This window comes from Rhyacophila brunnea, unplaced genomic scaffold (assembly GCF_057557595.1).
Source record: "Rhyacophila brunnea isolate RB1 unplaced genomic scaffold, BYU_Rbru_1.0 scaffold_3, whole genome shotgun sequence".
Taxonomy (NCBI): domain Eukaryota; kingdom Metazoa; phylum Arthropoda; class Insecta; order Trichoptera; family Rhyacophilidae; genus Rhyacophila; species Rhyacophila brunnea.
The window spans coordinates 34420545-34664337 of record NW_028232965.1 but is presented as its reverse complement, the minus strand read 5'-3'; the positions used below and the strand labels follow the sequence as shown (position 1 = coordinate 34664337).

The window sequence follows — 243793 nt, the reverse complement described above, 5'->3', positions numbered from 1 at the left end:
GTCCGAGGAGAATAAAGCCTCCCCCAAACCAAAGCGAATATTCGCAGCGAATTCGCAACGCCCTCGCTATCGCTGTCGCTACCGCTTGGATTTGATGCGAATTTCGCGTTTGGCCCCACACCAAAGCGTCAGCGACGCAGCCATAGACTAAATAATTTTATTTACGCGCCAGATTTAAAATTGTAAATATTATTAATATTTTACGCCAATTATTCTATAATTTTTATGAATTAAATATAAAAAATACACATACACTATAGCGCTTTCAGAATCGCTACAACTTTTACCCACTTTGCGTAAAGTGTATTTTAATTATCTGAAACAAGGCGGCAGCATTGGATGCAGCCATAGACTAAATACATATACGAATGTCAAAGTGACAGTTGTGTGTTGACAAAATGTACACGTCTTCTGAATGCTTATTACACGCTGAAGATATAATGAGATGGCGTGCGAAAAATTACATCGACATTTAATATAACCTTACTTTATGACAGGGCAAGATTGCCATGGCTCGTATGTAAGATAGATTTACTCAGTTTCATAACTGCACATATTATAAATAAGCATTTACCATGAAGGGTTAACAGGATTTGAAGGTAATATGCTATTGAAATAACATGTCTCCGTTATTTGAATTGTAGGTTTTGACTATTTTGCGTTTCTACGCAGAGGGAGCGTACCAAAAACGGGTAGGCCAAGTCTTCTGCGCAATGAGCCAGGCATCAGTAAGCAGATGCATAGGAAACGTGTCCGATGCTATAATAGCAGTGCTTAGTAATACTTACATACAGTCGCCATACAGCGCTGACAGTCTTTAGTGTTGTGTTGATACCCTCTGATCAATTTATACAATATTACAATGTACATGTCATGTAACTAGAGTAACTGCGCATAGACACAACAAGTAAATTACCTACTCAATAAGAATTTAACGGGAATATTATTTTGTGTCGGTAAAAATATTTTTTAATTTCAGACTTCAAGAAAGGGCAGGTTTCCCGAAAATCATTGGGTGCATTAACTGCACCCATGTGCGAATATACCCGTCATACTTGGAGACTTTCAAAAATGAGCGCAGAAAATTTTCTGTAACTGTGAAATTCGTAATAAAATCTATGTTGTTTCTGATACATTCATATTCATTACGTATAATATCATAACATGACATTTATTTTTATGCAGGTATCTGACATGGACATTCTGGCAATGAGTGCCAGATTTCCTTTGAGTGTTTATGACCAATTCATATTTAGTGGATCGTTGGTAAAAACTGAAATGAAACATCTACAGAACGACAAGAATTGGGAATTTTGTTTTATTAGGGAAGTATGTTAAACTTTACTTTACTATGGCAGTACCAGTAACAAATATTTTTGTTTGGTTTATATTCATCCGTATTTTGTATAGGTACTTCAAAGGAATCAAAATTTTGCATAGGTATGAATATGATATTTAATGAAACAGTTTTTTAATTATTTAAATCCTGATTTCTAATATTTTTACAACTTTCAGTCGAAAACATATTCAAATTAACAGACTGTGTATATTAAATCATTCTAGTGCCACCATAGGCCAGCCAGACTCACTACACGGCTGCCCGCTGTTTGACCAGGGATGTGATTGAGTGTTTTTGGATAATGGACCACACCAGATCGCATAGCTACAGCAACAAGTGCAAGACCAACCGTGGCTATACATACAGTATACATGTATATATTAAATATAATTTATTTATGTATATTTATTTATGGCTTATACACCGAAACAAAATATGTCACTTAACTGTACTTGAATATTTTTGCAGGATCATTCAATAAAAAATACTTGGTTTAGGTTAAGAAAGTTTTAATAATCATTTTTGCACAGAATACAAGAAAAATATTTATATAATTATTAGAATTACAATGAGCTTTAAAAGTAACACGATATTGTAATAAAATGGACAAATATGAAAAAAAATAACAATAAATTGTATATAGATAGGTAGACAGGGTTCAGATGATTCTGGCAGTGCAGGCGACTCATTTAGGTGTCAGTATTGTTACTTTCAAATGACAATAACACCGTTCCAATGTGATTCGGTCGTGCCAGAAGACTCTGTCCTTCCTCTATTTAGTAACCGGGCGTTTTACAACTTTAAATGAAAATTAAGTGGGTATATAGATAGTATATTTTTTCTAGTATAATATTATTTAATTAAGTGACTTTTTATTTCTTTATTACTTGAAATGGTGTTTACATGGTAGATGGATTATAATGGTTTTGAAATATAGTTATTTTTGTTAATTCTACTTTCAGTCATTTACCTTGACAGCTGTTTCGGCACATAAACTCATTTTCGGAACATTCAACAATAATTTGTGATTATAAAAGAGCTACAGGTCACGTAGCAAATTAAATACGCTTAGTTAAATAATAAATACGTACCAAATATTTTACAAAATACACCACATACATCCATCGAATATGGTAAATAAAATACAGATTCAAGTATCAAATAATTCTTGGATAAATAGATGTTTATGTAAGTATATGTTTTTTTAAATACTTACATGATACTGTGTTGTATAACATTTAAATTTATATTTTTGATTTTGATTTACATACTTAAATGTACCTACATAAATTTGTAATGTACAGTAGGTACTTAATTACATTTTTAACATTAGGAAATTACCATTATTCGATTCTATCCACCCGCCATGTCTATAATCACCCCAACGCTGGATAGAAAGAGACATCACACAAAATTGGCTGTTTGATAATAAATGGTAGTTGAAAAATATTTTAGAGTATGATTATGTCCATAGAAACAGGTTTTAAGTCATTCATGTTTGTCCCAATAATGTGTAGCAGAAAAATAGAAATTTTAAAAAGGGTCTATTCAGTATTCACCCCATTCTACGGCAAACATTTTTCTTAATAAAAATAGGTACATCAATAGAGGAATCATAAAATGGACCTTGGCCCTCGCCGACGCCTTATTCATCCTTGTATATTATATTATCACACTTAATGTTTTGGAAAATTCATTAAGGTGACGCATCAGTGAAACGCCAAATAATGTTCAACTGTACGCGCGACGAAAATTTGTACTTGCTTCGCATTCATTGAGAGAACGTGGAGTCGGACGCACGTCACTTTGCTGCGTGATGGCGACGGGCCAATTAATTCTAAAATCGTGTAAAGATGACTAAAAACTTTACCCATTTACTTTAAAAAGCAAACATGTCAATGAATATATTATTATTGATACTAATAGAATAATAAACCGAACATAAAATGGACGTATGTTGGATTTATATGAGAAATAATATTTCGTTTGACAGGCGTCATTTTCACCCGCGACCCGCAATCCGCACATCGCCTAGCAACGATCTTTTTAGACCGTGCCTCAACTAATGCATGGCCTTAACATTGTGCACAAATGCCACTTTTGTTGATTGACACTTCACTTAGTTGATCTCTTTGTTCACGTGAAGCACAATAAAAGTATGTAGCAGCGAAGAACTAGAGACCGAAAATAGTGGAAGGAGCTAGAAGAGGCTTTCATCTAGCAGTGGAATGACCCCGACTGATGTTTATGATGAAATATTATTTTATTCCTGTTAATGCCGGGGGTTTCATTTTTAATTTCTTCTGGTGCTTTGTACCTACGTTGAAAGGTTGAAGATCTTTGCTAAAATTAAATTCATCACAAAGCATTAGTATATCTCCAACATCATTCAGGTAGGTATCCATGATGATAATATAATATTATGTACTTAGAGGAGGTACCTGACCTTTATATTTACATGCACATAAAATTATTAATCTTATTGCCTAATGCAGACCAAGATATACCTACCTACATAATATTACATGAACAGAAGTTTAAGAACATCTCAATTAAGTTTAAAATGTTTGTAGGTATACAAATTAATGTGAAACAGAAAACATTGGTTATGTTAGGTAGGTACATGGAACATGTAGATATTATCTTGGTTCGCGGTCGGCACTGGGCAAAACCAGTTAATTAGCTCAATATACCTATACATAATGAAGGAAATATATACCTAGTAGGTATATAGGTACATAATATCGTTTTTGTGATTGAGGTCTCTTGAGATCAAAAAACAAACACAACCTAGGTATGTCCTACTGTAAATAACCTGATAGTAAGTAGTATGTAAGGTTTTTGGTCTAAAACCTTACAAAATACCACAATGACGACATGGAGTACCTACTTATCTACCTATATGTATATATTATATCTTTAGCTACAATAGAAATGCTATGCTGCATAATGTTAGAAGCAAAAAAATAATCTTAAAGACTACCTATCTAACCTAAAAAAATATTATCAAGATATTATCGACGAATATAAAATGGGTATTTACGTGACCGATACCGAATATGATTGAAGTAGTGTAGAAGTCGAAACCAAAACGTCAAACGATCGCAATAAGTTAGAACTGTCAGTGCACTAACAATCAAAGTTACCTACCTATAAAGTTTCTGTTATTAAAGGCTGTGCATGACGCAAATTAATAATATGTATTTTTTAAATATCGGGACCTTAGATTAAAGTTATTTATTTATAATAGCGTATTCACCCTGTCAAAAAACTTTACATACTTTGGTTAGACAAAGATACCTACATAATATTATTATTATGACGACCTTCATTCCATTTTCAACAATTTCCCTGCCAATTTCATCCCATATCTTATCTTTCTTTCTTATGTTTTGTAGTCACTGTCAGAGAAATCATAAAGGATTGGATATTTCCGGACCAACTCGATCAGCTGCTCAATGTCTTCGCCATTTTGATCTTACTAATTCCCTTGGCGAAATTGTCCGCCGCGAATAAATTCGCTGTCGACAGAGTTCCCGAAAATCGCAGCGAATATTCGCTGCAAATTCGCACTCAAGACGCAAGGCGGTCGCGCAAGCGTGCTCTGTCCCGTAAGCCAATACAAGCTTGATTGGCGAATAATTCGCTTTGGTTTGGAGGGAGGCTTTTAATCGTCTGATTTGTCTATGCTCTGCTACTGATCAACGAACGAATAAAAAAGTCGAGCTGTCAAAAGATAAAAGTTGTGATTATCGTACTATAATTTTGTTTTAAACATTTTCATTGATTAATTTGTTAATTTACATTTTAGAAAATGAGAAATTTATCAATTATTTTTTTATTTAAATTTATGAAATTCATAAAAGAAAACGTAAAACTCGTGTTGTTTTCACTACTATATTATTTTATGCAAGTGTACATATAAATAACACAACATTATAGTAAGATAATCGCAACTTTTGACTTTTGACAGCTCGACTGTTTTATTCATTTGTTGAAATCTGACGATTTATTGTCTTCGGACTTTTGGCTCGCCAATGGAGCGCTGGTATGTTTGATATTCTCAATCATAGACATAGGCAACCGCATGCATATTGCATTATCTCCATAATATTTCTCAATTTTAGTCTATGGTCAATATTATTGACGTTTCCTTTCAAACTTGGTTGTAATTCGAAAATAAAGTTTATTTTTGTCGAAATATAACCATAAAATGCAAGCGCATAGATCGGGGGCTCTTAAACAAAGCAACAAAACACACAAAGTTGGTCGCCATCGCTCAAAGGGATCCATTGATGCCGCCACCAAAGGTATTTTATATTCACGTGGAGATTATAGGTTATAATTTATAAAGTTAACTTACAATATTTTATATTCATGGATATAAATTGATTACTGCAAGCTGCATTTATAATCGGTGTAACCATATCGGTTGAACACTGAATTTATTTATACAAATGTAGCTACCTACCTAGTCATTCCAATTAATATTATTGATGTGAGTTATAAACTAGTCCATATGAAACGTCTTGTTTCCCGTATTTCACCATTCAATATTTCGATGCACTACTTCGGGCAAATTATAAATATACCATTATTCAGGTAATTCTATAGTACTCCATATCGTTTTTGTGATCGAGGTCTTTTGAGACTAAAAACCAAACCAAAACCTAACAACCTACCCATAGTAACTTTGGATAAGTAGGTTGTGTTAGCTTTTGGTTTGGGTTTTGGCCTCATAACATCTTCACCAAAATGATGATATGTAGTACTATAATATTACCATTATTCGTAAGCAAATAATGTATTTCCCAGGCATTGCAGAAAACGATTCGGGTCTTGTGACTAGTTCTCCTCCCGCGCGCGCGGCCATCTGTCAGTGAACGCAGTGTTGCCAACCGAACTATAATTATAGTACGTGTAGTGTGCAGATCATTTTAGTCCGCGTACTAAAAAGTATAACAAAAAATTACATTTTCGACACGTCCTATAATTTTTGCTGAAATACTATCATTTTTTGGACCGCATACTATAATTCGATGACAATAAGATAGCAGAATTCAACAATGGCGACTGACAGCTGACGACGGCGAACAACTAGTCACAACCACCAACGATTCATATGAAAAATGTGTTTGGCGTTATATTTATAGATGCCAGTCAATTTAGAGATTTTTTTTATTTGGTTTTACTGAAATAGGTATCCGAAACTGTAATGTGTTTATACAAGCTGCCAGCACCTTCAATCCATTGTACCCACCATGAGTGGAATGTATCGCAACGGAATTATTGATTTATTATTACCTTGGTTATTCTAGTCACTAGTGTCTAGACGACTAGAGTAACTTAGTATAGACATTCGCGGTGGGTAAATGAAATAAATGCGCGCTGGCAGGATAAACAAAGATATATTTATATAAATACATTGGAGTTTCAGATATTTCAGTAAAACTAAATAAAATAAGTGTCTAAAATGATTGAATGGAAATTTTTTATGTACAGTAGGTACTGTACACTTTCAGTAATCCGCCACTCGATTATCCGACAACTACTATAATCCGCCGTTATTTGTACTTGTTGAAAGCACAAAATCAAGCTCTATAATTCACTCAATTGTAAAATTCAGTAGTCCGCCGTGTACAAGTATACAACGCAGATGAGACGGGTTTATTTTGGAAACTTCTCCTTCGTAAAACATACGTTCATCACGAAGAAAGTGCTCAAGGACTGTAGCACAATTATGCCGTGCTCCAATGCTACCGGGACACACAAACTGAAGCTTTTGGTCATAGAGAAAGCCAGGAATCCTAAGACATTGAAGAATATCTGCCTCACTGAACAATTGGTTGTGTCAAGTGATTTTACTGTTTAATATTTAGTTAATTAACTTAGTTTATAAATATGTATAATTTAGTAAATACTGGATTTTGATTGTAAATAAAACCATTATTTACTAGTACAAATTTCTTAATACAAACTATCTAAATACAAACTATTTTTCCGAAATAGCTGTTTTAATTTTTACCATATTTTGTATGTATGCACTATAATAGTCCGCCGCTTTCACTAATTGGTTAACACTTGTCTGGTTTTTAGGATGGCGGATTACTGAGAGAGTACTGTATTGTAAATATTCATATATAGACGAACTCGGTTATTACGATCACGGATATAGCGAGATCTCGGATGTAATGAGGAAACATTCGTTGACATTTTAGTTTATGATTTTCTCCATACGTTTATTCACTTTTATAACGAGCTACTTATCGGGTATATCGAGTTAAAATATCGTCAATTTTTTTTTTAAAACTGTTAATGTGTTGATCGTTTAAAAAAATTTCGACCCTAAGCAATAAAATCCGACCGGACAGGATGCTGCCGGGATCGGATTACGTTTATGACACTAGTTGAGTGTTTAAGTACCTACCTAATTGGTGTTTTCGCCGACAATATTGAAAAAGTATCCACGCATATGGTTGAAATCGCATGTAAAAAATCCAAGGTTTGTGAAGTCAGTACGTACCTACTAGCTTTCATTACTATAAACAACTTCTTTTGTAGTTTATGAATGCCATGCTTGTTTTGGAGATTTTTACGATGGTTTTCAGATTTTTTATGTTCTACATATGCTTACTCTGGACAATGCATAATAAACACCCAAGAGTTTTTTAATGGGTTTAATGCTTTGAGGGGAAATTCAAGAACAATGAGAGTGAAAACAATGAAACAAGAATCAATTTTAAATTTTATAAGAAAAGTGGATTGACAGAAAAATGTAATGTGTCTAAATAAATTATAATTGTGTATTTTTGTTTGAATTGCGACTTTTTGTGTTAAGTGACCGCTCATTTAAAAATACCTATTCTCTGATATAACGAGTAACGCTTATAACGAGCAAATTCAGTCAGCCCCATCTTCCTCGTAATAACCAAGTTCGACTGTATTTTGAAACATCTGAAGTTTTGTTTCGTTTTATCACAGTTATTTCTTTGTGGTTGATTACTGATACTAGTAGGGATTGTACAGTGGGTAAAGACCTGTTTAAATACGTACATTTAAATAAACTGATTTAAATCTGAAAATTTATTCAAAAGACTTCAATTTCAAAATGCATTGATGTATTTTGTGCTAGCTGGGACAATAATTTTGCACCCCGAAGTTGAAATCATTCTAAAATATTTCTTTGCTGACTTGAATATTTACAGGAATTGAGTTTATATTTTGTTATTATTTTTAGGGAAAGTTAATGTGAAGGTAATTACTCGAAGAAATCGCCTCTTGTTGCGCAGAGATGAGCGGAAACATCAAGCATTGCAGTCACGTAGAGTCAAGAGAGAGGAAATACTTATGAAGAAAAGAGGAATTGGTGGAATCTATACAGCACCATTTTTAACATGCATAATTCCGTTAAATATTCAGCTGGAAACAAAGGCTGCTATTGACATATTTAGCACTTGCCATGATGATGCTGTTGTTACTAATTCGCCGAATGGCATTGTCCATATTGGGTATGGTTTTTTATCCGAGATTCTATTACTTCAGATGAACTTTTAGTGAAAACTTTGCAATGCTCTATAAAGTTTCGCCTTCTATGGCATTCTTCAGGTTATTACCACGTTTTTATTAGCTCGTATTCTTGTTTGTCCAGTACATATTTTTTCTTGTGTGTCCAGTCCTAGCAACTAAATTATTAATATGTACGTGCGTTACTATGGAAATCGATATGAAATGTCAAAATGACATTTCAGTATTCTATATTTATTCAGTATTTCTATCAAGTACAAAAAAAAGTATTTATTAATACATAGAGTTGTAAAGTTTAAATGATTCAACAGAAAATTTATAAACGTGGTATATAAAAATTCTTTTTATCTTGTAATTATTTATTTCATTAGATTCTTTGATTCCCAACCGGGTTTTGGGGTACCCCAAAATAATAATATCGTTACCACATTTTAGGTTATTTTTTTGTTTGTTTTTGTCATGGTATGCATAGAATAAAAATATAATGCAAAATTTTACGCGATCAGAAATGCACACACCAAATTGTCAAGGCATTATTGGACACCGTTCAAAGTACAATACTTACTTTTTAAACTAAGATTTAAAGGTGTTATCCTTTATGGTACTGTTAATCTAAAAAAATGAGTGGTGCTTGAGTGTTGCCAATAAAAATCTGTTTCAAAACCATTAGACTATTATCATGTTTTATAAGATTAATATAATTTTTCAGATTACCTGTCTTTAAGCAACGCTTTTCTTTTATCTCTCCTGAAGTAGAGAATGAATTTGAAACGCTAGATGCACTAAAGGTAGCTGATTCGGTGCTGTTTTTGATGTCTGCGGTAGATGTGCCTATTGACGAATGGGGTGAAAAAATATTAGCTTCGGCCATCGGCCAAGGAATGCCCACCCCGATAGTAGCAGTCATGGACATAGAAAGTTTGAACCCTAAAAAAAGAACGCAGGAAAAGCAGAATATTCAAAAACTAATATCAAAATGGCTACCGGAAGAGAAAATCTTTCAATTTGACAAAAATTCAGATGCCCTTAACTTATTCAGACGTATCGGTAATCAAAAACGTAAATACCTTCATCACAGAGAAAAGAGGCCGTATTTACTCGCTGAAACTTATACTTACACTCCTGATGATGTCGGTGATATGGGTGAACTTAAAGTTTCTGGATATTTAAAAGGAGTTCCTCTGAGCGTCAATGGTTTGATTCATATCCCGTGCTTGGGAGATTTTCAAATGTCATGTATTTATGAAACTACGGATCCTCATCAATTGGTAAAAACAAGGTGGGTCGTTTACTTATGAAAGTTCTCATGAAGCATATAGATTCATAAAAAATTTAAGAGTTTGAAACATTAGTACCCGAGAAAAGAAACTACGTTTGTAAATTACATAAAAGAAAATGTTAAATACCATTATTATTTCAATTCGTATAGCTATAGATTAATCAAATACCTTTGATAACTGTATACCTACTTATCTTGGAATTTGACATCAGACTTTGATGAATCCTAATTTAACCATAGAATTTAAAGAATTTAATTTTTAGGGCAAATGGAGATACTGAGCCGAGTGGCACAATCACGTTTCAATCAATGAAACTTTTGGAAAAAGCAGATGCAGAGAAACAGGAAAGTCTTGTATCCGAAAATATACCTGATGCAATGGACGCTGAACAGACCTGGCCGAATGAGGAAGAAATAAAAAATGCACAGGAAGAAGTAAATATATTTAGTTTTTCCAAGCTGCATGGCAGGGCTATTCTAAATAGTTAAGACGGTATCACGTTTCTGTTAATTAATTGCTCTAAAATAACAGGGATATCTCTCAGACCAACTCCATAAAAAAGGCTGTTATCTACAATAATTGTTGGTACAGTTAACATGTCTCACTTGTTTGCAAATGCATCCCATTAGAATCTCCAGTTGGACTATTTTTTATCCACAACTCAACGTGTTACTCAACGTCATGGGCGGTAGTGTTAAAAAGTCACGCCCGACACTTTACTTCCCGGGATAATAACTGCTGAATATATGTCTACTAATAGGGTCCATCGTCAGTTGACAGTTCCTTATAAGTCGAAGGAGCTTATTTTATATTATGCCAACATGCTTATGTACCTATATTTTTAGACTAAAAAGCAAAAGATGAAAAAAATCCCCAAAGGAATGTCAGCTTATCAGGCAACATGGATTGGTGAATCTGATGAAGAGGAGGTATCAGAAGAAAGTTGTGATGAGGTGATTATTATCATTATTTGTACTTGTATTTGTCACTCTACTTTAATTAATGTTTTTTTTCAAGTTTACTATTCATATTTTATTACAATACATAATAGGTTGTTTATGAGAAAAAGCATTCATACAATATATTTTACTCATATAAGAAGGTGGGGTATGGTTTCACTCAATCAACAGTATTGTAATAATTATAACTTGTTAAATATTCTGTGATTCCATAATTTTTTAGGATGCTGACGAATTTATGTCGTGTGAAGATGAATATGGTGCAGATGAGAAAGACAATATGGATGAATGTGAAACTGCAACAGAATCTGAAGTGGGCGTTTCCGACGAAAAGTATGACCAGAATATGGATGCAGCTGACGAAATAGAAATGCTGGAAAAAATAAAAGCAGCCCGCAGTGATCAGTTGTTCCCAGACGAGGTTGACACACCGGATAATATACCAGCAAAGGAACGATTCCAAAAATACCGGGGGCTCGAATCATTCAGGTTCTTAAAAATATTATTATCACCAGTATTTAATGGTTTAATTTTAACCCAAAGTATAATCAAATTTTATTATAGGGGGTCGTCATTATCCGAGTATTCGTTATCCGAGTCCCCGCAGTTACGAATTTGCAGGGGAATGCAAAAAAACTATAAAAACACAAAAAAAAACACAAGCACAATAGCTCACAGTCGTCAACTGTCACTTTCAATCTTTCAACCCCATACTCCTACACTATTTCTGTTTTGTACACGTGTCCAATTATACCAGTTTTAAGCGGTTCGCTTTAACATGTATTTTTTGGTCCCATTACCCTCGGATAACGAGGACCTAATGTATATTAGTTGATGTGATAAATTAATTTATTATTTTCGATATCTTACTACTCACATTATGTAATATAACTTTACCAAAATAAGTTGCGTAAATCCCATTTCTTCCTGCGCAAGTAAGTAGTAGGCTGGGCTAATCAGTACACAGCTAGCGCTGCTCATAACATGGATTGTTGTGTTTTGGCACTTGCACATGCCATCTTTGGGAATGTGAAATGTTATTGGTGTATAGGCAAAAATTAATGTCAAAAATGCTCCGCATCTGCTGTGTTTGTAAATAAAAAAGAAAATGGCTACCTGCTGTTGACGTTTTGTTTTGGCTACTTGGAGTGGAGGTTGGCGATTTTAAATATGTGGAGGTTCAATACAAATATGGGTTTGGGGCTCCCCTAAAAAATCTTCTATTGGTATTTCACATGCGTCTTTAGTATTTCAGTATTTTCTGAAAAAGCGACAGTCTCATCTTCTTCATGTAATATCGCCAGTGAGCGAAGGTAATTTTAACTGGTCTTTATTATGACGAATGGTTGTTAGTAATTTTCCCAACCCATTTCGGTCCTTGCTCTGAATCCATGACAAATTGAAAAATAACATGTGATGCGGAAAAATCCATGGTAAAATTATATCATCTGTTTACGGCGAAGTTAGATTGAATTAATATTTTATTTATGTTTTAGAACATCACCTTGGGATACGAAGGAGAATTTGCCTGAAGATTTTTCGAGAATATTCCAATTTAAAAATTTTGAACATACCCGCAAAAGAATGCTCAAGGAATCAGAAGACCGGGATGGTGTCCAGGTAATTTATGTTTGTTCTTAAATGTTTTGCGAGATTTTATTTTATTGTCAATATGATTAATCTTCATTGTTTTGATTACAGTCTGGATACATTACAATTTGTATTAGAAATGTACCACAAGTTACATGGGCATCATTCATCTCAGAGAAAAATATCACATCCAAAAATGCGATGGTTCTGTTTGGTTTGCTGCCGCATGAGCACAAGATGTCTGTTGTGAATATTGTTTTACGGAGGACCGGTGCCAGTGACGAACCAATCAAAAGCAAAGAAAAACTTCTATTCCAATGCGGATATCGAAGATACACAGTTTCACCCATATTTAGCCAACATTCAAATGGCCAAAAACACAAAGTGAGTTTGACGTGTCAACTTATATAAAATATTTCAAAAAAACTAAATAATTGTACAATATTTTTGATTAGATAAACCATGTAACTATTAGGCTCCAAACATTCGACTCAACACGTTATGCAATACAAACAAAATTGTATTCCTGTCCGCGTACACAGATGCGATTTAAGTGATTTTGTACTGGACCTTACCACACCGTCACTTTGACATTTTCGTGGTCTGCGATATGACAGTTCGGCGCAATGATGAATCACCAAGAAGTCTGTGTACTTTGGCACGGTGAATTGTTGAACTATCGGAAAGCAACATTAGTGCTGACATTCTTCCAATTTTTTTGCAAAGACCAACAGATTTTTTTTCCAATGGACAATGATGTATCTACAATAAGTTAGACAATAATTATGTTTTGTGAATGCTGTCAGAATCACATAGACAAAATGATACAGTTGTGCCGAGTTTGTACGTGCGAGACTTTAGATTTGACATAGGTACATCGAAATATGTTTATTATATTTTCAGTATGAAAGATACTTCCAGCCCGCTTCTACTTGTGTAGCTACTTTCTTTGCACCAATTCAGTTCAATCCCTCATCGGTGCTTTGTTATAAGGTAAATACTATATTTTATTCCTGATAAAAATATGACATAAAAATTAATACTATTTACTGCTCCCAATGTGGTATGTATAGCCAATCTCTACATACTGTACATGCCACAAATGATGTGTTTAGTTTTTTGCTTTAAAGATTTATTCACATACAGCTCCAGTCAAAATATAAATTCATGATAATTGCATATAATTCACTGTTGGGTCATTTGAAAAAAATATTTTATTTTGTTTTACTCATGTAATACATATTTTTATTTGTCAAACTCAGCACTGTCTTGTGTCACTGCATCCTGTTTATATTATGGCGCCTGTCGGATTGTGTATATGCATTTTTAGTATGTCGTAAATAACATTACAAATAGTCCTAAAAATGTCAATTCTTCCATGAATAGGCTTAATATTATTATTTTATCATATTAGTCATACCTAAATGTGGTTGGTAGGTTAGTGACAGTAAGTGTGTTGCTGAGTTTCAAAACCCGCTATAACACTTTTTTGAAATAATTAAGATATATATATGTTACGCCGAATGTGCGAAATTGAATATTACATGAAATGGGCAAAATTTTGCCTAAATCATGAAAAATGCAAGCCCGTTGTCTTATTCATGAATTAGACAAAATATCTGGAGAGTGCGTGAAATCGGCAGTAATTTTTCTGCCTACTTCATGTCTTGGACAAATTAGATACTAGCGCTACGGTGGTATTTTTTGCAACTAAACTAAATGTGTGAAATGCTCGTGGATTGGTCAAAATATACGTATATTGTCTATGGTCGAAATAGGTGGTCGCGCTCCGGTGGTATTTTTTGCAACTAACCAAATTTGTGTCAAATGTCATTGATTATAATATAAAAATATACCAATCAATAACTAAAATGACGTTCATGTCCATTTACTATGCGCAAAAAAACTAGAACTATAATATGATAACGGATGAATTTTATTTAAAGGTATTTTCGCGATTTGATTCGTGCTTGGGTATCGTACATGCAATGGTCGATTGTATTGTTGACACTTGTTAGCTAACCTCAAAATGGACATTCAGTTGAATAATTCAGAATTTCAAAACCTAATCTAACCTAACCTAACCTAACCCAACCTAACCTAATAATATTATATTATGTCCAATTATAACTAATAAAATCATCCGTATTAAATTTACTTTTTCTGCTGTCATGTTGACAGTTTAAGAATTCCATGCCCTGGCGACTTCATGTACTCGGTAGAAAATTTACCTTATTCATGAATAAGGCAACAGGCTTGACTATTACATGAATTAGCCAAAATTTTGCCCATTTCATGTAATAGTCGATTTCGCACATTCGGTGTAACATATATATCGATGGATTCGTTATTAAAATCTACATGAAAATTTTATCGCCTCTTTCAAAAGCCGCTACGATTAACTGTCATTTATGAAACAAAATAAATGTGTCTATCAAATCCCGCTATAACACTACTGAAACATTCAAAAACCTTTTTAGTTCAAAAAGTTTTTGTTGATTTTCTCAACATAATGAAAAAGTGTTATAGCGGGTTTTGAAACTCAGCGACACAAGTAGACATTTAAAATATGATTGAAACTAATTATCGGCAAGTTCATGTATAATTTTTAATTTTGCGATATTTCATCAAACATTGTCAGTATTTGTTATAATTTTCGCGGTAGGTAAAGTGTTCAATTATTTAATATTCCCCCAGCAAACTCATTACATAATATGATTTATGAAAATGCATGTTCACACCCCACAAAGTCTTGGCTCACTTGCACTTTGTATTGTTGAAGATGTTTGATTATAATACTGTGTCCTGTATTCATGATTCCGTAATTTCTGCAGATAAAAAACAATGCCTCACTTCAATTGATAGCCACTGGATCTTTGCTATCTTGTAACCCTGATAGGATTGTTATCAAGAGGATTGTGTTGTCAGGTCATCCTTTGAAGGTAAATTTGTTTATTCTTGATTCCGTTGCCTAGTTATTTATGAAACTACAACTATAATTAATACAGTTACACCTAATTAGATAATTCAAACACCCATAATTTTATATATTTTTTTACATTGTTTATTTTGAAATGTTTTTACCTTGCTATTTCACACTTTCATATTTTGTAGGTCCATAAACGTTCTGCTGTGATACGTTTTATGTTTTTCAACCGGGACGATGTTCTTTACTTCAAACCATGCAAACTTCGGAGCAAGTATGGAAGAACTGGTCATATAAAAGAACCCCTCGGTTAGTATTTTGTGTAATTATTTTTCACAAGGCTAAAATTAATTAGCTATAAGTTTTATTAAACATTATGTCTCCATTAAATTTTGTTTCTTACTGTTTTTGAGAAAATACTCCCCAATTTTAGTCAGCAACGTCAAGACACATTTCTGATACCATATCAAAGTATCACTCTGAAAACATTGTGAAATAACAATGTACTAATAATTGTCTTCTGTTTCAGGTACTCATGGTCATATGAAATGTGTTTTTGATAATCAATTAAAATCTCAGGACACCATCTTATTGAATTTATATAAACGAGTTTTTCCAAAATGGAGTTATGATGAGTGCATCGCAAACAACACAGAAGTCAATGGCGGAGCTGAAATAATGCAGGACTAAAAATTGTCCAGGCTAGACATTTATTTTTGTATGTCGTTATAATATAATAAAGATGATTACAATAAAGTCATTATCTTTCTATTATACCAGTGTCTTATTGAAAATACTTATTATACAGGTCACATTAATGAGACTACTTTGAAGAATAAAAACACTGAATGAGTTATATTTTGCTGTCGCTACCAGAGATGTCTTATGTACCCTAAGTCTTCCTACTAACCAAGCCCTCCCCACTAAGTTTTGATGTGAGGCAACTTCAGTACTTATGACTAGGAATGTTACCCAAGACTGAAGAAGTCACCACGTATTAAAGTATGCTTTCAAAGACTGACTTTCAAAGTTTAAAAATGTATATGGTAGAGTGGGGACAGAGAGGCAAAGAAAACAGTAAAAAGTTAATACAAAACTGCTGGACAAATTATCTGGAGAGATCTTCTTAGGAAGAAGGCAGTAAAACAAAAAAATTGCAAATTGAGTTGTGAATGCCATCTGTGAGAAAATTTGTATTCTATCTAAGTTGTGAACAAATAAAGCAGTAATATTACGAAAAAGCACTAAATATCGTTAATAAAAAATTGGACAACTGCATTTTTTTACATAAAGGCAATAACCGTTATTTTCCTAGCAAAAAGGCACTACCACAGTTACTGCTTTTATGCTAAAAAAGAACTTTCGCATTGGTGACAACTTCGCATGTAGGTATCGATCTGTCAAAAGTATATAGTTTACCATGATAAAGACAAGTCTTTACGCTGTTTAAAACACATTTTATAAGTATTTAGGAATTCTAATCTATAAATAATGAACGGAAGGTAAGTTTATGCACAACATATTGCACACAAAATCAAATCTTGACGAAAGTTACTGTATATGTGTGTCTTGGAAGCGTCACAATTTAAATGCACTGAAAACCAGAGAACAGTATAGAATCGACTTTAAAGAGGCTGTAGCACAGGCTATTCTGATTCTAGGATGGTATGTTTTTCAGTCGATTTACAAAAAGTCATTATGCTTCCACATTTAAACGTGTTGTCTTTACCCAAAGAATAATCGCTTTTAACGAATCATTTGTGCCCTTTAAGGGGGGACATGCTCGTCGAAGGTCAAAATTGAGTTTTTATTGTATTTTCAAACCATGATCCTGGACACTCCTTAAACGTTGTAGATAATCTATTTATATAATTTTGAAGCCTTATTATCCTTTATAGTTATTTTAAACATTTGATGACTGCATAAAGTATTTTTGTTACATAAAATAGTATTCTTTTAAACCTCTCGCTCTAATGTTTTCGAATATAGTCATATTTCGGTACATAACTGTGCAGTGGTGTTAAGATTTTTTATGTTTATTAATTTTTAAACGCATTTATGAAACCATTAGTATAATTTATTACGAGATAATTTTTGTAAAATATTCATGATAAAAAATTATATTGATAATCTCTGTGATCCCAAATTTGACAAGAATTAGGCATTTTATTATTCAAAAAATCGGCAAGATTAACACATTTGAAGATGATTCTAAAGATACTTCTTATAAGCTATGTCTTTGACCATTCAAGTGTGATAAACATCTTATGAATAATGATTGCTTTATAATAATTATTGACCTAAGAATAAGGTAGTGTTTTTTTGAAATACGCCATTTCTTTTGTCATTCCCTAGTAGTTAAGCTACAACATACGGCCGTAAACATAAATTGACAAACTATAATTAAAGTAGGGAGTAAAATTATGTTAACGCGCGTGTTTGAACATGTACCTAACTGAATTTTTTTTTTAAACGGTACATGTTCAAACACGCGCGTCAATATCATTTTACTCCCTACTTCAATTATAGTTTGTCAATTTATGGCTACGGCCGTATGTTGTAGCTTAACCACTGTGGAATGACAAAAGAAATGGCGTATTTCAAAAAAACACTACCTTATTCTTAGGTCAATAATTATTATAAAGCAATCATTATTCATAAGATGTTTATCACACTTGAATGGTCAAAGACATAGCTTATAATAAGTATCTTTAGAATCATCTTCAAATGTGTTAATCTTGCCGATTTTTTAATTGGTCTTTGTTGGTCTGAAGTCCTTTCCCAGCCTTCTATAACAACACACTGGATAAGCGCGCGTAACTCGCATATTTTGAATATTTCCGACGTAAATGCGGGTATTAAATGTACTGAAATACATCGGGACTGAAAAAATTACACGCAATTGCCGGGAAAACGTGAATTCCGGGCACGTAAAAACGAGGTTATACTGTATATGATTTTCAGGACTTTAAAAGTGCTGTGTCCAATGCCAATTCTGAAAATTCACTGTCTATGACATAAACGTCACAGACTTCCTTATTTGGAAAGATGAAACATCCTAATATAAAATTAATAACATGAAACCACGAGCTTATGTCAGCGATATGACTCAGCTAGAGTTTAACAGAGGAGAATACTTTATGAAGTACCTATTCTTCAGATTTTGGGGTGAAATTCTTAAAGGCGGATTTTTTGAAACAAGGAATAATGAAAACTACTTTTCAAGAACCGGAAAGAAGATCAGAATGCCGAGGTATTTCAGAGTCCAGAAAATTGGGAATAATTTCCAAACTAGGTCCTTTGATGCCTGGAAGTCGATTGGATTTTTGGAAAACTATCCCAGTCGGTAATGTTAATGATTTGACTACTGAATTAGGCGATTAATGATAATATCGCTGGTTTAAAAGGTAAAACTCATTATGTTAAGAGTTTTTGTATATAATGAGTTTTTCCACACACATGTTTGTTAGTAAAGTGATAGTATGTCAATACTTTGGCAAGGGTTTCGCAATGTTTTTTATTGTTTTGGATTCTTTTTGAGTAGGTACTTACTAAATTTAATAAAAATAAAAGAATAAAAAATATTTATTTTAACCAAAATAGGAATTAGTAACAATTCAAATTGAAAACAATTAAACATACACTGAGGTTAATAATAATTATTTCACAATAATAATACACTGGTGATGATAATAAGGACAAAACAATAATTATAATAAAATTAAGTACGATAAACAGCAATAAAAAATATTCTTTATTTCTCAACAATGTCTTCCAAAACGTCTGGCTCTGATAATTTGTCTAATGTGTCACGATCAATATAGATGGTAAATTTTCATACCAATATCTTAGCTCTTCCGGAATGTCACCGTTTGTACACAACTTCATAAGATCTTTTTTTTTTTCAAATTAGATATTGGTAATATGGATTGATATGCACCTACTAATTGTGGAATAACATTACTCCGTTTCACTTTTCCCGCTGGATAAATTTTTCTGTAAGGTCCTGTATGGTTATACCGATATTGGATAATTCTAGGTAATTTTTTCTCATAACGTAGACATTTAATTTGGAGCCACATTACTAGCTCTACATATTCATCTATGTTCCTATCGTTTAATAATTTTAAATTTCTTCGTCGTATCGGGTCTTCAATACCTACAATGTTTCGCTCCAGAAGATAGTGAAGGTAACACCATTTTCCTTGACTTGTAAGATCAAGTCAAAGTTGCAGCTTACTAGACAAGCCTTGCATGAAAATAGGTGCTCCATGCTTTGCATTTTACTACACTCGCAGGTTTGGTCCTCAGAGAACCGCCACTTCACCATGTTGTCTCGGGTGCACCCTACCATGGTTCTCAGTCTGTTTAGGGCTTTCCATGTGCGGTACCCAAGACTGGCTCCATGTGGGAGGTGCTCTGCTGGTTTTACCCAATCTTCGAAACCCTCAGAGGTTAGGTTAGCCACCCATGCGGATAGTCTTATCTTATTCAGGTGGGAAGGTCAGACGTATAGTTGTCGCCATAAAGCCTTTTCTGGATTTTAGCCTTGTTTTGCACATTTGATACCCATGCATGACGTGTCGCGGACTCTCTCTTGAGCTGCAGTTTGGAGTCGGATTAGAGGGGGGCTATTCCTGAAAGCACGTGAACTTTAATGACAGGCGTGGATTTCAAGCACCCCGTCACGATCCGGCAGGTTTCGTTGAGCGCAGTCCACATGTCTCGTGTGCGCAGACATGGGCCACACCGGACAGGCATACTCGGCCACCGAGGTGCATAGTGCAAGGGCTGAGACCCTGAATGTATGTAGTTGAGCCCCTATGTATTACTGGTTAGCTTTCTCAAGATACTGTTCTTTGCTGGTGTCTTCATTTTAGTATTAATGCAGTGTTGCTTATAGGACAGCGTCCGATCTAAGGTGATTCCCAGGTATTTGTTGGCTGTTTGTGGGTTCTAAATGCACACCATCCCAAACGACATCAAGCAATTTCCCTGCGTCCATGTTTTGGAGATGGAATGCTCCTACCCGTGATTTACCTAGATTTGGCTTAAGTTGATTGAGGTCGTAGTATGTCTTTAACTCGTTTAATGTATCTTTAAGCTGTTTCTCAATCACTTCGAAGCTATTGCTTTGATATAGCACGGCTAGATCATCTGCATAGAGGAAATGTTTTGTGTTGACTCCAATTGGCTGATCATTAGTATAAATGTTGAACAGTATGGGTGCCAAGATGGTACCTTGTGAAAGGCCGTTCCGTTGTTGTCTCAAACGGCTGCATTTTCCGTCCAGTGTTACAAAGAGTCTTCGGTTGGCCAAAAGCTTTTCAATCACTCCTGTTATTTTGAAATCATTCAGGAGGTTGTAAATGTAAAGTTTACTCAGCAGAATTCTATGGTTAACTGTATCGTACGCAGCTGTTAAGTCTACGAAGGGAAACTCTTAATGTGATCGATAACCAGTTTCATGTTTGCCTCACTAGTTTTATTGGCTGGACTTTTTTCCCCTCTTCGGTCATTGTTTCTGAATGATCCATTTTCGGCTTAAGGCCATTCGACCCGTTTTTTCCTGTCTTCTCAGAATCGTGGAAATGGCAAGGACGTTTAACACGAATTGACACATAATAAACACTTTATTTATTTAAAATCTAATAAATAATATTCAAATAACACTTTTTGTGTCATTAAAATTTTCTGATTCGCTTTACTTTTTAAAATAAATGACAAATAGTCGGTCCTGTTTTCGAAATTGGCCAAAACGACTGTCACGCCACAGTGAATTTTTGAACTTAATAATAGTTTTGCAGGTATATATTGTATGAAAGAAATGGGTAAAACAATACATTTCATTGATTAACTCACGTATTTTTTTTAATTTCAGAAAAATAAAGATTTTAAAGCCATTTTAGTTTGAGTATACATCAGCCAATTTTGAATGATTTTTTCTCACAAAATAATATATACTGCACAATAAAAATATTTTTTTATTATAATATAACATTTCCGTAATACTATAAATAATAATTAACAATGAAAAAATAAATAAAACCCTATAAATTCGGTACAATTAGTGACGCTATATTACCAAAACACGTCGTACGTTTTCATGTATTTATCCTATTTTCAGACAATTTAGATATATAATTATTTTGCAAAATTAACAAAAAGAGACCATTTGATCGATTAATCCATATAGTTTTTCTAATTTCTCATTTCTAACCTTAGTAGCATCTTAGTAGGCTTCTGAATTTCAACGGGTGAGGACGTCTTTTTTTTCCAAAATTTTATCCGCCGTGAACAGTATTTTAACTCATAGAAAAATGACCTTTACTCGCATTGCAGTAACAATCAAATTGGCAAGACCACATGACGTAGACCAGGTGTTATAATTTGTGTTGACAAATCAAACATCATAAAATACCAGTGAATGTCAAACTGAGAAAAATGTAGTTATATTATATTATTTATTATCTTGTAATACAAATGGTTGCAGCATGTGAGATATTGTAAGATAATTGAATCTTATAACCACGATGGCTACAAAGAAGTCCTAAAGGTATTCGTTCGGTGCAACATTTATAAAAAAAAATATTTTGGACTTGAGCAGTTTAGATAAAATATAGGTGGACTTTAATTATTTTGATAAATACCTACTTGGTTGGGCTTTAAACGATTTGAAAAACTTTGCATGTACTTAATACAGTTTTTATGTACCTGGGTCGCCATGTTTTGTTATTTTCAAAGGGACGTATCCAGGAGTATGTTTATTGGCATTATCAATAGAAACAAAATAATATTATTTTTCAAGGTCTATTTATTATCGATCTTAAGTGGTTTATGTCACAAATAGTAAATTTGTAGAAAATTTAAAGTAAAATACGTTTTCGAATGCTGTCATAGTAATGGCCACTGAAACATGTGTCATAATTTTCCTAATCGTCAAAATAATAATAAAATAAGTGTTTTGGGGCACAAAATCACGTATATGTTTTATGATGTATGTATTTTTCAGATGGTTTGTGGTAAAATCTTTTTTTTTCATACTGCCACAATTCAACTATTCATAATTAATTGTTTGTTAAATTTTTCATTGTGCACTTTGACTTAATAGGTAGGTGATAAAGTTTTTACCTTACTTTATTGTATTAATTTATTGTTAAGTGAGAATTAGCTGCTTTCGTTGTCAGTGTATATTTGAGGAGTGCGCATCCTGACGATGTCGAAAGGCGAAACCAGGATCGCATAAAACGACTCAAATGAAACAGTACAAAACTTTTAGAATTTAATATATTTAATGCCGAGTTGAATTGAATGGAATCACCTTAGGCATTTATTAGTAATTATTTAACTCAAGTAAAACATATATTGAGGTAAGAACCTATTTCATTGAATAATAAAAACAATATTACTCTTCACATCACAAGTGACAAGATTTATATGAATTGTGTATTGCCTGAACTCGTTGATCCTAGACTAACACGGTCGATGGATATAAGAAACCCTCAATATAATAATTATCAAGTTAACAATTAATATCTATCAATATAATAATATCAATTATCAATTAATAGCTATCAATAGAAAAGAAAATAAAATTATAAAAAAAAACAATTTATAATAGTTATTCTAATACATTGCATACCGTTAAACCAATACACTAATTAAGGAACCAATTATTAATTTTCTATACACTAATGTTCCGAAATCCTCCGCGGCGACCAAAACGTACTGCCGTCAAATACATGCTATTATAATAATTGTTTCTTAAATCATAATTGTTGTGTACTAAATTTAAAAAAAAAAAACGTTCCTCGACAAATATTCATTGAATTGCTTTCTTTTATGGGTCATTTTTTTATAATTTAATAAAAACGCAATAATAACAGAAATCTTTCATGCCATCTTGTGAATGTTTTAAACTTATAATTTGTAATGTTAGCTTATGAAAATGAATAAAATTATATTTGTTTACACTTTCGTGTTTTTTAGTATTAGATTTTTTTTTGAAAAATATTTGCACTGAATTTGAAACTAAATATGATAGGTTCAAGAAAAGGTGTCACTTCACAAATTCAGCATATCAATAATATGAGGTTCTTATTTAGAGGTCTACTATTTTTATTCTTATAATTTATTCTACCGACTACAAAAATGTTTATAAAATTTGTTAGGAAAAAAATATTATTAATTCAACACTTTTAAAACCTCTGATTGCGATTTGTTTTTTACGCGCTTCGAGCATTGTTATTTTTCATGGCGCTTACGTCAAATTTGATTCTTGCGAATAAACCCATACGCCTTAATTCAGCCAAAGCTGTATTGAAATGCATAACATTTTTAACGTTCAGGCAGTATTTTACATTAAACTTATTAACACCATCATTCTGATTATTTAGTAGAAGTATCATTTATTCTCATCTTATAAAAAATCAACCAGTAACATACAGTTGGCACAAGATGATTGTTATAGACAATGCAAACCACAGATAATACACTCACTAACTTACTCATAATATACATGTTTACAGTTCAGGAAAAAATCATTATGTGCGGGAATGAGTTTTTCCTGAACATAAATCTTAAATAGGTACTGATAATGATTTCTTCCCCAGTTTTTTTCCGTTAATAGGATAGCTATTGTCACAGTGACCTTTTCCAGCAATAGATATCGTAAAAATTAGTGGATATAATGAAAAAACTCATTTTGGCCAAAAGTGCACATAATGAGTTTTACCTCCAAACCAGCGATATTACATATTAATATTAACTAAAAAAAATATTTCATTTAATACATTCACAACACACTTAATTTAATTTCGATTTAAAATTGTTATAATTTTATATATTTTTATTGATTATGACTTTAATAAAAAAATAAATGCAATACAATTTTCCTGGCTTTTATTTTAATAAACCCATCCTTAAAAGTATTAACTTATTACTTGAATTGCAAAAAAGTAGAAAATTTTAGGAAGAAATCAGTAAGTTGGCATTTATTGCTTTGTTGCTAAGAAATCTAAAGTAAAAATTACTGCTTCTTCCAAAGAACAAGGCATTTTTCGATATTAACCACTTCGCAGTTATATTTTGGTGAGAAAGAGTGTCTAAAAATTGTCAGATATTTTTTTAAACATTTTATAAACAATTTATTAAAAATTTTATTCTTACGTTTGTTTTACTTTTTTTCACATTAAATTAACACTTTTTTACAATATTTAAAATTTTATGAAAAATGTCAAATTTTCTTTTAACGTTTTATTATAAATTGTTTATATGTTTTTTTACTTTTTATCACAACAGATATGTAGGTTTATGTTTTAAATTTTACGGAAATAATAAAGTCTTTTTGGTATGGTAAATTTTGAAAAATTCAATACACAACCCTATATCACAATCTCGTCTCATTCCGTATTCGTTTCAGTGTTGCCAACCGTACTATAATTATAGTATTTGTACTATAATTTTGGTCCGCGTACTATGTACGATATAAAATAGGTATAGTACGCCCAAAATACTATAATTTTGAAAATCGTACTATAATTTTATATAAAAGTACTATAATTCTGCATTTGCCATTTCGCAATCGAGTGGTCTTCGAAAATTTGGAAATCTGCCGCCCGCGGCGAAATATTTTTCCCAAAAAAAACAAGCCGACCACGAAAAATCGGGAACCTGTGGCCCGCGACGAAAATTTTTTCCTAAAAACAACAAGCCGACTATGAAAAATCGGGAACCTGCGGCCCGCGACGAAATATTTTTCCTAAAAAAAACAAGCCGACCATGAAAATTTGGGAACGTGCGGCCCGCGGCGAAGTATTTTTCCTAAAAAAAAACAAGCCGACCATGAAAATTTGGGAACGTGCGGCCCGCGGCGAAATATTTTTCCTAAAAAAAACAAGCCGACCATGAAAATTTGGGAACCTGCGGCCCGCGAAGAAATATTTTTTCTAAAAAAAACGAGCCGACCATGAAAAATTGGGAAAATTTTCATTTTCAACAGATGACAACGCGTACTATATTTTATCCCCAAATACTATAATTTTGGAGGCTCTGTACTATAATTCCACTTTCAAAATATGGCAACACTGATTCGTTTGTCGTTTTCATTCATATGTGAGCAGCATACTTTGCACGTCTAGTAGGCCTTTCTTTATTCGCCGTAGATGGTATTGGTTGGTAACTAAAATGAAACTAATAAGTAATAAGTATATAAACTAATAAGTATAAATAATATATACTTATTTTTTACGAACTTACTTCTAAAATGTGCTCAAAAATAACAAAAGTAACTAAATTCAAATTACAATAACATGCGACATACCTAACACAAAAATAACTATGAATGGAACAATGAAGTCATTGACTTATCAGGCCCGCTCTGCCCAGCAGTAAATAAAGCTTTTATTATGTCATATGGCTCATATATCACTCAAATACTCGTCAAAACAAATAATAAACTATGTGACAAGTTGAAATACGATCTTCCCGACTGTAGCTCGTGATAAACATTCCTGTCAAGTTGATAAAAAAAACGCCCGAGTCAGACTCGGGCTAGTCAGTGTGCGAAGAAAACGTGTGCCCGAGTCACACTCGGGATAAACAGTTAAGTGGTTAAAGACGTAAAATAAGAAAATAATTACTGTTTCAGGTTTAATATTATCATCCTTCTATTTTTAAATCCAACTCACAAAAATTGCAGTTTTTTATGAATTCATGGCCTAGAAATCGAAAAAACACATGTCATTTTTCTCAAAACTATGCCAGCGGGTCTATTCTATACAAAAGGCGACTATCGACCGCTAACGTGCTAACGTGTTAGTATTTGTTACATACATTTTATATTGAAATATTATAATTGTAATTGTATTGTAATCAGTTAATCAGTCGAAACTGTCTCTCTCTATCGCTCATGCTCTAAATTTTAGCACAGGCAGGGGGCATGCCGTTAAAATATATCATTTATTGCAACAATTAATACCGGCTAATTATAATTGTTACAATACATGTTAATAATTTGATACAAACATACCCTAGTTAGCGGACGAAAGCAGCCTTTTGTATAGAATAGACCCGCAGAACTAGTTACTGTCTTCTTCCTAAGAAGGGCAGTATAACACTATAATTAATTTGATTTTAATATTAACACACAAATCTGGTTGAAATATTTATTTTCAATCAAAAGTAGGAATATTTTGATTTTGACAGCTATGAACTGGGATCATTAAGTTTTAGTTGAAAACATTGGCTATGGCCTCCTATTGTATGTGGGCGAGAACTGGTCGGACTGCTTTACAGCCTTTACATGAAACATTAAAATCATTCTTATATAAAAAAGTATAAAATCTATGCGAAGTTATAGCGTCTGTACACATGCATGGATTTACTGGCACTAATAGTGTGTATTTTAAACTATCAGGGTAATAACTGTTTACACGTAAATGTGCTGACTGTCTCCAATCTCATTCTTCAAGCGGAAGCAAGATACGATGTTCTCATTGTGTGGTGTTATTTGACAGGTTTGTAGAAAATCGGTAAACATCAAAATTTTCTGTGCGGTATAGCTCATATTTCTTCCGGCAGGTTCACCACTATCGTTCTACTGCGCATCCGCCATGCAAGTACCAATTATTACATGAAAATTCAGAAGCTTCCGAACTTTTTTGATCCATGCATGCAATCTAATACGTAATACATGTTTACACATGCATTTTCTTATGGCACGTGTAAACAAAGCATTTCCTGTATGTTAACTCAATGCTTGGGGGAGATGACATTGTCTACTCTCGAGACAACCTGTAAAGAATATACAAACAGTAATACGAAAACAGGTGATATATGAAATAAAATCTGTAATTTTTGAATAAGTATAATTACATTTTTTCATACAATTTGTTAAACAAATTATTTTTACTTATTTGGTAATTCATACATAATTGTTTCAAAAGCTAATAAGAGGTAAAAAGCATGTTAATGTCTAACACATGAGACATAATATTTAAGAAACCGTTCATATCTTTTTAAGTAGAGCTTAATCTGGCTGAAGAGTAGAGAATGACACAGGAGTCGAGATAAATTTACACTTGAATATTGTTATGTAGAGCCATCAGGTACTGATAGTACTTATTTGTTGGATAAGATTATTGTACATTTTTTTTTTTTTTTAATATGAAGGCAATTAGTTACGTAACATTAAAAAGATAATATTGTTATCAGTGGCGTGCAGGTTTATAACATGCAGAATAATTACACCCAGAAAAAACTCAATAAATTTGATATAGACTTTATTTTTTCAAAGTTTATATATCATATTATACATTTTTCATTTAAATTGCAGAGCTAGTGCTCGCTTAACAAATGTACTACCTTGTCAATCTCCTGAAGAAATAATAATTGAATAATAAATGTTAGGAATATCATTTGGTGCTGGTTGGTTCGGAAATTCAAACACTCTTGCCAAATATGCATCGGTATGTAAGTAGCAATTCTTTAGCTACTGTACAAACATTCGTTAGTCCAATGCATATCATATTATACGAGTCGCTTAGTCGCTAAATCCGCTCAGGAGGTTTTTTTGAGTTTCGAGTAAATCACGAAAAACTGTTTTGTGTATTTACAATAATGTTGATGTTGGTGACGTTTGCATGGCGATTTAAATGTATGCTAAAAATCATGGTTTGAGTCGCAACGTCTGATTAGTCGGCTATATAGAGCGGATTTAGTAAGCTGTTATTCATTCATCCTAGCTAGAGTATGTTTGGCGACACGAAACTGGGCGGAATTTAAAACTCGCACCTCTATTGGCTGGTAGATCTATCGATATAGCACGTACGTGCATGCATTCAAAATTAATTTTAGTGAAAAATTGCCAAGAGCAGGGTTGGCGACTAAGCGACTCACGTATTATTTATTATATTCAATTGACTTAGTGTATAATATTGAGTTTTATTTTGTTTTTCTACGAATATGGGTAAAAGTAGGTTAAACATTGTTTCGGTGCTTTGTTTCTCAAGTTGTGCATTGTATGGACTACATTCTAATGGAAAACTGATATTATTTTAATCTAATAGTCAGTAATAATTATTATGTATATACAGAATGCATACAGGAACACAGGATTTTTCAGTTCTTATTATTAATAAATAGTTATAATTACATAATTATTTAACTTGTATGTATTGAAGCTAGCACAATAATTGTTCATTAGGTATTCTGCGTGAGAAAAATATAGTCTCAAATCAACACCCCGTGTTTTAAGACATTTAATAACTTACAAAAGTTGAGTAAATAATATGTACCTACCTACCTTTGCGGCTATCTCAACATATATATTTTTTCAAAACCATACCCACAAGCAAAACTCACCGCACGCCACTGATTGTCATGTATAAATTTATTGCAGTAACAACATCAATAACAATAATTTAGATTCATATGTTTTTAGTATTTAAAAAAGCTTCATGGTAAACAAAAGATTATATCGAAATGGACTGCCTTATATTATATTATGGAGCAGTGGTCTGTCTGTGTCTGATTTTTTTCACTCAAGGATTGTCATCTTTGATCTTTTCTCACATCACACCTTGTGTAGGCCCACGAATCGACTTGCGTATCTCTTTGGAGACCACTGGTATAGAGTGTAAAGGGAATAATAAAAAATATGTTGTCAGGCAGAGAATGTACCCTAAAATTTGTGAATTATTAATCATTCTAAATCATCCATGGAAATCATTATACTATAATAAAATTATGAACTCCTCAATAAATTATCTTCACGTATAGTTTGGTCAGTTGACGAAGTCTGCTACATATACATTTATTCTAATAACGTATATGTAATATTATTGCGGAAATTTCATTTAAAAATTAGTAGGTATTCTTCATCATTAGAGAAGTCCTATCATCGATAAATCTAGATAAATCCATATCTATGCACATAGTAAATATTAAAAATATTTGAACATTGCATCATTACACAAATTAATATTAATGTATTAGTCACTTGATGTACATATAACAGTTTGATGAAAACAATACAATTAATACACAATTCTGCATAAGAGAGATGAAAGTGTTACCGTTTACGATACAATTACTCTTAAAAAAAAATACATTTTCTAATGTAGATACAAAACATTTCTTTGTTATTATGGTTTTTAGATTGATTTGAAAAAAAGATTATTCAGTAGATGGTAATTCACTCAGGTACTGAGATGATCAATTTATTACACATTGTTATGTACTACATAATAAAGTACACACGTAGTCACGATTTATTTGATTAATATTATTTATAAAATGCAGTAAAATATCTTTACAGGTAATGTCTGACTATGATGTAGTCTTTACATCAGAGTATATGGACCCTAGAGGTTAAATGTTCGGATAAAATTTAGTTTTTGAGTTTTTAGCATCGGTTTTCCCAGTGCTATTAAATGTTAAAATACGAAAATTATTTAATTACCAATAAAGAACACAGGTATACTGTCACCTTTGAACACTGGCTTCAACGACTAAACGGCATATTTGATAATTCAGTTATTGCTCTTGACACACGTCATCAAACGACTGATTGGATGACTTCTACAATCTTTTAGATATTATAGTGGAACCAAGTTAATAGGAACTGGCTTACCCTGCTGGGTGTGGTACAACAGGCTAAATATCTTGAGTGTGGAAAAATATGGGATAAACTTTAAAAAAAAAATACGCGTTAAAGAATATGCTATTTTCAATAATTAATAAATATGCATTTTAGTTTGTCACATTAATGTAATGTCCTTTCAATCTTCGGGAATAACCGACGTGTTTTTTTACTTGGGTTTTAAGGCAGTCAGGTCAGAAACCCTGTTTCAGAACTTTGGATAATTGCGATGGCTTTTACATTTCTATTTATTAATCTATTCTGTGAGTGGAACCCTGAATTCGCATGCCCATAATTCATGTTTTCCCGTTATTTACATGTAGTTTCTGCAGTTCCGTTTCATTTAATTCCCGGTTTTACCTTTTTTATTTTCCGCGATAGACCTCTGAAATATTTAAAATTCTATTAAAAGTACGTCTTAAAATTAACAACCCAATTGATTTGAACACATTCAATACAATACATGGCGATTGTTGAAATGAATTTCAGGAGCATGTGTGTTTCTATTTGTAGAATTGTGCAGTGCCCAAGACCAAGGTTCACAACGCGATTGTATACGTTTTGTGACATTGTTCAAAAGTTTCAAAAGAAAAACATTGTCAGGAGAAAAGGAACATTCTCGAAAAGATGAAAGAATACATTGGCATAATATGCACCAAACCAATTTTAATGATTTTTTTAATAAATAAATAAATTATGTTACCCGAGATATATTTTCCATTTATTTACATTTTTTTGTCAGTCCCTTTAAAAATATAAATTTCACTGTATATATATTTTAATATAGTAATAGGAATAGTTTTAAGGCTTACTGTTTGACACGCTCTTCTGTTACTGCAGGTACCGAATTCACGTTGATACGACACAAATCACAAAAGAAAGCAATGGTATTATTTAAGTTTTCACTTCCACTGAAAATGTTGGCTTATGCCAATATCTAATAAAACCTATCTCAATGTTTCAATACGGTCAAGTGACAAAGAGAATTATCAAAAAATTCAATAAATAGAAGACAGTTCAATATGCATTTTCTGATAACACTTTCTAGTTAATTTTAGGGGAATGTAAATTTATTTGTTTGGTATCTCCTGCAAGGTAGAGAAAAATGGGATACATTTCTTCGGTCCCAAGGAGCCGACATTACCTCAGGGGTCCAGATATATAGCAATAGTTAAAGGTTAAACAATAACATTATTATTGACAAACTCTTCACGCTTATTACAAGTGAACACAATACATCAAAACGAAAACATCTATCTCGTCAAATTAAAACTGTGTTTTAATCTCATTTTGTTAATTAATAAAAACGGAGTGACTTTTTATAATTATAATACACAGCTAATAGTAGTACTTAAAACAAATAGAAAGCTATATTATTAAGCTATGTACACGAAAGGCTTGAAGTTTTAAGTTTTCACATTCTTCTTAAATTTACGTTTATTCTTGGAAGCAACGTTTGTCGGCGGGGCCGATGTGGGCGTTCTCGCGCTTGTACCGGGTGCAGATGGTTGTCCGCCGGTTGTTTTGGCTTTAGTGTACAAATTGTTTAGGAAGTCTTCCAAATTGGCATCATGGGGGGCACTAAATACAAGCATTTGGTTTAATATCATATAAATAATTACATTTAGGCCAGTGGTACAAGAGATACTAGATGATCTAAGGAGTGACTACAAACCGGCTGAATAATTGAAATAATTAAGTTAGCGAAAGTATGTGACAACGCAAGATTAAGGTCTGAGTAGAGTGGAAACAGCAGAGGTCTTCACCCTGCAGTGGATCGACAATGGTTGAGATGATATTTATAAAAACACATATACTTTAGGTATGTATTTATACTGAGACCACTTAAACATTACATAATATCGACACCCCCAACGACCAAAGCAGTAACTAACTTTTTGGCTGTTTTGAGTTATGACATCACGCATACTAAGAAAAAAATACTCTTTCTGCCTGTGTTAACGTTGTATCTCTATGTATACCAGTTGCAGAGATATGAACTCGAAAAAGGTTGTAATTATTATTTTTTTGCATTTTAACCTGTAAGAAAATAGTAACTTGAATTACTCCATCTTATCAGTTCACAATATTGAACTGCATACATGTAAAATAGTTGTATACTGAATTACAACTTTATTCTGCGGCAAAATGTTCGCAAGTCATCAGTGTAAAGTTATAACAATATTCCATGAAAAAATATTTTTTTATTTTAATCATCTCACGAAAAAAGTTGTAATATGAGTTAAAACATTATTCTTTGGAAATCTGCTGTTTTATGACAAGTCGTAAAAAGTATACTTCCGGTTGTTTTACAGAGATAAACCATTAATATACTTGATAACCAGCACTATGTCTTTTAACCCTATTACCAGATATTTTCTTCTTTGCATTATGATATGAGAATTTTTTAAACTTTCATTTTGCTCTCCTGAAAAATGAGCAAAAGTGAGTTACTGCTTTGTTCATTGTGGGTGTCGATATGTGCAGATGCAATTTTTTCCCGTGTGCAGGAGTCAGTCAAGGGTAATGTGTTTCTTGACTCAATGGTTGCTATTGGGGTCTCTGTTAAGATCGTCTAGGCGTCTCTCCCACTCTGTTGTTTCCGGCCCAGATTATCTAACATTACTACTGGCAATGCGGTATGTTTATGGGTACGTACGTACTTATACAAAATGACAAAAACATTGAAGAAACATGAAACAAAAATTACCTGTTTGTGTTTTGTTTTCCTGACCCGCTCGGTTGCAATTTATTCCCTAACACAATTCTATATCGAACATGGTGGGTGTTCGCTTTCAGGTGGTTTAGATTTTTCTTCTGTAAATAAATCAATGAAATTAGTCATACTCATAACACCACTAGTCACAACGCAGTTCATTTTTTTAGTAATTATATTAAATTTTTATTAAGACAAACAAATCCTAGTACGGTTACAGACACATAATATAGACTATTTTAAATATTTAAAAAATAAAACTACACAAAGTCCTCATCAGACCATTCATATAGGTCTATGGATTAGAATGATGGGCATTATCAAACAAAGCTAGGAGGAAGCTGGGTATCTTTGAAAGGAATATATAGAGAAGGATCTTTGGAGACGTACGTGACGGAAATGGCGCCTGTGGAGGAAGGTGCATTCACCAACTATACACATTGTACGATCCTCCCGTCGTCTCATGTGAAAATGTGGTGACTCCGTTGGGTAGGCTATGTCTCAAGGATGGAAGCCACTTAACCATCCAGGAAGGTTCTTTTCAATAGACCAGAAGAGAATAGGATGGTTGCAAGACCTACAGGCCGTGGTTAGACTGTAGAGAAAGAAACAGCATCCCTGAAGCTAAGACCGTGTAGTGGAGACATTTCTTGGAGGTGGCCAAGACCCACTTTGGGTTATAATGCCAATGATGATGTGCTATTTCTGTTGTCACATCATTATGAGGATAAGTTAACCTATTTCTAAACATTACGGCAGTGGTTTAGAACTGCTAGGATTATTAAAGTAATATTTACCTGACACGCAGCCCATTCTGTTATTTGATAAACAGCTCCATCCATGCAAGCGTAGTACATCCAAACTAAGCCCCAAAATCCGGATTCTGCCCAAATATCTCCCTAAACAAAAGAATTATTATTGACTAAAGGGTAGCCATTAATCAAATTAAGTTAATTTTATCGTCCCGATACCTAATGGAAATTTCCATCAATTGAATCATGTCATAGGGAGAGACAGACAGTATTTGCGTGTTATCCAGACGACTCGGTAACATGATGGTATCATAAGCATGTGGTATTTTCAATATTTACGTCTGTATCATAATATGCATAAAAGTTAATCACATAGATGTAACACACATTAAATATTGGTGATATTTGAGGATATTAAAGGGGCTTAGTATTTCTTGCGTTTAATGGCTTGCACCTCATTAAGGTATAAACCAAAATTGCCGTCAAAGTCTCAGTCTATGGCGACTGGCTTTCATATTTCTATCATGTTAATCTGTTCTGTGATCACAATATTCCAAATAATGTCCGCATGCTCTTTAAAATCAGTTTCTATGAGTGACCATTTTATCAATGCACCTATTATATTATTCTATGAATAATATATAACTATGAATAGTGTCCATACGGCTTGGACAATTTACATACTATCAATTGACAACTTTGGATAATTTGAATACACCACCTGATGGCGTTTTCAGAATGTTTTTAATGTGGTAACCACAGAAAATTAGTATTCAAATCATTAAAAAGTCATTCAAATTATATTTTGTAAGGGTAACATTATTTCATTATTTATGGCTACCACCTTTATCTTTGCCAACCGATGTTTCAGTTAGATACGTAATGACATGAGCAATTTTTGTGGTTATCCATTTAAATACTCTATTTAGTTATGGTTCAGTGTATTTGCCTGCTTTTGTATAAGAATTTTATTGACATGGTTTGTCTTATCAGTGGCTTAATTGGCATTATAATTTTTCAAGTTCAAAATGGTCAATGTATGTACTAAATATCCCTTATTCCCTATGAGTTAGCAAACTTAATATCTATCTTAAAACAATTAAAATTAATAGATTACCTCTTTTGCCGAGTGATTAATTTTACACTGCGCACAGTAACGTGCAGCGTAACAGGGTCTGGTGGTGAGCGTCCTCTTGTGTCGCCGTGTACAATTTGTGCAGCGGATCGTCCCAGCGGCATGCCGAACTTTATCATGCAGTTGCGCCAACAATTCTGATAGCTCTGACCACGCGGCCTCCATATGCCTCGATTCCAGTAACTTCCGATCGTACGCTTCACGTCGTTCCTATTCAATTTAGTCAAATTTTTTTCAATGTCAATTGTATACCTTATTTACAATGTGACTAAACCAGGGGTAGACAAACTTTTGAGACAGATATGAGAAGTATGACAATTTATATATTTTTTCATTGTTATATACATATTTTAAGTGAATTGATAATAAGCTATATTTTTTTATTAAGTGGAAAAGATTTCTTCAATATAACCAAAGTAAATAAACAAAAATACAAAATTTTATTGACTTACGGGCTCTCCAATTAAATCGAATGCATGTTGTAATATTTTAAAGGCCTCCTCTGCTCCAGGCTGCTGGTTTTTGTCTGGATGAACCAAAAATGCTTGTCGTCTATAATAATGTTTTATGTCATCATCTGAACACTGAACTGCTACACCTAAAATGCTATATAAAAAAAAAAAAAGTCAAGTATATAATATAATAGAGATTAAAACATTTTCTGGTGTCTCCCTGGAGGGCAATTTTTGAATCAAGCAGTATCATAAAATATGAAAACTTGCTTGAAAACACGAAAAAGCTTGAAAAGTAAGCATGAAGCTGTGAACGGTGTCCGAAAATACAACGGAAATATTAGGTGTACATTTATGATCGCGTAATAGTTTGCATTATATTTTAGACAAATGACTCCATGACAGCTCAAGTTAACATGTGAACAAGAAAATAACTTAGGTTACTAGGAGTAACTAACTAGGTGGTTAGATTCTAAATATCAGTATTACCATTAATTAACTTACACTATTGCAATATTAATTGGCCGTAGAAAAGGTACTGTTGCTTTAATTTAATTTTTATTTTGTTATTTTTTAAAACAGTTTTTTTGATTATCTCGGAAAGTACTTTTCACCACATAGGACATATTAAATGTGCAGCGACGATATATTACACCATTTTCATCCTAGAGCTAGAGTGCAAAGTTATGAAGCATATCGTCGTTTCCGTTGCAAAATTGCATATCTGCAAAATCACAACTTTTCAGGGGAGCATAAAAACGGTTTTAAAAAAAACTTTGTGGAAATTTAAAAAAAAAAAAAACACGTAATTAATATTTTTTAATCTTTTATCATTTTTTAACATTTTTGAAACAAATTATCTTCTCCTTATAATTATATGTCAGTTATTCATTTTTGCACATTTTTTTCTGCTGATATTCATTTTTGCAGCAACTTTAATAATCAATTATTTCTAAATAAACATTAATTTTAAGAATGAAATAAAACAAAAGCATTAACATTGGATTGATAAACTAGCAAGAATTACTATTATTAGATATTTTTATTAATTTACAATATTACATAATATTAAAATATTGTAGGTATTTTAAGATATAAAAAAATAAAGTAAATAATAACTATTAATGAGGCAATTTATCATAAAATTCCCAGCAAAATTGTGGAATGACTGACTTTAATTCTTGCAGGTGCTTAAACTTTTCTGGCTTAATTTTTATTTGCATTTTGTACAACTGACTTGGCTCATCATGACATGTTTCCACAGATTTATTGGAAATTCGTCGCCAATCATCAGTGTAATTCAACTTATAAAAAATTATTCCAGACTCATACTTTAAACATTTTATGTTTGCAACTGTTGGATCTCCTCTTCTTTGCCCAGGTCTTATTGATTTATACAAATCAATCTTATCAAAATTAAGAAAATAGTCAAACGTCAAATAGTTGACAACAAAAGATTTTTGAACGAGCTTCTCTACAAACACTAATGTAATCTGTAGGCAAATATATCTCCCTATTTTTTAACCTCCTTTCAATTAAACTATGGCAATGGTCTACCTCCATCTGCGTGTGGCCCTTCTCCAAATAATTATGTATGATTTCAATTGAATACATCTGACTTAATTTGGCAAGTGCATTTGCAATTGTCACATTTTTATTTTGGTAACCACACCCATCTGTATAAATAATAATGGTAGTGGTATTCTTGTATTCTTCTAAATAGTTTTTTATGAACTTAAATAATATGGAAGCAAAGATATTCGTTGTTAATCCTCCCTCACATTCATTCCATAAATAACAAAAGCAATCCTTTGAAATCATGTTGTAGATCGTGTAATTATGCACACATAGTTTTGTTTTATAATATAACGCACTTGCTTTTAAATTTGGCGATAATTTAACTGCCTGCATGTTGATAGTAAAGAGGCCTATAGTGGCTTGGGAATTTTGTGCACGAATTTTATCATTACCCTTGCTTTCTCTGGCTTGTTCTTTATTTTTAATGTGCTGTAAATATATTTCTTCTGTTACATTTTGTTGTTTGAAAGCGCAGCAAACATCACACTGATCCTTTTTTGGTTGAAAAATAGCTATATTTTTCTTTTCGATTTCCTCATAAAATAGAGTTTTCTTAACTGCTATAATTTTTAATTCTTGACATTTGTCAACATACATTTTATACATTTGTAGAACACTTTGAAATGTTGGCTCAAGGTATAATTTACTGGTGCTTGCTCGGCAGTAATGTGACGGTAACTTGGGTAGATCATCAAGGAATTTTTGCATATTTTCAGTAGCTTCTATCATTCTCAGTTTCTTAACCTTTCTAACGCGGCAACTGACTTTAGTCAGCCTATACGCGCGAGTCATCCGCGCGTCAGCTGACTAAAGTCATTTCGATTTTCGTTTGCCTAGTACTGCTTTCCGCCAGGCGCGAATAATTCGAATATTGATTTAATTTATTCAAAAATCATCCTTCTCTTGACATCTGTCAATGGATAGCCTAAACTTTTGTTCTATCTAATTTAAATAAATATTTTTCGGGAGCGTGTCTTGAATAAAAATATATCAGTCATCGGGCCAATTCAAATTTGCCGCGTATATAGTGTCTTATCGCTTCTTAGTGCATGTGCGCCGAAGACATTTGACTGACGTGTTTGTAACGATACGAGTTTGCGATATAATAAGTTATATTGTTTTTTAGTGATTGAAAAACTATTTGGTGCGTAAACTGTTAAATAGAATATTCGAAAGTTACATTGATCAAAGTGAATTTACAAAATATTTTTACAAAAGGAATGCTTTTGGAGATTGCATTCATTCGCCTATCTGCCAGTATATTATCCGCGAGTTTATAGTTTCGGAAAATAATTTGAACCAGGTGTCATTTAAATATACCTAGAAGTCCGCGATTTAATATGTCTCTTTGTTTATCATTGATTAACATTTTTAAATACTATTTTCTGGTTATAGTATTAGGTGAAACAGACAAAAATTATTTATTTACCCTAGTTATCAGCCATTTATAAAGAAAAGACACGAACACTCAGACGCCCGTTCCCGCATAAATGCGGAAATTGTCGTATTACGCAAACACCAGGTCCCGCGCTACTGAATTTTTATACACTGCGCGGCAAATCATCGTCTGCTGGTGTGAGACAGACACTTGAGAATTATTTTTTTCGTAATACTATTCAAAAGGGTTTGATTCATGACTACTATTTTTTTTATGTAGAATTCTTCTTATATTTATAGTCGAAAATAACTCGAGTTACTTACTATCACGTCATTATAATAAAATAAGAGATTACCTATTCTAGTACCAGGTTATTGAAGTAATATAATAAAAAAAAAAACAAATGAACTTGAAAATAAAATTGTGGTGACTATAAAGCATTTAGAAGTGCAAAAAGTGTTTGAAATTTAATATTTTACGAATTGTAATAGGTATTCGAAAAATAAACCATTTTGTTATATAAACTATGTGTCATTCGATTCCATTCAGTTCGGGGTCAATGGTAGGTACAAACCAGGCACTGGTGGTAAGTACATCACTCTCAAATAGCCAGTAGTTCTCAAGGATGATTTATTTATACTCGGCCTGCAGTGCTGCAATGTGTATGCGAGTTCAAACAAAAGTTACACAGTTTGAGATGTCCTGGATGCTATAAAAATGAGTTATTTATGACTGATATTTTTTCAACACACTCAACAAAAATGCTCATAAAAGTCATAAACCATATTATTATTCATTATGTGTATGACATATTTGTCGAAATGGTAGCCGGTAGACTATAAGAATACTGAACTGTTCTTACACTTGTTAATCTGTCATCGACGCATTAGTCCAGCACCATTTCGTAAGTGTCATGGCGCCGCTCGAGTAAGCTGGCATTTTTTCAATGAAGAAGTCTTGTTCGTGATTTCTTATCAGATTTAGGCGACGAATGTTTATTTTTAGAGTCACATAAAATATTAGGTTCTGTCATAATCATTTTTGAACTTGACTCCGATTTTTTACTACTCTATTTGTGTATGTTTGACTGACATTTATTACGATTTATTGATGCTTGAAATCACAACGCGCACTGTTGTACTAAGTCGGGATTCGTAACGCTTAGAAAGGGTTAACACTCCTAGAAACTATTTTTTCTGGTCGCAGTCTCACTTTTAATCCAATTTACAATGGTTCCTGCCTTTAGTGCAAACGTATTCATAAAAGTTTTTTTGCATACTTGCAATCTTTCCCCATTTGCAGAAGTCATAAAATAAATCAGCGAATGATTTCGTCTGGAATTGGCTGATGGGCGCTTCGTCGGAATGCATTCAACAAAAGAACGTACATAGGTTTTTTTCATTTCCCATGTCATGTTCGTCCAGAAATTATTGAATAGTTTCTCTCTTTCTACATCTGTGAAGTTGAAACAATGGCGATTCTTAGCTGCTGCACATTTATTGGATGAGCAAATCGGCTTTAAAAGTCTTTGATCTCGGGATTCAGACAGCTTGTAAATACCATCAGTATTTTTAAGGCCACTGTAAGACTTTCCACTCATCCTTAATTTTTTATTCATATTTCTCTGCGAATCACCAGTATGCTTTTTTTGTTGTTGAATATCTTGTGCGTCATCGATATTATCAACAGAGCTGTGTGGAATATATTGCAATATTCCAGGCCTACTCCCATTTTCATCATCTGAAGACTCACTTGGAGGAACTCGAAGGAAAATACGCAGGATCTTGGTTTTCAATTTCGTTTTCGGTTATTAAAGCGTGACGTGGAGATTCTGTTTCCTACAATGACAAAATAGTAATGTAATTATCTAAATATAAGCATTTAAGCAAAAAATAATTTTAATATCGTATTCATATAATAGTTTTTACCTTTTGCAAATCAATGGTTCCATTTTCTGAACATCCAGGCTGATCGGATATTATGTCTTCAAGTGGAAGAATTAATATGTTATTTAAGTCCGCATTATCTTCACTTAAATATAGTAAACTCTCCACTATTTCACCTTCACATAGGCTTTTGTTTGTTGAACTATTCATGATGACAAAAATGTATATCTGCAAATAAAATAAAACTACATGTAAAAAACCTAATCTGCAAATTTGAATAACTGATGACAGATTTAAAAATTATGAAAATAAGTGGTTCTAACGCATTAACTCGAAGTACCACATTATAATCTCATTGACAATAAATGAAAAAGCATTAAATTATGTAAAAGTAACAGAATGTATTCATATATACCTTTTAAAACGAATAAATCCTGAGCACAACACACACAGACGTCAGATTTGTATGACAGTTGAATCAGTTATACATTTTTGCATCCAAAATTTTTGAACATGCAGATATTCAAAAAAGATTTCCTTAATTTAAGCGAAAACAAATTTTTTGTCAGTTGTGCAACTTTGCATGTACGTAAAGGCGATTTTTGCGGTTTCAATAATACCAAAATGTCACAAACCCATTTTTTGCAGATATGCAATTTTGCAACGGAAACGACGATATACTCTACCAGCCTACTTTATAATTTTTGTATTTACTCTGTACACTGTTTTTCTAATACTCTTCTATTTCTTCATTTTCATATCACGTTGTGAACGTCTTGAATTTGTAATTTGTCAAGTTCGCTGTATGTAAACAAATGGATTTGAATAATACCTGTATGGATCTTTGCCTTTACATGCCAACAATCGTTTCATGGCATCATCGCCAGTTGCCGGCAGCGGAATGTTAGTTACATTGCGTTTTGTTTTTTCTGCATCGTTTTCAGGCTTAGCTGCAAGATTTATTCAACACTTTATATTAAAAATATCAAGTTACCATTAAGACAACAATAATTCATAATGGTAACATTAGCACAGTTTAAATTTAATGTAATTACATTTTATTTAATACATTGTATAGGGTTATCAAATTAGTACTATAAATTTTTTAAATGTCCTGGCAGGCATTTTTTTTTCTGATTCTCACCAAAATTTACATTTGTGTTCAGTATTATTTGACAAATCATCATGGAGAGATACACAAATGTACAGCGTATAAAAATTGATAAAACTGAATACAATAATAACGAATATATTCAAGATCTATTTTGGGCATTACGTGAAATTTATGGTCAAAATAATCGACCTTCAGAGTTTACTATTCGTAATTTAATTGGAAAATTCGAGTCAAATGGTAATGTTTATCATGTTGAGAATCCAACCCATCAAAAACGTACATGTACTGCTGAAAATATCGATGTTGTGAATCAAAGTGTGCATGAAAATCCAGAAGAATCAAATACATGTTGTTGTCAAGAGCTTGGACTTTCTTATGGCACTACACGGAATATTCTTTATAAAGATTTGCATTTGAAGGCGTATAAAATACAGTTAACACAATAACTTAAACCTAAAGACCATTTGGTGCCTCAAAATTTTGAGCTTAGAGCTTTAGAGCAACTTGACACAGACCCATTATTTAATGAAAAAATCATCTTCAGCGTTGAAGCTCATTTTTGGTTAAATGGCTTTGTAAATAAGCACAATAATTGTCTCATTTGGAGTAATGATAATCCACAAAAATTAATAGTAATTGGACCATATTATATTTTTGAAAACGATCGATTTTTTCGAAATGAAAACTGATTTTTTATAGCATGAATTAGATGATTTTGATCTGGACGATATGTGGTTCCAACGAGATGGTGCAACATGCCATAGGGCTCGTGACACAATCAACTTATTGAGAGAAAAGTTCAGTATATTATAATATGTCTCTTATTTGATAACCCATTATAAGACATAGTCAACATAATATTTACAATTCGGTTTTCGAGTAGAAAAATTGACTGCACCGCGGCATGCATGTAGCTCCTGGAAAAATTACTCGTAATGCTTGGTAGTCCTTGGTTATCGTTCGGTTTTGTATTATATTAGATATTCGAAGAAACAAGTAACATTGTAATGTGTACACTGATATTCGAACATTCTTTATGATTTCATTTTAATCAAATATAAAGCAATCAGTAAAATTGGTTCTCTATCTATGTGTTAGTTGATATCAAACGTCGTAAAGTCTACATATTGAAAAAAATGACTTTTGATGTACGTTTAATAGAGTATGCAAATCTGCACATTATGGTATACTGCAAACCCCCAAAAGTCCACTGTCTACGAATGAAATCACGTTTCGAAAGATCAATATTTTTTCAAACCACCTAAAGTCCACAAGCGTATTTTATCTAACCCCATGTCCCCACCGGCTAATCACTGACAAGCTAGGGCCCTGTCATGGCCGCCACTGTTCTACTGTCAAGCTAAAGGTGAACGACGGCACCTTTCCTTAATTTCTAAACAATTATTACATAAAATGGATGTGGAAGTGGATGATGTGGATCCAGACAAAGCCAGAAAGAGGTCGAGCACCGGAGCTAAGAAGAAAAATGCCGCCAAGACACAGAAATTTTGAGTTTACTTGATACCGAGTTCAGTTTTTGATGTTACAGTATGTTGCAACTTTTGAGACAAGACCGTATTGGAGCAATGTGAATTTACCCATGTAGTTAATCAAGTCTATGTACTTAAAATTAAGAGTAATATTGCTTTTAATATTCAATGAGCTAGGTTATTACCTCAATATATTTTTTACTTTAGTTTAATAATTACTAATACCTAAGGTCATTCCGCTCAATTCAACATTAAACAAATTAAATTCTAGTGGATTTAAGTTTTCTACTATTTCATTTGAGTCATTTTTTGCGATTCGGTTTTCGCCTTTCGGCATCTTTGGGCACTCTGCGCACTTATCAAGTAGGTACACACTGACAACGAATACAGTTAATTCTCACTTAACAGTAAATTAATACAATAAAGTAGGTAAAAACTTTATCACCTACCTATTAAGTCTTGGATCACGATAAAAATACAACAAACAATTAATTATAATTATAAATACTTGAAGTGTGGCAGCATGAAAAAAAGATTTTACCACAAACCATCTAAAAATATATACATATCTCATAAAACATAATACGTGTTTTTTTATTTGTGCCTCAAAAGTCAAAAGACTTGACTTTTTTATTATTATTTTGACCATTAGGAAAATTATGACACATGTTTCAGTGTCCATTACAACAACAGCATTCGAAAACGTATTTTAATTTAAATTTTCTACCAATTTACTATTTGTGACATAAACCACTTACCTAAGTTCGATAATAAATAAACTTGTTTTGTTTGTAAAATTGTTTTGTTTTTATTAATAATGCCAATAAACATACTCCTGGATACGTGCCTTTGAAAATAATAAAAATGGCCGCCCGGATACATATCAAACTGCATTAAGTCCATGCAAAGTTTTTTCAAACCGCTTTAAGTCCAACCAAGTATTTATCAAAACTAATAAAGTCCACCTATATTTTATCAAAACTGCTAAAGTCCAATATAAAAACATTTTTTATAAATGTTGCACCGAACGAATATCTTCAGGACTTCTTTGTAGCCATCATGGATGTTAGATTCAATTATCTTACAATATCTCACACATCTTGCAACCATTTCTATTACAAGATATGATAAAACTGCATTTATCACAGTTTGACATTCAGTGGACTTTACGACGTTTGATATGAGTCAACGCATATGTAGTGACCATCTAGGTAACTAAAAATCAACCTGCCCTTCCATGTACCTACATCTCCCCAGCATACGTCTTTTTACAGTATATATAGTGCTCTAACGAGTGGAACCACCATATAAAAATTTTATCCGTAAAGATGAACAGTAGGTATTTAATTAAAAGTTAAATAAAAAAAACTTACTCATTGTTTTGAACCATTTCAATTTGCGCCAAAAACCTATCCGTGTATGTCCAAATTTCTTGTCAATATATGTCCCAATATTACAGACCCATTGAGTGTTAGTAGCCTGTTCTTTGGTAAATATCCATACACTTTGGGACCATTTACATGTTTTTGTACATAGAGTTGAAAGCCTGTAAAAATATTCCATATAATTATGTATCAAAAAATGGTAATCTTTTATTTTGAAAGTCGAAAATTACGAGATGAAAATAAAAAGAGGTAAATGTTTATTTTGTACAATAATGTCCTGAAAATGGTATTACGGCCGAAATAGTCGACTAACGAAACAATCTGTAGAATTTTATATAATTTATTGTACCACTTTTGTCGAAGAGCAAGGAACAGGAGTTCATCCAGCAATGGATTGATGATGATGATATTACCACTTTTATGAAATAGAAGTCTATTGAGTAAATTCTAACTCAATTAATTAATAAGCAATTTGTATCAGTGAAACCCCGATATTATGTTTTTGAAGGGACAGACAAAAGATTTTTTTTTCAAACATACGGATTGGTTTGGGGCATATTATGTTAATGTGTTCTTTCACCTTTTTAAAAATGTTCCTATTCTTTTGAACTGACAATACTTCTCTTTGCTGAGAGATTATTTGAATGTGCATAAAAAAAAATAACCATGTTATGTAACCTTGGTCTCGGGGTACTGCAGTCATAACTAGAACGCACACATGCGTCTTGAATATATTTTAATGATGTCATGCATTGAATAGAATGTGTTCAAATAAATTGGATTTTCAATTGATATAAATAATTTCAATTGAATTTTGACTATTTCAAACATAAATTGCGGGAATAAAACCAGGAATTAAATGTACTAAACCAAAACAGGACTACAAAAGCTACACGCAAATAGCGAGATAATAGAATTCCGTGCACATAAATTCGGGGTTTCACTGTATTTATACGTGAAAGATTAATAACTCACAGATCGACAGAAAGGTGTGCGCTCATCTGAAAGATATCCACCAAAAGATTGTAAAACCACACCATACAGCTCAATAAAATTGCCAGCCAATTTTCTGCGTGCGCCTGCAATATTCCCAGGTACCCGGCACCTCTGCCTTTTTTATTTTTTGGTTGTGTACCCCTTTTGTTTCTGTCAGAGCCGCTTTTAGCAAATTTTGAATTATACGTTGACTTTCCATCCTTATTTCTTCGTTTTGTTTTGTCATTATCATTTATCGGTTCCTGATAAATGATCTCTTCGGCTCCATTCAGATAGGTGCTGTTGTTTGTTTCCTGTCTGTCAGTTTTCTTCGCAGATTCAGGTTTTTTGGCGGTCCGTTTTTTAGTGTTGGTTTTTTCTTCTGGTTGCGGGACGAAAACAAACTCTGAATCACAGTTTGTGTAGTTTGGTTGCTCTTGAGACGGTGCGGAATCGGTATCGTTGGATAAGTCATCCAAAGAGACCCATTTTCTTACATTTTCGTTCTTATACTTATGTTGCTTTCCTGAATTTGAAACCTTCTTTGGGAATTCTCCACTATTTTCACCGCTGTCACTTCCCGATGACACCTGAGCTTGGAATACATTCTTTCTAGCAGATTCCTGTTTCTTTCCTTTATCCTCACCCTGTATAGGTTTGTCGGAACTTCCCATGAAACTTTTTGTTTTATCCAATTTACCCAAACCTTGTTTCATGTTATTGAATTTATTTTGTTCTTTACTGTTCGATTTCTTTTTTGTATTTTCAGGGATATTTTGACCTTTGGGCGTTTTTGATAGCACTGCTGAGTATGAAGGTCTCATCGGTTTAACTTCAGCAACAATTCGTTTCTTTCCAGTTGCTTCCACACTAAATATACCTTCTTGTTCTTTCCGATTGAATTGTTCAATAGGCTTTATCTTTTCTACTTCTATACTGCTGTGAGGAACATCTTGTCCTCTTTGTACTGATTCCATATTTAAATTGACCAAAGATGGATCTCGCTGGTAGTTGATATTTGGTTGTACATTCAGAAATGTGTGTCCGAAAGGGGTATAAGTTCCTGACGGATTATTATTCCAGTTGCCAAGAAAGTTATCAATTAAATGTTTTTTTCCAACGGTTGGCTGTTCATAAGTTGGTAAATTAGGCATACTGGGAGAGTCCATGTTATTGATTTCATGAAGTGAAGGGTGATTTCTGTTAATATCATTGAACTGTTGTTGTTGTTGTTGCATTTCTACAGGTGGGATGTGTCCATACGATGATGATTCTAAATGTATGGAGGTGTCAGGAGCCATGTTATGGGTCATTGGAGGCATATAGTTCATCATCATAGGAAGACACTGTGGCTGCATTGGCATATTATGCCTCATATTCGGGTTAAACAGTTCATAATTGTTTATTGGTACCATATACTGCGGTTGATTATGTTCATTGTATATAATTTTTGTTTTCACAATTTGGCCATTTCCTAGATCCAAACAAGCAAAGCTTTGTTGGTTCTGCATGCCATTTAAATCACAGTTTGAATTAAGATTCAAATATGCATTTTCATTATAGTTTACTGGTAGTTCCGCAGGTTTCTCACAGTTATTGTTTGGAAAGACATTTGAAGAGAACACATTTTGATGTGAATATCGTTCCTGGATTAAATGATCTGGGGGTGGATGGAACACTTCATTATTCACACGGACTTGTTGGTTTCTAGTTGGATTAACACAAGGGTTGTCATTTGGATTCATTGACCACTGCCCGTGTAATTCATGATACATATCGCGATCATTTGGTGGTTCTGCCATTTTTGGTTAGGAGACTCTCATTCGCATGCAAAGGCTAATGAAACTGATAACGTAATTGTTACAAAAACGGCGCATGAGAACTTTTGGAAATTACGTATTTAACGTAAAAGATAATGAATGTGTTAATAATGTTTCATATTTTTCTTAAATTCAGAATAAATTTATTTAATAATCAAATGACAGTACGACGGCTTTAGTTTTGATTGCAATGTTGTCCTAAATCAGTGTTGCCATATTTTGAAAGTGGAATTATAGTACAGAGCCTCCAAAATTATAGTATTTGGGGATAAAATATAGTACGCGTTGTCATCTGTTGAAAATAAAAATTTTCCCAATTTTTCATGGTCGGCTCGTTTTTTTTAGGAAAAATATTTCGTCGCGGGCCGCACGTTCCCAAATTTTCATGGTCGGCTTGTTTTTTTTGGGAAAAAAAATTCGTCGCGGGCCACAGGTTCCCGATTTTTCGTGGTCGGCTTGTTTTTTTGGGGAAAAATATTTCGCCGCGGGCCGCAGATTTCCAAATTTTCGAAGACCACTCCATTGCGAAATGGCAAATGCAGAATTATAGTACTTTTATATAAAATTATAGTACGATTTTCAAAATTATAGTATTTTGGGCGTACTATACCTATTTTATATCGTACATAGTACGCGGACCAAAATTATAGTACAAATACTATAATTATAGTACGGTTGGCAACACTGTCCTAAATTAAAACCCATAGACAATAAGTTAAAACCCATTTCCAAATAGCACACTTCACTAAAAATAGTCGGCAGGCGTAAATTTTAAATAAATTATTGACTTACCAAAACCAAACAATTAAATATAAAGAATAAAAACCATGATTTTGGTAGCAACCAAAGCAGTCTTTCAATTATATACCTACTGTGTTTTCAAAAAAATCGGGAAAATTTAATAAAATAAATATAATATAGGTACCAAAGAATACAGCACCGTCCAATATTCTCTTTGATATAGATACGGCTTAGTCTATGGACACGATTTTAATATAATTAACTGTGTCATAATAATGATGTGACTGACTCAATCAACATAATAAAATACAAAATTTTTAATTTAGTAAAGTAAAGTGATAAAAATATTATGGATTTTTTAAAAAAAATAGTAGTGTAAAAAATTGCAGTCTGGCAATCTCGATCTTTGGTTCCTTCGGTCGTATGGGTGTCCGTACTCTGATTTATCTCTAAATTATATTTCAGGACAAGGTTGAGTTATCATGGGATCAAAGCTTTTACATTTCACTTCTTCGGCGAGGGTAATAATTTTTCCAACAGTAAATATGTGTAATTGCCAATAATATACCCGGCTTATATTTCAAAGAATGGTGTTTATTATGCAATATTTGAGTGTCGGTTTAAAAGTGTGTGAGGTTCCTTCGTGATTTTGTAAATACGCTACAAAATCTAGAATGACGTTAAATTGTATGATCACTGTAACTATAATAATTATTCAATATTCATTTGTTAGCCTTGCTTGTATTATTAAATTATAAACAGTCTTGCTATAATGACCTTGTCACCTATGTCAAGGGTTACTATTTTGTTTCTAATAATTGAACATTAAACTACACACAATTTATATTAATTTACTTATTTACATTCCATGTCACCTGATTCTGTTAGTTATCATCGTAAACATTCTCTTCCGTATTCTGTCAAAACCACTCAAGAATCTAATAATAATAATTTCAAATAAAAAGAGGTTAAAATCAAGTGACATTTGTCTGGAATTGTAATTATTGTTCATATTGAGACATTATTTTCTCAATACATAAGTAAGTACTTAATTTTGTACTCGACTATGGTGTAATTATAATTAAAAATTAAAGTTTGTGTAAATTTCTTGTATTAGTTGTTACCCATCGCTTAGAATGTCGTGGGTCCAGGGGTTCAAACCTGGGTCTAGCAAATACACATTGTTGTTCAATTTGTGTGTTGTACTCGGAGTATGGACCTAATAGGTTGAGCAAGTGGCTAACATCCATTTCTCCTAAAAACAAAAATCTGTTAATACAAACCTCCACTCCGGGGGGCACATATATGATCTTATTATGATTGGACATGATCAAAGGAAAAAGTAATTGTCCACTGACAATTCTGACTGATATAGAACAAACTTATCATACATAATAATATGTCCGGTGTGATATACATCTCTCATGTATAAAATAATATCAATCTTTGAGTGAATTCATCACCAATCCAGTAGTCCATTTTATTTAGAGGAAGGACATATTATTCTTCTGGTATTACGGCTACGATGAAATCACTTTGGAACGGTGTTAGTGTCTTTTGAAAGTAACAACCCAACACCTAAATAAATCGCCTAAACTGCCGAAAGAGACACCATTCTACCTACTTTATTTTGTGAGCTTACTTTTTTTTTTCATTCAACATTTAATTTTTTTCACAGAGAATAGGCTTAATAAGAGGTCGTTACTACTCGACCACCCATGATGCGGATCTTGTTGTCATCGGAACCGGTCCCGGAGGATACGTGGCTGCCATCAAAGCTGCCCAGTTAGGCATGAAGGTATATAAAATCTTGATATTGCACGCATTCTCTTTATTGCAATGTTCGAGTAATGTATTGCGATATAAATTGTCACTTAGACAGTGAATGGAGCCAACTGCACATATATTTAAAAAAATAATTATGTATATTACATATATATTTGAAAATTATTATATTTTTAAAAACATATTTTGTTTATGAGACAACAATTTTTATATCCCCATATCTCTGAAACTTATGGATGTGGACCAGGTTTTTCTACCACCAATGTGATGATATACACTGAATTTTTGTTTTAATTAATTGATTTAAGTTTTGTAATTTTTCATTTCAATCGTTTTCAGTAATCCGAGAACATCGGTTGGTGTCTTCAGGCAAAACCTGGGTCGTTGAAAAGATTCAAATCGATAATCACAAAACTTAAACAACCAAAATTTATATTCGGATGAATTATATTCTTAATTTAGAATTATAGCGCCTGTATACATGCATGAAATTACTTGCACCAATAGTTTGTATTTTAAACTATCGCGATAATAACTGTTTACATATTGTAAAAGTGGTGACTGTCTCACCAAGCGTAAGCGAGACACGATGTTGTCATGGTATGGTGTTATATTTGACAGGTTCAAACGTAGGTATTCAGGTACAGGTTTGTGGATATTCGGTAAACGTCAAAATATTCCTTGCGATGTAATTCGTATTTCTTCCGGCAGGTTCGCCACTATCGTTCTACTGCGCGTGCGCGCGCACCCACCATGCGAGTACCAATTATTGCGTGAAAATTCAGAAGCTTTTAAATTTTTTGATTCATGTATGTAATCTTGCAACTTCCATGATAATATGTGTTTACACATGCATTTTCTTGTTATGGCCGTGATAATACGTACTGTCAGAAATAAATCCATGCATCTGTAAATGGGGGGGTATTAATCAAATTGAAATATAACTTAATTATAACTTAATGGAATATGAATCTATAGAAGCCACATGTTGTACTTATATATTATAATATGAGACGAAAACTTTAATTTTTAAACAATCTTTTGTAAAACTACTGTCATAACTTACAATTGTTATATTCATGAGATATTGCTTGATCAGTAAAACTGATACAGTATCCGTCCACCGTCCAGCTATTCCCCATCTGCACGTCCATTGGTATTACTAATTTGATTCTGTACTCAATAATTATATTGCATTCTTTTTTAGGTGGTTGCCGTAGAAAAGGAATCTACACTCGGCGGTACTTGCTTAAATGTAGGCTGCATCCCGTCAAAGGCGTTGTTAAATAATTCCCACTACTATCACATGGCCCACGGCGGTGATCTCGCCCAGAGGGGCATCACACTCTCAGGGGTATCTTTGGACCTTGATAAAATGATGGGGCTTAAAGAAAATGTTGTCAACTCTCTAACTGGAGGCATTGCTCAACTGTTCAAGAAAAATAAGGTCAGTTTTCTCCTTCATTGCACAAGATCTATTCTTATGAGTACAGGAAGTCTGCTGTTTCATTTATGTTGTACAGACAATCAATTTTTGTTAATTGTATTAATCATTTTGTTTTCCTGTACGTAGATAACATCCATCAGTGGCCATGGTGAAATAACGGCTCCAGGTCAAGTCTCTGTAAAGAAAGCTGATGGCACCATTGAAACTGTAAATACAAAGAATATTTTAATAGCCACTGGATCTGAAGTCACTCCATTCCCAGGAATACCGGTGAGATATTATTCTAGCATTGTAATTTTGGATCATATTATGAATTAATTCATTAGAATCAATGAAACATATAAATGGAACCGAACCATGAGAATCCCTTATTTTGGATCCGGAACCATTGATTCTGAATCTTTAGAATCTTGAGCTGGAACCCTTTAAAAATGCCCAGGCTCTGTCGTTTTTTTTTTTTTAAATTTTTTTATACTTTTATTTTATCATTTTTGTTTAGCAGTTATCCCAAAGAAAATATTAATTAATATATTATACATTTCGATATGTATTACAAAAGTGGTTGAATACCATGTGTCCATATGTTCGACCTGGTAATAGTATCTTGAAAAAATAGTATGAACACCTACTTTTTAGTTTTGAATAAAAATAATAGAGCTATAAGAACCCCCAATTTAGAGGAATCAAATGGGGTACGATTTTCCGGCGCTCAGTTCTGGTTCTTCAAAAAAATCAATATTCTTACGGCAACTGAAAATTAACCCCCTGTTTAAAAAACTACCTAGATATTATCCCCCATATAAAAATAAAATTTTCCTCAACATGATGGATGTAAAAAAATATTTAGCCATTTGGTTTAAAATGAATTTGACAAAATAAAAATATTCAATGATGTTTTTTATTTAAAAATTTATATGGGGCGTTAATGTCCGTATTCTTTACGCTAGGGTTCACGTCACATCGCTCGCGGACGGAAACCATTGTCGATTGCACCAATCACCGAATCCCATTTGATTTCTCCACTGGAACCTAACCTTCAACCAACAATAATTGGAGGCTCTAATAACTCTAGTTGGAATTAAACTATGTGTAGTATCGCCTGTAGTTGAATTATTGAAGTTACATAAGGCTTCTCTATTCCAACTAAATGTAATTGTAAATAAATTACTATTTTCGCACAGAGTAGGATTGTATCATTCATTATGAAGGCGAGTAAGAAGGAAGCGTGTGGTGGAAAATGGAATATGTAGAATTCATTATTATTGTATCTTTTGAATTTGATAACAGTTTTGATATGATGGGTCAGCTCTTTGATGGACAGGTTTATCTAATTTATTTAAATGGTAATGTACAAAATTCTAAATGAGTTATGATATATTATTTCCTAATGATTTTTTTCAGTATTATGTACTTAGGTAAATTTCATTAATGTTGTTTGAGTAATTAGATTTGTAAATGAACCACTTAAGACTGCGTAATGCATCGAACATCCAATTCTCGGCACTGCGATAACAAGCATTAAGGGTCTGTTCTTTCGTAATATGTCTGCCAAATGTTCTTTATGCTTACGCCTTGGCTCCCTGGGGCCCTAAATCCAGTGGCATCACAGAATATTTGAAAATTTTAATAATCCTATTCAATCTTGATTCAATGTGCTAATTGCTGATGCAGGCTCATAATGATAGATTCGTATGATTCAGTAACTGTTTTCTCCAGGTATTTGATAATGGTGTGTATTGTATATGAATGAGGCATAAGAGTGCATCCTTCCTAATAAACTAAAATGTTACATAGAAAAACCAATCAACCGCAACATGGTTGGTAAACTTCAAAACCATTTTATCAGAAAGTTTAAACATTTAACATGACAGACAATAATTTTTCTGAAGCAATGTTTTGATGCCAAGCAATGCATGGCTAGCATTCTACTAGGTGGCATATAGAGTTGCAAACTGTAAAAAAATATAGCTGATTTTACCAGCTGCTGTGATTATAGATCAGAGGGGGGCAAACTGCGGCCCGCCGGGTATTTTTTTGAGGCCCGTCATCATGTACTTCTGATTACGAATAACTTTTTTATAATTTTTTAAAAAACATATTGCCATAGATTAAAATTTGTTTAGCAATAGTACGCGATCCATTTTCAATAGATATTGATAGTGTACCGACAGAGCTACAACTTGAGATTATTGATCTGCAGTGTGACACTGATTTAACCCTTTATAGGGCAAAGGTCGAAAACGGTTTATTTATCAACCACCTCATTTATGAGCTATAAGTCATACACTAAATATGGAAATATCAACCTTAGTGCGTCAAGACGTTGTCGAGAACGTTCTCTGGTTATGAAATAAACCATCTAATATGAAGTGTACGTCAATCGCTCGCAAAACACTATTTCATCGATTGGTCGATGTATCAGCCATTGCGCGTTTGCGGTCGCGACTCGACGAATTCGCGAGTGACACTTGACTTTGCAAGTCATTTTGTTCCCATTTATATTATATTTTGTGAAAAAAAGTATGTACATAAGTATTAAATATGCATTTATTTATCGATTTACATTATATTTTTTACAAATATATTTTGACAGAGTACTTGTTTCGTCATTCTATTGCCAAGCGGGAAGTACATAACCTCAAATTTGCAATTCGCATGGCTGACCTCTAGAATTATTTTAAAAATAAAAAAACGGCTTAGGCAGCTGTGTATAGTTATATTTTATTGTGAATATAGTATACTATCATAAATGTATTTTAGTTTTACTCAAAATATTTGGGATCGGAAAAGTTTTCAAAATATCCTCGAAGAAAAGGTGTTTTTTTGTTAGTTGTGACATCAATTGAATGCTAAAGTACTAAATTAGTATCAATATCGCAACTTTCATGGGCTTGTATTGTATTATATTTGACTGTAGAAGTAACATCATCATCAGCTGGGGTCTATCCACTGCTGGATGTAGGCCTCCCCCAGCATACTCCATTTTTCTCGGTCATTTCGTAATATGGTAATTTTGTAGGTCGGTAGGTACTGTTAGGATAATATGTTTTATTTTTTTTTCAGTTCATGAGTAAATTTAAGAAAAAGAGCTGTCGATGTGCTTATTGTAGTACGGTTAGAGAGCCAAAACGCATATATTATTTTTTAACGTACCGTTTTGCATACTATGTTTTGAAAAGTATTAGGTAAATGGGTGTAAAAAAATAAAAAATGAATTGTAACTTTTCTTATGATTAAATAAATAATATGTAGAACCATTATTTATTTGTTTTATTTGAAAAAAATATATCAAAAAATCAAAAAAAAAAAACACCTGAATGGGCACTGGTTGATAAAAAAACCACCATATATTATAGTTTTTCCAAATTTCTGATAGATATTTTTTATTTTTATATTAAAATTGTTTTAAGATATTAAATATCTGATGCAAAATGATAGAGGTCGGTTTGAAATGAAGAAAAAAATGCTTTGCCCTATAAAGGGTTAAGAGAATTGCATCGTCATGAAGAAATCTCCAAATTTTACAATGCCCTTAATTCAGACAAATTCGACCAACTTAAAGATTATGCAAGAAAAATGTTCATTATTTTTGGATCAACCTATATATGTGAACAAACATTTTGGATCATAAACCTCAATAAAGATTCTTTACGATCAAATATCTCCAATGCCCATTTACAAGCAGTTTTGAGAATATTAACTACAAAATTAACACCTGAATTAAAAAAAAATTTAAAAAATGTACAACAGTTTCATTCTTCTCATTAATTTTTTTGTAGTGTTTATTTTTCGTGATAATAAATAGTGTATATCTAAAAATAGTATTTTACTTGCGGCCCGCCGCTCATTTTGAATTCTTGAATTTGGCCCTCCATCCAAAAAGTTTGCCCCCCCCCCCTGTTATAGATTATAGATAACATTAAAGTATGAATATCTTTGTTGAGTGCTAATGTTTAGTGAACTTGGTTCCGTTTAAGATGATGTGCCTCCGAAGCTGAGTTTTCAGTAATAGCTATAATAAAAACAAATATTATTTTTATTTGATTTCAAGATTTTAGAAACCGTGTGGTGAACAACAGGCTTAGGGTCGTATGCATGAGATTCCCAAAAACCTTATAGGCTATATACTGCACGTTTGTATGCATGAGTACAAACGTAATTCGTTGTTTAGTGATCATGTGTCATGGTGTCCGTATAATGGCAATCTTATAAAATTTCATTCCCCGATAAATTCAAAATTTTGAAATTGTAAATGTGTCTAAAAGTGTGCGAACGGTACCATATAAATTTAATAATTATAAATGAATAATTATTATGAACTTTAAACAATTTATCAGTTATTTTATCACATTTATTTTATAATTCTACTGTACGAAAGGATAAAATATTGCCAGTAAACATTTCCATTTGGTGGCAATACTTAATACATACATATTATTATTATGATTAACTTCACTTCAATTATGAGATGTCAAAACAGAATAAGAATAAATGACAGAAATGCAAATGGATTTAGATAATAATATGTAATGATCTCTGTATAATATTATCATTTATACCAATCACCGTATGACACCAATGATGTATCCAGTGTATTTGAGAGTTGTGCCTTGTTTATTACAGTTATCTTACAATAATCAACTAGTTAGGTAAGTACCATAATATTTTGAAGAATGCAGAATGCTTCCAATTGCATATTTTAATGCCAGATACAGCAGTAGGTACCTATTTTTGCGGTCGTTTAGCGGAGATATTTTATCGTAATCTTACGTAAATCAATCTTATTTCTCCATGAGAAATATTGCGCTTTGTAAGCGAAATAGGTACGAGGCATTGTATCAGTTACCTACTATCTAGATTATAGACTAGGGATCAAAATTATACGTATTTTGTAAACAGCATGACTAGGAACTGTTTTTAAAGTTTGCAAATGTTTTACAGAGTCTACAAAATGAATGAGGGCCTCAAGCAAACGTTTGTTGTAATGAATGCATTATTAAAATGACATATGAAAGTGACAGATGAAGCAGCCATGTGACATCAGATTGCTTACATCACAAACAGTGCTATACGCTATATGATGGAAAATCGGTTAAATAGCTTATAAAAAATTTGGGAATCTCATACATAACCTACCCATCCTACTGATTGGTAATTGTTTCTAAGGTGCCGTAAAATATTCTTTATAAATATCGAGGGCGCTTTGATATGAAGCAGTAACAACCAGTGGCTTTATGCATAATGCGGTCAAATTTCAATAACCATATTAATTTAGGATTAATTAATGGTTCATCGAACTGTTGTTAATTTTTTCTTTCTGCATTTAGGTGGACGAAGAAACAATTGTCTCATCGACTGGTGCTTTGAGTCTGAAAAAAGTTCCTGAACACCTTGTAGTAATTGGTGCTGGAGTAATTGGTCTTGAACTCGGTTCTGTCTGGCAGAGACTAGGAGCCAAGGTGACAGCAGTTGAGTTTTTGGACTCTATTGGAGGTAAGATGAAATTACAATTTGATTTATTTTTAAGTTCACCAGATTATCTAGAATCGTGACGCACACTTATTATAAAAGACAAAACTTATCCAAGCGCGGTTTTGGAATAATATTTTTAATGGAGTTTGTTTTTTTTTTTTATTACTAAATGTACATTAATTTTTCTGTTACAAGATAATCTCCAAAATTATGTATGGATATTGACTATTAATAAAAGTAATGAATACTTCTATAATACAAAGTTAATAATAATATTAATAGGAATGTAATTTAAAATTTCTTTGTCAGGGGTTGGAATTGATATGGAAGTAGCAAAGACATTCCAAAAAATCTTGACTAAACAAGGGCTCGAATTCAAATTGGGAACAAAGGTGACAGGCGCCACTAAACAAGGAAGCACAATCAAAGTTGACATTGAATCTGTCAAGGATAGCAAGAAAGACACCGTGAGTATACTACATATATAAATATAATATTGTTAATTATAATGTCAATCTTTGTATTTGTATCTGAATTTAACGATAAATAATGAAAACGAATAAATTGCTGTATTTCAACAAAAATAAAAGTATCATTTTCCTTGTGAAGGATTATATGGATTTTTAGGCAAGAGCCTAATTTATAAATATATTATTATCATTCCAGTTCATGTATTGATTATACATGATATTACAAAAAAAACAATTAACATAATATATGTGTAATCTGTTTTACAGTTAGATTGTGATGTTTTGTTGGTGTGTGTTGGACGGCGGCCTTACACTGAAAATCTGGGGTTAGACAAAATTGGAATCATCACCGATGCACGAGGTCGCATCCCTGTCAATGAAACTTTCCAAACCATCGTATCTGGGTATGATCAATTCGTTATTATCAGTCTCAAATTATTTTTACCCATCTACTCTCATAAAAATAGTTGAGAAGAAGACAATAAAAAACGTCATCAACACAATTTAAATTATTTAATATTTTCACAGGGTTTATGCTATTGGAGATTGTATTCATGGACCTATGTTGGCACACAAAGCTGAAGATGAGGGCGTAGTTTGCGTTGAAGGAATGACTGTAAGTATAAGTTTATAGATGTGAAGGTATCCGTTCAGAGTTCAGTTATTTACATTTTTTGTTATGTACCAACATATTTGAGGTCAGAAGAATTAATCGATAAATTTATTACTGCGTTTTCTATTTGAAAACGTGTCCAGTTCCGAAATTCACTATCTGCGCATGACTGTAGTTTCCGAAAATCGTCATCGAATTGTCATTTTCAAAAATTATTTTATGCTATTATGATTTTTATAATATACTAGCTAAAGTACCCGGCTTCGCACGGGGTCGCTTCGTGGTTATATTTATCTTAGATATTTGAAAAATAATAAGAGGTAATTATTTCTTTAATATTAAAATATCTGTGTAATACAATATGGCAATATGAAAATAATTATAATAGGAGTAAAGGTCAAACATAAGAACACTAAATTAAAATCGAATCCAAAATATGAAAACGTTATTAATGTTATAAATATGTAGTAAAAAAAAAAATCAAAATTGGATGGAACAAACAAACAACAAACTTTGTATGTTATATAATAATAATTTAGAAACCGCACACAACTGACAAAAGTTTCATCGCAATCGGATGAATGGTATAGGAACGCATACGAATAGTAGAAGAAGATGATTTTCTAATTCAGAAACCTTCGTGGGCATGCGCATGACAACTCACCAAAGTTTCATTGCAATCGGATTAATGGTATAGGAACGCATACGAATAGAAGAAGATGGTTGTACTAATTCAAAAACCTTCGCGGGCTTGCGCACAACAACTGGTCAAAATTTCATCACAATCGGATGAATGGCATAAGAACGCATACAAATAGAAGAAGAAAAAGATGATTGTAGTAATTCAGAAACCTTTGCGGGCAAGGGCACAACAACTCACCAAAGTTTCATTGCAATCGGATGAATGGTATAGGAACGCATACAAATAGAAGAAGAAGAAGATGGTTGTACTAATTCAGAACTCTTCGCGGGCGTGCTCACAACAACTGGTCAAAATTTCATCGCAATCGGATGAATGGTATAAGAACGCATACAAATAGAAGAAGATAGAATAGAAGAAAAAAGAAAATAGTTGTAACAATTCAGAGACCTTTGCGGCGTGAGCACAACAGTTGATCAAAATTTCATTGTAATCGGATGAATGGTATAGGAACGCATACGAATAGAAGATAGAATAGAAGAAGAAGATGGTTGTACCAATTCAGAAACCTTCGCGGGTGTTGGCACAATTACTGACGAAAAATTTGTTGCAATCGGATGAATGGAATAGAAACGCATACGAATAGAAGAATATAGAATAGAAGAAGAAGAAGAAGATAGTTGTACTAATTCAAAAACCATTGCGGGTGTTACCACAACAACTGACGAAGGTTTCATCGCAATCGGATAAATGGTATAGGGACCATACGAATAAAAGAAGATAGAATGAAGAAGAAGAAGATGGTTGTACTAATTCAGAAACCTTCGCGGGTGTAGGCACAATTACTAACGAAAATTTTATTGCAATCGGATGAATGGAATAGGAACGCATACGAATAGAAGAATATAGAATAGAAGAAGAAGAAGATGGTTGTACTAATTCAAAAACCATTGCGGGTGTTACCACAACAACTGATGAAGGTTTCATTGCAATCGGATGAATGGTATAGGGACCATACAAATAAAAGAAGATAGAATGAAGAAGAAGAAGAAGATAGTTGTACTAATTCAGAAACCTTTGCGGGTGTTGGCACAATTACTGACGAAAATTTTATTGCAATCGGATGAATGGAATAGGAACGCATACGAATAGAAGAATATAGAATAGAAGAAGAAGAAGAAGAAGAAGATGGTTGTACTAATTCAAAAACCATTGCGGGTGTTACCACAACAACTGATGAAGGTTTCATCGCAATCGGATGAATGGTGTAGGGACCATACGAATAAAAGAAGATAGAATGAAGAAGAAGAAGAAGATGATGATTTTTCTAATTTAGAAACCTTCATGGGTGTGCATACAACCACTTGCCAAAATTTCATTGCAATCGGATGAATGGTATAGGAACCATACGAATAAAAGAAGATAGAATGAAGATGAAGAAGAAGATGATGATTTTTATAATTCAGAAACCTTTATGGGTGTGCATACAACTACTTACCAAAATTTCATTGCAATCGGATGAATGGTATAGGAACGCATACGGGACAGACAGACAGACATTCATTTTTATATATTAGTATAGCCTATACTCTTCCCGCAAGTGCAAGCAATAAGTTTACAAAGTTTTATCGCAATCGGATGAACGGTATGGCTGCGCATTAAATACGAACAAACAAACACACAAATATTAATTTTTATATATTAGATAAATCCACTTTAATTTAATAGAAAATGAATGGTATAGGAACGCATACGAATAGAAGATAGAATAGAAGAAGAAGATGGTTGTACCAATTCAGAAACCTTCGCGGGTGTTGGCACAATTACTGACGAAAAATTTGTTGCAATCGGATGAATGGAATAGAAATGCATACGAATAGAAGAATATAGAATAGAAGAAGAAGAAGAAGATAGTTGTACTAATTCAAAAACCATTGCGGGTGTTACCACAACAACTGACGAAGGTTTCATCGCAATCGGATAAATGGTATAGGGACCATACGAATAAAAGAAGATAGAATGAAGAAGAAGAAGAAGAAGATGGTTGTACTAATTCAGAAACCTTCGCGGGTGTAGGCACAATTACTAACGAAAATTTTATTGCAATCGGATGAATGGAATAGGAACGCATACGAATAGAAGAATATAGAATAGAAGAAGAAGAAGATGGTTGTACTAATTCAAAAACCATTGCGGGTGTTACCACAACAACTGATGAAGGTTTCATTGCAATCGGATGAATGGTATAGGGACCATACAAATAAAAGAAGATAGAATGAAGAAGAAGAAGAAGATAGTTGTACTAATTCAGAAACCTTTGCGGGTGTTGGCACAATTACTGACGAAAATTTTATTGCAATCGGATGAATGGAATAGGAACGCATACGAATAGAAGAATATAGAATAGAAGAAGAAGAAGAAGAAGAAGATGGTTGTACTAATTCAAAAACCATTGCGGGTGTTACCACAACAACTGATGAAGGTTTCATCGCAATCGGATGAATGGTGTAGGGACCATACGAATAAAAGAAGATAGAATGAAGAAGAAGAAGAAGATGATGATTTTTCTAATTTAGAAACCTTCATGGGTGTGCATACAACCACTTGCCAAAATTTCATTGCAATCGGATGAATGGTATAGAAACCTTACGAATAAAAGAAGATAGAATGAAGATGAAGAAGAAGATGATGATTTTTCTAATTCAGAAACCTTTATGGGTGTGCATACAACTACTTACCAAAATTTCATTGCAATCGGATGAATGGTATAGGAACGCATACGGGACAGACAGACAGACATTCATTTTTATATATTAGTATAGCCTATACTCTTCCCGCAAGTGCAAGCAATAAGTTTACAAAGTTTTATCGCAATCGGATGAACGGTATGGCTGCGCATTAAATACGAACAAACAAACACACAAATATTAATTTTTATATATTAGATAAATCCACTTTAATTTAATAGAAAATGAATGGTATAGGAACGCATACGAATAGAAGATAGAATAGAAGAAGAAGATGGTTGTACCAATTCAGAAACCTTCGCGGGTGTTGGCACAATTACTGACGAAAAATTTGTTGCAATCGGATGAATGGAATAGAAACGCATACGAATAGAAGAATATAGAATAGAAGAAGAAGATAGTTGTACTAATTCAAAAACCATTGCGGGTGTTACCACAACAACTGACGAAGGTTTCATCGAAATCGGATAAATGGTATAGGGACCATACGAATAAAAGAAGATAGAATGAAGAAGAAGAAGATGGTTGTACTAATTCAGAAACCTTCGCGGGTGTAGGCACAATTACTAACGAAAATTTTATTGCAATCGGATGAATGGAATAGGAACGCATACGAATAGAAGAATATAGAATAGAAGAAGAAGAAGAAGAAGATGGTTGTACTAATTCAAAAACCATTGCGGGTGTTACCACAACAACTGATGAAGGTTTCATTGCAATCGGATGAATGGTATAGGGACCATACAAATAAAAGAAGATAGAATGAAGAAGAAGAAGAAGATAGTTGTACTAATTCAGAAACCTTTGCGGGTGTTGGCACAATTACTGACGAAAATTTTATTGCAATCGGATGAATGGAATAGGAACGCATACGAATAGAAGAATATAGAATAGAAGAAGAAGAAGAAGAAGAAGATGGTTGTACTAATTCAAAAACCATTGCGGGTGTTACCACAACAACTGATGAAGGTTTCATCGCAATCGGATGAATGGTATAGGGACCATACGAATAAAAGAAGATAGAATGAAGAAGAAGAAGAAGATGATGATTTTTCTAATTTAGAAACCTTCATGGGTGTGCATACAACCACTTGCCAAAATTTCATTGCAATCGGATGAATGGTATAGGAACCATACGAATAAAAGAAGATAGAATGAAGAAGAAAAAGAAGATGATGATTTTTCTAATTCAGAAACCTTTATGGGTGTGCATACAACTACTTACCAAAATTTCATTGCAATCGGATGAATGGTATAGGAACCATACGAATAAAAGAAAATATAATGAAGAAGAAGAAGAAGATGATGATTTTTCTAATTCAGAAACCTTTATGGGTATGCATACAACCACTTACCAAAATTTCATTGCAATCGGATGAATGGTATAGGAACGCATACGGGACAGACAGACAGACATTCATTTTTATATATTTTTTTTTTTCTTTTTTTTTCGACCATGTCCAATCCTGATAGGATCATATGGGCCTCCACAGAGTGGAGGTTTGTATTGACAGATTTTGTTTTTTACGAGAAATGGATGTCAGCCACTTGCTCAACCTATTAGGTCCATACCCTGACACACACAAATTGAAAAACAATTTTTGTACTTGCCAGACCCAGGATTCGAACCTGGGACCCACGGCTTTGTAGTCCAACGCTTATGCCGCGCGGCCACCGTGGTATTATTAGTATAGCCTATACTCTTCCCGCAAGTGCAAGCAATAAGTTTACAAAGTTTTATCGCAATCGGATGAACGGTATGGCTGCGCATTAAATACGAACAAACAAACACACAAATATTAATTTTTATATATTAGATTATAGTAAAATTATATGTAAAAAGCTGATTTTTAAACTCAACAGTTATGTATTTAGTATTACAGTTATAAGTCTTAATATGTATCACTGATTCAGTTTCAGAATCCGCCTCTTGGTATTTTGTATTTTACTTATTTTCTAAGCTTTTCGAGTGAATTTTGTTTTTAATTTAATTACATAAAGAAAGAACTAATGTGCAAAGAGAATAAAGTGTAATTTTTGTATATGGATGCTCCCAATGCTTGCTAAAAACATATTTTAAATTATTTATACTATGTGGAAGCTCATATTATACTCAGTTTAGGAGTGCAAATGGTAACTTATCTTGTACTTATAGACATAATAATTATATTTTAGGGTATGCCTGTTCACATTGATTACAATTGTGTACCATCTGTAATCTACACACATCCCGAAGTTTCCTGGGTAGGAAAATCCGAAGAAGACCTCAAGAAAGCTGTAAGTTTTATATTATAGATATTTATTAATGTTCACTTTCATTCAGATTCAATATTTATTAATGTTTACAATGATTCACTTTTATACTAATGGTTATTAAATGCGAACGCATGTGTGAAATTTTGATAAAGTTTAGTTTTGCTTGTTTTTAGGGGGTTGCATATAAAGTGGGCAAATTCCCCTTCATGGCAAATTCTAGAGCAAAAACCAACAATGAAACTGAAGGATTCGTTAAAGTATTGGCTGACAAGGCTACTGACAGGATTCTCGGCACACACATCATTGGACCGGTAAGTTCTATTATAATTTTCAAAACATACATTTTACTGGTGCATTATAAAATTTGCAACTTGATTTCATTGTTGGAACATTTGACTCGTATAGAAAGAAATAAAAAATTTAAAACATACCGACAGTACATTCATGTCAGTCTAGGAATGTCAAAAATTATTGATAGTTTGAAATATCAATATTTCTTCACAATACTTTCTTTCACCTCTTTCGATATTTTTTGCTGAGTATATCTGAATAAAAGCTATCACAGACAATAATCATTTGATACTTTCCTTTCAATACCGCTACCAGTATCGAGACTTACTTTTTTATATGTTATCCACAACCATCTCAGTCATTATATGCAGAACCAATCAAAAGCTGCCATGAAAAATAAAATATAAATAAATAGGCAGCCTATCGCTTTATTTTGTATGTCATTGACAAAAGCCAAATATAAGATGGTTGAGATCTGAAAAACTAAAAATCCCCTTCATGTGGATATCTTCTACACTAGGTGACATGAATAATCAAAGCCATTTTGGTTTCACAGTAGCATGGTTCATGATTTTTTAAAAGTTGTTAATGAATAATGATTGTGTTTTGTTTCAGGGTGCTGGTGAATTAATCAATGAAGCTGTCTTGGCGATAGAATATGGAGCGGCTGCAGAGGATGTGGCCAGAGTTTGTCACGCTCATCCGGTAAGCCAAGTATTCAATTAATTGGTACTGGTACTGGTTCTTTGTGACGATATGTCAATGTATCAAGTCATTAATAATGTTATTCTATAAAACAGTAGTTTTCAAAGTGAGCGCCACAACTCACATCCAAGGGCATGCACAAGCTGAGTGATGAATTTTATAATTCCAGTCAATCTTAATTCAATGTGCAGAACGATATATTCCATTGTTGTACTAGTTTGGGACCTCCAATGAAGTTAGTTTTTTTCTCTTTCGACCATGTCCGATCCTAATAGGATCATATGGGCCTCCACAGAGTGGAGGTTTGTATCAACAGATTCTGTTTTTACGGGAAATGGATGTCAACCACTTCCTCAACCTGTTAGGTCCATACTCTGACTCATACACAAATAGAAAAATAATGTGCACTTGCCAGACCCAGGATTCAAACCTGGGACCCACGACACTATAGGCCGACGCTCAAGCCACGCGGCCATCGTGGGACTGTTTTTTCTCACAATACAAATAATATTTTTCGAATTCTAGCTTTCAGCAACAGTTAGTTTCAAAATCTAAGAAAATTAAGGGTAACTATCTGGATCCCAAGATTTGAGAAACTGTTAAAACATGCTCACCCGTGGTAAAGGTGCTGTGAATGTATTTAATACCCCATGAGTCAGCAAAATATCGGAAACCATTGCTATAATAATAATGTGTAATTCGAACATGAAAAAAATCTAAATTAATTCTCCCTATGTTCACAGACATGTGCAGAGGCATTGCGCGAGGCTCATCTGATGGCATACTGTGGAAAACCGATTAATTTCTAAATAGCATTAATATATAGAATTATTTATTTACGACATACAAAAAAATTGTATATATATTTAAATTTGTTTATATTATGTTATGTCTGCATAGAAAATTTTTTATTGTCATGTTTCCAGATTCAAACAATATAATTTCTTTCCATCTTGGCTGCTGTGTCTATGAAAACTAATCATGAAAACATATTCACTCATTTTAAAGCTTTCTTTTGGCTAGTAAAATATTTTTATTGGTTATGAAGTAAAGTAGATTATCACATAGGGATACATATGTCATCGCATTTCACATTTTTTCAATAAAAACCATATAATTAATAATTTGTTTTATTAAAAAAAAAAATACTGAAAAAGTAACATTGCATGAACAAGTAATTTGATATGCCCACTAAGCCTTCGCAATATATTATGTATTATCTAAATATATAGAGTTCAACAAAACTTGTTTTCATTATCATAAAATTTGGTAAAGAGAGCGAGACGATTGTAATTTTATTGTAAGCACAATAGGCCAATCGAATAATTTTGGTACAACAAAACTTTTGAGATTATTAAATAGTATATGAGAATACAAATTAATGTACTTAAATAAAATAACTCATAACAATAGCTGCAAATATCTAACCACATTTCAAAAATGTTTTATAATCTCATATTTCCATAGAAAAAATTGATCGGAAGTACAACATCAAAATTACATACATATTGATCAGAATTAGGCCTCTTAATGGCCAAATTCTATTTGAGATTCATATTTGGAAAAATTATATTAATTCCATTCTGTAACTGTCAATTATGCAAATAACAACAATATTATTGCAGAATAATAGATACATAATATTATTATGTTTAACATGGAAAAGATGGAGCTTACTATTAACGGGCCAGCCGTACTTGAATATATCCTAACGATTATAATAATGATCAAATGTGTTTTAATACAAATTGAAATTTTCACAAAAGTAACACGTGACCCGTCATCTCTGACCACTATATTCATTAACATAGAGCCCAATACTGCAACATAGTTAGTAGACAGTTGGCACACGACACTCTTAAAAATTGTAACCTAATACTGCAATATAACAAATATATAAAAAAAAAACATTTCACAGAGCTATAATAACAATATAATTATGTTTAATATCAGTAAAAGTAAAGCATAATCTATGATTATATAGAGACAATAATTATTATTATATACTAATGGACAGAAGCCCAGCTGACAGCTGTTTTAATACGATTTTTATAAATAGGTACATAATAAAAACAATAAATAATTTAAAACATTTTAACACTACATAAAAACAGTTTTGTAGATTTATTACAGGCAGTTCAGATATTTTACAGAAATATTTGAAGCCTCAACTAGGTAATTCATTCATTCAAAATTAACTGAATGTTATATTTGTTTGGGAGATCAAGACAATAATATAATATATCGCCAGTATCTGTACATGGATGTTACATAATAAAATATTTAACTTGAAGTTAAGTGCAGAAGCCTTCAGTTATTAAGAAACCTTCAAATTTAACGATTTTTGGCATCAAATGTTTCAAAATCTGAGAATGCGTATATTAAGAAAAAAGTATGACTAATAATACAATTAACAATTTTCACAAAATATTGAGGCTATTACACATTCAATATTTTACACAATCTCTAAAAGAGCTACTGCCATAATTTCATCTTATCTAAACTTTTCTTGATATTTTTAAAGTAGTGGCTGACATAATTGATTCTGAAATATATTGAATAATTTTTTCCATTATTTTCAACAACCTTCATTGCTAATAGATTCCAGGCAAACGGTATAAATTCAGTTTTTTTAAAATAGTTCGGTAGGTAATTGCATATTAATTGATAAATACTTGTATTGACGATAGATATTTTACCAAGACTGTAGAATATTATCACATAACTCGAGATTAAACGCAGTGGAAAGGTGTTTCTGATAATCTACTTTGTTCTTTCTGCAAAACAGAGCTGACGCCATGTTTATAGCGTGCCCGTCGGCGATGGCCAGAGAGAAAATATTTTCTAACTCATTAATGTCGAGATTGTTATCTATCCAGAAAGTTGTAGCTTGATCTACACACTCTTCCCACATACTAACATTACCCGGTAATATGTTAAGTACAGATTTGAATACATCTTTTGCTCTACTTGTTATATCTTCAACGGAGACGTCTTCAGATTTGTGGGATGGGTTATCATATATTAAATATTTATTTTCACTACACTGACAGTTTAAATTTTCTATTTTACTTGTAAAATTTTTGGCAAGTTTATTTTTAATGTCTCCCGTCTCGTAAAAACTCCTGCTTTGATTTTTTATATCCTGCAGTAATATATCGTAAACGTGACTGGGATTGTTGGGATTCTCACTGAAGAAATTAGCCTTGGCGCACGCCATGTTAAAGTTATCTGACGGATTGTGCGATTCTGTCGAGTGCTTTAAGAATAGTTGGACTTCCGAGTCTTGGTTCTTGATGTGCAGGGCGTTCAATTGAAGATTTAAGGCCTCGACAAAATCTCCTCTCATGCTGGCCAATTGAGCTCGGAGGTGTATGTCTAGAAGAGGAGTATCGTCATCGACAAATTGGCGGAGGTGATATAAAGTATTGACCGCCCACAGAGGGTCATGGAAGTCTTCAAAGCGAGTGATTGTGTTTGGCGGTAGCTCAAAAGACGATTCTGGCAAGTGCTGATAAGATTGATCAATGAAATGTGCCGGTAAAGGTAACCGCCTGAAAGTTCTCTGTGCCGGTAAAGGCGAATCCGGTAGCCGGATTATGCGTTTAGTTATTTTTGACTTCACGATTCGCGGTTCTCCTTTACTATTAGCATCCTGAAACTGTGGAAGTTGAAACGTTATAAATATTATTTTAAAACACAATAAATATACAGATGGTAAACAGTTTTAAAACAGATAACTATGTACCTGTTTGTAGGAGTTCCCGGCGATGAACAGTTCATTATCGGCGTTGAAGAACACTGTGTAGTCGCCGCCACAACCGATACCGAGTTTTCCACAGCAGTATTTGTTTTCACTCATGCTTGAATTGAATGAATTTTTATTTCTTTGGCTCGCAACGTCATAATTCACTTCAGCACTCGGTAGTAAATCTCCGAGAGTTTTAGAAAATTCAACAAGTGTCGGTACACTCAATTGTCTTTGATCACCAGTACCTAATTGTAAAAAAAGAGTATTTAAAAAAATTTACCGATCAAACTGAAAACGGTGTTATTTAATTTATGGATATGAATGAATAATCTTTACCCAACTGGCCGTCAAAGTTATATCCCCAAATATAAAGTGATCCACTGTCACTGACCAAACAAGAGTGATGCCATCCTGCTGCCATCTGTAATGAATAAATAAATGATTGTATTTTTATTCTAGGAGACAATAAAACACTGAAATAAAAAATATAATCATGTACAGATAACCCCATTGAACGTGGAGGATATGTCTTGGACACGGGCACGATAAGCGAAATGTCTCAACCAAAAGGAAAATCAAAACAATTTGTAATGATAACTGTCAAATAATCTAATCATACATGCATGCGTATAGAATAACAAAAATATTATTAAAAATTGATCGCGATAACAAGAGTTACCTGTACTTTAATTAAATAATATGTAACAGACTTTATGTAGTATTTTTCATGTAGTGAACTTTCATAATGTATGAACGTGTCGGAAACATTTTGAAAGCTTTTCATACATGGTAGCTGAATTGGTACATTAGCCATTTATGAAGCCGTGGGTTATGGGTTTGATCCCACGGCTGGACAAAAAAATGCATGTTGTTTGTTTAGCGTGTGTTTAATGCAAGAACTCAATGGTTAACAACCATTTCCTCTGCTCTGCGGAGAGGCCCATCACTTAGGGGTGATCATGGCAATTAATTTTTAACTTGACTTCATACGAAATTTAATCTAAAAGCACGATATTAATACACTATGTACCTCCCGCACTTGTATTTATTAAAATTGTGTGAATAGAATTAAAAATACCTACCTCAATAATTTTACCGTTGACATTGGCTGTGTTTAATTTAGTGGGAGTCAGATGGCTTTCGCTAGGGTTCGAAGGGGACGGAGGAGACTGTTCATTGCTATCGCCATTTTGTTTCTTGTTGACGTCTTGTGCCATAGCCTTAATTCTTCTGGCAGAAATTGCACCAATACGAAGACTTTGAGGACTGGATCCCCACACCCATATTTCATTATCCTCTGTCAATGCCAACTGAATAAAAACATAACGAATAGGATAATAATATATACAAAGTATACCAACATGTGATCTGTAAGAGCATACACTAAACTAATATAGCAAAGAATTTAAAACTATCTGTTTTTTTACATTTCACAATCTGGTAGAAAATGAAAACCTCTGTAATAATGTAATTTGGACATCATTAAGGGCCATGGTGCTGTGCAGAGGTTGAATTGAAGAATTTGGGGTATTTTTGCGAGCCTAGATAATCTGTGAATTTTGTTTGTAGGAAAGACGTATATTTCATTGTGATACTTATGATAGAAATGAACATTTAATAACATAAAATATATTAATGCCATAAAAGAATATTATTGTAAACGTCTTGTGTTAAAATTGAGAATTGTAATTTTTGGTACATCGGATGTTCGCCAATATGCGCATTTTTCATCTAATCTAACATTATGTCGATAAACATAGTCGGTAATTTTTTCAATGGTGTTTGTAATTAACTCGAAATTTCAGAGAAATTGCAATGTATTTTATGACAGTTTAATAATATAATAAAAATGTTTATAAGCTATTGAAAATTATTGATGATCCACATTAATATATAAAACAAATCATTTTATTAAATAATGGACTAATACAGAGTATAAAATATCATAATATGTAGGTCTTTGAAGTAACTCGGTATATGGAGATATTATAATATATAAAAATAATTATTATTCCGTTGAAATGTTACCGTGTGAAAATATCCAACAGTTATTCTGGTAATGATGTTTGGTCCAAGATCAATTCTTGTCGGTATATTGAATTTGCTACGGTCGGCATTGCCCATTTGTCCAAATGCTCCATTACCACAGAGCAAAACATGGCCAGAGTGGGACAGCATAGCAGTGTGACACGCACCGCATCCCACGTACTTTACCTGGGTGAAATTTATATTACAAAAGGTTTTAATAAAATTTAACCAAAAAAAATTACTCATGACATGAGAGGTACATAATATTATAAAGTTATACCTTTTCTGACTTTAATGTTGTGACTTTCTTTGGAACGTACTCATCGTGAATAGTTCCGTGCCCCAGCTGACCATGAACACCCCATCTGTTAAATTTAAAGTAAAACATTTTAACGTGTTTCAATGGACTTAAAAATATTGTTCAATGAGAACTGTCTTGTCTGAATGAAGCATAAATGAAAGTTTTATTTACCCCCACGTGTATAGATCACCGGTATCTGTTACACAAGCCGAATGATATTGACCCGCTTCAATTTGCACCACTTGCTCATTGTTCCATGAAAAGGGACCTTTGTTCAAAGTGCCTTCAGTAGAAATGTCTTTCCTGACGCATCCAACGAGAATGGGTGTATCTATGGTAGACTTTATCTCGCTTCCTACACCCAATTGTCCAAATTTATTGCTACCTATTCCGTAGACCTAAACAGAAATAATTATAATACATATATTTTCTTTTAACCATGTTCGATCCTTAGAAGATCATAATATTATGGGCCTCAACAGTATGGAGGTCATATTAACAGATTTTTGTTTTTACGAGAAATGGATGTTAGCCACTTGCTCAACCTGTTAGGTACATACACTAGGTCGAGACAGATATTGAAAAATAACATGTGAATTTGCCAGACCCACGATTCGAACCCGGGACCCACGACATTATATGCCTGACATGTAACCGCTATATGATATACTATTCATTAAAAGCAAAACAATATAAAAACAAAATCAAGTAGGTATACAAAATTTTTATAAACAAAACTCTCTTTAGGAATAATTAATTATTTATAGGCTAGTCAAAAAATATCATGAGATAGATGAGAATTGCAAATAATAACAATATGGATGGACAAGGGCATTTGAAATAACACCTTAAATGCAAACTTGTTAGGAAATTTTGGTGTGATCAGGAATTGTATCGGTAACGTGACGAATGTGGTTTCAAGTTCTATTCATTGCAATTTTTTCTAACAGGTATGTTTCTGAGGTTATTCCAAATTATGTGTGTCCAATAACAACATAATAAAAATATGTTAAAAAAATCATTCACTTTTATACCAATACATAAAATGACTTATAATTAATTACCCCATTCTTCGTAAGTAGAATTGTATGTTTTCTTCCGCAAGCCACACTAATGGGTTTCCCCACAAGTTCCAGATCAATATTCATAAATCCCGGTGATCCATCCATATACGTGTGATAAATTTTGCCCTGGTAGGTGATAGCCCAATGACCGTGTCCGCATGACACAACGGTGGGTTGCGGATAGGTGAATGAAGACAGAGAACTCGGGAAACTGTCAGAGCTGCTCAGTGATGATACTTGTTTGCTTAATATATCTTTGGTGGTGAACAAATTGTTTGCCGCCACACAGGCAATTCTCGAGTGCAAAGTCGACAAGACACAGAAAAAAGTCCTGATAAGTCTACGCATTCCACTTAACTGTAATGAAACATAAAGATTAGACATCAGGCTTTTATTGCCAAATACCGATATATCCAAAGTTCAATATTTATGGTAAACGAGTAAGCTTAAATTATTGGTTGTCATATTGTATTCCAAATATGATTAATCGACCTTTAATTGTAAATAATCACTGTAACATTTGATATTTTGGCATTCGTTAATAACAGTTGATCGTTTCAATAAGTCATTTAAGTTTACAAACATTTTTTTCATATTATGCTTCTGATGACCTATGGAAATTATTACATATTGTGTGAAATTACATATCATAATATATATTATTATGTACATATTGTAAGTTAAATTATGGTCATATGAGGCAGTTGGAAGTAAAGGCAACAGGCAATGGACCATTCCATTGAATTTTGTTGCCTTTGCTCCCAATGGCCACATTTCGTCGCCCCAAAAGCAAAAGAGCACATGTGCAATTTTGACGGTTTTGAGTTATGAATGCAGTTTTCTTCGTAATTTTTTTCTCTACATTATGGGCAAAACGGCATTTGTGAACAAAAACCCATGAATTCACAATTGAACAAAGAAAATAAAGGTTACTTGTGTATTTGTAAACTGATCTTCATTAAATGTATAGGAAAAAGGTAACATGTACACGATTTTAGGAACTATGTGCAATGTTTACAAAAATAAAATAGGAAAAAGGTGACAAGTGTAATTATTTAAAAATGAGTAAGGGCCTTTGCACAAAAAAAATAATTTCGTTGCAGAAAAAGGGCACTTGTAAAATTTGGGGAAAATTTAAAAACATGTTGGCAGCGCACAAGGAGGCCCAAATAAATATTTTGGAAGATCACAGCGTAAAGTGGATGCTCGCCAATCAAAAGATGAAGATAAAGCTAGAGCGTTATTAGATGACAGCTTTAAATCTTTCACTTTTGTTTTACAGGCGATCCTCTATACTCCATGTTCATAAGTATCGAGTTTTTATTACACGAGAAAGTTTGGTACATTCAATCTTACCATTCATGACCAAGCATTAAACGAGGGATTTTGCTACATTTGGAATTAGAGTCATGGTCATCGTGATTTTGATGAAGTTGGAACAGCTTTATTCACTCGTTTAAAAAGCCTCCCGCATTCTGTTAGGCATGTTTCCCTTTTTTCTGACTCATACGGTGGCCAAAATAGGAATCGCTTTATAGCTGTTCTACTGTTAAATATTGTGAAAAACACTACGTAGGAAACTATCGACATTAAATTCATTGAGACTGGTCATTCTTAAATAGAAGTGGACAGCATACATATTAGTATCGAGAAGATAAAAAAAGGTATTTCTATTTACTCACCAGAAGAAAGGCCTACACTGATTATACTGGCAAGGCGTAAAAAAACCGTTGAATGTGATTCAATTGACTTTTAGGGATATTTTTGATCTAAAACTTCTAAAAACTAAAACCATCCAAGGTAACATGGACCACGTATCTCGGATGAAAATAAAATGGATACGATGTGTGAAAAACGAACCGCTGAAAATATTCGTCAAGACGTCGTGTGACGAGATTCCAGCACATACTCCAAGAAAGAGAGGAAGGCATGCATTATCAACACAACCCGAAAATTTTCTAACGCCAAAATACAGTCAAGAAATTCCAATAAGCCCATTAAAATTGCGTGACCTTCTTAAACTGTGCAGTGATGGAGTTATTCCTCGCAATTATCATGCATTTTGGGAAGGATTGCGACAAGGCAATACTATAGCTGACAGACTGTTGGAACCCGATGCCTCTGAGGATAATGAACTTGATGACTGAACTGCTCTTGATTTCTTTATTTATATTTATCTTGTAATGCATGTTCTTCATAAATTCTTTGTCTACACTAATAAAAAATATTTAAAAAAAAAACACAAATATTCATTTTTACTTAAATATTATGAAGGGAAACCTATATACCAATTTAAGAACACTGAGTTTGAATTTTAAGTATTAAACCTCAGTAGATGAATGAATAACTGTTTCAAATTATGTGCAACTATTATAAATGCATATAGGAAAAATATAACATGTGACTTAACGGCCCACGTGCTCGTCGTAGGTCAAAATTGAGTTTTTATCGTAATTTCGAACCATGATCCTGGACACTCCTTAAACGTTGTAGATAATCTATTTATATAATTTTGAAGCCTTATTATCCTTTATAGTTATTTTAAACATTTGATGACTGCATAAAGTATTTTTGTTACATAAAATAGTATTCTTTTAAACCTCTCGCTCTAATGTTTTAGAATATAGTCATATTTCGGTACATAACTGTGCAGTGAACATGTACCGTTTAAAAAAAAATTAAAAAAAATTAAAAAAAATTCGGTTAGGTACATGTTCAAACATGCGCGTTAACATAATTTTACTCCCTACTTTAATTATAGTTTGTCAATTTATGGCTACGGCCGTATGTTGTAGCTTAACCACTGGGGAATGCCACAAGAAATGGCGTATTTCAAAAAAACACTACCTTATTCTTAGGTCAATAATTATTATAAAGCAATCATTATTCATAAGATGTTTATCACACTTGAATGGTCAAAGACATAGCTTATAATAAATATCTTTAGAATCATCTTCAAATGTGTTAATCTTGCCGATTTTTTGGATAATAAAATGCCTAATTCTTGTCAAATTTGGGATCACAGAGATTATCAATATATTTTTTTATCGTGAATATTTTACAAAAATTATCTCGTAATAAATTATACGAATGGTTTTATAAATGTGTTTAAAAATTAATAAATGTAAAAAATCTTAACACCACTGCACAGTTATGTACCGAAATATGACTATATTCTAAAACATTAGAGCGAGAGGTTTAAAAGAATACTATTTTATGTAACAAAAATACTTTATGCAGTCATCAAATGTTTAAAATAACTATAAAGGATAATAAAGCTTCAAAATTATATAAATAGATTATCTACAACGTTTAAGGAGTGTCCAGGATCATGGTTTGAAAATACAATAAAAACTCAATTTTGACCTTTGACGAGCATGTCCCCCCTTAAAACCTCTTAAAAATCAAAAATTGACAATTTATAGAAAAAATAAAAATTGCATTTCAATCTTGAGTAATTAGGTCACCTATGTTCTAAATTTCATTTCAAAATATTAAGTAATAACCTCTCCACGATTTTTTTTCACTCCAAAAACACTTAATATGCGTTTTTCTCAAAACTCAATTTAATTATGCAGAAGTGTCCTTTTGCTTTTGGGCCGACGATATTATGTAGACCTATCGGTTCTTGGAAATTATGCCATAACAATATGTAATATGTGTATGTTATAAATATCAATAAACCATTGCATAAGATGTTGAATAAAACCTTTTTCTATAGAGATAAAGCCTAAATGTATGAAATTGAAGCAAAAAAGAGGACTTCTGGTCTGGTTATTTCGCATTGCAGGTTCATTTGCAGAGAACTACTTCTATGTTTATTTTCCAATTTACAGGGTGTATAAAAAGACAATCGGTCAGGATGAGTATGTAGGTAATAATACTACACTATTAGTATTATTATTTAGTTAATAATAATTTTTAAAGTTAAATTTGTGTAAAACCGTTTAAAAAAAAACTGCAATCCAGTAATTAATCAATGAATAAAAATTGCAACTATTGCGTCAGTCAGAAAATTGGAATGGCAACTGAGCGATGATAATATTTGTGAAGTCTACCAACTTAACCATTCTTCACGCGCATGCTAAATAATTTCAAATATCATAACAGAAATAACATTATAAGGTGCCCTCTGTTTAACCTTTTTACGCCGGTAGGTGTATGTATGGCGGTACCTTGCATGCCGCGAATTGTATAGCAAAAATAAAAAATTAAAATCAATTTACGTTTCAAGTGGTTAAAACGAATTCTGTGTATGTGACAATATTCCCAATATAATATCGAGTGCTTAAAGTCAGACAACGTTATCTACAAAAAAGTGTTTTTTTTTTTTTTTTTTGAGATAACGTTATTTTACATTTACGGCTCCATGATAGTCAAACAACGTTATGTCAATTTTTTCTAATTTCTTATTAAATCGTCAGTAAATTTTATCGCTAACTAAATAAGTAACCCTTGATTTCATATTTTTTTAAAACTATCCCTATAAATTTTAACAACATCATAAGCAAGATAAATGTACAATACACAATACACAATAAATTATAAAATATTAACATTAGGTTTTAAATAAACATTTCCCTTGTTGAGTAACAAGAATCTAGAATAACGATTTTTGGCTCTCCTGTAAAGTTGCACTTTTGTAGATAGTGTTGTTTGACATTAAGCCCCCGATATGTCGTTGTGTGTTCAATATATTTGTATATTTAAAATAATTGATGTGCGTTAGTAAAATCCCGTTTAAAGCGGGAAGCGTCCAAAGATGTCATTTTTGTATGAGCGGCGTTCCGTTCACGGAAAAGTTCGCATCTTAAGACGTCATTGGCAGCCATCCGGTTATTAAAGTCCAATTTCTTTGCCTAGTCAATTAATTTTCAGGAATCACAGAGAGTTTCATCTGGATGAAGAAGGGTTTCTTCAACTTATTTTCACCTTTCAATATTACAAAAACTGAACTCACATGAGTATTAGGCTGAGATGTTGATAAATCTTTGAATATTATATAAAAACATTCTTGTAATGGACACATCCAAATGCATAATTCCTGTAAATAAAAAACATAAATTGTTATACTATTCTGAACTGAAAGAAATATAATTAAGAAAAAAATAGAGTAATTAATATTGCATAATTAAGATTCATGACATTCATTATTACAAAATTTTTATTAAAAATTACATTAGTTCATTGCAAATTTCTTCACCTTTAAAAGAGGAGAATCGAAAGTTTCACAGTACTGCTCTATATATTTGAGTAACGGTAGAGCCGAGTCAGTAATGATGAATGGGACGTAATGTTTTGATATAACGGCGGACCATAAGCCGCGGCACGGCGTGGTAAATCGATACACAAGCGCTTGAAAACATGCCCAAATCATTCCTCTGTCAAACGACATAACTTTCACAGCTTCCCACAATCCAAGATCTACGGCTAATGTCAGACATTCGGAGATAGTGTAATATGTATTGCCGACTATAAATTTCAGTCTGAAAAAAATGTGAGGTTTGCAGTGGTTTAGAAATATAATGGGCAAAATAAAAATTAAGTATAAGTTTATATTTGAAACTTTACATTCCTGAGAATTACAAAATTCAGTATTGTGATCATGGCCCCCATAAGGAGGGGGAGGGCTAACAGGGCTCTAGCCTGGGGGCCCGGAGTGGGGGGATTGACCAGTTACGTGAGATAAACACACTGCAAATTTTCAATGAAAAAAAGTTGCCTGCCACGTATTTCACGCGTAGAATTTGATTTTATGATTATTTATAATTTGTTTTCTGACTATCCAATCCTATCCAATATGGCGAAGGGTCTTATGTCACTTGACTATGACAAAAGGGGGTGGCGATTAGTGCTTCATGATATTATTATTATTATAATTATTGCATGTGATTAAAAAAATATATAATTTTTCAATTAGTACCTAACTCTAAACAAGTCTGTGCTATCATGTTTATGTAAATTATCTATGGCTAGTTTAGAATAAATATAAAAAAAAATTGAAAGAAGTTTAGTAATGACCATTTTTTAGAAGAAAGAAAGAATTCATTCGACAACAAAATAGATAGCTGCAACAAATTACTCACAATGCTGGAGTATTACTTTTGTCTTTGATTGTTTGAAGAGCATGTGAAACAAAGAAAATATCAGCTGTAGGAGTGGACTGCGGTGAAATACCAGTGGACAACATCTCTGAATACAGTCCTAATGCTGCACATCGCATGAGGATGGCGTCTGAATCGATCTGTAAAGCAAAAATAAATAATCAAAACTAAAAACAAACACAGTTATGACAAATTATTATTATTGTAATATGAAGTTTTCACTCTTACATTCGTAAGCTTGTAGAAGGAAAGTGCTTGGGTAAAGCAGTCTCTGGCCAGAAGTAAGTCTGCGGCAGCAAGCAAAAGCGGCTGGATGCTAATTTTTAGGGCAGCAGCCGTCTTTTCCACTCCCTCGTGAGCGTTTATCAGCTTATCGACTAACCACTCGCAGGGATCGCACCTGAATGTAACCAAACACTTAGTTTTACATGAAGCATGACTATTAATTGGTAATTACGACAATATTGTGATTAAATAATTACATAATTGAAATAATAGAATAAAAATAACAAGCGCAGAAATTTGTCGATTACACATTGCTACAACCGTTGGTGATGTAATTGGGCATGGTGGAAATCTATGACTACATTTGAATGTTAGCATTGCATTTGTCATGTGTGCATAGTGCCTGAAGACGGCAAAAGGCGAAAACCAGATTGCAAAAAATGACTAATGGAATAGTTAGTCAAGTTAATTTCAATGTTCGATTCTATGCGGAGAAATGATACTGAACAAATAATGATGTATGTATGTAGTGTTTTGTAAGTTGAGGTGTGTATAGTTTTATTTTATTTTGAGACGCATGAAATAAATATTATAAAAACAATTTTACCTAGTGGTTAGGAGGTATGTCTTTTTGTCAGAGACAACAAGACATGAATTTAAATCAAATCGTGGAAGGTCAAGTTTTTTAATGTCAGTTGTATAGTTCCACCGTTGGGTGTAGTGAGGATGATTTGAGAATTCTCGGACGCCGAAAGCGCCTAATATTTCTTCTCCTTCATCTAATTTATCATCGTATAGTAAGTAGAAGACTTTGTGTTCCTGAAAAATTGAATGAAAACACATACATGTCCAATAGTAGAGTGCTACATAATACAAAATTGATTACAAGGGCAGGCTGGTAATGTAAGTAATCCAGATATTCAAAATGAGTTATTGCACTGGTTAAAAATATAATTTATTGTTTATAACCTATAAATATGTTCTCACAATTTAATATAATATTTTCGAATATGGGAGATAGTGGGGTTTGGTTTGTGGCAGCTAAGGTGGATTAAGTAATCTAAAAATACAACATTGTCAGAATGATGTTCAGTTAAGTATTGATTTAGTCCACCAATCAATTATTTAGCGTTGAAAATAGTAAGTCACTTGTTGTATTATAATAGGTGTGGCGAACCTTTTTATACTTAGGTGGCAAAAAGTTAAGGAAAAATATTTGTAATAATGAGTGGTGCTTTTTTTAAAATTAGGAACACCATTTTTAGCTTCAAACAAGTGCTTTTCCCGAAAGAATTTTCCATTCAGGTATAGGTGTCGAAGTTTTTGACTTCACTGGACTACATTGAGTGTAGAAAGGTATTCCCTTGAGGGGCGGACAAAAATAAATCAACTCTTCCTGCCGTAAGTCTTTTGATTGGTTGAATAAATTATATTTTGGTTTTTCGATTGAAAAAACATTATCATAATAACCCAGATTACGTCTCATTTCCAGATAATATGTGTAGTCAATAGTTATTTTGAAATTACCTCTTGAGATGCTAAATAACTGCTATGAATTTGCATGGACGATTTTCCAAATGTGTAAATAATTCGTTGCTGCCAAATGATGGATTGAATATCTGCTGGGAGATTTCCCAGGCTATACACAAAAACAGGTTTGTGAACATCTATGTTAAGTTGAAGCTAGAAAAAATTTACAAAATTATATTATAAATTATATATAAAAGTAAATTCTAAGTATTCTTATTTTCGTCGGACATTCAATATAGGTACAGAAGGTGTAATTTCAGTGACAAATTAGGTGCTGGAGATCACCACAGAGTGTTAATTCGAAACCATAAATACTTTGTGTATGTAAAACTGTCAGACAAACAATAATTTTATTTTAGTTCATTGTTTTTTTATTAGCTTTACAATCCAATGTGGATCGTTGCCGACTCCTGAAAGAGGTCACTTAGTGTACGGCCAGGGTGCGTTGAGCGGCGTGCGCAACTCAAACGTATAACCGTGTGTGAAAATGTTCATAGACAATGTCTTTTTTTGGTTATATGTTTTGAGTTGCGCACGCCGTTCAACGCTCCGCCAAACGCGTCCACCCTGGCCGGGGCCTTAAAGTTTTTTTACGAGAAGTATATTATGTTAGCGACTTCTGATCCAAATACACATTGAAAAACAACATATCATGAATTTGACAGACATGGGATTCAAACTCATGATCCATGGTTTTAGAACTGGATACTGCCACACTCCTTTAACTTAATTACTCTAATGTTGTGAGTTCTTTTTTCACTAGTACCTACAGAATAAAATATGCCAATTCCATAATGTCAGTATAAAATATAAACTTGTGACTTACAATCAGAATATTAAGCTTTTTATTGAAAAGTGAAACAAAATGGCGGCCATCAGCTTGCTGCGGGCTGACTATCCACTGAATTGTAGTGGGAACTCCGGAGGATGCTGCATCGTCAACTTGTTCCTTTTTTTTCTTGGAAATATTGTTCTCTTGATACGAATCGAAAGTGATTGGAGTTGGGTTCGATCGATTTACTGAAGTTGAAAGTTTACTCATTACATCTAAAACGAATACAATTATTACCTCCCACCATTCTAATACTAATAGATAATAGTGTATTTACAGAACCCATAGAAAGATTTATAATATTCTATTAGGAAATTTATAGCATACAGATTTTATTAATTGTAGAGTAAAACTGATTTTTCATTACAAAATATGAATAACAACACACAGAAATAGATACTTTATAGAAATAAGTCTATGTGCGAAACAAAAAGGGAGATGAATCTAAAATTACTACGTTTCATTAGAGCCTAAAGGAAAAGATTGAGTTTTGGAGAACTTTATATTATGTGAAATTATATATTTCTGTAGTTTTCAAATTTGGTTAAATCCACTTTCTGGCAGAGTGAGAAAATATGGTATTTTCCAGTGGCGAAGACTCCATACTAGGCGATTATTTAAAGCCTACCTTCTTAAGAAAAATAATTTTTAATTGCATATTGACGTATAATAATATAATCACTTATATTCTATAAAAATAATTTAATTTTCCAATGACATTTGTAGTATATGTAGGAAAGTAGGAATGTATTATAAAGAAATACAGATTGCAGCACATTAATTATTGTTAAAGTTTAAAAAAATATGCCACAGCGCGACATCTGTTTTTAACAAATTTGTCGAATTATTTTCCGGGAATTGTGATTTGTATAGACTTTATGTCACGTGATCTCAGCATGTCTATCCCAGTGTATAGAAAACGATAAACTCTGATGCGTAAGCCTACAATCTGTGCATATTTTAATATAATATTATTAAAACAATCAATAATTAGATAATTTAAAAAAATTATTTCTATGGCATTCAATCACATATAAATAAATATAGATTGTTTTAAAAAATGAAAAATAATTTTATCTAATGATTTTTGATGTGTATAAATGTTTAAGAAAATACATAATTTAAATTCATCGCTCAATTTTATGTCATCAGTGAGTTATTGAAATTTCATCGAATTAGTGTGCATCTATTCATCAGTAGTAATATCGTACTATTTTCTTATTTTCCGTAAGTATACCTGAAAAGTGTGTTCTTTTTCTCTGATCTCCACAGCCTACCTCTTTCCAAAAATCACACTTCGCCACTGGTATTTTCATTCCTCCTTCCTAAAAAGTTTGTGTTTACTAGCAACAAAACAAACACGTCTCTCCTGATCATCTTCATAATGTATGGAATTCAGCAAGATGGTGTCTGCATTTGTGACTGGTTGAAATGGATTACACCCTTTTCGAAAATAAACCTGCCTGGATTTATTCAAAATCGAAAATTAGTCCAATGTTTTGCAGGTTTTTTATATGATTTTGATATTGAATTTAGTGAGTTTTCAAAATCACATAATGTCAAGCACTCTCAGGAGAGTGACCTAGGATTGCCAGTAAAAAAAATAATGATCACTTTCGGTAATGATGTTAAATTGACATATTCAATTCGTTTTTCGATTTTTAAAACTTATGACTCCCTTTTCCTTTTGCACACAGAAATCAAATAGATTTATTGTTTATAATACAGGTGAAAACATTAATAAATTACTAATATGGAACAATTCTTACAATTATTTGTATAGTATAGAGAATATTTATCATTCAATAAAAACGCTAATAGAATTAGTCAAGAGGTTGAAAAATTATCTGAAGTACAAGTTGAGGTAATATTTATGGTTGCATACCTGTCACTGATTGACTTTTCATTTGAAATAAGGATGACATTTTGTCTGAGCCCATTTCTTTAAATGACGCAAGAAATGAGTCTAGCTTTGTATTACTCTCTTTTGACTTGGGTAGTGCTTTTTTCCCGGAAATCCAATTGTATTGAGAGGTCATTTGTTCCAGCGAAAGTTGCCATTGCCTGTTTTTATTACTATTTATCTGTAAAAAATATGAAAATCACCATTTTCACTCCCAAGCAGGGCATATGGGCATCCACAGAGTGGCAGTTATATTAACAGATTTTTTTAAATCAGGATTGGTTATTAGCAATTCACCCAACCTATTAGGTCCTTGCTTTGAATTCAATATGCGTTCAAAAACATTATGGCTTCGGACACCATTACTCTACCTAAAAGTAATAATAAAAAAATCAGATCTTCCGGTATCAATACAATTATTATAGTAAAATGTAACCTAATAACTGTCATAGATAAAAATTGTAGTATATTTAAGCTTATGGTACTTATTATGGTTGTACCTTTTATTGCAAATTGTAAATTATTCTGAATACTAGTTAGAAATATAGTTAGTAATTACAATTCTCGACTTCCGATGAATGATTTACTTTCTGCAATTGTTAAAGTGAAAGTTATAAATAGAATGATGGTATCATTTACCAAAAGAGTAGTTGTGTCGAACGAATGATCAATATACACGGTCAGTTTGTTCACTTCACCAACAATGCAAGACTTTCCGATGATTTCCAAGTTTTCAAGGGAGAAAAATATCAAATCACCAGCCTGAAAAACAATATATTTGTTAAATAATAATATGTAAACTGAAATTTAACACTATCGATTTTCTGAATTGATGATTTTAAGCAAGAGACGGCAAACTACGGCTCATGGGCCCAATGCGGCCTACAACCACTATTATCTAACAATGAATGGCTATGGAAATTAGCATTTGCTACAGACATTGTGGGATATCTTAACGAATTTAACTTTAAATTACAGGGAAAAACGGTGCTCATATGGGAAACATATTCTATCGTTAAGTCATATCTCTGAAAATTTGTATTGTTTGAAACACAAATCACATTAACCAAGTTTGACTATTTTCCATGCTGTAAAAAATTTCAAATATTAGCAAAATCCCCTCCCAAAAAAATCGGAGGCGAATATTTTCTGAACTTGAACTACAGTTACAAAAGCGTTTTTCGGATCTTGATGCAATTGCAAAAGATATTTCTATATTTCAAAATTCACTCGACTGTACAATTGAGAAGCAATTAAAATCATATGCACAGGGATTTATATCTATGTCTGGTAGTACTTACCAATGTGAAAGAACATTTTCGAAAATGAAGTAAGTATGTAAAATCACAATACAGATCATTATTAACAGATGACCATTTGCAAACAACTTTAATGAAAGGAAGTAGGTACCAACTTCAAACTCCAGTATGATGAAATATTATCTCAGAAAAAACAATTACCTTAATTATCATTCATTAGTACAAAATTTAACCAGTTCTATAATACGTTTATTAATCCTTTCCACGCGGAAGGTAGACTCGGTGCATATTTATAAGAAGGTTTGGTGCAGAACGGCTCAAAAATAATAATTTATACAAAAAGATTTAATAGGTACAATAAAATTTAATTAAAAAATATTTTTTTTTGGTTCAAATGTAAATCTTAGTGAAATTAAATCATAAGACATTAAGCTTTACCATAAACCTTAGAGCTGAAAGACTGGAAGTCACAAATTCAATATTTTGTAGGAGCGCTTTAAGCAAAACAATCAGTCAAATGTCTCTACAAATGAATCTTTTCAGATATCCTCAATTATTTTGCTAAATTTGTGAATTGTAAAGGCCATTCGAGGTTAGACTTTTTTATTTTTTATTAATTCATAATTGGGAAATTATTGGACTTCAGCACTATTTGCTCTAAAGTGTCTATTGTATAATCAATACTATGGACTTGGGATTTTAAATATGTAATAAAACATATAAGATAATATCATTTAAAATTATATTTTCTTAATAATAATAATTACAGGTATATTTTAAGCCATTACACACAATGCAAACATAAAAATAATAATAAAAAATTTAAAAAATAACAACAAACTTGTGTAATATTGTATAAATTTGATGAATTTTGGCGGACAGAGGCTGTTAAAATCCGACATAAATAGTGCAAACTAAAATTTGCCAGTCATAAATATTTGTTTTCATTGAACTAAGACTACAATAGGCAGATAGCAGTGGCGAAGGGTGGAGGTAGGCTGTTAAGATTCGCTATAAATAGTGCACACTAAACTTTGATAGTCATATGTATTTGTTTTTATTGAAGTAACACTACAATTTACAGATGGTGTTAGTTAGTTTTTAAAAATCAATTAAACCCTGCCTAAACGAAACCATAATAGATTTGGTCTAATTTGGGCGATACGACAAAATTGTGCACACTTTTTCATTCATAGTTATTTGTTTTCGTTGGATTAAAAATAAATATTACACATACTGTTGATTCATTTTTTTAATTCAATAAGTCCTGCGTAAACCAAACTATAATAAATTAAAAATATTATTCTATCTATAAAATACTCAAAGTTATGTATGATTTAATTGCATAATTTTAGATATTTTATAGATAGACATGTAATTTTTGACTATTATCTATTATGGCTTGGTTTCTCAGGGTTTAATTGAATTTTAAAATCTAACCAACACTATCTGTAAATTGTAGTCTTATTTCAATGAAAACAAATATGTATGTATGAAAAAGTTTAAAGTGCACTATTTATGGCGGATCTTAACAGCCTACCTCCACCCTTCGCCACTGGCAGATAGTGATAGTTAAATCCTGCGTAAACCAAGCCAAATAATGTTTGATTACAGTTTATTTTTTAAACCTTAAACACACTAAGACACTCGACGAAACGGGTGACGGCCAAAAACACAGTACAAGTGTGACTTCAGTGTTGCTAATCTACTTTCGTTTTGTGTGAAAATTCTTTAAAAAATCTATTGCATTATGTAATAATAATTTCCTTACTCTGTCGATTCAAAGAAATACCACGTCCAAGTTTTGATAACATCGTATAAATTATGCGGATAAAGATATTACTGGTAATAATAAAAATTAATGTAGGTAGTTGAAAATTAAACAAGAAAATGTCCAAATAACGTGTATATTCAAGCGCTTTGTTTTGGGCCACGTTGTTATATTAATAACAATTTTGAATTCAGCCAATGAGGGAGCTAGACTGCATAAATACATACCAAGCAAATTCTATCGGATAACAAATATTATGTTGGTGTTAGTGACCTTCTTAAATATTAAATTCTACTCTACATCTGTTGTACACGAATTAATTGGCCATTCGATATAATTAGCATGTTATTTAAATGTGGCAATTAAATAGTAATTAAGTGCTCCGCAGTCAACAAGTTGATAAATGGAAATATTTTATTCGCTTTTTTGTAAGTCTCGCCTTGTGTATAAATATTATGTAAAAATATCACTTCCAAAATAATAAACAAAAATTTGAACCTGTTTTTTTTGTTGCTCTAGTCTTTGAGTTTGCTACCTGACCCGCCGAGCCTAAAAATTTAACGATCTGGCCTTTTCCAAAAAAAATTTGCTGACCCCTAATTTTAAGCATAAAATACTTTTCATTTAGATTTATTTTGAAATTTGAAGAAGCTGAGGAACAAGAGGGGTCTTGTCAAAAGTCTTGGTCGCTAAGAAGATGACTGTATTTCAAGGTGCTCACAATCCACAGCTAAGCTATGAGGGAACCACCAAGAAGAAGACACTATAAATAGGAATAACAATAATTGATACGCATTATGCGTATATGGCTAAAGTCACACGATATAAACAAAATTGGTACCTACTAAAAATAATTAATTAGTTATAATAAAAATAATCTAATTTCTTAATAAAATATTTAACTTAAATAATAACATAAATATACAAAAAAAAGTAATATCGATCAATGTTACTTTGATGCCAAACAATAAATTGGATTATTTAGTTTGCCAAAAATGTCACTAGGATAGTATAGTTATAGTGACCAAACACCTTTATTATAGAAGACAGTCCAAGAATTCTTAGAACTACCAGTTTGTATATAAACAAACATCACAGATAAATGGCTTTCACCACATTTTAGGTGTTTCAGTGGTTTCTATACAAATTTTCACCAGTGTCTCATAACGTGCATTCTGCATATATCCGAATAACTATCATTCAAGCTACTCCCGAAAGACATGCTTTTTCACTTGCATAATAATATGCATTATCTGAGTCTTAATATATGTCAACATTACTATTGATCTGCATTGTAGGTTATCAGCATAATTATTAAAATAGCTAGTTTGGGATAATCTCCCTGTTTAGAATAAAAGTAATCACGTCATTACCTTGTCACCGATGATGGCTATTTGTTGTGATTCTCTCGTTTGCCACCAAACGATTGCGGTAGGGTTACGAGCATGGTTCGGATTCAATTCGATTTTGGTTATTTTGTTAGTAGGCCACTTGAGATCATGTTTGATTTCAGGCTCCAAAAATGGAAGCACCGGTATAATTTGCAATGTGGACTGTGATAAAACCAATAGCCAGGTTCCAGAAGGATCAAAACACATGTCAATGACAGGATATCTCTTCATATCCCATGGTATTTCTTTTGATGATCTTTTATCATCAATATCCATTAAATAGAAATAAAAGCTATCATCAGAAACTGATGCGAGGACTTTTTTTTGCCCATTTTCACAAAATGTACATTTCTTTGTGTTAAATTTGAAAAGAAATTCTAATTTGAACAACCGCGAATCGTCGCAGAGTTCCTTATTCGGTTCACCTAAATGACTTTTATCCTCCATGATTGTATAATAAAGTGAACAATTGCCGCCAATTAAGGACCGCAACAGTCGACGGGCATAATAATTGATACTATAAACACAATTGGGATATTTTTCCCAAGCCAAGAAGTTCGTCCAATTTATTGGTAAACTGTCATTTCAACTGCGCAAACATCACCGAGGAAAATGGATTCAGTGTTCAGTCAGACAGTCACCCTCGAAAACAGCTGAATTTTAGGGATACCATTAACCAAAAATTGTGAGCATTGAGGGTGCTTATGGTAAAACTGGTCATCGACCAAACCGAAATTAATTGAGAAGCGACACGAACATTTTTATGAATATTTTTCGTAATAAAATAACTAACCGTACTGTAAAGAGAATGATAAAGGTACATATTGAGAATCTTACGTTATCTTTAAATGAAGTTAATGAATTTGATAGGTAGTTACCTAGGTAGTTGAATATTATTTGGCAAAATACTTGCGGTCTAAATAAGTTTATCTCTGTTCGGAACATTTTCATATCGTACTACCTACCTAGTACACAAATAATCATTTCATAATTTATTATAATATTTATGAAAATGTCAACGCTATAGCGGCAAAAATATTAAAAAATTAACAATTATAGTAATAAAATCATATTATTCGAATTTGACTTTGAAGTCCTTGTAGGGTTGCTCTTTCTTCTTCGCGTGAGGTTATATTCTACTAATTTATTTTCCTTTTTCTTGTCGTTGGTCATTCCTCCGTTTTTATTTATTGGTCATACCCGCGCGTCAATTTTTTATGTATGGAGTTTGGGATCCTTTTGTCTTCATTAAGGATTTGACTTTATTATTGTTTACACGTTACGTCTGACAGTTCATTCTATCTATCGACTATCAATTCATAGACTTATCATTCTATAGACTATCAAAAAAAATATCTCGGACGAACGTTAAGTGATAGTTAAGTGAACGTTAAGTGATCAGTGAGTATGGCGCAACATGTGAATGACCGTGAGGAGGATATTCTAAAAGCAATGGACACCAGACGGCGAAGCATTACGTACCTTATTTCAGCAGGGGGACTGGCAAGGAGTGGCACAACGCCCAAAAAACAATTCTTGGCGGCCCCTACGGTCGTAGAGTTAGGTCTAAATGACAAGTTGCGTCGGTGCGACTTCTCGTCATCAGCTAACCATCTGACGGAGAGGACCATCGCGGCCCTCCAGAATGCGATGTTTTCCCAACGGGACAGCTTCTGAAAGGGTATGCAAGGGTTAGTGGATTGGGCAACCAATCCTCAAAACATCATAATAGCGATGAGCCTGTACCAAAAAATCGAAGAGGGTTTTGGGGACAACCAAGGGGCGACGTCCTGTGGGAAGGGAGTTCTCCATCGGAGGTACGGGCTCCACCTGGGATCCGTACTCTAAGCGAAGGTGGACCGCATCTGGACGACCAACAATATTGGGGGCCACCTAAGAGACTTTCGGGGAGTCTGGATGGCGTAGTGTACCCCCCCTCCACCAACATTGGTAAAAATAATAGCCGTAACCCGCATACCTTTTGTGCGGATACCACCATTGGTAAGTCCTTCTTTACTTTTACGGAAAGAATTTCAAACGCAACAATCAGCAGAGGTCACTCTCGAGATCGAGGACTTAAAGAACTCAGGGGTTATAGAGGAAGCGGGTCAAACCCCCAGTTTTTCTCTCAACCCTGTTTCTGATCAAGAAAGAAGACGGGGCCCTTTGCCCTGTTTTCAACCGAAAGCGTTTGAATGCGTTCCTACAACCAAAGCCATTCAAACTAATTCACCATTACGAGGTTCCAGCCGTCTTACAAAATGAAGACTGGCTAGTAATAATAGATCTAAGCCAGGCGTACCTCCAGGTACCAATGGCTTCTCAACATCGTCGATTCGTTCGACTAGCCTACCAAGGGGAGCTCCTACAATTCACGTGTCTCCCGTTCGTGCTGACAACCGCTCCGATTATGTTAGCATCCCTGATCAATTGTGTCGCCGAACGCCTACGAAAGAATGGCTGAGAATATTCACTTACCTAGACGACTTCTTAGTAGCCAACCAATCCGAGAAACAGTCTCGTTTCAGGTGGAATACAGGATAACCTTCCTACAATCTTTAGGGTGGTTAATAAATATTAAAAGATCCTGTCTGAACCCAAGCCAACAATGAGGGTCCCTGGACATCACGTAGGACACACACAACAAGCGGAGGTTTCTGTCGCTGGATAAGTGTGTAGCACTCCGTCACCATCAACTAATGCAGGTACAAAAAGGCAGTTGGTCCTTCAGACAGGCACATATCCAATCCCTTCTGGGGCGACTCAACTTCACATCCTACCACCACGAGGAAGGTTGTATTGCCGACGTCTACAACGCTCCAGTCATCAATATGGCCGAGGTCCCATCCTCGCTAATTAATTGATGACAATCCCACCATAGGACATCGTGTGGTGGCCCTAGGCGATAGGATCCTCAGATTTGACACAACGCAGGTACAAAAAAGCAGTTGGTCCCTCAGGCAGGCACATGTTCAATCCCTTCTGGGGCGACTTAACTTCGCATCCTACCTCCACGAGGAAGGTTGCATTGCCGACGGCTACAAAGCTCCAGTCATTAATATTGTCGAGGTCCCATTCTCGCCAATAGACGACAATACCACCACAGGCCTAACAGGGCATCATGTGGTGGCTCCAGGTGATAGGCTCCTCAGAGTTGACACACATCAATCACTTCCTGACGACAGACGCAGCTGATACAGGCTAGGGAGCCCAACTGAATGAACACCACCTATCAGGTATGTGGGAACAAGACCAGTTAGCATGGCATGGCATTCCAACAGGAAGGAAATGTTTGCAATTCAATCTCAGGTACAATCAATCATAGGATCAGATCAGCTTCTGCAGACAGGCAACAAAACAGTGGTGGCATACATCATCACCGAGGGCGGCATAAAATCTATGCCGACAGATACTAGTAATTACCAGTCGAGCCAACATCACGTTTACTGCACAATACTTCCGCAGAAATTACAACTGCGTGGCAGATCATCTCTCCCGCAGACAACTCATTCCCGAATGGCACCTCATCAACACCGCAACCACCCCCCTGTTTCAAAGATGGGGTGTTTCCGAGGTGGATTTATTCGCAAGCGAAATAGCACATGTCATTGCAACGTATGTGTCACGAGACGTTACAGACAGTGGCGCGCTGTTTCACGTCGCCTTCAGCCGAGTGTAGGAATTCAGATTGGCGTGGATATTTCCCCCACCAAACTTACTTTCACGAGTCCTAGCGCACCTGAACTCAGAAAAAGGGAAGTACTTACTAGTGGCACCGAGCTGGAAACAATGCTTTTGGGGAGTGGACTTACAAAAATGGGCGATAGTACCTCCTTATACAATGCCTCACCTACATACGACACTAGTAGGTATGGAGACCAACCGTCCACCTCCAAGGACCCAGGACCTGTCCCTTTAACTATGGATAATTTCGGGTGGGGTGGAAATAACATCAAATTGAATGGTGGAAGAAAGGGCACTCCTTACTTCCAGATGGCGGCCGTCGACTCTAAAAACTTACAAACCAGATTGGAACAAATGGAAGACAATGACATGGGTAACATGAACCTAATGAATCATACTAGCCCTCAACCAATGGAATTGGCCAGATACCTAGGCTACATGCACAACATGGAGGGTTTGTCGTACAACACCATCCTGGTGCATAAGTCAGCCATAGCCACTTTTTGCAAACCGATTATCATTGTAAATGTCAGCATCAACGTGGTAGTACAACACAATATGTTACAGGCAATTTCGGTACATAAAACGAAACCCGTCAAACCACCGGTTTGGGATCCAGGACGAGTGGTAGATCATCTTAGGAAAACAACACCGGTGGAGTACAACTTATTCGAAACCTCTCGCAGGACAGCTACCTACTCGGCTGCTTCTCGCATCGGGACGAAGGGTTCATGACCTCACACTACTCAGTAATAGTAGACAATGGATTAGTGGAAAAAAGTGACCACATAATTATATGGCCAATGTTTGGCTCAAATACAGATACCGCCAAGCATCGTCAATCGGAATGGAAGCTAAGCGCTTCCACGTGTCAAAACATCGACTCAGTATTCTGGTTACGGAAACTCGTCTGCATGTCAAACCCTTGGAGAGGGGAAGGTGGGGATATTTCGGAATTATTTATATCTTCAAGAGGATCACCAAAACCAGCCACCAGGACAGTTATAGGGAATTAGATAAGGTCAGTACTGTTGGAAGCAGGGGTACAAGAACCACCAGGCAGTGTCCGCTCAGTGGTGGCTTCCTTAAACTGTAAGGTAACTTCTACCTGGTTCCTTGAGTCATATCATAATGAAGACAAAAGGATCCCAAGCTCCATACATTAAAAATTGACGCGCGGGTATGACCAGTAAATAAAAACGGAGGAATGACCAACGACAAGAAAAAGGAAAATAAATTAGTAGAATATAACCTCACGCGAAGAATAAAGAGCAAACCCTATCTCAAGGACTTCAAAGTCAACATGAATAATAAGAGTTTTATTGGTGGGAAAAAACTCCTTTCAATAGTGACTGTTTTACAAATTATATAAATTACAATATTAATAAATTAGGATTAATATTGTAATTTATGGATTTATAGTGTTTCTTATTGACTGTTGTATGATAGGTAGTTATTTTTGAATGACAAACTATATTGTAAATTGCCTATGAAGTTAAGCAGGATTAATGACACCCCTTTTTACAGTGCTTGTTTACTTGTTACCAGTTGGTAATAATAATAACGATTAAAATCATTATCGGAGCGACTTTTTTGTTTATGTTGAATTTAGATTATTGCAACACTCAAAAAGTAGTTGTCAAATGAAAATTTGAAACAAACATGGACACCTCGTCCGATGAAGAATTTGAGACAATAAATGATTATAATAATATGTACAGGAAAAATAGAACGCATCGCCGAAGTATGCCTTATGTAAATCTGAGTAGTAAACACAGTGGAAATCAAAATGTGGCGTTAAAAATTATGAATCGAGAGGTAGGAGTAACATCATCCAGAATGCTTTTTCTGTTTGTGCTGTGTTATTATTGTGTTACTGTCTTATTTATTTGCTCCCCGTTTCAATTGCATATCGAAATTGCTTAGGGTTACATCATAATTAAAATTCCATCAAATGTTTAATGAAATGTACTGATATTACTATAAAAATAATGTAGACCTACCCTCTGAAAATGGAAGTTTAAAAAAAATCTTCGGTCATTATTTTTGACTGATGCTTTCGTGACCCTCACTTGTATAATTATATTTTGATTGATTTATGTGTCCGTTTATATAGCCAGGGATATATACTTGCATAAACAAACAATGTAATAATTTTCTTTATCCTTATTTCCTGGTGGAAGGCCATAATTATTTCACAATGAACAGGAAGGTATATTTCCTTTGAATGGAATGTTTCGAATTAAGATCTATTATAACAATCCCAATATTTCTTACAGGTGTCTTCATATACATTTATTTGCCGGTGTTTTCTTTTCTCATACCTATTATAATTAATCATTTCAGGTAGTAACAATGTCTTATAGCAGGAGACTGAATAGCTATGTCTACATTTGATCATTTCTACTTTTTAATTCTGGTTTTAACACCGAGTAGTTTTGCGCCTGCTTATTATTAAATGTGTAGAATGCACGCGTCAACACTTGTATGTCGAACAGTTTAAAATTTTTCACGGTAAGCAGTGTTGACATCTTTTTATAATGCTGATTTTAATGCAAAGATGTAAAAATTATAGTAAGTATTTAAAAAAAACTTTAGTACTTATGCAGAAAACTATTGTAAGGTGAGTTAGGGTAAGTGCGTCTATGGGGGAAGAGCATCTAGGTTAAATAACTTTTTACTGCAATGAATGTAATTACTGCCGTCGATAGGAATCTATTACAAATACATAAATGTATGCCAACACCCAAAGATGGCATCATAATAATGTTTGATGTGTCCAGTATGACAACTAAGAGTTTGACGTCCGTTTGAAGTCAAAAATGAAGTTGGACATGTTTTTTCAATCAATCTGTATCTCAACAATCTTTCGTGCTAAGAAGGTTATATTTGGTGAGTACCTTTGTTTTAAATTGTGATTTGTGTTCCGACTGTAAGATTTATGATTTATGCAAATGATTATGTTTTATTGAACTAGATGCACTTACCCCGCCAAAAATATATCATGGGGTAAGAGCGTCAGATGCTCTTACACCATATTCTCTATTTTTTTTGTATGGACAAGTTTTTGGTTAGTGATGTTTCTTGAAATAAAAAATGTATTGAATTTGTAATTTGTGGTACCTAAACATTTATTAATACAATCTCTAGATTCATACAGTACATTACTTAAAATATAAGGCCACAGATTAAATACCTACCGTGCAGTGCATATTACATATTGACATGACCGATTACTTCATGGAATAACACACCAAATCTAAAATGTTAACTTTTCAGTAGAGCGAAGAAACTTTTCTTTTCTTTCAGAAATAGGAGCATCTCGGCCTGTATTATTGATTTATGAGGTCATACGTCACACTTGACTGTCAATTTAATAGAAGAAGCAAGAAAAAATAATGTCACAAATAATGTCAAAATAATGTCAAAATTGCCTCCTGAAAGATGCTTTGGATGAATCATTGGTGAAATGGCAAAGATTACATACACTTTGGCAACTGCCTAAAAATGAATTTTCAAGAATAATCGCAGAAACCTAGAAAAAACTTGACTACGAAATAATCAAAAACAGATGATAAAAAGGGAGGATTCAGCCATTTAATCGAAATGTTATAGGCTAAGACAAGTTTGACCCTACCTATGATTGACAGTAAAGATATTACGGAAACTCTAATTGATTATGAGCATTGTATTGATCAGGGATCATTTGCAATGACACAATCTGCGGATGAATTAACACATCAAAAATCAACAGATTCTTCAATATTTGGCGAGGAAAATAACATACTTATTCAAGCACCTTCTACTTCTAATGAATGAATGACACCAGTGAAATCTATTAAGCGAATACAAATTTTGGATTGTCAAATAATAAAACCGCCTGTAGGAACTACTGATATAAAAAAACTGTTGTTGCGGATAAAAAGGGAGGATCCTGTAAAATTTAAAAATCAAGCAGCAGAAGTAATAATTACCTATGACGATGTTTTGAACCATCTGAAAACATCCGTTAACCAAAAAAACAGTTTAAGAAGATAGACAAAAATTCAAACAAAAAAAGAATAGTTTTTACAAAAACCAAGAAATTAAAAAAAAATCAGTTACAACCAGTGGATCAGACGAGAGTGAGTCTGAATGGAAATCCTCTTCCGAAGAGGAAAATGTTGACGATTTTTATAGGTAAAGGTCTTATATTCAAAGAAGATTATTAGGAGAATTTGCTTGACGATTTTCAAATTGAGGAAGGGGTTGTAATTACTAATGAAATGTGGAATGCTGATATTCCATTAAATTCCACCAGTGAGTCAACTAAAAGAAATGATATACTTAAACCAAAAAGAAGTTGGGCGAAATGGGTACTTGTGAAATGCCTTGCGAAAAAGTGTGAAAAACATTTTATTAGAAAAAATATTAAATTGGACGAAAATAGAACTGTAAAATTTGTAAGAAAATCGCATGGGAGGGCCATTAATTTTTCACACCCTAAAGTAGAGGATATATATGAAATTGGCCACGAGCATATAATTTCGGTACTACCGACACCTACTGCAGGACGAAGGGAAAAAAATATATTTAAATGCGTTTTGATGGTGGCAACTATGTGTAATTAGGTACAATAAAAATCTAAAAGAACATTTTTATAACATAATATGTACTGTGAACATGTTGAATGAATTTTACATTGTACATCTCAAATTATTCAGCAAATAAAATATTTAAAAAGTAACGAGTTACCTATTTTATTTTACCACAGTCACATCACTAGTGCTACATATGCCGCACTTACCCAACTTTTTTGATTTTATTTAATATCTTCTGTTCCCTAAGGAAATTTACCACCATAAGCAATCAAAATGTTGCACTTAAAATATTATATTATCCTGAGGTTGATATATTTTTTGACTGGTAATAATTATGAGAAATAATTTAACTAGATGCTCTTACCCCAAATGCGGGGGTAAGAGCGTCTACTCGCCTTGTTTCCTTAAAACGTTTTTATTATAATTAATCATACAACATCTACATCTAATGAATATGGTAGTCGAAAAAGAGATTATTGGTGAACAGTCGATAAAAATTTCGAAGAGATATTACAATCGTTTAAAGTTCAACATCAGCTTAAAGTTCATCTAGTCAATTTATATGCCGCACTTACCCTAACTCACCTTATGATTTATTATTATACATTTTTCACGGAATCATTCGGTTGGCAACACAGCCGTGATGTTGAACAGGAATCCATCCCTGAGAGCTACATGCGCGAGCAGAATCATCACTAAAGACAGCCATTTTGAAACTGGCGTGAGGCATGCAATGTGCATGTTACACGTGAACTGCCCATAAAATGCCCAAATATTGACAGGGCTATAAACTTAATTAGTCCTTTTACCCGTAATGCACTGATCGGGAACATTGTCAGTCTAGATCACACCATATTTAAACATACCTTTACATCCTATAACCGGCTTCAGATATTGTGCTCATTTCATTGTGTCATTTAATATGGGCAGACAGTTCATCTTGTGCCAGTATACACAAGACAATAATATCATCGGAGTCATCTATAGATTATTTTTTTAGTGTTGCCCAGCATGGATGCAAAATAAATTACTTACACTTGCCTCACAATACGGCTTTGCTATAATCGCTGTTTTCTAACTATGACCCCTACGATAGCTGAGCGGCTAACGCATCGGCTTATAATGTCGTGGGTTCCTGGTTCGAATCCGGAGTCTGGCAAATACACATATTCTATTTCAATGTGTGTTTGGAGTCAGAGTATGAACCTAATACGTTCAACAAGTTGCTAATATCCATTTTTTGTTAAAATAAACCTGTTAATATTATCTCCACTCTCTGGAGGCCTATACGATCTTATAGGATTGAGCGGATCTCGTGGTGCAGTGCGTAAGGCGCTGGCCTTCCATCCGGGAGCTCTGGCTCAAAATATATTTATATAATCTAATATGTAAATTCCTCAAGCCTGCCACTGTTATTGGGCTTCACGGCCTGTTGTGGTGTTTAACAAAGAAACATGGGGAAAAAAACATGAAAAATATTGTGCCCGTAAAAACATGTTATGTAAAATACATAAAATTATTGGGAAAATGTCGAGTCTTGAATACTTACATGAAGAAATTAGGCAAATGACACGTAACAATTCGGTTGACAGTTACCTCCTAAGGGATTTGTCACAAGCGCTTTCTCATTTCGAACAACATAGGAATGAACGTCCTATAATTTTTTGTAATGGAAATGTGATTTTGAAATAAGTAAATTGGATTTTCTTTTTTTCTAAAATTGGAACCAGTCCTATGGACATGATGAATTTGTATGGAATGAATTTCAACTTACAGCCAATATTCCAGGAATGTGTCTCGGCCATAATACAAAGTATTCTGAAACTGAAATAGGAAAGTTGGAAGTTGGAGTTTATCCTAATATTATGGTCCTGAAATGTTTTAGTATAATTGAATGTAATTTTTACAGACGCATGGGACATTTTCCGGGAAAAGAAGCAATGTGAACAAAAAGGTGTTTGAGAAGATACCCCCTCGTTTGAGATTCTGTTTGATGGACATGGTGCCTATCGTCTTTTTGAAGAGCCATACGTTCATGGGATTTTCACTTTGCGGACAGTTCCTACTAAGTTTCACATATGATCTTCATATTATTAGAAGGGACTTCAGAGAGGGATACAGTTTTAGGTATGCACTTGCATAGTCTTGATTACTGTAAATAATATAAATCATCAGTACACACCCTGCCATGCCATTTATTATGACCCATTGACTAAATGAAGTAAAATGCTTTCATATTTCATAATTGAGCCCATATACGGAAAATGAGCGTTATCGTGGTAATGCTGTTTTTTGGTAAATCAATTTAACTTACGCGGCATGCACTCACCAAATATTACTTTGATATTCTAACGATAGGTGGCAGTAGACAGTCCAAACTGACCACGCGTTACACGCTGTTTATCCGTATACCATAATATCTATGCCATACACGACATTAGTCCAACCAACTTATTTGAATAATGGTCAAAAATGGAACTACTAGAACCCATATGGTCGCCATATTGAATACGCCATTCCAATGTCAGATTCTGCGAGTCTTGATTGGGTAGTTTTCGACTGTGGTTCCCCTATCAATTCTTCAGATAAGTTTTCTGCACTGTACACACAATTCGTGCTTATGGACGTTCGCCGCATTTCCATTTGTTATTGCGATAAATATTTTTTTACTCTTCAAAGTACAAAATCTGAATCTGTTTGTTCTAAAAAAGGCGTATTATTGATGAAACTAATTATTACGTCAAAAACGAATAGTGGTTAAAATTATGAAACTTTTAAAGGAAAGATTATCAAGAAAATAAACTTGGATGCATGTGGGTAAGTGGTGTCAGAAGTTGTGCAATACATTTTTTTCAGCCGTTGAACAAAATAATTTATTTTCCAAGTTACGCCACAGTATGATACTCCAATCGTCACGATTGGAGTATCATACTGTGGCGTAAAGGTAGTGCGTTCGGCTGATAACCAAACAATCGGTGGTTCTAAAATAAAAAATAAATTATGTGTTACATGTCACACGCCAAAAATACACTCTGATCTGATTTTCTAAACGCGCCTAAAGAAGTATAACTTCAAAAATCCTTTTTTGTGGAATGAATGTTCATTATTTGGCACTAGTACTTTGTGTGGCCTGTTAACAATGAGAACATGGATAAAAAGGTTGTGCATCATTGCTGTAATGATTTAATATCTGCTCTTGTGTAATATAATTTTTGATAAAGATTCAATAGTTCAGATAATATACTAAATAATATACTAATGGACTTTCATGTAGGAACAAGACAAGTGTTGAATAATGTGTTTGGTCACACAAAGGAATTCATATGGTATTTGAGCAACAGCCTGAAAACTACTAATGCAGTAAGAATGTCGAACTTATGAGGAACAGCAATTGAATACGTGTATTAAATAAGGCTCTAAGTACCAAAAAGTAGTATTGCCTGTAGTTACAAAATACCGAGTCATTGCAGTAAATTTTCATGAAGCATACCTTTTGAAAAATGTGGTTTTACAGTGTGAAGCCATCACGGCAGCTTCTATAATTTTAGGTATTAAGAACTCGCAAGTGTCAACACACCATCGTCAGCCATTTTATATTGAATGCCATTGACCACTGCAGTGCTACTTACACCATTATAAATAAAACACGCCAACGGACTTACAACGTCGTCAGGTTTAATTATTTTGCTGTATTTTTTTGACTTGCTTGAGGCACTTAGACTATAGTTGAAGTTATTGGCGTTGGTATGTAGAACATTTTTCTATAAAAATTACAGTTTTTATTATTTTGGTACTTAGCGCCTTAATTAATACACGTATTCAATTTATGAACAAATCAAAACCACATGGAAGTATTTAATGGCCCGAACACAATACCATCGTATTACATGCTCTTCCGCTGAGATAGAAATAGTGATTCATTATCTCTACCTCAACGTTTTTACCTCAATCACAGCGTGACAGTACGTGACGTGATGGTAGTGTGTTCGGGCCATTAGAATTTTATATGTAAACATGAAGTATGTGAATTGTAATGTTTGTGAAAATTTTTATTTCAGATTGCACTTCTTTTCATGGGTTCCCGGTCAACAAGCGAAGCTAGTTCATAGTGTACCTCTATTCGACGATACGTCCGTCGATAATAGAGTAACTGTTTCAATGGCTCAATGGAAACATAATCCATCTCTATTGGTTGTGTATGGAATTGCGTAAGTTATACATATTTGGCTTATCGTTTTTGTTTCTGCAACAATTTTTAATATCCTACAACTGATGACATGATTTTACAGGGAAATATCCACAGAGAATTCTTACTTGAGTGTGATCGGCGTGCCGCGTTTAGGATGCAGAAAATGTTCTGCTCTTTCTAATATTCATGAAGGTAAAAATACATTCTTCCGGTGATATCTTAACTCTGATCAAACTCGACAGACTAATATTTTTTTTCCTTTATCAGTTCTAGACTGCGGGGGCAAACGTTGCGTGGAGCACAATTTTGCGATACACACAAAATTTTATTGTGCTTCAGAATCGGCGATATGTGAGCCCGTGGTCCAATTGGCGTACCACAATCAGATCGTAATATACACTGATTTCATACACATTTTAGAAATAGACCTAATCGTGCCCGATCAAATGATGGATGACGCCGTTCATGAAGAAAAATTATCCCATGAGCAGTGCTCTCAGACAGCCTCGTTTGTAAAAACACCGCAGAATGTAATCGTCAATAATAGTTCGGCTGATATCGTCGTGCAGAGTATTCTGGCCGATTTTTCCGATATGGAAATGGAACCGTGCGTCAACATGAGACCGGTTCAAGTGCCTGACATGATCAGCCACGAAGTTTGCATACAAGCTCTGAGAGGGCCACAGCCGTCGCCCGGCTGCAGCGAAGTTTACATCGGAGTGGAAGACAACTGGGACTCGGTCCCCTCGCCTCGCACCCTCATTAGCCCTCCGCTGCGCTCTCCTCGCCGCCGTCCTGCTGAGAGTCTCTCTCGCTTCAATGACATGCACCGCATTGCTGATAAAACTTATGAATTTGTTGAAGAGGCGGAACCTAAATGTGAAAAATTGAGTCTTTTTCGAAAGCGAAGGTTAGCAGATAAAAAATACGAGTTCTCTGAGGACAACAGTGAAAATATCGTTCCCTTCAGGGTGCTCCGTAGCAATAGAAAATACTATATTGGCTCGACGAACCGAGAAGCTTCACGGAGAGCAAAATCTCCGCCACCCGAAGCTGTCATCCTTCGAGTGCACAATCAGATAGCTACACCCCTTCCGCTCGCTCAAGATGTTAAATGTGATAATTCGTCCAGTCGGTTTCATGGTGCGGATTCCGTGAATGACGTCGAATACCGAGTCACCGCCATGCTGGAGGATGGGTCACTGAAGACGATAGCCGTGCACGACAATTCATCCAAAACTCTGTCAGAGTGCATCGTGCATCCTCACGACCCCTATCTTGTTCATTCTGAGAACTCCAATTGCAGCAAGCACTTCATCAGACGATTCGTGGAGAGTGATGATGACATCACTTCCATTATAACTGATTCTGAAGGTGAGTCCTCATAGTATTGGCACTGCTATTGCCACTTGTATTTTTATCTGATATTTGTATTATTCAAAATAGTATTTTTGCATTTCCTGCATAAATTGAAGTGGTTGACTTATTAACAATCATTTTCCTACACTCCATTCTTCTGTTACAGATGATTGCATTTCGGGATATCATGTAGCCCTACCTCTGGTAGCCCACGGCGCTTGCTACGTTCCTCTTCAACCGGTGTCAATGGGCACTTGGGAAAGACTCCGCATCGAAGCGCCCGTGCTTCAAGCGTCTCAACGCTCCCTCGATATAGAATTACTCTGCAATGAAGTCTGTGTCCGTCTATGTCGACTCCACGATAAGAAATTTGTGTACTGCTTCGATTGGGGTTGCCATGTTATTAATGTTTGCCAGTCGAGTGGATGTATTTGTGGTGTAAGTGTGTCGCATATCTCTTTTCATTTGAATATTATATTGTTTTCACAAATCATCCGATATACAGTCGAACTTGTTTATTACGAGGAAGATGGTACCGACTGAATTTGCTCGTTATAAGCATTACTCGTTATATTGTTATATAAGATTTTTCGCGCCACGTTCTATTTAAGCATAGAACATAAAAAATCTGAAAACCATCGTAAAAATCCCCGAAACAAGCATGGCATTCATAAACTACAAAAGAAGTTGTTTATTGTAATGAAGTGCTGAGCCGCCGGCTACTACTGACTTCACAAAGCTTGGATTTTTTACATGCAATTCAACCATATGCGTGGATACTTTCGGCGAAAACACCAATTAGGTACCTACTTAGACACTTCACTAGTGTCATAAATGCAATCAGATCCTGGCGACATTGGTCTAGTTACCTGCCCGGTCAGATTTTATTGCTTAGCGTCGAAAATGTTGTTTTTAAACGATCGACAGATTAACAGTTTTACTCAGTAAACCCGAGAAGTGCTCGTTATAAAATTGAATAAATGTACGGTGAAAATCATAAACTAAAATGTCAAAGAATGTTTCCTCATTACATCTGAGATCTCGCTATTTCCGTGATCGTAATAACCAAGTTCGACTGTATTATCATTGTGATGGTATTAACAACTTCTATTTCATAACGGTAACTATTTATTGGTTGTTTTGACAGGTTTGTGCCATGTGGTTGTGGGCTACGGAAGAAGAATCTACTTCCCAATGTCATTCATGCAAGGATAATTCATTTTGTATGGCACATAGAAAACAGTATGCAGCTGAAGTAAGTTTATCTTTTTATTTAATAGTATATAGACATTATTATGTATTGATTAAATATTGCCACATATATAGTTTCATCATTCGATTTTTGTCAGATATGTGTATAGTTTTTGGTTTGAGGCTTTAATGAAATTTCTTCACACCTTTCCATGGAAGATTAAGGCAGCAAATTCTGTAAATAGGCAGAAAATTAATAATTTGGGATACACGTTAAAGTTCTAAGCCTAAACTCTCCGTAATCTTTGTAGGAAAGATAATTAAATCATTATGATGCTCCATCTTTTCTCGATAACTTAAGAAAGTAATAATAACCACAGATATCTAATGAAACGAAATGAGTCATTCTAAATTTTACACTAAAAGTATTAAAAATGTGTTAATATTTTTTTTCTGGCCTCCAGCATCTGACTCCATCCATATCTGTCCAAAGCTCTTTCCGTCCATTGGATTTCTCGGTGCTTTTAGTTGATATAATGCAAGTGTAAGTTATTTAGGGCATGTCTGCCATCAACTGAGGTTTCTTCATTATCATGTTTGAATTTCGGATTTGTGTAAAGTATGTTGTTTTTATTACAGTGTTTATTTGTATGGGATCTTGCGAGCGGACTCTACAGAACGGAACATGTTTCATTCAAGGAGGATGACACTCAAGACACGCACAGAGGTATAACTTAGTTGTACAATCAAAATTAATTTTCTATTTAAATTTCATTCAGGTATTTTAAGCATTTTGCTAAAATTCCAAATTAAATTAATTCTCACATATTTTCAGCACATTTTTATAATTATAAATGGTGCTAGTTTGGAGGTCTTTTTTCTCTCCATTTAGCCACCAAGGTCAGAAACTGTTGTTTGTAATTAAACTAATGCCACTGTACTCCATTTCGCAAATTGGCCCTCGATGTTTTGTGGTCAAACACCATCAGTTTCTAACAGTCCTGGATAATTATTTTGATTTCATTTGTTTTAGTAGAACATGGAAGCATCTATTAGCAATGATTACTCTGGATTTGATTTCGTCGTGCACCTTATTTTTGAAATTTACTAATGAGCCTAGACACACAAATCTGTTCACCTCAAAGCAGCGACCATAGAATTTAAGCGAATTTGTTTGAGTATTTGGTTTTGCAGAAGTTCTGTTGTGTTCAGTCTTTTCCATGTCTTGACTATTTGCCATGCTGTTTATTTGTCTTGAATGTGTCTATTCCAGCTTGTTTGGTTTCTTTTATCTATATCGATGTCATCTGTATAAGCTAGGGCAGGGGTTCCCAACCTTTTTGTACTCTAGAGCACATTCTAAAATATCGGTAGGGTGGCGGGCACCACCTATTTTTAATCGACAAACTCCTTCCATAACTTCTCATTTTCCCATAATTTATTTTCTTATATTCATAATTTATTAATAAATAATAAACAGAAATGTTTCAAAATAATAAAACTATTATTCAAATTGCATACACACAGAGAAATGTATTTACAAAACATAAACAAAGTAAACAAAAAACACAAATACAAAGAAAACATTTTATAAAAAAATAGAATATCAATATGTCAACGTGATCTTTGGCATTGCATATCATTGGCCAGTGCCTCATAATTAGGAGAGTATGACGATAATCCTGTTAGCAAACAATCATAAAGATGCTCATCGGTGAGTCGAGATCTATATCTTGATTTTATTAAGTTCATGTTTGAAAACAATGATTCGCATAAATATGTCGAACCGAAAAATGATTCAATTTTATATGCCGCTTTTTTCAAAAATGGGAACTTTTCTCTGTCCACTGTATTCAAAAGTCCTCTGATATTAAGGATTTAAGCAAAATATCATTCTTAACACATTTTGCGCGGGCCTTAGTACAAAGGCACAGGTACACGCAGCGGGCGAAAACCAGCGGAAATTGAAATAAAATCGAATTTTACAAAAATCGCTCTATCTTCCAAACTATCAGTTATTTTTTAATGAAATTTGGAATTCACACTCACCATATATTGCTCCTCAGTGCTGTGTTGACAAATTGTTTAAAATAACATAAGTACATGGTGCTAATCACATATTTACAGGAAGGTTTCGTAAAAAATATTCCATTCACTATAAATAAATTCCCGCACAAAAATTATTATTCTAATATTTGGATAAAGTATGATATTTATGAAAACACTCACCCCTGTGTAGGGGGACGTCACAAAATGTACACATATAACTAGTTAAACTTTTCTTTTTGTGCACCGAAAACACTCGACACTGTCTTTGTGGGTATTTTTTTTTACCATCTGTAACAATTTTTATCATTCGATGCTTCTTCATATTACCCACTCTTCTTGGTAACCATGATGTAGATGGCCCCGCTTCTTCCAAAATTGCGTCGGTTTCAACGATATGGTCGGCTATCCAAAATTTGCTTATACTACGCAAAAATTGTTTGTAAGTTAGCCTTTTGGTCGGATTTAATACTTTATAAACTTTAAAAGAATTAAAAAAAGCACAATTTAACAAATACATGACAACTCTCTTTGTCCATTTTTTTGTTCTTCGTATGATCGAGTAGTAAGAGAGATACTGATCCGCACGGTCAACCCCTTTCATATATTTATTGTATTCTATAACACATAGTGGTTTCCAAATGTGTAGTCTCGTATTCCAATCGATGTTGTAACTCTCTAAAATGGTAGATGGATGTATTGTTGAAATCATTCGAACATCTCTCTTTGATTCCCAGAGTTGTAACAATAAGTCTGTATCATTCAACCTGAATCAAACAAACGAAATGGAACCGTTTGGTTTGGGACCGTTTGGTAAATGTCCACGGAAACGCTTTTCTGACGACTAATTAGTGTTGCCAGTACTTAAAATTAATTCATAACATATTAGTCTCTAAAACAGAAACATATTTATTGAAACGTCAACTTGTTATGAAATTCTAACCTCCTATCGTTGTCTACAATAATACAAATTCGTATTCATTCATTTTAAATGTACAAAATATAAAGAATGCTTCGTGAATAGGTAGCCATTTATTAAGATTTACAGGCTTCCATTTGATAGATTTCTTAATTTTCTTGATTCGGGATTCATTTTGTGTGCGGTATCGATTGCTTTCTTCTACCATCATGCTAAGTAAATCATCTCCAATAAATAAACTAACTATATCCATCACATTTTCAGAATTGTTTGGTGCTACGCAAACACCAACGTTACCTAAAAATGGTTCAATATGCGGTGGGTTGTCTATTTCAGACCATTCCATGACTTCCTCTTCCTCCACTTCACTGTCTTCAGCAGAGGTCGGCACCATGCCCAGAATTCATACCTATTTATGAAATGAGAGGTGAAATAGAGTATTTTAAATAAAATTGTCCTATATGGTATGTCACAATTATACACGTCGGTCCTTTTCTAACGCATGTTACAGTATTGCATAAGTCAATGAAGGAATAAGACAGAGATACGTATTGATGAAGAAATTTTCAAAGTCGAGTGTGAACACATGACGCATAACAGATAAGACGGGGTAACAAAAAAAGTATTCAAACCACAAAATTTATTCGTGTCTATCAATATAATATATTAAACTGCAAAATTCTTAAAGTAAAAAAATTAATTTGTCTGAACAAAAATTTATGTCAACAGCACTGGATCCGAGAGTATAGGTGTGGAAAACGTAACTTTTTCTGTCAAAAAAGCGAAATCATCTTATTTAAAACATATTCGCAAGTATTTGATATTGAATATACGTATTTGTTGTACCATAAAACTTATGTAGTTGCACTAAAAGCCGGCTGACAAGAACATGTTCAACTCGAAATTTGACGTAAATGAAAAATATTTGTCAAAATAATTGCTTATACTTAAGATTTAATATATAATTTTATTAAAATTGTAATTCTGACTTCTAACATTTGGCACAGAGGTGCGGAAGAAGTTTCCCAAGCTGGTCCAACTGGTAAGAAATAACTTCACATCGATTCGATATCTATTCATCATACAATCAACTCAAAATAAATTTTGAAGTGAATTAAAGATGTATAGCGAACAGTATATTATACTTGATACTCCTATATTAAAATTTATACAACCTGTTCTATAATAATCGCTGTGCTTGATCGTACTTTGGTATATAGAGATTGTACACAATCTATTTTTGAATCAAAATCTTTGTCCACCTTGTCTTTTAAGGTGGTGCAATTAATCAACTACAAAAACTGTCAGACGTACACATGGCAATAGACCATATTTTGCTACCATCTTTAAGTAAAGGTTCACAGATCCCTGTAAAGTGAACAACCTTCTACAATACTGACACACTTTGCATTTACCTCAGGAACATCATTGTATGTTTTCTTCAACAAATAATGCACAAGAATTAAGAATGTAGTAATCTTTATTGAAAGCACAACATTGCGGGTGGGTTCATTTCCCACCCAGTATAAGTATTTTGTAAAAATCGTATGTTTCTAATTCTAACTCAAATTACGAAATTTTCAATCTAGAAAAGAACATAGGTAAGTAACAATGCCGTTAATACTTTTCGTTTTTATACTGCGTACTCTTGACTAAAAAAGCTGCAGCAGTAGCTCATTGAACATTAAATTTGATGAAACAACTTTACGAGCTCAAATAGTTACGCTAATCTAGAAATTGTCCACAGAATTTTCAGTAAACAAAATCATTCCGCTTGCAAGTGTTTAGTGGAGAGGGAAAACTGAAGTTGACAGTATTAGATGATTAGTGAGGTATCGAAACACAAACTTCTTTTAGATTCAATTAAAATTGTCATTATTCACATTTATAGCATCACGTTAATATGATTGTAATTACTTATTCCGTGTGATTCCTTTATAATGTTTTATTTCTGAGGAACATTATAGTATTTAATTATAATAGATAGGTATACTAAAATAATTATAACAAGTATACGAAATACCATAATTAAACATCATAAAATAGTTACCAAACAAAATAAATATGTATTTATTAGTTAGCACATTTTTTTTTGTATATCGTCGCCACGCATATTCATTTTTTATGAGTAAGACATAAAATTTAAGTTAGGCTAAGAACAATAGAAGTATTGTGTATTGAAATAGGCCAAATAGGGTAACCCCCCAGTGCAAAAATATATTGTTTGTGAGCAGTTCTGTTAAAAGTTAATTTCAGTTTATTTATACCGCATGTTACATAATCAGTATGCACTAATCCAGTGTTTCCCAACGTGGGGTGTACGCCCCACCGGGGGGCAATTTGAATGTTTTGCGGAACAATGTGCAAATCATTAAATATTTGGTACATTTTTTTTTGTTAAAAATGCATTTTCGAAAATATTTTTTTTATATTGCAACCATGACTTCTCGCGAAAATTACTGTTGCCATTCCCATCATAATATTTAGTTGAATGCGGCGCTTTAGCGCTGTAAATCATATGTTACCGAAAAAAATCGTTTTTTTCACAAACTGTGGAGATTTAAGATTAAAATTGACCAAATTAGTCCTCACATAAAAACTCTTTGCAGCTCACATCAAGCATAAGGATCGCACTATTTTTTTTCCGAGTTGTACATCTAATATAATATTTATTATACATAGGTAGGTACTTACTTACGAAAGTAAAATTGTAAATAGTATTTATTACCTATGTGCATTTTTTTATTTTAAGCAATTCATTTTTTTCAGAATTTATTAGTTAACTATGAAATTTTGATAGGGGGAGCATGGAGATTTTTCGTATTTCTGCATTGAACGCGAAAACAATATAATATGTTTAAAATGTACATTAACAGTTATTTTAGGCTTTTAGGGAGTGCGTCCTAATAAATCATTACACAAAAAGGCACCCAGAATACGATCAAATTTACGCATAGGCACAACAAACATTCCAGTACAATTTGAAACTTTAGGTTAGGTTAAATTGTATTGGTCTTAGTTAAGTGCATCTTTAAGAATTAATGACAGTGAATGAAATAGGTGTGGGGTTAAAGTGGTTAGACTCTTGTGTTAGATTGTTCGAAAAATCGGGATCGCAATTATGTAAGATATTATTGTGTCATGTTGTTTAATTTCGTGTGGTCACCAGAGTAATTATTATGTCCTGTATAGATTGCTCTGTTTGAAGACGGAGCGTTAAAAATACTCTCTTCTATATTTTAGAAGTCGAAATCTTGGGCATGATGCCGACCCTTGGTCTTCAGAATCACTGATTTGTAACGGTATCACTGGTACCCTTCTCGTGCGAGGAAACTCTTCACTATCGCTGTCGCTATCACTGTCGCTGCCTAATTCTGGCAAATCTTCATCAGAATAGGCAGACAAATTATCGGCAAATATTTAGTCATCGCTTTCATAATTGTCTGAAGCCATTTTTTAAAGATTAAATAAAATATCGATTACTTAAATATATTTCACTTGTAAAAACACACCCGTTCTATAGCGCCGTATTTCAAGACTGAAAATTCAATACTGATATTCAATATAGATCGTAGTAGATTACAGACATCTAAATAACATTGGTTTCCACTCATGTTATAATTTATTGCTCCGCTCGCATACCAGCGTTATCGCACCGCACAATATCACTTACAACAAGTGCGAAGAATGCATTCCGTCGATCACAAATTGTCGTCTTTTCACTCGCTCACAAAGGCTAATATATAGTATGAAAAGGAGGCATAGTATTTATCACACATCATAAAAATATATATATAATCGCATTCACAGTACAGCGAACAAACCATGTTTAAAGAATACATCGATATTTCACAAAATGTTGTCTTCCTGCTCACCCATCAAAAAATAAACAAGTGTAAAAAGAAGACGCATATAGTTTTAGCATTCTTATCGTCTACAGAAATATAGTTCGCTGATTTATTGACTCTAAACAAATTTCCTTATTACGCACAAGCTCTCATATGGGCTGCGCAAGAGTGTGTGTGTAAGTAAACGAATCAACGGTAAATTTTTTTTTTTGTAGATGTGTGTGTAGTTTGAAACATTTTCAAGCCGTTGACATAAAATATTCGTATGCAATAATCGGGTATAAATACCTTTCCCGCACTTCAAGTGAAGCCGGCGTAAAAGGTATTTCTACCCGTCCCGCCGTCGAACACCGGTACGGCGCGCGGGTAGAAATACCCTTCCCGCTCAAAATGTGTTAAGCTCCAAAATTTCTAACTCTAGTTCTTTTGTCTTACCTTGAACAAAATCTGCAATACATGCGGAACATTTTAACACTTGAAGATGCTCAATAAATAATGACCCGTTTAATTCATTGTTACCTAGCATTTTATTCATATGTGGAAAATGCACGGAAGAATTGATCTGCAGATGTGATATCAACAAATCCAATTTAGCTTTAAATGACTTTACAGAGCTTATCATTTCAGCTATGTTTTTGTCTTTCCCCTGCAACTCCAAATTTAAAAAATTCAATTTTTCCATGATGTCTGTGAGAAATCCCAAATCAATCAGCCAGCGAGAGTCAGCTAGTTCATCATAATTTTCCTTTTTATCGTTTATAAATGTTTTTATTACTTCAATTAAACTCACAAATCTTGTAAGAACCTTTCCTTTACTGAGCCAACGTACTTCAGTATGCAGAATAAGATCATGTTTTTTATCTTCAGTATCTTCTAACAGGGCCTTGAAAAGTCGGTGTTGCAAAGGAGCTGCTCGAATAGAATTGATTATTTTTGTAACTATTTTCATAACGTGTTCAAATGGCAATATTTTACAACACAGAGCTTCCTGGTGGATAATACAGTGGTAGGACATGAAGTTTGAAAATGATTCATCCTTCTTGCAGAGGGCAATAAATCCTTTGTTTTTACCTACCATTGCTGGTGCCCCATCAGTGGTTATCGCAGACAGCTTGTGCAAAGGCATATTTATTGACTTGGCGTATGTTCTGAATGTATTATAAATATCCTCACCCCTTGTCTGTCCTTTCATAGCTAATATTTGCAACATATCCTCTTTTACTGTGAAGTTACTAAATACCATTCTCACCATAACTGCTAACTGTGCGGTGTCTGATATATCTGTTGACTCGTCAAATTGTAGCGAGAACCAGTCACATATTTCCAAGGCAGTCTCTGAGTTTGTATGTCTATTGAAATTGCATGTATTCTTCTAGTGACGGTGTTATTTGACAACTGTAAGTCTTGTATTGCTGAGACAATCTCACGTTTGTTAGAAAATCCATCAAACAAACAATCGGCACCAGTCAAAAATAGTTTTTTAAACAAATCACCATCAATGAAAGATTTCTTCATTTTTGCAAGCATGTGAGAAATTTTGAAAGAAGCAATGGTGGCCTTTTTAGAATTTTCCACATGTCTAGTGAAAACAGTCTGTTGTGCAGTTAGACTTGATTTTAGTTGACATATTTTTTTCTTTCTTACTTCAGATTTAAGTGGATAATTCACATCAAAAGTGGCATAAATTGTCTGAAAGTGTCGTTCAACATTATGTTTTTTCGGCACTGCAATACTACTACCACATAACAAACACACGCATTTATTTTTCACATTAAAGAAACAAGAAGTCTGCCAACGCGGTCCTTTTGGCGGGAGATGTATCTTGGCTTCGCGTCCGAGGCGAGCAGAGACGATGCTGGCTGTCCGGCAGCCAATCAAAGAGAGAGCTTTTCGCGCGTGTTCAACCGTCAGATTCGGCGTCATCCTGCTCTCGGTCGCGAACCTCCCTGTTTTACCGACAGATTGACCAGTGGCGGCGCTAGCGGTAGATCGTGTCTGTTTTGGCGGGAGTGCTGACAAATTTGAATTTTTGAGGAGGCGGGCTCTACTTGGCCGAGGGTTGCGAGAACCGCGAAGAGTGGACGTAGGCTATGGTGTAATGGGAAAGTTGATGGTTCGGTCCGCCCTTTGAGGTGGTCTCCTGTGGGAGACTTCCATCTGGTATCAAAACAACAAATGACCTTGTCACAACCATTAGCGTAAGGGTACGATCACTTCAACAATAGAAATACCAGGAATCACATTGTCAACATTGCATCGTGTCACTCCATGCGTTCTGTGTGTTCGCAAAATTTAGGCAGTCTACACTGAAGCAGCGAAATCTTTTGTTTTCAAGACAAATACCGACTCATAAATGGAAGTTTGTGGGACAATTGCGAGCATGCTGCGAATTTTGCGACACCTCACATTCTGCTCGTGTAATGCGTAACGGCCATTAGATAAATGATTTAATGTGATACTTTTATTGTTTTCATTGCAGAATGCGGCGGAGATAGAGCTCGACAGATGGCTCTTCAACTTGCCCCCGTCACATCATCCTTCGGGCAAGATAACAGATTGCTGACAACTCTTGCCGGTGAAACATTTTTACTATGACATATCTGATGGCTGGTTTATTTTCTTTGGCACCACTATTACAATACACGAGATAACCCACCAGAAAATAATTTTTTATTTTTCTTCAACATAGCTAATTGAAATTAGCTTTTATTTACTTTTAACCTTTTTACTGCTGGTAGGTGTATGTATGGCGATACCTTGCATGCCACGAATTTTATTGCAATTCTGAGTATGTGACGACATTCCCATATATGTCGTTGTGTGTTCAACATATTTGTATGTTTAAAATAATTGATTTACCCCCCCGTTTTCCGTTTAAAGCGGGACGTTCAAAGACGTCATTTTTGTATGAGCGGCGTTCTGTTCACGGAAAAGTTCGCGTCTTAAGACGTCATTGGCAGCCATCCGGTTAAATGCTTCCATTTACTTTATATTATAGTAACCGAATCTTTCCAACATGAAAGTGTAATAAGTGTGTTATACAAAATTATGCCTTGAACACAGTTGATATAATATAGAAAAGTTGCATTGTATTATCCTTTCGCCCTTCAAGTTGACTGTTTTGAAATGAAATTCAATGTGGTATCTTTTATGGTACTTTTTTTCAAAATAAAGTTTTAACACTTCAAATGGCCTTTCTAATTACAATTTGTTTACAGGTCGCTCGCTGAAACGTCTGACCGATTTCGATCACTGCATCGAGATAACTAAACAGCATCCAGATAGTTCAGAGTCGGAGTCGACAGCCGAAGAGAGCGATTCGGACTGACAACCATATTAATTTAATTATTATAAACGTATACTCTTCAAGTTGTGGATAAATATATACTTTATTTATGTAAAGTTGTAGGTACTTTTTTACCAGCAGTATTTTTGTTTCTATTATTTCGTTTGAAGTATGAAAAAAAATTCGATGTGCAGGAGTAAATTATATTCTATAATATTAAGAAATTAATTACCCATTGTGTGTAAATGGTGATGATGTGTTCAGCAATAATTATTTTATTTGATTACGTACACTCATTGACTTTGATTTGTATATTTTGCCGTATCAACTTTTGCAAATTAAATGCAATAATATGTATTTGTATAGCTTTATGTTAACTAATTGAAACATACACAATTTCGTTGAAAACATGATTTGTATATTTTGGACGTGTAAGTTTTCATCGCATAATAATATTATGTACTTGTTACAATGAATTGACACCTAGGCAATACTGTTAATTTAAAATCTTAATAAAACAACCATGTTTATTAAATTTTGATGTAATATACCTCCAAATATAATACTCATTTTTTTATTTTCCAGTGCAAGTTTTTTTTATGATTTCCTATGCAAATAATAATTATAAAATTATGTTTATGAAAGTTAATATTGCAATTTGAATTATTACTATTGGAATGGAGAATGTATATAATAAATATTTACCATTTGTAAGAAAAGATTACAAATAAATCATTTGTGAGAAAGACAAGCTTTTAATTTACAAAAAATATTTCAATAAATCAAAATTCTACATGACGAACATAAATGTATACGAAGACATGATGAACTCAGTTTTGGTTTGATTAACATAATAATTATTGTATGTATATAACATCATCATCAGCCGGTGTCAATCCACTGCTGGACGAAGGCCTCCCCATTGCTCCTTAGTTCTCCCCTTACTCCTACCCCCTCGCCTTACTCCGTAGGTCCCTAGTTTTTCGCTGCCACGTACATCTGTCGAATTTGATGAGTTTCTCAAACGATCCAGTAGGATTTTAGGGCACCCTTGTGAGGTACCCATAGCTTTGAGTTGGTGTTATTGATGATCAGATTGGGTGGATTACAAATATGTTTACATTTTGCAGACCAGGCTGCTATTATGGAACCGGTAAGTGGTGATGAGTGGTGATTTTACTTCTACAATCATTGCATCCGAATTGAATGCATACATTCAAATATGCAGTAATTGCATGAAATTTAAATTTTTCCATGCAATCATCTAAATTGAGTCAATGTTATCAAATGGCAGTGATTTCATTTGTTCATGCAATCATAGCACTCGATTCTACATTTTGTGCATTTTAGTAGTATGTTTGTACATTCAAATGGCAGCGATTTATTTCTGTGATGATCGCATAGCAAGTACATGGATTATATTGCGATTACTCATTGAATCGTTCTAATGTTGCAATAGTTATTTTTTATTACCATTATACAATTGTTTTAATTCAGTACAGTACCTAGTTCGATTGACCAAATAACAAAACTACATTAGTTTCCATTCACGTAAAATGGTTTTACGCACATAGAAATTGCTGTTTTTCTTTCCAGAACCTTCAAATGCAATGGATGAGTGGATCACATAAGCTCAAACACCACTGTGGTCAACGCATGTAATGATCGCATAATGTAAAATCACCACTTTAATCACAAGCTGATATTACTTTAAAAAATGGGATTTTTGAAAAACGATAAACTTTCGGCTCGTCCTTGAATCATAGGCAATAGGTACAAATCTCAATGATATAGAATACCTACAAAAAATACATATTAGACCAAAGAGATTCGACTGTAGTTTGTAGTAGACGTAGAGTACGCAGTAAAATAACTTAGATTCTACAAAACAAATCAAAATACCATTAAATAATTTATTCGTTACTTAGATGGTATTTCAAAAAAATATGCATGAAAAACAAACTTTGAATATTATTAATTACAGCCGGCTCTCGACTTCCGTGCGTTCTACTTTCGTCAATTCGCTATTTCAAATATTTCTTAAAATTAATATTTTTGTTGATAATGCAAAAACTGCGCGCTTCCATGTAGTTGCAATAATTCATAAAAACAGCATGTTATAGAACTCTTTATCAAGAAAAGAAAAACGGGTGATACCTATTCAACTACCTCTTTACAAGTTTAGAAAACATCTGATTGTTAATACACCTGGTTAACTTTATTATTGCCCATACATAATTTTTGAAAACACTTCTGAGAAAATTTATATTAAAACCAATAGAAAATCTTTTTGAAATAAGTTTCCTGCGGGGATGTCTTACTTTTTCAAAAAGATTTTCTATTGGTTATTCTCAGAAGTATGTATGGGCAATAATTAGAATGTTACATTCTTAATTCTTGTGAATTATTCATTGAATAAAAAAAACAGTTAATTTATTATTGCCATAAATAAATATTTTAAACTATCTACACCATGTGAGGCACTAATTACAAAAAGCGACAAGTCCACAATTCAATACTTTCGGGAAACAACGTTTTTGTGTTTCAAGCTTCAATTATTTGTTTTAATGTGAGATTATTTTTTCCGTTGCATTCTATGTTGAAATTAGAACCAAATGGCAATTTGTTTCAGCCGATAAACTCTTAAATGTAATAAATATAGGCAAACTAAAATTGGACGTAGCACTATCTGTACTTCACTTTTTAATTTACTCCGCATAAGGCACATATTTCCGTGGCACTGTCATGAGTTTACCAGATGCTACAGCATGGGAGACGCCCTTTTCAATATTGAACGTTCCCTTATTGGTTGACTTAAAAACGCGTGAAATCAACCAAGCTTTAAATAATATGAAACACGGACTTGGCGCTTTTTGTAATAAATCGAGACTTAAAATATTTTTTTCGTAGGGTTATGTCGCGTTTTGAAATTTATAGATCAATACATATTGTGTAAAATTATACAAAGAATACGTGTGTATTTTTTTCTCGATTTTGACCAAATGTGGACTTCAAATCACTTTTTGGAATTAGACGCCTCATGTAATGTTTTTTTACATTGCTCTACTTTCGTACATTCAACATTCGTACACATTTCAGTGGATCTATTCTATTTACTTATCGACCGCTAAAGTGATAAAGTGATAAAAATATTATCAAACTTAGGGTAGGTTTGTATCAAAGTGTTTGCACTTATTGCAACAATTACAACCAATTTATTGTAATTGTTTCAATAAGTGCTAAAACTTTGATACAAACCTACCCTAAGTTTGAAAATATTTATCACTTTAGCATCGATAAGTATAGAATAGATCCACAGGAACCAATTACGTACAGATCTACAGATCTTGGAGAATGGCCAAAAATAGAACTACGAACTTACATAGGACGCCATATTGAAAAACGTTATTCAAACATCTGATTTTGCCAGTTACGAGTCGTGATTGGGTAGTTTTCGAGAGTGGCTCCCCCATCCCATTCTTCAAATAAGTTTGTAGGTCTGTACGGTCCGTACGAAAGTCGAGGGCCGCCTGTAATAGAAAAAATATCGTAGATACACGCGCTGCGTGTGGCACACTGTCTAAGAACCATAGACAAGAATGGACAACAGTATCATTATCATAGATAATAAGATAATATACGAGCAGTATATTAGTCTATGGCATGTCTATGGTGTGGTAGACAGATTGCCCCATTTTCGATATCTGTCGTTCGATTTAATTTTTGTTTTATCTTCAACTCCATGAATGAAATTGATTTTATAAGGTCGATCAGGAAGTAAGTTCACACGTTTAATTATATCGTGACTTAAGTTTTTGCCATATATTTAATAAACAAAACTTATGTAACTCATAACCTCAACAGAATTTAAGGGTCAAAATGGGGAACACTGTTTCGGCCGCCGAAGTAACTGCTTCAAAATTACTGAATAAAGACAGCGAACCTATGAAATCACCGCCACCAGAATGTCCGATGCATAAAGATTACAAACCACCCCCTAAAGTTTCTGAATGTCCAGTGCAACACGGAAAAGATGATGACATTAATCCATATAACATGGTAAGAACATCATTTTATTGTATCTAATTATAATATACCTACATACGATGTTGTACAAGTTAATTGGTAGACATTGAAGTTAGATTGGCTGGTCCTTTTATTAAATATCACAAGATCCAATCGATTAGGTACTGAATGTCCCAATAGCTGTTTTAACATTTCAACGAATCTTATGCTGTTTGTCATATCACATTTCATCAAAAACAGATGGCCATATGGCATTGAGATCGAATTCGTGTCTAATATATTCGTAATAAAAACCACCGGAATACACGGGAAAGACAAGAAAATAGGTAGGTAAGTAAGGTAAATGCAATCTTATCATATTATGTACCTATATTATATTCATATAGAATTCTTAATGGCTTAAAAATACGTTAGCATGTAGGTGCTCGTGAAATGCTCCAATATCATTTTTTTGACCTAAATACTATATGGCCCTTTGTTTCCTATACAACAGCTCATCATAAACTTTAGTATAACGAACTGTATACGTACAATTTACAAGTACACTATTTTATAAAACCCTTGACTTGAAACATATTTTGTGGTTATTAATAAAATTATTACAGACTGAGTACAGAACGACACCTCCTATGTATAAGGTCAGAACTGCGACATGGTAACTTTTCAGTACGATTTCAGTATATCGTCTCTGTTCTGACAGAACACACTAACTGGAGAATACTAGTTGTTAAAATGTTTGAAATAATGGTCTATCATGTGAGTTTATTAAGTAATCGTAAAAAGAATGACTTTAAAATAAAGACTGTTTATTTATTAAGAAGGTTTCCAGACGGTAATGTTTGAAATAAGGAACATTTTGGTACTAACTCAATATTTAATTTTTTCGAATTAGTGTCTTCTGCCAGAACAGTGACGATATTTTAATGACTCCACAACGTTAATTAAAATTCTGGAATCGTAATTGTTTAGTTATGCTTATATCGTTTTATTATTTAATAAAGGCAATGAAGTCAAAATAGTCAAAAACGCAGTTCCGACCTTTTACGTAGGAGGCGTCGATAAGCTCGTTGAAATATATTGTGTAATTTGTCTAAGATTGATTTGTTTCTAATGCCTAGTACAGACCAAGATACATTGGTTCGGTAATCATTGTATACAAACTGTTCGAAAGTTATATTAAAATTGTTTCTGAACATCACTTTTTGAATACTTGTACATTTCCGAACATTTATCATGTTCTGATACAATTGTCCATATTGTATTTTTGTTGTCCGACGAGGATTGAAAATATTCGGAACAAATGTTCTTAGTTAGTCTGGACTAGGTTTAATAATTGGTGTGGAGTATCCCCGTGGTTCAGTGGATTATTAGTGTTTGCGACAACCATAAACCTCGCTTTATTATAAGACGTAGATACTTTAATATTTACTAATTTATTATACTTACGTATCTACTTGTTAAAGTCGTAACATATATGAATTTCTTCGGGAATATCAATACTTTATGTTATAAACGTTGTGAACTAAAACTTGGTATGAGTAATTTTGTATTAATGTAATTATTTATAGATGCCTCCAGCGAATCAACAACCCGCCCCAGACCAGCCGTTCCCTTTGCCTACAAATCGGCAAGTATCCAGCATCCCCCGTGCCGTTCCCGACGGTAACAGCGAATTTTGGGTTTACCCTAGTCAGCAAATGTTTTGGAATGCCATGCTTCGAAAAGGTTGGCGCTGGAAGGATGATCAAATATTGGAGAAAGACATGGATGACATTATCAAGATACACAATGCTAATAATGAACAGGTATATTTTTCTTTTTGTAACTTCCATGAGAATAGATAATTCTCTTACATGTGCATTAAGATTATAAGTCTATAGTCGATATCACTAGGAAGTGCATTATTACAGTATAGTATTATGCTTGTCTACTGATGGGTGAGACACAGGTTCAAATCCAGCAGCTCAAATATGTATATTCCTTTGTTAATTAATATGTGTGTTACGGTCCGGAACACAGACCCAGTGGGTTTAGCGAATGGTTAATCAGAATGAAAGAATTACCTATTAATTGAAAATATGAATACAATATAGCTCATATCGGCTGTCAAAATTCAAAACCCAGTAAGGGACTTCAGAAAAAATGTTCAGAAAAGCCAAAAAACATGTTCATATAGAATTTAAAATTTACTATCGATATCTCAAATAGAAAAAAGGTTTTCTCAATGTTAGTACTGTTTTATGGCCTTAACTTATTATCAATATGGTATCCAATATTTAAGAATTATTGGATTCCCAAATTGAAATCACAATATGTACCCAAATTTGATTTAAACCTTGGTATTATTAAAATATTAGTGATGTCAAACGAATAATATATTCATTGGGTAGATGTCATTAGTAATATTTTTTAATTCGAGCAGGAATATCCAAGAATTGCATAATTACCATGTGGAAATATATGAAAAGATCATTTATTGCGCTTTGAAAACAATGTGTTTGTATTTATCAATTTATGTTTATTAGTATGAATGAAATAAAAGTCGATTTCAAATCGCAGTATGACCATAATACATAATCTAATATAAAAAAGACCACTATTCAATATTATAAAGTAAGTGTTGCTCCCCTTCTTGGTTTCGAAATAATTGTTTTTATTGGATACTGTTAACTGGCGGCGAGGCATAGTTACTAGTTTTTTTAATGATGATTATCTCGTAAATGAAGTAACTTAAAATTGGAAAAAATATACAAGGATATGTATGAGGAGATTTTGTAGTTAAAAATACAATATAATGCAATTTTTGAAAAAATGTCCCCTGCTATGTTTTAAATTTAAACAGCCGATATGCTAGAACCATCAGAACATTTAATAATAAAAACTGATGAGCTACAAAAAACATCGTGTCAATTACCTGTCATTTGTAGTTCTCTTCCAAACCGCTAAAAACAAAGATTATGTCACCCAAAAAGTGTAAATTTGCAAAAAAGTAGTTGGCAAGAAGTTTATGGCGTGGCGTGATACATGTGAGTGTGGTTCTGACAGATTTAACTTGTTAGACAAGGAGCATTTAATTACTATTGAGTTACCGCATTTAAATAGCATGCTAATTAATTATATCGAATGGCCAATTCATTAGTGTACAAATGGTGTACCGTCCGTGTGGAAAGGATTAAATACCAAGTAAAACGACATTGGATACTTTTGCCCATAGCATGACATACTGTGAGCTTACGTGTGTTCATGTGACGTTATAATAATGTGTTTCTAGCTTTAATTATTACATGTTATGATAATTTTATAAAAAGAAAGATGGTGAGCAATAAAGTAATTACACTTATAATTTTGTAGGCATGGCGAGAGGTATTGAAATGGGAAGCGTTGCATGCCCGTGAATGTGGCAGTCCTAAGTTGAAGAGTTTTGGTGGAAAAGCAACACATTTCAGTCCCCGGGCCCGAATACGTCAACTCTTGGGGTATGTATTTCAATATTACCATGCAAACTATTCTAAAAATGTATTGCGATGTTCATTTTGATAACTGGAAAAGAAACACGTCTTGTATTTTTAATGAGATGTGTCTATGGATACATCAGTCTTTTGGTATGATGAAAATTTTAAATTTATTATGCGAAGTTAAATAGAATAATAGAAGCGTATAAGATATCCGGAAGTGTTATGCAATTATGTACCTGGAGTCTATTTGGTTTAAGACATTTTGGTTCAAATTGTTGAACGATAATATTATGTAGATCCAAAACAATCAAGTTGTATGATATCTTTATTTGTGTCATCTGTTTTCATGTTTTTACATATTAATATCATTTCCTATTATCAATTACAAAATGTTGGCTTTTAATTCAAATTAAAATTTGTTTATTTTACATAATACGTAAACTAAGTAAGCACTATTTTAAAAACCTTAAAACCAACTTCCACCTGAACTCACCATCATGTAAGTCAAATATATTAATTTCCGAAGCGATTTGATTGAACACGGTTATTGCAATTTAACTGGCACCACCACTGGTAGGTAAGTTCTGCACATTGGGAGAAAAAATAATGGATGCTCCTGATTTCTAAGATCGGGGACACACAGTTCAATACTATGAAGAATGCCAGAGTTTCCAAATAATATGTAGTTAATATAGATGATATCTTCTAAACTTTAGACTACAGTATGTAAGCATACTTAAAAGAAACTCAGTCGGATAGACCCATGGATAGTATCCATCCAACCGCAAGTATAGGGAGTCTCAAAAATTTCTTTTGAGTCCTCTTCACCATAAGTACCATATAACACCAGGGCCCAAACAATAGACCCGATCCGAAACTTTTAATATTGTAATATCTGTGGTGCCTTCTTAAAAAAAAATGGTAACCATATGGTTAATAACTGTCAGTTCAATGTTTAAATGTAATATCCCATTTACAAGTGCATAGATTTACTGTTGACAGTAAGTATTGTCGCGGCCATAACAAGAAAATGTATGGATACACATGTATAATCCTGGAGTTGCAAGCTTGCATGCATGAATCAAAAACGTTTGGAAGCTTCTAAATTTTCATGCGACAGTAGGGGTTTTTTCGATCTGCGCCTGCGCAGTAGAACGATAATGGCAAAACTGCCGGCAAAAAAATGAACTATGCTCATTTAGAGGTTAACCGATTTTCACTACCTGTCAAATAATATCATAAAATGACAACATCGCATCTCGCTTACTCTTGAAGAATGAGATTGGAGAGACAGTCTGCACTTTGACGTGTAAACAGTTATTGTCACGATAGTTTAAAATATTCACTATTGCTGCCAGTAAATCCATGCACGTGTACAGGCGCTATGATGCTAAGATTTCTTGCAGATGATATTCGTGAGAGAACTCTGCCATGCATCAAATATTGAAAAAAGATACTCATGAGGCTTCACTAAACAGTAAAATATTGAATTTATCAATATTGTCTAGTCTAGATGCCTGCCTTGACAGAATAATATTTCTCTCCCAAATTTCAATCAGAAAAAATTTCCATGATAATAGGTACCTTAGCTATGATGTGAGAAGTATTAAATAATAAATGATTCAGCTTTTAGGTGGAAAGTGAACATGGCTCTCTTGAATTGGCCTAATGCCAGCACTTCATTGGCGAGCCAAAATACCGAGGACAATAAATCGTCCGATTTGTCTATGCTCTGCTACTGATCACCGAACGAATAAAAAAGTCGAGCTGTCAAAAGTGAAAAGTTGCGATTGTCGTAATGTCTTCCGATAATCCTATATTTTTGTGTTATTTATATGTAGACTTGCATAAAATAATATAGCAGTGAAAACAACACAAGGTTTACGTTTTCTTTTATGAATTTTATAAATTCAAATGAAAAAATATTGGTAAATCTCTCATTTTCTAATGTGTAAATTAACAAATCAACCAATGCAAATATTTAAAACAATTACAGATTTTTTTGTTCCGAATGATTGCGTATATTATGTCAAAACAAATTTTCGTAGTGATCGACGGACTAAGTCTGTCAACTCATAGAGTAAAATATCAAACATGTTTGAAATCCAACGAGCCTGGTCTGCGGATTAAAAAGTCCGCAGACCTGGGGTGCTCCACGCGAAAAAAAAGTCCGAAGACTGTGAATCGTCTGACTTGCGTGCCAATGGAGTGCCATAACTCACTATTTCATTAAGCGGTAACGATTGTATACACGTCATGTTAATATCTAAACTGTGTTAGGATTGGAATCCGAAAAGATGGTAATGGGTTAATCAGGGCGTAATTTTGTATATTTTTAGATATGAGCTTCCTTTTGACCGTCACGACTGGATTGTGGACCGCTGCGGAACTGATGTGCGTTATGTTATTGATTACTATGACGGAGGAGATGTTGATAAACACCACCAGTTTGCGTTACTCGATGTTAGGCCCGCTTTGGATTCTTTTGGAAGCTGTTGGGATAGAATGAAAGTCATGTATATGAGGTACAGGTATGAATATTTCAACAAAGAAGAAACCACCAATTGAACATGTAAAATTTAATATTATTTGTACTTATCGTGTTAAATCATTTTATGTTTTATAAATATTGAAATTTGATTTTTCATGTACAAAATTGCCATTAACCTGTTCAAAACCAATCGTCAATCTAGAAGAGGTACATTAAAATTTATTATTCACCTGGAAAAAGGAGATGGACATAATTCTTCATACATAAAATTTGGAAGTGTATTTGATAATATTGTGTTGTATTTATTCTTGACGAATATTGTTGATTATGTCAATTAATTTTGAGAAATATTAAAACTACCTAAACAGTGAAATTATACTAGTTGTTATTGATAGTGTTTAATAGTTATCAAAGTGAAATCAATTAAGTTATTTTTAAAGGAATGCAAATAATGCATTTTTTTAATGTTACCATTGTTTAAAATTATGCTTAAAATATAATATGTTATTTATTGCTTTCGTCTTATTTAATTCATAGAAATATGAAACCATTTCACAATTTTTTGTATATAAATGCATGACGCGCTGCCGCAGTCATAATATTAGTTTCTTCTTTTGCTTTTATAGCGTTTGGAAAATATAGATAATAATCTTTGCAGAACTATGTATTACTACTGGAGAGTATCAGTCAAGTATAAAATATTTAAATTTATTTATCGTATTTGCTGAAAGAACTGTTTTACGATTATTTTATGTGACAGTTATCACACCTACTATGTACGTAGAGTCTGTATTCTTTATGTTGGCGTTCACGTCACGTCGCTCATGGACGGAAAGCATTGTGTCATCGCGTTTGACTGTTGCAAGTTTTCAATGGGAGGGAACAAGAGGGAATGTAGTGATAAGATGCTGAAGCAGGGGGGAAACCGCACGCCAGCACAAAGAATACGGACCCTAACCCTGACCTTGGCACACCTTTTAATAAAGAGGACCTTATCATCTACAAAATGAATAATGTATTTTGTTGAAATTTAATGTTTTTCTGAATTGCAATGGCTGATCGCTCATTACTATTCAATTAATAAAATTTTAACACGGAGTAGTTACTTATATAAAATATATAGGTACACACTATTAATTTTTTGACACCACGATATTAGTACCTACACGATATTTGGTAATTAATTGTAATAATTTTTGAGTAGGTATTTAAATCAATATGTATATTGTAAAATGATGTGCAGACATAGTAAATACCTTCCTATTGGTGTATTTTAAATGCAATGTGATAATTACTAATCGTTATTTTTAAAATAACATTTTCACGCTTCTGTGACATTAAAAATGTGTTGTAATCTTTCAATATGTTATGTTAATATCTTCATTATATCATAGACAAGCAAACATTATTGTATGGAATGTAAATAACAAGTTATGTAGTATTTAAAAAAAATTAAAAATTAAGTGTAGAAATAAAAGAATGTTGAATGATGCATAATGCTTTTTCATTGTAGTAGTTTTAGTATTGTTAAATATCATCTTGCTGAATAATAATATTATAATATCATTTTATCAACTCAATCTGACAACTAGATAACATCGATTTTTATGTGGTTGGGAAATTGAACATCAAAGATGGTAGAATGCCAAGTGGACGGTGCAAACATGTCAGTCTGAAACAATTTTCTCACCCCAAAATGAATTACAATGAAATTCAGTACACTTTGCCGCAAATGGGCCGTTCTTAAGCGCCGGCTAGACGGCAGCGACTTGCCTGCGCGGTATAAATTGTGCAAACAATACGGAACATTTTTCGGTCTGCGCAAGCTACAGTTTTCCCGTCCATACGCACGGGCTAAGCAATACAAACCTCAGGGTCTAGCCGGCGCTTTAGAGATACAAGTATTTTTATCAGTATTTTAGTTGATAGCCAATTTATTATAGTATTTTCCAGTGACGAAGGGTGGATGTAGAGTGTTGAGATTCAACATAAATATGTAGTACACACTAAAATTTCTCAGCTATACTTATTTGTTTTCATCGAAATAAGAGTAGAAATTGAAAATGGTATTAGTTATTTTTTTAAATTCAATAAAACCCTGCCTAAAGTAAACCATAATAGATATTAGTACATTAAAAATATTCTTCTATCTATAAATATCATATAAGTCGATACCTATAATTTTAGAATTTCTTTTATTTTGTTAACTGTCAATTTATGGCGGAACTGCATTGTATTGTTATTTAATTTAATAAAACGCATTTTTTTTTGTAGTACTTATTCCACTTTTAAAAGTGGAATAAGTACTACAAAAAAAATTGCGTTTTATTAAATTAAACAGCAATATAATTTTAGATATTTCATAGAGAGAAGAATATTTTTTTGAATGGTTTGGTTAGGCAGGATTTAATTAAATTTTAAAAACTAACCAATACCATCTGCGATTTGTATTCTTAGTTCAATGAAAACAAATAAGCATGACTGACAAAGTGTGCATTATTTTTCATCAGATTTTCACAGCTTACAATATCAACCATTGTGGTTTGGTCTAGGCAGGGTTTAATTGAATTTTAAAAACTAACCAAAACCATCTGCAATTTGTATTTTAGTTCAATGAAAACAAATAAGTATGACTAAGAAACTTTAGTGTGCACTATTTATGGCGGATCTTAACAGCCTACCTCCACCCTTCGCCACTACTATTTTCATTATGAAAGTTCCCGTAATAAAAACTTTTTTAGGACTAAGGGTGAGAAAAAATATTGCAAATGAAAGGAAAACTATTTAAATTTTTTAATAGCAACATGAAATAACACAGAACACCCATTTTGAAAAATGTTACCCAAATTAGTTTAAATTATAATATATTATGCATATTTACAGGTTAGTATATTTTGGAAACACATTTACTTAAAAAAAAAAACATACATAGTCCTGAGAACAATAATATTATTGTTTTATAAAACTATTTTCTTGACACAAAACACATGCCTAGGTATGTTGAAAATTATACAGTGAATTACTGTACAACTTGTAAAATTTTAAATGTATTTTGAAAACATATTTATTAAAAAATTAACATTTGGTCCTGTTTTTTGACATAATATATAAAAATGCATAAGTGTTAATCCGCACCCTAAGTACATTCATATAAAATATTGATATTATTGTGGACTCTTTTGCCAGATAACGTGTCCATTTAATATTCAGATAATTTCTGATGAACTTCATTTTTCGGAAATCTGAAATGATTGAATGCCACATAGCAGCAACTCATCTCAAAATATGTTTTAAATAGACATGATGGTGTCCAGGAGTGAGGGTTATGAAAATATCTACTTATATAAGCCTGATGTGAGCAGTTCTAATTGAATCATGAGTTAACTACAATTACATTAAGCAGATAAGGAATAATAATCGTATCATATTCTTTAAACTCACATATAAATCAAATTATGTACAGACCCACAAACTTATCTGAAGAATGGGATGGGGGAGCCACTGTCGCAAACTACCCAATCAAGACTCGTAACTGGACAAAATCTGACATTCAAATGAAATTTTCGATTTTGGTAGTTCGTAGTTCCATTTTTGGCCATTCTACAGATAAGTTTGTAGGTCTGTAACTAGCTGTGTTATTGAGGTGACGATTTCATATTTAGCATGTCAATGGAATAAAGCTTTGCAATTAACTTATTACTTATTGTCAATGACAAATAAAAATAGATTTGTGATTTTTTTCATAATATTATGCTAATGGTAAGTACCTATTTATATTAATTGTCTACAAAAAATCACCCAACATCCAATTTTTGAAACCCGTATCCCAAAAATTTAGATTGCAACTGGAAAATTGGTTCGGTACCTCTTGGAAGTCGGCCGTTTATTTATGGTGTATTTTTGATGACAGAGGAGTTCAATTCTAAAAAGGTAGGTATTTTACTCAAAGGTTGTTTAAACTAAAGTTTTCTTACGTTAAATAGACCATAAATATGAATGGGAATGGCTAAATTAGTTTGTGAGATGTAAATCTAAAATAATGTTTTGAGATTTTCTTGGTTGTTTGTTATCGTTATAGATTTTTGGATTGTTTCCGCATGTGCTTCCTTCTTCTTTCCACAATGTTTCCGGCTCTTTGCAGAGGCTATTCTCAAGAGATGGCCCTACAGAAAACAATACCAATACAACTACGAATCACTTTTGCCGTATCCATGTTGCCACCGTAGACAGATTCCAAGCCCGCGCGATGGTTGAGTGGTAAAGTGCCGGTGTATAAAGTCATAAGTTTCGGGTTTAAATCGCGAGTCTGGGAATTTCACATGTTGTTTTTTTAATATGTCTTTCGCCCCAGAGAATGGACTTAATTGGTTGAGGAACCAGCTAACACTCAATTCTCATAAAATAAATGTTTTAAGAAACGTAAGGTGACCCAAATCCACATAGGATTGCAAAAACCTATTAAATGCGTTCTTTGCTCATTTATTATGAGAATTTTAGTGGGTAGTGGCTCTAGAATATATTTTTTTGAAAAAACGTTGATAAAACAATAAATTAGCTACTCCATGCCTATTATAATATACTTAGATACAGTGACGTCCCTAGACAAAATACCGCCCCTGGGCAGCGCCAAAATGTGGCCCCATTTTTTTATACAGTATTTTGTATCATCTGTGCATGTGTTGTTTCTCGTCACCATGGACGTCGATACGCAACGGAAGTAAACTAGACATCGCGAACGCGACAAAAAATTACATTCCTGTTAAACCTTTTATGTTAATTAATAAGTTGGTTGGAAACAAATCAAACCAGTGAGCTGATTATTTCTATACTAAATGATTCCCCTGATTTGCCGCCCTTCGAGTAACTGCCGCCCCCAAGCGACGCTCAATCTGCCAACCCCCACGGGACGTCACTCACTGCCTACTCCATAAAATTACTATGCAAAATATGATTCAATGTAAGTTTAATATCGATAACAATGACCGGTCATAATAATAATAATAATAATCATCATTCGGAATCGTATTCGGATTCGTTTGTAATTGAATCATAACCATTTATTGACCTAAATGTTGCCAGGTATGTTTGTTACTCGGTCAATAAATTTATATTTTACCCAAAGGGTTGTTAATAATTGACGATTCGGGACGAACGCGCCGGCAACATTAATGATTAGGGGGCAACAATACCAACCTAGATAATATTCTAGCCACCTACCTCCACCCCCTTTCCACTCTTATTTGATTTGCCACTGAATGGCACGTGACTTCATCAATCTACCCTGTTTGAGGATACAGCTAACATTATTTTCTCGCCGTAATAAATGGCGAAACAAAACAATTAGGTAAGTAACCGAAAACATACCTTTAAGTCACTACCTGTTCTCCTCCATTAGGCATGTTTAGTACCTACCTAAACATGATTAAATAGTATAAACTCTTATATTTCACGAAGCCAACTATAAGGGAAAGGGTTGCTTAGTATTTCCGCACCAAGTAGACCACTTGGACTTACAGAGTGTGCATGTATCTTATCATTTTTTTTTGCTTGGTTGTTAGCTGTTCGCTCAAATCAATTGGGATATATGCGCAAGATTGATAAAATAACACTAGAATTTGACGTAGCCGTGAGATTCGTACTCGCAACTTAGGCAACACAACAAAAATGGAAAGTGAGTTGCCTTAATCTGGGTGAGACTGTAATAAGGTTTAATTCTTAAGTGTGGAGAAATATGTGATAAACTTAAACACGTGTTAAGTTTACGATATTTATAATATCCATTAAAGTTTGTCAAGCAAACAGATAATATTTTACAACATTCTTGCCGGAAATTCTGGTGGTACGCGAAAGAATAAAAGAATTAACGATACGTAAGGTACTCGTACCACTTGGCAAAGGTGAGAAATCAACTCGGAATATCAATTTTTTTTTTTGGTCAGAAAGCTGATGGGACGGGAAACATTTTTTTGAGGAACCGAAAGGTTAGGTAAGTTAAAAACAAATCGCAATCTTTTCTTTAGTTAGAGGTAAAAATTAAATGTCACTGTTGTCCTTCACTATTCCAGCTTCGTTGCTGTAGGCAGTAAGGTATCAGCGGGCAGTATTATTATTACAATATTTTCACTGTTCCACGTCATAATATAATATATTATGTATCGGTGTATTTAGTAATGAACCTATAGGCACAGCCCCGACCAAAAATAATTAAACACAAAGTCTGCAAGTCCATAACTATATAAGTAAATTTTTCAACTAAGCAGAATGAGTCAATTTTATTTACATCTATGGAGTCAATATAATAAATAATTGCAGTCGAAACATTAATCATTCAGTCGTAATAATAAATGGATACATCATTGTTATTGTAGGTACCTACATTAAAATTATTAAACTGTTTCGACTTGAAAAAATAACAGAACACAATATATTTTATATGAAAAAAATGTCATTTCAAGGTATGTATATATGGATGTTACGTATTGGTTGTTTTTCCGTGTAACGATATCTCTAAAAGAATATTTTCTCTCTTCAATACTTTTCTCTACGCCCGACTACACCCTTTGAACTACGAACGTAATTTTTCTGTAAAACCTGAAACTGATGGATTCAGCCAAGCAAAACATTTTGAATCATACGACACAGAGTACTGAAAAGCTTAGGTACAGCAAAAAGGCAACATATATGTATCGACAAACAATAATTTAAGTCCATAATAGAAAATTTATTTAATTTATAATTTCCATAATATCCGTAAAGACATAAAAAAGAAATTGAATAAGTAATATGGAATATTTCATTTTATTAAAATGGATTTTTTAAATTTTAATAATAATTATAATATATCTCCAGCGATCCCTGGATTCAGTTGTCCGCGTGGCCGAAGGTATTGAGATACTGATAAGCGTCTTTCGCCTGGTCGGTCGATCAAGTAGTGTTCTTCTGCATCGACATCTCTTTACGTTGTCATTATCCCGTCTGTTTATATGGGTAATCAATTACGGTACAGTTCGGTTATGAGGAATACAGCGGAAAACACATTTTGAAAATACCCGATATACTGGATTATTTGTTAGTTTGGGTTAGTTCAGGTTAGGTTTGCTGTATTCCTCATAACCGAACTGTACCTCAATTACTATAGTAGGTACTCTCTGGAGACATATTTTGGAGAGCCAATTTTTATATTTCCTTTTAACACAGGGACACTCTTTGTTTTCGCCGTCCGCGGAATATTTAACACATGATATTCGCTAATCGTTATTTTATAAAAAAAATGTCATATTATCACTGTGTTACTACACCACATACTCTCAATTATTATTCTCCTCATCCATTACCATTGGCCTACTACAGTTACGCTTAACATTAATAAACAAAATAACATAATTCATATAATTGTGAAGACTTATTTGACAACAATTTTCTCAAAAAATCCAAAGAAACTAAGATTACTTTGTGAAGATACCTAACTATGATTCTAATCGGGGCTGGATAAATGCATGGGCTTTAGGCTGGTGAACTTCCATCATATTTTTATGTTTTACTGCTGAAAAAGGCGTCAATAAATTTGCTGGTCAATTTGAAGAATTCAGATATAAACATAAAACACTATAACATTATGATAACTTAAAACTTGTAATCCATAATGGACTAACTTGTTAATTCCTCGATGTTGTCGTATTTACTTGTCTTTTTGATATCTAATGCGAGTTTTAAGAGAAGAGTTTCTTCAAGATGATAAAACATCTTGGCAATGTCACAAGAATGGTTTAACAAATTTGCTCTCGTGGCAATTAAAACCCATGTTCTCGACAACTTAAAATTACTTATGTATTGGTTGCCAAGAGATTAGGATTATTTGTTATTTTTTTTCAAAGTAAAATTCTATTGTGGAAGTTTCGCAGTGACTGCAGCCTAAGGGCATATATAAAGGTTTAATGCGGACCTGTTTCTAACCAATAGAAACGGCCTAGCTGGATAAAAAACATAATATCTATATTATATTAAATTTAGTCATTATTATAAACAACATGATGGAATGGATAGTTGGACATCTCAGTCGACGTTATATTTTATGCCAGTTGGGATATATAAAAAACTATTTGTAATTTAAATTGTAAGCCTCCTTTAGTTTTGGTTGAAATCGATCTATATGTCCAATCAGCCAGACGTGCTTTATTGAATGCACTTCATGCTTCAAAAACTGAAGTAACGCTTTGCTGGTTTCTCTTGCAGTCTCACTAGTCACTAGCAATAGTAATATGTATGTTGTTTCATTGTACCTACAACATTTTTATCTCGCAAAGAAACTAGAACCAGAAAAAGCATACATTTTTATTATATACTTATACAGTGGCGGATTAAGGTTCTAAATGCACATTTTAAATGTAAAAATTGTCAATACTACCTTAGCGTAGCGGATGTTTAATTTATTTTTAGGATATGGTAAGGTTAGCACGGGGACTTCGTTATTCGTATTCTCGATTCCGATTCTCTTCCCGGAATTGATGAAGTTTAAAAAATACAAAAATAGATAATATACGTGGGTATTGTCACCGAAAAATCTGTGTAGTATGCAAAAATGTTGCCGGTCCCGTATTCATGAAAAAAATAAATATATTATGTACTATGCTTGATCCAAGACTACAATCCTTATCCGAAATGTAAAAATACTGTCAGCAAAATTAAAAAAAGGGAAAAAAAAACAATAAATAATAATATTAAGTCGACGTTATTTTGGCATACATATTAAATTATAACGACATGTCACAATTTTCATAGATTTTAATATTTCATTTTTATTTACGAACTGTCACTGTATTTGATAATATTTCTTTCGTTCACAAAAATGCGAAATTTTTGACAAACAATAAAAGAAATATCCCTGGATACCACCATTTTCAGTCTGGGATTTTGGGATCAAGACATTTAGCGTGATCCTGGGATTGCAAATCCTAGCTGGAACTATTATTCCATAAAATTATTTATTACGTTTTTATGAATTCAATTAAATTGTGGTTCTCTACAATTGTATAGGTATATTATAATATAGTATAGTTGCGCTTTCGCCGCGGGCATTTTTTTCAAAACAAAAAAGAAAAGTAAGTACAAATTTATTTGGGGATTTGTTTTTGGAGATTTCGAGGGCTTGAAGCGGAAAATGGACGGACCTTGTACTGTGGGATTTTCTGTGTTTTACATATATTATATATATACAATATTATTTATATTGTAATAATATATCTACTATATATTTATTTATTTCATCCATAACTGGAAAATAATAAGATTTGGTTTTTTTATTGAGGTTATCTTTTAGAGGTTAACACCTGTTTGGGAAAGTGCTCTTTATTTATAATGAAAAATATGTGCATATCGCCGAATTTCAAAATAATAAATATACTTATGCATGTTTCATTGTGATAATATTGTTTCACAACTTGGCTCATCATGACTGACAGCAGCGTTGAACCAAAAGTATGCTATGATGTTAATCAACGAAATGGTAGCTTCATAAGATGGCGACTTTATTTTTATGTATTCATGATCAAAGATGTTGAAGGAAAACATATTGCTAAATATATAGACATCGAAATCATCAACAGGGATAGAACTAAGTGGGTAGGTATTCTGAAAATTATTTATTTTTATACAGCGAAACATCATTATGTAAATAAATAGTTACATTATTATATGTAACTATTCATTTACATAATGACAAAATATAGGAAGAGGTAGTTAGATAAGTAGCGTGATACTAGGGTTTAAGGGCGGACGTGCTCAGCGTGTGTCAAAATGGAGCTTTTTTCTATTTTCAAAGCATGATCCTAAACATACCTTAAACGTTGTAGATAAATGCGTTTAAAAATTAATAAATGTAAAAAATCTTAACACCACTGCACAGTTATGTACCGAAATATGACTATATTCTAAAACATTAGAGTGAGAGGTTTAAAAGAATACTATTTTATGTAATAAAAATACTTTATGCAGTCATCAAATGTTTAAAATAAATATAAAGAATAACAAGGCTTCAAAATTATACAAATAGATTATCTACGACGTTTAAGGTATGTCCAGGATCATGCTTTGAAAATAGAACAAAAGCTCCATTTTGACCTACGCTGAGCATGTCCCCCCTTAAGGTAATTTACGGAAAATGGTAGGAAACTTGACATAGTCACAAATTTGAGGGGTAGGTAATTACATGACTCCCACAAGGGGAGGGCTGACAGGTCCCTAGCCTAGCTACGTGAGATAAACACATAACATCACAAATTTAATCTAATAGTAAAAAAAATCGCATGTGGAGCTATTTTACTTCACATACCTATGTATTTATTAATATTTTAAGATGTGTGGTTGTGCGGTGTAATTTCGTGTGATATCATGATGATTGATATACGTACCTACTTAAATGGTAATTCACGCATATAATTTTATTTTATAATTTATTTTCAGTGTATTTTCTGATTATAATAAAAAATGGCTATTTATCCAATATGGTGAGGGGTCGCATGTTACTTGGCTACCGGACCGCGATCAGCGCTTCATATGGTGTTGAGTGTCGATAACTCAATAATTCATGTGGTTTTATTTGGAAATACAAAAAAAAACACTAAAATACACGGAATAACTTTAATTTTACCTGGCGGAACCGTTGGGTTCCGCAGAATACCATTTGAGAAAGGCTGTTGTATGTGTAGAGCAACGATACTCAACCTTTTTTTTCTTCGGGCCAAATACATATATTTGTAAAGTAACGCGGGCCGCATCACTACTAGTGTGACGAAAAAAATCATGAAACCCCCCCTTTTTTACAAAACATTTTTGAGATTTTAAAAATTATGCGTATTTTTTAAATTAATCGTGTGCAATAGCAACACTCTTATACCAGATCTGATGTGGACCATAATGACAATCCTCTTCGGGTGTCACTATCTGTGCGTCAAAGTCAAAACGAATTTCAAGATATACGAAATTCCTGATAATAAATGTGTTTCGGGCCGCACATAAAAGCTTAAAGGGCCGCATGCGGCCCGCGGACCGCAGGTTGAGTATCGCTGGTGTAGAGCATCACACTGGCCTTACACTTAGCGATAGATAAGAGGGCCTGGCAAGCATAATGCCCTGGGAGCGCGCTTCAAGATGTGGGAGCCATGGGTAATTGACATTGGGCACTTGATTTTCTGTCGTGTTCGACCAAACACATAAAGTTTTATATTAATTTACATAAAAGCACGTTTATATGGTGATTATACAGGTTATGGAATTGATTTTGTTAACTTATTGGTCGAGATCACAACATGCTCTATCGGCATATATCTATAAACAAGCCTCGAGAAGTTACATTTTTTAGAAGCCAATTTAAAATAAAATCAAACTGGACGTGCTTACAATTGGTTCACAGGTATTATCGATATTTATTACGATGATGATATTAGCTAGATAACAATTTAACCAACTAACCTCTTATTTGGCATTGCAATTGAATGTATTTTACATAGCTAAATAGGATACATAATTATTATACTTTCGGGATTTCGGCTTTCGTGATTTTGGCCATTCGGGATTTCGACCCAAACCCGGATGAAATGTAGGTCTCTGAACAGACTAGTACCTCGTGAGTATGTGCACAAATACATAATATGAATATTGACTGAGCTTAATTCATTACCGCCATCATTATTTCAGGTATTATGAAAATTCAACGCTCCGTAAAAGCCTCCTAATAATCCATTGTGTGTTTTGGCAGAATCTCGAATACAGTAACCAATCCATTGTGCTGTATTATTAATATAATGAAATATTAAACAGTTCATTAAAAAATAGCACAATGATTACCGTGTGTACCTATTTGAATCAAAGACATTAATTGAATATGTACTATTATTCAATGTATATTTTTCCATATCAATCAAAGAGTTTGTTCTATAATCTATAAGGTTTATCATTTAAATTAATCATTTATAACGATTTTAGTATGGTTAAATTGGAATTGGAGGAACTAGATCTGTCAGGAGAATTTCGTGGAATAAATAAAAATAAAATTTTAACGGCGTAACTCATTTGATTGGTTGTAAATTCGAATAATTGTGCATGCTTATAGTGGATAATATCTGTACCTCAGAGGCAGACGGATGCAACTCCATTTTTGGGGAAAATGAGTTTTTTTTAAGAATCGTCATGCTAAAGGTTTTATTTATTAGAGGCAGAGAGATGGAAGTCCTAGTCCAAGATATGCATAGTATAAAGATGCAAATGCTATACCTACCTTAGAAGCAGAAGGATGCATATCCAATAATCCACTAAGATAAAATTCTCTCAAACCGTCTGCAATATGTACTAGACGAGAACCAGCCAGGAGAACGAGCTTTAGAGGAGGATACAGCACTATGGACCATATCTAAGTCACCAGAGAAATCAGAGCGGTAACAGGAATACAAGCTGCCGCTATCCATGGGTTTTATAGACTATGAGAAAGCGTTCGATTCCATAAAGAAATTTTCAATACTCGATGCACTCAGAAATCAAGAAATCCCCGGGCGCTATATAAATATTTTCAATAATATATACAGTAGCGCAACATCTCCATAAACCATCGTGCATTTCCTATCAGCAAAGGAGTCCGACAAGGTGATACAATCTCACCTAAACTATTTACAGCTACACTTGAAGACTTATTTAGGCAACTTGTCTGGAATGACACGGGTCCCCATAAATGGAGAATACTTGAGTTATCTGCACTTTGCCGATGTCAATAAATAGTAGTTTTCAAGACTCAGAAGACCTCCAAAGCAGAATGCAGGAACTCGCTGGAGTAAGCAACAAAGTAGGCTTGAAAATAAATGTATCAAAGAAGAAAGTCAAGTTCAACTGCTTTGCGGGCCGAAAAGAGATCCTCATCAATGGCATCCAGCTCGAACAGGTGAAAAACTACATCTATCTGGCACAACAAGTGTCTATAGATGGATGTATATTTGATGAAATTGTTCGCAGAGTATAGCTAGGCTGGAGTGATTTTGGCCGCCTGAATAATTTCTTCAAAAATGACCTCCCACTGTGCCTAAAGTGCAAAGTGTTCAACCAGTGTGTACTTCCCGTAATCACATGCGTGTGAAACATTGACCCTAAGTAAAAGAGAAATCCAGAAACTTAGAGTAGCACAACGTGGTATGGAAAGGTGCATGCTGGGCATAACGCAAAAAGACAAATAGAGGAATGAGCGGATAAGGGAACAGACAAGGATTAGTGATGTGATACGGTTTGCTAAAAACCTCAAATGAAATTGGGCTGGACACATAGCTCGAAGAAAGAACAATCGTTGGACAAATTTAGCCATCCATTGGTATCCAAGAGGTACAAAACATCCGCAAGGTAGACCTAGAGGCTGCTGGATCGATGAAATGATAAAGTTCTGCGGAAAAACTTGGCAACGTAACGCACAGGAACGAGAGAAGTGGAATCAGCTTGGAGATTAGCGAGGCCTTCATCCAGCAGTGAATAGATTCAGGCTGGTGATGATGATGATGACATAATATTTTTTTTTTTTAAAAAAATGTGTTTTGCTTTGTTATATTTATACCTATAATTTTTTTTAACTTATAAATTGTTTTATTTTGGCTAGGTAAATAAGATACAAATCCACATTAACAAAATATCTTTAGAGGCAGAAGGATGCAAATCCACACTACGTTTTTTATTTTATTTTTTTTAGATATAAAATTGTATTATATTTATTCCTTTCTTACATATTCCAGAAGTACTTTAATTGAATTAGAATAAAAAATAATGCCCATTATATGTATATTTTCTTAGAAGTTATGATTATTCGTTTAAAATAAAAATTGTTTTTTGGCTCTCCTGAACAATTGGGTATTTGGCACTTGCATCCGTCTGCCTCTGAGGTACAGATATATTCTACTCCTTATTAATCGAGGTGTTAAAGATTGAAGGACTATAAGTGATATATTAGTAATAATAAGATATTACTAGTTTTCATACCATCACAATCTATTTATGCGTCAGGATTAAATCACGTAACTGGTATAATAATTATTGACTTCTTCGACTTCTACGTAAAAATATGACTATCTTCATAGCAGCGTATATAGTTTGTCCTTTGTTTTGGATTGACTTCTACACACATTATTAACAATAAAGACGTCAATATTTTGTATAAATATATTTTAGAATAGTAATAATGAGTAAATTTAAAACAATGTCTTTTTTACAGAATGTCGAAAGCTGTTGTTTCCAACCGAATATTTGACTTTAAAATTTATTATTATTTATATATTATTATTATCGTGGTGATCATTATTTTTCTTCAATATAACAGTGAGTAATCAAATGTTTTGTATGGATTAAAGATTATAAAGTGATAAAAAGAAAGCTATTGAAAATTAAAACAATCACATAATGTATCTACGTCAAAATATCGACTTAACATTACATTATTTAGTAAAAAGTAGTAATAAATAAAATTAAAATATTATACTCGAATTTAAGTCCTTACATTACAGATTTTATGTTTTGATAGTATATTATTATTCGATTCCATTAATAATATTATGCGTGTACCTTAAAAACGTAAAAAAACTTATGTGTCGCATTGTAACCGACAAAATATGCTTTATAAAAGATTTTTTGCTTGGGATATATGGGGATATGGTCTATTTGAAATGCGACCCTTCGATATAAATCAAAAGATAACCGGATGTCGAAGGTTTCCCTCCCAACTAAAAAACGGGATAGCCATTTTAGAAGGGAATACATTTAATGTTCTTCTTTAAGTCTGTTTAGGGAGACTTTCGCCGAAATTCGATAATAATGTGTCCATAAATTTGCCTCTGACACTTTTTACTTAATATCTACATTCGGAAAATTTATAACGAATTTCCGGGATTTATTGACCATCGTTTTATGTGGTCGGGAGAATTTCATCATTTATCATAAACATGACGGGGCAGATATTTTTTTGTTAAAAGTTTTTGACTACACAGCAAAAAGTTTTGGGTAAATTGTATGTTAAATATTAGTAATATATCGGTTTGTCACTGAAATTAGTTGATTGTTTTAATAATTTTCGTTTTTACCCAGTCAAGTAGGTAGTACGGTAAATTGTTCAGTGGTGAATTCAACTGGAGATCAACAATATTCTGTAAGAAGTTGGACGAATCTTATCGGCAGATCTGGTCTTGGTTCGATTATATTATCCAATTGGAGCTCGCGCTTGACGTGGCTTTGGACGTGCTAAAGAAGAACGAAAAACAAACAATCAATTGTCTAAAAGAACCGAGTAAGGAAAAGATTTTTTTATTCAAGTCATCATGACGTGAGTCTAGAAAGCTACTTCACGTGTTAGAAATAATTTCGTCAGCCTTTACCTGAAAACGAAGCATATTTGTAGTTATGTCATTTTAAAAGTTACATGTAGCTCGCGAATCTCATTACATCTTGGTATAGTGCAAGTAATGATGAGATTAAAAGATTATACACTATATTCTTCAATTACATAGTAGATAATATTACATGCACTCCTATAAAAGAAAGTCATTCATGACAGAAAAAACACAACCGAAAAAACGAACATTTCATGGGATGAGCGTAGTTTTTATAATGACAACCGAAATAGCTATTGACTGATAAACCGATAGATATAATATTATAAAAAATAATTTAATAATTTATTTTATCGTTTTGTTGCTGGGATCGTTTTTATAGTTACACATAAATTGTACGTATTACATATCACCGTATCAAAGTTCACCGCGAGCTGTTTTACTGGAATGAGATGGCCATATAGCATTGAGATAAAAAGTCCGTTATTCGTGAAGCATTGTAGACAGTAATGTTCATTTTTTTTTTAGATTTAATAAGAATATCAAAGTCATTATTATTATAAATCTACTGAAATTGTCAGTGTAAATAACACAATATTATTATGTTATTTACACTGAAAAATTCAGTAGATTTACAGTTTGCATGTACGCTATTTTGTGGTATTACGTGGTATAGAAATATTATATTTAGTATAGGTATAAGTAGCAAGTTATTTTTGAAAAACAGCCTCGAAGAAATGCCTTCATATGAATGCGGAGAAATTAGTGTTGTAATTCGGAATTCGATTAAAAACGATTGGCACTTAATCGAAATGGAATTGCACAATGCACTTCGGAAGTAGTGCTTGGTAATGGAATTGCAACTTGCAAAATGCAATAGAACATGCAAGCCTGCAATTAGGAGAGAATCACCTCAGAACTAAGCACACACACAATTAGGTGTTTGCGAATGCAGGATAGGTGAGTGTCAGCGACGCCCTGTTTCTATCTCTATCACATATCGACAAATTTTCAAACACAATATTCAAATTATTATCATATTTTAACACTGCATTAGACCAAAATTACACACCTCTAATATTTGTATAGTTTATAGTGATTTTAAAGTTAAATTACATTACTTAGTAGGTACATACTTACCTTTATTAAAATATTAGCAATATTCACGCAATAAAATAAAACTATCTCCTAGCTAGAGAGAATAATCAATGTAAACGAGAAAATTATTAATTGATTTATTTGTAAAAACTGGTGAAGTTATAACCACGTTTAATAATATGAATTAGAAATTGTTAAAAATAAGTGTGAAATAAACAATAATAATTGTTGAAAATATGAACACGTCATTTAGAAACATCTTAATCACATACCATGGTAGATATTATATATTTTTGAACCGAGTGGGATTCGAGCTCATACCTTTCATTTTCCAGCAACCGATCATTCTACCGAGTAATCGATAATAACTACTTTATTATTTGAGGTGTTTAAAATTTTACCAAGAAATGGCTACCAACATTATAATTTTAGTGAAGTTAATTTAAACATTCAATCAATTTAAACATTAAACATAATCTTCATTTGGAAGAATTTCTGGTAATGTTCGGTTAAAGCGGATACAGCGGAAAACGCATTTTGAAAATAGCCGATAAACTGGATTATTTGTTAGTTTGGGTTAGTTTAGGTTGGTTAGGTTGGGTTAGGTTAGGTTAGGTTAGGTTTGATTAGGTTAACCTAACAAATAATCCAGTTTATCGGCTATTTTCAAAATGCGTTTTCCGCTGTATCCGCTTTAACCGAACAGTACCGAATTTCTTCTTAATATAATATAATAACATGTTAAATTACCTATATAAATTTTTATATACAATCACAATGATAAATAAAGTAAACTTTAAGACGATACGAATCCCCAACAGGTAGAACACTTCTCCCAACCCCCTCTATACCTATTCAGTATACCCAAGACAAGACCTGCATTACCGATATCTCCATACTAGTCCGCTGGAGTTGTATAGTGCAGAGGGTCCCTATGGTTCAAACGTTTGGAACCTGTGTAGCTTACGTGAGACGTCGCATTTGTATCGATCATGGTATGATCACAAATCATGCAGCTGCCGCTCCTCTAAGGTACCACCGTGATTCCATCATGTCTTTTACCATCTTGTCAAGAAATTCCTAATGGCTCCAGTCTTGACAGCGCACATGGTTGAATACCCACCGTGTCTACTGGCACTTCTTTGACAACTCAAACCATGGTAATAGATAGTCACCAATAATTTGGATTTGGTTAGACATACTTTGGTTAGACGTGTCATCCAACTGCTTCAGCTAAGTCGAGATGTTTGTAGCGTCGTTCAGTGGTTTATCATCACTGAGAGACGGTTCGTTTCACCTTTTCACGTTATTCTTTTCTTTGCATTAATAGCGGACGCCACAATTACCGCGATATATTTTTGTTTTCATTTTTCGACGAAGATACTGATATTATGAGGCTTGGATGCGTGCGTCTAACTCAGAAAGTGAGAATCAAGACCTGCTTTGTTTCGGTTAAGTTAGGTTTTGTTTGCTTACGTTGGGTTAACTAAATCGGATCGTTTGGAGGGACGTTTAAAGGTTTTTTAAAACCGTTGTTGCCATGTTATGATTCTGAAACGTATATATTATTAAAAATAATATTATACAGACATTTTATACCTAGTACTTACAGGACGAGATGTATACCTAATAATATTATAAATAACTTGTCATGACTTATTAGTGAGAGTTCTGAAAAACGAAAACTTCATGAATCAAAGCGTAGATTAACTTAACATAGAGTGTTAAGCGTCAATTACATTGCGCTTCTTTACGAGCTGTTTGTTGGCGAATTTATAATTTGCCTGTAAAGTCGACCAGTGTAATCATCGAACAAGTTAACAAGCAGGTTGTAAACACTCTACCGAGAAAAGTTGAAAGCCGGTCAACTTTACACGGTACACGCCGGTGTGTGGGCCTACTGCGTCTGCGCAGTAGAGCGCAGTAGCAACCTTCCGGTAAAAAAATGAACTACGTTCTGTCAAAATAGTCGCTGGCTTGTGGCTTCTCAGCGAATGGAAAGGTTTGCGTGTAATCATCAAATTGCAGTAGCTGAATCGCCCGCTTTTAAATTCGCCAACAAACAGCTCGTAAAGAAGCTCAATGTAATTGACGCTTTAGTGTAATTATTATCGTTTATTATAATTTAATAACTACGCTAGATAATTAAAAAACAATAGGAGTATTAAGTTCATAGGGTATAAATCTGTGAAAGTGTCTTAGTACGGGGGCTATAATATAATGATATAGTAAGAATCGCAAGTTTACGAGTTGTTTCAGTGAGGTCCGCCAGCTGTTGACGCAGTTTCAAAGTTTTAAAGTGTTATTGCTTCGACGCTCGGCGTTTAATTTGAAAAGTTGCATGGATACTCTTTGCATACTGGAAGTCGACCATTGCAGTTTCTTATCATCCAGCTCGCTAATTAAACAATACACCTTTGGTTTTTATAAGGCATTTGTGTATTTAATTAGTAGATTATATGAAATAACAGAAAAAAAATCAGAAGCCGGACACTATGTTTGATAGCACGGGCGGTTCTGGTTGTGAAATTAATTAGATAAATGTTTATTGGAAGAATAATTATTGATGTTATACAATAGTAAATAATGTCAAATTACATATAATATTCAACAGCATGCATTATATGAGTTATTAATAACACAAATATACTAAATATAACTATTTAATAGTTGTTTAAATATACCGTCTATACATATTATGGGCTCAAGGCTGACTATATTCAGGCTGTGGCACTGAACTGCAAATTACGATGTTAATGTCAGTTTATCTTTAAATGCAATGCGGTAACCTATTCGCAAAAAATGAATATTTTCGATTACATGTATGCAACAATCATCATTTTATACATAACAGTTTAATTCGAAGTGTTAGTAATAACTACCACTACCGTCAAACTTCACAGTTTTGTGTCACAGTGTGTGACAGATAAACTAACATAGATGCATCCATTGCGTGTCGTAACGAGTACTCGAGTTGTTGTCAAGTTGTAGAAGTGCCATCTAATAAAATATATTCAAAGTCAATTGGCAAATAGTAAAAAAACGTAATTTTGCGTACCTAACGTAAGTTTTTTTTTTAAATAAGATTCTTTATTAAAAAACTTTTTTATGCCATCCAATCATACTTAAATTTAGATATAAAATAATATTTTTAAAATTTAATATCGTTTGGTTTAGGCAGGCTTTGATTACATTTTACAAACTTATTAACACCAAAATATGTCTGAGTGACAAACTGTGCGCTATTTTTTCGGACACCGATAGCCGACCAGCCTCATTCCAAAAGTCACTCTTCGCCACTGGTTTGCAAGGTACAACTTTAACGTCCAGATCAATTGAGATCTCACAAGTCTATATGCAAAAATAGCCATCGGAAGACAGTTATCGATGCGTGTTTCCTCCACACGCAGTTGTATAATTTTTATTTATTTCTTCAAAAGTTATAAACGATTCTATATCTATAACATTTTTTTCAATTTCATTACCGGAGGGTTAACGACTACCGCTTGCCGAATACAAAGATGTAGTTCTACATAAAAAAGCGAAATATATATATTTATAAAATGTAAAAAATTTCAATTACAGGATTTTAGTTCTTTTTTTCTCTCTCCCCCCACACCATTTCATTGTTTAATTTATGGTTACTGCACTATTCAGTAACGAGTAACATGAAAAATCTACTGTCGTACCTAACTAAATTGATTTTTAATAAACTCAGATTATTATTCAAAACTTTAATTGATACAATTCAATCTGTATTATGGAATCGTCTTTGTACTAAATACCTATACAATTATTATTTTGTACAGTCATTGTACAGTGATTATTTATTTTATTCAATATAGAGTAAATAATAGTTTTTTGAACACGCTTGTGAATAATTCCATTCGTGTAAATGTCGGCAACGGTAAAATTGTCCAGCGACGTACTATGCCTACCTGTAATTAGATTATTTACCAGAGGTATCCACATACTTTTAGATAAATGATAAACTTCTTTATTGAAAATAAAACCGTGATCTAATCTGAAAATTACACAGAAAAGCGATCTGTATGATATTTATTATTGTGAATGTTGTTAAATTGACGACATTTAAGATTGTTTAAAAGATATATATATATATATATATATATATATATATATATATATATTTAAATTTTTGAACTATTTTAGTTACTCTGCCTGAAACAAGGATTTTACGTATGATTTTTGGATCAGTAGGTACGAGACAGGTGTATTTGTTGCATTCTGTATAATTTGTAGTGCGATTAATTCAATAGCATTGTAAGGAGAATACATTAATATTGATGTAGCCGAGAAGATTCTGATGTGGAAATCATGTTGTACTTACAAATGGACACTATTTAACACGCAGATAAATTGACAGGCAAAGATCCAGTGGTTAGATTGTGTTATTAAGGATGCAGCTGGAAGAATCCATTAGCATAGACTGGAAAATTAATGAAGGCTGTTAAGACAGAGAACAATATGTTGGAGTTGTCATGGAAATTATTGATGTATGTATTATATTCAAGTAATTTAATTATTATTAATGATTCATTTCACTGATAATACTTGATGGAAAGCCATGGTAATATTAAAAATAACTACCTCGAAAAGCAAAGTAGGTATAACTTTTAGTACTTTTTCTACAATTAAGTATTTTGATTAAGTACCTATCTATTACAAGATAAAAAGAACTTTTTATATACTTACAACGTTTTTAAATTTTCTGTTGAATCATATAAACTTTACTTGACTAGCTTAAACGATCAAAAACATTTGTACTTGATAGAAATATTGAATAAATATAGAATACTGAAATGTCATTTTGACATTTCATATTGATTTCCATAGTAACGCACGTATATAATATTAATAATTTAGTTGCTAGGACCCCAGACCCATAGCAACCAATAATAGTTTTTACTTTTAACGGATTTCTTCCGAAATAACTTTTCATACAAAACAGAATTAACCGAAAATGAATTCAATTCTACTTAAAGATGGCTAACAGTATTAAAAGAATGCATTGGCATCGTGTTCTGATATTATATTCTAAAAGTTTCAAATGTCTAGCTAGTCGGGGAAGTTAGTTAAAAATTGATTGCAAGATTTGTACTGGATAAATAACCGCCGGAAAAATAAGAATACGACCTAATAAAAACGTTGTAATATGGATTAATATAATGATTATATTACATATTTTATACTTTATATAATAATTATACTTTATAAGGATTTTACTGAAATAAATCGAGACAATAATGTTATGTTAGGTGAAATTTATTGTAGTGATGGTGTATTGTGGGTGATTATTATTACTATATGAGGGCTGTAATTAGTGAAATATTGGCAGATGGGTGATGAAGCATGGTATTATGGAGTGATAGTTTTACATTATTGTAATACCCCGTTTACACGTTCATGGATTTACTGCTTACTGTACTTATTATCGCGGCCATAGTAAAAACATGTATTATCAAATTGCAAGATTGCATGCTTGAATCAAAAAATTCTGAAGCCATCTATCGCTAGTTATAAGGATATCTGCGCCTGCGCAGTAGAACGACAGTGGCGAACCTGCCGGAAAATAAAACGAAATACACCGCGCAGAGATATAATAAATAAATATAATAGTTTAAAACACAGACTATTGCTGCAAGTAAATCCATGCACGTGTACAGGCGCTATCTTGCAACTATCAAAGTGAAAAAGTAGCGAGTAGGTATTTCTGTTTAGTGACTAATTTTCGGCATGAACGAACTGCCGTAACAACAAACATACATATAGTTTAGCTAATTTGCATTGTAAAAATTATTTACGTACTACTAATATCGCACCTTTGGGAAAAGTGTATTTAAGTAAATTGTATCTTACATAATATTATTACATAGCACTTAATTGATTTATAGGAAGATGCTCATAGCTTACAGCATCTATGGACCGCACGCCACTGTTACCTATGTATTCCATGAAATATAAGAATACTTATAAGTAGTATTTATAGGTTATAATAAGTATTATTTGTCGTGTTAAATAAACATTAATATTCATTCGGGAGAAAATGAGGACGAAAAGGAACGAGTGGATAATAAATATTTGTGTGGTGTCTTCCCAAGATATCAGCCCCTATGATAATGGGCGTTAAGTGGTAATATTAATGCCTAATATTTCTGACACATGAATTCATAATGAGGCCAAATGTAATAAATCATATGAAATACTTTTTCACCATTATCGCTTGTCTTTCTTTCGTAATTTTTATAATTATCCCTAAAGAAAATTTGAGAATTCGTTTGTTATTTTAATGGACAAACTGTGAAGCTACAATATTATTATACTTAATGTCATTTTTTTATACCTACTTAGTATTTACGTCACTCTATCATGATCCAGTATCGGAGTTTAAGACACTCACAAGGTCGCGCTATCTCTAGGTCTAGTACCACGTTCCTAGCTTTTTGTTATGTGAAACCTGCAGTGTGTAGATCGCTGTGTAGCATCGCTGCAAAGTGTAAGAATCCATGCGGCATCTGGAGTACATGTCCTGACACCGTAATTTTTTATCGTGATCACATCTATCACTAACGAAAATCAAGTTACTAACTCGAGTGTTTTATTCTTAATAGAGACATTTATTCTTAAAATTCAAAAGACTCTTCGGTCTTTTTACTTAGGTACCTACTTATTAATTGTTAACTAATTACAATATTTCGTATAAGTCTGTGTAAACGTTAAATAATCATTTAATGATAATTTTTGTGTTAATGTACCTATGCAGTATTTTTCAGCGACACACTTTAAAACTAATTAGGAAAATTGCTCAATAAAAAAGTTGTGCTTGAAATATTAACATGTAACGTTTTCGAAAAAATTTCATGACACACTGGTTGGGAAACACTGCTTTACAGTATACACAGAAGTTAACTAATGGTAACACAACATGACACAGGAAGGGCTATGTTGGGTAGGTATATCGCATAATTACCACAGAATAAATCATTAATCAAACAATAATACCAAAGCATTGTGATATATTTTGTCAAATGGTTGAAATGATAATGGTTCGGCGAGTGGATAATCGCTATCAGAATTTTACTATTCAGTGATCTGCTAGAATTACAAAAAATAGTCTTAGAACCTGCATTATTAGTAAGTGGGGTACCAAATTGATTTTTTTTACATAATACTATAGATAATCTATTTTGTTTTACTTGAATATAAAACTAAAAGTTGTTTGCGGCACAATTTTCTTTGGTGTTCGTTACATTTTAAAATGTTTTGCTCAATAATACCTACCTATTTTTTAAGTTTTCGATTATTGTTTACCGGCGGTTTAGCCCTTTTGTGGAATATAATTCCATAAACCTTATTGGCAATACTGGTTGCACGGTGATTGCCGGAGTGTGCGCCTCGTATTATGTTGATTGAACGATTTCAAAATTCGCAATCAACATTATTTCACCTGTACATTATAACGCAGCGTCAAAATAAATCGAACACCATTTACGACGATGGTAAACAAAAGTTTATAGCCGCCACTTTCAGTGTGCCAACATACAGAATATTAAATTTGCTATGGGTACAAATTCACCCAAATTATTAAACGTTACGGAGCCGCCACATTATATTGTTTACAAACTCTTTGATGCGAAAAATGCGTAACATATGATAATAATTATGAGAGTTTGGAAAAGGTGCCCTCTACGTATATGAGAATGGTTTTTTAGTAGTAAACTGGCAATTTTCACCAATTGTATCACGTCTCATTCATTCTTCTTTGACAATGTTTTCAGTGTAGTGCAAGATAAGCGAACCTTTTTACGTGCGTGTGCCAAATTTTCCCAAATATTATTTTTCGACCGTCTTCTTTTTTAATTTAAATTTAGTTCTTGATATTCAATCTTTTATCGTCTTTTTAGCCGAAGGCATATGTTTTATTCTTTGAATATTTTTTCATTGTTTTCAAAAAATTCAATTGATCATGGGAGCATTTTAACCACGCTTCTTTCATATATTCCCTATCACTGAAGGGTTTTCAATTTTTAGCCATTATGTTTGAGGTTAAATAACAAGTAGCTATTATATTTGAACGACCGCCGATATTTTTTATTAGGTTTGTTGATTGAACATTTTTATTTTTAATTACCCGATCGATAAATTCTTTTTGTTAGTCCTTGATTTTCTCAGGTAGTGACTTATGGTTTGTCTCATAATACCGTTTTACTGACAAGGTTCTGAATACAACACTGTTCTAAGATGCGAAATACATACCGATTTATTGTCTTCGTTAATATTGCCATATTCCTCCATTCACCAACATCAATAGTCTCTGCTGCTTGATTCGAATGTTTATTTATTTATTTTTTATCTCCACTAGCCATGTTAAATGGGATTTATTAAATTAAATAAAATGCATCCCTGAAAGTATTCAGTGACACTTGTTACGGATCTAATAATTATAACAAACATAACCTCTAATGATAAAAAAATGTGTTGGCTACCACCAGTGTTAATAATATGTAGATACACCTATATTTTTTTCAACTGACTGGAAAGATGAAATATAAATGAGGAGTCCGGAAATACTATGCATAAAAATTGAATTAATGTTAATCATTAACGTGCCAGCAAAATTTTTGTACGTGTCACCTCTGGCGCGCGTGCCGTAGGTTTGCTAATCCTGCTGTAGTGTAAGTAAGTATAGCACTCGAAACGTCGGGATGCGACGGAAAATACGGTGATAGTTCGATCATCAACAGTGAATTCAAACATATTTCATATAGGTATATTCAATGGTTCGAATATCCGCGCTGGCTTAAGTTATTTCATTGAAGTGCCGGCATCTGTTAGTGGAAAGATGGAAATCGCATTTCGTAGTTTTACGGTGGCAGTGCACTCAAGACGATAACTCGAATATGCATAAACAGCGGAATACAGTTCCTCGGAAGAGCGAGCACTCACTTTCTATATCATTGAATTGAAAACTAAAGATATACTGAATAAAATTTAATATATTATTGTTTTGCTTAAAAAAATAAATAATAATAAATAAAATTTAAATAACCTATTTGAAATGCTTCTGGTAAAATTATAATCGATTTGTGTGATGGTAGTGTTAGGATCGGTTGAATCAAAAATGAACACAACTTACTTTAATATGTGTGCATAAATTAGTGTTATTACATTAGTAGGTAGGTACTATAGATTTTGAAAACATCATAGCAGCCATTTTTTGATTCCCACCAAAATTGATAGTTGTGTTCAGTATTGTTTGGAAAGTCATCATGAAAAGATATAGGTACAGTTGTAATTAGAATTTTTTTTTGATGTTACGAATCCAACCCGCCAAACACGTAAACGTACTGCTGAAAATATCGATTTTGTGAATCAAAGTGTGGATGAAAATCCAGAACAATCAATTTCACGTCGTTTTCAAAAACTTGGACTTTCTTATTGCACTACATGGAATATTTGTTTTATTTTCACATTTAATATTTCTGAAAAACCGCGCGCGCATACTTCATGCCATTAAAATTGCGAGCCGTAGTTTTCCAACCCCTGACCTAATCTACGTTTACCAAATATGAAGAAATATAAAATAATCTAAACAACCTATCACTCTTTGTGTGTGTTGAGTCAGTACCCATTAGTGTTGGATTTGGAAGACAAATTTAATACAACATGATTATCTTTGATGGATACACACTGAACATTATTATAAATTCGTTTTTTGAATTTGGAACAACTCTTTTCATATTTCTATTGAATAACAAAAAAAAAACACCTGTTACTTTTACGGTTATTAGTCAGTGTATTTGCGAGGTTATTTTGTTTTGATTTGAATAAACATTATTAGTAAATCAATTTATAATAAATAATATGGTGTTTTTTTAATTGAAATGAATCTAAAACAGAAAACGGAATATATTTTAAAATTTGGTTACATAATATTTAAGCCATACCTTTTAAAACTTCAACACATAAAATACAAAAAGGTCGTAAGCTTTCATGATTCTTTATAATTCTTTTATAAACTTTGTGCATATAGGGGTTTGAAGTTTGAAGAGAAAATTGAAACATATAAAACTGTCCTGTTATATTATATTTACGTGCCGACCTGAAAAATGCCGTGAAAGATAACGATAAGAAACAAAATGCGTAGGATGTTATACGCCGTATACAAAACAAAAAAAAAAATAGTGTATATACGTTAACCACAAATTAAATTCGAATTTGCATTGTCATTAAATAATTATGTAACGGTTCCATTAACAAATAGAAATTTACATTTACAGTTATTCAGTTTTTCAAACGGTACTTATGTACAAATGAGGCTGTGACTGTCACCGAACTGTAAAGGTATAAGGGTTGCTTTTTATTCTTTTTAATACTACAACAGGCCATCAATAAGGCTGTCATACCGAAAGAAAAAGTATGTAAGTATAGATAGAACCTGCCTGCTATCGGTATCGAATCGAACGTATCGGTCAAAAAGTATCGATGATTTTTTGACGTCGTAGCGGAGTCGAGTACACGCTTTGCTTTTTACTACACTGATACGCCTCTTTGCATGATTACCTTGCATAAAATTAGATCAAATGATATTCACTTCTATTAATATATGTAGTAATAAGAAAATAAATAGATATTTTTAGAATATTTATTAAGTAAGTAAGTACACCATTTTCATCTTAGAGCAGTGATGCCAACCGTACTATAATTATAGTACAATACAATAATTTTGATTTCGCGAAAAATGTAAAATACTATAATTTTACGCCAAATATACCAAAATACTATAATTTTAAAGGATTCAAGACGAAAAATGTTCTTGTACTATATATTTTTTAGAAATAATATAATTTTTACGCCTTTGTACTATAATCAGCATAGAAAAATATAGCAACACTGTCTTAGAGTCGGTGTGCAAAATTATGAAGTGGCGACTATAGTAGCAGTGAATCAATCGCAAACCATCCACGGTTTGAAATGACATTATGAGAGTTCTGTATACAGGTGATTGTTCACGAAGTCTATGGTATGGTACCTACATTTTGAATGCATCAAGACGTCATCCTTATAATGTATATATATATATATATATATATATATATAAATATATACCAATGACGTGGATTGATGTTAAATGATCTGTTCAATTTGCAATGATTTTTCAGTGAAAATATTAATGATTCACATTAATGTATATAGTGACAATCTGAGCTGGGTTTCAATACCTACTCGGCTTAATTTCATTGTATTGTAGAGATGCCGCACTGTCGATCTATTGTTTTATATTTATCTATAATTACTAATTCTACGAAGCGAAAAGGGCAATTCTCTTAAAATAGTTTTATATACCTACTCGTAAATTATGTAATATGAATTGTCACTAATATTAATGTAAAGATTCGAAATTAAAATTACTTTTCTATATCTTGAATTATTAATATAAAAGATAACACAGTATCCGCTGCAACTATACCTACTGGTTGGTGTAATGAATGAATTAAAGTAACGAGGAGAGAAAAAGGCGTACTGTGCAGCCTTTCCTCACATCAAATGTGAAAACATGACTTTGGATATAGCTTAGCCACGTTACATGGGTGCCTTAGGAGAGTCGGATTCCGGCGGAAGGCCGCAAAATACCACCCATAACATAATAATATACAGTAGAGACACAGGTCGTTGACATGACCTTACAAGACTGCTAGCTAGTACTGGATTTATTTGAGGTGCCGCATGGTGTTAATATGCTGTCAAAATCCTTGATCTCGATCATGATTTAAAATCAAAAAAGATGGTGGTCAAAACATACTAACGGAATTGGAGATGATACAATATAAGATGAATAGTTGTTGGTTAATTTCAGCGTACAGCCTATTATTGACCGGATTCCCATAGACGCAGGACGAGTCCCGCTCGATATAGACTTTTTCTAATATAATATAATATGTTTATGAGGACTCTAAATGATGTATGTAAATAACGAACGAACGACATTTCTGAATCAGTCTTGTGAATTATTGATTGAATAAAAAACTATTTTAATTAAAAACAAAGATGGTGTTCACAGTACCTATTGATAAAACGTAATTGATTGCTAACAAGGTACCTACCTCAAAATATCGGTCACTTAATTTAAAAAATCCTTATCGCTCAGATTCAAAAAATATATTTATGTACGTAGATAAATAATGTAAATCATGTATTGCGTGACTGATTTTGCATTTTTATTTTTAAAAAATCCGATAAAAACACATCAATCCATGTTTGTGTTCCGGCGAAGCCCGACCGAGGCAATTAATTGATCGGAAATACTAACTGCGAAGGGAAATATGAAATGGCGAATTCGAATTCGAAATTCTTTGTACAAATAGATAAATCAGGTACCGATGACAAATGCTATCAGATTATATCGCCCCGTTTGGATCATAGGTCACGAACCTGTGACCCGCGGGTTAATGTGAGACACGACCGTGCGTTTGACCCACCGAGGCAGACAAGTGCTTGAAGCGACGGATACAATTTCAACGCCGAAAAGGAAATCATAGTAGGTATTTGATATTTGGCTAAATATCAAAAAAGCTAACTAAAAGGGCGTAATTCACAAATGACTTTGCAGGAGAGCAATATGAAATATTTTTTTTATTGGTTTCATCATCAGAGCAAGAACTTACTAAATATAGGTGATATTGTCGGGATATTAGTGGCTTTTTTCTATACTTATTAATACGATAAAATGACTATATAAGTAGAACTTCAGAATTCTGACTAATTGCTATAAAAGTATCCCAATTATGATTGCTGTGACCAGAAATGCGAGATCGTTGATAGGATTTTGCTGAAAAAGTCATGACGTTTTCAAATGTAGCCCGTCGCTGTTATTCATATTGTCAGGGTTTTGTGTATTTACTACGTACCTACGAGCGCACCAAAGTTCGAGGAAAGAAGGAGAAAAACATACAGTGACAGTCCACAAGCAATAACAGAGATTTAGTATGAAGATTTTTTTTCAATATTATCCGAGAAGGACGTACGACGTAAATTCGGACAGTAAAAAAAACTATTTTATATTCAGAATAACATTTTTTCGTCAATTTTTTTATTTAAACTTTTTTTAGAAATCATGCATTGTTATTATAAATATATAAAACTGATGATCAAAATGCAAACCAGATCGATAAGGAATTTAAATTCCGAGTTATGCATACAAGGATTTATTATTTTTAAAATTATACCGTTTTTGTTTTTCTCAGTTCTGTTACTAGACTCTGATACAGATAATATATAAATCGTCCACTATTAAATAATAATTAACAATTGAGACGTATAGTATCAAAAATCTGTGCGTTATTCATCATTTCGAGAAAATGACGAAAAACGTTTTGTTGGGTTTTTTTAGTGTTATAATAGCATGAAATATGTTTCTACATTTAGAAATTAGAAATTCAATTCAAATTCAACAGTTCTATTTTTGTTTCCAAAGTATTGAACAGTTCTAATTCTGATACCAAGTCCTATTTTCCATCACAATTTTATACCACACAGATATGATTTTGATACGAATATTATATTGCTAGTCGTACATTACGGTCCGAAGAATAATTTGGCATACTTAGTTAAATTTCGATATAATTGCGACAGTTCTACTTTTGATACTATACGACTCAAGCAAAACACTTATGAACATAATATACGCAACACTTGAATGGCTTTACCACAGTGAATTCTAAAAATACGTTCCAAAACAATCCATCTTAACTAATAATTTAAAATAAAATCAAAAAGTATAAAAACTTGAAAAATTAACAATAATTATATTTTGAACTCGCTGACAAAATATTCGCAAGGGGGTCTCCAAATCTGTCAGACCATTGCCTTCACACACGAAAACACAAATATGTACTCAGCCATAAATACTTGTTACTTCGTCACGGAATAGATCTTACCGACACCCATTGGGTCGCTATAAACAACGTCCTAAACAATGTTTTCCATAAATAACTCGTTTTCGTTAAAATGTCCCTCATGTCTTTTTGACTTAGCAACTCGATACGTGTACACACAAAAACATTATCTATCTCTAGGATGTCATAATTATTTTAATGTTGTCAACCTACTATTATCAATTTCTCGTGGACAGCTATGTCTCATGGGGCCACACAGGTCATGTGTTGCTTATGAACCCCACATTGTACCCAAGGGATAGAAAATAATGAAAGCAGTGCTAATATTATAACTTCGACATGAAGAAGGTTTGTTGTAAATGTTTTTTTTTTGCATTTGTCCGTTAAAGATAGCCGAAAAGAAATAATAAAATATATTATGTTGGTACCCATCTAATGAGTAGGTAGAGTCAATTACCATGTTCGATACTAAGTTGAGCATATTATGAACCTCAACAGAGTGTAGTTTCTTTTAACAGATGTTTGTTTTTACGAGAAATGGATGTTAGTCACTTACTTAATACATTGGACCCTAAATCCGCGCCCAGCGCGTAACGATTAGGTGGTCATTCGATATAATTAGCATACTATTTAAATGTGGTAATTAAAAAGTAATTATCTAGTCAGCCGCAGTCAATGCTTTCGATCCAAAATTGGAAAACAAGACAATTTCAACAAGAAAAGTGAATTTGCCAGACACAGGATTCGAATCAGAGACCTACAAAATTTTACCTCTCGGTTATCGCAGATGAGTAGCGGGCGGGCATCCAATGAGTAATTGAGTGCAACTTGGTAATAATATTGATCCGCAGGATTATTACCACATCCTCAGTTCCTATAAAATTTCCGTCGAAAAGAAAAACTTCTTAATTCGATTTGACCGTCAATCAGAGCGGTCGGTCATTGTGACTTGGTTACTATGAGTGTGAAATTACTGGTTTAATTTTTTTTCGACGTTTCACGGCGAGCGAAAGAACTTCTTCACCAATCCTTTCTGGTTGAGTCGCTGTAGTTTTCTAGTATGTCCATGTGGCGGAGAAGTACAAGTTGCACCTGAAATGTGTACCGAATAGAAAGAGTTGTTCAAATTCTATTCAACAAAGGCCAATTTTCTTGCTTTAAAAAAAATGCGGCATTATGATGCAAATGTGAAGATCTTTTAATTTAAATTATTTGGCAGTTTTATATTAATGTTTGTTTTATATTTTGTTAATCATTTTTGTATGGGTACTCTTAATTTAATGTCATGTAAACTCAACCAAATCACACTTGAGTGCATGGCCATCTAACTTGAGTAAGTCCTGAGACATTCCCAGGCATAAAAAACTGGTAATGATTCACATCCACACGTAGGGCCCCATAGTATGCCTGGTTAAGGCCAAGTGTGGTGCGGAGTGGATTGGTTAGGAGTGTCTATCTTTGTGTTGTAGTTTTCTAGTTTTAATACCACCAAAACTTCTCGGTCCTTCCCCATTCATTTGAGGACGTCTTCTATTAGATAGATTCACAAGCTTATTTAAAAAATACTAATATATATTATGTATATATACTCCAATGAACAAAAATGAAAACAAAACAATGCTTATTGTACTCGTATTACCGACATTGTTTCACAATAAATAACGTTTATTAATAGGATTTGGAAAGTCTCCTTTATAACTTTAAACCATTAGATTTTACAGCCAATTAAATGAGCGATACTATGTAGTGAAGTTTCCTTTTTATTTATTTTTCGATAATGCAACATTTATAAATGAAATTGAGAATAATGGTTAAAAATATCGTTCAATCGAAATGTATTATACCTCTAGTCAATTCTTGTGACTATAATATAACCATACCTCAAAGCCTAAAATTTTCATAATATTACCTGGACCAATTTCTATACCACATTTATTCTTCTTTTATGGTACTCCGTTCTACTTGTCCTAATTAGTATCAGAGCTCTTTAGGTCATCAAGCTAACGAGCTCGCTGTTTAACTGCACTCAGTTTTATTTGTGGTTCTGAAGGTGCTTTATCGATGCTTGATTATTCATACGTGTCATGTGGCTGGCTCATTGCAGGTTTCGATAAATCTGACGTCATCAGCCTCATCAAAATGCTTATAGAGTTCATAACTGTATCGACAGATGAAATACTGACAACTATACATATATTATATACAGTTCGATATTTTTGATAGAAAGTTAGAGCGATGCCGAGCGAGAGAAAATGATGAAATATGCTTCATGTAAGTGCAGTTTGAAATAATAATGATAACAATATTTAAATTTACCCTTTGTAATTCGTGCGCAGTAGAAAAAAATCAGAATATGTGCAATTTCAAGGTAAAGTTGCTCTATTATAACTGTTAATGTTTGTGTCTAAACTATAGCATAATACTGGTTATTTAAATCAACAATGTTTAATCTAAGCCAGTGGTTTCCAAGTTCAATAAGGATGTGAGCTATTTTCAGAAATTGAAATTGTCTAGTGAGCTACATATTCCTTATTTATAATTTTTTATCATCGTCCTTTATCGTACCTACTATACATATTATTATTATATCAGGTAGATACTTAAAATAAATTAGGTTACAATAAAACATAAAATGCGTAGGTAATTTAATTATTTATTTTTAAACAAAATAATATAAGTATAAGTAAAAATAATTAGTGAAAAGAATTGCATTCTCTTTTCTCCACAGCTCCTATCGTAATACATCGCTGAATGCTTCTCTATTTTACTTCGTCTATACGAACACATCGTTATGCCAAGAAATTCATATTACAATGGCAAGTTGTTAAGCATTTCATTGAAACTTAGTTCGAGACATATTTCATTTCGGAGTCCAATAAAAAAAATTGAGAGGCAAATTTATAAATATGATAAAATATCTTACGTGAGCTACCGAAAATGCCGCCGCGAGCTACCGTTTGGCGATCACTGATCTAAGCTATATTTATAAATATCATACTAAGTACACATTATTAAAAAATTAGAGAGTTCACTATAAAATCATTAAGATTTTGGAATACATAAAATATTTTCTATTTAGTAAAATTCAGAGTTACGAGGCTTAAAAAAGTAAATGAAATATTAAAATGAAATATAATCTAACACAGTTTGTCGAGGCGAAATATTGTTTGTAATGAAAGCCTTAAAAATGTATACCGTGTTACTAATTAAAAATCTCGTTGATTCGGGTTTAATTGCACGACCTTTCTCACACTCGAGAATAGTAATTTATTGCAGCCGGAAAAGTCGGGATTATACTTCCGCAATACGTTGAAATCCCACAAATTTGCGCATAATAAATTACTTTATTACTGCAATTTCTGCTGCCCCTGGTACAATAATAATATGGGTACGTACTAAATGATTTTAAATTTGTTATTTTTTTTTGTAAAATTCTTCTGCTCCTCGAAGCAACATGTTGCCGGTGACTGCTTTTGACTTTTATTATTATTGTATGTCACACGCAAAACGATGTTCAATATCCGGTATTACATTTTACCTATTCGATCGGAAAGCATCATTCTAAACTATTTGTATTTATGTAATAATACATTTTTGAATGGTTGGAACGGTAAATATGCCTACCTATAAGACCTAAGTTATACGAAGTGCAATTCAATAGCAGTGCATCAAAAAAGTATATAATTTTAAGCATCGTTAAAGTATACGTATATATTATGATAACTTTTGTTTTCTTCTTAGTGCATGTCTGCTCTTTATTAGTATGTAGTAGTAAGTATGTGCAGACCACGCAGCACCCTTACGAATGTCTGTTGTCAATCTCTTGTGTCTTTGTTGTGTCTCAGGCGGCTATCGAGGGTAGTTTATCATATTTATATATTAAGGTGCTATAATTGTTACAATAAGTTAGCCGTCTAAACTGTCAAATCTGTCTACCTCGCTCAAAAAGTTAGCACATCCAAGAAAGGTGCTGTTAAAACATTGCACTTTTTGACATTTCGGACGATTAACGTATTGTAACAATTAACCGCCTCAATACAAAAATATGATACACTACCCTGGATAGCCGCCTTTTCTGTATAGAATATGTGCCCAGAAGTCTTTATGCAAAAATGTAACTTTATATTTCAGATTGCCACTTAATAGAATTAATTGGTCTCAATTAATAACATAATATGAACGTATTATTATTTCTGACCATGTCCAATCTATATGGGCCTCCACAGAGTAGAGGTTTGTATTAACAGATTTTGTTTTTTTACGAGAAATGGATGTCAGCCACTTGCTCAACCTATTAGGTCCATACCCTGACTCACACACAAATTGAAAAACAATATGTGTACTTGCCAGACCCAGGATTCGAACCTGGGACCCACAGCGTTATAGTCTAACGCTTAAGCCGCGCGGCCACCGTGGGCTTTATACTTAGGTATATACAATTATATATATATATATATATTTAGATTTAGATTTACTAATAACCATGTCCTTGCTTTTTTCGTACAGGTGGTTGTTAGTAATTTTGAACAATCACAAACACTCAGGCTTTGAGAAAATCACATAGATATTGTGTTCTTACCGTGAATCGAACCCAGAACTCTCGGGTGGAAGGCCGGCGCCTTATGCACTGCACCACGAGAGCCACATATAAAATTATATTGCACATGGGCATTTACACTTTCTGGGCCTAACTGAGCCCTGTGTTAACATAATATATTATGCTGGGTCAGAATGCTGGTCTTTCAGTAAACATGGTGTGAGGAGGATATTATATACCTTTGATATGAGAGTTCTGAGAATACTTCTTGGGTATTGTTGAATGATGACCTATATTTACTTTATGGGATTAAAATTATATGAGCTTGGCAAATATAAGACACGGTACCGGAAAAGTGGGGTATTTATACAATACCCGAAGGTAGAAAAGAATCTGGATGGCCGAGACTAAGATGGTTGGATTGTATGTTATTTGAAGGTGATAAGCCAATAAAAAAAGGCACCACAGGAACGTCTGGGATAGAGAAAGTTTTTGGAGATAGCCAATAATCGCTAAGGGTTGTAGAGACAAAGATGATGAAAATTCGGTAAGATCATCGTATTTAATTTACCACTTAGATATAATATATCATATACTTAATACTTGATTCTGAAAGTATACACTTAGTAATACATTATTATAAGAATTTTACTATTTTAAAATAACATACATATATATATTTATTAACAAAATTTCACTATAGACACGAATTCATAATATATCTATTTATTTTGTAGAGTTAAAAATAGTTAAATGAATAATTTCAAAGAATCGTGAATAAATATAATGTCTATTTATAGATAGGTACGTAATTACAATACTATAAGAAAATAGATATGTTGTTATTTTGTATGTCTTAACTATATTTACACTACTACTATAATATGTTATCTCCTATATATTATTATCCTAAGAGATTTTCGAAAACGCACCAACAGCTCATTTAAGCGACATTTTATTGTTATTTTTACATCTTCACGTCGAAATGTGCGCTACCGATTGAATTGAACACGTTTCAGAAATTTTCCATGATTTCACAAGTACGTGTTGTTTATATCCGATATTTTCTTACACACCGTATACGATCGCCATATTTACCGTTCACGCCTAACAAAATTACATCTTCGTCGCTTAATACCTTCTAATCCTTTAATGACAGATAGAACCAATTATTTTTATTTAAATGTTATTATGTACACATTGGCGTACTTAATTTTTTTGTGGTGAAAAAACTATAATTTTGGAACGATTCGAAATCCTCGCATAGTCTGCCAGCGCTGTCACTGGTTTAATTCCATAGATAACGTAATTGTATTCCAAATTTGATTTTTTTTAAATACTTCTTTGTGGCTGTTCACACACTATTTTTTTTATTCAATAATTACCTAAAGGCTACTAATTTCGTTAGATTAAAATATAGTCATATAAATATGGCAAATTTGAATCTACTGAACGAATGAAAGAAATTCAATTTTTTATTTCATTAATCAATCTGATATTACTACGTGAAAGACAGCATAACAACAGGTGATATAATTATTATAATATCTACATATTTATACCAATCCACTACGGGCTCCGCAACCTGATGCTACTCCTGTTAGATATACGAATTGTTATAGTTATCAAAATTTGTGATATTGTATAATATCTACTATTTTAATAATCCTTATCTTCATCAATCTGGATCTATCCACTACTAGATGAAGGCCTCTTCAACCTTATTCTAGTCCTAATAAACGAATTGTTATATTTATCAAAATCGGTGATTATAATATTATTTACCTATCTATACATAATGCCATTATTATCACGAGCCTCAATCAATTCACTGCTGGATGAAGGCCTCTCTACGTTGATTGTATTCTTGACAGTCTTAAATGAATTTCTATCATCATCATCAGCCTGAATCTATCCACTGCTGGATGAAAGCCTCTTCAAGTTGCTTCCACTTCCTTCGGTCTTGTGCATTGCGTTGCCACGTACTTCCGCAAAACTTTATTATTTCATCGATCCAGCGGCCTCTAGGTCTACCTTACGGACGTTTTGTACTTCTTGGATTACCACTGGATGACTAGATTTGTCCAACGATTGTCGCTTTTTCGAGCTATGTGTCCAGCCCATTTCCATTTAAGGGTTTTAATAAAAATATTATTTATCTACATATTCATATCGTCGTCATCATCATCAACCAGGATCAATCCACTGCTGGATGAAGGGTTCCGTAACGTGATTCTACTACTATCTGTTTAACGAATTTGTGATAGTATACCTATTTCTATCATCATTATCATCATCAACCAGAACCAATCCACTGCTGGATAAAGGCCCCCCATAGCCTGATTATACTCCTTTCTGTCATTTGAATTGCTGTATTTATCAGTGGCGAAGGGTGGAGGTAAGCTGTTAAGATCCGCCATAAATAGTGCACACTAAACTTTGTCAGTTATCCGTATGTGTTTTCATTGAAATAAGACTATAATTTACAGAGGGTGTTAGTTAGTTTTTGAAATACAATTAAACCCTGCGAAAGCCAAGCCATAATAGATAATAGTGAAAAAATACTCGCATATCTATAAAGTATCTAAAATTATGCAATTAAATTATACATAACTTTGAATATTTTATGGATAGAGTAATATTTTTTATCGATTATAGTTTGGTTTAGGCAGGGCTTAATGAATTTAAAAAATGAACCAACAATATGTGTAATATGTATTCGTAATACAACGAAAACAAATAGGTATGAATGAAAAAGTGTGCACAATTTTGTCGTATCGCCCAAAATATACCAAAACTATTATGGTTTGGTTTAGGCAGGGTTTAATTGGTTTTTAAAAACTAACCAATACCATCTGTAAATTGTAGTCATAGCTCAAAAAAAACATATACGTTTGACTGATAAAGTTTAGTATGCAATATTTATGGCGGATCTTAACAGCCTACCTCCACCCTTCGCCACTGGTATTTATCAAAAGTGGTGATATTATTTTATATGTTTTTATAATGCCATTATCATCATGAGCCTGAATCAATCCACTGGTGGATAAAGGCCTCTCTAAATTGTTTGTATTTCTGTCGGTCATATGAATTGCTATATTTAATAAAAAATATCTGATATTATATTTACTCATTCATAATATCGTCATTATCATCATCAACCAAGATCAATCCACTGCTGGATGAAGGTTATCTCAACCTAATTCTACTCTTCTTGGTCATATAAACTGCTATATTTTTTAAATTTTGTGATTTTATATACCTACCCATTTATATTGTCACTACCGTCATCAACCTGTATCAATCCACTACTGGATGAAGGTCTCTTTAAGCTGATTCCACATCTTTCGATCTTATCAATTCCTATTCTTATCAGAATTGGTCTATTCCTCTCAGATATAATATGTATTGCTTTATTATTTACCAACATTTGTCTCGATATGAATGTCCCGCACCGGGAAATTATATTGCTTAAGGTTAATTTTTAATTCAAAATTTGATTTTTAAATATTATTCTATGGCTGCAAGCATTTATTTTTTAAGAGACAATGAAATAAAATAATGTTTAAATTTATTTTTTACGCTGCTAACCTTTTTCTATTATCTAAATAGAACCCGAAAGAGATTAATATTCACGTTATATTGGATCGCTATTTATATTAATCACATAATATTATATTGCTGTATATTCGAATGATTGAGATGTATAATTATTTTTCAAATTTAAATGCACATACCTATAGATATATTGTATTAAAATGTCAGAGGTAGCAATCGGCGATTGCCAGCTGTTCTGCTTGGCCAAGAGGCCTGAGGTCGTGTCAGACCATATTGTGAAGGCCAAACTCCAGAATAGACTATGCATATGACCCCAAATTTATATTGGCAGTGACGACTAGCAAATCGTAAAACTGACAAATCAGCGAAATGTCAAACTGTCTGAGGTGAATGAAAATTCATCCCAAAGGGAAAAATATGGCGCCGTCTATGCATTCTTCAGAATTATATTACTATACAACACCGCTAAGCCGTCTGCAAGACCTAGCGAGACATACTGGCGACCGCCAGCTGGATCTGCTAGTTTAGAATAATTGTTATAATGCTCAATGTAAACAACAGTAATAATAATTTATCTTTTATATGGTTGTTGACTTTGGTTGCTATGGTTTTCTATTCTTATATTTTCCGCCTGTCGCCGGTGTTGCCATCTCTGCTGCCACACATAAATTACTGTCGATTTTCATTTTTCGTTAAAACGTAGGTACTAACTACCTACAGACTAGAAGAATGGGATGGGGGAGCCACTAACTACCCAATCAAGACTCGTAACTGGATAAAATCTTACATTCGAATGACATTTTCAAAATAGCATCCTATGGTAGTTCATAGTTCGATTTTTGGCCATTCTACAGATAAGTTTGTAGGTATGTACCTAGTATTGACATGACCATTACCTAACCTTATCTACCTACTAATAATATAGTTAAAAAAATCAAACTTAACACCATATTTATGTATGAATATACATTCACACGTGTTATATTGTATTTTGGGTGTGTAATATAATATGTACGAATATTTTTACTTTAAAAGAGATAGGTTCCTTTGGTGAAATTCCTCTGTGAAAATATAAGTCACGGAATGTGCGCATTTCAAGTAAGAACACCGTTGCAGCGAAGACTACACAATGCAGTAAAAGGATTGTCTTTCCAAAGATATCCGCCTCTAGAGAATAAGAAACACCTCAGCGAAACATAAAACAACAAAGAAGCGATGGACAGATTACTACATTATAAATAAAATGTATTCGTATGTAATTAGGTATTAGGAAACGTTTACCAATGTCCAATGTAGGTAACAAATTGTCAGTTTAGATTTTAGTGATTCTCAGCCTTTTTTGTTTGGCGGAACAATTTAAAAATAATTTTGTAAAATCTCGAGCAATTCTTATTTGTCTGACACGTCACATTAGGTACTGTTTACAAACAAATATGAATATATTCGGTGTTAAAAATACGTTTCTTTAGGTAATAACAATCATGAAAATATTTAACTAAAATGAAACTGAAAATGCTATTGTTTCATTAATTAAAGGCGGTTTATTTAATTATAAAAAAGGTAGTTATACTTTTTGTCACAGGCTTTTGTAAAATACTATCGGAATACAGTGTATCAACATCCGAATGCAATGCCTAATTCACTAAAAAAATGTAGATTATTCGATGAACATAATATGCATTTGTATCAGAAAATGTGTTTTTTAAATGTTTCCAAATATTTACATGTGTTTGAATAACTGCTGAATATAATAGCTGCTAGTAACAATAATTTATAAAAAAAACCAATTAAGACATTGTAGTGCCTATAATATAATAATTCACCTGGATTTACTTAAGAGGAAACTTGAATGAAACACAACTATATCGCTTGGCTACGGAACATTTATTACGTTAGTTGGTATCAATATGTATATTTCTGCGAGTGTTACGTTTACGTAAATATATTTGTTTATTTATTAAATGTTCACAAAGCGAATTATCAAAAGTTTCTTCACTTATTTCATTCTGTGAAACAGAAAACGTAGTCGTCAATCTGCATCAAAAATTTCATGTGTTTGATTGTAATATTGTTCCTACAAAAACATGACATAAAATTGTATACACAAGCACTCGAAAATGAAATCATTCCAATGAGTATTTGTCGCACATCAAATGTAATGAAAAAAAACAGCAATCACTTTTAATTTAGTACGCGAAAAATAAAATTATGATTTAGGGATCTATATTATTAGTTATTACCTATATTGTGTATTTGTGTAAAGCGGTTCAGTTCATCAATCCGCTCATTACACGTCTATGTGAATCGCGATCATTCACCGGCTCAACCGCGATTCAGTTTGAACAATGCCTTAAAAGTATATTAGTCTATGAATGCCTTCCTTAGTTTCCGGTGGATTACTAATCATTTCTCGACAATTCCATTGGAAACAAAACTTAAATCAGTTAGAATTTCAATTCAAATTCCATCAAGTCACCGATGGTTATTCTTTATGTTAGCGTTTTTAATTTCTAATAACTAACCAACGTATACGTACTTTCTTAAAATACACTATTTCAATGCTAGGATACGGTTACTAAAGTTACAATTTGATTTGTAATCTTAGAGGTAGCTGAATAATTCACATGAATATACTCACCCATCGATATATTATGTTCTAACTACTAACATCAACTATCTGCATTTCATCTAGTGGGAATTTATGTTACCTGTCTAGTATATTTATCCTCAATGACTTTTACTTACGCTGGTGTCAAAGTCACAGAATATTAGAACATAATAGAAAATATTAGAGACCAATCACACGACATAATACCTATTTATATTAAAAAGTTATGTATATTGACACAAATTATGTGTAAATTGTTCAATATCAAAAGCTTCAAACTTATTGACTAAACTTATCTGTACAGTATAATACTTGTCTTGTCTTGGAGGTTTAAATTAGTTTTTGCTGTACTAACTATATATACCAATAATTATTATTTAATCATTTTATTAAGGTAGGTAAAATATATTATCTGTATACCTACTGAAATATAATATAGGGTTACTAGATATATATTTTAAATGAATAGCAAATGTTAACATAAAAGTTTACGTACCTAGCTTAAAAGTATTTAGCGGGTATTAGGATGCTAATTATCATGTAATGCATTGTGAAAAGGAATCAAAATTTAATTTTACTGCTCAGTCGACTTTATTAATACGATTAAGAACAAACGGATTGAATGATCTGGAATTATTGAAATACAATATAATTTAGGGAAATAATACTGAGTAAACATTGTACGTATTATATTAATACTTATAAATAATGTTATAAAAAAAGTAGATACCATGTAAGACTATTATTAAAGACTAATATCTCATTAGTTAACTCCATTATTCTTAGAATTGACGATTTACACCTCTTGAGTGTAGTATTTTTATTGTTTATAAAGAATAATGATCTATTAGGCTTTGACGATTTAAATATAATATGCTATCTAGAGTATTGTTATTAATAAGATAGGATTTTTACGAATTCGGTTTTTTACTTACACTTCAACTATTCATAATTTGTTTGTTGTATTTTTTGTGACCTTTGAAATGATAGGTAGGTAATGAGTTTTTAACTACTTTATTGTATTGGTGTATTAAGTTTAATTATTTTTAAGCTAGGGTTAAAAGTGTTCGTTGTCAGTGTGTGTTTGCCTTTGGTGAGTGTACACGGCGCCTGAAGATGCCGAAAGGCGAAACCCGAGTCGCAAAAAACTACTTAAATGGAATTGTACAAAACTTAAATCCATTAGTACGTATTGTTTGAGAGCTTTTTCGCGGTAACAATATAACTGAGTATATGTGTAGAAAAAGGGACCAAGTGCTAAAGTTTTAAGTTGTAGGTCTCTAAAAATCGAGATTAAACATTTTAATTAAGACCTGCAGATGAAATAGAAATTATTTTTAGTGATTTGGTAACAAAATAATCGGGAAATCTAAAACAAACACATTAACAGCAGAATGACTCGATTTTTACCTAGGCCTTTTTTCTATCCAGTTCTTCAATTATTTACGTATATTGAGGATGTTTGGTAACCCTATTTGCGAGCACGACATGTCTGGTATATTGTGTTATATATCTGAATTAACTGAGTTTTTATTCGGGCATTAGGAATGTAGAATGTATGTTGCCGCATTTAGGGCACAATGTATAATGTGCGCGGGATTCCGGATCGGCGAAAGCGCGATAACGGAATTATGAATTTCTCGTCAGGCGCGCGGGGCATGTTTGACATAAAGAGCGCATTAAAACATGGCATAAGCCGTTACCAAAATACTAAGCCGGGAAAGATTCATTGCGGGAAACGGGACGAGGCATAAGTCTGGTACTGCGAAGCTCGCCTCTATCATAAAACTTTACGGGGTTGGCGAACAAACTCCACCGCAGGGAGCAATTATCACATCCGCCGCGCAAAACGCCGCATGTCTTCGGGAGGGAAAGCCCCGGGAACGATTTTTTTTATTATTATGATGCTTTCACTGCGGAAACAACAGCGATATCTTAGGCCTCCGTGTCCTGAATTAGTTATCGATAGATTCTCGCGTAACTTATTAGGATTACGATCGTTTATGAGATTTACGCTCTTCACAGGGTGTTAAGGAAGCGGCGCTTTATTATAGGGTGGGAAAAGAAACGCCGATGAGTCGCGCCAGTGTCTTGTGAATATATTTTTTTTCAGATTTCGTCTTTTATCGAATAAACTTTAAGAGATCGAAAACTTTATGATGCTTACGCATAAAATTAAACGATATCATTTTAAAGAAATTTTACTTTGAAAACTCGAGAATATATTTTTAAAATTAGAAATATTTATATTTAAAATAAATATAAACAAACATTGATTTTATATTATTTAAATACTATAATACTAGCATTAAATTTATGACCAAAACCAAGTGTACAATAATTTATGGCTATTGTTAATATTATTTATCTAGGCACGTCCTAACCACGTCTATTAAATTCTCAAACGAATCGGAACGAACAAAGAAGATATAGGAATTATATATTATATTTCTAAGAAAAACTAGAAACGTTTAGTAGATATCTACAATATTACCCAGGTTTTGTTTTTATTTTGAAAAATATTATGGCGGTTAGATAAGAAGGTACCTACTTAATACTTTGAAATGTACAGATAACATATGTTGACGTCCTCAAGTGATTGAAAAACGGAGAGGTTTTACATACTATTGAATTAACACTAGAAAACTTCAGTACATTGGCCACATTATGCGCGGACAGAAGTGCAGCATACCTCAGCTCACGAAATACCAACGGAATACGAGCAAGAAGAAGATTATAAATTTTATGGCTTAAGAAACATCGTAATTGATACCAATGCAAATCAGTCAATAAAGTAAAAATCACACTATCGGTGAGTAATTTCCGATAATAATTCATAATTACTAAATACGAAAAAGATTTATTAACTATATAAAGTTTTGTTATGGCATAAAATAATATAAAAAAAAAATAATAAAAAAAAAGTTTTTAAGGAGAGCCATTGCATCAAATTAATTTGATCAAAATTTGGCTTCCAGGCCCATCGAACTTCGGTACTTAACAAAATTGCTTGAAAAAGCTAGAGAAGAACCTGCAATAATTAAAATATTATGTACAATATTACAGAAGAGCAAAGATTATTAAAATAAATTGGTCCAACATATTATTAATTTGAATCATAAATTATAACGATAACAATTTTACAGTATAGGTGATGATTTTTTGTATAATGAACTCAATACATTGTAATATTTGGCAATTATTAACGTCCAAAAACAATTTTAATAAGAAAAGAATATAAAAAATATAATTATTTTATTCACAATTAAATTAGTGAATCAAAATTTGGTAACGTCGGACGTCAGCTACAAATAAGTCTGTGATGTCATTAACATTAATTCAGCACTCGAAATAGAGCAATTTACGAACCGGAGGAGGGTTCGCTAATTTTCAAACTACTTTATTAACATAGTTACTTATCTAATTTTATGTGTGTTTTATAAAAATAAGTTTGTTAGATTTTTTGTTATATGGGAATTCTAGCTCTAACGGTAAAATTATTTTTTCAACGAGACGGAACGGCTATGTTACCAATTTTACGACCTGTAACGGCGCTCCAGTGCAGTCCGGTCCATTTCGAGCCCTGCCTTGATTGATTACAAAGCTGATCGCGTTTCAATTAGCCGAATTTGAAAAACTCAGATACTCGCGGTAGTTTGAAATAATTCGCATGAATATTAGACGAGTCGATAGCTCAAAGGATATAGGTACGAGCAGTGGCGGCTCGACGACTTTCTAGGTGGTGGGGTTTAGACATTAATTATCAAATATATGTATAAGTATCTACCTACCTACATTCTCATATTTATATAGGTACATTATGTACGAAGCTACTTATAATAATATGATTTTATTAATGAGGAAATGAGTATTTTTCCAGAATAAATAATATGATTATCTGAGTCGTTAACTTAATCACATCTAAAAATCGTGCTTAAAAATATAAACTTAATAATTAAAAGATAATAATAATTATTATGGATTTACCATCATCAGTTTTGAACAACAACATACAATGAGCGCTTTTACTCACATATGGGGTCATTTTTTTCGGTCCCTAGTATGCGTATAATAACTCTAATGCATTCACATACTTTGCAGAAAGAAATTTGTACCGCAGCAACGGGATGGGACTGAGAGACCCCGATCAGCGAAAAATAGACGCCGTAGCTTTCTTAATTTGTACATAGGTGTCACCGCGAAATAGGGCGAATTTAATTTAATAAGTTATTATATATTATCGAGTAATCATTATTATGTTATTACATACTTTACAATTATTGCTATATTTATTTGTATAATATTAATAAATATCTCTCTAAAATTGCGACGGGTTTAGATAGATGAAATAAATTGAATAATTGTAGGTATATTATGACAACGATAAAAATATCGGACGTTTTTTACGCATTCTCCACATGATAACGATGTGGGGATGGTCCCTATGAACCCTTAAAGTAGAGCCGCCCCTGGGTACGAGTATCACTCATCCGGAAAGTAAAATATGTGAGTTGGAGTCCCACTCGGTTCAACCTCGATTCAATGTTTCTGAGGTTTATTAAAATTGTGAGAAACATTCTAAAATTTTGTCGATATTCAGCACCTCGTTTTGAATAAAAAATAATTAAACTATGCATTCATTTATTCTGTAATTACGAGTATGTTACCAAGTTTATACAGGAAATGATGTATTTCAAAATTTGACGTATTGGAGTAGAGGTGTGCAATATTTACTTCAATGCATCATACATACTATATGCGATTAGGCTTACAAAACCTATATGATTAATTTTGATCGATATTATGTATATTATTGTGTGTGAGGTACCTAAGTATAATCTTGCGTTTAAAAAAATATTTCTCAAGAAAATATTTGAAAATGACCTTAATTTAATTCATGCAAAAAATCTCTTGTCTGACTTTTGGTCTCGTCAAATCTCATGCAGATACTTTCTGCAGTTCACGTCATTACGGCTGTCGATCAATCGTTAATTAATCTCTTTCGCGTCAAGCAAACGAGAGCGCCATCATTAGGTGAAAATATTCAGCAAATAAAAAATGGCGCCGATGGTCATAACGGGCGTGTTTTTTTCCCTATTCGCATTTGCAAAGGAGGGATCACTCGAATATTTATTCAAATTAGACGCTCGAGAAACGAAATCGAATACTTACTAAAATAAAGTTTTTGAAATATCGTTTACGAATTTTAAAATGAAACCCTCGCAAGGAATGTCGTTGATAAAATATTTGCATAAATATTACAAAGCAATAAATTTCACGTGGAATATTTTCTCAAGAGCTGTATCGACGTTTCGCCTCGAAAATAAATATGATTTTTGGAGCAGTTACTGCGTTCAAGATTTATCGTGCGGTTTCACCGTCAAATGTTTTCAGAGCGAATAAAAAATATTTAAATAAAATGAATGTCAACATTTTCGGTTACAGATATTTTCACTTCTCTCTACCCCTTTGCCGGGTTTCTCAATATCAATCCATCACCGACTGTAGTACCCCCCAGTCATGGCTTGAATTATGCAGTAAGCCACAAAGTTGTGGTGTTTTCATGTGTAGAAAATAAATAAATCTCATTCTCATAATACTTACAAAGACACTTTTGCAGTACAAGTAACTTCATAAATAAATCAAACTTCAATACATTTATAAAATTACGAATAACTCAGTTATGTTACATACATACTAAATATGATAGTAAAGACAGATGTAGATGGTAAGGAAATCCCATAGTTTGACTTCTGTCCCCATGTTACCAATTTAACAATTTTATCTTGATGCAATAATGCGGAAATTAAATCGCATTAAAATATTTTTTTAACCATTTATAATACTATGAAATTTAATATATTATGTAATATACGAGAAATTATTTTGAGTATGTTGTCTTGAAAGTATGTGTATAATACATTTAATACGTATATAGATATTTTTAGATTTGACAATATATCGAATCATAGATAATTAATTATACACAATGCGCCAGGATTGGTAGTATCGAATCGAATCAAGAATAATATAGTGATCTGGGAAACACAGTCATCCAGTAGTGGATTGATCCAGCTAATGATAATGATAAATAATAAACCTTAGTAAAGATTTTAATCATAATCGAGTAAAATACTTACCAGTAATTAATTAATTATTGTTAAAATATATGAATCGTTCTTGAAATAATTTCATTTAAAATTTATTAAAAAAACTAAAGAACACAATAATGTTTAAGTATTTTTTTTTCCAATCAATTCTAGTTTTATCTTCTGGCATAAATTTACATTTCCTGATAAAATCGTTCATAAATTTTAATCCAGCTTAAAATACTTAATACATGACGTATATACGCATAGTAATGCTTTAATTGTAACCAAGTTAACCATACGTGGGCATGCTACGGGCTACGACTGTTACGAGCTACGTCTGCTACAAGAACCGTAGACGCAGAGACATTGACTGAGGCGGGCTGGATTAACGGTGTCACGTCTACTTATGTTTAGGCAAGTGACAAGGCTGATTTGCTACTCGAACGAAAGCTAACTCTAATCTACAGGTTGTGTGTGAAATGTTAGCACAATCAAAAGCTTCTTGGAAGCGATACAGCTTGAGGATTTATCTACTTAATCTTTCCAACTTGATTGATCGGTTTGATAGTACACATTTAAACAGTAACACGCTATTTTTTCTACAAAGTATGCAAGATTTTTTCGAAAATAATTTGGCGTTAAAGTAAATATTACAGTTACAAAATTAAAACCTAAATGAATTTAAAAATTCTTTTTTTATTACAATAACTTCCGGGCAATTGAATCGATTGTTATTATCCATATTTGATTTTTTTGACAATAAAATATACATTTTTTTCATGTATAGTATCATCAAACAAAAAACGCTATATAAAGTTATCCATCCATACCATTATAATATTATGAAATATTAAATATACATTGACTTCCAGAAGAAACTATCACATGTGACACAATTTATCTATAGTCAGGATAAATTAATAAAAACCCAGGAAAAATCAAAGAGATTTAAAAACTATCGAGTAATTAAATCACCTCTGTTTATAATCAGACTAAATAGTGATATACATGCGTTGAACATGCCTGCCTATACACAAGACTGTTTTCGGCCGCTACGACAGCTATCTAGGGTAGGTTTGTATCGAAGTATTAGCACTTATTGTAACAATTACAATAAGTTAGTTGTAATCGTTACAATAATTGCTATGTTTTAACAGCACCTCTCTTGGATATGCTAAATTTTAGAGCGAGATGGATAGTTTTGACTGTTAAGACGGCTAATTAGCTGATATAGATAATACAGAGAATTAACATTTATAACTTCGATGAGCCACAAGTAAGATTTTTGCAATGAAATATCTTTCGAAGATATTTAATGTTGTGCTGAACTCGGTAATAGTATTAATGCTTGAATATGATAGAGGACTACAGCGCTATTGTGAATGAGAAGAGAGGATGAACAGATATGTATTAAGGTATTTACATAAATATAGGTGACCTCTCGCTCTATCTCAACAGTCCGAGATAGGAAACAGGTTATCCAAATCTTTTAACTTTAGTTATAGTCGCCCGTTACGAAGATGGGCTTATAGCCAGAAACAGTTGTCAAGATAAATGACTCAATTAAGTAGAATCAATAAAAATAACTTTGTTTCATAACCATAATTGATAAACAATTGTCTCTTCAGTAGTACATTATGTGGGACAGGGTAGAATGTATTTATCAACGAGGTAATTTTTTTTCGCTTATTTATTCTTTCTTTCGACCATGTCCGATCCTAATAGGATCATATGGGCCTCCACAGAGTGGAGGTTTGTATTGACAGATTTTTGTTTTTACGAGAAATGGATGTCAGCCACTTGCTCAACCTATTAGGTCCATACTCTGACTCATACACAAATTGAAAAACAATATGTGTACTAGCCAGACCCAGGATTCGAACCTGGGACCCTCGACTCTATAGGCCGGCATTTATTATACTTTATTTTCCCTAATTATTATAAATAACAAAACGGTCAATTAATAATATTATTCAGAGAGTATGCTAGTAAATAATATTTTAGTTAAATTGATTAAAAAAACTCATGTTGAATAAATCATAACATTTTTTGTATTTGAATCAGGGTTTCGAACCGTTATTTTTTTTCGTTCCGGTTCAAGAAAAAATATTTCTATCGGTTCGGTTACGGTTTTCGTTCCGAAAAATATAACGGTTTTACCGGTTTTCGGTTCAGCTTCTAGTGATTAATTATTAAATATTTTTATTTGTATTAAAAGTTTATTTTCAACTATAATTTGAAACATTTTATTGTACTTATGAGAATTTTGTCGAGATGCGTCACATGATCGTGAATGATAACTTTGTGCATTCAATTTGACACACATGCTTCAAATGGAAAACGACAACATATTTATTTCGAATACATAAGTATTTGCGCGTGTTTGAACATGTACCAAAGCAAAAAAACCAATATATTTTGTCGGTTCGGTTTCAGTTGTTTCAGTCAGCGACAAAAATAACGGTTTTTCCGGTTTTCGGTTCAGTTCCGGTTCGAAGCTCTGATTTGATCCCTGCTGAGAATGACATTGTTCAATGTATCAAGTATTATGAATATTTTAGATTAATCTTAAGATGAAAGTGAGCCCGTTTAGTTAATGCGATGAGATTTCACGTTCACCGTGTATAACATATAGAACCATTTACGACTCTAAATTACGACACTTAAACTTCAAGTGCCGCGGTGAACGAATGTGTACAATTTTGGCGAGAAAAACCAAATCGTTTCATTACTATTCATTGGTTGTTTCCAAGGTCGTTGGTGACGTATGATTATTTCATGCGACATTTCACATCAACGTTTTCGAAGGGAAAGATTTTAACCGATTAAATGCGTAAGGAGAATTCACGAAGTTGATTGAAATAGAAAATGTATGTATAATATATCAAAACTGATTCATATTCACAATTCTGTCTAAATTAAAATTTACAAACATATCCAATAATCACAAAAAGCTTCAATATTCTTAACAAACTATTTTTTTATTCGACGAATAATTCACACGATTTAAGAATACAGCATTCTTTATTAAACATACATATTTTGAAAACATATCAGAGATATTCAAACTATGTAATCTTGTGAATTATTCGTTGAATAAAAAAATAATTTATTATATTATTAAGTACAAAAAATTAGAGATATCCTGACACCGACTAGTAATTAGGGTAATTATTAATACTTTGATTTAAATACAAAAGTTGACTGCCGAATGATATCGAAATTTAGAAAGCACTTCAGTGAGAATTATGAAACCCACTAGTTATCTTCGTTACAATTAAATAGGACACACATAGCTTGGTGGCTAGTCATATGGGCGCGAATCCCAGGGTATTTAAATCCCGCTGAGTGTTGTATTTTTTTCAAAACATTTTTTCTAGTAGTTATTATATGTCTCTGTGGTATTTTAAAATTATGTATGTTCAATAATCTTGATTGACGTTATGCTTACATGTTTTCAATTACATTATTTGGTATATAGATATAATATGTAAAAGATATGCGTACCTACTGATTAAACATTCGGACAAAGTGACAAATGAGTGGCTACTCTGCTGTTTACCAGAGGACCATGGTATCAGCAAGGATGGAATCCTATATTCGAGTATTATAGAGGTGTATTGCCAGTTGCATAAATTCAGATTGATTCCTGCAAGTAGGTAGTCGGTCCGCAAGATAATCTATTTTAATTTAATCTATAATCAAATAAGTCTCCGATGACTATTTAGTACATTGGAGAAAACTGTTTTTTGTTATCCCAATGAGCACCACTAACCTGCCACTGTAGTTGCCAATTGGGAGGGCAAAAACTATGTTAACGGCCCACATGCTCAGCGTAGGTCAAAATGGAGCTTTTATGGTATTTTCAGAGCATAACCCTGGACATTCCTTAAACGATGTAGATAATCTATTTATATAAATTTGGGATCACAAAGATTATAAAATATATTTTTTTATCATAAATATGTCACTATTAACATTAATTTTACTAATGGTTTTGTAAATGCATTTAAAAATTAATACATCTAAAAAATCTAAACACCACTGCACATAGATGTACTGAAATATGTCGATATTCTAAAACATCAGAGCGAGAGGTTTAAAAGAATACTATTTTATGTAATAAAAATACTTTATGCAGTCATCAAATGTTTAAAATAAATATAAAGGATAATAAGGCTTCAAAATTATATAAATAGATTATCTACAAAGATTAAGGAATGTCCAGGGTTATGCTCTGAAAATACCATAAAAGCTCCATTTTGACCTACGCTGAGCATGTGGGCCCTTAAACAAACTTGTTTACCGATGAGTTTATGTGGTCTATGGTGAACTCACTCGTTGTACTTACCTTGTATTTACCTACATACTTTATATTATATTGTTTTGCACTATTCCTTAATATTAATAGTATTATGTAATATATTATATTATGTATATATAATTCTGTATAATACTTGAAATTATGCAAAAACCACTCAACGTATTGCTGCGTCTTAGTCCCAAGATGAAAGCAAAAATTAAAAAAATGTCGACTAATTTATTGAGTGAGCAAGGCCAAGGTAATTAATTACCCCTCGATTGGGGCTTTTGACATAACAAGCCACTAGTATTTAGTGTAGTAGTAGTTTATATTTAGAAGGGATCGAACAAATATTTTTTTTAAAACAAGGGGTAATGAGTGACTTCCAACAAATTCCTCCTCTTCCTTGATTTAATTATCCTGGGACCGGCATCTGGCAGTCTTATAAAACTAAACGAAGATACCATAGACCTATGGAACCACAGATACACAACATCCGCCACAGGATCAATAACGCAGAAATTTATTCCAAACATAAACTGTGCCATCACTCTTGCCAGGAACTTAAAAATATCACACAAACTCACACAGATACTAACAGGCCACGGAGCGGTGCGAGCTTATCTAAAAAGATTTAAATTGAGGGATGACGACTGTTGTCCATGTGACGGCAACACATCTCAAGCTGTGTGGCATGTCATCAACGACTGCCCTATACTAGAAAAGGAGCGATGGACTCTCAGGACTCGATGTAGACAACATAAGCACGAAATTGACCTCCAAAAGCCTCACGAAGCACTAAGCAATAGAACAACACAAGAACACTACACAAAATATTTAATCCTGGCCATAAAGAAAATTAAAGATATAAATGGAGGCACCTAATTAGCCCCAAATCAATGCAACTAACCCACCCAACCACCTTGTACGAAAAAGCAAGGGCATGGTTATTATTAAAAAAAAAAAAAACTAGAAGTTAGCTTCAATTTGGTAATACCTACTAATATTTTTTTTTTGTATTTTATATTATGATTACCTTTAAGAATTGTAAGTTGTAACCTTTTACCCGTCGATAGTTAACGGGCCAAATTCCAAGAAGGCAATTCGCACGTATTAAGTCATACGATCTTTCCCGGTGGGATCGTAATAAATATGCCGACCTGAGTTATTTGGATTAATTATGCCTGTTACCGAAGCCGCCTCGGTCATTATCGCTGCCCAGTTTAAATCTGGTTAAATTATTTTCTCATGTTGTAATTGTCTTGATCTTCAAATAAAAACCGTTCTCCGCCACATCTTTGATTATTGGACTCGCCCTACACGTCATCATCAACATACTAAACATACGCTTCTGCAGGACCCCGCCCCACAGCCATAACATGGAGTACTTTGATACGTTTCGTTACTAGTGTGTCGTCGAAAAGCTGTTTTGTCAGATTTTCCAAGCATTTAAATCGAGCTCCCCCTGAGTGCGACTCTGTATAATTATGATAATGTGATTCTTGATTATATTACAAGTAGGCGTATATTAATGGATTAAGCTAACATAGGATTAAGTTATTTGTCGCTATATACGAAGGTGTAGGGGAACACGTGTAAATCATTAGCTTCTCAACATCGCAAATGAATGTAATTATCTCCTTTGAGTCGTTACAATTTACGCAATGTGAAATAAAAGTTCCACTTTTGAAATACGGTTAAAAAGACAAATCATATTTCTGTGTAAAATTGCAAACGTTTGAAAACTTCCTCTCAGGTGACCTAGTTAGTGGGACGTGACCAGAATGTAAGACTAATCTGAACGATGTCCCGCTACAGTAAATAAATAAGTACACCCACAATGACTAAAATGAAGAACCGAGAAATAATAAATAATATTGAAACTTTTAATTTTACCCAGAAAATAATCTTATAGGTACTTATAGCCAATGTGTCGTATGAACGATTTTGCAGAAAATGAGAATGAAAAGTAATTAGTAATTACTAAGTATTAAACCATTTAGAACCAATTCACCTCATGAGTTTATTTGTAACAAAATCTTGAAGTTGAACCAAAAAGTCGAAAGATTGTTAGTTAACTCGTTCGACGCGGACGACACGGCTGCCGTGTTCCCGTCAAACGGCCATTAGATGCAGTTAGCATGTTATTTAAATGTGGAAATTGAAAATTAATTAAAAGGTACGCAGCGTTTGTGTTAAAGAGTATTATTGAGTGCATCAACAATAATTTTGACAGGTGGCACTGCCACCTAGTGTTTTTTTCCGATATCATAATGTTATCTAAATTCTTTATTAATACCTAACTGGATTTAGGAACCAAAGGATCATGATAATAAAATATAAGTATATGTTGTTTTCTTGAATACCCACAAGTATTTATTTACCTATCATTTTCATTAGATTGTACTTCATAAATTACTTATTATGTCTAGTGATGAATAATTGAATATCTTATACTTGTAAACTATAAAGGTATCATGATGTAAATAAATATAATATTTGAATTTCGAATTTGTGTAAAATAATACTAAATTTAGATAGATACAATATTCACGTTTTCGTTCGTTTGATTACGTACAAAATGTTCTGTTAAAATAGATCTAAATGACGTATTATTATGATGTATTCATTCGGTTATTACTACCACTAGAAAAGGTCACGTCAGTCTTTTGAACGTTAATATTATATATTTTCGCCAACAATGTCTGAAATACGAAAGGTGCTGTATACATAATGGGAAGACAAGTTTATACTTCACAAAGTCAACTGTTTCATCGGATTCAATCGTGCGTTTTGGAATAAGTAAATAAATATATTCGCTTTATGTTAAAAAAGAGCCATTATAGATTCGTGTATTTCAGTCAATTTATTCCAGTCGGAATAATAATGGCGGATATGTTTAAAGAAAAATGTTTAATGATTTATTCGCGAAAACACTTTGATCAATGCAATTTTCTTTTATACAGAGGACATCTAGGAATATTGGAGGTATGATTTATTGATTAAAAGTTATATGCGTTTATGGAATGTTTGGTATTGTCATTCAAACTGAAATTTGAAACAAAATTCCCAATTATAATATTCCATTATATAATATAATATGTAAATGAAACAATATTATAAAAACATAAAATATTACAGTAAAAAAATAAACATATACAGCAAAAAGAATAAAATGAATTGATTAATTATAAAAATTCTAATTATTTCGTAGAATTTTGTCACTTATCGTAGCAATGGTGATAGCAATGATTGTATAGTATATTTATCTCACAATAATTCATCCTCTACGTAGAATCAGCAGTAGAAAATTTTAACTACGAAATTGGTCTGCGCATTTGTGAGATAAGTACAGTATATCGGGTTCGTGACCACCGGTGTTTTTAATTAAAGTGCAATAGGTATATCAAAATATACCAGAGTTACACAATTATTTATTCAGAATATGGACGTCTTCCTTAGGCTTTAATCCAATGTGGGTCTTAGTTTCAGGTTCATCCAGGTTTTCGTTTGTGTACCAATTTGCCGAATGTCGATTTCTTTGTTATTCGCGTAGAATCACCAATCCTATGTATATAATCCTGCTGACTATGGTGGAAAAAATATGGGCTCCCGTACAAAACGTTCAGCTCAGTGTTAAGTCTACACCTTCACCATGATTGCGTATTATTGATTGATCCGAAAATCACATCCCGCTCCGATCAATTGACCCAGCACTTATTTCATATTTTTGGTTATGAACCAGGTTTTAGAGATATACGTTAAAATTATTGGCCTTCTTTGTGTAAAAAATATATGTAATTTAGACTAGGGAATCCAATCCCGAGCCAAAATTCTGATCCCGGGATTTCGGGATTACAAGTTGAAAATCCCGGGATCCCGGGAGTGGTCCCGGGATTGGCATTTTTTTCCATTGTTAATATAAAACTTTTATATTTACAAATAACATTAAGAAAATTGGTCAAAAATAAATCTAGTATAATTTATACTATTTAAGACATTTATTTTTAATATTGTATACGTTCAATCTTGGAAATACACAAGTTTAATGGAGTAAATAATATTGTTATATAAATAATAATGTGAATTTAATATGAGATTGCTGTTTCTGATAGTAAAGACATAATGAATGGATTAGAGAGATTTAAAATAATAAAGCAAATAATCATGGTGTACTTATGGCCTTTCCGCTTCATACATCTAATTAGTCAGCCAAATATGAAACTGTCGTAAAACGTATGATATCATGGCGGAATTACTTTGTTAAAAGTGCGAATCATTGTTTTTTTCCAATCTTTCTCATTTTTAATAATGTATGTGAAAAAATAAAATGAATCGGCGACCTACACATGGGTATAAATCAAACTTCATTCAAACTCAGTTTATTTATAATGTAGTTATTCGTTATTAAAAGTATTTTTTTTTGTTATATTTTCGTTTTTATTTTATTTTTCATAAAAATTGATAAAACAAATCAATCCCGGGATTCATAGGTATCGAAAATAGCTCGGGATCCCGGGATTGGAATCCCTACTTTAGACTCATCGTGCCTTAAGTCTGATTTTGCCGAAAATTAGTGAATTGGGAGCAGGTCTTGAACCTAAATTATCATTTTATCTGAAAGAAATATGTTGCAGCAAACTTTCTTCTATAGCGGTGATTCCCAATCGGTCGTGTCAGGGGCTCCGCGGGCGTTCGTAAAACCTACAACTTGAAACCGATTTGGCAATAGACTAAAAAAAGCTTCATTAACGTTTCGTGAAATATTTTTGAATATTGTATGTAGTAGAAAGTTTAAAGTTAAAATCGAAAAATCTTAACCTAGAAACATAATCGCCTGCTATGCACTGTTTATTTTGTTTTTATGAAAGCGTTTAAAATTTGGTTAATAACGTTATACTTAGTTAAAACTAATTGTCATAATTTATTGCTATACTATGTAGATTGCCTTTGTTGTTGTTCGTCTCTTCCATACAAAAATGATATTTACGTTAAACGTGGAACTTAATTCAATGATTTTTGTAAGTAAAACACAGAAGGATCCACCGTGAAGAAGATTTAATATCTTTGTTAAGAATCAATTCACCCTTTGAGTATATTCGTGATGCGTGAAACGTCTTAAATTGCATTTTCCCGAAAGCGTTTTTTTCAGACTTACGACAGGTACACCGAGTTTCAGTACAGATATTATATTACATTTAAGAACATCTGAATAAAAACAGAATAGTTTACTCTTGTAATTTCGAGGAATGAAAAAATAACTGTCCTTTGACAGTACAATTCTATGCGGATTAATAAAATACTGTATTATGGTTATGATAATAAACAAAAGCAACCAAAATAACGGTTTTCCAACAAGGACAGACGTCAAAAATTTATTCAGTGGCAGGCATGCGGATACATCAGGTACTGATACGAAATTATGACATGCGTACTCGTTCTGTATAACGTTGAAATATTAATGCCATTCTTTCTACAGTGATACACAGTGATTAAATTTACGAAAGAATGAATGGGGGGCAGCTGGAAAGAGAAATAATTTATGTCATCTATACCGACGTTGTCGTGATGTCAAATCAGATAAATTACTACATGGCGTGACTCTGCATTGTAAATCTCAAATTTTAAATAAGAACGAGTATTGCAGGGGCTTGAATAATATTTTTATAAACCCTTCGAAGGTCGGAAAAATCGTTTAATTCGTAGCCCTCGACCGCAAAGGTCGGCGGTTTGAATGTAAAGCAGAGGGTTAGCTAAAAGCCACGTTATCTGGCCTCTGTATCTGTGTTTGGTTTCGATATTTTAGTGCTTATTTATATATTGGATGTGTGCCGAATAAATCAACTATTTAGTATAACTATTTTGAGGTACCTAGGTAAATAATGAACTATGATTGTAGTCGAAATGACGAATCAGGATATTATAATACCCTGATTCGTATTATCCAATTATCATTAAAACGATAAAAAACTTATACCACTACGTAAAGAATTTAATTTCCAATAATTTAGCTTTTTATTAATTAACTAGTTGATGATTAAAAGAATTCAAGTGCATAGGTGAATCGACTTCAAATGTAAATATGCGATTATAAATTCTACATAACTATTTACAGCATCTGTAACTGAGATTTTGTTTTAAAATGGTTCATTATTAATATTACTGTATATTATAATATATACATTGAAGTTTCGTAGGTTTAGCAGTATTTTCAGTATTTAGAAGGGTACAGAAGAGAAACTGGTTTAAAGAACAGACTAGCGGTTTTGGATAGCCTCCAGGAAAGGCCAAGCAAAGGAAAAGCGTCGGCGCGCTAGAGCGACGAAGTGAAGGAGCTTACTGGAGGCAGATTCACTATGTTCTGAGAGAAGCAGATGACCGAGAAGGGTGGAAAGTCTTCGTCGCTCAGAAGATGACGGATGAGGTAGTCATGATTATCAGCCATGCTGGAACGATCGAGAAGAAAAAGAGTACAAGATAGACAAAACATTCAAACTTGATAGGTAGGTATGTAACTATAAAAGCTCATAGAGTGTGATTCAATTTTAGAGAAATAAAATGAATAATGATTTTCATACAGAAGTTTCTTTAAATAATTAAACAGGTACCTATGTGCTGATGTGAAAACTGCTTCTAACTAATATTTATCTATATCACCTGCATCTACTTCTTTTTTACTCAGTCCTTTAATTATTTGAAAGTTTAGTAGAAAATTATTATAATCGTATATTGTGATGTAGATAAACTATGTTGAAAGATAAATATTAGTTTATTTAATTTTTAGATACATAAAAATAGTCTTTCTGGTCCATGTCAAAAGCTTGCCTATCTATAAAATGAGAGATCAGATCATAAATATTGTAAATAAGGCAGACATTTATTAGGTTTTACTTTGACACTACAAATATAATGTCTCTATAAGCCGTGGCCGAATGAAGTCGTGAGATAGAGAGCATAAGCCGACTAGGTTAAGTGAAAGGCTCATAACTATTTCGCGTAAAAACATCTATAGCTATCCAGACCAAGATCCATATAAGATTATAAAGCCAAAAAAATAATCAAATGAATCCTACGTAAGTATATTAAAAACTTTGATAGTACTTCGCTTAGAACAAATTGTCGATTAATTTGGTGAAGGCCTCCCTATAGTATATTTTATCGATTCATCATTATTTATGGTACTATAACCCTTGGCAGGTCTTGGCATCCTTAAAAAGCTTCCTCTATCCTGAACGACCCAGAGCCGACACTCTCCAGTCGCTTTGACCGAGCATATTTAAATCCAGTTATCTCAGTTTCGGCTGCCCATGTCTTCTCTTGCTATTGTGGGTTGAGTTAATACGCCGCCTTGCTAGTATCTCCTCCAGAATTTGATGCACGTGGCCGATCCAGCATAGTTTCTGAATTTATATGCTGCATCATGTTTTCGTCCCATAAAGTATGCAACTTCTCATTATACTTTAACACTTTAACCTATAAATGCCATCTTCTTGAACAAGTCCAAAGATTATTCTCAATACTCTCCTCTCAAAGATACCCATATTTATCTAATCTTGTTTGCTGACTGCCCAGTAGTCTGATCCATATGTTGATAATAGGCGCAGAAGAGTTTTATATAGGGTTGTTTTGGTTTTCTTTTAGAGAACCTTGGTTTTCAGAAGCCTTTGGATAACAAAATAGCACCTGTTGGCGAGGTTGACACGGCGATTTGTTTTGTGGTTTATATTATTAGTGTTTGTAAAAAAGAATCCATAATATACACAAATGAATCCACAGTTTTAAAAGCGTCGCCGTCAACAATAAGGCTGCTATTATCATTTATTGCACTGTAGAAAACTGGCATCTATTTTGTTTTACTTTCGTTCATCCAGAGTTCCATGTTTGCAGCAGCTGACTTTACAGAAATAAAAGTCTGCTTGAGAGCTTCTGGGGACCAAGCAATGATATAAATATCATCGGCATTTAGAGAGTGCTTATAATATACTTATATTGTCTAATCTAGGCCAAAGTAAACGTATCCATAAATAAATAAAATTCAATAAAAACTGTTGTATAAAACCATTTACAATCATTTATATGATATTTTTTGTATTCCGCCGCGAATGGAAAACATGTACTAGTTTTCTGTCATGGCACAACATATTTATTGTTACATCGGAAGTAGTGACATGCGGTCACGTAAAATGTTGTTTTGATTGAAACATGCAAATGTGTACGATGTGAACTGTTCAAACTACATTTAATTTGAAAGTATTCTTTGCAGGTGTGGACGTACGCCGAGTTCTAAACAAATCATTGTGCCCATGAAATTGTGTAGCGGCATATAATTTGTATGCGGATATATGTATATTGGTTCATTGGATTCGAATCAATTATTATTAAAATACTTATAAAATATAATTAGTTACGATTGAAATCTATAGAAGGACATGTTTATATAGGTAACACAGTATTTTGCCGAATTGCCTAAGTATTGAAAATAAAAAGCTTTATCCCTAACGAAGCGGCAATACCTCTTCTTTTATTTACTTTCATCCGTACGAGAGTTCAGTTATAAAGTTGTTTACGTAATTATGATGAATTGATTTTATGATTGTATTCTTAAACAAACATAATTCGTAATAAGTGAGTATAACATTTTCAAAGTTTTTGGGTTTGCTTTGATTACAAATCCTTAGATGTTTTAATAAAACGTCAGTTTTCGTTAAGTACGCGCGCTGTACACTTTCCGTAGCTATAATTTAAATAAGAAATTTACAAAGTTAAAAGTTAACCACTCAATGTGACACGAGGTTGTGGCATTCAGATGATAAATTGAAAAATATTAAGGGTCACTTGTTAAAAACTTTAAAGTCCGCGCGGGAACTCTAGAATTCTGTGTAAAATTTCCCGCAAAATTATGATGCTATAATAGGATTATTTGTTTAAACGTTTTCCTTTAAAACATTTTTTAGTAGGTACGCATAATTATTTTTTTGTGTCAGTTACTTATCATAGAATAATAACATTAGAGAATGGCTACATGTGCAATTTATTTATAAGGTACGTGAAATCAGTAATAATGCGAAAAAATATGTAGCGTTAGTTATCAGTGGCGTGCGGTGACTTCTGTTTATAGGGATGATTTTAAAAATAAATTATTATTGCTTCATATTAGTTTACTTGAGAGTATTGTAACACTTGTAACTAATTTAATATTGGCGAATGGATGATGAAGTAGTAGGATTGGTGTATAAAACCTACTGCGGAGTGGTAGCTATGCGATATTCTGAGCATATTTACGTAATAATAATACTATTGAAGTTTTAGAAGAAGGTATCGTTAAGCAAAGTTTGGAAAAAAATGCATAGTATTATATTATAAAGTACTTAATCGATAATTTTTGGGGATGCTTTGCATCAACCAGCGCTGGGAATGGAAAAGTTTACGAACCGGAGCGCACGAAATTTTCTGAAAATATTAACACAATTATTAAATTGTATGTGTATTTTATAAAAAAATAAGTGTGTTAGATTTTTTGTTATGTGACCTATCTAGCTTAAATGGTCAAATTATTTTTTCCACGAGACGAAGCGATAATTTTACCGATTTCACGAACCGGAACGGCGCTCCGGTGCATTCTGGTCAATTTCGAGCCCTGGGATCGACAGCTTCTATGAACGGCATTACCATTCTTATGGCACTACTTACTTCTTACTTTACTTATTCTTACTACCTACTACTTACGTCGTATATACACTGAAATTACTATATATAGATAAATGGAGACACATAACTACAACACTCAGCACTGCTACATTAGATTCATAACCACATCCCATTTGCACATCCTTTGGTTAATCTATGGTTATAAAATCCATATTTTAAATTGATTATGTACTAGATTGCTATGAATTTATATGAACATTATTATATTTTGTTATACGATTGGAAAAAAACAATAATATTATAATATATGAGAAGTCGTTGTGAAAATGAGAAATAATGTTTTTTTTTAAATAAATATACCTATATTAAGAAAATATTCAGTGTATAAATATAATAAGCAGTGATTGTAATATTAAAACTAAATTATATTTTGACTTTTGTGTCATAGTCACATGTGTTGTTACTGAGACGATAATATTATATTATATTATTATAATATAATATGGACCCACACCATCAAAATACGGCTGCTATGCTTTAGCAATTAAGCAACTAACGCACACACTTATCACGCCGAGATTTCGTATTGCGTATTGCGAAAACTTATGTGAGTATATTCAATGAAGAATAAAGAATGATACATTTATCAAATATTATGTATTATTAATTTGAAATAAAAATAGGTTTTAAAGTAGCGATTTAAAGATTCGTTAAAATAGTTGTTGTGTTTGAAGATAATAGGATTAATAAGTAAGATAGTAATCGCTCTTGTTGGAATAATGGTGTTGATGTCAGACGTAATATACTAATTACCTTTCATAACGTAGCTATAAATTTTGACGAATCGTAATGATGACGTCAATAATCGTAAATCGAATTATTATTATACGCAGATTCCACGAACCTGTCTACGCCTTCAAAAATTAACATTCAATGATAGATTATAATCAAATTTAAGCTAACTTTATTTTGACTGAAATATTTTAGAAGGACGGACAGTAAAAACGTGGAATCTTTTTTACTTAGTTTTAAAGCCAGCGATTTTCAATCTTTTTCCTTACACGGTGCTCTTCGTGTGTAAAGATTGTTTTCGACCATGTCCGATCCTAATATGATCATATGGGCCTCCACAGAGTAAAGGTTTGTATTAACAGATTTTGTTTTTTACGAGAAATAGATGTCAGTCACTTGCTCAACCTATTAGGTCCATACCCCGAATCACACACAAATTGAAAAAAAAAATATTATGTACTTGCCAGACCCAGGATTCGAACCTGGGACCCACGGCGTTATAGTCCAACGCTTAAGCCGCGCGGCCACCTTAATAGCACTCTAATTGAAAAACATCATTTGCAATCAGATTTGAGACGTTTATTAGCATAAATAAGTTGAACCGAAACATGACTGTAAGATTTCACTGCATCAACTTACAATATGTTTTATTTTCCTAAAAATGCAATTTTTCAAAGTTAATTTATAAAGCTAATTAACTCAAGGAAATAGTTTGCCCGATGGGTAATTTTACTAATTTGAATACAATACATATTATTATATTTAATATCCAAATCGGATTTGAATTAAAATGACGTGTCTATTACAATTAATATATTTGAAAATCAACGAATCTCTTTTCGAACATCACGACTTACATTATACTTTTCTGTTTGACGTTTTTATTATAAATTTTCTCCACTCAATTCCTATAGTGCGATCGATGCATTGGACATGTCTGTATTTTTTTTTATATATTTGAAAATACCTTTTGGTATTTATATCAAATTAATATAAAAGTACCAATCAATGTTATATGATTACATTAAAAAAATTATATTGTAATCATATAACAAAAACTCGAGCATAGCTAATAATATTGTATCATACATATTTTTTTTAAATTATTGATTTATAAATACTTAGTAATATTTTTTCATGATAAATTATAATTTAAAGATTTCGTTTGTTAAAAAATCAGAGTTTAAAAAAATACAAATTAAACACGTGGAGTTGCAACGTGTGTATTTTATGGGTATACCCAAAATTAATTCAAATAGCCACAACCAGCAAATAGACCGCCTTAAAGTAATGCTCTGAATACATACCTATCCCTAAGTGACTTCAATGTAGAATACAAATATATTAGAATTCTTTTAGCGTCGATATTATTTAATATAATATCAAAAAAGAATTTTATTTTTTGATTTGCCCCGGGACATATACCTACATACAATGAGCGACAATTACTTGTTAAAATGAGATTGATTATCTGTTATACTTACCTCCGATATCTTCTTACTCAATCGCCAAAGGACTTGACAAGAGCCTGACATGTATTTCGAAGAAGCCGAGACAGGATACCTTTTTCTGATTGTCATTTGGATTACATCTTTATACGCTTATTACTGGCACAAAGAGACGATGAATAAACAGCGTTCGGGGGTAGAAGAAAAGAACCGTCTTCAAATCCAATAGAAAGACTTTATGAGTCAGATGACAAGACAAGTCGTTCGTATTATTTTCGGTTGGAGAAACATATTATTCATTTGGAGCACTGGAAAAAATACGGATATTAATTTGAGAAAGCGGATTGGAACCTTTTACGCCAGCGGAATATTTATTGTAAACGAATCAGACCAATAATTTATTTCTTTTGATTTATTATTGAAGAAAATTGATCAAAATTTTGGAAATATTCTTTTGGTCAAGTAAATTACATTAGTGAAACAAACGAGAAAAGGCGTTGCTATTGATTGGCAAAGAAATAAACTCAGAGACGTGCAATATAATTTATGTTAGAGAAAAACAAATAGAATTTTACCGCATGATTCGAAAGAGATCGTAAGTATTCCAACAAATGTATTATAAAACGGTATTGTACGAGTATCAAGCCTACTCGAGTATTCAGAAAGACTGGTACAATATAGTAAATAATATATTATAATATAATAATTATCATCATCAGCCGGGGTCGATCCACTGATGGATGAAGACCTCATCTCGCTCCCTCTACTCTTCTCAGTCCCTAGTTATTTTCTACCACGTACATTCACCAAACTTTATGAGCCCGTCTATCCAGCGGGTTTTAGAGCGTCCCTGTGGGCGTTTAGTAGCCTTTGGGTACCACTGTATGACGGCATTTGTCCAGTGGTTGTCCACTCGTTGAGCGTTTCATGTGCTTATCGACCTCATATCGCGTACTATTGTCTGCTTCCTTATCCGTTGGTTTCTTTTGTGATCTTTACGCGTTATGCCCAACATGCACCTTTCCGTGTTACGTTGCACTACTCGTAATTTTTGGATTTCTCTTACATTAAAGGTCCATGTTTCACATGTATACCTACGTGAGCGTTGGCAGCACACATTCGTAGAATACTTTACGTTTAAGACACAATGTGAGGTCACTTTGGAGATACTATTCAGGCGCCCAAATGCACTATATGCCAGTTTGGTTCTGCGAGCAATCTCATCATAATATACCACCGTCAATTGACATTTATTGTCCAAGATAGATGTAGTTGTTGGCTCGACTGATTAGTTTTATCTTTGAGACATATATCTTGAAACTTGCTTTGCTGCTTTCATTTGCAAGCTTCTACATCCTGTTCTGAATGCCTTCTGGGTTGTTTGAAAAGACAAAAATGTCGTCTGCAAAACACAGATGACTAAGTTATTTGCCGTGGCGATTCCACCGTTCTCCCAGTCAAGTCGCCTGAATAGATCTTCCAGAGTAGCGGTGAATAATTTGGGTGAGATCGTGTCGCCTTGTCAGACACCCTTGCTAATAGGAGGGATAGCAGTATCATAGTGTGTGTACATACATGCAGAAATAAGTCACATTCAGGGAATACAAAAATATTGGGAAGGGTGTTGCTTTCTGGGTGAGGCTGAAAAACGGTTTAACTCTCGAGTGTGGATAAATATAAGATTAAATTAAGTACTTAAATATATTTTGTTAAATGATATGTTATTTTCAATCGTTTCGTTTGTACCATAATATGCATGCAAATTTGTTACGTGAACGAAACGTGCATTCAATAAGTTGAGAACATTCAAGAGGTTTTGTATTTCTTGGGTTGTATGGTCTGAATGTCATTAAATCATAAAGCAAATCACGCTTGGTTTATGCTGACTGGCTTCACTCTTATGTTACCCAGTCACATCTCATCTAAATAATGTAGTACCAGAGGTTTTTTGTCACATTTTTAATGCTCTTAGTCGAGTGCATTGTAATACATATAAATAAAACGCTACTTTTGCATTTTAATGGCGCCACCGATATTTCTAGTTTGAGCGCGTTGTGATGTGCAGTTTTTACTCGATGTGGGACATAAAAACAAATTCTGACACAACCTACGAAGTAGGTGCTTATTTCTAGGTAACGATACGATACGTTATATTATATTTTGGTTTGATGTCCCACATCGAATTAAACATGGCATACAAATTGTACATCACAAGGCACTCAAAGTAGAAAAATCAGTGGTGGGCGCTAAAATACTGCAGGAGTACCATTAATACACTATTAAAAAGAAAACAGAAAAACAATTCATTGTTGAAATATTTATTTTTCAAAATGAATACTCTTGAATGACGATACTTGAAGCGTATTACTAGCTAAAAACGATGCATATGTAATAAGTACCTACACACATCTCATTGATTAGAAATATCATTTAGTCTTGGATATTATATTATTCTTATTCTTCTTTGTCAGTCTTATTACCTTTTCCACGGTTTAGCTCCACGTCACTCCACCGGCATGAACTGTGTCAGTGGAAAAGTCGTGGCACTCTTTATTTAGTTCGTCCATATCGAGAGAACTCTCTCTCTTCCTCTCCAATCTTTGACTTAACAAAATGCCGTGAGTTGCTCGAGGTTGGCATCTCCTGTGGGGGATATTTCATAAACGCAGACAAATTATTGAAGTTGATCGATTTATGACTTTACACCATAACATAGGGGTTTCCTCATTTTTTTTGCAAGGATTGTAATAATTTAAAAGTTATTATATATCTCGAATGACTGTATAGAAGAGGACTGGAGAAAGATGGGGAGGGCTGGAGACTGGAGAGGAGCAGCCAGGGAAAGGAGCGTGTGGAGGACAATTGTAGAGGAGGCCAAATCCCGCCCCGGGATGTAGTGCCGAGAAAGAAGAAGAAGAAGAAGATGTATCTCGACTTATCACATTCAGTATTTTAATCTAAGATTAATGAATTAATGTTATATCTTTAGAATCATCGTTAATTTTTCTAAGCAACGGATAAGGGAAATAGGTTTTTGCCCATCGCCGATATTACAATCATAATAATGAGGTGGGTAACTAAAATTATTACATATGATATGCAAACGTTAGATGATTATTTTTTAAAGATTATATTATTAAGTCTAATGGTTTTGAAGATTAAGAAAAATCTTTTGGCTGAAATGGTATCTAAAGGATTTAATTTAAATTTGGTTATATTTTTTGTTAAAATTTGCATGGTAATTAAAAAATATAAAGAAATACCGCGTTCTCGAGATGAATAAGATGATCATCAGAATTTAGCATTTTTACGGACACTATTGTGAAAATGCGGTAAAATTAAATTTCCCGTGACTTATGGAGACCGCACAAAAAGAAAACGGAGGGGCACAATCATTTAAGAAGGCGAAGGCGAAGGCGAAGGCGGGCGAGCGAGCGGGGGGGGCGGAGAGGTATTAATATCCAAAAAGATAATATAAAATTTCTGGAGCACCTTTAGAGCAGTCGGCGAAGAAAAGTCTCCGCTAACCATGAAAATTTATGATGAGGTGCATTCCAGATGAAAGAGCAAGCAATGTAAAATTATTTCCCTCCCCTGTCCCCCGTTATGAAGTGATTTTTTTCGCCGGCTAAAAATTTAATAACGTGTGCGGGGGTGTGTAATCTTGATTAGTGCGTTAAATTACTTTCCACTGGCGACATTAACGTTCGAATGCCGGCGGAAAAGACCACCGTTTAATGGCTTCTGATTCTTATTAAGTGTATTCTGGGGGGGAGGTTTTTTTTCATTTAAAAGTATTCCGATGATGACAACATTAAAAACTTTTCCCAAGCACTTAATTAAGCTGACGGCTCTCCCTTTTTATTGCGTTGTGATTGAGGACTTTTATATTTCGGCGGCGTTCAGCGCCTGCCTTAATAGATATTAATTTGCGTTTAAAGATTTAATGTTGAAAATTTACCATATTATGATTAATTTAATGGCCTAAGTGCCCGGTAATAAAAAAATCGAGAAAAAAATATTTTTTTAATTTAACATTCATCTGTAACGATTCGTTGACGAAGTCTCATCTCTTGAACACCTCACCAAGCTTTTTAAAGTTAAACTTTACTTAATTAGTATTGACAAAATAAAATAACTTAAAGGACATTTTATTATATAATAAAATGTCCGGTATTTTTTCACACAAATCCTTTTTTTTGGCACAACTTATTTTTAATGGATTTTTATATGAGAACACAATTCGATACGATAAATCATAATAAAATATCATTGTAGTATGATATGAATACGTGAATCAGTTTAGAAAAATCTTCATTCAAAATTTGACTAGTACAAAATATCACTGATGATAATGATTATCTAAATTGTATATGGCATTATAAAACGCATGTTAAATTATTATGATCGTAGTGTAACTTACTGTTACTTAAGTTTAGAGGACTGTTGTGTTTTGTCACCATACACATTTATTAATTTAAAAGTTTTATGACAAACAGCAAACTATGCATGGCAAGTTGATTAAACGAAGATAAACATGAGTTAGCCAAATATAAAAATGGCATAAAATATTGAAATCAATTATTTTTACCTAATATAAAAGATTTTATGAACTTATTTCTTGATTTCCTGAAACTTTTGTAAGTAGGTATTAGAAATGAATTCAGTAAGTATATTAAATATTGGCAAAAATCTACCTACGTACCCTATTTCAATAAAACATAATAATAAAAAATATATATTATTCAGCAGCTTTCAAAGATATCATAAATTATACAGCCACCGAGTTGATTTTATTTTGACAACTGATCGTAATAATATTTCCTCGAGATCATGATATTATTTTGAATATGAAATAATATAAAATTACCATTTCGTATTTGAATTACTTACTCCGATGTTCAGAATTGCGCAAATAAATTCTCGATACCCATCTAAATTGTAAATTCACTATTCTATCGATAATTCTACAAAAACGTTTTTGTTTTTCTTACACAAAGAAAATATTACTTCCTGAAATGTTTTGCATAAAAAACTCCCATAGTACGTATTCTAAAAGTCATTTGAGTTATTGGGAACCTTTATAATAACAATATTAAAACTCGTTTTGTTCTATATTCAAAATTGGTTAATTAAATCGCAGAAATGCAAATTTCGAAAGGAATATTAATTTAATGAAACAAATGCAAGTAGGATTGAGATGTATCAATGGGCGAAGAAAATTTTATGAACACTAGGTATGTCGTAAAAGGGTTGAGTAATTAGTAACAATTATTTGAAACATGTATTTCAAAATAAAATAAAAAGGCAACCAAGAAAATTCCGATCTCCGCTATTAAACAGAATTTAACAGAGTTTTGCTTCCCATGTTAAAATTTTTATTTGCATCACTTGTCTTTCATTTGAAATTAATATCTAGCATAAAACTAATATACATTTTGTACATACAACCCGTGGGTTAAAATATTTTATTATTTAATGGTATAGTTGAAGATGGTCTTAATCTAACCAAGCTGATATTTTTTATATAGAAACATCATTATTTCCCCTTTGAGACATATATAACATTCACATAAACAGTGTGAAAGTATATATTTATAAGAATTAATAATTATTGATAAGCCGTTCATTCAACCCCCTAGATTAGTCTCAGAATTCAATATGTATACAATATGTCAACATAATTGAATAAAAACATGTAAATTTTTCCCAGGTAGAATTCTAGTGGGTTATGCATTGATTAGAAAATCAGCATGTTAACCATTGTTACGCTGTACGTAGTAAATATAAAGAATAACATAAATAAATATTAAAGAATTTTCTTTCTTGAAGAAAATTGAAATATTAAATTTACCAAATATAGAGCACAGCACAAACAAATGTTAAATCTAAAAAATGAGTTTATAATAAATACGAAGGATGTATAGGATCATCGACATAATTATATCAACATTATTTCTTTATTGGTCAGTCGGAACGTAAAAAAAATTCTTTGTGCAAAACAAAGCTTTGAAAGACATAATCAGATACTTGCGGATATCGGAACAATCCCTTTCAACGTCACAATTATGAGGTCCAGGGCCACCTCCATCACTTAAGAGCGGGAATATAAATTCAATAATTTACTATGTTCAAAGGATTCTTTGTAATCCGAATTATTTCTTCGTCTCGAAGATTCGCCCACGAAAATATCGATTAGGAGGACGTGCACGGACTGGAGATGTCGGTCTATGTTCACCGTACCGTTAAATCGATATTCTTTTGATGTTCCTTTATGTAACAGTTTTTTTTATGAACTTCAATATCAATAGCTTTATTCTTTCTTATTATACCACCGGGAGGGTTAGTTAAAATTTTGATAGTTTTTGAAAGCCATTTTTGGAGATCAAAGAAATTGATAGTTTTTCCAGAGTACTTTATATAAAACCGCTATCTTATAAGCACTGTGAACATTTACAGTCATGACTTAGTACGCACGTAGTTCATTGTCTAAGTTTGCTTCATAAATTATACATATGTTAACTATGATCTTTGGACATTATCATAGGTGAACGCAGCTTCTGAAGACTTAACTAGACATAATAATTTTCACTATTTCGTTAAAAAATTAATGATAAAATTAAAAGAACAATTCTACCTACTATACAATACGATGCTTCTAGAATACTTTTCTACGAAAAGTTTATATTCATTTTATTAATTTATATTATGATTTTATATGGTGAATGTAAAATTGTCATAGCGGTAAATGCGGTAAACAGCTGATGATCTTTTGTTTATTTTTAAAACTGTTAATTTAGTCTTTAAATCAACCCCGGATTTTTGCGTTTGATCCAGTTTCTACTTTAATATCTAAGACACTGCTCATTATTTTATTATGTATATTATAACTACTGTCCTGAGAATCTCCTTCTTCTACATAGCATCGGCAAGATCTTCGCTTTGGATGTGAAGAGAGTCTGCATGGCCTATTCTAACAAAATTACATAATCGTGTATCCAGTATACATATATCGCGGTTGTCTTCAAAAAAGAATCAATACTTTGAAGTATCAATAGCTTTTGGCTGATGCATTGATACTTTTCTTTCGATACAATACCAGGTAATAAAAGTTTTTCTTTCAATATGACGGCTCTAGTTAGGGGTTAGGTACCATGGCCATCTACCGTAAGGCAGTACGATCTCCATGTATGTATTCAATGGTCAACATTTTGGTTTTGACTCAATAGGTAGAAAAATATTAAAATTAATACCAAAATTACCAATATTAAAATTTCATCCGTTAAAATAAAAATAATATAATATACATCATTATGGTTGCGACTGTACGTATACTCGTATTATTGATTCTCTCGTTCAAAGGGCTAGAAGTCAGTTTTAGTTAACATTTTACAGAAATGCCGAATGATTTATTGGATAACGGATTAAGTGCTAAAGTCTACAAGACGTGTGTTATTATTGTATTACAAACAGTTCAAAATTATTAAAAAAAACTCTTGATAAGTATTGAAAAATGTTTTTTATGGTTCAAATTCGCAGTCTAAATTGATTGACAGATGGATTTTATTGATTCATGTTAAAAGTAAGTTTCATTTTAGAGTTATGCTCATAAATTGTTTGTTGTTTATTGTACTACAATATGCAGTAATAGAGTATCAATTTGTCATATATATCTTAGAGAAAATAATAAATAAATCAATGAAAAGATAGTAAAAACCAGATAGTGCATAATGTCCGTCGAATTGGACGTAATTGGTTTTGATGATTTTTAATGTTTTCAGATTATTATCGTATCATTTCCTACTGGAAGTAAAGCAACACAGAGCAATCTTTCCTCTATCATCTGCTACCCGGAACAGTTTGGCAGAGCTTCACTCGTACCAATCACGGAGGTTCTTAAGCCTCAAAATGGGGCGCCGTCCTCTTCTACGTTTCCCGTTGATTTTTTCTCTGATAGTGAGTTAGGGGATACTATACCTATTAAATATTAACAAATACAACGCAATAACAATAATTATATTCCTGTAATTGACAATTAAAAATAATAATGATGGAAACTTAACGTTAATTATTGACTTTGGCACTGTGGATTACGTCATAATATGAATGACCCTCGTAGTCCAGTGCATAAGCGTATCCGGAAATTTGTACGTAAACAGTTCACCGCAGCACACTTATTCGTGCGCCGCAGTACGTGAAAGATGAGTTCGTGTAACATTTAATCCAATGAAGAGTTCTTCGTTGAACATTTCACCGTGGAGTATATTTATACGTATGCTACAACATGTAGCGAATTTTATGACATATATTTACTAGGTTAGGTTAGGTTAGGTTAGGGTTAATCTAATTGGAACAGTAATATTTGCAAACTATCGCCGCATTTTGTAAGATACGTTATTCCACGGTGAAATGTTCAACGAAGAACTCGTCATTTGATAAAATGTTACATGAACTCATGTTTCACGTACTGCGGCGCACGAATAAGTGTCTCACGATGAACTGCATACGTACAACTTACATGTAACCGTGCATAAGGCGTTGGCTGTTCATTCGGGGGCCCCGAGTTTGACACGGTGAGATAATAATATATTTATGTGATTGTTTCTCTTCTATTACCTACTAGATGCAATATTGTTTCACTACACTATTGTAATGGGCCCAATGTAGTTTTAAAAAGAATATATATATACCTATATTTTTTTTAGTGTTATAAGGGAGAAATTAAATGGAGTCAATATGTGTGTCATTTATCGAATCATTCATACTATGAAAATGAAGCATAGGACTATTGAGTATTTTTTTACATTATGATAAATAATAAAACGGTGGTTCAACCCTTGCACGAACAAAGATGAAATGTTACAAACTCGTATCAAGGTAGGGGAAGCGATCACATTTTGAAAATAGTCAAAGAATAGGTCACCCAATTATTCTGCACAATAAATCTGTTCCTACAATAGAATAAACCAGATATTGGATGACATATGGCGATATCTAAATATATTATGATGTAGCTGTATGCCTTTGGCCGAATCGATTTGATGTTTATCGAACATAATGACGTAATGTACAAACGCACAATATTTACTTGTGAATGATTTTTGTGTGAACAAATGACTCCTTCGTTAAATAAGTTATTATATCGATCGTCGTAATGAATGGGCAAACACGAAATAATGAAAAAAATATTCATAAACGTATGAAAATTTGTGTAAATAGACGCGTAATTTTCCAACATTACTGCAGCGTACACTTTTGTACTCTGGATCTTGGAGTTAGAGTTAAGGCGAAGTCTTCATTGAGCCTTTTTTAAAGAGGCACCTAGCGGAAAAATACGAAGCTTGCAATTTGAGACATTTTTTTGATAATTTACAATTTCAACTGTAATAATGTATAAATATGTATTTGAAAACATTAAAAATAAAAATATTTTTTATTTTAAGTCAAAGACAAACTTACAATTGTAAAAAATGTAATAAAATGTGAATTTGTTCTATCGGTCCGCACCCTATTATTACATATATTTTATGGTCATATTTATTATTAATATTTAGTTTATTAAGTTTTCTAAGCATCACCTAAGCGATTTTTGACAAATTCATAGTTTTAATATTTTTTATATCTATTTTAAAAAACATCGATTTTTATAAAAAATATAAATGTGTATAACTTGAAATCCTTTTTATTTATATCAAATCAATTATTTTTATAAATATAAATAAAATATTTATATTAATATAAATAAAAAGGATTTCAAGTTATACACATTTATATTTTTTATAAAAATCGATGTTTTTTAAAATAGATATAAAAAATAATAAAACTATGAATTTGTCAAAAATCGCTTAGGTGATGCTTAGAAAACTTAATAAACTAAATTTTAATAATAAATATGACCATAAAATACATGTAATAATAGGGTGCGGATCGATAGAACAAATTCACATTTTATTACATTTTTTACAATTGTAAGTTTGTCTTTGACTTAAAATAAAAAATATTTTTATTTTTAATGTTTTCAGATACATATTTATTCATTAATACAGTTGAAATTGTAAATTATCAAAAAAATGTCTCAAATTGCAAGCTTCGCATTTTTCCGCTAGGTGCCTCTTTAAAAAAGGCTCAGTGAAGACTTCGCCTTAATAAAGAGTAAATGTAAAAATATTGACAGATTAAGTATAAACATCAAGAAAATGTTAATAGATTGTTGTCTGTAGGTGACTTCAAAATATATTTATTCTCACATTTAAAAATATGATTAATCAAAAATGCATTGTAAATAAATAAATTGTAAATATCGTAAAAACTATTTGATCATAATTTGTATACAACAGTAATAAACATGTTTGTGGTCTATTATAATGTTGAAAATAATATTTACAATATTATATGTGCTGTGGGCAATGACATTATTAATGGACGACGCACTCAATACAGTAGCTAGCAAGTAAATTCGGGCATTCGCATGTATGGGTAGACGTTACGCAATTTCCAGTATACGATATCACGCATTTAGAATTTATAGCAATATGACCTTTATTGTAATGGCGTTAGAGCCGTGTTTCTAATGTCTATGTTCATTTGAGCGAACCCGTTCGAACCGAACCATTCGGCAGACCCAACAAAAAGCATCAGAAATTTATAGCAATATCACCTTTATTGTAATGGCGTTAGAACAGATTAATTATGCCATTCGGCAGACCCGACAATAAAGTGAGTGTCATTTTTTTCCAGATGATTCGTCCATATTAATGTCATTGGCTGTGGGTGAAATATCGTTTTCAATGTTGGAATTGCTATGTACACTTTTTTGAAATGTGAAATTATGTACCCCTTTTATAAATTCGTAAATCAGTTGACTAGTTATTGTATCGTTATTATCGAGATTTTTCATTTTTATTCATCAAATTTTTAACATTATTTTTTATGTTTAATTTAATCATTCGTATATTTTTATTGATATTTTTACAAAATCGGACTGTTTACAGTTCATTTTATTATTATATCATATTTGTTTTATTTAGAAAAATAGTTATTTCCCAATTTTCCATAATATATAGTACAATACAACGTAAGTAGGTAAACTAAATAAAATACTTAATAAAATAAATAATAACAGTATATATAAAACATACGCCTACGATGGCCGAGCGGCTTAAGCGTCGGCTAATAATATCGTACGCCGCAGGTTCAAATCCTGGGTCTGGAAAATACACATTATGTTTTTCAACTTGTGTTTGGAGTCGAGAGTATGGTCCTAATACGTTGACCAAGTGGCTAACATCCATTTATCGCTTCTCGTCGAAGTCTGTTAATACAACCTCCACCCTGTGGAGGCCCATATGATCCTCTCAGAATCGAACATGGTGAAGTATAAAACACTATAATAGCATAGAGAAATTAAGTTTTCATATAATGTGAAATCAAATTACCGGAGTTAAGAGTATTAATTTTAAGAGTGCAGTTCAAGGAGGATTTATTTATGTATTTTTGTATGTTACAATACTTGATGGCGATTCCAGATCATTTTTGGTGCGGTTAAATTGGTACACATATACAAAATCATATATAGTGTTAATATATAGTATTGGTTTGCTTGCCTACTTTTATATTGTTATTTGCGAATTTGTATGATTTTTCATTGTATTTTTTAGACTTAAACTATTTATTTTTCTCAGCGGAGCCATAGTAAATATGCAAATATGTAAAAATTGATAATTATGAATTTGTAATGAAAAACGAATCGGAGTTGATATAATAATGTATACTTAGTTGTAACACAGTAACATTTTGTTTAGCTTTACTTAAATTTAATTCGGCTTTAATTTTTTTATCTGATAAGAAGGGTTTCTTTTTTTACGTTGGAAAATTTCTTTGTTATCCAGTTTTAATCAAAGCTAATAAGTGCCAGTCATTTTGTTGATATGGTTTCCACGTGTATCTCAACGGAGTACAATAAGCGAAAAAACACAATTAAAAAAGTCATTGTGTTGGCATTTAAATTTTTTATTTAGTGTAAGTACGTCAATTACGAAAAGGTGAAGTCGAATTAATAATGAATAAATACTGGCCTCACAAAGAAAACAGAATTTCGTAACGATTGTTTCGGGGGTTAAAAAATGTGAAATGATTTATCATAAATGTGTTTTCCTGACTTAGTGGACAGACGCCAGTGACCGCCACCTCGACACGCAACGCCGCCTGTTGGTAAAAAATTCAATTACATAAAATAAGAAAAATGCCTCAAGTGAATAATAATCAATTACTTGGTCACGCAATGTCCACATTAACGCTCTGCGGGAATATTCTTTACGTATAAGAACGTGAGAGTGATCTTTTTTCATTGTATTTTTCAGCAGCGCTAATGAAATAAACAAACAAACGCTTATAGCGCTAAATGTTGCTAAGTCAACAATGTTAAAAACAGGCCCGGTCTTAGGCGATTAGGCCGTTTGGGGTCAATCGGACCTGACAACTCAGGACGTGTTCTAAAAAATATAAAGAAATAAGCTACAATAGAAAAGTTTGTATTATAACGCCTCTACACGTGCATTCATTTACTGGCACTAATAGCGTATAAATTAAACTATCGTAATAATAGCTACTTACACGTAATAGTGCTGACTGTCTCGCCAATATCATTATTCAAGCGAAAGCGAGACACTTTGTTGTCATTGTATGGCGCTATTTGATAGTTTGTGAAAATTGGTAAACGTCAAAAATGCTCTAGACGTATTTTTTTCGGCAGGTTTGCCACTATTATTCTATATGCAAGTTCCAATTATCGAGTGGAAATTTAGAAGCCGCAGAACTTTTTTGATCCTTGCATGCAATCTTGGAACTTTCACGATAATACGTGTTTAGCATTTTTTTGTTATGGTCACGATAATCCGTACTGCCAGCAGTAAATCCGTGCACGTGAAAACGGGGTATAATAATTTAAGGATTTGATTATCATCCAGTAAATTATATAATGATGGACAATTTCAAGTGCCTTGAGCAATGACAATGTGATTGAGGTCAGGACAGGACAGGGGGTAATTACTGTTATCCATTAACATGTTTCAAGTTAGATGGGAAAATGTAACAGATGAACGATTTGCACATTCCAAGAAGATATTCGATAGATTCCCGGGAGGGGAGACCCAGAGTTTACTGGAGATGACTTTATTTTTGCAAACATATTAGTAAACAATGCGAAAAAGTGGATATCAAAAAGTCATGCCTTTAAAGTCATTAAAATTAATAAAAAAACATGTTTGAAGTTAGTCGAAAAATATAAAAAATGTCGGCTGACGATTTTGCAAACAATTTAATTATATTTAGTTAACGAATTGAGCTGAATTTGATATTTTACGAATCAAGATTCAAGAAATATATATATAAAAAGTAAAACTTTGTAACTAATAGCCTCAAATATATTATTGTCACTACTACCCTATTTCACATTATTTTGTTTTGACCGTGTTTTTGGGCTGGAATAATATAATATAATATTACTCGCAACCCATGCCCGGGGTCATCGCGTAGATGCTCCAATTGGGCCATGCACTTGCTAGGACCGGTCCTGGTTGGCATTATCGCGAGAAGAACGTGAATGTACATAGAATCCGACATCTTTCCCTAATTTAGCTAATATGTGCTAGCATAGAGTAAAGTTTACCTTCCCGTAAACGAGGTTAGGTACGTAAACAATTCAGATTAGAAGAAGTAGGCACGTAAACGGTAAAATACGTTGCCAGTACTCATTTATTACTTGTATTATGTAATGGGTATAACGTAGACATTAATGATAGCGACCATTTATATCGACCATGAGTAGTAAATGGGAGGTGATGGGTGGATTAAAAAAATGTTTTAATATAAAAATACTACTTATATTATTATAATGCGAGCACACACGACAGAGATGAAATATTTGTTTTGCTCTCCGTTATGTGACACTTAGTTTATAAGTAATAGTAATTTGTATAGGTACATACTTACTTAATATATTTATTTAATATAATTGATATTTTATTTGAAATAAAATATTTATATTAAACATCATTCCTGGATCTGACAAGTACACATACTGTTTTTTCTATTTGTGTATGAGTTAGATTATGGACCTAATAGGTTGAGTAAGTAACTGACATCCATTTCTCGTAAAAACTAAATCTGTTAATATAAACCTCCACTCTGTGGAGATCCACATGATCTTATTAGGATCGGACATGGACAAAAAAAATCATTCACTTATTTTTCAAAAGAACTGAATATAATATAATATCCAGATCGCTGGCTCGATTTAGATGCTTTCACATATTTTTTTTATAAAATGAATTATTGTTTTATTGAATCCAGTTGGTTGATAATAATGTAATGTCTAATATTCATAAAAAAATACTATGGAGCTTCAAATTCTTCTTTCTAGCAATGTTATGTAGGCGATTTAAATTTTGTATACAACTGTGTTTTTTTATTATTTTCCTTACAATCATATTTGGGCTTTGGAGTCCTATAGCATTTTCCTTCATCCAGGTCGGCCCAAATTCGTCTAAGAATGTCAAAATTTAGAATCATCAGATCCGACTCTTCTTAACCAGTAATTTTGTACTTGTACTTATATTATTAGTATTGTAAAGATGATGGTTGGGTTTACTTGATTTATTCTTTTTATTTATTATTTCTGGTACTTGAATTACAACTACAAAGTTTATTATATTTTTATAAAATTTTAGTTAACTATCAGTAAGTAAATTTCTATCAATATGCGAGTATTAAATAAATTATTGTGGTATTTATTTTTCTTTTGTTTGTTGTAAACACTGATCGAATAAAATAATATGTCATTTTACAAGTTTAGTTTACATTGTTCTAGTTACTTTGGCCTGTGGTAGACGAATATAATGTTGGAATGTTGAAAGTAAGAAAAATTCATCTGATGTTATAAAATCTGCTAGATTGCAGCTGCAAAATAAACAGGAATGCTCATTGTTTTCTCAAAGCACCTAATACTGCGAGAGATTCAGCCAAGTTTTAGGAAACAAAAGTACATGCAGCAGGGAGCTTTAGGATTACTATCGCAAGCATTAGGAGGAACATGCAGTTAAATCTTATCCAACCATTGGAGAAAGAAAGGGAATATAACGATTGTAACACACTTACATTTTTATTCCTTTCCAACGTGATCTAAAATAACTTTAAATTACGATATACCAGCATGTTCGAACCCGAGAGGATCATATTATGAGACTTTACAAAGTAATATTAAGTAGTAAAATTATCATTCTATAATTGTATAATTGTAATTTATACTGACCATCGTATCTTATTTGATACTACTTTAGATTAAAAATTTGAACAAGTGTGGTTGAAATATAAGTTAATGTACCTAAGTACAAACATGGATCGCCGGATTATCTGGCTATTATTCGGATAAGAATTTTGAAGGGAGTTATAAATAAATGACAGGTAGGTAGTTAAATCAATGTTTTTGAAACTTACCAGTTTTTATTAAGTACCTATTTAATATTTTGATGGTTTCTGTTTCTGGCCTTTTTGTTTCCTGTAAAGCGGGGGCTAATAACTTTTTCACGTAACAATTGTTTTCATAATATTATGTATTCATGTAGTTCAAAGATATTTTTCACAAGATTGCAGATTTAATTAATTACTGTAAAAGCAATTACTTAGATAATTTGATGTTGCTATTTGACTGTATTAATCATTGACAGTACCTGTATTATGTGAAGGTTATTGGGTCAATAGATACCTTTAGGATTGATCATGGCGATAACTAGATACTAAGTGTGCCCTTACAATTTGGAGGGTTGCATAATATAGTGCAACAATATAATATGTCAGTTAATGGCGATGACTGTCTGTTGCAGGGAGATAAACGATGGGTAAATAATAATTTATACTAATTTACATAATATAATGTAATTGTTTTCGATACTGACGTATGCCAAAAATAATATTATAAGATTACTCCTGTTGAATTAACGCTACGAATGCCGGACGGAATCACTAATCAAAAATAAATTGTTTCATTTTATTTTTAAATTTTATATAAAATGCATTCAATTACACTATCAAATTGGGTAGAAAACATAAAAATAGTTAAACAAGTCTCATAACTATAATGATGAGGAGACGATAATAAAAACAGATAAATGTAGAAAGTATAACGTAATATTAAGTATTATGTTTAATCAATTTTTGTAGTGTATAGGTAGTAAAATGTATAGGTTTAATGATGGTTAAGTTGGTACCTACCAAGTCTTTGTTACTGATGCATGTACCTCTACACAATTTCTAACCTCAATCTATCACATCATGTCCGTTCCACGATGTCAATTTGTCGTATCGATTAGATCTGTATAAAAGAAATATCTAATTAAAGCTAAGGATATCAATTAAGAAGACTGTAATGTTTTGTCTTTATCGTTTAAGCGGAAGAAAGTGCTAATGATCACCCCTAGGGTATGTGCTAGATACATTTTGGGGGCAGTTTCCTCGATACTGTGTTCGCGCAACACAGCCAGGCTGGGTTATGGCCTCCTTGCACAACTTTCGACCCAATAAAACGACGAGACAGTTTATTACTTGTACGTTTGATACGTGCAGGCGAAACGACTGGACGGACACTGTCACGACATCAATGAGATTTGCTCTCTTCTACGGATATTGCTAATGCCGAGTTAAGGGTGCTTACACATAACAATGTTAGGTCAATATCGATATGTACCCGTGGATTTATATATATATATATATATTATATCGTGCTATGTTTAAGTAATTAATTAATTATACGGTAGTATATTTACGAAGTTCTATTGGTATTGTTTGCTAGCATTGAAAGGGAATTGTAACAAGTGGTATAGATAGGCAAATCTTTCTACAGAGGCACCATGGGCGACTCGCGGGAAATATCACCACTAGAGAAGAAGGAGATAGAAGGCCTAGCCCTGGTGCTCCACCCCTAAGAATAAAAAGCTATACACGAAGAAGAAGAAGGGTGTATTAGTATTGTTTTCTGCAAAGCTTGTTTCTATGCTAGCAAAAAATACCACTACAACTGCATGGTGCTTTTACTATGTCCATGGTGATAATGTAGAATATTTCCGTACACTAAGAGAATAAGTAAATAAAAACAACTTTTCAGGAGAAAGGAAAGGAAGGAGTTTTTATTTTTATTTGTGAACCAAATGTTTTTTAATATCACCATTTTATTATATAAAGGTTAGATTGTCGACTCTTGATTGAACAGAATCGCAGATTCAAATACCATACATGGGTAAAACTTACGTGCTGCGTTTTAATTATTATACAATATTATGTGTTTGGATTCAAGTCAAAAACCCAAAAATATACCGAATAACTAACAATGTCTGAAGATTACCAAGCTCTAATATGAGAAAGAAACCGAAGAAAGAGATTATATGAAACGTGAAGACTATAATACCTATCTGTTATTATGCAAACACGATGTTGTGAAAGTTTAGTAGTTAAGTATATGAGATTTATTTAATTGGCTAGTTAATCATACCGATGTGATAATAGGATTCGTTCATCTATGTACCGCGCTGCAAGAAAGAGAACATCGCTTCGATAGTGTCTTTAAAGTATTAACGCAAGTCCGAAAGAGGTACCAACTACCAACTAGCCAAACTTTCCCAAGAAAAGCTCGCAAAGCGACCCGGATACTTAAACTGCCCATTTTAACATTTTCCATCGTTGAAAGTCTTCTACTGTGACGCTTACTGACCACATATCGCTACCAATACAACTCGAAATATTTAGTTTTGAGATATGTACTTAATCACTTTTAAAGAATTTCGTAATATTAAACAAAACATCAATTTTATTCATTCAATATTAAAACGATTTTCATTATTTTTTTATAACAACATTCCTGGAACTTTATAATAAGTATAAAAAGGGAGTACATATGTATATGTATTTATATAATATGTCGAAATAAATAAATATTTAGTATGACAAATTCTAGGCAAATAGGACGTCAGTGGCGAAGGGTGCCTATTGAAGGAAGGTAGACTGTGGTTGGTAACTGAAATAATGTCCTAGGATAGGATCACTATGTAGATATTTACCATATCCTATACCTACAATACACCTATTTATATTGTGGTCTTTACGTAAGACAAAGTCCAACATTTGTAGCGCCTTATTACAAACAGTAACCATGTGGCTAATAAACGTCAGTTAACTGTCAAACGTAATGTCAAGATCTCTTCGCGAGAGAGTCTCCATACTAGGTTGTGCTACTGTTAATTTTTTGGTTCGTTTACAATGCCAGTGAATTTTGAATACTTACTATGTGATGACTGTTAGCACACATTGGTTTAACATTAACTAAGATTCGGGTAAAAATAAAATATTTAGATTTTTTTGTAGAAATCAATATGAAAGCTCACAAATGCCAGTAAGTCATTAATTTATTATTAATCCATGATGATATCCGCCTATAATTAATAATCAATTTGCTTTAAAAATAGTTATTATGGGTACTTGGTAGAATATAATGGTTTGATATAAAAATACACAATCGATAATCCAATGACCTTATTAACAATGACATGCCCACCCCATGTTCCCGTATTCAATTGAGCTTTCCATCATAAATGTAAGCAAATCAGATTGTGTACTGTGGAGTCAAAACAAACGAACACTTTTGTAAATATTATAAAAATGCGCCACCACGCTGCCTCCACAGCATTGGATCAATGAGTAATAGGTGTACTCAATAACAATGGGTACCAGGTATTTTTAAAGATATATTCGGTTTATTAATAGCACATGTTATTCGAATATAATTAGCATACATACGTACTGTGCTATATCGATTATATGACGCATGTTAAAATTAAAATAAATCTTCATACAATCTTTATTACCAAGTTGAAAGGCTTAGGTATATGAGAAATAAAGATAAAATAAGTGTATTATTAAATGTACTTTCATCTGTGATATTAACAGAGTCGATTATGACTAGTGGTTTTCTATTGTGCAGTTTATTTAAATTTGTATTTTAATGATTTTTATAATATAGATTGAATTCCTATATATTGTGACACTATTTAGTACACAATAATATATTAAATTTAGCATCTACAAAATACAAATCAGGTGTCAAATCTAATATAATATAATGCTATCCTATATAGTTAATAAAACGATGCTATTAAAGGGGGAGGATCCGGAGAACGAGATGGACAGCTTATGGCATATTTTCAAACCAGGTGTGGGTTGAAATCCTGAAGTCCGAAATCCGAATGGTCAAAATCTCGAAAGTCGAAATTCCGAATGCTGAAATTTCGAATGGCCGAAATCCCGAAAGCCAAAATTCCGAAGAGCAAAATTCTATAATAAATAATTTGGTACAAGTCGGTTATGTGGAATACAGCGGCAAATACGATATACTGGATTATTTGTTAGGTTAACCTAACCTAAACTAACCCAAACTAACAAATAATCCAGTATATAGGGTATTTTAAAATGTGTTTGCCGCTGCATTCCGCATAACCGACTAGAACCAATAATTTATTTTCAAAAGTACTACATTATAATTGAAGGCAATATGTTACCTCCTACATAATATTATTTTTTTCGGGATTTCGGTTTTTCGGTCTCAGCTTTCGGTATTTCGGCCTTCGGCATTTCGTTCGGCACCCATTTAAAACTACAATTAAATAGATAGGCTGAAAATCTTGAAAATTGGGAGTAAAGAGCATCTTTCGATAGGGTTTACGCAAATTCTGAAAAGTTGTTACTATATACATAGCACATTACCGCGAAGCTTGATAGTTTTGGCATAAAAACAAGCAATAGTCGGAGGGGTTCCGAGGGTACAGTACAGTACAGTGATACATTACAATCATAAAAATAATCACATTATCACTGCTTAATATTCTGCACGAGAAGATATTCATGGTTAAATGTTTACATTATAGTTGTATTTACCAATTGTCCTTTTCTCATAATATAAAGTAGGGTTCTTTCTGCTAATAATTTACTAACTAGATTTTGGTCATACTCGTCGAAAAACGTACCTACATATTATTTGCATGTATATTTAGAACTGTTTTTTGTTCGGGTTATGTGTACTTTGTTAAATATATTCACAGCCAATAATTAATAAATTAATAACGATAAGTATACCTACATAAAAAAAATCGGTGTGTGTACTTATGTACGCGCGTTAGGAGTTATACTTCTTTGGCGCAACAAAACAAAATAAGTCGTTACCTGAGTATATTAATATTACACTGGATTAGGTTGACGAAAACGTACGCGATTCATCTGTGTCTCATATAGCACATGATAATTGTAATTTAATTATTATATTGGACCAAAACTATGTTTGCCATAGAACGGCTATAATCGATTCAGAAGTGCCCATGATGAATTGATAAAAAACCAAATTTTAATATATTTTTTGAATTATTTACCAACTCAACATCCACAAAATTTATTTATTTATTGATATATAATTTTACTCATAAATAATACTTACATAAATATAGCCTCAAATCTTGATACACAATCTTTACAATGAAAAATAAATATACACTCCAATATAAGTAAAGTTTTATGAATATAAATTAACAGTGTAGTATGTTAGTCTCCAGAAATTTGTTTATAAACATAATTATATATTTATTATGACACAATATTGGTTATGTTTACAACACGTACTATTTACTTAGTTGTATTGAACGACTAACTAAATGACACTATGCGCTTGCGCATGTACCCTTGAGACCGAAATGAATATAATCATAATAATAAATATTGTGTTACATCGGCGTGCGCTACTTCGCTACACGCCAAAAATACACTGTAATATGTTTTCCCAAATGCGCCAAAAGAAGTATAACTTCAAAAATATCAAAATTAAATCTGATGAAATATCATTACCAACGTTTGAATGAGTATGCTTCAATTAATTGAGGTTTTAGACCATTAATTTCATAATTGTGTTTGAAAACTATTCTCATGAAAAACACGGGTAAATGTGCCGCAGAGGTGGACATGAGATTTTACAACTCTCTTTTTAAACCAAACCAAACCTAACCTAACCTAACCTAACCTAACCTAATCTAACCTACCCCAACCTAATATTATTACCTCATATAATCTTAGTTTGTGATAATGGTGTATCAAAATGTATGAACATTTCAAATTTTCAATTAACGATTATTGGATCGAAAAGCCGATGCGCCGACAGAAAAGGGTATTTATTATAATTGTCTACATGGAATAAACTGTTTTCGTAAAAAAAAAATTATAAAACCTCGTGTCCACCTCTGCGGCACAATTACCAAAACACGTTTATTGTTTATGTATATGTTTATTGAATAGTGTATTATATTAGATACACAACTTATTTGTGTATAAATGTACATATAAGTTAATTCGACATAATATTTGAAGCGCTCTATATTTATGGCCATTAACGATCAACAGAAAGCTGGCCCAGTGTCACTCCAATGGGAAATGTCAAATAGGTAACGTACGACTTGTACAGCGACAGTGTTGGCAGTAGAGCGGTGTCATACTAGTATTTTTCTAAAAGGAAAATATTCCATCGGCGATGAAAACTCTTCACCTTGTTATCATCTATTTACATGTAGTTATATAACGACAAAATCTAAAGACATCTATAATTGTATGCAAATATTTAGCTAATAGGGATAATTAAAAAAAATATCAACATAAAAATAAAATTGTGCTTTTTATGTAAAAAATAATATGGCCTTTGACCAAGGATTAGCAGAAAAGACAAATAATTATTGTCCTACCTTATTAATTATATATATACATTCATAAAATTTCAAATCCAGCTCCGATTGTGAGTTAAATAGAATTAAGCTAGAGGTTGATTGCAGTCATTAATTTATATTCACCAGCCACCCTTTTTTATATAATACGACTAATTTTTAACATGCTTTTTTATTAATTTTAATGACGTCATGGGCGATTTATGTTCACTATTCCATTTTCTAATTGTTTATTAATACGTTTTCAAAAATGTGTTAATTGCACTTTTAAATGTGTTTGACGGTTTTTTGCGATTAGGTATCTCAAAATAGACAAAGTTGGAGTCTATTGACTTTGACAAGTTAACAGTCTAAATCATAATATAATCTACCTATCTCTAAGTTATAACCATTACGGCAGTTCTAAAAAAGCAAAGTTTTGATATTATATAATAAACGATTGACGACTAACGAACGAATAATTCACAAGATGATGTAGGTACCCCATACTATTTATGTACCCCAATATACATAATTCAAAAATACCTCAGAAAAATAATATTAGCAGAAGCACATGGGCCAGAATTCGATGGTTGCGGGTTTGAGACCAGCCCGACATCGTATTTTTAAAAGATTTTTCTAATGTTTCCGATGTGAAACCGTATTATAATATGTTGGGGGTATATATTTAAATATATTGGTAGTAGTATATCTTATATTCTTATTTTTCACCATACTTTACGATATATCTCATAGTTTTTAGACAATACATTATTTTTATAGACGATTTATCACTAAACCATCTCAAACTATTTCACTGTGTTATATTAGGGGGTTTGTTTTAGGCTTTTAGCTGAGCGGTTGTACGTAGTAATTTTATTTTATGTACGAATAGTTAAATAGGTTTGTGTAAACTAGTTTTAGATTTCAAAACCAAGTTATTTTAACTCCTTGTTAAGGACGTCACTAAAAACGGCTACGTGGGGTGAGGGCAGTGCTGTCGCTTAGAAGCTGACCGCTAATTGACTCCGCCGACTGGTGATCGTCGTTTGATCGCCACTGCGACCCGCCGACTGTGACCTGAGGTTTCTACCAATTCACCCTAAAAAACATTAGATAATTTATTCAAAACAACCCTCTAAAATATCCCAATTCTTGATATTTATTTACTCAAGCGATATTTGAGGACATAAAATTTTACGTACCTAACTACAGTTGTATTTTGTATGTAGTTGCACTGTTATTCTACAATCATTTTGTAATATGTGTATACAAGTTATGTTAGTGATAAGCAAACTTTTTTATTTTGCGGAACTCTTGATATATTTTGGGAAAATTGGGAACCCCTATCTATCTGACACATATTAAAGTATATCAAGAAAGCAAAGAAGACACAGTATAGTGACAGACATTGGAAATTTTCCACCCTTAAGTTGACACCCTATAATATTTTTAGTCACTTATGTACGTAAATTATTTATTGTCTTAAAATATTTCAAATTCTGATCACCCACAATAATTTACCTCCCACTACATGGGAAAAAATAGAATTTACTCTGAAAAGTTGTCTTATTCGCATTCTTTTTTTAATATACCAAATTAATTAGAATTACGTATATTCTAGAAATGAGAAATGACGGACATTTTCGAAAACAAAATATTAATACAGTATAACGCCTATTTTACGTTTTTTAAGAGACTGAAAAAAAACCTAATTGGCGGGAAAATGTAAAAGGGGGGTATTGAAAAAAGAACATTTAAATTTTATGTTTCTAAAAAAATAACGTTTTATAAAAAAACAACATTCAATTAAAATTTTTATTTTTATTTTTTATTAAAAAAATCATGTACTTATATTAGTTTGTTGCATTTTTGTTACGTAATTCTCACCTTACGCCGTTCGAATGTCACGACCCAATCATTGTCAAGCGCGCGTAACTCGCATATTTTGAATATTTCCGACGTAAATCGCGGGAAAGAAAAACGTAAATGCGGGTATTAAATGTACTGAAATACATCGGGACTGAAAAAATTACACGCAATTGCCGGGAAAACGTGAATTTCGGGCACGTAAAAACGAGGTTATACTGTACTTCATTCTCATCTGTATGTCGCAAGTAACGACTTTCAAAATCTAGCCAGGACAGGATAGTGACCTTCTGACTCTCTTTTTTACGTTTTGGTATACTTTGCGGAGGGTTGCATGAGTCTTTGGGATGTAGATTGCCCATCTGGGTGTAGCCAAGGCCAAATACTATACATGTCAATTCCATCGATATTATTATTAGGAATTAATTTTATAAGTTTACTTTTTTCACATCCAAAAAACTATTGTTCGATTTATATTTTCCCTTTCTTTAGTTTGGCGGTTTCCTTGTATACCTTTAGTGGTAGATTCACCATTATATACTTTTGTTTTCTAATTAACATAGTATAATAATATTAACGCGCTATCATAAATCATTACCGAGATAACTGCACACATGGTTATGTAATTATAATGATTAATGTTGGAATATCCACAAAGTTTAATTGCACACATTTTGTGTGGACTGCGAACTGCAAGTTATTAGAATAATCGCTTCACTATCTCGATATCAAATTAATATATATTCAAATCCAATAATAGTGAGTAAGTAACCTACGCAAATATAACCAATTGTAATATTATAACGGTTATTAAATAACATTATTATTTTGATAATAATTTCTTAATAATACAGTGATTAAAATAATTAGAGAGATGCTATATTATCACTAGAACACTATATAGATAATGATTGTTTCATTGTCTCTACAATCAGATGTGGAACTAGGTGACTATCTATTGCTTAATATACATTATACACTTTTTTAAAGGGATGATGCCATTTACTCAAACCATCTGGACAATGTTATGTACCTACGGAGTATGTGAATTAATAGAGTCAGTCGTAAGATGCAACTAGTTTCTAGAGGTTATGATTAAGAAATCTCGTCTCGTGGTCTCGAGAATTCTCAAGAAATAATCAGAAATGCTAAATATACGAATTTTCCGAAATTTCGATAATTCACATTTCTCGTAAAATTATTAATGTGATTGTTAAGAAATTGAGAAATCTTTACTAGGTAAAAATAACAAAGGGAAGTTGAAATGGAAAAAGAAAGCTACCTACCGCGATTTAATAATACGCTGAATGAAGATAAAAAGTTGTCAATTTTGATTCTGAACGGAATATCTAAAATTTTCCGGTGATTTTTTTTCCGGCCAGAAGAGGTAAAAAAATCTTGAGGATTCTCGAGGAACCAATAATCCAGACACGAATTCTCGAGAAAATAATTATAATTGAATTCGAAAATTATCGTAACTATAGAAATGAAAAAAGTGTCACATGGACACAAGAAATCACATGTTCTACACATTTCAACCCGATTTTGATGCGGACGCCCTGCCCCATTCCACAGCTGATGCATAGTAAAATTATTAAAATGACACGTGTTGTAAAAATTAAATCATATACTATTATTATGAGTTTATTTTTTCAGTATACTGTTCATTTAATAGTATGTAAGATCTAGAAACAATACGGCCAAGAAAATATAATGTATCCATAATATTATATTTGTATTCAATCAATACATTATAATATAAATAATATTTTATAACAAATAACAAAATAAATGTAGCTGCCAAATTTAATGTCTAAAATAATTTATCCACCATAAATGACTTTCTCGGTAAAAGAGTGTTCTGCTTTTAATTTTAGATGCTTCGATGCCGTAAGATTATTCTACAATAAAGCCGGTTCTTGACGATCCGTTGAAACTCAGCGAAGTTTGTTAATTTTTTATGTAAAGCCCGCGCTAGACAGCGCATGTGATAATATTATGCAATGTATTAAAAACATGAGAGCGTCTGCGCATTGTATGGGGTTACATTACGCTTACTTGAATCAAGGAAATAGAGATGTTCAGAACGGGGTGTGCGAGATTAAAGAAACGTAGAAAGTCTTATCTTTATTGTGGCGGTGTGTATATTTGTTTAACGATTCAAAAATAATAGCAAATATAGTATGTTTGAACTATATCAGTTATAAGGTTGAATGGATATTTGTTTATTATTCATTTGAATCAGTGTCTCTTTGAATACTTAGTTTTTACTGTATTACTTACGGAAGAAGAAAGAAGTTAACTAAGTCAGGTTTTCACGACGTAATTATGAGATTTTTTTATGTTATGAGCAGCCAATAATTATTATTATACACTAGCTGAAGTACCCGGCTTCGCACTTCGCTTATATTTATCTTAGATATTTAAAAAATAATAAGAGGTAATTATTTTTTTAATATTAAAATATCTGTGTAATACAATATGGCAATATGAAAATAATTATAATAGGAGTAAAGGTCAAACAAAATACGACTAAATTAAAATCGAATCCAAAATAATATGCAAACGTTATTAATATGTAGTAAAAAAAAATCAAAATTGGATGGAACAAACAAACAACAAACTTTGTATTTTATACAATACTAATTTAGAAACCTTTGCAGGTGTGCGCACAACAACTAACAAAAGTTTCATCGCAATCGGATGAATGGTATAGGAACGCATACGAATAGAAGAAGAAGATGATTTTCTAATTCAGAAATCTTTGTGGGCATGCGCACGACAACTCACCAAAGTTTCATTGCAATCGGATGAATGGTATAGGAACGCATACGAATAGAAGAAGAAGAAGATGGTTATACTAATTCAGAAACCTTTTTGGGTGTGCGCACAACACTTGATCAAAATTTCATTGTAATCGGATGAATGGTATAGGAACGTATACGAATAGAAGAAGAAGATGATTTTCTAATTCAGAAATGTTTGTGGGCATGCGCACGACAACTCACCAAAGTTTCATTGCGAATAGAAGAAGATAAAATAGAAGAAGAATAAGAAGATGGTTGTACTAATTCAGAAACCTTTGCGGGTGTGCGCACAACAACTGGTTAAAAGTTTTATTGCAATCGGATGAATGGTATAGGAACGTATACGAATAGAAGAAGAAGATGATTTTCTAATTCAGAAATCTTCGTGGGCATGCGCACGACAACTCACCGAAGTTTCATTGCGAATAGAAGAAGATAAAATAGAAGAAGAAAAAGAAGATGGTTGTACTAATTCAGAAACCTTTGCGGGTGTTGGCACAATTACTGACGAAAGTTTTATTGCAATCGGATGAATGGAATAGAAACGCACACAAATAGAAGAATATAGAATAGAAGAAGAAGATGGTTGTACTAATTCAGAAACCTTCGCGGGTATTACCACAACAACCGACGAAGGTTTCATCGCAATCAGATGATGAAGAAGAAGATGGTTGTACTAATTCAAAAACCTTTGCGGGTGTTACCACAACAACTGACGAAGGTTTCATCGCAATCGGATGAATGGTATAGAAACCATACGAATAAAAGAAGATATAATGAAGAAGAAGACGAAGAAGGTTTTTCTAATTAAGAAACCTTTGCAGGTGTGCGTACAATAACTGAAGAAAGTTTCGTCGCAATCGGATGAATGGTATAGGAACCATACGAATTAAAGTAAATAGAATGAAGGAGAAGAAGAAGATGATGATTTTTCTAATTCAGAAACCTTAGCATGTGTGCATACAATCACTTACCAAAATGTCATCGTAATCGGATGAATGCTATAGGAACGCATACGGGACAGACAGACATTCATTTTTATATATAAGATATAGCCTATACTCTTCGCGCAAGTGCAAGCAATAAGTTGACAAAGTTTTATCACAATCGGATGAATGGTATGGCAGCGCATAAAATACGAACAAACAAACAAACAAATATTAATTTGTATATTATAGATATGTGCTTATTATCTTATATCGAATACTGACCAGAATAATTATGGCAAAAATATACATAATAATATAATTACAGTTGGATTTCGGGAATTTCCCGACGGGAATTCTCGAGAAATTTTCGAGATTTTCCATCCCGAATCTCGAGAGTTGAAATTTTTAACATTTCGGGAAATCCTGGATCTCAAGAATCTTTTCTAGAGATTCGGGATTTCTTTATTATCAAATTATTAATTGAAAAAACGATTTTTTTTAAATTGAGTTCGAGTGTGTCAAACAGTGTATGAAAAAAGTTGACAGAAAACTCAAAACGTTCAAAGACTGGTCGGAGCATTTATCACAATTTGACTCAAAATGAGCGCAATTTTTCAACATCAGGGAATTTTGTGTCTCAAAAGCGTACGCGATTGTCAGACACAGCCATTGACAGTCTGAGTTTTTTGAAATTCTATTTTAATAAGTAATGTTTTGAAATATTTTTGTTTTCCTACTTCTATTTATCATATTTTTTTGTAATTTGTTTGTTTTTACTCTGATTTTAGGATTTTTTAAATTTTCTCGATATCTCGAGAATTCTTGAAAATTCCTTTCTGGAAATCCCGAATCTCGAGATTGAGATCTTCTCGGGAAATACACCAACTCTACATATAATACGTTAGGCAGTGACGTATTTAGTGACGTAGAGGCCCGACGCACTGACGGATTCTGAGACCCACACAATAAAAAATAAATCGAATATTAATTTTCTAAATATATTCATGCATTGATAAGATTTATTACTATTAATTCGTATTCATTATTCATATATTATGGTTTAATCACTCTTAAATAGTTTTGTTCGCGTAAACAGATCCACCTTTCACAAATTACAAATTGGCCTAATTGGTGTTATGAATAGAATGTAAGCGACTACAATAACAAAGGTACTTTTAATCAAAATCTTTGAAGACACCTTATATAATAAATTAACGAAGCAGGATGACGCATTTGCCACGGGCAAAAAATACGTGACCACGTATTTTACTAAAATATTATGGTCTATAATATTCGCAATTCTGCCTTATTTTCGCATCTAGCAACGGGTGAGCTGTCTATTTCCATAAAAATAACTTGTTACTGATTTTAGCATTGTTGAATACGTTTGTTCTGTGAAATCTAAATCGATATTATTAAAAGAAACAATCAATGAGAAATACGCATATTTTTTTAGATTTTGGTATAGATTAATAATTGGATGACTGGTTTAAACTATTTTTAAGTCCTATTTTATGAAAAATCGGCAGCGTCACTTGCTTCAAATTGACGTTAGGTAATACTGCTCTAATCACCGATTACCTACTGTAATATTTTTCGTAATAAATGATTGGCCTTTTCGCGCACCATAGATTTCGAAACACTAAACTAAATGATTTTGGTTATATACCTAAATGAATATATATCGCTGACAATATAAATAACAATATTCATATTTACCTAAATGAGAGGAATTACTGTGTATGTTTGAAAGTTCTAATGATGAATAATTATTTATATGGGCGCTCATTACGACGAAATAAGGTTGGCAACGTGTGGTTTGTGACCAATTAGTTTTCATAACGCAAATGAGGCACTTTGAAAAGGTTATAATATACTTTATAACCATTACTAACAGTGTCTTATCTAAAAATAACTTGAATAAATAAAACAAAATTTTTCCTACATATACGCAATGGCTAATTTTGGAATGGTGGTTTTATGTCTGTAAAATGTATTATAATTTTTCTCACTAAAATAGAAATTGAATTTGAAAAATACGTGTGAAAATAAGAAGTAATAATAATATTTCCAGGATGGTTCGGTTGACAAATTATTTCACGAGAGGATGCGGAGGTGTCGGAAGTAGTCATGCGACATTTCCCCATGTCCAAACCATCCGTGCAATGTTTACCGCCATACCCTTTGTTATTAGTTAATATATAGACTGCTACATCTAGTCATCTGTTGTTGCTTTAGACGCTGCTTGCTGTAGTTGTTTTTGACAGATGACTATTAAATGAATAAACAAAATTACCAGGTGATAGTGCCACCTGCCAAGGGTAACAATATTCATGACTACACATATGGATTTGTAAGAATCTATTTCGATAAAACCGGTGTATTTTACGTGAGTACCTACGCATATGAGCAAAATGCGTATACGTGACTAAGTGGTTAAGTGCAGCGCGCATCAGAGATATTCAACGCGGGTGTTCTATTTATGCGATAGTGCAACAAAGACGCAAATTCTTTTGCATGCTCATTTACAATCGTCACGAAGAAACAGCTTATGCGTTGGAGATAGAGTGACAGATAGATTAAAACAAATATAATATTATAATGTAGGTAATATAATTTTGGAAATGTCATTTTGTTAATTGATTTAGTTAAGATTTACTTGTAGAATTATATTTGAGATAGAAGATAATTCTTGCCATTAACAATATGAAATACTTCTACAAGTAGATATACGCTTTATAACTTTGCACTCTAGAATGAAAATGATGTAAGTAATATATTCTAAAATATTTTTTTTACATTTATTATCTATTTATTTATTTATTACTACATATTTATACGGACACATACTGAATTACCGGTACGGAGAATGTAGTAGCTGTGAAAGTAAATGCATGGAAAGGATTTAGTTCCAGAAACGAATGTGGTGACGTAGAAAACTCGATATGAAATTCGTATGAAGGTAGGTGATTTCATTCTAAACTAAACGTTTTTTATTATCCCATCTACGGTCAATTTAGTTTCCTTCCACTGCAATACTAAATGACGTGGAATGAGATAAATCTAGAGTTCTTGCTTATATTCGCAGAATGTGTGCAATTATAATTAGTACCGGCTGCAATGAGCAGTTATGCAAACGCAAAAACGTTGAACAGTGGAGTGCCTGATGTTATATTACACTCGAAGTGAAGTGGTATGCTAGGTATGACACACCGATGTCATCATCATTATCATTAGAGCTGCGAGAGTCTGGCTTCCACTACCAGCACTTGCAACTAGAGTTGGGTATTTCCCGAGAAAACCTCAATCTCGAGATTCGGGATTTCCCGAAACGATGAAATTTTGAATTCTCGAGATTCAGGATTTCCAGAAAAGAATTCTCGAGAATTCTCGAGATATCGAAAAACTCAAGAAAATCTGTAAAAATCTTAAAATATAAATAAATATGATTTTTTTTTATTTATGTAAGAAGACAAATAAAATATAAGTAGGAAAATAAAAATAATTCAAAACATTACATATTATAATGGAATTTCAAAAAACACAGACTGTCAATCGCTGCGTCTGACAATCGCGTACGCTTTTGAGACACAAAATTCCCTGATGTTGCAAAAATTACACTCATTTTGATGAGTCGACATTGGCTTAATTGTGCTAATTGCCTCGATCAGTCTTTGAAATTTTTGTGTTTTCTGTCCACCTTTTTCATATAGAAAATCGTTTTTTCAATTAATATTTGATAATAAAGAAATCCCGAATCCCGAGAAAAGATTCTCGAGATCCGGGATTTCCCGAAATGTTAAAAATTTCAATTCTCGAGATTCGGGATGGAAAATCCCGAAAATATCTCGAGAATTCCCGTCGGGAAATTCCCGAAACCCAACTCTACTCGCAACCTATGTTTTTCCAGAACGATCGTTCTCCATAGCTCAAACTTCTTCTTTTGGTACCGTCTTCTATTGTTAACATGTCAGTTCATAAAATTGTGGGTGTAGGGTTCAAATACCGGGTCTAATTAGTTTACAAATGATTTTTTCAATGTGTATTTGGACCCAGCGTATGTACTTAATTGGTAATTTTCCTTTTCCCCCCTCTTGAATGTCGATGGCAAAATTGCACTGAATCTCCCTATAGTAGACCAGTTGTATTTTGAGCTGAGGTAAAACATAGTTTTCATAGCTGAAAATATAGCCGTAATATGCAGTCTTTCTGCGCATGATAACACCAATTAGTTATATTGGGTACGTTTGGCGTTCGATTTCGATTCCATTGGACCAAATACGAATATAATGTTACATGCAAACACTCTCCATAGAGTGTCCATTAATTATGTCTCGATTGCAGATGATGTTTCATTTTTTTCAAAAGTGCTTCATAGTATCTCAATAATTATTGTGATTGGTCTCATATTCGGGGCTCTGCACTCTAACGTTTTTTTCATATGCTCTATTGTCCTATTGAGTTACTGTATATCTCTTTGCCGATTCATAGTCATTCCTATAAATTATAATTTCCCTGACTCATTGTGTTGAAAATATATTTAATATTTTATCAAACGTAACATTTTACGCTTTCTACTTAATAAAATTTACAATGTGAAAGAAACAAGTATTGTAATTTTAATATGTACCTAAGACATTATAATATGTAATACTAATTGATATATACACCATTTTATAAAAGCAATTACATTAAAGATAACAGTGGCGTAGGGATTTGAATTCAGTGAATAAAGTCATATTAAATTATGAATATCGTGATGCGCCTTTACAACATCGCATGTTGAATGAACTTTAAAAAAGGCAATAAAAGCGCTAGTACGACAAAAGCAATTTGTGAGATTTATGGGATAGGTGTGTAAGATTCCATGAAAAGTCGACGCTGTTTTTCAATAAGCTTGCTTTATTACGTACCTACCTTAGGTCCCGGCTAGAATCCTGAGATTAATGTTTGTGAAAGCACCGCTTTACATGGTGTTCGAAAAGTTTCTGTGGCATTTGAAGTAGTATCTATTGGTGAACAAAGGGGAAACTATATTTGGATATTTAAGTTTGAACAGGTACTGTATGATTATGAGTAGACTCACAAAATGCACCAAATTGAAGATTTTTTTGGTTTAAAACCTTGATTACAAAACACAACGTTCGTTTATGTTTCTAATTAATCTATTATTTATGGATAAACATATAATTTACAATATTAATACTATCGATCGATGGTACTTGATGGAATTTGAATTTAAATTCTAATCGATTTAAGTTTTGTACTATTCCATTTGAGTCGTTTTATTCATAATTTGTTTGTATATATTTTTTTATTGAATCCTTGACTTAATAGGTAGGTGATAAGTTTTTACCTACTTTATTGTATTAATTTATATTATAGTGTTCGTTGTCAGTGTGTGTTTGCCTTTTGGTGTATATACACAGCGCCTGAAGATGCCGAAAGGCGAAACCCGGGTCACAAAAAACAACTCAAATGGAATAGTACAAAACTTAAATCCATTAGAATATAATGTACATGTAAATAAACAAAGGAATGTATTTAATTTCAGGTCTATATCTACGTTTCTTGAATATTAGGTATCTATGACTTACCTAATAATATAAATGCTGTTACGTAGCGTAAACAGTCGTAAGTGACGTTTAATAAAACACTATGTCAATTATTGTGCTTTATTTTAACCAATGTATTTGTATTTTGTTTTTATAATTAATCATCTTACATAAATGCTAAAATGCTAAACAACCCTGTGCTGAGACTTTGTAGCTTAATAAAACAATACGATAAGTACTATACTATATTATTTGATAGAAATTTGTAAAAGCTTACGAATAAAGAAAATTAAGTCGGCTATCGACATGATTCCATTGTCCAAACTTCTTGTAATCTTCAAAGCTCAATGCAGGCAATGCATAATATTTTATTAATTTCAGTAAAACACAGTTGGTATTTAATACTAATTCCATTTTTTTCTGAACCAGTTTCGTCTGCTTCACAACAATAATAGAAAATTTGAATTGGTACGAAATATTATATTTTATTTTAATTAATACAATGCATTTCCACCATGAATAATTTAATGCTAACTAACACAATAAAAAAAATGCATATCCATTGTACAAAATGGATATTGCTTCCTTAATAATATATTAATATTATTATTATTATTAACAACTGTCATAATATAAAAATAATATTTAATAAAAGTAATAAGACGATGTTTTGATTTATCGAATTGTATTTTGTGGAGCAATAAATCATTATCTTTGTATTTATAATACCAAGATTAAAACATCTTGAAACAAAAAGTATTAACTTTATTTTTCCATACTAATAATATATCAATTACATTTTGATAAAGGCCACAGATTTCAGTACTTTTAAAGTAATTTAAAGTCAAATTGTAGATATATTGGTAAGTTTTCCAATTTTAACACAAAATACTGGACTTTTAATGTTGTGTGTCTTTAGTGTATTTTCCAGACACTACCATATATTTTTGAAATGCTATCCTTCATCTTCGTCTTATCTTGCCATCCCCTAACAGAAATCAGATACCATCAGAGGGTCTTTAATCTATCATCTGCTACCCGAGACAATTCGGTAGAGCTGCACTAGTATCAATCGTGTAGCAATCGGGGTGATTTGTTGCCATTATATATACATAATTTGAAAACACTTCAGATATGTACATACCAGAAAAAAAATCTTTCTAGAAAAAAATCGACGCCTGATGAGACTTGAACCTGTAACCACTGGACTCGCGACAATATGCTTTACCAATTAATATACTATAGGCATTTTACATAATTACGACGAAGTTGACTAGTAGTTTTAACATGAAATACTTAGAATGGTACATCATAAAATCTTGTGAATTATTCGTTGATTAAAAGAAAATATTATATTATATGAAGTTTTATGGTAAAATTTATCATCTTTAATAATTATTGTAATATACAGTTTATTTAAAAATCCAAATTTATTAATCTAATAAAATGGTTACTTATATGGCAAGTTAAATAATGTTGATTTCAATCAAATAATATTTCACACACGATATTCATATTCTCGAAATGCTTTCAAAAGTTTAGTAAACACGCACCAGCGAGGATTTCCTTCAATATTTACCCTGTTTCATAGCATTGTGTTTATCAACAAATAATAACAACCGCGAGAGTTGGATGTCAGGATGTGTGTCGCAGTTTCACGTGGTGGCTGACACGTGTCTTTTGCTCCTGGTTAGTGCGGTCACCCGTCGGCAATCCGCTGCAGTTGACAAATATTTGGCAACGCGGCGGTCGAACTTTCAAGTAGACAAACCGACTTTTGACCCTGGATTAAACATTGAACGATAGACGCAAAACAGTCCCTGTCGTGTGGGACAAAATGGGGCTAAAAGTACTGCGCTAGGTACCTACTCGTAGTTACTTAAGTGCGAGTATCATTTAAGTTATACGTTTTCGGCATTTCGAATTTTCTTATAAGGTAACTTCATACTATGCATTTGATAGAAATATAAAGAAATTACATTTTTTTGAAACTACATTTACTACTTACAATAATATAATAAAACTATTTTTTTTTATTCAACGAACCAACTAAAGTTGATACTGAACTGACTAAATTATAAGCAAGTGCGAGCATATTAATTAAACTAAATTTTGGAGAGATCCAAACGTCTACTAGGAATAAGAAATACCTATCTATTTTTGGTACCTTGATTCAAACCATAAACGCCCGTTGCCTAAATTAACATAAACTATTAGTTGATTTTGTCGTAATTGGGTAGGGTAGGGTTTGGCTAAATTAGTAAAATATGTTAAAATCCCCCCCCCCCGGAATCATATTTTTGTTGAAGTTTTTTTTAAAGGTAGATGATTCTAAATTTATTATGTATGTTCAATCATATAATACGTTCACCAAAAAAGTTGCAGACACACGGCATTGGAGTGGACGTATGTCTGCAGCCTTATGTGAACATATTATATTATTGATTAGTTTTATCCAATTGGTGATTCTAATCGGATGCTATTGGACGTCGATTGGCACTAACGCCTGAATAACTTCTTTACATCTCAGAAATAATAATATGTTAATTGACAGGTATTTACGTAACGATTATTTTTGTTTGGTTTGGAAAGATATATTTTTATTTACGCCCTGACCTCTAGTTACCTCGATGTCTTGGAAGAAGTCTTCCGTGGAAGACATACAAGGAGCAGGTATCCGTTTATTTATTTACTTCGTGAAGTACATTCATTACTTTGTTAATAGTGAATTTACTGTCCAGCAAGATCTTCTCGGCTACGTGTTAAAACTGTGAACTAACAAGATCCTCCCATTTAGTTGATGACAGCGCCTTTGGCTTGTGCCTAAATCTTCTTGTAGGACAGTAATAATTTATGTAGTATTATTATTATTACTATTAAACTGGCGCTAGGGGGCCGTTCAGGTCCATGGCCGACTGCACAACGTTTCTCCAGGCATCTCTGTCCAGCGCTCTCTCTTCCCAGTTGACTATCCCCAGCCTTTCCGCATCCCTTTGAATGTTGTCCGCCCATCTCCGTCGAGGGCGGCCAAGAGGTCGAGTGCCAGCTGATGTTCAAAAAAGTGTTGTTCAATTAGGTCGTCTACATGCTGAAGGCAAATGACTAGAATCTCAATTGCAATGTTTTAGAACAAAGTAATATAATTCTGAACACCTTAAGTAGGTAATAAATTTATATCCTTTGATATGATTTAAGTCTTGTTACCATCGAAGCCCACTTTCTTTCAGCTGACCTAGTCTTCCACCCTTTCTGTGCTCTTTCTCCAGTTTTTTTTTTATATTAATCAGAAACTTGATATTTTCCCGATACTGTCATCACAGTGCAGCCGTAATACAACAACTATTAATGGTTTTATACACTTTAAACCTTGTTAATGATAAAACATATGCCACTTTAATACACATAGTTTTTATAAGAAAAAGGTACTGATGTCTCATTAATTTTACTGATAACACTTAATGCTTGTTAAACGTACTTAGACACAATTAAGATAGTGAATTTGCAAGTACATAAAGACTATGTAGAAAATTTGCTTAAATAGTTTATATCTAAATCTTACCTATTATTTATTCTTCAGAGAGATCAGTTATCAGAAAACCACTTACTTGTATGCTAGACGTAGATTATCTCTGTTTAGTGAATGCTCATACCTTATTAAATCTAAATACTTGCAAAGGTAGTGAAAATTTTATAGTTGTAACTAATTATTCATATGAAAACTTCAAGTATTATTTTGTTTTAAATATAAAACTGAAATAGGTACCTAAGGTCTTTTACGTATTATTATTATTATTTTAATAAATTCATAATACGTGACATATTTACTTACATACTGTAAATACTGAGAAATATAAATTATTGTAATTAATATAAATGTTTAACCTCTATATTATTTTGTTATAATAAATGAAACATATTACTAAGTACGAGGGTGGGTCAATAATTCCTTAGAAAAAAGCATTAAAACAGTTTTTATTTTTGTATTTTTTTTTTATTTCTCAACGTAATCTCCTTGGAGCTCAATACACTTGGTTAGACGTTTCTCAATTTTTTTTAAACCGTCAGAAAAATAAGTTTTCGGAAGGTCCTCAAAATAAGCATTTGTCCGATCGATGACTTTTTCATTTGAAAAAAAACGTTGTCCACTTAGCCATTTTTTTAAGTTTGGGAAAAGGAAAAAGTCACTGGGGGCTAAATCTGGCGAATACGGTGGGTGGTCGACCAATTCGAACTTCAATTCTTCAATTTTAGCCATTGATCGTAAACATGTGTGAACACGGGCATTGTTCTGATGAAAGAGGATTTTTTTCCTGTTTAAATGAGGCCATTTTTCTTCAATTTCGTTTTTTAGCTGGTCCAATAAAGATGCATAATAATCCCCTGTTATTGTTTTTCCTTTTTCCAAATAGTCAACGAAAATAATTTCACATGCATCCCAAAATACAGTAGCCATAACCTTACCAGCTGATTTTACGGTTTTCGCCTTCTTTGGACATGGTTTGTCTTCGCAATCCACTGCTTTGACTGTTCTTTCGTCTCGGGAGTATAGTGGTGTATCTATGTTTCATCTACAGTCACAAAGCGACGAAAAAATTCATCCGGATTGCGTTGCATGAGCGACAACAGGGCTTTAGAGGCCACCACCCTATTGCGTTTATTGTCGACTGTGAGCAAACGCGGCACCCATCTTGCAGAAATATTTTTCATGCCTAATTTGTCATGTAAAATAGAAATGACGCTACCTTTTGAGATCCCTGTAACCTCAATTATCTCACTCAACTTTAATCTTCGGTCACTTAACACCATATCGTGGATTTTATTGATCATTTCTGGTGTAGTCACCTCTACAGGACGTCCTGAGCGTGGTTCATCCTTTGTTGATGTACGACCACGTTTAAATTCATTTAACCAGTTATAAATAGTTGCAAGTGAAGGAGCAGATATGCCGTGAACTAAATCCAACTCATTTTTTATTTCCTTTGCTGTTAACCCTTTTATATTAAAATGTTTAATAACAGCTCTAAACTCAATTTTCTCCATTTTCCATTTTTCCATTTTCCACAAGCAATTTTTTTTTTTAAATGTACGAAAAACACACAACAACCCGACCAATCTGATTGAAACTTCGCAGCATACTGAATCGGTAGTGCCGCTGCATGAAAACAAACCGCTTACAGTACTAGTCGCGCCACTTGTCGGCTTTTCTAAGGACTTATTGACCCACCCTCGTATCTAAATCATTAATGAAAATATGAAAAATAATCATTACGAGGATGGTTACATTACACTGCATCACCGTTCGATCGTAAACGGATCATGAGGGCCTCCACAGAGTGAATGGTTTACGTACCTACCGTGTACCTACGTAGGTGCCATAATCTGCAGGCCTATTCTAACATATCACTTAACATCCAAAAAGTGCTAATAAGTGTGATAAATAAATCACATTATTTATTACTTTACGTATTCTGGAGGTTAATTAAGTAAATAAAGAGCTTTTAACAGCCCCTCTCTTGGCCGTGTTAACTTTGAGAACGAGACAGAGTACGCCAATTTTACATATTGAGAATTGGGATACAAGATCCGACTGTTTTGAAATAGGATTAAGTCACGGCTGCCTTCTTAATTATGTATAGTTCCCCGCGAGCTATCAAATATCGAGTGGCTAGTAGCAGCTAGTAGTAACATAATATTTGTTTTACTTCAATTTACATTCGTGCTGCAAGCGCAATGACATGACTAATAAAATCGTAGGCTATGTTGATATGTTTGACGTCTCAATACAAAAATATGTTGTTCGGGTTTATCTGCTTATATTCGGCCTTAGTCGCTTTGGTTCGGCCGTAACTGGCAGCACAAACATACCCGAATTTGACCGACATGTCTACCAACCTAAATTTTTGTTTCTTATTACCAACTATTTGAGATAACCGCCGATAACTGCTTTATGTATGGACTACCTTCCGTGTTAATTTGTACTGATAAAAATATCGGAAACGTGTTAAAAAGTGATAACTATTAAGAATAGCGAGCCTGGGATCTAACACATCTTGAAAAACAATACGTAAACCAGGGAGGGACCTACAACATTATAAGCCGACACGTTACCACTCAGTTATCGTGGGCGTATACTCATACTACTTGATGGTATTTTAAAGATATATATCTAAATTGGTAAATTTTGTTCTTAGAAATGGGATAGATTTAGATAGTAAAATAATAAAATATAACTTTTGAAGATAATAAATATTAATCAATAATATAATCAATAATAATAAATGAAAAATTTGTAAAGATATGTAAAATAATATTATTAATTACGTAACATTTGCATAAATCAATACAAATTTTGAAAACAAAACAAACTGCTTTGTTGATTTAAAGTAGATATAATATAAATATTATATATACATATAAGAATACTTCTCGATCGTGCTTATTTTGCTGTAATAACGTTAATGACTTCAGAGAAATCAATTTAACCATAAAGAATTTATTCAACCGAGAGGATTTTAAAGAACACTCTCGCTTTTATTTGTCTTTGAAATGTTAATTTGTTTAGAAGTTTTGAGCCAATTTTTTCATTCGTCTACACTTCGGTTTACGCTTTAAGACGTTTTTTGACCGCATTAAAGAAAACTTTATAATAGATTCTTTGACTTTTGTATCAAAAGAAATTGTTAATGTCAAACCAATAAATTAAATCATAATGTATAAATTGCCTCCGACTAATGACCAAAAGTTATCACATAACTGATCGATGGACCATGGGTTCGTAGCTCGTATAAGTGAATCTAGAAAATAATCAAGGAAGAGGAAATTTTGATTTGAAAACGTAATCCAAAAAATTTCTTAGGTATATTAAATATAGGTGATTGTAAATTTTAGGAATTATCAAGCTATCAATGAAACGATATAAAAATAATAAATAATATAATTTGTACTCAGTAAAACATTCTCGAAAAACGCAGTAATAAGTATTTGCAGTAATCAAAATCAACTTTATCAGAAATATATCGTAGAAGATAAATTTCCAAAATTAAAACTATAGGCAATGTGCATGTAATGCACTGGGATTTGGGACTACATATCGCTGCGAATGGTTTTTTTTTTTTAAATCAAATGTGGTAAAGACGAAGTGTCGCAGCAGGTTGGTCGATGAAAACACGACCAATCAACTACGATGCGCGTCGGCTAAATTACCAGTAGATATGAAAAAGATATCAAACAATATACAAAAACAAGTGTCACATTAATTTATAAGGTAATACAATATTTTGAATAAGTTCTTTTTTTTATGCGTGGCCCACCTAAGGTCAGTAATATTTTTTTTGGCCCACCGAACGGTTTGGGTTGGGCACCTGATTAGTCGATTATATTAAAGGTTCATTATGGAAATCCAAATTTTATTATTCATACGAATTGAATTCAAAAATTTACTACACAATTTGAAAACGGTGTTTTGTCAACTCGTATTTAATTAATAATGATGTATTACATATTTATAAACATTATTTTTACTTCTTGGTGGTGAAATATGGTGTTAAATATGAATAAGTATAAGAAATAGAATAAACAACTAAAATAATAATTGAAGACGTCGTTTTGAAGAATTTTTTTTCAGAGTAAATAAACAGATTGTAACAAAACAAATAAAATAACAAATGAAATTAAATTGTTATTCCTTAATATTATAATTTATAACAACCTTAATATTATGCTGGGTAATGACAATTATTGATCATGGTATTTATTATTAAAACGTTAATATATGTTTGCGTCCTATTTATAATTTAATGATTCACGGAATAAATTAATTAGTAATTTCAAATGCATCGTTAAAATTTCAACTCAGTTCAGTGAACAATCCTGAAATATGGTAAGCCGAGTACTTGCAGTTAGTGAATAATAAAAATAACGTGTTATTACACCGAAAAAGATCTGCAAAAACCGCCTTAAAAGGTTCCCGAGTATCCCCATGCAAGTATTCCGCATTGCGTCTATGTTAAGGGGTTCCCAACTCCGGTCACTCGGCCCGACCGCATGGGACTGTTCATGGGCCCCGCTGCGAGCTGCGTGCCGCGCAATGCGTGCTAGCTCGCCACTAATGGGGGTGTATTTAAGCAACCCTTGGTTCATCCGCTCCCCAAAGTGCCACCGTGGAGGATATAATATGTATGCTACGTAAGGTGACCAGACATTTTTGGCATATGGAGTATCTCTTCTGAGCGCATCCGTTTGGATTAACCGGAGTCTATAAATTGATAGAGTGACCAATGTTTTATGATACAGATGTATTTTATATTAAAATAAATTACATAATTTCGGAATACGAGAAATCTGCGAGGTTCATTGTCATATGACATCGTTTTCGAAGAAGGTGGCCTACATCTCTATCGTCTGACTAAGTGAAAGAGGCTTTCAATATCTACAGCTATGTGGAGAGTGGAGTGCAGAGATCGCTGGAGAAACATAACTGGACTATTTGAGAGGAGTTACAGTCCTCATTAAAGAGGTACATGAAACGGATCATGATAGGTCTGTATGAGTATTGTATGTTTTTGGTCTGAGGTCGACATTGTCCTTGACTAGCGCTCAAAATAGACAATATTTTGATACCAAAGTGCGTGATAATTTTGTGTAATAACTGCATGATACCAAAAATGTCAACCTCATACCTCTTAAAAAAACCTAAACACTCACATAAACATACAACACAATATTGTAGACAGATACCAAAACGACGAAAATCATTGGGGTAAGGAATATTATGCAAGGAATGGGAGATATTCGAAAAAGCAGTAGAATATGATGGAACCGTACAGATTTTTATATGGATGCTCATCTTATTATCCCAACTCATTTTTCGTCATAACCATCATATCACCACCAAGCCAATAAAAGACATAAAAACACAAAAAAAAGTATTTTCACTTAGCTTTATTCTCGAGCGCTCTATTGCATAATTTAAAAATAATAACAAAAGTCATGAAAAAAATGGAAATATGATAACGAAGATTGCCTAAGGATCGTCACGGAAGGATGAATTGAGTATGTAACATCCTACTCCCCCCTGGGGATATCAATATGTACAAATGATTTAGGCAAAAGGTTTCGGCAGTCTACACAACTATCTAGCTTTATTATTTTAATTCCTCTGTTCAAATAAAAGAGCGAATGTTGATAGAAGTGAAAGGAATCCCACAAGCATAGTTTTTGTGTATTTTTATTAACTTGATTGAAAATTTAAAAATCTTTAATAAAAGACGAAAGTTTTAAGTCATTTTTTTATTCATTATAAATGTTACAATATTGTTCCGAATGAAAGAAAAAGCATTTCCCAATGAAGTCATTATAATTTGGTTGCCTCAATGTACTAGTCGGTGGGCACAGAGCAGAGGGAGAGACATGGCAATCGTCCCTCGGGTGAAGTCGGCACTCCCCGCCGCATAAAAAGAAAAACGCTACACAAGAAAGATCACCCTTTTCGGTGTTTAACAAGAGGGAGTTACTTTTATCGGATCGGTAGTTACTCCAAACGTTTCCGTATCGCATTAAATGGATATTTAAATGCTTTGAAAATATATGAGTGTTTTATATTGAAATAAACATTTCAGGGACAAAGTTATAGGTGAGTTTTCAATGTGACACATGCTAAATGAGAAAAGTTTATCGTTGCTATGTATGTGCGCATAATAACTTAATAACATATGCGATTACACATGTAGTATGCGGTACATTTCGTGATTCAATCACCAGATTTGTCTCTATCTCAAAATCCATAAATATTATTCCATATTAGATACTAGATTAATAGACTAATTATTGCAAGACATATGAAAACAATTTTGTGAATATTTACAATATGTTGGTTTGATCTAAATTCTATTTTATATATATATTATATTTTAAGCAGAAACCTATCAAGTGAAAAATGCACTTAAATATTATTCAGGTAAGTACTTACTGTTTTTTCATTTGCTAAAGATGTTTTAATTAATCAATACGTGTGTAAAAATAAATTTGTGAAAAATCCTGAGTATTTCTATTAAAAAATGTCAAATGTAAGACAGACCGAGTTTACTAGAAACTAAATAAATATGTCTTTTATGTTAAATTTTATTGTAGGTACATATATATATATACATATATATAAAATCAAGTCTCTACGCCTTCCCCTGTATTTTTTTTACATTATTTACGATATATTATAATATAATACTTAATTGAATTTCAAAACGAATAATTAATTTATTTAGAATGGGATCCTCTGGAATAATTGAATATATCATATTAGCTGACGCTATTTTGATGAAAGTATGTTATGTTTTCTTAAATTATATTTTATTATTTTGTGAGAGGTAATTCTTCAAAAATTTGTATTTTTTCTTGACTGTGCCGTAATTCCATTACTAGATATCACTATAACACTTCTTTTTAGAGATATTTTATACGATAGATTTTTAGTAGAGAGAGAAAACACATTAAAATATACTAAAATAATAATATACGTGGACTATCATTTAATTTTCTCATGTGGTTCATAGTTAGGATGCAAATGTTTTGTTAATTGTGTCACTAGATTTTAAAATCAGCCAAGTCCACCTTTAGGTATTTTTGACTTTTTGTGAATTTCTGAAGAACTAAAACTTTCTAACATTTCTGCATTATCATAATGTGGAACTTATTAATTTTAAACATTCTGTACTCGAAATAATATAAACTTTCACCCTTGTGACTGTGTACTTGAGAAAACAAAAAGCTATTTTTCTCCTACTCATCTATTATGGACATGGCTCATTTTGAAATCTAGCGACACAATTATTTAAGATATTTACATTGACAGACGGTTTGGGGCTATAAACAAATCCTCAGAATACGATAAGATAAAACGACAAATATAAGAAGGAAAACATATATATTTGTATGATTTTAAATTACATATCAATGATATGACGGGTAACAAAAGTTGTCTATGGTAAAATTTAATATTGATACGTTATAATCATCAACAAAGATCAATCCACTTTCTGGCGAAGACCTTCGCAGTCTTTAATGTTTATGTCTCTAATTACGATGTAATAATATTTTAATTAATTAAGTTAATCAGTTTTATCAGATAAGATTTTTCTCATTTTCATTTTCCAACACACAGACTTAACATAACAGTTTAGACCTAAAATTATGAGTTTCAGAATTACAGTGTTTTTTCAGTATAAAAGATTAACAAAATTAAACTAAGTATATACCTACACACTTTGATACAAAATTAAGACATAAATACCACGCAACCACATATTTTGAAATATGAATACACGACGTCATCTGTTAATATTTTGAGAATATTTAGTACATTATAAAAAATGAATCACCGAAAATCATACAAGTAATCAACGATAAAGTCATTATCTATTTTCATAGATATTATAACATATATGTATTGATGATTAACATTATAATTATATAGTATTCTTTATTGGATTAATGATAAATTGTAAGGAATAAAAATCACGGTGGTAAATAAAAAACGGGTCTATCAAAAAGGTATATCATCATTCACATTCTGAGACGGGACATAATATATATAAATATGATATAAGAAATATCTTGGCAGTATTATGAGATGGTGGGTTGTTAGCCATCAAACCTACTCAGGTGGTGTAAACAGGAAAGTGAATCTGTAAATATCCATGTCCTAGTTTCAAAATATATTATTATATTGACTGAAAAATTACCTGGTGAATTATATTCAGTCAACGGTATATCACAAACGATAGGAGGGTGACTTTTATTTAGAGCGTTTTATAAATGTAAAATTACCATTATCTCAAACTATGCATTCGAATGAAATAACCAAGTTGAAAACAAACTGAAAAGCGTTTTGAATAAATTTTCGTAATTCTTTGAAGATCTTGATTTATAAAGTTGGATTCTAATTGACATGCAAATGAACAAACTTTTTTGCTAAACTGTTTTAGTCTTCTTCCATTAGAGATGGTAATTTCAGAAAAAAGCAAATTTTTTGATTTCCTTTGTTTTTTCTTTTTATAACAGGTTAAAATTATTTTTATACAGAAAATTCACCTTTTTTATTCATTGCTATTATTATTAAGTATCTAGGTATAAATACGATTTGTTTTTTAATATCGTGTTGTTTGCAAATTATCAACATTTTACTGTTATTTTTACTAATATTAAAGTAAAGTTACTAAAATGATGATCATCATCATCATCATCATCATCCACAGTCAATCTACAGCTGGATGAACGACTTGTCTAACCCATTTCAATATTCTCGGTCCCTAGTTATTCGCTGCCACGTACCTACATCCACTAGATTTCATGTGTTTATACTTAAGTATTAGGTTTATATATACACACACATATATACATATTTTAAAGCACTACAGCAGGCAATCAGACCTAATGACAGTAGTGTAGCGAAACGGTAATGCAGTAGTAGAAGTGAAATAATCAAACACACAAGCTTTGAGAAAATTACATAAATATATTATGCGTTATAGTCTTAGGGTATCCTTGTGGCCGTTAAGTGCCTTTGGATATATGACTATATTTGTACTGTTTCGAGTCGCCTTGTGACATGTCCAGCCCATTGCATTTTCATCAGTTTGACGACATCTATCACATCACATAATATACTATATTTGTCTGCCGTTTTAACCATTTGTGGTCTTTCCGTGTTATATCTACTATCCACAAATCCATACCACGTTGCGCTACTCTTTTCGACCAAATATGTTCCATGCCAGTTTTTTACTGCGAGGAATCTCAACATACGGTAAAAACGAAACAATAATGCGGTCGGTCGCTAGTGTACGTGCGTATGGGGATCCGTGATAAATGTCTGGCAGCCGATGACCATATTATAGCAGCGTATTCGTGCGTTACGTACATATACAATCGACGAACCGCATCATTGTTTCGTTTTTACTGTACATATCTAGGGACGGCAGGTTATATGAAAGTATGGTGAAGCAGGCTAGTATGTTGAGGCGGGCTGGTAATCAAGTTGCGGGAAAATTTCCACGTTAACATTATATTATATGGGTACGTTATAATGACCAAAGTAAATCCTCCGTGATGCCCTGAATTCTTTTTATCGCGTCACTATTTCTCGTAGGTTGTCGGCTATTGTTGGCCTGTTTCATTCAGTTGTATGAGAAAGCCGATTGCTTGTGCCTCTTTTTATTTAATACCTCTATGGTACATACCTTCGTCGACTGAAATTACTGTTGTCCAAAATATATGTAGTTTTTGATCCGCTCGATTTGACTTCCATTGATGAAGATAGCTTTTAGGTCAGAAAAGCAGTTTATGTTACACGATTTTCTTCAAGATATTTGTGAGAAGCTGCTGTATCTTGTCTCAGAGATCTTTTGAGTTTTTCAGTAAGAAAACAACGTTATCTACAAAGCGGAGGTGACTTAGATATTCGCCATTAATGACGACTCGTCTGTTCTCTCAGTCAACTCACATGGAAATTAATACCACTGTCATAAAAACAAATTGCCGTCATAGACAATTTTGGTGTTGATAATGCCTTATAATTATTATTCGCGGATGTTTATTCTTGTACTGGTAAAAGAAAGATATTAAGAAGGGTCGTAAACATGCAACGAAGACTGAATGTGGGGAGAAAAGTACAACCACGAACTATACCAACGTAACGTGGAGTGATCTATCTGTTGTCTTATACATGATGCGTGGGGCGTCTTCATTAGACAAGCCATGTCTCAAGGATGGTAGATACTTTTCCACCCAAGTGACTCCTCTTCAATACACTGGAAAAGAAAAAAAGGGTCGGAGCTCAGAGTAATAATATAAAGAGAGTGTCAAGCCATGTTTCTTCCGTATTACGGATAATATAACTTCTATATTATTGTTATTAACTTAACTATGAATCGTTATACCATCATGTTGCTTCTCAGTACGGCCACCAAATTTAAACACAACATAGTTAACCATATTAATACTAAATACTGATACTAAATTAACTAAAAATAATTACCACTAACTTTATATTTAACACCAAAACATTAAATTTCGGCAATACGTGCTCTCAGTTTTTGGATGAATGGAGTCATAGTGTAATACAGAGAATTCTTAAGGCCAAGGCATTGAAGGGAGAGGCTATCTATGTCGGTTGGTATACTAATTGCGTTAAATAATAATATAATGGGTTCTTTCCTTATGATAATGACAACAAAATGAATTTCCCGACTCGTTTTCTTCTGGGTATGCTATCAATGCAATCCCTGTCTACCCGAAGAGTGATTGTTCTTTTAAAGCATTTCTTTTTACTTCTTCGTGGGTTCATTTACAATCCGTATATCTACTGGCAAATATTAATTTTCATGTTCCCACCAATATCACTCGTAGCTCCACGGTCTTCAAGATACCTCGTCGCAGGACAGATGTTATGTTTCATGATGCTGTGTATCGTGCAATTAGCTTATTTGATGGCACCATAAAGGTTGATTTGTTTTTTATTAACTATATAATGTTTGTGGACGTATTAAATGGGTTAAATTTATAATTGTATAAATTATCATATTTCATTAATATTTGTTTACACATGCTGTCTTTTTATTGTTATTTGTAATTAAGATATTTTTATACATTTGTATTTATTATGTATTATGGCGCATTGGCCAATAGCTGTAATGCCGTAATACTCTTTTTATAAATAAATAAATAATATCAAAACATCGAGAAAATTATTTACTTTCGATATAGATAGCACCCAGTGAATATAAATGGTTCTTTACAGGTTTTGTGGACATCTTAACCACTTGTGAATGTGACAGATTGCAACAAGTCGAAGTTAAACATCCCATCGGTGGTCTTAGTCAAAATCCAAGTGTTCAATGTACAAATCAATGCATTGGTACGGTAAATGCATGTGAGAAAACATGTTGATCCGCCTGGGAAGCAACGAGGTGCAGCAAAGTAGTATAATGAGAATGTGAGAAAAATTAAGCGGAAGTCGGCGCGGCGAGTTACATCCAAAAACTATGGACAATATTACAGTCCACAGCGTATGCTTACCACCGGTGGCTGTGGTTATTAGTTACGCACCGCTATAGTTCGTAAATCATGGTACAAAAAAATATGTACCTGCTTAAAATAAGATACATATTATGTACTTACATACATACTTTTTATTTTATATTCAATTAATAATACAAACGATGTACCTAATTAAGTATGTAGCAGTCGTTATTGAACATACATTATTTGGAAGAAATCTATGATTTATTTTTTTCAGCTGGTACATAGAGCTTGATGCAGCAGTTAAGGTAGTTTAGCAATTTATTTAGAAATCTGTACTACACTAATCAGGAAATAATTTACTAATAAGCATGCATGGTGTGGTATTATCAAATACCATAATATTTTAGTAATTTTTAATCAGAGTAAATATATTGATTAATAGATGGCGCCAGTATCTCCAAATTATGTATGTTCAATAACAAATGAATTCTACATTATTAAATGTTTAATTACCAAATTAAATTATTTTTTTATTTAAATATCTATATTGTAAATATCTAGCTATATAGTATCTAATTCATGAAAGTCAATGTTAATTGCAATAATACTGTACGAAAGGATAATCAAATATTAACTGGCGCATGGATTATAAGACCATAGCGTGCTAAAAAAGGTTTATAAGGACCGTAGTATCAGGTGTTCAGCAGCGAATGTACTCCTCAGACCACTCTAGCATAAGCGGAACACATTTATTATTCACTATAATTCCGCCGGCGCACGGCTATTGTTATATTCAGTTGCGGTTATTTACGGCATCTCTCGGCGATTCTCTGCAAGCTGGATCGCAGCGGAGGAGAAAAAAAAATCGCGGAATAAACGCATAAACGGTAAATACTCGATTTGTGGCGGGAAATCGCTGAAAAATGGGCCCCGGTGTTCCCCGCCGTTTTCGTTTCAATTATAGTCTTTATGCCGCCATAATTGAGTGCGGCTCGCGCGAATCTGAATCATTTGAATGTGTCCCGTTGCGGGCGAGAAAAGGAACGGAACGAATTTAATTATACAAAGCCGCACTTAATCAAATTTTATTTCACTCCATGCGGGTTAAATTATTATTATCAAAATGGTACGAGATTTTTTAATAAAGCTGCCGGAGGATTGCATGTGAATGCATTTTTTTATAACCGTCACTGGGCGCACCCGCTTTATAAGGGAGCTATTTCGTTCCACACGGAACTGAGGAAATGATAGAAAAAATAACTGTTCTTTCAGGTGCTAATTTTGTCTATAAAACTTCAAAATCAGTATGAAAACCTTAGATACAAATTTGACTAAATATCTTCAATAACTATACATAACTATTAGCAGATTCCCATGCAGCAGATTAGGTGATCGCTTTGTAAATAGTACAAACATTCTAAGTATAATGTAAAAAAACATAATCAAAGATTTTTTAAAACATTGACAACATAACTTTTGTTGCATGTTTAACACTCAATAAAATTTTATCGTGCATGATTTTGTTTCGCAAGAGGTCCTCTAAACCTGTCAGTGCCACGGCCCTCCACGTACATGACAGGTACCCTGTTAACATAATGATAGATTTTTGAGAGGAGAGCCCAGATATATTTTAAAGGCTATCAAGAAAGACGGCATTTGGATAATAATTAAATTTGTATTAATTTTAATGGGGTAAAACGATTACGTGGTATTTAAAACTGCTGGATTTGCTATGCAGAAAATGCCGATAGAGCTAACATCATGGTAGGCTATGAGAAGGCTAGATGCGCTGGGTCTAGGACGATTTGGCACCGGACAACTGGACGCCACGGAATTCGAAAATAAATAGGCGTTAGGTACTTATAGGTACTTTCAAAAAAAATATTCAATATTATTATTTATATTTCAATGATTATATTATGATTTAATAGTTGGTGAGAATGTAAATATGCAGACGTAAACAATGATTTAATCGTGCATATGTTTAAGTTCCAACGAAAAAAGAGTTTTTTATTTTATATAAAGCCTTAGGCATGGTAATTCTCAATCCCCGATGAAGAATACATTATGTTAAGAGTAAAATGAATTCAAACTACAAGGTAGTAGATAGAAAATGATTAAAATATTTCGTCTACACGTGTCTACGACAGTGCGGCGTCCAATTGTCCGGAGGCCAGTCGTCCCATTCCCAGATGCGCTACAGGACATGCGCTATAATAAATACAATGACAATAATACGGTGCGATGTGATTTTACCGGGAAGTTATAATCGAATGGCATTCCCAATCAATTGCGATCCGCTATATTTATCAACGTACTCACAATCAAAATAATATTATCATCATATGAATCTTTAAAAAATAACTATTATAAGCTATTTTATATCGAGTTTGCGATAATTGGATATGGCTGACTATATCGAAAAACGGATATTACGGAAATAATAATTGCAGTCAACTATTTACTGAGGTTGCAACAATTGGATACTACGGGAAATGGAAGGAATTCATAATATATTCATAGTCATAGGAAGGATTAAGGAATTCATAGTTATTGTGGTCTGCTATTTCATATCGGGAGTCAAAATGCTGCCACGGCTTGAATTATTTATCTCCACATGTTTCTTGATATTGATTATGTAACTACTTTTCTATCGTAATATGTATGTACATTAATAAAATATAAAATCAAGCTCCGTATGATAGTTAAATTTATAAATTTAAACCGGGGGTTGATTGAAAAGTCGTTTAGATTCATCAGCCGCCATTTTTAAATTTTTGAGGTCTAACTTTAAACATGGTTTTATTCATTTTAATGATATTTATTTCGCTGTTCGCCCTTTCTAATTGTTTATTAATATGTTTACAAAAAGAAAATAATCTGTTTGCAGTCCTAAACGTGATTGACAGTTTACAGCGATTATCTCAAAATCGCGGAATATGGAGGTGAACGACTTTGAAACTAATAACCTCAAGTATATTAAAACAATAAAAGATTACATAATAATACATATTACTGTTTTGTCTAAAATAAACATTCGGTAGGTATATTATCAGGTTTGTATGTAAATAACAGTATGGAAGCAATAAAATGGATACCTATTTCTTTGAAATATAGGGCGTGTGTAATATTCAGGATTACAAGATAATTCAGAAACAACAAAAGACAAATCGCATTTAGAAAGGGCTAGTGTTCATTTTGCAAAAACAAAAAATCCTCCATAAATAACGACTACCGTAATAAAAAGTCGCTCAAGGCAAAGTACACCCGATTACAAAAATGGCTGCGATTTTTTTCCATCCTACAATGGCCAATAATAATTCATTGCTTCGGGTTCTACCTGAAACTTATTGGCACACCAGGTGGAACGAAAATTTTAAATTTACCAATAAACGATACTTGTAGATTACGTGTTTATTATAATGCCTCGAGTTAGTCATTTTTTTTTATTGACAATGGAGAAACTTTTAACGAAGTAAAATAAAATTTTTCTATTGTTGGTAATTTTTTTTATATAACAATCATGAAGATTTATAATAAGGTATTTAATTAAATTTTTATTTAAAACTTAACATACTAACCTATTAAATATTTGATTGGAAAACCTCGGAAACAAACCTGTTATAATCCTAGATTTATTTTCACCGAATGGGATACGAATACACACATTTCACTTTCCGAATAAACATTTCACAATAATGCGACTGATCTAACTTTTATTGTTAAAGCTAATTTATACTATTGGTTTATAATTTAAATCACTGTGATGATAATATTACACCGACTAATCATTTTTTATTTCTTTGTGGCGTGCTTGCACTCACTATAAACGACTTATATCCTTATATGTATACATTTTTATAAGTGACTAATGGCCGAACGGCTAATGCGATGGCCTTATAATGTCGTGGGTCCCAGATTCGAATCATGGGTCTGGCGATTACACATATTGTTTTTCAATATATGTTTGGACCGAATAGGTTATGTGGCTTACATCTATTTCTCATAAAAAGAAACATGCAAACATCCACTCTGTGGAGGCTTATAAATGATCTTCTTAGGACCGGACATGGTCAAAAAATATATATACAAAAAATTAAGAATGTAACATTATTTTTTTGAAAATACATAACTTTCAAAAACACCAGAAACATAGTTAGGTAGATACTTATATATATAATATATTAAAATATATTAAAATTTAATCTTAAATTTTTATTGTCCATAATTAAAAAAAATATATTATAATGTAAGATATACAGACAGGAGGACGTTTATATGACATATCAGATATCAGTAAGTGAAAGATTTCCAATTGTAGTAACAAGATAAAGGCTTTAAAAAGTTCTTAGGACGTAAACAAATTATCGAATGCATGCTTCATCGTACGCTTGATTCTTATCGAAATAAAAGAGCTTTTGATTTTTTGTTGAAAGTTTTCTCGTTTATTTGAAGACTTCTAAATTAAAATTAAAACCATGGAGCGGAGTATTTTACAAGCAGATTTTTTTAAAAATCATAAAGTTTTCGACGCGTAAACGTTCACATGGGCGTAGAACGTCTCCATCCATCGAGTAAGAGACAGATTGAGAAATATTGATGCGCCCTAATTTATTAAAATAACAACCGTCAGAAAAAATAAACATTTAAAATAACATTGACAGCTATGCAAATACTTACTAGATAACTAAAGATGTTTAACACAAAAAAATATTTTACTCGCATATAGTTAGTTATTGCATATTTTAGTTTGGTATGGTAGTAAAGGTAGTATCTACATAACAGATTAATTAATAAGGTAAAAATGCAATGCCATAATAGACGAAATTTTTCAAGCCGAATTTTATTTATTAATTCAACGGCCGTTATGCCATACAATGATTGAAACACAAAGTCTCCGGAATGTCCTTAAATATAAATAATATTCAATGCGTGTTTACAACCGTTAATAATTCATAATGTACCTATTTATCATTTATCATATTACATATTTTATTAATTTAAATTTAAAGTAAAATTATGAACAACTTATTAATAAGTGAAAAGAGTGTTTTATTACATACAGCATTTCAAATGTAGTAGATTATTACATCATATTTTTTAAATCCTGAAAACATTAGGAGCGTATTGATAAATACAATGACCAACAATCGCATATTAAATAAAAAAGTAAGTATGTTGAAAATCTAGCACAGGTGATCCACTACCAACTTTATTCTATTATTTTTAATGATTAGACACTCAATTAGACAGTTATTTTAACATTATTATTTATCTAATGAATTATAAACTGTAACGTCCGACAATGTACCGAACGCAGAATAAAACTCTACATATTATTATGTAGCACATTGTTACAAATGGTTACCATATTGTAGAAATATCATCAGATACATTTCTAAACTGACGTCTAACAAAGATTGTAGGGACTACATGGATTAAAAAGCTGTATAGCGTATAAGTACAGATAATTGAGAATTGTTTTCAGTTGTTGCCAATTGTCTGCGCGAGGGACAGTATTGTACGGTGGGGTGGCTTGGAAGAAAACTGTTATAAAACAAAATTATAAAATTTAATAAGTAGCGTTTAAAATATGAATTATGATAAAATACCCACATAACGATCAGTATAAATCAGGGGTGGCTACACTTTTTTTTTCTAGGATCGACTAGTTGAAAAAATTATTTATGGCGATCGACTGATATCGCTTGTAATTATATCATGCGAGAACAATAAAAACCCATTTTTTATAATTCAAATATGTATTTATGTATTTAAAAACAGATATTTTAAACATATAAAAAATAACGATACAAAAAATCGAATTAACGACAATAATATAATATTATTATGTCTTTCACTTCTAAAAAAATTAAGTAGGTACACATTAATTGTAATTTCGACATAGTTACACAATTTACCTGTATTTAGAATATTAGAAATTTTATAGTAGCCAAGTAACATGCAACCCTTCGCCAGGAAACATACTTAAAATAAATTCTATACATGAGTTATCATTTAATTACATCAATAATCATATCACATCAAATTGCATCGCATAGCCATGTATTTTAAAATGTAAACATCTCTTGAGGAAAATAGTGCCGCAGGCGACTTTTTTTACTATTCGTGCAAATTTGTGTTTTCTGTTTTTCTCACTTAACTGGTCGACCCGCTACGCCGGGCCCCCCTCAGGCTAGAGCCCTGTGAGCCCCTTGTGGGAGCCATGCCTGCTGGTGTATAATGCAATGATAGGTAATTGATAATAGTGGGTAGGTATTGCTTTCTCATTTTTATATAAATTAATAAGCCCAACATGATTCCCAACCACAGCAGGAGCTCCATCAGTGATTACCGATACTAATTTATGAATAGGAAATCGTGTACGATTAATATACGATTGAAATTCGTTAAATATATCTTCTCTTTTGGATCGTTCCTTCATTGGTAAAACTGATAATAATTCTTCTGAAGCAGACATGTCTTTAAAAACCAATCGAATAAAAACGCATAGTTGTGCAATATCCGTGTAATCTACTGACTCGTCAAATTGCAAGGATAGGAATTTACATTTATTTTATTAATGTTCTCCGGTAGAATTCTCATTGCTTGTGTACTTCGCATGACTGTATTTCTTGATAATGATATGTAAGAGAAGAGATAAGAACTAGCGGATTTTAAGAGCCGTAACGTCAAGTAGTTTTGACTCGTTTGAACAAGAAATAGTACAATATATTATTATGACTGTGATCGACGCACTGGCCATCCCTGGTATAAATGATAGGAATTCGTGCCATAGATAAAAATGGGTTGGTTCTAGTAATTGGACTTTAAAGTAAACGGTGCATGCAGTGAATTGAAATACTAATAATTTTGATATTATTTTTTTCTGGAATAGTAATGTAAATTGTATTAGCTTTAGAAGTCGACATAAGTGATTCTAATAATAATACTCTCATTATCACGTGGAAAGAATGTTAGTACGGTCCTGTTGAAAACGGGACGGCCCGTAGAAAAAAATTCAACCCGATGTTTAATTCAACCGAAAAAAACAATCAGTGCCCACTCACGATAGCAATTTGTTCGCCCGTACTCGGAGGTATAATGCTTACAAAGGCATCTTTTCAGCCGCCAAGAAAATAAGATTATTTCGAGAAAGAAACGAAGAGGCGGGAGGCCGGCGTGGGACTCCTCCTCTGACCCCGAGGTCTCCGTCACCGATAACCTCCCCCATTGACGTACCAGATAACTAACACGAACAGGGTGAATATCTCCTTTGTATCTCAAAAAATGATCGAAATTCATTGAAATTTTGCACGTAGTTCTGCATTAGAGCGAAACGGAAGTAAAATGAGCAAAGTTAATTAAAAATGTCAAATGAAGTTAAGATATAACTATTTTTAAATTTCAGGCATTAAGGAGACTGAGTCTGTTTTTTCCTCTTATAACAAATACGTGTATTTTCCATACACTGTTAAAAGTACTTACTTGGTAATAAAACAAATATTTCTTTAAAACTTTATACGTAGTATTCTCCTTCACCCAAAAATTATGTAAGTAACTTTTAAAAATACACGGCAACCAGACGTTTTTGTCTGTTTTAAAATTTTATCTATACAGCTCTTGCACTATAATCAGCCTAGTATCAGATTTATCTAAAAATAATGAGACGTAGTGTCATATATTATAGTGATACTGATTAACAATGAAAGTCTAATAAATAAACTGTTGTTATTGTTAGCAGTATTCACATTATGTTATGCATTGTATCGCCATGTCTTGCTCGCTGCCTCTTCCTATATTTAACATAATAATATATCCTAATACTGTATATTTATAAAAAAATTTTGAGTAAATGAGCTTCGTCTTTTTTAAAAACTACAACAGACAATAAGGCCCATTTATAGAAGTTCAGCAGTAGTGACACAATCACAGATACGCGCAGGTTTGAGATGACTTTAGATAATATGTATGCCTTGACACATATTATGTATCTATTGTGACCTTACTCGAAATCGAGCCAGGAATCCACGGTGTAAGATGTCAGTATTGACATCCGCATTAAACTACGAGGGTTTACAAAATATTATAATAAGGTACATCGTACATCATGTCTGAGGAAAAGGTTTCGACAACCTCAATTTGTACTGTCTGACGATTACTGACATAATAATAACGACAGTACACATAATTCATGTGAACTGACGTGCCACCATCTATAAAACTTAACAAACCTTGACAAAATTTGTATACTATATCTTAAAAAAAAATACAATACACGTCGTTTTAAGGTTTAAGTAAGTTATCGATCTCTTGAATGTGGATTAAAAAAAATGTGCCTACTTACGATAACAATATAAACCAGAACAAGATTAAAGGTTTCCGGGTACATCGTTAAACTGAGACAATCGCGATCGAATTGGGACCTATGGTAAGTCTACTTATATAATTATATCATTCTTCCCTTGCAACAAAATCTAAATAAAACATGTGACTTATTAAATTATCAATTATTTGAGGTGCAGTATTTTTTTATATAAGCGAATAGTATACCACCTAACCCACCACGAAGACGATACTGTCTAGTGTCTACCTTCACAACTGACGGTGCATTTTCAGTCGGAGTGGTTTATGGGATCGCATTTTTGCCAATGCTTTCGTTGAGCTGGCGTTTGACAGCGCTTTAAAGTTAAATATTGGGTAGGGTGATTTTTTTACTACCTATTTATAGTGATGCACCGTTTATGCAATGTCTGCAACACGTTGAAGTTGATAAGTAAGTATGCGACGTTTAATTATGCTCCGCTATTTGATTTAGGCTATTACAATCTATAATAGGTAGTATCTATTTGTTATGTTAAATTGATTACTAGTAAATGCCCGTTCAGAGACATCAAATAACACCATTTAATAATTCAATATTATTATGAGTGAAATTAAATCAAGGTTTCATTTCTATTAAATTGCATATCCGTGTGGGTTTCTTAATTCCATTATTTCGTTTTTGTGCTTACACGTTATGCCCAGCACGCTGCGCTACTCCAGGATTCATTCTTATTGAATGATCTTTGAATGAAATGTCTACTAGGTACGTCTATATTTACATATTTGCATACGATATGAATGAATAATATACTTAGTATTAAAAATATAAATATAGTTTTCACGATTAAAACATCATGTGTAGAATATAATATGTTTGGTTGTTTTCGACAGATATTTTGGATTACATCCGTGCTAAGATACTTTTTTTCCAGACTCAGTGCTTCTTAACCTTTTTACGCCTGCGGACTACCAAACATATAAGAAACATTTTGCGGACCACTACCTAACGCAATAGTAAAAAATACTATTTATATGGTAACGCATAATGTCAGATTGCGGTTTATATATTCATATATTTTAAGAACAATAAACACACTGCTCAAACACTTGTAGGTGCACTGGGTTTGAAGATTTTATTGGAATTTTTAGCATATGTATTTGGACGCCAAAAATTCGCGGACTACCAGACAAATTCTGCAGACCACGGGTTGAGAAACACTGGTCTAGAGCATGGCGTACGATTTTGTTACGGATAGCTTTCTGTGAGTACGATTTTGTCTCGATAAAAAACCTTGACTTTTTCATACTACTAGTTTGACGTCTCCGAGCTATGAAGAATAAACATACCTACTAGGTATTCTATTTTAAAACATTACATCCTAGTATATTTTCTTTAAACATAAATTAAATGTACCTAGTCATTGAAAAAAATGCCTATATTATAGTCTCTCTTTATCGAAAGTCTGTCGTGTCTTAAAATTAATAAACATAAAAAACGATATAATATGTTGGCGTGTTTTAAATGGGTACTGGATTATTCCAGTTGTATAGACCGCAATTTTTGTTGTGTCAGACTATCATATTTAATGCAGTCGTTGAAAATGCTGCAAGGCTAAAACTTCTGGAAAGTGTCGCTGTATTGTAGAGAGCGACACTCGACTACAGACGATGGCAACACTAAGTAAAAAGTAAAAAAAAAGAAAACTTTTAACCGAACAAGTTGGATCAGACAGTAGGATGAATTTCAAGTCAGTTGTATTTAGTTTGTACAATCTTAAATAATCCCACCATTATAAGGAGCCTTTGTGAATTGTAGGTAAGCAAAATGTTAACGTTCTTAAAGTAGATTTATAAACAGTTCGCTTGACTCAAAAAAAATACTTGAGAAAGTAAGGATAATCCTATGTCTAGAATAAAGTAAAAGTTATTAAACGATACAAGTAGTGTAATTAAATTCATATTCATGCAGTGATGTGGTATGTCAGATTAAATATGCACGTGACTAGACTGAAAATAGCACATGTATTGATGTAGATATTCCTTTGATCGAGAGAAAATCGAGATTGTCGGCAGGAAATCAAAATTCGTAGAAAGTAAGCTATTCGAATTGGAATGGCTGGAGTAACATTCAACTCGATACGAAATGTATGGGACTCATAGTTGTACTTGAATAAAACCAAATGCTACCTGTTCAATGGTTTCAGTCTGGCGATGTTCATTTACCATAACAGGTCATGGGACATTATGAAGACTCAGCGTAACAGTATGTTGAAATTCAGGAAAACGTATTTCCATAGACTGGTTGACAGGTTTATCAGAAACGATGAAATAATAGACTGTATAACTCATTCAAAATGAAGATGCGAGGATGGTTCTAACTCGGACGTATTTTGTATGGCTCAGGGTAGTATCAACCTCAAGCCAATCAGATGTTGGAAGATTGTTAAATACGTACCTTTCGCAGGATGTATATGGTAGAGAGACGGGATAAGAATGGGCTAGCATAACCTGCAGAGCTATTCCACTATAACACAGGCAAACTCCAAGATCGATAAAAAAGGTGATAAATATTATGCTATGTTGTATTTCAAGAGTTAGTTACCTCGAGATATGAACTGTCAGGCATTATGTATCGAGAAATAGGACGACAATATAACTCGAGACGTGGCGATTTGAAAATTTTATATTCATAGGAGACTGGTGAGTGACAGGGTTTCTTAGAAATATGGTAAGTATCTATAAATGCCCATATGGTTCACCCAAGGTATGGACGTGGATAAACTAGAATAAGTGAAGCAAACACGCATAGCATAATTATTATTATTAACATGTCATAAAT

The 243793-nt window shown here is 32.8% G+C and overlaps 6 protein-coding genes and 1 long non-coding RNA gene across 8 annotated transcripts; 5 read left to right on the top strand and 2 right to left on the bottom strand.

Annotated features, from left to right (window-relative positions):
• The first annotated feature begins 382 nt into the window (after positions 1 to 382).
• On the top strand, positions 383 to 1802 carry LOC147068254 (uncharacterized). Its single transcript, XR_015071370.1, has 3 exons — positions 383 to 520; positions 1186 to 1440; positions 1564 to 1802. It is a non-coding gene; the product is annotated as an uncharacterized LOC147068254 (long non-coding RNA).
• A 3662-nt stretch (positions 1803 to 5464) lies between these two features.
• Tsr1 (Tsr1 ribosome assembly factor) lies at positions 5465 to 16392 on the top strand. The gene is made up of 12 exons (XM_085952823.1): positions 5465 to 5649; positions 8577 to 8847; positions 9573 to 10142; positions 10406 to 10577; positions 10989 to 11096; positions 11326 to 11591; positions 12599 to 12722; positions 12804 to 13076; positions 13596 to 13685; positions 15527 to 15634; positions 15807 to 15927; positions 16148 to 16392. Exons 1-12 carry the CDS (start codon positions 5553 to 5555, stop codon positions 16306 to 16308), a joined length of 2361 nt encoding a protein of 786 aa, XP_085808949.1. The 5' UTR covers positions 5465 to 5552; the 3' UTR covers positions 16309 to 16392.
• Positions 16393 to 30631: 14239 nt separating this feature from the next.
• On the bottom strand, positions 30632 to 47161 carry LOC147068252 (uncharacterized). Its single transcript, XM_085951995.1, has 8 exons — positions 45121 to 47161; positions 44134 to 44306; positions 40989 to 41106; positions 35315 to 35468; positions 34845 to 35072; positions 33773 to 33874; positions 32970 to 33076; positions 30632 to 31840 (listed from the first exon to the last, which is right to left on the bottom strand). The coding sequence occupies exons 1-8, from the start codon at positions 46920 to 46922 to the stop codon at positions 31666 to 31668; spliced, it is 2859 nt and encodes a 952-aa protein (XP_085808121.1). The 5' UTR covers positions 46923 to 47161; the 3' UTR covers positions 30632 to 31665.
• Positions 47162 to 48082: 921 nt separating this feature from the next.
• Positions 48083 to 65231, top strand: LOC147068251 (dihydrolipoyl dehydrogenase). The gene is made up of 12 exons (XM_085953095.1): positions 48083 to 48202; positions 49360 to 49479; positions 50674 to 50913; positions 51040 to 51183; positions 56241 to 56406; positions 56695 to 56852; positions 57123 to 57259; positions 57384 to 57471; positions 63031 to 63132; positions 63285 to 63422; positions 64018 to 64107; positions 64851 to 65231. Exons 1-12 carry the CDS (start codon positions 48164 to 48166, stop codon positions 64914 to 64916), a joined length of 1488 nt encoding a protein of 495 aa, XP_085809221.1. The 5' UTR covers positions 48083 to 48163; the 3' UTR covers positions 64917 to 65231.
• A 1-nt stretch (position 65232) lies between these two features.
• LOC147068250 (uncharacterized) lies at positions 65233 to 86917 on the bottom strand. 2 transcript variants are annotated; one of them, XM_085953092.1, is made up of 18 exons: positions 86249 to 86917; positions 82485 to 82607; positions 81828 to 82026; positions 79937 to 80157; positions 79108 to 79263; positions 78188 to 78399; positions 77584 to 77755; positions 77338 to 77495; positions 76455 to 76737; positions 76212 to 76295; positions 71252 to 71608; positions 70359 to 70585; positions 70167 to 70251; positions 69887 to 70072; positions 68941 to 69168; positions 68195 to 68279; positions 67856 to 68103; positions 65233 to 67768 (listed from the first exon to the last, which is right to left on the bottom strand). In XM_085953092.1, exons 1-18 carry the CDS (start codon positions 86711 to 86713, stop codon positions 66803 to 66805), a joined length of 4455 nt encoding a protein of 1484 aa, XP_085809218.1. In that variant the 5' UTR covers positions 86714 to 86917; the 3' UTR covers positions 65233 to 66802. The 2 variants fall into 2 exon arrangements, with proteins under 2 accessions (XP_085809218.1, XP_085809219.1); XM_085953093.1 differs by having other exon boundaries at positions 79937 to 80130.
• A 4667-nt stretch (positions 86918 to 91584) lies between these two features.
• LOC147068249 (uncharacterized) lies at positions 91585 to 112112 on the top strand. The gene is made up of 10 exons (XM_085953345.1): positions 91585 to 91768; positions 96440 to 96657; positions 98589 to 98738; positions 98820 to 98911; positions 98987 to 100093; positions 100245 to 100516; positions 101226 to 101333; positions 101909 to 101996; positions 110562 to 110657; positions 111301 to 112112. The coding sequence occupies exons 1-10, from the start codon at positions 91613 to 91615 to the stop codon at positions 111408 to 111410; spliced, it is 2397 nt and encodes a 798-aa protein (XP_085809471.1). The 5' UTR covers positions 91585 to 91612; the 3' UTR covers positions 111411 to 112112.
• Positions 112113 to 115021: 2909 nt separating this feature from the next.
• On the top strand, positions 115022 to 122835 carry Cchl (Cytochrome c heme lyase). Its single transcript, XM_085953347.1, has 5 exons — positions 115022 to 115145; positions 115233 to 115427; positions 116963 to 117199; positions 118746 to 118870; positions 121189 to 122835. Exons 2-5 carry the CDS (start codon positions 115248 to 115250, stop codon positions 121415 to 121417), a joined length of 771 nt encoding a protein of 256 aa, XP_085809473.1. The 5' UTR covers positions 115022 to 115145; positions 115233 to 115247; the 3' UTR covers positions 121418 to 122835.
• Positions 122836 to 243793: the final 120958 nt, after the last annotated feature.

Excerpts from the sequence above, each read along its gene's own strand:
- Tsr1 (XM_085952823.1), top strand. The coding sequence starts at position 5,553 with ATGCAAGCGCATAGATCGGGGGCTCTTAAACAAAGCAACAAAACACAC. Across the intron at positions 8,848-9,572 it reads AATGGCATTGTCCATATTGG|ATTACCTGTCTTTAAGCAAC; the intron begins GTATGGTTTTTT and ends ATAATTTTTCAG. Across the intron at positions 11,592-12,598 it reads CGGGGGCTCGAATCATTCAG|AACATCACCTTGGGATACGA; the intron begins GTTCTTAAAAAT and ends TTTATGTTTTAG.
- LOC147068252 (XM_085951995.1), bottom strand. The coding sequence starts at position 46,922 with ATGGCAGAACCACCAAATGATCGCGATATGTATCATGAATTACACGGG. Across the intron at positions 33,875-34,844 it reads TTAATCACTCGGCAAAAGAG|GGAGATATTTGGGCAGAATC; the intron begins GTAATCTATTAA and ends TCTTTTGTTTAG. Across the intron at positions 31,841-32,969 it reads GGAAAACAAAACACAAACAG|TGCCCCCCATGATGCCAATT; the intron begins GTAATTTTTGTT and ends GCTTGTATTTAG.
- LOC147068251 (XM_085953095.1), top strand. The coding sequence starts at position 48,164 with ATGGGATCAAAGCTTTTACATTTCACTTCTTCGGCGAGG. Across the intron at positions 48,203-49,359 it reads ATTTCACTTCTTCGGCGAGG|AGAATAGGCTTAATAAGAGG; the intron begins GTAATAATTTTT and ends TTTTTTTCACAG. Across the intron at positions 50,914-51,039 it reads AACTGTTCAAGAAAAATAAG|ATAACATCCATCAGTGGCCA; the intron begins GTCAGTTTTCTC and ends TCCTGTACGTAG.
- LOC147068250 (XM_085953092.1), bottom strand. The coding sequence starts at position 86,713 with ATGGAGGATAAAAGTCATTTAGGTGAACCGAATAAGGAACTCTGCGAC. Across the intron at positions 82,608-86,248 it reads TAGCCATCATCGGTGACAAG|GCTGGTGATTTGATATTTTT; the intron begins GTAATGACGTGA and ends ATTGTTTTTCAG. Across the intron at positions 80,158-81,827 it reads GAAAAGTCAATCAGTGACAG|ATGTAATGAGTAAACTTTCA; the intron begins GTATGCAACCAT and ends TATTCGTTTTAG.
- LOC147068249 (XM_085953345.1), top strand. The coding sequence starts at position 91,613 with ATGGACACCTCGTCCGATGAAGAATTTGAGACAATAAATGATTATAAT. Across the intron at positions 91,769-96,439 it reads TAAAAATTATGAATCGAGAG|ACGCATGGGACATTTTCCGG; the intron begins GTAGGAGTAACA and ends TAATTTTTACAG. Across the intron at positions 100,517-101,225 it reads CGAGTGGATGTATTTGTGGT|GTTTGTGCCATGTGGTTGTG; the intron begins GTAAGTGTGTCG and ends TTGTTTTGACAG.
- Cchl (XM_085953347.1), top strand. The coding sequence starts at position 115,248 with ATGGGGAACACTGTTTCGGCCGCCGAAGTAACTGCTTCAAAATTACTG. Across the intron at positions 117,200-118,745 it reads ACAATGCTAATAATGAACAG|GCATGGCGAGAGGTATTGAA; the intron begins GTATATTTTTCT and ends ATAATTTTGTAG. Across the intron at positions 118,871-121,188 it reads CGAATACGTCAACTCTTGGG|ATATGAGCTTCCTTTTGACC; the intron begins GTATGTATTTCA and ends GTATATTTTTAG.